Source organism: Scatophagus argus, chromosome 20 (genome assembly GCF_020382885.2).
Source record: "Scatophagus argus isolate fScaArg1 chromosome 20, fScaArg1.pri, whole genome shotgun sequence".
Taxonomy (NCBI): domain Eukaryota; kingdom Metazoa; phylum Chordata; class Actinopteri; family Scatophagidae; genus Scatophagus; species Scatophagus argus.
This window is the reverse complement of record NC_058512.1, coordinates 2,751,625-3,023,516: the sequence shown is the minus strand read 5'-3', so window position 1 is coordinate 3,023,516 and position 271,892 is coordinate 2,751,625. Positions and strand designations below refer to the sequence as shown.

General features: G+C 44.1%; 12 protein-coding genes across 26 annotated transcripts; 5 read left to right on the top strand and 7 right to left on the bottom strand.

Annotated features, from left to right (window-relative positions):
- Nucleotides 1-64,884: 64,884 nt before the first annotated feature.
- On the top strand, nucleotides 64,885-104,030 carry rapgef1b (Rap guanine nucleotide exchange factor (GEF) 1b). 6 transcript variants are annotated; one of them, XM_046374630.1, is made up of 26 exons: nucleotides 64,885-65,222; nucleotides 85,029-85,174; nucleotides 85,773-85,951; nucleotides 87,700-87,856; nucleotides 87,952-88,043; nucleotides 88,131-88,286; nucleotides 89,729-89,843; nucleotides 89,929-90,115; nucleotides 90,733-91,257; nucleotides 92,020-92,222; nucleotides 94,501-94,662; nucleotides 96,380-96,526; nucleotides 97,018-97,110; nucleotides 98,107-98,192; nucleotides 98,685-98,790; nucleotides 99,497-99,572; nucleotides 99,957-100,041; nucleotides 100,390-100,482; nucleotides 100,881-101,066; nucleotides 101,467-101,551; nucleotides 101,664-101,758; nucleotides 101,852-101,930; nucleotides 102,017-102,118; nucleotides 102,240-102,337; nucleotides 102,436-102,564; nucleotides 102,809-104,030. In XM_046374630.1, the coding sequence occupies exons 1-26, from the start codon at nucleotides 65,195-65,197 to the stop codon at nucleotides 102,957-102,959; spliced, it is 3,561 nt and encodes a 1,186-aa protein (XP_046230586.1). In that variant the 5' UTR covers nucleotides 64,885-65,194; the 3' UTR covers nucleotides 102,960-104,030. The 6 variants fall into 6 exon arrangements, with proteins under 6 accessions (XP_046230586.1, XP_046230584.1, XP_046230582.1 ...); XM_046374628.1 differs by lacking the exons at nucleotides 94,501-94,662; nucleotides 96,380-96,526 and having other exon boundaries at nucleotides 64,887-65,222; nucleotides 89,932-90,115; XM_046374626.1 differs by lacking the exons at nucleotides 94,501-94,662; nucleotides 96,380-96,526 and having other exon boundaries at nucleotides 64,887-65,222.
- A 57-nt stretch (nucleotides 104,031-104,087) lies between these two features.
- On the bottom strand, nucleotides 104,088-106,945 carry uck1 (uridine-cytidine kinase 1). Its single transcript, XM_046374631.1, has 7 exons — nucleotides 106,748-106,945; nucleotides 106,098-106,257; nucleotides 105,546-105,642; nucleotides 105,305-105,447; nucleotides 105,127-105,221; nucleotides 104,996-105,044; nucleotides 104,088-104,914 (listed from the first exon to the last, which is right to left on the bottom strand). Exons 1-7 carry the CDS (start codon nucleotides 106,835-106,837, stop codon nucleotides 104,727-104,729), a joined length of 822 nt encoding a protein of 273 aa, XP_046230587.1. The 5' UTR covers nucleotides 106,838-106,945; the 3' UTR covers nucleotides 104,088-104,726.
- Nucleotides 106,946-107,139: 194 nt separating this feature from the next.
- On the bottom strand, nucleotides 107,140-108,659 carry dnlz (DNL-type zinc finger). The gene is made up of 3 exons (XM_046374632.1): nucleotides 108,241-108,659; nucleotides 108,010-108,149; nucleotides 107,140-107,359 (listed from the first exon to the last, which is right to left on the bottom strand). Exons 1-3 carry the CDS (start codon nucleotides 108,568-108,570, stop codon nucleotides 107,218-107,220), a joined length of 612 nt encoding a protein of 203 aa, XP_046230588.1. The 5' UTR covers nucleotides 108,571-108,659; the 3' UTR covers nucleotides 107,140-107,217.
- Nucleotides 108,660-110,806: 2,147 nt separating this feature from the next.
- On the top strand, nucleotides 110,807-123,930 carry lrrc8aa (leucine rich repeat containing 8 VRAC subunit Aa). Its single transcript, XM_046374623.1, has 3 exons — nucleotides 110,807-110,959; nucleotides 115,766-117,890; nucleotides 119,266-123,930. The coding sequence occupies exons 2-3, from the start codon at nucleotides 115,776-115,778 to the stop codon at nucleotides 119,539-119,541; spliced, it is 2,391 nt and encodes a 796-aa protein (XP_046230579.1). The 5' UTR covers nucleotides 110,807-110,959; nucleotides 115,766-115,775; the 3' UTR covers nucleotides 119,542-123,930.
- A 425-nt stretch (nucleotides 123,931-124,355) lies between these two features.
- On the top strand, nucleotides 124,356-128,631 carry phyhd1 (phytanoyl-CoA dioxygenase domain containing 1). 4 transcript variants are annotated; one of them, XM_046374619.1, is made up of 11 exons: nucleotides 124,356-124,583; nucleotides 125,568-125,726; nucleotides 126,231-126,306; nucleotides 126,391-126,438; nucleotides 126,518-126,573; nucleotides 126,661-126,723; nucleotides 126,818-126,839; nucleotides 126,930-127,058; nucleotides 127,189-127,305; nucleotides 127,506-127,632; nucleotides 128,312-128,631. In XM_046374619.1, exons 1-11 carry the CDS (start codon nucleotides 124,551-124,553, stop codon nucleotides 128,358-128,360), a joined length of 879 nt encoding a protein of 292 aa, XP_046230575.1. In that variant the 5' UTR covers nucleotides 124,356-124,550; the 3' UTR covers nucleotides 128,361-128,631. The 4 variants fall into 4 exon arrangements, with proteins under 4 accessions (XP_046230575.1, XP_046230576.1, XP_046230577.1 ...); XM_046374620.1 differs by lacking the exon at nucleotides 124,356-124,583 and adding an exon at nucleotides 124,735-124,908; XM_046374621.1 differs by lacking the exon at nucleotides 124,356-124,583 and adding an exon at nucleotides 125,058-125,428 and having other exon boundaries at nucleotides 125,469-125,726.
- Nucleotides 128,632-130,302: 1,671 nt separating this feature from the next.
- dolk (dolichol kinase) lies at nucleotides 130,303-132,822 on the bottom strand. Its single transcript, XM_046374618.1, has 2 exons — nucleotides 132,682-132,822; nucleotides 130,303-132,061 (listed from the first exon to the last, which is right to left on the bottom strand). The coding sequence occupies exon 2, from the start codon at nucleotides 131,919-131,921 to the stop codon at nucleotides 130,350-130,352; it is 1,572 nt and encodes a 523-aa protein (XP_046230574.1). The 5' UTR covers nucleotides 131,922-132,061; nucleotides 132,682-132,822; the 3' UTR covers nucleotides 130,303-130,349.
- A 357-nt stretch (nucleotides 132,823-133,179) lies between these two features.
- nup188 (nucleoporin 188) lies at nucleotides 133,180-146,964 on the top strand. Its single transcript, XM_046374616.1, has 43 exons — nucleotides 133,180-133,281; nucleotides 134,247-134,301; nucleotides 134,624-134,697; nucleotides 134,778-134,862; nucleotides 134,949-135,029; nucleotides 135,217-135,261; nucleotides 135,348-135,440; nucleotides 135,564-135,683; nucleotides 135,810-136,021; nucleotides 136,383-136,497; nucleotides 136,597-136,797; nucleotides 137,421-137,501; nucleotides 137,615-137,707; nucleotides 137,811-137,930; nucleotides 138,017-138,143; nucleotides 138,293-138,451; nucleotides 138,621-138,747; nucleotides 138,860-138,947; nucleotides 139,074-139,150; nucleotides 139,256-139,370; nucleotides 139,490-139,610; nucleotides 139,713-139,779; nucleotides 139,984-140,109; nucleotides 140,271-140,511; nucleotides 140,964-141,170; nucleotides 141,264-141,433; nucleotides 141,538-141,607; nucleotides 141,757-141,824; nucleotides 141,937-142,132; nucleotides 142,336-142,413; nucleotides 142,525-142,610; nucleotides 142,729-142,874; nucleotides 142,959-143,137; nucleotides 143,289-143,489; nucleotides 143,622-143,714; nucleotides 143,807-143,959; nucleotides 144,292-144,429; nucleotides 144,529-144,603; nucleotides 144,721-144,936; nucleotides 145,036-145,167; nucleotides 145,249-145,322; nucleotides 145,739-145,868; nucleotides 146,125-146,964. The coding sequence occupies exons 1-43, from the start codon at nucleotides 133,256-133,258 to the stop codon at nucleotides 146,302-146,304; spliced, it is 5,241 nt and encodes a 1,746-aa protein (XP_046230572.1). The 5' UTR covers nucleotides 133,180-133,255; the 3' UTR covers nucleotides 146,305-146,964.
- Nucleotides 146,965-147,163: 199 nt separating this feature from the next.
- On the bottom strand, nucleotides 147,164-176,778 carry LOC124051335 (myomegalin-like). Of its 7 annotated transcripts, none has more exons than XM_046374608.1 (52): nucleotides 176,574-176,778; nucleotides 175,604-175,618; nucleotides 173,440-173,495; nucleotides 172,544-172,605; nucleotides 171,613-171,723; nucleotides 171,087-171,163; nucleotides 170,827-170,950; nucleotides 170,445-170,617; nucleotides 170,201-170,348; nucleotides 169,930-169,983; nucleotides 167,117-167,239; nucleotides 166,915-167,034; nucleotides 166,662-166,754; nucleotides 166,303-166,521; nucleotides 165,993-166,163; nucleotides 165,743-165,853; nucleotides 165,525-165,662; nucleotides 165,221-165,400; nucleotides 164,930-165,124; nucleotides 164,514-164,705; nucleotides 164,168-164,300; nucleotides 163,931-164,070; nucleotides 163,720-163,836; nucleotides 163,439-163,582; nucleotides 163,219-163,331; nucleotides 162,973-163,112; nucleotides 161,033-161,173; nucleotides 160,833-160,942; nucleotides 160,212-160,355; nucleotides 159,627-159,704; nucleotides 159,328-159,509; nucleotides 158,905-159,232; nucleotides 157,261-158,812; nucleotides 157,005-157,106; nucleotides 156,421-156,569; nucleotides 155,881-156,275; nucleotides 155,523-155,755; nucleotides 155,142-155,193; nucleotides 153,409-153,584; nucleotides 152,437-152,769; nucleotides 151,846-151,971; nucleotides 151,642-151,758; nucleotides 151,319-151,508; nucleotides 150,539-150,660; nucleotides 149,937-150,146; nucleotides 149,754-149,843; nucleotides 149,127-149,389; nucleotides 148,892-149,041; nucleotides 148,659-148,797; nucleotides 148,389-148,435; nucleotides 148,204-148,258; nucleotides 147,164-147,503 (listed from the first exon to the last, which is right to left on the bottom strand). In XM_046374608.1, the coding sequence occupies exons 1-52, from the start codon at nucleotides 176,624-176,626 to the stop codon at nucleotides 147,364-147,366; spliced, it is 8,826 nt and encodes a 2,941-aa protein (XP_046230564.1). In that variant the 5' UTR covers nucleotides 176,627-176,778; the 3' UTR covers nucleotides 147,164-147,363. The 7 variants fall into 7 exon arrangements, with proteins under 7 accessions (XP_046230564.1, XP_046230565.1, XP_046230568.1 ...); XM_046374609.1 differs by having other exon boundaries at nucleotides 149,937-150,143; XM_046374612.1 differs by having other exon boundaries at nucleotides 151,642-151,755.
- Nucleotides 167,247-169,917, bottom strand: LOC124051337. Its single transcript, XM_046374617.1, has one exon. The coding sequence runs from the start codon at nucleotides 168,380-168,382 to the stop codon at nucleotides 167,303-167,305; it is 1,080 nt and encodes a 359-aa protein (XP_046230573.1). The 5' UTR covers nucleotides 168,383-169,917; the 3' UTR covers nucleotides 167,247-167,302.
- Nucleotides 176,779-178,177: 1,399 nt separating the features above from the next.
- On the bottom strand, nucleotides 178,178-242,204 carry col27a1a (collagen, type XXVII, alpha 1a). Its single transcript, XM_046374607.1, has 61 exons — nucleotides 241,567-242,204; nucleotides 237,490-237,560; nucleotides 231,316-232,832; nucleotides 227,642-227,695; nucleotides 221,982-222,035; nucleotides 220,180-220,233; nucleotides 219,978-220,031; nucleotides 213,983-214,027; nucleotides 211,755-211,808; nucleotides 211,283-211,327; nucleotides 210,112-210,165; nucleotides 209,288-209,332; nucleotides 205,459-205,512; nucleotides 203,686-203,730; nucleotides 201,572-201,625; nucleotides 201,316-201,360; nucleotides 199,805-199,858; nucleotides 199,377-199,430; nucleotides 198,996-199,049; nucleotides 198,845-198,898; nucleotides 198,422-198,475; nucleotides 198,229-198,273; nucleotides 196,334-196,387; nucleotides 196,197-196,241; nucleotides 196,063-196,116; nucleotides 195,918-195,971; nucleotides 194,474-194,527; nucleotides 193,751-193,804; nucleotides 190,419-190,472; nucleotides 190,090-190,134; nucleotides 189,337-189,381; nucleotides 189,059-189,112; nucleotides 187,316-187,369; nucleotides 186,946-186,999; nucleotides 186,735-186,788; nucleotides 186,597-186,650; nucleotides 186,360-186,467; nucleotides 186,194-186,247; nucleotides 185,969-186,076; nucleotides 185,795-185,848; nucleotides 185,565-185,618; nucleotides 185,253-185,309; nucleotides 185,095-185,148; nucleotides 184,956-185,009; nucleotides 184,784-184,837; nucleotides 184,252-184,305; nucleotides 183,919-184,026; nucleotides 183,475-183,582; nucleotides 183,243-183,350; nucleotides 183,101-183,154; nucleotides 182,425-182,487; nucleotides 182,282-182,335; nucleotides 182,160-182,195; nucleotides 182,018-182,035; nucleotides 181,854-181,889; nucleotides 181,729-181,755; nucleotides 181,560-181,610; nucleotides 181,303-181,471; nucleotides 181,099-181,208; nucleotides 180,766-180,984; nucleotides 178,178-180,637 (listed from the first exon to the last, which is right to left on the bottom strand). The coding sequence occupies exons 1-61, from the start codon at nucleotides 241,617-241,619 to the stop codon at nucleotides 180,491-180,493; spliced, it is 5,301 nt and encodes a 1,766-aa protein (XP_046230563.1). The 5' UTR covers nucleotides 241,620-242,204; the 3' UTR covers nucleotides 178,178-180,490.
- Nucleotides 242,205-264,153: 21,949 nt separating this feature from the next.
- On the bottom strand, nucleotides 264,154-265,607 carry LOC124052088 (beta-1,3-galactosyltransferase 9). The gene has a single exon (XM_046375999.1). It carries the CDS (start codon nucleotides 265,267-265,269, stop codon nucleotides 264,154-264,156), a length of 1,116 nt encoding a protein of 371 aa, XP_046231955.1. The 5' UTR covers nucleotides 265,270-265,607.
- Nucleotides 265,608-266,595: 988 nt separating this feature from the next.
- psmd5 (proteasome 26S subunit, non-ATPase 5) lies at nucleotides 266,596-270,640 on the top strand. Its single transcript, XM_046374606.1, has 10 exons — nucleotides 266,596-266,829; nucleotides 267,244-267,388; nucleotides 267,478-267,591; nucleotides 267,671-267,799; nucleotides 268,159-268,268; nucleotides 268,402-268,544; nucleotides 268,742-268,933; nucleotides 269,060-269,169; nucleotides 269,518-269,658; nucleotides 269,826-270,640. Exons 1-10 carry the CDS (start codon nucleotides 266,657-266,659, stop codon nucleotides 270,081-270,083), a joined length of 1,515 nt encoding a protein of 504 aa, XP_046230562.1. The 5' UTR covers nucleotides 266,596-266,656; the 3' UTR covers nucleotides 270,084-270,640.
- Nucleotides 270,641-271,892: the final 1,252 nt, after the last annotated feature.

Sequence of the window (271,892 nt, the reverse complement as noted above, 5' to 3'; positions counted from 1 at the left end):
GTATATCTCATCAACACGACCGATGCCGTCTCTACTACAACTCATTCACGTGCTGAGTGAAAGAGTGAGCTCATTGTCCAGTGACTGATTCAGCTTGTTCGCTCGCTCAGTGGCTCCAGGATGGAAGGCCTGGTTTATGAGTGTGCACGGCTGCTGAGGAGGATGGTTTCTCTGCTGTTTGTTATGTATTGATGTGGTGTGTGTGTGAACACAGCAGAGGTGTGGTCTGCTGCACAGGGTACACAAGCCAGAGTTTAGGATATGTGGGGCACCGAATCACATTTTCCATGATAGGAATTAGTGCAACAGTGAAAGTACACTCATGATTCAGGTGCTTTTCAGTATAAATACTGAGGATACGTCTGCTCACTGTCTCATTGTCTGACACTTTGTGGGGAAAAGTAAGCAATCTTTCTTCACTAAATAAAAAATTTTATTTGTTTTGAGTGAATTTAAGTGCAAGGAGCAAATTCAAACCTTTATTTAAAAATAAATTTTTGCACCTCCATAACCTGGAACAAAGTCAAAGATGCAATAATAATAATAATAATAATAATGTGAAATGACAAGAAATATCCAGATTTTTATTCCTTGCTTAAAAAGACTGGATCCTACATCATTTCAAGTTGAGTAGTATTTGCTATGAGCATTAAAGGAGCATTCCACTTATTTTCAGGCATGTAAAATCAGTGGAATGCTCCTTTAACGGGATTTTTTTTTCCATGTGCTGAGGGACTTTATTGACTAAGAAACTTATTTATTTTGTGGAGTTTTTATATATTAGAAATTAATTCATTAGTAGTAGATCATAACTTCTGCATGAGAAATCCTGATTTAACACTTTAAACCTTTATTGACTCTTTCCTTTTAATGGTGCTGTTTATTGATTTATTTTAACAGTCATTACCTCAGCATAAAATGAAGTGGTTTTCTATTCAGCGTGATTGTAATTGCATTGGAAATATTGAATCCCAGAAGCTCCTGTAACTAAAGATGAGCACATTATTTGCCATGTGCCTGCATCTGGCCACTTACATGCCATTTCAGATTCATAACTCAGGCTCTGGCAGCAAATTAAAGTCAGGTCTAGAGGAGGATAAAAGATTTACAGTCTATTCACCAGAATGGTCTGCTAACAGTCGTTCAGCCTACTCACACCATTATATCCTTCATTAAATGAGCTGTAGAGGAGAGAATGAGATTTATCCTGCTGCTCCCGGGGCAAACGGGGCACAGACTCTTCTTCAGACTGACGCTCCGTGTTGACATTGGGGGGGAGGGGTAAATCCAGCACGATCAATACCAGCTTTTCGTCTCATCGATTTGCTCATCCAACCTTGCCCTCATCCCACCCAGAGGTTCTTCCTCTGCGCTGACCCCTCTCCGCCACCTGTGAACGCCATTCATTCATCTATCTACATATAGTGCCTATCCATTTCACCCACTGGAGACGCTGACATTGTGGAGTGAGAGCAGCTCTTAGGGGTCTCATGATGTCATGTTTTAAAAAGCAGGGAGGAAGTGATAAGTCAACAGTGATTGTTGACATTTCATCTGCTCTGTGTGTTTTGCACATGTGGACTGTGCGCCAAGGCTTGACATCACAGAGCTAAAACTTAAAATTTGTCGTTCGTCTTCGCCCTCCTGAAAAACACGGGAGCTTTATTCTGATCTGACGCCCCAGGACAACATTGTTTGGCACTGCTGTTTCAGAAATGAAACAGTTTTCTGATGTTTCAATATGCACCAAAACAACTTGGTGAGGTGAAGAAAGCTCACGGCTAAAGTACTTAGTTAAGGGTTAACCTGGTAGCTCACCTGATAAAACATTTGATTCTAACCTCCGTGAACTACCTGACTATCATGTAGTCTGAATCAGGCATCATAGAACTTAGGTCACAGTCGTAACCACTTGGGCGACGTTCACGGTTAAAAGCAGTCATCTGTATGAAACGTGAAACGAACAGCGTTCTCCCTTGTTGGAGTTCAAAGTTTTTGTTTGATTGCGCTCTAACGATGCAGCTCATACGTGACTGGGATTCTTCAAAATGTCAGACGTTAGATTTTGCTGCTCTGTTACTGTTGATGGCAAACTGTTTGTAACCTTTCAGTGTGAGCCACTTTCAGACTGAACATTTTTTTCATGATTGAGACGATGTCACAAATGAATGTCATTGGGAGGTTTCTTTTTTATTTTCTGACTGAAAGCCAGTGGGCGCCGAACAGGAAGATGGCCACTCTGACCTTTCACTGCCGCAGTGTTTCGTTTCCATTGCTCGACTAACGGTGGTCTTTGTTTATTTCTGTCCTTCCTCGGGGGTAAATAAGACCCCGGTTTGCCAGAGAGGAGCGTGGGTAATGAGGCTCGTGTCTTTGAAAGCTCTACATCCAACAGGGTCATGGGTCAAACTCAGAGATACCGGGGAAATGGATATGAGGTCCGAGGAATCTATTTATATTACATTTCTATGCATGTGTTTCTGTTACGTCCTGTAATTGTATCCGTGCGCATCGCAGTCATCGTGAATCCGTGTTGAAAATACATTGCAGAAAAGAAATAATAAAACCAATTCCAGAAAATGTCAGGAAACAAATCAGCAAAAATGAAAACACAAAATGTCACAAACACAAATGAGCAAAACTCAATAATTAATCAGCTTAGTATCAAAAATAAGGAAGGTTTTTCATGAGGTGCAAACATAAAGATGCAAACAGAAGTTTCCTGTCAAAATGATATGTAAAATGTAAGTTGAATTTAATCGGCTTCATATGTTTCACTGGAAGCCACCCCCCCTGCTTTCTTACAAAATAGTTTGTGATGTAGCCTACAAAGCCTCATGTTACAGTCCAATACAGATGTGTGGAACTGGGGGGTTATTACTGCCATGGGACTTTCCCATCTGATTTTAAACAGAAGTTGTTTTGTCCAAGGTTGTGTTTTGCGCTTTCTGTTTTGTCCATGCAATGTTTTGTGGCCTTTTCGCCTTCTCCCTCTTCCTCAAAAGCTTTTAAACATCTCCGCGAACATACATCAACAGCAGCTCATCGGGACCCGGTGCCACCACTGACAGTCTGTGATGGAACCTCTGCTAATTACCATCAGACTCAGCAGCCTTCAGTCACAGTGCACTGCTGTGGTTCAGTGCATGACTCCAGTGCAGACCAGAGGTTTGCAGGATTTAAAAGCGTTGTTTCTTTTCTCTGATATCTCCCTTATTAGAGCCAGTCAAAGAACATTGATTCTCACGCAATTATTTTTCCCGCTCCACCACAACTGGATGATTTCCTTCGTGCTTTTAAGTCTGTCTGCTGGGGTCACGGCTTGTCAGAGTGTGTGATGTGTTTTCTTGCGCGTGACCGAGCATGTGTGTGTGCGCGTATGTTTCCTCCCTTCATGCAGCACATGTACTCCCCCATTCGCGAGCAACTCTTCCCGTGTTTTGCACTTTCTTTACGCTGTTTCTGTGTGTTTCTTGTGTAATTTGTATTGGAGTATTTTCCCACAGCATGTCGACTTGGAGGGGAGTGACGGAGCAGAGGTGGTGGGTGTCAGTTGGAGTACCTCCCCTGTCCACTCAGGATGGGAATGAAGCAGGTAGTGGGTGGAGGTCTGCACAGAGATTAGCCCTCCTCTGTCTGAGTGATCCCAGGACTGCAGCAAAGGCAGGGCCGGCGTCTCCTCTGCAGCTCCCCACGTAGACGTTAATGTAAACACGATCAATATGTTTGCTGTGAGACCTGCACAGCTAAAAGGAGAGAATGAAACCACAGAACCATGAGGTCGGGATCTTGCCTCATTCTCACTGTTTTTATACATAACCCATCGCATCTCCGCGTCCGTCCTGTTTCGAATGTACTGACTGCACTGTACTGTGCAGCTTAAGCAGCTAAATTATTCTGTTCAAACACCTTTAAGTGCTGTTTGGCTCCCAAGCAGCAGCCACGACAGCTGAATTTTGAGGCAATGCAGAAGTACATGAAGTCCAGTTCCCTAATGACTGCTGACACGCTGGCAGGAAGAAAAGCGAGACTGTTTAAAAAGCGAAGAGAAAAACTTTGGAAATTCTCCCTAAAAAAACACCTCTTTTCTCCTAAAAACAGAGGTGTGTCAGTGGGACTTAATTTCCGAAAAGTCTTAGACAAACAGGCATCTACTACGACACTTGCTGATAGAAATCTAAACTTTCTTGATTCTTAGTTGAGCCACGGTTGCATATGTCCTTACTTGACTTAATAATGAAAGACCAAGAGAATTTAATCCTTTTATAGTTTAGTTGTTCTGTCTTTAATCTGAATGACTGTCACGATTGTAGGTTTTGTGGTTACTTCAGGGTCAACCCAGAGATTTCAGTGTTAAATTGGTGGGTCACTTCTTATCGGGGTTGGACTTGTTGTACAATTCATGAAACAACCATTTTGAATTCTTTTTATATTCATTTTTTTATTTGCTCCCGAGTTCATTTGACACCATCGCGGTTGCCGCTGATAGATTACGACTAACACTGTCATACACGCCATAAGAAAACATCTAAGCCACACATTAATTTAATTGAATACATAAATGTAATTACAGTCAGCTCTACTGCTGCCCGCGTGACTGGGCAGCGATATTATAAGCTTATTGATTTATGCATTCACACAGTCTGCAGTTCTTCGCCAGCTGTCCTTCCTCCAGCTGTTTCTGTGTTGCTTTAGCCTGCATTATGTGTTTAACTTCTTATTTGTGTAGTTTGGTCTTCATTTGTAAAATATGTTGCAAACCCCTTTAATGTGAATGTGCTCATGGATGCGCTGGGAAAGCCTGGGTTGACTTATCGAGCTGATAACCACCTCTGTGCGACCGCTTAGCGTGACCGCGACTGTTAGGATTAGCCAGGAAATGAAAAGATATCCTGGTTTTGTCGAACTTGCCGTCCTCTCGGCCTTCTCTCTGTTTTGTTGCCTGCCCTTTTCTGCCTCTGCTTTTCCTCACCTGTCCAGCAGATGTTCTCGGCGTGCTCCCCTGTCTTTCACATCTGAGGCTCATCCCTAATCGGCTGCGAACGGCTGCCTGCCTTCCCAGCTGCTCCTCATCTCCGATTAGTGTTGCAGCCATTCCTCATGTTGCTCCTGTACCTGCCAGTCTGTTGCCTGAAGTGAGTTACCTGTTGTCTTCTGCTGTCTGAGTAAACCACCTTCCACTGCACCTGCCTGTTTGTGTCAGCACACAATGGAAATATCACAAAACCGTACCAAATGTTCTGTGCACTAAATAGATCATTTTTTATTTTTACAACAGTTTCTTCTAACAGCACGCTGATATGAACTGAAACGAACAGATTAATAGCTTTATTTAGTGCAGCATCCCATTAAGTTTTAACACTTCCAGTGCCCTTGTATTGTCCATGCTGGCTCATTGGCGTCGGTTGCAAGAGCAGCTCGGTCCAAATGTCTGTAAACGTCTGGACTCCAGTCAAATCTCGCCCTCCGTGTGTCCCAGCTTCTCGCCACAACCTCTGAGCGCCACTCTGAGAAAGAGGAGAAGTGTTTTCCTAAAGGTTGAGATGCTTATTCGTGCTCGCTCTCGCGGCGTCTTGTGGGGATTGTGTTCTAACAATAGAAGCTCAAAGGAACCTGATGGAGCTGAGGCATGGTCCAATCTTTGTTAAGCGACTTGAGGGCCCAGGAACATTTGTTCTCCTTCATCCCTCGATATGTGTAGGATGAACAGAGCCTTCCCAGGAGAGTCCAAAGCGTTTGTTTGCTTCAACTCAGTCCATCTATCTGCTTCATCATTCGTGCCATCCGTTCCTCACTCTTGCCAACATTCTTATTTTTTCTTTATCTGGTTAATCTCTGTAATCTTTGTCTATTTCTATTTTGTTAGATTTCTGCTTTTTTTTTTAACCCCCCCCCCTCTTCTCTTCACTCTCCTTCCTCCTCCGAATACAATTTGCCTGTACTCAGTACTCATGTGAGCGTGGCGTGTAAAGAATCACGCCCACACTGGTAAAATAATGAGCACTGGCATACTCACGCATCACACAGGGCTGTTTTTATGAAGGAGGGTTGAAATGAGTGTTATTACATGCCTTAAATCTGAAACGGTTTTAGCAGTGTGGCTGAAAGGGTGGTTAGTCGGTTGGTCCATCCACCGCTTTGAAAAACATGACTTTCATGTAAACTTTCATGCCTATCCATCCAGTAGTTGGTAAAATAGTCTGGCTCTTAAGTGTCCTAATTACTTTGATGATCCCCCGACTTTTAATCTAGCGCCATCATCTGGTCAGTTTTAGATTTTCACCAAACACACCCTGACCTATATTTTGTATTTATCCATAATGAGCAAAAGTCAATATGCTAATATGCTAAACTAAGCTGGAGAACCCAGTTATCGTAACCTGCTAAATATTAGCATGTTAGCACGCTGAGGTTAACATTTAGCTCAGAGCAGCACTGTGCCAACCGTCTCACAGAGCTGTTAGTGTATATAAATAAATAAATGTTTACTTTCTCATTTATTTATCATCACACGCAACAAACAACATAACCTCAACAAGGAAACCAAACCTTTTTAACTGCAGCCAAACTAAATTTTGGGTTTTGTCAGTGAGGAAAGCCGTGAGAAATTTCACAGTGTAAGACAGAAACACACACACACACACACACTTCCCTCTTGCTAAGCTAGTGACATTCCTGCACTGGCTTTTATTCCTGCATCCGTGCATGTGGTTTTTCTCCAGAGTCACTAGATCACTGTCGGATTAGCCCCCCATTTTCCCTGCAGGCAGTTGGGGTGCCCCGAGTGTGTCTGTATTTTTCATTTTGTATGTGCGTGCATATGTGTGTGTGTGTGTGTGTGGTGTGTGTGTGTGTGTTTGCAGGCATTCTTGTGAGTGAAATGGCAGCGAACATGGTGATTAACACTGGATGTGTGGTTGCTCCCGGCGCTGGCACAGTCATAGGGAAGTGCTGAGCCGTGTAAGCGCCTGCTTTATCCCCCCCAGTGAGACAACAGAATAAAGACATCAAGCGCACCCCCGCAGCCCCCACCCAACCATCCGCCTCTACCCTCCTTCTCCTTCACACACTCACATACATACACACACTCACACACTGAGGCCTAAAAGGTAGTGCCAGTCAAGAGGACCATATTGGCCCCATGCCTGCACCATCTTTCCAAACACGATGCCCACTGCTGGCCGAGTTGTGCTGGAACGGAACTGTTGTGCCGCCTCAAATGCACCATTACTTAGATCTATGGTCAGCTCTGTTCTGGCTCTGTTTGCCACCGGTCCTTGGACTGGACCGAACAGACCTCAGATCACAGGGCCCGAATCCTTGGGATTGTCTTGTCTTGGCAGTGTGTTTTAAGTTTGAATCAAACCAAACAGGCTGAGAGAAAGTCACAAAAGTCCTGCAGGGATGCCTCATACCAAGTAAAAAGAAGGTGGTGCAGTGACAAGGGGGGCTTGATGCTGACTAGCAGCTTGTCTTTAATTTTGTAGGATTTTCAGGTCAAATTTGTCATATTTGTTGTTTCTTTCATACATATGACCATCTTAACTGAAACGCTGCTTTGCCTTCTGTGTCCCTCTCTTATGTTCCAACTATAAAATATCTGTTCCATAATCATAAATCCTGGTGCAAGAGAAAATTCAGGTCAAGGTAATTGCTTTCAGTCTGGGGGAGTCCGAGTCCTGGCACAGATCACTTGAAAGTGATCGAATTCCATGGTGAGTGTGGAGCAATCGTTGAGCCATGACTGATAATAAGCCATCACAGTCGGGGACCACACAGATAATTAGCATTATTTCTCGAGACAGAGTCTTGTAACCCGTTGCACCCCTCACTGCCTCCAGAGGATGTCCTGGTGATCCTCAGCCTGCAGTTGGCTGACCTGAGAGGGTCGTCAGCTGATTGCTCTCAGCTGGGTCCTGAGGCCATAAATGTTGGCCCATGTGCTTCCTCCTGCACTCTTCGTTAAGACAGCTTTATGAAAGATCAAGCATGCATGAATTCCCCCGTTACGTAGATCTAGCTTATGTGTTGATAATTTTAGTTAATTTTGAATGCTTTAAGGTAACTCTTGACCATAACTGTAAGTTCAAGTCAAGAGAACAGAAGCTCGACCAATGGCTCATGCAACTGGATCCAACTGTGCTAAACATACGTCATCTAAACCCAAAGCTGTTGTGTCTGACTGGCTACCGTCTCTATCAGGCCAAACAAGTGTTCCTGTCTGCCATATTTTGACATGGAGCTCCTCACATAAATATGGCCACCGGTACTTGCTACCTGTGTATACTGGTAGAAATCCTTTGTATACTTTGACAAGCCTCCTGCAGCTTTCCAAACAAGGCGGCTTTTCACATGAATCATTTCAAATGTTTGTCTGAGTCTGGTCAAGAAAAGTAAGCACAGAAAGTAGCTGCCTGGAATGGACATTATTGACTAACGACACAGGGATCTACATCCATATTCATCCACAAACGGTGGTTTGTTTACATGTGAGGCTGACTTTCACTGTGATTATACTGTCTTCCGAGGAAACACTCCCAGGGTGAGCCACATGAAGTGATTCATGTAGAAAACCTGTGTATCAAGGGAGCATTTTAGAGGTCAGTCAGGACACTCGTTTATTTTTATCTGCAGGATGCCTGGATGCTATTTGTTAAATCTGTGATAATATTTTGCACACTTACCACACTTATTAATTTTTTTTTTACATACAGTTCACATATACACTTGTACTTCAGCTACTTTTTTTAGAGTGAATCATGACCAAAATTTTCATTCACTCCCCCTCACTTGGTACATCATCTGCTGGGCAGACCTCAGAAGCCTGATGACCCCCAGGTTTCGTCTTATTGTCTTGCAAGGCCAGTGAGGCTGTGGTAGCATCTGGTGCCTGGGTTACAAGAAATAGATCAATTGTGGAGGCTTGTAGCTTTACCCTCGTGCAATTTAAAGCTGCAGTACAACAGGAAGACAATATATACTGTAAGGCTTAGCATGATTAGGTTTGGGGAGTTTCACTTTGCCTTATGTAGTTAAATGTCTAAGGTTTTATACTCCCAGTGCACAGAATTATCATAATAACACTTGCTGCATTCCACCTTATCGAATGCAAAACTTCTAAGTCACCTGAAATGTATTGCTTTATCTTTTATTCTCTGGCTTTCGATGTCTGTCCATTGATCTCTATGTATTTCTGGTGTGCAGATGTGTGAGAGCGCACAAACAGAAGTGGTGAACGGCAGGTTATGTGACCTGCTGAGCAGAGCTCCGTGCAGAAGCGCTGACAGCGACAGGGTCTGGCGGTGATTCGGGGGCACTGGAGGTCTCTCAAGTGTCGCCGGGAGTTATGGCCACATAATTTGATATAGCTGCAGTGGTGAGAACGAAGGAAAACACGACCAGCAACTTTAATTATGCTACCATTGCTATTTCTCACAGTGTGGTGTCTGGAGGTCAGTAAATTTCATCATTTTGTACACAAGACTTTCAGGAGTTCCCGATCAACCGTCTCCCGTGTGCATCCTGGCTCTTTTAATGAAACGTAAGATCTTTGTTCACCTCAGATCTCTCGTCCTGACATTTCTTCAAGGGTTAATTTTCCAACAGCCATCAGCAGACGTGTCAGTCTGTAGTCAAATGATCTCCTCTGCACAGAAACCTGTGCTTAAAATTCACTCCATCGCCCCTGTCAATCACTGATGGCAGCATCAGATCAGAGTTTTGTCTGAGCTGAGACTGAACTTGGTGGAGATCAGTGGTGTCAGAGAATTCCCCTGGCCTCCCTCCATCCCCAGAAGGTCACTTTGCCGCAGGCTCTCTTTTCCTTTCTTTGGCTCTAAGAGTTGCGGGGAAGCTAATGCGCCAGACTAATGAAAGAAAGCGAGGGGCGAAAAAAGCAGCCGGTGCATTAGCTTCAGATTTTCGATTTAAAATGTTAATCTGTTGTTTAAAGTTGGAGTCGGTGTTGTAGAGCTTGTGGCCGAGTACCAGCCATCGTTCTGTGTTACCAAGCAGCAGAAAGCGCTGTGCCACTGTCGCTGTTTGTGAGGCTTTTTTTTCTTTTCTCCTGAAAGCTGATCAAAAGCTGTTTATTCGCCTGTGTGTGTGTGTGTGCTTGTGTGTGTGTGTGTGCGCTGACTTGTATGTTTGTTTCTGCATTTTCGCACACACACATGTTTCTCTCTGTCACTACTGGCTTTAATCATCTGCAGAGCGAGGCCACGGGCAGAAGTCAGTGGTGACCCTCCCACGCTTATTCACTGTGTGTGTGTGTGTGTGTGTGTGTGTGAGTCTTTATGCACCGTTCCCCCTTGTGCTACGGTCCTGCTCCTCCGCTAATGACCCAGCAAAGCACCTTAATGACAAGGAACACGTACTCCCTGCTGTTCTGGGAGCCACAGCTAATAAGTTGGTCAGTCAAACACAGAAAGTATTGTAACCCCTTTTAAAAAACGAAGAAACGAAATCAATGAGAACACAGCAAAGCAAGAGCTGCAATGAGCCAATACGAGTTAAAAGTTAAGAAAGCGGACCATCACTCAGATCTGCTCGGGTCTTTGATGGGCATGCGGTGGGAGGACGAGGAGCGCGGCGGGCCACTGCTGCAAGACGAGAGCAAATCGTAAAATCTGAATTTGTTTGTTTATCTTTTACTGCTAATTCCTCATTAAAACCAGTCAGAGGCAGCAGGAGCCCTTTGATTAGAAGCAGCTCAGTGTTTGCTTTGCTTCTCTTGCGCTGTCGTCTGGTAGGCCCACTGCGTGAGTTGGCTGCACACGACAAAAGACTGTGTTGATTTACCTTATTTGAAATGTTTCATTTTCATACCTTCCTCATTATTATTTTGCGTGGCTAACTGTTTACTCACAGGTTTAATCTGGTGAATCAGGGCGTCCAGACTTGCAAAGACCTGGTTGTCAGACAGCACCCTGTACTCTGCTATCTCTCACATGAAATACTGTTCACATAATTGCTCTGATTCTTGGCATGTGCATGTGTGTGTGCGTGGGATGGAGTGTGTGCATGTGTGTGTGTGTGCGCGCAGCCCACGCTCTTAACCCAACATGTGTGTAACAAGGGGTGTATTGTATTTAAAGACAAGGCTGTATTTCATAGGTCATTTCCCTCCGCTCCTCCAGAGCACAGCAGCTGGGCCAGACCGCGTCCATCTAAAGCCGAGATTGAGTTCAGCTCATTTTTCAATTCTGCCTCGTGTCCAGGTTTTAATAAAGCCAGTCGAAGGGTTGGGAGAATTAGGGGGCTGTTGGGCGGAGGCGGAGGAGGGGGTGGCGGCGAGAAAGGCACTAATTCCAGCGTCGCTTGGTGCTGGTTTGGGATCTCATTAGTGCCGTGTTGTACTGTCACACATACGCGTCCACTTGCTCAATCATAGCAACCAAAGACCTGTTTAAATCCAAAATGAGTTTTTGGCTACAAAGTCTGATTTATGGGGGGTGCGACCCAGGAAATACCACAGACCTCCATCTCACTGCCCCCAGTTTTTATGTTTGGAAATTGTTTTGTTTTTCTCGCCTCAGATTTGTCTTTCTCTCTCTTCTCCACCGGTTTTTTTGTCATTTGAACAACTTTTGGATTTCTTCCATTCTTTCCTTCCTTCTGCGTGAATGAAACTAGTGGCTGGTTCATCCAAATTAGCAAAAAAAAGAATAAAAACCCACCATTTTTTCCTTGTCACATCGTTGTAAATTCCTTGCAAAATGTTCGCGTTGAAAATGCTTATGCATCGCACACAGCGTCCTTAAAGACAGAAGGCTGTGAGATGCTGAGGAACTTCCACTATCAGCTTGTCATATTCATATTAATAAGATGAGCTTGGTTACTCCGCTCTCACTGCGAACATGATCTGCAACTCAAACCATGAAACAGCCTCTCATTTGGCCTCTCCACTGTAACAGTGTGCACCTACAGTATCTCATTTCCCTGTGCACCAGAATCCTCCTCACTCTCATGAAGCAGCCTGACTATCCTCTAAATCCGCCAGGGTTTGATCATTAGGACATGCAGGAGGAATCAATCCAGTGAGCAAATTCACATCACATACACCTCCAGCTCTCATCAAATGACCTTGACTGCCGCCGCCGGCATCGCTTGGTTTTTAGATGAGAGGCTAAGTATGATGGCAAGACGTGTGATGTGCAGATGAAGTGCAGTGCTGCACATTAGCGGGTTCGAAGAGGTAAATTCGAGCGGGCTAATGAATGTGCCACGCTGACTAATTTAAAGTTCAGCTCCCACGCAAAGATAATGAGAGCCGCCGCACACTCACAGCAGCCTTTCACTACCGGCCAGATTTGAGGTTAGACATCTGCAGTGTGTGTGTGTGTGTGTGAGGACATAAGGGTGGTGCAGGTTGTCTCAGAGAGCTGTTAGTGAACAATGGAGTTCACCGCGCTCGGGCCCTGATGGTGATAACCTCTGCCTTGACTCCCATGTCAGCTCCCACAACGAAGGGGCCTCATCCCACCAGACATATGGAATTACAAAGCGAGGCAACATTTGCAGGTGCTGTCACCTCTCTGAACGCACACACAGACACTAAACACGCCGTCACAGTGCGATACTGCAGGTCCCTGCTCCTGCCAGCTCGGCAGCTTTGTTAACATCTTTGCGCGCTGTACTACACTAGCTCCCCTATCCATATGCAGTACATCCCGGTAATAAAATGAGTGTCACCTGCGTGTGACTGAGATATTTTTGTAGGTGAAGACGTGATATCCATAGCCAGCAGTTCTGAGAATGCAGGTGGTTCGGATGGTGGAGATGAATGTTCTTCACACTGGGGCAAATGTCGCTGTTACACAACTGAAGAGTAATAACTGCGATGAGGGCCAACTGTTTTTTTCTCTTCCCTCCTCTGCTGCTCGGTGCAGGAGACTGGGCAGAGTTTCAAAGCCTCCTCTTTCCTCGCTCTGACTCAGTCGGAAGAGAGAGAAGGGAAAAAAAACCTTCTCCCACATTCACACAGGAAATTCATCATTCTGTTTTGCGGACTAAAAGATTTCAGGAGTGAAAGACTGTTGTGTCCTCGTTCGCTGTCAGTCCCTGCATGACGAGGCCACCGTGCCTAAACCTTTCCTCGCCGTTCAGCGTCTGACATTCCCCCGAGACTCTCGTCCCATTCAGAGTACACCACTTTGGCTATGCACGCTTCTTCTTATTTATTCGCCTTGCAATTTATTTATCTGCACATTTTGTTTTTGCGAGCATATGATCCCTGGTTCTGGAGCCGGGGAACATGCATGCTGCAGCAAGATGTTGGGTTCGTTTAAACCAGGCTCATTAGCTGCAGAAGGCGGCACCGGTTAATTAAAATAATTCCCTGTTATCGCGGCTGCTTTGGTCAGCCAAACGATACCGGGGGACTGCTATGCAGCACAGGCTGCTCTTGCTTGGCGAACGGGGCTCCTCGACCACAGCTAGCACCTAATTAGCGCTGGAGGAGGAATATTTTACCGCGAATTAACATGCCGCACTTCGGCCTGTGCTCTAATTGACGAGCCTCATCGGAGGGCCGGCGGAAGACTGTGGCTGCACGTCGGCTCAGCGCAGCAGAGAAACACGCACAGAATGTTTAACCATTTCATAATTAGTGAGAATCAAAAAGCTGCTTGTTTAGTGGCGGTCTTGAGTTCATTTTTATGGGTGTTGCATGCTCGCTGAGAGGAGGGCCTCCCTGTGTTCTCCCATGACCTCCGCTGCACTCGTTCCAGCATGAAAGCAGAAGGGGATGTTACGCAGGTTAGAGGGCAACAGTAGTAAATATCCTGTAATCCATGTTCACATCAAAACTCCAAAGGTCCAGTCTAATGAAAGCATTTGGCTGAGCCGTAATCCAGAGTAATAGGAAGGGATCCCACAAACACTCCGCTCATCAAGTCACTCTGTTGAATAATATTAAAACCCAAATAACCTTCAAAATACATATTTAAAACCCTGGGGTGAGCTTTCTCACATGGCTATGCCAACAGGCTGGACTTTGAAAGAAAATTTAACCACACTAACATCTGATTCCCTGCTGGGTGGTGGGAGAGCTGCAAACGGTGGATTTGACAGTAGTGTCCAAGCTTTCCGTGCATTCAAGGAGGTATCGTTTGGTTCAGTTTGTCCGGCTGTTCGTAACGGCCATGAAGAGATCCTGTACTAATGTGGGTCCGACATAAGAAAAGCTAAAGCCAAATCCAATGTGAATGTTCAGCAGTCAAACCAAGTGAAAAGACTCTCTTTGTTAGCATCCCTGTGCTGCAGCTCACAGAGAACAAACTGCCCAGAGACGCACAAAGACGGGTTGGGTGGCACTCGAATGATCCACTTTCATTTTCGTCTCATCAGCTGCCTTTTCAGACTGAATTTTCACACAGGACAGTGACTTTTGTCTGTCATCTTTCAACACTGGAATTGCACCAGGAAAAGATCTTGTCACAGTCAATATGGAGAAGCAATTAGAGCGAGCAGTAACACCTTCACTGTACGTACAGTATGGAAGTCTGAGCATTTTGATAGCATAACTCTGACAAAATGTGAAATTCCTTCATCCGTGAATGCCTCACTGAGTGCTGAAAAAAGGTTTTAGAAATTAAGTAATAAGACAAACTTTATACAGGTGTTATAACTTGTAACATGTGATTAATTATGCTTTATAAATCATGTATTAATACTTAAAACTGTAGATAATAAGTCTTCATAATTAGACATTTGTAAGCAAAGGTTGCCAAATTCTAAAAACAGCGGTTGGTGTGCATCATCCATCAATAATCTTTTTTTAATTTATTTAATTTGTGTGTGTATTTTTAGCAAATTTAGCCTGCTTTCTAAAGATTTCTATAAAGATGAGGAACCCACAGGAGACGGATTCCATTTTAAATTATTGAAATCATAGCAGCGGAAGTCAAAGAGATCCTGATTTTATTCCTGAATATTCATGCTGTATTTTTCCTAAAGTGAGCTAACTCTGATGAATCACTGTTATCACACTAGTGATGCTGTGAGCCGATGAAGCTCCTCTACAGCCACAGAAGACCTCGTGCAACAGTGTTTTACAGCCTCTGTAGTCCTAACCGTGACGAGCAAATTGATTTCGATGGGTAAAATGTTTGGAGTCTCATTCAGCATGTGGTTTGCTCAGCACAAACACATTTCACTGTGTGTGTGCAGATCAGGGGATGTTACGCTGCCGTAATCACTTCATAAAACTCAAAGCATTTGTCCAGTACTCCTTCCGATGACAACTATTGTGACTAATGCGTTGCTCTTTCCAGCAGAGGAGACTTTTCTTTGTTTCCCTCTCATCTCTCTGTGCTGTCACATTTCAACATATTGGTTGTGAGGAGAGTAGGTGGGAGTGCCGGCACTTCTTAAAAATATTTTTGTTTGTTTGCTTGTTTGTTTGTTGTATCTGTGTATTTGTTTGGTGATGTTTGTTCTTGGCACGCTGTATCGAGAAGCCAACAGCAGTCAAGCCCGAGTTTCAGAGACCCGAGGATCTTTTGATCAGACCAGCGCTGCCTTCAGGGTCCCGTCGCAGCCCCACCGAGGCTTGTTTGCAGCTGCACGCGCCGTGTGCACATGGCTGCTGCCGCTGGAGTTCTCGCTTACACACGGGGGTTCAAAGTGTATGCTGTCACACACGCTCACACACACCCACGCATTAACATTTCTCACACGGGAACAGAAAATGTCTTTGTCCACACTCTGATAATGAAAGCAGGAGCACGAAGGTGCGCACGGCCTGCACACCCACATACATGCATTCATGGTGGCTTTAAAAATAAATAAATAAACATACTGCAGTTCAACTTTACCATGTGCTCTGTGGGGCTGACACACACATCTGTGCACACACACACACACACACACACACACCACTCACTGACACATGAAAGCAGACACAGAGACGAGCAGCCTCCGCAGGCCTCAGGGAGCTCTAATGGCCTTGTAGAGTGCAGTCAGGGAGAGTGAGGGTGAAGAGCAGAGCAAGGTGAAGGCACACAGCTCCACTTCCAGTTAAACACACACACACACATGCACATGAACATCTGTGTGCTTAGACGCATTGTAAACTCGCACAGTGAAAAGTACAACCACAGAGAAAGCGCACGACTAACAAACATGCCACTACAAGCAGAATTCAGTGCAATGCACACTTTCTCTCTCTCTCTCTCTCACACACACACACACACACACACACACACTGCATTGCTACAGTCAAGCGGCCCTGTCCTGATGAAGCTGCTGTTTCTAAAAGGAGCAGAACATGAATTATGCAGGTTTGTCTTCACATAAGGGGTTTTTCTCCTCCTTCGCTGCATTCCTCCAAGCCAGCTGTTTTCTATTTCTCCTCCGACTTTCCTTCGCTCTTTTAAATTCATCTTCTCATCTCAAACCCTTCTATCTTCTTCACTTTAAATCATGGCTCCCCCTCCAAAAAAATTCTCCCCCTCCTCCTCCCCCCTCGGGCTCCCCACGCTTCTCCTTTTCTGCTCTCTGCTGCACCCGCTAACTCTTTTTCCATCTCTCTATCTTTGTCTTGATGTTGCACACACACACACACACACACACACACACACACACACAGCATCACTCTGTATTTCTGCTCACTTCATCCCCATAGACAGAGTTGCTGAATGGATGAAGGGATGAAGAGGGCCAGTGCTGCTCCACTCATATCGGATTCTCATAAGGCTGTGAAAGAATAGAAGCGGAAGTCTTACACGTTGTCATCTGCCCCCTTGGTTCAAGTTTCCCTATTAAAGAGAAAGATTTTGCCACCGTCGGGTTACACAGTGTTTTGTTTTCTCAGCGCGTTGGAAAAATACACGTTAAAAACCCAACAGGAATATCTCCTTCCAGAAACCATGTCCCTGTTACTTTGGATAATCTACAGAGTAACAAGGACTCACACCGTACACCGTGAACGACTGTCTCTGGAACTCTTTTCTCCAGAGAAATTCAGAGAAAACAGTTCACACTCACGCTTGTGCAGATAATCAGGAATAACAGTTTCTGGAAAGACATGTTGCTGTTGAATGTCTCAAAGTATAAGGCTATCTAATTTATTTTCTTACTGCCAACGTCTACTGCCAGGCGTCTAATAACAAAAGTGCTCGTCTATGGAAGCAAGAATTGTTTACAGGACGACTAAAACATATCACCACCCTTATTTTTTTAATTGTTAACGCCTGGAAATTAGGTTGGACACTTTAGAAACACCAGAGCCATAAAGGTCACCTTTCTCCCCAGTGGTGTGGTGAGAAGTCACCAGTGGGCCAATCACTGGGGCCATTTTCATCTCTCTCTCTCTCTCAAAGCAGCTGCCTTGTCCTTGCGGGATCGATCCGGAGTGGCACTGTCGGGTCGGTTCTGCCGTGCCCTTGTCAGCAGGGAATCCAGGCGTTCCTAACAGGGGCACATCACATGGCCCCCGCTCCCCTTCAGGGTCCAGATCCACCTAGCTCCAGAACACATGTGGTCTGGCCCGCCGCCATCTCTACAGAAGCAGCACACACACACACACACACACACACACACATGGCCACAGAGGCTGAGTCTGACTGTGTGCGACAGCGTGTGTGTGTCCATGCAGGCCAAGTTGATGACCTTGTTTGTAGCTGTGGGATGACAGGAGGCCCTCGCGTTGGGGAGCGTTTCTCTCACTGCTTTTGCTGCAAAAGTATATAAATATACTGTAGTCTTTAATGACAAAGATTTTCACTCTGTGCATCTTGGTTTGATTTTACAACACGGGACTCGTTTAGAGTCATAAAGATGTTGAACAGAGAGTGTCATGAAGAAGTGATTTTTATTTTTTTGTGTGTGTGTGTGTGTGTGTGCTGACTCCTTAAGGGGGGGGGGGTTAAAGGGATAGAGAGATGAAAGACTCATGAGTGATGGTGAAGATCTCTGCGTTGTTAACCTCACGGCACCCTGTTCTCCACCACATGAATACAGACGTGCTGCTTCCCATCAGTCCCATCACCTCAGCTGTCCTTCTGTTGCCCCACAAAACCTCAGCTCCTATTGTCTCCATTTATAGTGCAGACAAGCAGACGTGTTTACACAGTTTAGAGCAGCCGCACTGATGTACACATTTGGGAACACCACCACAAAATAAAACCTTTGTTACCTTCCTCCCCTCTTCCTCACCCCATCACTTTCCTCCCAGAGCAGCCAGAGAGCTGGTTGCTCAATATGGGCTGTAATTTTTCAAGCTCTTGTTCGGACATCTTTTTGTGTTTAATCGTGGGAGATTGAAGGGATTAAGCTGGAGATTACGTATGGCGGGATTACACTGACCCCGTTAACGGGAGGCCTCTGGGACGAGATGAGGGGAAAAGAGGTGCAGTGAGGGGGGGAACCATGGGACCTGTCGGCATAAATGACGAGAGAATGAGAGAAAGAAAGAGATGGAAGGGAAGAGGAGAGAAGAGGGGGAGTTGGGAAGGAATTTGGGGGATAATTGTGAGGGATCAGAGATGTGTGAGGAATTGAAAAGATGGTGGGGTAACAAAGTAAAAGATTTCACTGGGTGGGGGCATGAGAAGTTAAAGGGAGGTAGATTAAAGGACAGAAAGTGTCTCTGAGAGGCGAAGCTGACCAAACACTGAAAGATAATTCTGGTTTGTTACAACTTGGGCCTTATTTTGATAGTCATGGACATCCTTCCTGTTGAGCAAGAAATATCAGACAATCAAACAGGTATTCAGATCAGATCAGATCAGAATTCCTTTATTAATCCCTGGAGGGAAATTCTTGGAACAAATCAAAAACAAAAACAAACAAAATTGAACAAATCTCAAGCCTTTTTGGAAAAAATAAGTAAAACAAAGTATAAAATCATTACCCAACTGTTTTGTGCTGAGTTATTTTCTTTATCCTGCACAAAGTCAGGCTTGCTTTTCAGTCTTTTAACATAAGTTGCTAACGTTACCATGTCCAACGTGCTAAACTTAGAGTTAGCGATTTCAAATACTATGGCGTCATAAGCAATAGTTGTTGTGCTATTAGCCTCGGGGGGAGAAAAGTTTCATGCTGCAGATTTAACATCTGCTTAAATAGCTAGCTAGCTGGTTAACAGCTAGCTATAAAATCAGAAAAGAGAAAACTGCTTTTGTTTACTTCCTGTGTGAAATCAAGTCATTGGTCGTACTTTTGCAATGCATGAGCAGTTTGTGTTCAACGCCGCCCCGCAGTTGGTGAACTGGGCATGCTCTCATCATTGACGCATGGAAAGACGCATTCACACTTCTCACGTAAGCAGTAACACATGTGCAGACACTTAACATGCACACGCAAACACATAGCACTCATATAGGGTTGCTTATTACAAACCCACAGCCCATACTGAGGGATTTATTCATCAGAATCTGTGTCATCTCTGCTTTTCCATGTTTCAGTCATTTAGAACTGCCAGTTTCGGTTTAACTAGAAGTCAGAACATATATGTGTCTGGACAGTGAGAGGACAGACGCAAATAGAAAGACGCAGGTGGAGACCTTGAGTCTGCTGCATCATTCACTCTCAATTTCTGGCTCTTAAAAATGTCGACCTTCTGTTGCATGTAGTGGATCGATTACATAGATCAAGTTCAAGTTCATGCAGTAACAGAACATTTCCCCCCAACAAGTTAAAACATAATGCACGTAGCCATAAAGTGAAAAATATACCAGTAAATAAAACGTGAATATAGCACACAGGGCATCCAGGCAGACTGACAGGCACTTCCTCTGCATCCACATCCTGTCCTCCTTGTTTACTCGGGAGGCTCTCTTTTGCATTGGCTACAATACCTTGATGTCACCCATCGATTGTCAGCAGTTAGAGAGATGCGCACTATGCCCTGATTAGCATACAATTAGGACTGACCTGGAGCCCCTGGGACCGGATGGAGCGAGGGATGGATGGAGGGCTTTAGAGGGAGGGAGGGGTGGAGGGAACAGCGGCCTGACACAGTGGCTTCTGTTTCTGCTGACACGTGCAGGACAGTGGTGGGGTCCCAAAGGGCACCGTGGGCCAAGGTGTGCCAAACCTGTATTGACGTCTGGGAGAGGTGTCTCAGTCGCACTGACGGACGCCACCGTGAGGGCTTAATGACCGGCCTAGCCAGGGGAAAGGTTTATAAATGTGTGTGTGTGTGTGTGTGTGTGTGGAAAGGTTTCAGTGTGTGAACTAAAGAGCTAAGAAAGTTAGAGAAGTGACTGAGGATTTTTGCCCAGCAAATTGTCACACCGCGGTGAGGTCTTGTCTTGGGTTTATGTCTCGTCACTTCCTGTTTTATTTTGAAAAGTAACTCTCCTCTCGTTTCAGGTCACTTGCCCTTCCTCATGTCTCCAGTCTGATTGTCTTCCCAACCACCTGATTGTTTCCACCTGGTCCCCATCATCCTCATGTGTTCAAATAGTCTGCGTTTCCCTTGTCTTGTGCCAGTGTGTTTCGTTCCTCATGTTCACACCAGCGCTTGTCCATGCCACAGCCTGTGTATGTATGTTCCTCGTGTCTCGTGATAATCTAGCCTCTGAAACAGAGTGAATTTTTGTTGTAAATTTCAAAGTTCAGGTTTAGCCATAGTGAATTGTTTGTTTATGTTCTTTGGTTTTTCCTCCTCTTTTGGAGTGATTTTCAGTTTTATTTCTGTTAGTTTTCTCAGATAGATTTCCTCAATTAAGAGTGATTTTTAGTTCTTAGTAGTTTCTCTCTAGATAGTTATCCTCTGCTTAGAGTGATTTTTTGTTTTACTAGTTAGTAGTACTCTAGCCTAGTTAGATTCTTGTGTCCTAGATAAAGTTTCATAGCCTCTTGCTTTTTCAGTAGCTCTGTGAGAGGTTGGATTGGGGGGTCTTTTGGAGAAATAAACTCTTTTATCTCTCACTATCTCTGCGTCTGAGTCCTGCGTAAGCCGAAACCTGACACAAATATAGTTGATTCAGCTGCAACAAACCATTATTTCCTCCATCCATTAATCTGTGGGATAGATAATGGCCATCACAATTACCCAAACTTCAAATTGACACCTTCGAATGGCTCATTTTGTTTTCACTCACAGTACAAAGCCCTAACTTGTTCAGTTTACATCGACCTAAAACAGAAAATCAGCAAATCCTCACATTTAAGAGCCCTCAAACTAATAGATTAACTAACTCCAGTGTTTAGCCATGCTAGAGGCGTGGCTCTGTAGATGCAATGTTGGTGCAAACACAAACTTAATCTCCAAAAACAAAGAAACATTCACTCGGTCATGTCATCTGAGTAAATTACTGGAACGTGGCCTTTTTGGACTGTGTGTTAAGTGTTTGCAGGTCAGTCACTGCAAAGGGAGCTATGCAGTGCTGACACTGGTTAGCCGTCCATGACTTCATATGAGCAGATCAGGCAGAAATATAAAAACGTTCTACTGGAATGAAGCATCACTTTGGGAAACGGTTGTAACTCTCTGGCTGGCCTCTTAATGACCTCTCACGCCTTTACTTTAATGGAGATTCATATGAAGATTTGACCTTTCTGTTATCTTCTCTGGCGTGATCTCTTGTCATCTCACTCTTGCCATTCTTCACTCCACTCCTGACGCGCCTCAAGGCCCAGGCTGGCTACCCCTGCAGCTGCAGCCGCAAAGCCTTAATCAGAGGTGCTTATCAATAATATCGAACCCAGAAATCCCTTTGCGTCCCATGGCGTTTGTTCTGATGCATTGATGTGCTATTGACAGAAACAGGACGGCCAGCAGTGACAAATTAACATGTCAGCCGTGGCAAAGGTGAGCCTCGCTACGTCCTGAAGGTGGGGTGACAGGCCGTCAGCTGAACGATTCCTGATAAAATGCTGACACCTCACCCACACACATGCACACTCACAGCAACAAGGACATCGGTGACAAGGGGAGTTGCATATTGAAAGGAAGTGAGTCAGGTGAGAGCACAAGGAGGGGGATAAACTGTGACATAATGGTTTAAAATTAGAATCCTGGTTTGTGGATTTTGGTTATAATGGAGCCAAAATTGCCTATTACAGTCTCAATTACAGATCAGTTGTTTACCCACTTCTTTATATCTCAATAAAATATGATTACAGAGTACTGATGAACACTGTAATTACCCAAATGAGAGCATTTTCCCAGAATTAGACAAATGCTGGCGCACAGTTGTCATTTAGCATGAGGAGGCTTGATGCACATTGATTTCATGCAGCGTGTTTGGAGGAGTGAGATGAAATGAAGACAGAGTGACGGAGGACACGAGTGCTAGGCATGCTGTCAACATTTAAATATCATCAGGCCCGTGTGTGCACTCCCACCCGTCTGCCCACACACACGACACACAGTATATGATAACATCGAGCCTCGTGAGAACTTCAGCCTCGTCGTCTCTCTCTTCTGACTCTCTTAAAACTCTTTTGACAGTTGATCTGGATGTAATTGTGGCCACTTATAAATGTACTCCTCCACGCATTAATCTGTCAGTGTCATTCTCCTGATGTTCCAGCTGTTATCTGGTTGTAATGGCGCTGCATTGTTGATGAGCGAAACTCTGACAGCCAACTGTCCAAACCATCCCGGGACAGCTCGGGGAGCCCGGCCTCAAGAGAACCCTCATCAGCCAACCCGGGTCAAGGACTGCCACTGATTGACAGATCCGTTTAAGACAGATCTACATTAAGTCACAGTGTTTACATGACATGCATACTAACTTTCAGGGACTAACGAGTGCCTCAAGTGTAAGGGTGTCTGGTTTCCCAGGCCAGAAGTCTGCTCTGATATCCAGCTGTTGTAAGTAATGGATGGAGGGAGTGGTGCTGTCGGTATCGGGTTTGTTTTATTCATGTTCTCTGTTGCAATATTAAGCCTGCTATCGAGCCATCCTTGACTGACCTGTGCTGCCTCTGCAGCATGAACAGACCAGCTCCTCGGCTCGCTCCTGCATAGCCCAGATTCAGCCTGATCAACATGAGCTGTCGTCTTAATTTATGCACCGGCATGCAATTTACAGAATGAGCATTATCATATCATCTGTCAACACAGTCCTGAGCGTCTTGGGAAAAATGGATGTATATGAGGATAAATCTGCATCACCCTGTCAGTGACTTAAAACAGAGATATGACATTGTTTTGCAAATGGAATTCTAATGTGATGCATTCAAAAACAAAAATACGGGCAAGTAAAAGGCAAACAGGTCGGCCCCTCCTAATCCCCCTCCCCGCACTGCTGCTCGAATCCCCTCACTCTTTCTCCAGTTGACAAACAACCCCGAGTTTCTGTCCTCTACTAAAAGTCACCTGTCACTGTAAGCTTGGCATTATCCACACGAATCAAAAAAATAAATATCTAACTGTGACAGAGTCATAAAATCCACCTCACTGTGTGCACATTTCACTGTGCAGTTGGTGCAACACTGAAATACTTTGAGGGGGGGTCGAGGCGATAAATATTTATAAGCAGCTCATTTCCTTTTCACCCCAGTGTTGATCAAGTCTGAGGTCTGAGCTCACCTTTGATTGCCATTACAGTGCGAGCGTCCTCATTCCAAAGCTGCCTGACGTCCCCCAAGGTGAAACTTTGCTCTGATTTTTATTGAAGATTCACTGCTATAAAACTGCAACAAAAGCACACACTGCAAACAACAACGTCGGCAACAACTTAGCAGCAGCCACACTGCGCTCTCCGGCGTGCCTCATCATCTCTGAGGGGAATTCCCTGCACTAACACTACAGATGCTGATGCATGGGAGGGGTCACTGCAGCACCTCAACTTCTAACCGCGTGGGCACAACATTAACGAATGGTGTTTGGCCCCGGAACACCAGCATTTAAACAACGGTGAGATCAGTAGAATCTCTGTGAATCCATTGAGTTCAACTTTGATCCGCCAGTCTGAGCTGCTGACCGGCAGCAAACCGTCCTGACAGTTCTGACCTTTGAGGGACTGGAGAGACAAAAGTGTCCAAAACAAGGGGAGCTCTTAGCCTATTGGCTGGGATGCACAATCGTGGTTTACTGAACCTTATCTGCTGCACAGCAGAGACATGGAGACACAGGTTTACGGTACACATGAATAAACTGTGTGACTGGCTTGCGGTTGCATGTTTTTGACCAGCATGTCAGCAGTAAACTCATCAGCTGCAGCAGTTCAATAACAGCGTGGAAATACTCCCAAAAAGAGACGCACGTGTGCAGCTGCAGACGCCTGCTAGTTTACAGGTTTCTGTTTACACAACTTTACGGCTTTACGTCCACTTGGAAGATGCTCACATGCTACATATTCAGTAGCTTGTTAGCCCAATGGACGTGCTGATAAGTCCACACCGTCTGGAACTGAAACTGGAATCAGACGTCCCCACAGACACCACGTATACTCACTCTGATGACGAGAGTTGTGTCCTGCAAAACCTACCTGACACACACGTCCTGATGTGCAGAGGAAGAACTGAGAAAAACACTCAGAAGAGAAGAAAAAACGTAAAATCTCTCATAGGCCATCAGAGAGCAGAACTGCGCTAACACCGAAGAAGGTGCGAGTGGATCCAACAATTTGATTTCCCTGCCCAGATTGAAATGTGTGGACGTGTTTTTGTATTCATCATCACTAGAGAACATTTTTGTGTGCAAAAATTTGCCAGGTTGGTGTGAAAGAAAGGCCAAAATAGAGAGGAAAAACAGCATTAGATGTAGGCAGCAGAGTGTGGCTGCTCTGAATGTGCACACAGGTCACTCAGAGACGTTTGTGTGGCTGTTATGAACTCGGGTCTTCATCTCAGACAGAATCTGTATCAGTGGAGTCCGTGTCGAGACACTCAGCGGATCCCTGGCTCATTCTGGACAGATGTCGCCGCTGTGATAGGGACGCTGGTCACTTCTATTTCTGTATCTGCTCTTTGCTCAGCCTCAGTCTTCCTCTCCTCAGTGTGACAAACGGTCACCACACACACACACACACACGCACACACACACGCACGCACACACACACACACACACACAAGTCCGTGAGTAATCCTTCAACCATTCATTTACACCGTTTATTTTTTCCAGTGATGTTCTTGTAACAATAAGTCATTTTAGCATCTCATAATGTTGACCAGCATGTTCATCTTATTTTTGCCAGCTTGTAACAAACAAACACACACACACACACGCACATACAAAATGCTGTAATGTCTCTCTGCAAAGCCTCTCAATTCTCAGGGTGATTTGATGTTTTTTTTTTAATACAGAGAAAAACAAAAATGAGCAGATAGGCAACCTCTAAAAACCATTATATCAAAAAAATAATGAGTAATGCTTGAATAGCTGCAGTTCTTGGATATTACAAGATGCTGCACTAAGATATGCATCTATTTGACATGTTACTGGTTGTTTGACCACCTCAGTCCCAGATGAATAATTTGCATGTCTCGCCAATGTTAATATGACATGCATTCACATGTGCGAGGGAGCCTGAACCTCAGAGGGTCGTCCATTTCACGGGATACACTTACTACACAGTGCAGTCTGTGACTGTGGGTGCTCACGTCTGTGATGGAGCCAATAACCTGCAAGCCAAAAGCAAGTCAGAATTAATGGAATGGAAATTTGGTCCCCGCATAAAATTTAGCAAACTGCTTTCTGGTCACTTGGGGTCAGTGGAGACCAGCTGAAAAGTCATATTATCATATTATAAAGCTGAATTTAGGGTGCAGAACTTACTCACATACAGTAATGTGATCCATTGTTGCATAAAAGATGATAATAGCGATAAACAAAAACCACAATAGCAGCTTTAACAAGTTGTAGGAGGCACGTTGGGGAGCAAACCTAAAGAGGGATTCAGAATGATATCACCTGCCTCATTAATGTGGCCAATATTCATTGGACAATCTTTGTGATTTAAGTCAATTTCATGTTAATTTATCAACGGTTGTTGGACATCTTGCTCTTGACTGCTACAACAGTGCAGTGCTTATAATCTCTTGTGAGGTTGACCGGTTTTCCTTCCACCTGTCAAGCTGACAGAAGGAAACTTTTGTCGGGAACAAAGGTAAAACATTTAAACTGGCTTAAAATACAATCTACAATATTGTTAAATTATCCAAGAGATTCCTGTGTTGACTGAAATTGAGGATAATGTTAAATGTTTAATATTTACACTGCCAACATCCCAGGTTGTATCCTATATGGCTGCTGCTCTCAGAGATTTGAAGATTAGCACTAAATAATGGAGACCTAAATTGTGAGCTACATAGAATTACACTCACATTCACACTGAATAATTTGCAGTGAAGTCGGTCGTCAGCGCTTAGTCAAAAACCATCTCCTTCATGTCACAACAAAGTGTGCTCTCAGCCTTGTTGCGGCGAGCCGTCCCTCCCTTATTTCCCTCCATCTCCATCATTTCTCATCTATTACCACCTTTCCCTCTCACTTTCCTCTTTGCCTCATCATCCCCCTCCCTCTCTCTCAATCATCTGCATCTTTTGCTCTCTACCTACGTTTCCTCGCTGCCTTCCTGGTGGTTGGAGCCGCAGCCCAGACCTAGTGGTCGTGGGGTTCCAGATGGTCTGGCTGGCAGAAGGTTCAGAACTGACCCCTCGGCAGCTGATCCTGTCCTACCTCAAGCCCCAGGGGGTCCGGGAGGGAACACGTATCTCAAGCAAGATGAGAGGCAGAGGACAGGAGAGGGACGGGCTATGGGGAGGGGGGGGTCGAATTGCGTAACAGCCGAACCTGTCATTTACTGCATCTCATCCTCAAACAGTCTGAGGCTGCTTCTTTCAGAGCACATCAGAGTTGTTTGAAGCTCAAGCACACACACTTTGCTATCACTCAAGTGCTGTGTAACCAAAAAAAAAATGGAAGGAGGGAGTTTGGAAAAGAAAAAAAAACAGACATATCACATTACAGACAGAAATGTGAGAGAGAATTCAGGACGACTGGAGATGAGGGAGGGAGAACTGAAAGGAAGACTCAGCGAGGCATGGATGACAGCTTGTGACGCCACATTACTCATTGTGCTAGAAGACAGAGGTGTCTACGCGGCCTCTTTAGCGCTGTCTCCTCTAATGGTGTGTGTGTGTGTGTGTGTGTGTGTGAGGAGGTGCAGTGATCGCAGCCTGTGGCGCGTCACGCCTGATGTTTAGACAGCGACTGCAGCAGTGTTGATAGAGACACACACGGGGAGGGGGAGGGAGGAGGAAGGAGGGGGAGGGAGGGAGAGGCAGGGCAGTGCTAATTGGGACAGAAGATCGGGGTCAGGAAGAAAGAGGGAGACGGGAAGAGGAGCAGAGCAGAGACAGGGAGTCCTCAAGCCCTCCGGTGGCTCACTCTGCTTAATGATGCGTCTCTCTCGTAATTAGCAGACGGTAATTAACGCTCGGATCACCTGGGTCTCCGTGGGTCACATCCCCGCTCTCCGCCGCTCCGCATCCACGCCTCCCTACAAACAAGTTCCAGTCACATCCCAGCGGTCCAGCCCTGCGGACCTCCCAGCAGCCCCTGTGCCTCAGACTTAGATAATAAAAGCGTTCCTTCCATATGGGACACGCATTTTATGGATCTATCTATGGCTCTGTCGAAGCCAGATTGTGTTTATTTTCTTGTGTTTGTCTGTTTGTCCCTTCTTCTGCTTTGCTCTGCTGCACGTGTGTGTGTGTGTGTGTGTGCACAGTAAGCGAGTTTATATGGGAGACAGCCAGTGTTTTGTACACACGGTCTGTCAGGCTGTGTTCGAGCGGGCCTCACCTCCAGGCTGCTTTAAATATTAAGAGTTGAGTGGCTCAACATGCATATTTTAATGCAGCCCTTGTGTGGATGCAAGAAGTGGCGCATCACCGCAATTCTGCGATTCATAGGCTACTTCACACTCCCAACTTCATTATCATCATGTGAACCGGTCGCATTGCACACCCGCTACCTGACCCCAATGAGCCAAACACACCGTGCACGGCAGGAAGAAGCGCTCACACGCATGAAAAACACATTTGCTCGCACACAAACACACGCAAAGAAAAATACACACAGATGGTGGCGCAAGACACAATATGCTTTTACTGGCTTGCTCCACCACAGTTAATAAAACATGGAGTTGGTGAGACATTCATTCCAGACGAACCCATCTCCCTACAAGGCTTTGTGCTTAGTAATGCAGATAGGAATTCCTCCATATCTCCTCTCCTGTGTGCCCTGGGATTGGGTCGTGTTGGGCTTTGCCCCCCAGGGGTGGCGACGGCCCGTGGGGATGTTCACTGTCTTATTAATTGAATTTTAAAGTGACCTTGCGGTGATATTGATCTTCATTTGATGAAACACACACACGCACACACACTGGCACAGACTGACTTGCGCGCGCACCGCATCCATCCTGCCGTGTGTATCCTTCAGCAGCTCAAGGTTAGCGTATAGCAGCAAAGTAAGCAGCGAGTCAGAGTGCTTCGAGGTGTGGAATATTTGTCAGAGTTCTGTGATGGCTGAAGTTTGGGAGTTGTGCTGATCCGTGCAATAAAGGCGCGAGAGGCCGGCAGAGGAGACAAGAGGAAGAATAAGGAGGAGGAAGGGGGAAAATGGAGTGTGAGCGAGAGAGGGAGGCAGGGGAGGGGGAGGCGGCACGTCCAGAGTGCTCGGTGTCGTCGGCGTGATGCTGCGGTGGGGGAGTGAAAATAGAAAGCAAAGGGTGTTATTGTGTTACTAGATTTTGAGGAAGTGAAGAGGGAGCGAGTGTAGGATACAGTCAGGTGTGAGGGAGGGAGAGAAAGACTTCTCTGACCTATTTTAAAGAGTTTGCATGCTGCCTGGCCCCAGCTTCCCCACTAGCAGCTCCCTCTTCTGGTGCAAACCTTGTACTGCCCCCAGGAACCAGCCCTGTTCAGTGGTTTCATTCCTCATTAGTTGCAATGAAAGTCAGATTTTTTACAAATTGCTCGCCCCTGAACGCTCGCATCCATCACTTTGACTGTTAAATACAGCTGCCAGAGTGAGTTTTGGTTTTCCACCACACCAAGACAGACGACAACCGATGATGACTGCGACTGCAGGAAATGACGCCTAATTGTGTCTTATCCCTGACGAAGAGCACCAATTATTTAAACTTCAGCATGTAGAACGTGGGTGGTTAGTGTGTTGCATGTGTCGCACCCACGTGTGTGTCTGTGTGTGTGTGTGTGTGTGTGTGTGTGTGTGTGTGTGTGTGTGTGCGCGCGCTCACATGTCTGTATGGGAGTCTGAGGGTGTGAAGGAAGGAACAGCATCTCAACACAAATTCAAACTCCATCCAATCATCTTATCTGTTTCCACTTCGATCGCGCACACAGAAATATGTCAGACCACATGTGCAAAAAAAAAGGAGTTTTGTTTTGTTTTGTTTTGTTTTATAGTTGAGAGGATATGCAGAAAAGTTTTGTGTGGCACCAGCTGACAGTCATTACTAGTCAGGCCAGACATGGGAGACACACTGAATCACAAATCTAAGCTCTCTGCCTGGTGACATTTACAGAGACAGAAGGATGTTAAAGAGGCTCCAATAATTTCTGGCGTTTATCACACACATTGACAGTGATTGTCTGCTGAACTGGAGCACGCAGGGGTTAATGGCAATCGATCGGATGCTGTTAATCACCGCGGTTTGTGATTACCTGGCAGGGTCGTATTGATTGCTCATTGATCAGTGCATCTCCGCCACTTCTGCCACTGTGTCTGTGAGCTCACTGTCATTTAGCGCTTTGCTGGTGCAATATTGTCGTTATTACACCCCAGGCGTCGGTGTTGCTCAATGACTCCCTGGTGGCAAATGTCTGCTGCATTACAGAAGCACCGGCCGCTCCGCCAAAGTTTGATTTACATGGAGTGGGAAACCAAACTGGAGAGGATGTGTGTGAGTTAGGCCGCTCGTTAGGTGCTCGCCGTGGTTAAACGCTTCCTTCGCAAGAGAATCTATTGTCAGATGAAGTGAGGGCGTGGTGTGAATTACGGATTAAAGTTTACTCTCACCTCACACCCTTTCTCTCTCTCTCCGTCTCTGTGCCCGTCTCATGCATTTCTGTACCTCAGTGCACCTGGCTCAAGCCTCCATTAAAAAAGTTGTCTAAAGTAATGAGTTTAAAGTCAGGATGCCTGTCTGGGGGAGGGAGTGGAAAGTGTGTGTGTGTTACTGCACACTCAGGATTTTGAGAGTAACTGCATGTGTTTGTGTGCGTGCGCTGAGGCTTTGAGGTATGCTTTGACAGCTGCGTATTTAATAAGCAAACGTTAAAGGTGTGGGGTTGGGTATGCATAGGGCTTTGCTTATGAAATATGAATGACTGTTTCTGCGTCTTCTTCAGAGGGCTTGATATCATCTCTGGTTTGCCCCCCGCCTGCTCAGAACAGGATGCACAGTCCAGCAGTCTTATGAGAGGGGATGCTGTACTGTGTAGGGATATCTTTCTTCAACTCGACAAACTCGGCTGTACGGAGTTTTAATAGGCTGTTTTATATCTTAATGAGATGGGGGGGATTGAGCTCTGCAGCTGCATGAGCAATCAGTCCCCAATACTAAGAGATTGTTCAGTTTAAATTGATGTCACACACTTTGAAAGCCTACAAACTTTAAGTAAGGGAAGTCGGATGATGAGAATGTACTTTGTTTATTATTTAAAAGGACACAAGAAAGTGTGAGACTTGATGAGGTTTTCCTTGGTTTGTCTGTGGTATTCTTGGAATTCTTGTAACTTAATACTTATGCTCCACTAGATCTCAGAGGTTTGTCTGACAGCTTTAGCCACAAGTTGCTGTTCAGATTACATTTTTTTCCTGCTTCTTAAGGTAAATAAACTATTTAAAAACCCTCCTGGATTAGCTGAAAACAGAGCTGCTCCAACAACATCACACACAACAGTAGAACACTGACAGCAAACACTCACTACACAGTGGGTACTTTGACTTTAAGTACATTTTGCTGGTCACATATTTTGACTTAAGTAAGGTTTTGAATGCAGGACCTTGACTTGTAGCAGAGTACTTTTGCAGTGTTGTATTAGTACTTTTACTTACAAGAAGGATCTGAATCCATCAGGAGCCCAAGCTTAAGGACATAATCAGGGTTATTTCCTTAAACTTGACAAAGCTTCTCCAGAGCCACAAAAGACGCTAAGCCTTTAGGTGTTGCTCCCCGTGATGAATAAACACACATTAAAGTGTAAATTTAAAGTATTACGCCCAGTTATGCTGGATTCGAAAAAGGAAACCAATATTTAACATCAGCATTTGCAAAATTATTGTGTGAAACCACCCTTAGATGCAGAATGCGTTCCTCTAATCTGCTAAGTTTTGTAACATATGATAATCATGTTTGTAGCTTAAAAGGAACCCAAACTTTAATAAGTTTTCTAATATTTTTTCTTTCCTGAATGTGTTTCCAAATGGAGCCTTATCTAATATGGATAAGGTTTTAGATGGCAACACTTTCCAGATGATGTCTGGCTTCTCCTTCTCTCTGTAAACCCCACAACTGCTCGATCTACCAGAGTTCAGGTTCTCGTAACTTCCCTGGATGGCGAGTTTTAGTTGTTTTAGTCCTGTATAATGTCTCCTGCTAACAGCTCGGTTCTATTCAGTAAAATCTTTTACTGACTGAATATTTATCCAAAAGTTCAGAAAATAAACCAAAGGAGTGCTCTGTTCTTCAGTGGCGCTGAGGAACTACAGAGCAACAGCAACATTAATACAAAAGAGAGCGTGTTCAGGATTCTCTGCAGCCCAAACTGTGTGCACAAACCCACAGATGTAAAACTTTCACAGCATAGAAAACATTTCAGGAACTGAAGTGTGAACCAGTGCTGAGAGCAGATACACTGAGAATCAGCACAAACAAACAACAACAACGATGGGACAGACCGTAGAGACGGCAGCATCGTATAGATTAGGTGTTGTCTTACTCTTTGAAATATCTTCATATCTAATCAAAACGCTGAGCTGGTTCATCCTGAGTCCTGAGGTAGATCTCTAACATATGAGCAACATGTTGGTTTACAGAAGCCTCACTAAAAGGAGGACACACAGGGCACACAGTTACCAGCTCAATCTCACGACCTTCTGGTCCATTAGAAGATACTTCATCAGTGTTGTGAAAAGCGTAATATGAAGACGGAGAAAGTCCAAGTCGGTTGGAGGTTGGGGTGGACGGCTGTGTAGGACTTTCACCCAGGAGACTGGGGTTTGTCAACTTTTACTTCTTCTTACATGTGCAAGCTAACTCACGTCACGTCAGGTCAGGAACCAGAATCATTTCCTAAATCCATCCAGGGAGTTTTGTCACGAAAGCCTGAGCAAGCCTTGAGAGTCAGCTGAAATATTTCTCAGCATTTTGAAGGTCTAAGCAGACATTACATACTGCATGAGGCAAAACATCCTGCGGTGGACCAACAGGTCTACTACAGGCTTTGGTTTTCTGATATGGGTTTTCAGTCACACAGAGGCTGGTCTAAGTTTCAGAGCAAAGTATCCACCCTGAGTCTGTCTTCAAAAGCTTCCTCCACACAAGTGAAATAAAGGCAAACAAGGTCATCAGACAATTAACTTTCTTTGTTTTCCTCCTCTGTTCCCCATTTCTAATGTATATTAATTCCACCCCCTCAGTCTTAAGATTAGATTCCTTTCAGGGGTCTGCCCCTCCCTCCCTCCCCGTCCCACAACACTAAAAGGATGATGAAACGCCAAAGAAAGGCGTTATGAAAAGAATTCGTCCACTTTCTCCCGCACACCACTCTGCAAAGCGAGAAGCCGTCTCTCCCAGATGCCGTGGCTCTCCATGGTGTTCAGTTTAACCCCTCCGTCCCTCTTCTTCACATGTCCACACACACTCCCACACGCATCTTTGACAAGTCCCACAGTAGCACGAAACTGGCTGCAAGCCCACTGGGCTCATTTGGATGAAACCGGCAGCGTTACAGGCACATACAACAGCTCTCATTAGCAGTGTCGCACCGATAACATGGAGATGAAACGACGCTGCACCCCTGTGTGTGCTCTGTTGTTCTCTGTGAGATCACAATACGCATTACTGTACTGCCGGAGCCTTGGGGGACACACAGCAGTGCTTGTAGCTTGTAGCTTGTTTTAACTCGCTTTGAGAGCATTTTCATTCTGGCCAGGGGAGAATACTTTTGTTTCTATCAGAGGAGTGACCGACTGACAAGAGGGATGAGTGGCTGAATTAATAATGTGTCAGGCTTTGTCGATGATTGCATTATTTCCGTTAATCAGTCTACATACAGTATTTTTCATTGTTGTTGCAGCCGCAATAGCCAACAAACAAACAGGTTTTCTAAATTAAAGACATGGATTGTAATTGTCAACCAGAAAAACAAATGTTGCAACTCCCTGATGTGACACCACCGACATTATTAAACTAAATGATTGAACAGATGTTGCCAATGACTGCAAACAACATGATCTCATTGGATGGTGTATAAATAGCACGTCATTTATTAACAACATTTTCTGTGTCATGTCGCACGTTTTAAGCCTTCTGGTGTGTCGTTTTAGGTGTGCAGGAAAGGGTGAAATCAGGTTATTTTCATCATGTGACCTTCGTTATCACGTGACCTACCTACCTGTCACAGTTTGGTCATGTTTAGGTATAATCCTAACCCCATTCCTCATGTGCAGACTTTCTCGCTTTTTGTTGTACGTTTGTGCCTAAAATGGCTCCAGTGGACACCTTTAACTGATGAAATGGTGAAAAGCAAAAAATGCTTTGGAGTAATCATATATGACCATCGGAGATTACCAGCACTGGCACGCGGGACCTTCGTTTTACCAGACCTTCGCGCGTGGTTAACGTTGTGAAATGGTCACTCACTGGTCACGTTGAAGTGGGGAAAGATTGTGGCTTTGGTTAAACCACATACCATTAAGGGCTGCTGTTGATGAAAGTGTCCTTGAGCTCACCTGACAAAAATGGCAGTCGGGGAACCTCTGACACAAAATTTGAAATGTCCTTTTGAACATCTTCCTTTCTTTCCTCACTTTCCCCCTCCAGTTTGTTTTCTTCTCCTTGGAGATTTAGTGGAGAAGTGCTAAAAGCCACTGCGGTGTTGACGGGCTGCACTTCCACTACGATGGAGACTAACCTTCCAAAAAAACCAGTCGGTGAGGGTCTTCGGTGGCTTTGTGAGAGACGCGGTTAGGATTCTGTGCATGAGTGTTTGTGTTTAGATGTGTTAATAGAGACCAAACACGCATCTCAAACAGCATTCAAGTGAAGCTGTAATAACGGTTCAGGCATGTTTTATTATAATTTGGGTCCCTTTTCAAAGGCTTCCATGGATGTGGGCGGAAGGCGCTTGATCTTCCCTTGTTCATATTAAATAAGTCAGATTCCAGACCCCACCTCAGAAACCTATATGCACATTTACACTGGGGCTTATTGGATGTGAATATGAGCCTGTGTGTAGCTTTCCTTTCAGCTCAGGCCAATGAGTTTGAGTCCTTTTGAACAGGGAGTAACATGAGGCAGCTATGACAGGCGGGACGACCCTTGATCACAGTTAATTATCTAAGTGGACGTGAGGCTCCCAAACCTCTAGGGCGATGCAGCTTGCACTCTACATATGCACAGACCTTCCCTTATGTAGAGACCTGCGCATGTGAGGCACTTTGTGTGGGTGCGCTTGTGTGTTTGTGTGTTGCCGTCATCATGTCAGCGTGACATATTGCCCTTCGAGCGTACGTCACGCTCGCAGGAAGACAATCTTGAACATCACTCAAATGCAAAGGAGAGTCAAACCTGTCAAACACAAACGCATACTAAGGAGCTCTCGGGTAACATGTCTTTAATGAAGAGGAGGCCATTTAAGATTTATGAAAAAAGTTTTACAACCCAACTACAATGGACTGTCATTACACTTGAATTCAAAATGGTTGCATCATCTTTTAGGAAAGTGTCTGTGCTGCGTGTGTGGAGATGATGCGCCGAATTCCCTGGTGATTAAGAGTAAAGAACAGGAGGAGTGTGCTATCAGTTTTATGCGCGCTCAGAACGATTACTAAACTTTTAGATCTTGTGACATGAAAAGGAAGAAAACTTAAAAAAGAAATTTGACATTTTATCTAAAAAAAAAAAAAAAAAAGTTCTTCACATCGACTTTAAAAGTGTCCTCAGTCCGGTGCACATTTGCATAATGAGTCAGTGTTGTGTGTCCGTGAGTCATGACTGCCTGGTCAGTGTGTTGCCCACTGAAGGAGCCATAGATTAGAACATAGATGGTCAAGGTGTCCTTGGAAGTGGACTGGATTACAGCATGTCACTGATGGACGGCAGATGTAATCCTGCTGTTTCTCATGAGAGTCAGTGTGCCAATAACATAAGAGGAAATAACGGTTTGTTTTGCACATGCCCATCAACACGTGGGCAGATTCATTTCGACTGTAAATATGCCGCCCGGCTTTGTGAAATACGCTCGTGGATGTAACTGTTTGTGCCTTCGTTTGTGGCTGAAGCAGCTGTTGGTGAGTACTGGCTGTGTCATTGTCAGCTTCTCCCTGCAACATCACATCGGCTGCAGTGGCCAAACGGGAAGAGCAGTTTTAAACACTGAAGTCCTCTAGACATCTCATGAATACGTTACTTTAAAGGAACAGTGTCACATTTTGGTACTATGCTTATTCACTCAGAAAGACACTTGAAAATCTAATCAATTGCTAATCCCTTACAAATAATTATATTACTTTACCGTGTACCTGACAGCAAAAGTAATTGGATACTTTACTTTATGTGCCTTTAAACAAATCATCTGTCAGGATAAGATGTTGGGACAATTTGTTCAATTCAAAAAAATTTTATTTATCCGTCCACCTACACAAAATACTGTATGTCAGAACAAAACAGAGGTGTAAAGGTGCAAATCTGTATCGAGGCGCCAAAAGTGGTTATTTTGAACGCCACATCCGGAGCGTTTCCAGATGTATTTGTGGTCACAAAACCAGGTAATTTAAGGCGAAACTCAATCATTTCCTAACCATAACCGAGTGTGTTTTTTGTGCCTAAACCAGACACTAAACACAGCCTTGTCACAACATAAATTAGAAAAATGAAACAGAAACTTTCTCAACATGTCAGATGTGAAGTTCCAACGTAATTACTGGTTTGCAAAAATTTATTCTTGCAATTGGTTTGCATCTGCACACCCATGCACATCTTATTCTGGATTTAAGGTGTGTAAACAGAAAACAAACGTAACATAATGCGTTTATCGTTGTCGTCTGTGGAAAATCAAAAGCCGTGCTTTCTCTCTGTCAGCCCAAGCCAAATAACATAACAAGTGGGAGCTTGTTGTCAGTTTTCCTAAGCGGATACTGTACATCCTTGCATTAGCTGTCAGGCAGCCTGATAAAGAGGAATAACTTCTGAGTGCCTTTACATTTATTCCCCTAAGATGCACTGAGGAGAGACCAGACTAAACAGAAATGCACTTTGACAACTTATACCTGCGCAGAGGATGCTGAAGGAGGATGTGAGTCGACGGTTGCTGAGGGAGAATTACATCATGTCCATCTGTCATTCTTTGGGGACAGAGGGAGCTAACTATGCTTCAGGTTTACAACATCCTCATGCTGGCAGGTGGATAAAGAAAAAGACTCACATGTTCCCTGTTTAAACCCAGAAGAAAACCTGAGGGATGTCGTCCACACGCTTTTACCGTGAAGGGAGTTTTAGGGATTCTTGTTTCAGCCCCAGAGGTTCCCTTTAAAGTGTCCTTTTCCAGCAGGTCATTGTTATCTCACTGACTGAGTGTGAGTGTTACGGTGCGTATGTGCATGTGATCTCGCCATTGTGCAGATTAATGTTTGCAAGCTACATTTGTGTGTAGAAAGAAAAGAAAAAGCAAGCGAGAGACAGAGGAAGAGAGATGAGCAGGGAGCACAAAAAACAACACTATCAAAGGAGGGCTTCAAAGACTATCAGCTGCGTCTCCTGGGTAATTTGCGATCCTGCATTCTTTCGACTTCAAAGGGCCGCTGTGTGTTGGAATACTGCGAGTGGGAGAGTGTGTGTGGGGGGTGGGGAGGGTGAGGGACGAGGGATGGAGAAGGAGGAGGGGGAGAGAATCTGATTTCTCTAATAAATGCTGACACCAGGCCTGTTTGATATTAGATTCAGGGAACAGTTTGATTTGTTATCGCCTTTGAAACTCTTCGGACGTCCTTCAGAGAGGCAGGCGGGCTACTACCACAAGAGAGCAGAGCAGAGAGCTCCAGACTGGTAGGACAACCGTCCAGCTATAAAGATGACCATTAAGGGGCTATTGATTAGGAGTCTCACTGTCTGACTCTTTGTCTCTCTGCCGAGACCCATTCCGAGCATACCTTACTACACTATCAACAACTCAATACGCCTAAAAAAACGTTTTAAGAAGCCAATACGTCAGTTTGATTAGGGTTAGACCTGTGCTGAAGCAAAGTGCTTCAATTCACTGTGACTCAACAGTCCTAATTCATTTCTATTACAGATGAGGCCACTGAATGAGATTAATCAGTGGATTTATATTTCTGATTTGGGACATTTCGCCCAAAATTATCCATCCAGATTGTTGTTGCAGAGATTTGGAACATAAATGGCCTCCTCCTGTGACCTTTGTTAGCTTAGTTAGCTGTCTTCTCGTTCATGAGCAGATGCACGTTTCCTTCTGCACTGTGACACGAAAACATAAACATATTTTTGAGCACCACAAGTGAAGTAGTACCTAGTTATGTTATATTCAGAAGATGGCAGACATCTCTACTCTGCCACTCACGCCAAAACTATCTAGATGAATAACCAGCTCTACAGATAAGAGGAAAAATATGTGTTTTTGATTTTGGGGTGAACTGACCCTTTAAAATCCTGATGGTTTTCTATTTTAATGACTGTAACTTACCCTGACTTTGAAACAAGATCCACCTGAAATCTGAAATATAAGTTTCAGGAGATTTTTCTGACCAAGCCGAGCATTTAGGGAGGAACATGTTGATACCCACCACATACAGGTGGAGAGCGAGGAGGAAACTCTCAGGGGTCGTCAGGATAGCGTTCTCATCAGGATAGTTCACAGCTGCAGTTTTGCATATTTTCACACTTTGAAGAAGTTTAGGAAGATCTGTGTCTGTGGTTCGGAGGCCTTTGGTGCAATGCTGGCTTTTAAATCTGCTGCATAATCTTGGACAATATCAGATTATAACAAGAAACTTGAATAATAATCAGTCAGAAGCTTTGTAGAAGTGCAACCACCACTACAAAAGACCACGGAAATTAGGATGTTTGTCTGTCCAGAATAAAGATGGAAGTATGATTTAATTAGGGCAGTCAAAGCTGGACATTGAAGTGGTTGGACAGGTCAGCAAACTGAGTGCAAGAGACACAACAGAATGCTTGTTTGCTCAACGACATTTTCTTTTAATCCCGAACACAACTGCACCCAAAAAACCTTAACCAAGTAGTTCTTTTTTAACTTGAACCATGTCAGCTTTTGAGAATTATGCTTTAAAAGCCATCATTTGTACCTCACATCTAGAAGCGATTCAGTTTGGGCCGTTTTCGCATCAGTCGAATCAGATCCTCTTAAGACCGACAGTCACACAACATCACACACTGACAGACTCTTTTTGTCCTGAGATGAAGGCCTTTGGCGCCTTTTCATTTCCATTTTTACAATCAGCCATCATACACGCTTGAAGAGGAGAATATCGAGCATATCTGAACACGGTCAACATGTTCCAGGCATGTCCAGACGGCTCCCAGAGGTGGCTGTGAGGGTTAGAGCAGCAGGGCACCGTACCTTTTCACAGCAGGACGCCGACATGTGAATTCTGACACGCTTGTCCGGACTTGGCCCCATTATGCACTCGGCTCTTAGTTGTTGAAAAGAACAAAAAAAACTGTGCAGAACTGCACCAGACCCACTGTTGGTATAGTTATCTACATCTAATTTGCATTAAGTTTGGTTTGTCTTGTATTCGACGTGTTTGCTTGACTGATTACATGTTATTTTAATCTGTGGGTATTCCCTAATTCATGAGGTCACGCCCTAACAGCTTCTTCTACATCTGTCCTCGTATTTAATCAAACCGCCAACGTCAAACGTCATCCTGTGCTCTCGTGTCTTTGCCAAGGCGACATCAGAGCTCGGCGAAAGGGCTGTTATGTGGGCAACTCCGTCTGCTTGGACTGAACACCAAACAAATTCAAATTATTTCAAACTCGAAGTCACAGACCTTTTAAGGAGAATTGAAATTGGGAAGGTGAAAATGTTTTATTTCTTTTGTGCGTCGAAAGAGTGCCCCGGTTGTGAATTGGTGAGGAACTTGTAAAGTCAGCCCATGCTGTGCCGTGGCTGTTTGAGCTTTGAACTCGACAAAGAATATCAAATATTTCTGCAGGTTAGATAGCGTAGCCTCATAAATAAAAAAAAGACTGATGTGCTGATGGCTGCTGCATGTCGGGGCTGACCATCAAACCTAAAATCTCTCTGTCTGAAATGTCTCATATCCTCTTTTGTTCCTTAAAAATGATCCTGCTCTTCAAATCCCGTCTGTTTTGGGTGTGAGTATTAAGTAAGAGTTCATTAAAGATTTCAGGTTGGCTACTTATCATCAGTAACTATACAGCAGCATCCTGGGAATCTTTTAACTAATGGTTTCAATCAGCTGGCTCAAACATCCAAATTAGACTGAATATGTGAATTTATGTTTGTGGTTATATGATACACCTTCATACCTATATCATACTTATGCCTTCTTACATGTCATAAATAACCCCCTCCCCCACAAAACTCTCAGCTGCACATCAAAGAGGAAGTAACCAGATAACACCTGCGGTGTCATCGTCCTGCCCCTCATCTACAGCATCCACTGACCCGGGAGAGGACTGCGGTGTTTGATTATTCTGCAGGGTGATTGATGTATCCTGCACCACCCTGATTTGTATGCATATGAAAGCATGCATCCGCACTGATCTATTGATGGGATTGTGCAATGAATATGCAAAAACTGCAGCTGCAACGGCTGCACATCCGAGTGATTGGCTATCAATGAGATCATCTCCGAGTCACAGGTGTTTGCTTCCTGCTGTCCAGTCAGGACACTGGAGGCTTGTAGACGAGGTGTAATGAGTACATCAGTGCTGACACTCCTGTATCTGTGCCACCTGAAAAACATCCCATCATGTTTTGCCCAAATCCCGCGCCCCTCCTTATTGCCCCTGCCAGAGTCCCTCCCCTCCTTTTCCGTCTCTCTATCAGCTCATTAGCGCTGGGTTTGGAACAAAGAGCCATCTGGGCACGGCTACCTGCCAGCTCAGGTGGGCCTTTACACAGAAAAGACAGCTTCGCCTCAACATCTGTCTGCCAGGATCAAACACATTTCTGTTTACCCCCCTTAAACTCCCCCTCTCATTTCCTCTCCTTCCCTCCTTCTCCACCTCTCTCTCTCTCTCTCTAATTTCTGCCGCCAAAACTTCCCATATATTAGATAGGAATCAGGCTAAATGCGGCACCCTCCTCCCCCCTCATGTCTCTCTCCGCCTCTTTGTCACTTCCCAGCTCTTCTCTTCGCCCTCAGGGTGTCATGAATTCTCCCAGACTGCTTTGTTTTCTGTTTTGAGCTTTTTTAGATAATTGTTTCACTGTATGTATAATGAGGGAGACACGATTTTGTAGAATTCCTCTGTGCTTTGCATCTCGGTAGTCACTTAACAAATATATCTTTTCTTTTTTTCGATAATTACCTTCTCCTAGCGATGAGAAACAAGTTCTTCTGAGTGATTATAGAAACTTCTCACATCGGCAGCTACAAGCACTGCCGGTATTTTTTTTTTATGGCTGTTAGTACAAGATATCACGGTGTCCACTAAGATCGATAAACATGCTGAGCTATATGTGGTGATAGTAAAAAAAAGGGTCAGCCAGATTTACAGCCTGTAATCACATGCAGATGGGTCCCCAGTCCCTCAGTGAGGCCAGCTTATATCACTTATGTGTGTGTGTGCTTCTTTTTTTTTGTGCCATCCACTTTCAGAGAAATGATGCTGTTGCCGTGGGTAACCTCCTCTCCATGGTTATGAGATGGTGTATTCAGCTGGCCGGGCCCTGTACATACAGAGGATCAGGGGAAGTGTTATCCTTTAAGCCAGGTGCCGCTGTTCAACACAGCCGGTTCCTGCTGACTGAAACACTTCCCTGCATGCTTCTGTCTGCTTGTCTGACTGAGCTCTCGCAGGCTCACTGTGTGTGTGTGAAGAGGTTACTCAGGCCTTCTGTCTGAGCTGTCAGTGTCTACAGTACGAATGTGAGAGCGTTTGATCGCCGGAGTGAAGACTTTCTGGAAGCCCCTTCAATGTAACGCTGGTGAGGCTGTGTTTCTGTTCTTGTTTCAAGCCCTTTGCTCAGAACTAATAAAGATTGATTAGTCTTCTGTTCAAGATCAATGGCGACGCTATTTTGGTTATGCCTGTTTGCCAGGATGCGTTCTGATCAATGGCAAAGCTATTTTTTGTGTCGAGGGCAGTTTACTTCAGGCAGAATGAGGGAAGAAAAGCTTTGCTGATGGACCTTTCAAGGCCACAGAAAGCTTCAGCAGCTCGGCTGAACTCCTCCCCTCTCACCCCTCAGCGGTCTCTTATTCTGAAAGCGCTGATGGTGAATACATTTTGCGAGATTTCGCATGTTCTGTGTCACACGCATTACCAGCAGGGACAATTACATCACTGTCAGATTACAACGTGTCCTGCCAGTTTAGAAAAAACACTGCCAGGAAACGTAGTTAAAGTGTTACGTGTGCCCCAGCTCCTTCCTCTCCACCCCTGACTCCCCCCTCCCCCCCAGCAGAGGCTTCCTCCTGCATTGACTTGGAACCGGAGGGAGAGGTGGGGTGGGGGTCATTGTCCATTTTTCTCCAGCATCATGTTCGGCAGGAGACAGCCAACTGGAGCGTGAAACAAGGCTGTAGTCTGCAGGTAGCCACCGGCTGAGCTCACCTGCCGCTAAATTCACTCTGACAGGTGAGATCACAGCCTTGTGGCGAGGCACGGCACCCAGCGGAGAGGCGAGAAGCTTGTGGGTGTAGCAGCTCAGGACCCAGGTCTGCACTGCAGCTCGGCAGAACAAGATGCTTAACATGAAACACCTTGTGGGTTTCAAGGCTGGACTGCCTTTCTGTTGGATAAAAATGATAAGGTCAGACCGCTGATTTGAGCTGGGCAGGCTGCAAGTTATGGGCCAAAGAGTCACTGGAGTCACTTTTAAAAAGAAGTTCATTTAGTTTTAATAAAAGATAATGACTTTCATTAAAGGTGTGCCCTCAGAACACAAGCATGGACCATACCATAAAATAAGTGGGAGTCATTTAATGAGTTTGAACTATCCTGGGTGGGGCAGTGTGTCATATAAAGTGTAATAAACCTTAAAAATATAAAATAACCCGCTTGTTTTGTTGTTGTAACTGATCTTCTCCTACATGTTGTACATTAATAGCAAGAGATCGCACATGAGGTACAAGCTGTTTTTGAGTGTAAATATGATTTTGTCTGCCTAATTTGTACAGAAGGGATCTTTAATCTTTCATAACCCAGGGGAAGCTGAGGCCTTCTGGTCCTAACAAGATAGGAATTAAGGGTACACTATAAATAGCCTGGATTTTAGGGTCATAGCTAACATTTGTTTGCCAGCAGGAGCCCTACAGTGCAGTGACCAAGTTTCAGCTCATCAGCGGGGCAGAGGAGTCGCAGTACCTCCCATCCCACTTTTATCACCCTTGTGCTCTTTCCCCAGTGGCGGTTGAGCATTTTTCTGTGGAGTATTTTTTTATGTTTTAATGGGACAGATGACCAGAATGAAACAGTCCAAAATGGCTTCCCTTTTAAACTTTGCAGGGGGTTATAAAAACCACAATATCGTTCTGCAGAGCACCGGAATGAGTGTGTTTGTGTGTGTGGGCTGTTTGTCACGTCTTCCGTCGCCAGAGCGTTTTTATTTGTTTCACTCAGGTGCAAAACAACACGCCACGGGGAAACCACTTCGCTACACACACACACACACACACTCAAACCTCCCAACTCAAACTTATCCCACCTCCACCACTGCAACTCAGCAAATGTGGCGGGCAGGGTTTAATTTTCTGGCTCCCCACCTCAGCCCCAGCCTCATGCATTTTTCATCACCACCATCCTGTTCCCAACCAGCCACTGCCGCTGCACAATGGTATTGATTGGCGATTAAGCCATCAAACTGTTATAAAGAGGTTAATTTTTTAAAGCTGTTACACTTTTCCACTGTAACATTAATGTGTACCCTCTAGTACAATTTCAAGGGTTTTTAAGAGTTTCCGTTCTCACGCCGGGTCGGGTTATGAATGTTTGATGGGATGCAGACGGCAGGGTTTTTTCCCCCTGATCCTATGCAATGCTTCATGCAGGCTCTGAGGTTCTGTGTTCTGTGTTCAGCCGGCTGTGCCAGGGGTCGACACGGACCAGTGTCACTTAGCGAGGCACAGCGGGCGGGGTCATACTACGCCAACACGCCCTGTGTGGGATATGTCTAGTTGTTGACCAATTTGCTTATGGTAATTTTAATGGATCTCTGGAGGCTGCCTGGCAATATTGAGGGCTCAGCGTTAATTGTGACCACTGGGCAAAGAATCTGCAGTCTCATCCTATTCTAGCAACTGATAAGCATCTCGAGTTATTTTTAGCTGTTAATCCAGAGGAGAGACTCTTTTCCCTCTCCTTCAAGTAATGCATGTAAATCTAGTCAACACCCCTCATATACCAGTCATGATATTTCCACCTTCTTCTTGCTACAACTGAGCGTCAGATGGCAAGAATTAGCAAAAGTTTCTGAATTTAACAGCAGTGGGGTTCTCTGATCGTCAGTAAACACAAGAAATGTGTAAATTAAAGGACATGTTTACATTTTTTTTGCTACCTGTGGTTCCCATTGCGTCACCTTTTTGTCAGGCGCAGCCTCCAAGCCTTGTGTTACAATGTGTGCGTCTTGGAATTGATTTTAAACTCGATGTCATTAACCGCTGCTATACAAAATGTCATGTCAGTATTGTTACAAATGAGCTGTCACCTGTTCAGGTGATTTGGTCAAGTTTGTTAGCGACTAATGATAACTGGAGTCACAAGCTGAACATTTTAACAATTTATTAGCCAATTTTATTATTTATTTTATCTAAATTTTTGAAACCATTTACCCGTCACTGTTTCCTAACAATTTGGAATATGACATTAAGCTAAATGTTTTTAGTCATTTGTCCATAGTTAAACTTTTTCACATGCTCTCAATTGCAGCATTCATATAAAATTTGATTTAATTGTTTGTTTATTTTGCGAGACTCATTGAATGTTATAGCGGGCTAGCTTTGGCCTGTAGGCCCCCTTTGGACAGCCCTGGTATTGTGTGTTTGCACATTGGTTTTTATTCATTTCAGGATTAACATAAAGAGATAACTAACTTGCAGGGCAGTAGCCAGGACAGTAGTCATGAATCGATGTCCTGAGTTCAAATCCCCCCACAACTGAAGATAGTCTTACAGCGTCTAAAGATACCAGAATAAAACACCCGCCATGGGATATTATAAGACTGTAAAATGTAACTCCCTCTGGAATGCTGAAAACTCAAAATTCCCAGGAGAAATGTGGAGAACATCACCTCATCGTCCTCAGTGGTAGCTACAGCCCTGGATACATGCTAAATATCCACCCAAGATGAATGGTCAATGCAAATTTCAGCCATTTTATACATTCAATTGACTACAGCTATGAGTATTCAAAACATGGTTTCATGTCTCTGCTTGATATTCATAGGCAGTGCAATCCAGTTGGTAATCAATGCATTGTGCTTTGAAATCATAAAAAAGAGTATAAGGGATTTAAAGTAAATGGCTGTAAGCATGCAGAATTGTCACTACAGGAGGGAGTGAAACACGCATCTCGAGGGGTGACACGTGAACAAGGGCATGAGAGAGGTGAGAATGGACATGTGTGCCTGGATTCACACCTGAAGGTCTGGCGACCGAAGGATAAAAATGTCATGAAGGCAGGGACGGGGTCACAGGCTGCAGGCGAACACTAAGGGAATGCAAACCCTTCACTATTGTGATGCCTCGTGTCTCCACAATAGTGAAGGGTTTGGCTTTGACGTCAAACCAAGGTCGAGCACTGAAAGGCACAGATTTCACCTGTTATCTGTCCCCAGCTGATGCAACTACTCGCTGTGCACAAGCCCAAATCCATTCAGCTGAGGTGAAATGTCTCTGCATGTCAGTCATTTTCCCACTGCGCTTGACAGTGCACATAAATGACTCATATAATAAGAGCGGTGGTCTCCATTAGTGAAACTCAGTTTGTGCTGTTTAAGTCCTTACGGTGCCTTCCTTCAGGGCAGAGGTGGATAACACGCTTGAGCAGTGTCCCAATCACTGTGATCACCTGTGACAAACCACACCGAGGCCCAATCAATACACTCCTCTCCCGAGGGCGGAGGAATTAATGTAACTGCTGCCCTGCATGCCTGTGCGTGTGTTTGTTGCAGCACAGCTACAGTTCCGACAGTTTTGATATTAAAAAAGTATTTTTAAAAAAATCCATCCGGCCTATATGTGATTATGAGAAGAAAGAGAAGCTGAAATAATCCTCCCCTTACCTGAAAGATAAATCAGAGAGGAAGAAAGAAAAGCACCAAAAATTAAAGAATGAATGGGAAAGTAAAAAAAAAAGGAAAAGAGGAAAGCAGGCTCAAGAAATTAGACGAGTGCAGAAAGTAAGAGACACAAACGAAGGCAGTGTGTGGGAGATGAGGTGCAGGCAGCGAGGGAAGCGCAGAGCTCAGTCGGTGACTCCTAAGGGAAAGCATTCACAGCTTTATTAATATAACACAGAGGGGGTAGTCAGAGAAGCTTTGTTTGTCTTGGGCTAAATTAACACCCCCTTACCATCATAATAATCATGTCATTATAAGAGGAGGGTGAAGAGCCTGAAGAGTGTTTATGTCAATGTTTTCCCTTCCGCTTAATGAGCTGGGTTTACTCCCTTCGAAGAAATTAGCAGATGAGACAGCGGAGTTGTTAGTGAGGTACGAAGAGTGAGGTTTCTTTTGCTCTGTCAAGTTTGAGATGCACATGTGTGCACAGTGTGCCAGATGTCCAGCTGCTCGGCGTCTTCATTAATCTGTTTCTTTTACTCGTCTGCGGCATTTTGTTGCTGCTCTTTGTTCCCCTCTTCCTCTAAGTCTCCCTTTCCTCCTCCTCCTCCTCTTCCTCATCCTCCGCCCTCCCCGGCTCATGCTCAGCCTCCTGCTGCGGTTGCCTCCAAACACTGTCCACCCACCGCCACTTCCCCACATGCCTGCGAGAGTTTGTCCCTCATTATCGGTCCTTACTGCACCCCGACCACGCTCCCCACCCAGCATGGAGTCATAGCTTCAGTACAGTATTGTCTCATTATCTCGGCGGACACCAGAGAGGCAGGGCATTATGAAACTTCAGACACTCCCCCTCGGTTAGAGGGCTGGGGACGGCTGACAGAGCTGACAGGTGATTAAGACAGGCCAAAAGGTTTTATCTGCCAAATCAATGCAGCTAAACTGGACGCTGATCACCGCTTGTGCATCTATTTGTCACCAGCAGCACTAAACTCACCTGAGCATTAGATGAGTGAGCAGTCAAAATTAACGCACAAAGGAAACAAGTTGTTCAAGCTTCAAAACAAAATTTCTGAGAAAAGATACAAACAAACAGGAAAAGCTAAATATATATAGATATGTTTTTTTTTTCTTCCTCTGGGTTTGCTCAAGTCAAGTCAAATTAGGTCAGGCTGTCTGAAAGCTCTGAAAACCAAAGACACAAACGAGAACAATAAAACAAGAGACAGGAAAAGCAAGATGATGCATCATCTTGCTTTTCTGTCACGTTTCAAAGCTTCAGCCTCTACAAAAAGCCTGTGCTCCAACATTAGAATCACAACCACACAAATGTTTCTACATGACAACTGACCAACCGTCTAAAAGGTTCCAACAGGTAACGCTGGCTTGACGTTGCTTCTAGCGACCGACCACTCAAACAGCGATACGACACATACCATATTCACCCCATTCGCACACACACTCATACACCAACATGTTCTCATCCCTGGTCGTCAGACACCAGCACTTTGCCACATGTCCCTCATGTCTCTTCCAGAAGCACAAGGTTCCCTCTAACACCTGTGTGCGACGTGCAAACCTTCCTGCCACAACGTATTTCTAAAGCGTGGCTAACATAAAAGGGAACCATTTCTATTCTATCCCTGCTCTTTCCATCTGGTTTTATTGTCCTCATCTGTGTCTCCTTTCTGCCTAAAGCAACAGTGTTTGGCAATGCAAGGTGCCATGCAAGGTGCAAGGTGATACAGCACACTTGGTATATTTCTACACTCAACCACCAGGTGCAGTTTCTGCTGAGGAACAAACCACAAGCCTTCCTACTGGAAGTCAGCCTGCTGTGGGTTTTAAGCAGACCAAGTTCAGATGGAAATTTACCATTTTGGCTTTTCCTTGGATCAAATGACACCCATGATACTGAATAAATTCATTGGGTTCATTTCATACTAACAGATGGTGCTGAGGTGACACCGAGAGGCAATGCAACAGTGAGATATGCTGGGCAAAAATCTGAAGTTAAATTGTCCGTGTCATGTAATTTGATTTTGTAATAACCTGTGGTTATGGAGCATGAAAAGAGGTTTGTCCCACATTATGTTAACTTCTTTAAACCATACTTCTCCTCCTCTGTGGCACCTGCAAACTCTTCCAAAGATGCTGTAATACCAAATTATCCAAAAGCAAATTTTGTAGAGGCAGGCTGTTCATAAATAAACCATCAGTCCATCTTCTTGATGTATGGCTTTAAATGCACTTGGCTCTCCATCTCCTGCTTGAGTCATGTCTCCAAATTCCTTCTGTCTTCCTAGCGCTCCAAAAAGCAACATGTAACGCCCGTGTAACTGTTGAGCCTGTTTTCTTGGTTTTCGGAATGGGGGTGGAGTGGAGGAGGAGCGGGGCTGGCGAGGACACAGCGCTGAGAAGGAGGAGGAAGGAGGGGGGTGGGGGGGTTGTCTGTCCTAGGAGACAGATGGCGAGGGGGGCTGGTCCATGATGGGCTGGTGCTGGACGGGCTCCATGTGCTGTAGTGGGTAACTGGGGCCCAGGGTGGAACGTAGGCGGCACTCTGATCCTAAGCGCCACAGTAGTCCTCAGGCACAGGAGTCCACTTCCCCCGCCCATCTGTTCCTTCCAACGCAGCTATGGCAAACGTTCCTGTACACACACATGCATGCACACGAAAATATACACAGGCGCTCGCATACACACACATACGTCAGCGACTGCCCCCCTGCTAATCTGCAACTTTGGGTTCAGTTACAGTGCACCAGCAGCTCTTCCCCCAACATTCCTCCTTCTCGTCCCCATCTCACAAAATTAGCCTCCAGGTTTGACTGGATCCCACCAGCTTCAGCTCTCATTTCGTGTCACACTGGCTGTATCTCTTACTGAAGCCGTTTGTGTAATCCTCCATAATATTAGACTACTCCCACACAGGCTTGTTGTCGATGGACACAACCTTTGCTATAAAGTAATCCTGGCACCAGGGATGTAATTGCTCTGTTGTCACCTGTGGTGGAGGTGGAGGAGCAGGAGAGAGCAGGTAGATGCACAGACTGGAAGCCAGAAGGGAAAAAAGAAAAAAAAAACTGTGGATGTTGTAAACAGGAGAAAAACATGTTGCCATAAGGTCTGTAATGTATGCCGGAGGATGAGGTGTTTCTGTGACTGATGCATGTCTCCAGAGATTTTTTTTTTTCTCAAATCATGAATGTTTTCATAATCAGTCTGGTGATAAATGTGCTAACACACATGCAGCACTCAGAGCGTTAATGACTTGAATGGGAAGGTGACATCAGAGTCACGGTCAGAAGGCAGTCGATGAGTCAAGGTCAGATGGAGGCAAGATGTACAAGATGTTAGGGTTGTAGATGTTTTGTTGGGTTTTTTTCCTTTTTGCAATCTGGAATCCTTGTGATCATCGGATGTTACAGCATGCTTTTAAACGTTTTTATCTGCGCTCAGAGATGGAAAAACATGCGATGATGTAAGCTGTGAGTCATTCTTTAACTGTCTTCCTCTGGTTCTTCCTATTCCAGGTTGTGCTGTGCAGACAGCAGGGAAACAGGTTGTCACACTGTTACAGGTTCAACAAGAACACACATCCACTTCCTGTCATGTTCATACAATTTTTTTTTCTTTAAAAGCTGGTGTTCATGTTTTTAAGTGGCGAAGGGAACCCCAGCAACCGGGGGAAATCCACACAGAAATGAATAACCCGAATGGACCAAGAACAGCGATTTTACTGTGGGGTTCCATATTTGAGTTCTCATACAGGAAACCACACCTGAACTCCATCCACATCACCAGTTTATGCCCAGGTCTACTCTACCTGTCTGCTCCTGTAGGTCAAAAGGAAGCTGAGACATCAGACTTCTGCTTTTTCTACTCTTATGCCAGCATTCAGAAGATGAAAAACTGTGTGTGTCCACACACCCCAAGATTTTTATTATTTATTATTGATAGGGGAAGCCACTGATCCCTCCCTGATCATTGATGCTCCCCAATGCAGCGTCTCTATGTCCATCTAGAGGGGAAGGTGACCCCAATTTGGGAACCACTGAAGTGAGTCTACATATGTTTTGTTGAAGAGAAGCTGCTGTAGGCGCTTTTTCCTCCCTTTTTCTTAATTGATTAAGGTGACTTTGATTTAATTGCATCAAAGGCAACCTGACCCGAGACCACAGAGAAACATCAAACATATTTCCTTTCAAGCAACAGTGTGTTTACTTCCTGTTATGAATCCACGCTGGAGACGCTGACAGACGTGGTCAGGTGCATTATGTTGCATTTCAGTTTTCCGTCCCATTCTCGTGAATGTGATATTTCAGGAACGCCTGCACCAGAGGTCCAGTTGGATTCAGAGATGAACTTATTTGAATTTTGTGGCCGTAACTCAAGAATTCACCTCCTAACTGTGACAAAATTTCACATAAACATCTAAAAGGGTAAAATGGTGAAGTGGTGACATTTTACATTCAAAAATAGAAGGGCAGATTGTGACCAGATGTGGTCAGATGTGTCACATGTGGATCTTCTGTGCTGTTGAGCGTCAGATTCTATTTATTGACCAAGCATTTGGACACATACAAGGACTTTAATTCCGTCTGTTGTTTCTTTCAGTGAACTTCCACACGAACAGATAAGCGGCAATAGAATATAAGATGCACAAAATTAACTCACATTTAGCACTTTTAAAGCAACATTCATTTCTGTGCATGCAAACACTATCTTTCTACCTAAAAGCCATGGTGTTCAAAAAGAAAAAATTTGCCACAGTGGAGTAATCCCCCTCCCATTTTTTTTTACAAAACATTTAACACACCAACAACATATATGGCGGACTTGACATGCATTTAGAGAGAAGCTCTTAGCCAGCTGTCTGAATGCCAGTTAGGGAAACATTAGACCTTAAATATTAATGCAGTAATATGGCATTGTTGGAATGCTTACTGAGCTGTGGGCTCCAGGCCTGCTGGGTTATTTGTCACACTCCAGAAAGCTTTAACAGCAGCCAGAAAAGAAACCTCCATGAAAGGGCGAGAGCTTGCACTGTGCAGAGCATAGCATCTTAAGCTGATGAGGGGAAAAATGCACCAGCTTCTTTTAAACTACAATATTGGATTCGTGCTGCTTTATTGTTGCTGTTTTGTATCCTTTAGTGTCATTTGTATAGCCCAAAGCAAATCTCTAATGTTCTCTTTCTTCTGCAAAATGCTCCTGGACTCCCAGCTCACTAGCTCATATGTGTCTTTTGTAAGTACTAAATTCAACAGAAACACAAATGAAATGTGGCCACTCACTCCGACTCCGACTGAGATCTGCACGATCAAAAGCAGGTGCAAAATGCATTGAGCTCAACAGTCAAAGCGGCCCTCCCCTCCTCTTTCTCTCTCTGTGTGAATCTTCCAGCAACAGATGGCAGATGGATAAATCAGCAACACGTTTATTTTCTCTGTCCTTTATTTTAACAAAACTGTGTCATAATTGGACGGCTACCCGAACACACATATTTTAGTATATATTGATTCTGTTCCAGTGGAGATATTTTCATCTTGCATCATCCAGTGAACTGCATATGAGTGCCTTTGGGAATAAGTTGCTTTTCACCAACAACAGTTTTATAAGATTTAGTTTTGTGTAAACAAGAAAAAAAATGCAAACATGCATAAAATGCTGTGCATAATCACCACACACACACACACAAAGTACAGACACGTAGCCTCATTGCTCTCCGCTTTACTGTTTGTGATGTATTAGTTAACCTTGGAGACACCCTATGGTGCTTTAGCTGGGGCTGGCAGTGATGTCTTAAACTCTGCAGGGAAATAAGAAGATGAGAAGACTGAAAGAAAAGAGACACGCTAACAACTAGAGTTTAACTTCAGAGAGAGAGTGAGATCATCTTTTGGCATATGTGTGTGTGTGTGTGCAGGTGTATGTGTGTGTCTGTGTGTGCCTGTTGGAGTTGAAGCTCGACATCCACCTGATTGAATATGTAAAGAAATGCAAATATAAAATCAGCGATTGGATGCTGGTGCAGGCTCACAGCCGTGGCAGAGTTGCAGAGTGTTGCGTGAAAAGGTCGGGGGCACCAGGGGGGCTGGGGGCGGGTTAGGGGGCGCATGTGATGAGAGAGGGGGGGTCAATGATGTGAATTCCATCGATCGCAGGCTTCCTGACAAGTGTTCAGTGATTTCCTGTCCCTGGCAGAAATATTGTGCTTGTTAATCCATTTGAGTCAGAGCAGCAAGGGGGCTCAGTGAAAAGAGGCAGAGAGTCTGCCTGAGTGTGTGTGTGTGTGTGTGCTGCTGGAAATGGTAGAGCAGGGGGTCATCACAAACAGGATGCTAATGAGTCTGCGCTAATCAATGTGTGCTTAATCAGCTATTCAGCTCTGAGTGTCCGAGGGAAGGCTGGAGGAGGTGAGCGGAGGGAGCGCTGAGAGACTGTTGGGTGGAGTTCATGAGAAAGTGCAGGCCCAACCTCTGATTCACTCCCTTTTGTGGAGAACACTGGTTCTCAGGAACCCCTTGGTGAATGCAGATTTACTTTCCTTCAGACAGTGGGGCAGCCAGTGTGTTGTTGGGTCTCTGAATGAGCAGCTCTGCTGCTTCACTCCTCTGGGTGACGTCATGATTGGTTAGCTGGAATTTGGCAAGTGTTTCCTGTAAAATTACACCATGACAAACAATATAGGCTTCAAGTCTCGGTCAGAAAAAATGATCTCATTGGCTCTCTTCAGATTGTGTCTTGTAGGAACCTGCTGTTTTCCCTTCATCAGACAATTTTGCAGTAATCTTTTTGCAGAATGGTGAGTCATCCTCTCAGGTTTTCTCACTTAAGATAATCCGCTTTACAAACCAGTTCCTGTTATAATGAAATAAATTCTCCTTTCAGCCAAACCACACTATATTTATCACTTAATTTACCACAGACTGAGCCTTACCCCTTTCTAACCAGTGACTGTCAGCTTTTACAACCTAAATGGTATCTGTTACTGGCAAATTTTATTTCCTCTACCCACCTAATATGCTATCACCATCACAAGAGGAAGGCAAGTCACTAGAGGAAAATGTTAGCTTTGAATATTTCTGCCAACCACAGGTACATTAAATTTGTCATATGTATCATATTAACATTTTTACAATACGTACATGGTGTTCAGAGACATTGGGACATTTTGCAGCCATCTTAGTGGCAACAAAACCAGATGTTTTAAGGTAAAATATGAGCTTTTCCTAATCATATCGTTTCTGTGCTTAAACAGCACAATGTAATATGGAAATAATGAAACATTTAGTCAAAACATAAAGTAAACTCACTACAGTCCCATGCACACTGCGTTGGCAGAGAAATCCACAGCTTGTCAGTTAAGGTAAATCACCAGAAATCACTGTTTCAGCAAATGATCCCTTACACGTGTAAGTAGATCCGTATTGCTTGTGTTATTAAGCTCATGCTCATCATTTACTCAGTTTCAGAGGTTGTGTAACACCCACACTACCTGTCAAAAAGCTGTTCTTGTCATGCACATCACATGTGTCTTTCATAAAAAAATCTCTAATAGGCCTATGGCACACAATTCTCCTGTTCATAAACTTTCATCATTTAACTCTCTCACATAAGACATTTTCTCACCTCTATTTTTTTTTCTTTTTCCCAATGTGTTCGTTTCAGGAGTTACGCATTAATCCTGTTCTTTACCCACTCAGAAAAAGGCCACAACTCAATCAGTCTCCCGTCCTCGGGAACGGCGGCCTTTAAAAAATGACTCCATACCCCGAGTTGACAGCCCAAACAAGGGAAGAGAGGAATTAATCTCACAGAAAGACCTGGAATAAAAAAAGAGGGGGGGTAAACTAAAGAAGAAGGAGGTTGGGGAGGGTGAGGAAACAAGCTCACAAATTGTACACAAATTCTGCAGCACACGGTGTATGTGCACACACACACATGCGCACACCCACACATCCGGTATGTGTGAAGACGAGAGGTGGGAGGGAGAGGGTGCAGGGATCAATCCACATTACGGTCTAATCTGTATCGCCCTGGGCTGCCGCAGACGCCGGGTTTGGGGAGACCTTATGAAGTGCCAACAAGTTGTGATTTCGACTGGAGCTGGCCCAGGAAAATAGGGCCACTGCGTTTGGTGGTTAATACTCCATTAACAGGCCAGAAAGTGTGCCTGTCCACTTCGCGTGCACTTAACAAAGAGACACAGCATGTATGTAGCTTGACTGGCCGGCCAAATGGGATGAAACCCTGGAGGCAGCAAACAGCTGTAGGGATGCGGTAAAGCAGTGACAAATGGCTGAGCGCCGAGAGAAAGAGCAGAAGCGCTGATTCCTGGCAGATGTCCATATCGACGCTCTCATGGAGTGTGTTAGTGAGTTTTGCGTTGGTGTGCGAACTGCATCCGAGTTTTGGATCAGAGAACAGAGGCAGATAGGGAGGCAGATTGGGGTGGTGGTGATGGTGGTGGTGGTGGTGGTGGGAGGGGGGGATAAATGGAGAGAAAGATAGATCGCAAAGGACCCTGCCAGGATCTCGAGCCTTGGGAGGACGGCACATCTCTCAGGCCGTCCATTGTGAATCAGGAATGCCAGTAAATTCATCACATCACAGCGTACAGCAGTCCTCGTTCTATTTCATTGCGCCCCTTGATCATTCCAACCATTCATCCTGTGAGACGGCAGCATGTACACAGCGATGTCCAATTGATTTACTGTTTACTGATTTACTGTGTAGTCTATCTTCAAATACACCCACTAGGTCTAATGATGCAAAAACATGCCTGGCTATGCCTGCGCACGAGCCGTTTGAAGAGCGTGAAAAAAATGAAATAAAAAGGTTTGAAGAAGGATGGATGTAGCAACGTGTCTTCAGGTGGATGTAGTATTTCACCACTGAGAGACGAGGAGGATGATGATGGGATCTCTTCGTGGGGAGGGGATGTGTGTGTGTGTTTCAGTTTTATTTTCATTTTGAAGAGGAATGGGCTTTTAACATGCAACTCAGAATCTGTCTGTCTGTCAACCATTCTTTGATGTCCTGCTGCTTCTGTAGCCTTTGAGAGGGCTTGGGTATCATTAAGCACTTCCAATGAGTCCCACGTAAAAAAAAGATGACTGGATCCCTAAAGTTTTTCATCATCAATAAAAGGGAGTCTGCCTCTCCTTTAAGTGGGAACTTCAATCTTCAACTTTAATTCACTTATTTGTCCATAAATATCCTGAATTTTGGCGTTGTTAGAAAATCTATCGCTGGCCTCTCCTCGTTTTTTTTTTCTTTCACTTCATTGCAGCGATGTCCAGTATGTGGTCCGTAACGATGTGTAGATCTCCACTGTATGTCAGTGATGTGAGGCTAATATGTGGAGAGCTAATATATGCCTGTCACCAGTAAGGGAGAACATTCCAGAGTGCACCGCGTGCTGAATTTGAACGAGGGGGGGGGGGGAGACATTAAATATTCCTTTTGATTGCATATCCAGCTGCATATTCTCACAGAGGGATTTTGCTTTTAACTGAATGTGCTGTACACAAGCACTTTGCAGTTTAACAAATATTTCTCCCCTGGCAATGTCTCAGCCCACCGGTGGTTTAGTACTTAATCCTTCGCAACAAATTCAGCTACTAGACTCACCCAGGGGTGGGCGGGGAGCTGCCATCTCTACAAAGGGAATTATTGACATTGTTAAGCTATCTGTTTACAGTAGAAAGAGCATTTTGTATCATAAACAAATGTATGGTTCCAATCCTCATAAGCCCTCTGTAGGCTATAACTTAGCTCATAATGATAAAAGTGACCTTGCTCTGGAGAGTTGGGTGGGCAGGTTTTACTAATGCAGCTGGGAATACTTAAGGGAATACTAATGTTAGTTGAGGCAACATCTTAGGCCTGCTTATAGCAGTTTTTACCCCAGGTCTCCCTCAGAATCAAGGGTCCTTTTGAAAAGGGCCGTCTTCTCATCTCTGGCTCTGTTCTGAAAGCTCATTAGGACCAGAGATCAAAGAGTGGGGCAGCCGGCCTGTGAACTGGACACTGTGGGCTATTTCCATCTATTTATCACTCATACGGCCATTTTGGCTCTCACTGGAGGTGATCTGCATCCAGATCGCACCACAACTTTCCTCTGTAATCCTGCCATTTTGGTGACATCCATCAGCGGCCATGCACTAAGAATTCTCTGAACTGAATGACTGTTTCCAGAAAATGCTGGCCTCCGACATGAAAAGCTTGTTCAGATTTGAGCAAGAGGCAGCTTTAACCTCGTCCACATGAGACAAGGACACTGAAATACCTTGTGTTGTGTACACGATTGTGCACACAATGCTGAGTTCACGATTTGTCTCTTATTTATTTCTCTTTTACTGTGTGTACCTGTTTTTCTCCAAGGTCAGTCGTTTGTGAAAATAGATTACGTAACGTTAAAATGTTAAAGGAAAGTCAGACACAAAGCACAGACATGTAAAATGTGTTAAAGGTGATTTTAGCCATCCCTACTCCAACAGTCGTGCAATTAAAGGTGGAGTTGTGCTTTTAGAAGATGTAGTTTGTGATGCTGTTGAACTGTGTTGTGTTAGAGAGGTGTTTCTCTTATCTAGTATCCCCTTATTGATAAAAATGGGGTGGACAAAATAGCAACACCCATCAGTACCATGAAATGAACTTAAACGGCACCATGAACTTCAAAAATGATCAAACACTTGAATTAACGCCTGTAAATTGGCTGAGAAATGAGATAAGATGTAGGATACACATACATATGAATATATTTTACGACCTTTAATCTGACACGTAAACCTTCCTCCACGCTAACTCTAAATGCTCCATAATTACTGGCTCCATACTACACTTTCCACCTCGGTAATCCTGTGATTACATCCCGCCTGAGGATGTCTTGGGTTTCAATCTGCATCAATCCCAGTTTGCAACACAGGTTTTATGTTGAAAACTCTGCAGCATCTCCAATACAACATAATATAACCCTGATAACATCATCAGAGTTCTTTCTCAGACCTGACAAAGCTCCTCCAGAGCCACATTAGACATTATGTGACTCTTTCCACAGGCTGAAAACTCAATTCGATGTGTAAATGCTGTGCAAGTTTCTCTGTGTGGTTTGGTTTCCTGTCTGCTTTTTCACCTGGAGCTGCTTTGCGGAAGCGAGTTCCCTCGGTCCCTGACGAGATGCCAAGTGGAAATGTGATCAGCTGAGGATGAAGAGGGCAGACTAACAATACCCTTCCTGCCTCAACCTTTTGTCTGCTTTTAAAGCCTACAGACAAACACACCTGCGAGCATGTGTGGGCTTAAACACACAGGCTCATTCACATACATCAATGGACGACCCGAGAGAGCCCTGAGCAGGTGACGAGCAGGTGATCGGTCTGTTTGCGGTTATAGCTGTTTAACTGTGACACTGACCGTCCTTGTCAAACAATGCTGTGGACACAGGTGAGCCGCAGATTCTCCCTCATTGCACAGACTGGTGAAAAGCGGGACATGCAGCATTTATAACCTTGAAAACCTTTCCATTCCTTGGCTTTATAGTGTCTGTATCACACAGGACAGGAGTAGAAGTGTGAGAAAATGCGCATCGCAGGAGTCCAACGGAAGCTAATCTGTGATGAAGGAGCCATAAGGGACAGCGTGTGACAGACAGCGTCACATTTTAGTGACCTCTCTGCACATATTATACATTATACATGACACATCTGCACTCCACATGCATATACGGCCATTCCACTCGTACATTCCCCTCATTCGTGTCATAAACACACCAGAACAGTGCAGTGACCCGTTCCCTGGAGCAAGCGTTTTTTGCTCTCACAAGCTGTCCAAACATTTCTGCCTTTGAAGGCCCCGTCTCAGTGTTTCCTGCCTTCTCGCGGTACCTGGCCTCTTTAAAAAGCAACACTCCAACCACTGATTTATACTTCACAGAGACTGAGACTGAGTGGGAGAGTGAGAGAAGGGAAACAGGAGTGAGTGTGTGTCTGTGTGAATTGCTGTGGTCTTGCGTACATCAGCCGCTTGTGTGCTTTGCTGGAGGAGAGAGAGATGTTTCAGTGTTGGATTTGTTTTTTGCCAATTAAATAGGCACTAATATCCGTCACAGTGCCTGAGCTGAGGGGCCCCCGGGTTCCTGGTTGCTATCTTTTGCATTGTGCAGAGCAAACTAGGTTGCTCCATCTACACAAAAAAGTGGATTGCAGCACATCAGAGCTAAAGCAGCCTGAACGTCCCAATGGCTGTCGTTGCAGCTCAACAGATGTAGCTTCCTTCGCTAAATCAGCTCCTGGAAAGCTGTCAACACAGCTCTGCAAGAACTGCTGCTTCTCCTCCTCTTGTCTGTTACGGTTGCCTTTTTTCTCTTTGCATCAGTGTTTAGTGTTTGCTGACTGACTGTGGGAGAGATAATGAGTATGTTTTTTTTTCTTTGTGTCCCCACGTCCATGTCCTCCTTTTGCAGTGCCACACACACATGCATACCTCACCGAATGACTGTACAGCATGTGCTGGTGATGCACCTTAGTATGATGGTGATGAACCAAAACAATAAAGTTGCAGGCCGTAAAGTCAAAACAATAAGCTGAAAGACTCTAAAAAGGTCAAAAGAGCTGCAGCACCGTTCACATTTTATTAATTGACAATATAGTGATTGATTAGTGCAGCTTTAAGTGAAGAGAAAATAAAAACCAAATAGAATTTTTATCCTGAACGCAAATTTTGAGCCCAAAACAATCAGTATATCTGATAAATGTAAATACAATTCTTTATATACATAAATAAAACACACATGCTGAAAGTTAAAGTAGAAAAATATATAATTGAAATGATATAAATGGAAATAGCAGAAATTATGGAGTGACATATGAATGAAAGGGGCAGGTACTGATACAATGTTACAAATTACAGTGAATAAATTTAACAGAAGGATGAAGTCACACAAATTAAAAGTGTGGAAAAGATAAAACAAAAACACTGTGAGAAGCTTCCTTGAGAAAACATTCAGGCTCCTCCTTCAGTTTGATGTTGGAAACATTTGGATGTGAAAACAAGCCATCCTGCCTTTCTAATTAAAAACAAATCTTGCATCAACATGTCCTTACAACCATAAAAATGGGCATTTAAATTGTATATTAAAACTCAGAGTGACGTGATTGAGCTCGAGGTTTAAGGAGGTCAAGAGCATTTGAGCTGCAGGAAATCAGAGCGTGACACTTTGACCTCGCAGCTACGACGTCCCGGGTTTGAACCGCAGCCGCTGGCGCTTTTCTCTTCTTCTGTTCCCCGGCTGTACAAATGGGTTTTCTCCTGGATACCCGGGCTTCTCCCCACAGCCCACAGACACACAGTCAGGTGGATTAGAGCTTCTAAATTTCCCACAGGAACGACGGGGAGCGCGTGTGTGTTTATCTGTCAATCTGTGTTAGCTCTGTGATAGACCGGCAACATGTCCAGGGCTTTCCCTGCCTTCTGCGGAGTGTGTGCTGCTGCAGGATCCACCCCTTCACCAATATCACAAGCCTGAGAAAAGACAGCACTTGTTTTTACAGTCCTAAGAAATGAAACCTGAAGTATGAAGATTGCCAGCGAGTGGTTCACTGCAAGCAATAGGTGCATGCATATGTGTGTGTTTGCATGTGCGTGTGTGTAGGTAAGTAGGGCACTTCTACATTAATAATGGCCTGTCAGGGTGCATTTTTTCGAGGCAGTGCGAGCGATTAAATATGACTTAAACTGTGTCCCACTTCCACACTCTACACTAACACAATTTTCACTATGCACCAAACTTCGTAGTGTTCACTTTTGGTAGTTAATGCTCAATGCAGTCCTGCACTTTGCTGTTTTAGCCTGCACCAGCGAACATCAGTCAGACACTGATTTTTTGGATGGTTGCTGCTAACGTCAGCATTGCAAACTTGGAGCAAAGAGAAAACAAAATATTTTTTTTTCCAAATATTTAATACTTATTTAATACTCATGGGGCTGTCTCATCACCATGCACAATTTATGTTTCCAGCTGTGAGCAAATCCTTCATCAACACTTGGTACTTAATATTCAAATGACTTTAGCCTGCAAGCCTGCATACTGCATCTTTGAGTATATTTTGTGACTTTTCCTGTGTGAACACACTCCATGCTCATTCATATCACTCACAGACACACACACACACACACACAATGTACAAATGCAGTACATAAAAAAACTGTAAATTTGACTTTTGACTTCTTTTAAAAAAAAAGTTTCTATCACTTTATGTGCGTTAATTAATGACTCAAATCTGTAACCATTAGGGTGAAATAACGTGTGGGCTCGCCTCACCTCTTTTCCTCTACCCACAAACATCCACATCTTATCACGTCCAAGTCTCCTTTAGGCAGCTTTAGTTTCGGGCTGCACAATCTTAATTCAATTACTCACAGCCTTAATCAGTGATCCTGTTAAATGGCCCTAATGTGGATCGTAAGTTGGACAGCGAGGCAGCCGAGCCATGTTGCAGGACTTTTCGGGCCAGCAGCACAGTAACCCCCTCACCCAGGAACTGGCATGAACTTAAATGTGACACCCACGGACCAGACTGTCTCACTCCACACCTAGTTCATAATAACATGCTCCTGTCAAAACCGAGCTGGACTCGTGTGAATAGACAGTGACGCATCCCTGGTCAACTGCCACATCCACTGATAACACCTACCAGTACCACTGACCAGCATTACACACTGAAATAGTGCGATGAGTCGTGTGAAGAGGCAGTCACCCAGATTTTAGAGTTGGATTAAAACAGACGTGAAAAGTGTGTGATAAAATTTAAATGCCACTGAAACACTTTAATCTTAAGCATGACATACAGTTGGCCTAATGAAGGGAGTGATATTAGACTCGATGTGGCAGACGAAAATGTTTTGTGCCACCCATTGAATGCCTCAGACCTGCTGAGCAGAATAAAGGAAAGGATGAACGTTGACATTTAGCCCTCTAAAGTGGAAGGTAGAAGGTGGAAAGGAAGCTGAGGCTTACTGCTAAGATGATAATCTGAAGAAGTGTAATTGTTCCACGTGTCACTACATCACAGGGTTGGCCTATACACTCCTGAGCTTTGTGCTTTTACGCCAGGAGCAGGAAGCTCACCTCTCTGGCTGAGGGCGCCTACGAACCCCAGGGACTCCGGCGGCTAATGGAGGTGGAGGTGTGAGATAGGGAGTGGTCAAGTCGCGCTGGGCACCCCTGTGGCCAGCCCCATTTCATGCTCTTTGGCCCTCTTTACCCTGGCCTCGGAGTTAAATGTCAATGAGGAGCACTGGAAGGACCGGCACAGTGGAGAGGAGGGTCCCACTACGAGGCCTGTTTGAAAGAGAAACGGAGAGGAGGGAGAGAGCAAAAGAGAGAGGGGGAGAGAGGAGTTTAGGGAGTGAGACCTTCACTGTCATGGTGATAGGACAGAGCGTTCTTGAAAGGCGAGCAGCTGTGCTTTCCAAAAGCCAGGGCCGCCGCCCTGTAGCGCTCCAAAGAGCAGTGCAACAATGCCTGTCTCAGCACATAAATAATTCCTCCGCTTTCGAGTGTTTATGCATCCACAAATGTGGGCACATGGTTACAGTGTGTGTGTGTGTGTGGCCTGTCCTATATTAAGTTTATTGCGGGAGAACTTGGTTTATGTGTTTAAAGATTTGGACCTTTCAGTTTACGGGTGCATTGGAAAGAGCGTGCAGCCCTGTTTGCTTTTCCACAGATCCTGTCAACAACCCCCCATCTAGTTTCCCCGACCTTGTCAACATGTGTCAACATGTGTTTGTGGCAGTGACAGAGTGCTCTGTGTTGCTCTATACAGTATAGAGCAGGTTATGACCTAGACATCTTGTCCTCTTCGTCCAAAGCCTCTCCATCTTCAATCCAAGCCCCTTATTGATACCTGTAGCCATCCATCCTAATTCCGCCATAAAAAGCTCACTTGAAAAGTCACTGTATTGTATGTTAACAAAGGGGCCAGAGACAGAGGACCTCGATCACTGACGAGCAGCTTTCCCCCTCCTTCTCTCTTAAATGTATTCAGTCATTTAAGCCTCGCTGATCCCCTCCCTCTTTCTGCAGCTCTCAGATGTGAGACAGACGGAGGGGCCTGACCGCTGGCCAAGGTTAACAGAGCCTTAAACTGTGTTTGAGCTCGGCATCACACGCCCACCACCGCAGAGATCAAACGCTGTTCTTCTCCCAGCTCCCTCTGACAACTCTGGGCTAACAAAACTGTCTCGCTTCTCCTTTCTTTGCCCTGTCTAGCGTGAACCAACCCACGGAAGACCTGATCAGACTCTAAGCCTCCAGTACGTGTGAAACTTTCCAGTGTGAACCAGTATGAACCTTCCCACAGTCATTATACATTTCGATCCTGCATATTTAAGGTGTTCTGATTGATTGACGCCTGTTTCACCAATTTGTTCCAGTTTAGAATAGTTATTCAGCGGTATATCGCTGTTGTAAAGTATATGACATCTTATTAATCACATAAGGATTTCGTGAATGCATTTGTTGTTGACCTTTCTGTTAATTTTTGTCATAGTCCACTCTAAATCCCTGCTGTCAGCTTAATGTTTCAGTGAATCTCATCCAGAAAACAGCAATTTCATCCTTGTAATGCCAGATTCTCTTACGGGAGGCTTCTCAAATATCATTTCATCAGCACTCCCTCTACCTGCCCATACAAACAAACCACTCCAGGCTGCACACAGCACACAAGAATAGTTCATGAGCACCACTCTGTGGCACCAAGTGTAATGGCAGCTTTTGGTTTGCACTGTGCTGTGTAGCCAATAGATAGCAGCAAAGAGCAGGAATGCATGATCATGACATTACCTGAGTGACAAAATGAAGTCTGGCATGAAAACTGACTGACGTCAGTCACCTGCCGGACTGAATGCTGTCACAAAAAACAAACAACGAATCCTCTATTTTGCATCCCACAGCCTCATAGGGGCTAACAAGCATTTGTCTTGAATGAGGGAGATTTTACCCGGTGAAGCCTGAGGTCAAATTATGTAAATGTCATTTGAGTTGCACAACCGCTGGTCTGATTCAGATTACGCTACTGAATGTAGCCTGTCTGGGAAAACTAAGACATGCAAAACATGCCGACTCCGATTCTGCTGTGAGGCCTGTTCTGTCCTGACAAGCCTGTCGCTGCTTCAAAGTTCATTGTCTTCCCTGTGTGACTTTATCATTGCCTCAAGGAAGGTATTCCACTCCTTCTTCTTCGCCACACACACCCACACATTCCCACAAGTGCACACACACACACACAGCTCTTTGCACTTGTTATACGGGTGTGGTTTCTGCTGTGCAAGCAGGAGCACAAGGGAGCAGGCATAATGACAGCCAGTGTAAATATGAACCTTTGACTCTCGAGGCCCCACTTTGAGAACTGATTAAATGCAGTTGATGATGAGGTAAGCTGCACAGGGCACAGAGGCCTCTAACAATATGTAATGAACTCCTTATGTCAGTGTTTTAATACACGCCTCCGCTTTCATGAGTGCATCGCAAGCGTACAAGCTGACCCAGATCACTCAGAGGACGCAGATCATTTCAGTCAGATCAATTATTCATAAACAGTATGACAGGATGTGCTTGCTTCGTCTCGATGTGCCAGAGACATAACCTAGACGGTTGCTCCTTAATGGATAAGCACTAAATGGGCAAAAGCCATCGTCAGCAGTTTGCTGATATCAGAGCGAAATCAGAAATCAGCCTCGATTCTCTCTTTTGCCTCACAGCTTTCACTTTCCTGCCACATGAGGATGAACAGCTGTATCCTGTGCATCAGGCCAGCGTCTCAGGACTCCCAACAGGGGGCTCTGTGCTTCTTCTTAAGCTGCATACGACTTCAAATACTTTGTGAAAACACGTCAAAGTCAAACTAAACTTTAAAATGAACCGTTGTGTTTCCTGATAAGAATATATAAATATTTTTCAATCACAAGTACAAAGTATGACAACTTCACACCTGAAATTTGTATCATTTAAGTCAATATTTCATTTAATTCCTTGCTGACCTTCTTCAGTGGAATTGTTCAGATTGTGTGAGGAAAATGAAAAGCTTATACACCGAGTTCTGCTTTTAACCCGATGCCCCAGCTAATATGATCAGCGAGGTAGCATAAACATCAGTCCATCTCCACCAACATCACAAAAGTTATTTCATGAAATAGAACATTCGCGTGTATGGGAAAATATGCTATTCTACAGACATGACAGCTTGAAGTAGGAAATACCTTCACCTGATCCAACAGAGGAATACATGTGCACAGCTAGCCTTGATGCTAAGCTGCTGAAGGCACTGGAGAGCCATGAAGGGCCTGGACGTGGCTCAAGCAAAACTGGATGGACCGAAGCAATATTCTCTGAACGAAGATGTAGTAGAGTAATAACATTACCAGGGAGAGGCTGCACAGTGTGCCAAGGCATTTTCTGAGGATAGATAGCCCAACACGATATGCGCAGAAAGAAACAGTTTTATTAAAAAACCTGGGAATGTTGACACCAGGAAAAAAACTAAAGATACAGTATGATGAGAAGCGAAACCCTCGACACAGGACTGGATAAACAAATCACTCTGTTTGAATAGGTCCTTTATTTAATCAGATAGTCTTGTTTAGATTAATATGTGACAAGAAAGGAAAAAATGCATGCACAACAAATGTTTAGTCAGCAAACATGCGAATTAATTCACAAAAGCTAAAAGCTTTAAAGCCAGGCTATAATCAAATAATGAATGTACAAGTCCTTGCAAATAAGCAGAGATACATTAATGCAACCCATTGTTAATAGAGAATGTTGACTGTGGAATGACATTTTTTTAACTTGAACATTTTGCAGTCACTTGTCTCTTTTGGCCCGTTGGCGGCTGATACAGTTTAGTTGCTGCCGACTGCTTGAAAGACATTTTCAAGTCAACACTCTCTGTCATTTCATTATCATTGTGTATCTGCACAAACTACTAAACTTTAATTGTGAATTGCAAGGGTGTCACTGAATGCATGCAAAAAAAGAGAGGGTTTAGCTTATGACTCCATGACTTTGTGTGCAACTCCTGGCAGCTCTGAGCGAATTTTGTGGAATGGTTTCCACAGATGCAACGCGCCTAGAACTTATCTGGCCAGATAAACACGGGTTTGTTGCAACTCTTTGGATTGGATTTGAAACACGCCCATCCTCTTGTTGACAGATTGATGTGGCTAATTCCTCCCGCAAGGGGGCGCTGCCACACTGGACGAGGTCTCTCCCCGAGTCTGGGTTCAACACATTAACGTAGCCTGTGGTGTGTATGTGTGGTGTGTGAGTGCGTGTGTGTGTGTGTGTGTATCCAGTGAAAATTACCCGGAGACGGACTGAGACAGTTTTGACCGTACCAATGTGTGTAGCCTATAAATATACGATACTAACCCCGGCGGAATCATCTCATGGACACAACAGTATATCGAAAATGAGGGAATAAGCGGAGGAGACGCGGCGAGGCTCGTCTGTAGCTAACGTTTTGTTGAACTGCGAGTGGGATCACAGCTGCTGGCTGCGAAAATGTCGGGAAAAATAGAGAGCAAGCAAGGTAAGTCCTGCCCGGCTGTACTCAACCACACTGCTCCACCTCGGGATACTGTATAACGGTATTCCTCACACGGGGCACGGATGGATCAAATGTGGGGGTCCGCTGACTTAGACATACGCAAAAGGGGACTTAAAGGAAAACTGGACGAATATAGTCAGTGTGAATGATGGTTTAATTGGGCCTTATGGATTGTTCTTTTCTCGGCTATCCAGTTAAAAATCCAAGCGTCACCGTATCGGCTAGCTGGATTTGGCTAATGTTTTTCGCCGGATCAAACGGCTTTTTCTGGACACTTTCAGCCTGACCAGAAATAGCTGGTTAACTGACCAGTAAATTATTAACGTTTGTACTTCCCCCAGCAATTCCAGCCATACAGATGTCGTGGACAAGCTAGCCTGGAGGATATCATTTAAATGTGCTAGCCATGACTCTGTAGCTTACATGGTACTCCACCGGCATTTCACCATTCACTCTCAGCTCAGCAATCGTAAATATACCAGCGTTTGATTGTTTGAAAGCATCGCTAACATTCAGGAACAAATTTAATTTTTTTAACCCAAGAAGAAATATTTTAAGCCCGTTAAACACATGAACATATGCTGGTTGAAATTCTTTTTTTCCTTCATTTTTGGCCGTTAGCCTACATTTAAAATGGGTTTCTGATTCTCGGCGGTTAGCAGCAGCTAAAGGTTAGCTTTTTCCAGGCTAACCGTTAGCTGCGTTGTTACCAAGTACACCGGAGTTGTAATGCGTTCACGCCCAGTACGACCCGTGTGTGTGTGAGAGAGAGAGACGGAGAGAGTGTGTGTGTTTGTTGTCCTGATTTCAACATTGTGCACGTGGCATTTCTCGTTGCTTTGACCCTCGTTGTGTCTGCTAGCCGTTCATTTTGTACGCAGCTTTGAAGACAAATGAATCACAGCAGCAGAGCGGGTATGAGGGGGGAAACAGGGTGGTCTCGGGTATGCCTTTTGGAAGGAAACTTTATACCCGCCAGCTACACTTGCATCCCACTCCGCCAGCTGTCTCCCTGCTTCGCTCCACATACAGCCCTGTCCGGTGATGCCTGCAGTAAATGGGGACACACACACAATCCCAGTAACAGGCGGGGAGGGAGTGTCATCCACCACTACCTCAGTCATTCCTCACAGGCGTAAAAGTTTCCGATTCCTTTCGTGTCTTGCAGACAGATGACTACATATGGTCACAGCTAAATGAAAGCTCAGAGGCAGTGTGTTGACTCTGCTCTTAATGATAAGTTTAAAGCAAATAAAGGCTAAAGTCTAGGTGGATGATAGTCATCATGAACCTCAATCCATCACTTCTCTCTCGCATCCGTTGTCTGGTGTGGACCCACTTGCCCTGGCGGGTGGCTTGTTGGCCAGCAGTCTGGTCTGTTCCACATGCATCCATCGATCATAAATATGTGCCCAGAGGACACAGAAAATGGAAAAACCGGGAAAATCATGGGACCCACAGTAGTACTTGAAAAACTGTACAGCAGACATAGCTTCAGTATCAGCCTGTTAAGCCTTTTCCCCAGAGTGAGAGAAAGAAATGTGTGTAAGGATTGGACAAAATAGCTGGTGTTAAGAGAAGCCTGTTTCTATGTGGGCTTAGGATGTGGAGACACGAGAGTAAGAGGACCTGTTTTAGACCCTGACAGAAGGAGATTAATTCAGTGGTGCCTCAAGGTGCATATTAAAAGGGAAGAGATATGGAGAAATAAAGTTCATGCCTGTAAGTGGGGATTCCTGCCTTTGGATATACCCATGGGTCAAGGCTTAAATAGCGATATGAGTCCACCATGTAAATGGTTACCACAGCACACAGACCAAGTAGGACTATCAATGTACACAGGGACACCAAGCTCCAGCAGGAGACTTATTTCTTCCGGCGTCAACATACTCTCTAATCGCCATGGATACCGTATCCTGCTGTCACTGGCTTGTCCTCTCTTGGGGAGGTGGGGGTAAACAACATTGTTACCTGTTCAGAGTTGCCTCTTCACCCAGCTGTGCAGGGCTTAATTAGGATGTCACCTCCGAGAGAACCTCGTGGGTGGTTCTTGTGTCAGTTTCAGCACTGCACCCCATTCTCTGTTCACGCACCCACATGATTTCATCACTCAAGCAGCCCAGACTGTAATCCATAAACAGATTCAGTGTCTGTGATGGTGTTGCCCAAAAGCCATCAGCAGCCGACAGCCAAACTCATCCCAGTGCCAACCTCAGAGACAGGCTGAAAATGTGTAAGTGTACGTTTTTATTTGTGAGTTTCACGCTTTGTGTACTGTGTTGGACTTGTTTAAATGAACCGAGTGGTGTTAAGTGATTTGGGTGTGCTTATATTTCGTATGAAATTAAAATACTTTCTGCTCATTTTATCTGATACACCATGTTTTGGCGTAGAAACTTATTTAAGCCATGCTACTGTGCTGCACTGTGACTCACCCACTGAGCTGCTACCCAGTTCATACTCTGCTGTTCGCAGGCTTTGTGCTTAAGTAGTGGTTGGTGATTGCTTACTGAAATTAGAGAAATTGCTCATTGAATGTTTCCCATGCATATTTCTCTATTATGATGATTTTAATCATCTAATTAGACACTCTGGAATGATTCCACTGTTGCAGTTATAGTTGGCAGTGATGTGTTTAGTGCAGCATTCTTGAAACAGACTTTTTGACACTGTCAGATTTTGGGGCTAAGTGACTCATCACTTATGTAAAGCAAACACCTTTAGCTTCATGGTACTAAATAAACCCTGCATCCACTTTTCAGGAAAACATTCCAGTAGAAAAATACAATAAAGATGCACATGTGACTTAAGTTTATTTATATTTAGATAGAGTGTCACCTGTGTATGAAATCTTTATTCATACAAACAGTTCTAAAATTGAATGGATTGATTAGAGCTGTTTGCGTTTATAGCTGCTTCTTTTTGCTGGAATATGAGCACTGTGTTCATTTGACAGGCTGTGAAATTGGTTTTATTCTCAAGATAGGTAGAAGCCGTGAAGCTCAAATATCTGGTGAATTTTTCCATGCTGCTGTGTAGAAAGAACACCGTACTGTGACCCTAGAAATGGCACATTTATAAAACCACGTGCTGGCGCTTATGTATGGATGTTGTGCAGACATTTGCAACTTAGTACAGCAGCAGAGCAGGTCTTTGAGTGTTGTTTTTGCAACTAAACTTGGCTGCAAAAGTTGCACATATAAACATACAATTCCAGAAGAAGCAAGCCTTAATTGGGACTTATTATGATTGATTGCAGTTGCAAAATTTGTTTGTTTTTATTTTCCCCACAGAGACTGGGAACGTGACACAACACTTGTGCATGTCAGTGTTGGTAACAAAGTTGTGGGAGTAGCACAGTGTTTTATAATTAGCCTGCAGACTCTTCTCACACTGGACAGTCAATGATCGTAGCCAGCTTGAGCGGAACTTATTCATCAGTTCCCAATTTTAGGCTCCCAGTCCCCCCTGCTTAGTGTGGGGGTGTGTATCTGTGTATTTGCCTTTGACAGGGTTTAGCTGTAAAGCTAAAGATTTGACTCTCAGGCATTCTTGGAGTTAACAGTCAAGTGTAAGTCATTTGATGGCTTTGTGTTTGCTAAGTGGTAACTGCATCACTTGAGACTGAAATATCTTCTAGTCTGGCATACAGAAATAGCAAGCTCCACATGCCTTAGTCACCAAAACTCTGAGCAAGAGCTGAAGCAGTCATGATTACAAAAGGGTTCCCTGGATGATTAGGTTTACACACATTACTGATGAGTGATCCAAGTGTTGCACAGGGTAAGCTATGGGTCTTGGTTTGACATGCTGCAATTTTGAGGTTTGATGGCAGAAAGCATTTCACCCTCCCTCGCCCACAGAATGAGAGGCTTGCTGTTCCCATATAGGTTTAGCTGTGTTGTAATTAGTTTTTGTGTGTGTGTGTGCGTATGGGAAAGCAAAAAGAAGGAGGGAATAGAACTTAAGGAGAGAAAGAAAGAGGGTGGAGAAAGGTAGAGCACTGATGGGAATCAAATCCCTGCACACAACGAGAATCAGGGAGACAAGTGGATGGATTATATGTTGGGTAATGAGCGAACCGAGCATATCGATGAGCAGTGGAATATTTTGCATGATCATTTTCAAGGCCGTACTGTCTTCATCATCTTCCAAGAAGCGAAAGACGGCATTCAAGATTGTTTTCTTAGAGCTGTGTCTTCAATTCACAGGTCGTCTTCAGCTCTCCACTTCCATCTGTGCTTTTGAGACTTCTTTCTCAAATCGGCTTGTCTTATAAGACCATGCTTCCCTTGATTTCTCTGCTGTGTGTTGGCCTACATGCCAGAGAGCAGGTCATTCATTCCCACAGGTGGCCTGCTCAGCTCCTTGTGTCGGTTCGGTGCGTCTCCGCTCCAGATAACTATGGGTTGGACCCTCTCCAGGACCACTGATGACAACTTAGAAGTCCTGTTCAGGGTTACGTGATACTAGCTGTATTTACAAAAATAATCAACTCTGCCAACGCACATTACTTTTCAATTCCTCTTGCCTTTCTGCAGTGCTATTTGTGGATCTTTCCTCTAAAGTGCTGTGTAGTGAGAGAATAATCATGTGGACCCGTTAGTTTGTGACTCACTCTCAGCAGTGCAATGGAGTGATGGCTGTCAAAATGCTGGTCTGACTAAAAAGTCATCAGTATACAAAAAGTATCACCATCGCTCTCACTCCTGGACCTGTAGCTGTGTGGACCCGGGCCGATCGGATGGGCAATATAAGCTGGAGGAGCCAAGCCTCCTCAGAGGACACAGACTCCTCTCTACAGGGGGATTTAGATGAGGACACAGGTAAAGGACACACAAATTCTCCTACTGCAGGCACGGTGCACAGCAAGATAAATGTTATACTTGTTTTTATGTTGTTAATGCTGACAATAGTCCATTTCTGTAGAGTGAAGAGGAGAAACAGCACTGTTGACAGAGAATGAAGGGTTAAAACCTTTGTCTTCTATTTAGGTTTTTAAATTATGATAACAAAAATGAGGAAACTGCATATAGCCTTTTTGATATTCTGTGTTTTCTGCGCAGTACAAACAGCTAAGAGCTGAAACAAGTCAGATGAACTAGCAAGAACACACATTATGTATGCTGCTAAAAATGATTGTTAAGCACATGGGTTCAGGGTAGGTGGTCACAGAAGATTCTGGCACAAAATGCATTTATTTGACTGATTTTGAAATGTTTAACTTGGCTTGCATTGTTTTGTGTTTTTTTATTTATTGGATGTGAGGAGGGTGTACTCCTTTGTCTAAGGTTGTTGTTGGAAGCTGTCGCCAGTTTTGGAGCTTTCATGTAAAATCGGCTCGCTGGCAGAATGAAATGCAGGGGACATTCCTCTCTGTGCTTTTTGTGTCGTGTGGCTTTATGGAAGGTGCTCATTTGCTCAGCTCAAGTCTTGGGTGGACCCGGCCCAAGGAGGCTGCTCTCTGAGGCCACAGCCTTCCATCACAGACTGCCTCTCTGCCTTATCACCTCAACAGTGTACAGACAACAGCCATAGCTTCTCTAATCTGGGCTCATCAGGTGAGCTTTTGTCAGTGTGCCTCAGTGCTGTGGTCTTAATCCAGTTATACAATATGAAAAATTGGTATTGGTTACTCTGTGGGGCTGTAATCCCCGCATCTCAAATCCAACCTACCTGCCTTGCTTCGCCGCAGTAGCTTAGTTTATTTGTTGACCCACATTATGAGGTTAACACTGTTTGATTTATTAATATTTGTATTGAGTTAGTGCTTTTCTCGTTAAGCTGCGTGCACAGTTCCACTCTGGTGAGCCAGTAGCACATAGAGGCTCCATAATTAAGACAGTTGAGTCCATCATTGTGTAATTGCACAGTGCCGAGCGCCATAATACCTTGTTTTGAAAAGTCACAGTCTGTCTTGCTCTCACCCTAATAAAAATGTGCATTTCAGCCTAGCTGGCAGTGAGACTTATGTATTTGTGTGGGCGTGTGTATCATGTCTGTCTATCCTGACCGGCTCAGTCTCTGGCCCTGACCGGGGACAGGCAGAGCGAGCAAACTGCATGGTGGCATAGATGAGGTCTCAATTGAAAGAAAGAAAGTGACATATTTTGTCATTGGAGGGAACTCACTCCAACGAAATTTGTGCTCTGCATTTAACCCACCCAAGTGACGTGCACACACACACAGCAAACCCGGGGCAGTGGGCGACCGCGTGCAGCACCCGGGGAGCAGTGGGGGTTAGGTACCTTGCTCAAGGGTACCTCAGCCATGGACACCGGGACGGGGAATCGAACCAGCGATCCACCGGTTACGGGTCCAACACCCTAACCGCTGATCCACGACTGCCCCCAATTGTTACTGATATATATTTTTTAACTATTGCAAATAACCTTGACTGCTGTGAAGATCCACATCACATCACGTCATCAAGAATATAACTTCAGTTTCATAAGCAGAATTCATCCACCTGATAGCAAACTCGATGGAGATTCATAAAGGATGCAGCTGTGTTGAAGAATTATACCTTCTTCACTGTCTCCTAGGGTGCTTTCACACTTAACCATTTGCCTGGTTACTACTCGATTCCACCGGGAGACCTGAGACTCGGATGCCGTGGCTGATTGCAGATGTTCTACACAATGTTCGTGACGGTTAGGCGTCCAGGTTGAAGAGTCGCTTTGCCAAATCCCAACATCCCCACAGGATCTGTTCAGTCTGATACATCTAAGGGATGAACACTGTAACTCAGTGGTTCCTGGACACCCTCGGGTTGTTTCTGTTTACCCTGCAATAAATTAATTGCACTTGGTGATTCAGGTATAAAGTCATCCTTGATAAGATGCCAGAGCCCAAACTAGCAGAAGTGAGAAGCACTACTGAAACTCCTAATGTGTCCTGTGGCGTTTTCTTTCAGTTCTTGTTTTGCAATGAGTTTTCAGTTGAGTTTATGTTTCAACTTGCTGAGACCTAAGTTTTACTAACATGTCTTGTAGTACTGGAAGTTACAGATGCGTATATTTCCTTTTTAAAGCAGAGCCAATTACCGTCCATGCATTTTGTGCAAAAGTATTGCGATTTTGCATTACCTGTGATAGCGTGTTGATTTGAGTGAATAAATCCTGCATATTACATGGTTATTTAATGGACTTGCTGACTAGCATGCTTGCATTGCAGATACAGTAAAGGCCACTTTTCTCCAAGAATGGAGAAAAGAAATGCGTGTATGCGTGCAGTTTTCTAAGCAGCCAAAGTAAAGTGAGCAGCAGGCAGAGTGTCAGAGATGGTGTGAGGCCTCGGTGCCACTGACAACAACAATCTCAGTGGCTGCAGGGAAAATGTGGAGATCCTGAAAAAGAGTTTTATGTCAAGTCTTGCCAGTGTGTGTGCTTGTGTGGAGTGTGTGAAATCAGTCAGACCCCAGGGTGGCATGGCTGGGTCAGGGAGCTGGCAGACAATGAAGGGGATGTTCCACAGTTGCCGGTAGTTTCCGATGCCCGTCTAAATCAGGAATGGAGAGAGAAGCTTGCTTGCAGACAAGTCACTGTTGTTGTCAAGGCAAATGTGAGTGTGTGTTTGTGAGCATCTGTGTGCGTGATTGTGAATCTTTGGGTTGTTAGGTTTATTTATTTATTTTTTTTAATCATAACCAAACAGAATATGACATACTCTCACGCAGACACGGAGTATGCTGTCAGTGACCTTGTGGACCTCGTCTTGACTTGATCTGCCTTCACTGACCCACTTCCTCTTTGATGTTCCTCCTCTTATAACCTGAATGGGAGATTATGTTTTTAAAATGGCAATAAAGGATGCAACACCATGGGTTTATGAGCTGTTAAGGACGCTGTAAAATACGTAGCCAGAGTGAATTAAGTGTACTCCTGCAGTCAGTGAACTTTGGTCTGGGGGGGGGCGGGGGCACAAAAACAGCCATAGCAATGAAGGACTTACCCAGTAGAAATCAGGCTCTTGGTGAATGTGCCAGTAAGAACAAGAACTTGATTGCCTGTCTTCTCTTTCCAATTAAGTGAAGAAGGGACATGAAGTTTCACCAAAGTCCTCCCATTTGTCTTTGGTATCAGGCTGTTTTTCCCTAGATGCATTTTGTCAGTCATTTCTGCCTCTCTGTACGAACCCCCTGCCTGTTTCCTCTGTGTGAGTGTGGCTTTCTTTTAGCTGTAATTAATCCATAAAAGATAAACTCCAGTTGAAATTGATCTCCAGTGCCATCTCGTGTTGTTCACTTCCAGCTGGAGCAAAAGATGAATTACTTCATCACCAGAATGTTTTTCCTTATAGACTTGTTCTTAATGATTCCATCTGTGGCAGAGAGAGAGGCGCGGTTGTTTTCAGACTTTTCTTTTTTATTCAATAAAACATAGAAGTGAGGCAACTTGAGTACACCCAATGGATGATTTTGTGTTACCAGATGTGTTTTAAAGAGCTCACCTTTTTGTTGTTGTTATTTTTGAATTGCTTCAAGTATAAATATAAATGCACACACAGTCTTTTACTGTAGACTTGTGATAAAAAGCTACTGTTGCAGGCTCCACCTCTGTGAAATGCAATGTAAATAAATGACATCAAAACTCCAATCAGTGTTGCCATTGCCATCTATATTTTTATACACTTTTAAGCTTCAGACTTTTTATCTGATCCTGAGTGACCCTTCAACAATAGAGCCCTTGCAGTCTTTGTCCCACCTTCTTTTAAACTCTCAAGTTCCTGCCCTAACACACTGTTTTGATGTGGAAAAATGCCAAATCACAAAAGAAACTTAGAATTATTTTATTTCTTTTAATTTGACTTTTTTCAGAAATACATGGCAGCAAATAGACTCATCTCAGTAGTTGTTTTGCGTGACTACTATAAGTGTAGATTATTAACACAGAAACACTTGAATGAAAGAAATTCAAGAATTTTGAATCCCAAAATAGGACAACGCAAAGCTCTAACTCACATTCATGTGAGCTGACAGGCACATGCACTCTGTACGACAGCACAGAAGAAGTGAAACATCATCATTGTTGTGTTTGTGCGTATGATACTTAAAGGAATTGAAAAGGAAACTCTAAAGTTATTTTGGTGCGTGTTGGATTATTCATTGCTGACATAGTTTAAACAACCTCTGCCTAATTATAAGTGACTGTGCGAGGGCGAGACTCGCTCTTTGTGGTGCTGTCATCCGAGCCTATTTTTAAGAAACTGTGAAACAATCTGCATGTGAAGAGTTCAGTTTGCCACAGTGCATTTGAACTGCAAGATGACTATTTGGTATCAATCTGTCAGTCTTCTCCAGTGCAGTGCACTGCTGTGTGTGTGTGTGTGTGTGTGTGTGTGTGTGTGTGTATGCGCAGAGTGTCAAGAGGGTGACAAGTAGTCCTCTGTGCAGACAAACTCAGCTTTGTACAGCGCTCTAACGCGGGGAGAGTTGTACCACTCCTCGCTGCTTCAGGCCATTTACTCACAAAAACGCTGTTGCTTATGCTTCTCTGTCTCTCTGTATCTGTCTCTGTCTTGTACTCAGCCAGTGAAGTGATTGGCTCTCTTGTGGCCGTTTGTCAATGTGTAGGATCAGTTTCCTATCTCAAGTGCTTTATAGTGCGTGTTTGCTTCTTGCTCTCTTGCCAAACAGCTGCCGTTCACAGAGAACTCCAAATTCATCTCAGCAGATCACAGGGTTTTTTAGCTGTCGCAGTGTCTCTGTTCTGGTGCCGCTTGATGTTACAGATACTGACAAGCTGGGTATTTATAGTACTTTGTGGTTCTTTAGTCTATTGCTTTCACCCAAGGTGAACCTGCTGCCTGCCAGCCCGTCTGCTCTCTCTCTCTCTCTCTCTGCCAAAACACTCGGCTCACAAAACGAACTTTAAATGGAATGCAAGAAAATGCAGTAAACCACTGGAACAGGAAGGTCACTTGAAGGATCAGAACGCGTTGAGGTTGTTTCTGTCAGGTGCTTGTGTGTGTCACAGTGAGCTTCTTGGTCTGGGTTGAGTGCACTGAGCTATTAGTCCTCGCCTGTTCAGGTGAAGTAAATTGTTACACAGGGAAGCTGTAGAAACAGAGGTTCTGAGTCCAGGCTGCTCCAGTCTGTGAATTTTCTCTAGAAAAGAGGGAGCGGCTCTCAATGAGGGAGACAAGGGACAGGAAATCGTGCCAATGGCCTCGGCGTCAGGGGGGAAGGAACGGGAGGGGTACCCAGGATGGTGTGTACGTGTATGTGTGTGATTTCCCGCTCTGCCTCACATGTGCTTGCCCGTCCAATACAACAGTGTAACTGTGTGTCACTTCACCCAGTCCTCATGTCACATCGGTGGACTCACGAGCTCCCGCCACACTGTGTTACTCGTATGCCTCAGCAGCATGACCTGCAATCAATATCAGAATTAGAACTGCAGCTAAATTATTTTCATTATTGATTAATCTACTGATTATTTTCTCTGTTAATCGATGGTCAGGTCAGCACCCTATGCAGGCCATTGGTGTGCAAGTCTGCACACCAGTCTGCTGTTTGGATAAAGGCACATATCACCAGAATAAATGTTGGCACTGTACAGTTTTGGAAACTACATTTGATATGCTGAAAATACTGGGCTGGTTTAGTTTTTAAGTTTAGGCATACTTAGTTTGGGTTAGACAAACATCATGTTTTTGCTGGATATTTAACTATCTGTTTTGTTTTCTAGGAAACAAACTAAAATAGTTGCAGAAGTTGCTAAAATAAGTCGGTTTGTTGGTTAATTGAAGTGGTCTTGAAATAGACAACCACCACCACCACCACCCGATTACAAACTCAGCTCATATACAGCTCATCACCTGAACTTGATATGACACAATCCATCTATCTGTCAATTTATTTTCCTGTAATTAAACAGTAAATAAAGAATAGTTTGAGAACCTGAAGTTACTAATCCCTTAACCCCTGTTCTCTGATAATGAGAGTGGGCTGTCTCCTTTGTAGCGTTCTCCACATTTTGGGTGGAACATTGTTTGTCACTGCCACATTATAACAACTCGTTCACTGATCTTGTACATCCCTAGTGAGAATTATTTGATATTGTCTTCCTGCAGCAAAGCTCCACATTCCTACTTCACATTCTTGTTTAGTCAACCCTTTTGAAACTGTTCCAAACAGTGTGTGCAGCTTCATTTCTTTTTTGTAAATTTTACAGCTGGGTCATCAAAAGCTTTCCTGCTCTTGTGCTGTAAACCGCAATCTATTTGTTGTCGATGCTGTTGAAAAGCAGACCCTCTGGCTTCCCTTTTGCATGCTTTTTCCTTATGGTTGAATAATTTAAAGGGACCCTTTGTGTGCTCATTTGTTTTGTGTCTGTGAATGTGCATTGTGTGTATCTCTTGTACGTGGGACAATTGAGTGACCTAGGCCTCTGGGCTCCCTTCACCAACCCCACTGACCTGCTGTGCCAGCTACTCCCATTAACAAGTTCCATTAGCTCATCCAGTGCCCACTATGAGCCCCCAAACCATATTGAAACCATACAGAAACATTTACTGCCTGAGAGTGAGTGATTATTTGAATAGACATAACATAAAGGTCAGTCACAGCCTTCAGTCAGGAGTGTGGTATAATGCAGTGCTCTGTGTGCTCAATGTGACGCGAACGCTGCAGGATTACTAATAAAATGCTGCCAATTTGAACATGCCAGGATGAAAGGGGGAGTGAAAGAGTCACCATCAAAAGCAGTGGAGCAGCGTTGGGGTTAATATTACATCTGAGTCACCATCAGTCTAAACATATCTGGATAAACATTTCTGTGGACCAACAATGTGGTTTTCACCATCATCACACACTAGCTAGAAAAAAGGAAATGTGTGGGCTAACTGCCAGCAGTGGCACCAGTAAAAGATGAACCATCAGCCAGAGCAGCAGCCATGGTAGGAAGGCACAGAGGGGCACTGGAACACACAGACGGAAGAAAAGATGCTGTTAACACCGGACAGAGAGAGAGAGGGACAAGCTCTGGAAGGAGGAGTTTTGTTGGCTTCATTGTTAAACAGAGCAGGCATTGAGGCTAGAGACTTGTAAATGTTTATGCCACCACACAATACACAGGCCTAATGGTCCCACCCTCTTCTAAAACACCACCTTCCAGTCTACCGACCTACATTTGATGCAGTATAGAACCCGGCGTCAGAGTCTTATTGGACTGAAAATGTACCAATCTGCACAGTGTTTTTTTATTCCAGAGATAATTTCCATTTTTCTGAAGAAGTTTCTCATCAATAATTAACCGCTTGACTGATGTTCTTGGAATGACTCACTTTAGATTAAAATGGTGATAATCTTTCAGATTTGCAGAAAGTCCCTGCCAGTATTTTCTGTTTATTTCTGTTGCCCTGCATCAGTTGTTAATATGTCTACTATTTAGCAGTGCACTAGAATGACACACCTCTGTCTTTTGCAAATAAGATTTATATATTAATACAGCCCATCATTATGCTTGGTCAATCAAATATTGTATGTGGTTTTGTGCAATTAAACACAGTCAGCAGTAAAGATTATTATTTTCCTTGTTGAGAGACATCATTCCTGCTGCTAGAGAACTTAAAATCTTAGTGAAACGCTTGTCATTTAAACTTCAGTACTTCAAAGCTTCATGCTATCTACACATCATCCACCACATCTCGTCTGCAAGCTGTGTAATTATGGAACTGTGAATAGTCTGTTCTAACCTCAGTAGCCTTGAGTACAAGTGCACAAGTTTATTTAAAGCTGTGTTATGACTATAAAACATTATGCTCGTTTCCCTACACTGTTCTGCCTCAAACCCTGTTTTTCTGCCATGGTGCTTCAGCAGTATCACCGTGTGACAGCGTGTTTGTGTGTGTGAGTGAAATACGGTTGCAAAATATTGCTTTAAGCCACAGTCTAGTCTTGCGCATAACCAAAGAACAGATGATAGATGGTGCATTGTCACATCACCATGAATCGCCTTTAAACCAAAGGAAAAACACACGTGACCCCTGGATGTTGGTGACCCACCTATTTGCACCCAGTGCAGCTCCTATAGAGACAAATTGGTGCATGCATGCATCAAAGCAGAATTGCACAGCAGTGATGTTGGTATTTCTAGAATGAATAAAATGTTTTGGTGTAAATGAATTCTGGATTTGTCCCGTTAAGCTCCACTTTAGATATGATAAAAATATTGATATTTGATTGTTGTGATGTTGTCTGACTTGAGCCACTTATCCTCAGTAATAAAAATGTGACACCCTACAAATAAACATACTCAAGAATGCAAGGTGTGTCACCAAGAGATTAGGCTGGATTTTGTTGTTATGTGCCTCTACATGCTGCTTGTTGCTTATTATGGTTTAATGCAACATATTTTCAACCCCGCTGGTAATTCTAGTTTCAGGTCACACAATGTTGAGCGATGAGACTGATGAAGTCTTGTTCACAAAGCAGGAGTTTCCCTGTTGTTCAGTCATCAACCACTTTTTCTCATATGTCACTTCTGTGGTTATATTTGAGAGTGGATGACACTAACACTTGCCAGAGACTGGTTTTGGTTTTGGTTCATGTATCTATCTATTTATTTTTTTAACCTCTGTTTACTGTCACCGACAAGCTATATCTCACTAAGCAGTTATGGATCTGGTCTGCTGTTTTGTAATAAGGATCTATAGATCGCCTTGTGTTGTGTGTCCACGCTCTGTTAGCCATGGTTGTCCGTGCCATCTGTTCCCATGCAACCCAGCACACAGAGCGCCTCCATCACCACATTGATATTTGCTCCAGGCCGTTGACCCATGGATGGTGGGGCTGCTTTACTGGTCATTGACATACTGAGGGGCATGTTTGTGCAAGTTATTAATAGTGTATAGTATTGGCTGAGGTGAAGGAAGGAAAAGGTGATGTCTGTCAGGCATTTTCTTCCAGACAAGAATTGAAAGAGTCTGAAAGTCCTAAGTGTTTGAAAATTGGGTTTCTTATTTTAAAAAGTAATATTATGTTGTTATATAGATGATGTTGAAGTGAACTATGTTAAATTACCCAGAGTGGCTTATGGCTTATAGTTTATTGCAATCCCTGATCTAATTATTGAGACGACCAAGTCAAAATGATTTGCCCATTATGTTTATATTGGGACTTCAGAAGTCATTGAAAAGTGAGGGGTTGAAGTAATCCAGTATTTGGATGTCATTTTGCCTTGATAATTAGATCGTCCACATAAAGACTACATTCTACATCTCATTTACTCATCTGTGAAGTGGAATACAATAGAGGGTAAGTGGACTGAGCACTTAGCATTCACTGTATCTCGTTTACTTACTCGGTAAGTGGACTGGATGCTCTTTTTCTTCCTGTGGCTCATTGTTGAACAGTGTACTCAAACAGCACAGCTGGAAAACTGGAAGACCCACCACTGGACTTCTTCCTCCATTACTTCTCAAATCAGCCATTAGCCAGAGGTCACGTTCCACAGGAGGCCTTCCTCCCCTTCCTCTCCCATCCTTAGACTGTAGCGTGGCTTGCAGCGCACACACACACACACACACACACACAATCTGCTGTGTGTTATAGTGCTGCTTGTTGATAAGTGAGGACATTAAAAGTATTCCTATTGAAAATTAAGCACAACCAGTGGGAGGCCAACCACTACAATGGATAGAATAAATAATTCACTAAGCAGTTAACTATTTCCTGTTGAATTTTCCTCTCTTTCCTCTCTGCTGTACATCTCACGTTCCTCAGGCTTGTATTCCACACTGGCTCCACAGCAGGTCTCGCCTGTGCAGACAGGCTACTCTGTGACTTTTGTTTTACAGTGTAGCAGACATCAAGTCGCTGGCATGTTGTTATTTTTATGGATAAATAAGGCCTCACTGCAGGCAAGGTTGCTTATAAACCTTACTTAAAAGAGAGTTGGAATTAATCTGTTTATTACAGAAGCTTGCATGAAGCATGCTTATGATAGTCGTTTTCACACCTGCAACATTTGAGTAAAGAGGGTCAAATTAACTTGTTAGTCAAGCTAGTGGCATGAGTTTTGGAATTGCACTGTCAGTATTTCTAGATGTTGGTTCATCTGTTTGGTTCAGACTGAAATATCTCAACAACTGTTGGATGGGTTGCCGTTAAATGTTGTACAGATATCTGTGGTGCTTATTGAGTCCTTGTAGCTTTTGCCACTCCTTGACTTTTCATTCCACATCACCAGCAAGTCAAATTTGGACTTATTCAGTCTAATATCTTATCATACTAGGTGGACTGGGACAATGTTTTGTGCAGATTTTCATGTTCCTCAGAGGATGAATTGTAATAACTTTGGTGGTCCCTTAACTTTTCATCTACCTCCATCGTCAGGCTGTGTTAAGATAAAACAAAGGAATACAAGTTGAAAGGAATTATTCAGAAATTATTAAATGCAAATCCTGTCTATGTGCCCTCATAGATTTTGTTTTCTGGTCGGTTGGTGGAGAGCAGTTTGCTGTCCTGTCCTGCTATATTGAGGAGATCTTTGCAGACATAAACTCATCTGAAGCCACACACACACACACACACAAAAAAAAACCTTCAGATGAGTTTTTCCTTCTTTGCCGTCTTCACTCTTCAGCAGCTGGCACGGTGACCTTTCCGGCTCTGGTCTTTTAGCAGGCTCAACAAGTCCGTATACGCCGGGCTCGAACACTTGAACTGATCAGTCCTCACTGAGAGGAGTTTAGCAGGAGGTGACAGCTGTGTGTGGGTAACCTTAAACACTGCCTCCCCTGTATCCCTCCACCCAGTTTGCATCCTATTCGTAGAGTGAGGGGGGAGCATCAAGGGGCCGACCAGCTGTCCTGTATAGATCACACCTGTACTAAGCAAGAACCAGATCAATTTGCCAGCCTGTCGGTTCTTCAGTCAGATCTGGCTCATCTGTCACTGCTCATCAGTTGTGTCGCAGGGATCACAACCAGCAACTGGGATCCTGCGGTTTGCTATATATAATATTTTTTGCTGTACATCCTCTGTCCAAGTCTGGGCAGACAGCAAGAAGTATGTGCATCTTTGCGTTGTTCAATGAAACAAATCGTCAAAAGATGGAAAGATTGTAGTGAAATCTCCTGGACTGGTGGACTGGAAGACCCTCGATGTACCTGGATGGCCAACATATACCGTAATTCAGCATCAGAATTAAATGTGGAGGTCTGTGAGGGCCCCCACTTTGCTTGGCAAATGAGAAAATATTTGAGCAATATTTGAGCTTCAGTGTGTCTGAGCATATTAAAAAACACACAAAATTAATTTAAGGTGTATTGCATACACTTAACAGTGTGTTTTTATTTTTGCCAAAAGCACCCATAAATTTTCACCTCTGATGTGTATGTTTGTATTTACTCGTGTAATTAAGCTTTGGGACAATCCAGCAACTGAAGGGCTCGTGGGGACTCTGAATATACCAGAGTTGTATGAGAACTCTCCCAGGCTTTGTTCAAGAGTCTTTCAGACTGGAGTGTTTGTTTTAAATGTCCCCAAGGCCTTTTAAAGTGTTTAAGCCATTTAAACACATCCAGAATATATTTACTCACTAAATCCTTCACTATTTATTCTTAATATGTTTTCAGTGATTCCCCAGTTTGTGTTCTTTCTCTACCATTTGCCATATCAACTTGAAAAAAGATCAGCAAGATCATAAAGAATTACAAACATGAGCTGTTTCATCATTGTGATATTCACAGGAACTCGAATTGCAGAATTGTAAACTCAACACACAGCAAGTGTGAGGTTTCAGTGCAACATGCTGAGAGTCAGGGTAGTTTTGTGTGTGGGTGAGTTCAGATCTATGTGGGTTACTGCAGTTTACAACAGAGGAGACAACCCTTTATGGAGGTGTAACCACATTTCACTGTTTATCGGGCTGCCTCAGCCACTGTGCACTGCACCGTATTTTACAGCGAGTAGGGAAGAAATTGGGAGCCACTAGCAGTAGTCAAGAAGGAAAAAAGAAAAGGATTACGAATGAGCTGGTCCAGTCTGGGAGTACTGACGTGAGTTTCCAACCCTTCCTTGTTCACAACATCGCTAAAGAATCATTGAATTTTGGCTACAGAGAAGTACTCACACTTGTCTGTGAAAGTGTTTTGCAGGTGCACTAGAGTACACAGAGTTTAAAGGGCTTGTCGTGGCATGGGCAGCTGAAAAAAAAAAAAACAAATAAAGGGAAAAATTGTTTTCACTGTGAGCTGTCTTTCAGTCTTACTGAGTCAATGACGAGTCAGATTCAGAGTAAGAGACATTACAGCCAATGACATCACCTCCTCATAACACAGAACAGCGGCAGGCGGGCAGCTGGAGAGAGCAGGAGGGATCGCTGGCCGGCCCGTCACTGGTGGACGAGGGGAGGGTGGATGCTGCGAGGCATACATGGCTATAACAGAGCACTTTACTGTATTTATTCACTGTATTCTCTCGCTCTCGCTCTCTGTGGCTGACTTTCCCTCTTTCACCCTGTTGATTTTTTTCTTCTCTTGATGATGTCATTTCGATGCTGAGCCAGACTTCCAGCGAACTCTAGAGGAAAGGGGGTGGGGGTGACTGTTCTGAGAAGTGAAGAGAGGCAGAAAGTGGGAGGGAGGAAGGTGGTTTAGAGAGCTGAATATGGAACAGAGGGGGTGAGGAACCAGCTCCGTGCTCACGGTAAACAGCTGAGCCACGATGTTGTCTGTGGGACCAGCTGTATCGATATCATGGCGTTGAGTCATTGTGCTGGTGTGACTGCCTGTCAACGCTGGGACTCTGGGCTGCAGCTGTAAACTCGCACGCGGTCCTTCTGGACCTGTTCAAGCTGCGGAATGAGCGAGAGGGTCCAGCATATTGTGATGTTAACCACAGCCCTCACACTTGTGCCAGGAATATTGGGGAATGGAGGTCAAACAGATAGGATTATGTGAAACTAAATGCATATGGACCTTCTGTGCAATCAAAAGCATACGATCCGCTTTACACGCTGCCATAAAGCGAAACCCTACCAGGATAGCACCCTGGCTTGCGGCAAAACTGGCTAATGCAGGTATGTAGCCTCAGGGTACAAACAAACCTCTCACACTGCCAGCCCTAACTGTGCTATTCAGACTCAGTTTAGGTGCATTGAAGCAGCACAACATCCCCTGTGGCTAAGCTACAGTATTGATCCAGACAGCTGTTTGGATGAGCAGGTTGTCGCAGGATCTTCAGTGTGTCTGATAAACTCAGACACTTTGTCTTCCCTCTCTCTCCCTCATTCCCACCCAGTCGACAAGCTGAAGTTTTATCTCCGTACCCCACTGTTGGTGTAAAACGAATAGAACGTACTCGCAGTTTACAACACCCCAGTGAGGAGCCTGATATTTCTGCTGCTGAAAGCTACAAAAATTCTGTATTAGTCTTGAACATGTATTCCAATATTAGGTTTAGGCTGCATTTTAAGAACGCTGATGTGGTTATGTAGGAAAATAAATTTGTCTGACATATGCTGTATGTGTGAGTCATTTGGCCTGTTTGGATTTTAGGAACTACTAGGTCAAATCCAGATTAAAGGTGACACAACTGTCATGAGAAACCTTACCAGTAACTTAACTGACAAGTGCCATTAGTGATCTGCTGAACAGCCAGTGTTATTTTTGCACAACACTGAGATACAATTTTCTTTTAAAAAAATGCAGTGCAAAACAAGAGCCTGAGGGGTCACATGTGTGTTTGCATCAGCAGGAAACTCCACAGGAAGTGTTCTCTTCAACATTTTTAATGGGACACACAGCCGTCCTTGGCTGCCTCAGCAAACTTTGGCTTTTGCTCAGAGTAAGGGATGATGAGGATTAGGGGTGGAGAGAGAGAGAGAACAGTAGGGTGGATATGTGTTCAGTATTTGGATTGATGGGGCACATGAAAGCACCTCCTGGCTGGATGTCTAGTTTGTGGCATGTTCCTGCTGGTAATATCTACTCAGCCTTCAGTGCGTCTTGTCATTTGCTCTTTACATGTAAACAAAAAATGATGCGTACTCTATGTGACAGCTGGATCCCTTTGGCTTGTTTTCAACAAACATATCAATCTGTGTTCTTAATTTAAATATAATTCTGTCCAGCATTCTGTGTTTTTACGTCGACAGCTCTGGAATACCAGATCTCGCTGTCATCGAGCTGAGGGGAGATTACACCAGATAGAGGTGTAATTCGGCCGCCGATAACACCCACGCTTCCTGCCGTCTCCCAACACTGTTATTAGTATTTATCTTCTGATTCAGTTTGGTGTAGAGAGAGGGTGGGAGGCAGAGAGGTGAAGTTAATTCTGCTGGGATTAACTGAGTGGGGAGACTCTCCCTCAGATACAGACAGCACTCTACAGTAGACGAGCAGAATTCTGCTAAATTACTGTTTGGCTTTTATGAAGCCTCTGTCAATTACGTAACATAAAGCATTTTTCATATCGACACTAACCAGAGTATTTCATTCTAACCACACTCTCCTGCTCTGTCCTTCTATCTCTCACACATGTGTTGTGTGCTGTTCTGTGCTCATAATGCAGTGCTGGAAGAGGCTGTGTGATTTCACATCAGTGGGAACAAAAAGAGCAAATGAATTCCTAATGTTCTCCTTTCCATGAAAGAACAGCCTCTTTCTTGTTGAGCTCTTTACTTGAGCATCATTTCATATGAGTGGTATTCTGTGATATTGACACCAACACTTCATTGCACTTGTGCCATCTGTTTTTATCTAATTTCTATTGCCCCTGAGACTCTCTCCCCTCCTCAACTGACCACTCAACTTTCTCTGTTTTCCCTCCACCCATAGATTCGCAACGGTCCCATCTGTCCTCTTTCACCATGAAACTGATGGACAAGTTCCACTCCCCCAAGATCAAGAGGACACCATCCAAGAAGGGCAAGCAACTGCAGCCCGAGCCAGCAGCCAAGACTACGGAAAAACCTGCTAACAAGGTGTGTGTGCAGTAATGTACCAGAAAATATATGTTTGTATTGTGGGAAATCCAGCTCTTTCCCACCTTACTTCGTGTGTTTGTTTGCCTAATTGTGAGACGATTGTTATCCTCTCTTATGTTTTGTGCTCCCACACTCCATTGTGTCTGTGTGTGCAAGCTTCCCTGCTGGTTCCCACAGCTTCCCAGTAGCTGCAGCGGCTGGCTGCGCTACAGCAGGTGTTTAAACCTATAAAGACATGAATGGAAGCGGGCCACTTCCTGAATGAACTCCTCCGCTCCCTCTTAAGGCTTTTGGTGTAATGAGTATATTCCCCAGCAGCCCTGCTGTGAAAGACTAGAGAAGCCGAAAGAGCCTGTTGCTGTAGTACCAAGATGGCTCCAAGCCACATCACTTGATAGATGGTGCTTTCAACTGCGAGCAAGCTGTGGGAATAACAGAAACTCTGCAGAGAGCCCAGACTGTTCTGATGGTCCAAATCCTAAATGGGTTCTTTAATGACTGCCTACTGAGTTCATCAAGTTTCAAAGCTTGTCAGGTGTCCATCATCATGAGAAGTAGTGTTGCAGTAAGGCTCTGTTTTGTGTTGTTTTTGTAGAAGGTAAGTCGGCTGGAGGAGCACGAGAAGGAGGTGGTCAGTGCCCTGCGCTACTTCAAGACAATCGTGGACAAAATGGTTGTGGAGAAGAAGGTGCTGGAGATGCTTCCAGGCTCGGCCAGCAAGGTGCTTGAAGCCATCCTGCCTCTGGTTCAAGTCGAGGCCCGGATACAGCACAGGTGGGTAACGTGTTTTTTAGAAAGAAAGTTTAGCTTTAGGTATTTTCATTCCTACTTCCCCCTACGATTAAGAGTTGGAAATGGTCATTTATTTAGTTTTCAATATGGACGTTAATTCAGTCACTAAAGCTGTGCTCTACTGTATGGTCGCTGTCCTTTTCCCGCTATAGACGTTGTAATTCACTGTGAACCACTTGTTGATTCATTCTCGTCATTCTTGCCTCCTGACGTAACTTATGAGGTAGCTGGTATGCATGCAGGACGTGTTGGAGCTAGCACGATGTAGACTACCTCTTGCCGAGCAGCTTGTGAAGACTGATGATATGTTGTGAGAGACAACATCCCTCACCTCAAGGCTTCCTGCACGCCTGAAGCCTTTAAAATTACATTTGTGTGTTACTCATTGTTGACATGGCACATCGTTGGAAATGTCACACTGGACAGGCAAAAAACTGAATTTCACCTTTCAGATATAACAACTGATAGTCTGTTTTAGTTCCCTCTGGGTAAAGCGAACTCTCCCTGTGAAAGTAAACTTAGCTGCTGTTGTGTTTGTACTGTCAAGACATGTTAGAACTCCTCTGCCTTTGTCTTTGTTCCTTTCCCCGTTTGTCAGAACAGACGAAGGTGTGGAGGTCAGAGGTGACAGATTTTGTATCTCGCAGCTCTGTGCTTAGGGACGATTGATGGATTGCTGCGGCAACAGTGAGGAGCGGCCATCTCTGGGGATTTGACCTCAGTCTAATGGAGTCAAACCCCAGTAGATCACAGTAGAACTTGACTTTTTTTTTTTTAAGCATAGAAGCTACTGAACATCAAGTCACGACTGTGCGACAAACAGGAAGTTGAGTTTAACCCTCACAGTTATTTTTGTCATCTGTTGAACAAGTACAGCATACCAAAGAGTGCTGCAGACTCTCTGCAGTGATTTAACTCAGTGTTGGACATATAACTAGGTCATCAATGGGTGTATCTTCCTGCTGTATTGTCGCACAAAGTTAAGTTGATGAAAGCGCTCATTCTGCAAAAGGTGAGTGCATCAATCTCACACTGACTGGTTACTTGTAGCTGCAGATTTTATTATATTTGCAATATTCCTTCTTAGTTCCAGTATAACCTACAGCCCTTAGCTTGTGTAGTCTTTCTGGGTCAAACCTCTCCACCCTTCCAACTGCTCCACCATCCCTCAAATCCATCTGCTAACCCCCGTAGCGACAGACATCTTCCACTCACCATAGGGCTAAGCTGTGTAGACACAGTAGATGGATATACCAGCACTGTGAATCAGCCGCCGCATGTTGGTACAGGCCTGCGCCACACCTTAGTGTTGGGTCTGAACGCAGCGTTCACTACAGGCAGAAACAACACCCTGCCTCCCCGTGTGGTTACACATTCTTCTGTCTGCATTATCTGGCTTATTCAAATCTCTAAGCTTGCACTCAGCTGTATCGGCACTTCCTCAACAAATGCCCCTCTAAATATGTAGTTTAATAGATGATTGATAGATGGACGTGGTTCGTGTGTTCTGTGATTTCTGTCATCTCTGTTCTACCTTGTGCTTCTTTCACACACCTCTGCCGTGTTGTCTTGAATCATTCTCCGTTCTGCACCTCTGGTTTCCAGGTCACCTTCTTGTTATGTGTTGTATATGTCACTTTTCTTTTTCTTCCCTCCTGAATTTCTCTTGCCTTTCCCCTGCCAATGCTGCGTTCCTTGTCCCAACCATTTTTTTCACATCCTTTCAACAGTTCGGCGTTGTCTTCCTGCCATAACCGTGTGTATCAGAGCTTGGCCAACCTCATCCGTTGGGCAGACCAGGTGATGCTGGATGGCATCGACTTGGAGGACAAGGAGAATGTGGCATCCGTCACCAGTGTCATCAAAGCGGTGCTGGATGGGGTAAAGGTAGGCCCTATGGTCACAGAGGGATTCTGTTTAAGTCTTTTCTCCATCCGCATGTGGTGCCACTGAAGCTGGCTGTGTTGTCTTTCTGCGAACAGGAATTGGTGAAGCTGACCATAGAGAAACAGGAGCAGCCATCACCCACCTCCCCCAACAAACCAGCACCTCCTGCTACTACCACAGCAGACAGGTGAGTACATAATGTCTTCTCCAGAATACAAACATGCAGACTCTCGTAGTAGTTCATTCACTCAGACAGCTTTTATCTGTCTAGCAGCGTGTCATCAGAGATGCCCTTGATAGATCGGGAACAGGAAGTCTCGAGTAAGACAGCTCCGGCAGCTACTCCTGCAGTGGCTGCCTCTGACATACCAGATGAGGACGTAGCCCCTCCCAAACCCCCTCTTCCTGAAGCCAAAATGGCAGAGCTCAGGTGAGGACAACACGCTACAACAGCAACTATAGTATTCTGCATCATTTTGATACAGAAAGCCAGAAAGCAGTGAATGGCTCCAACTCTGAAATTCAGGTGTTGGTTTGGTCAGTTGAAAGTTAATAAGGGGTTGGTATAAAGCGTATTTCTCAGCTGACATTTCTAGAACCAGGGCTTTTGCAGTACAGTTTGGAAAGTGGAAACACTTTGGCCAAACTGTACTGCAAAAGCACTGGTTCTAGCTTTATTCGTGGATATCCTACAGCCTTAAAAGTGTCCTCAGATCTATGCAGGAGCGTGAGATAAGTTGGTTCAAGTTTGCTTTTTCACTTTTTTTTTTTTCATCCAAAAAAGAAGCAAAGATGAAGCTTGAAGATAAAATGGACCACAGAAACACATGAACTTTTTGCACAAAAGCAGAAGTGGCCATTCTGCATGTAACTTATTTTTAGACCTCTGTGAAAGTTGTTTCACAAATATCAAATGAGGAATAAAGAAGGCTTGTTGGATGTGGATGTGAGTGGGGGAATTCTATGTTCCTTTCATTTTCACTAATATAGACATTTTCAGTTTCAGAAACAAAAAATCTAAAACATTTTGGTGTACAGAGTATCTTCTGATCTAGTTTAATTGCCTTTTCCCAAGCAATCCAGCTGCACAGCCATCAATCCAAATGCTCAAACTTCCACAGTCTTTCGTGACTTTCACACTAAAGGCTCTAAATACAGTGCTCTTTGGTTTGTTTGTTGTTCTGACTCTTCCTGCCTCACTTTTTCTTCTGTCTCTCTTGATTTGTCTCATCTTTGGTTTCCCTTTGGATTCTGGGAACAGAGCACAGTTGAGTGCTGATGCTGGCCAAAGGAGACCCTCTCAGAAGGAGAAGTATGTCAGCCCATAGGATCATCAGTCTCCATTGTAACATCCCACCTTAGACCCCCCCCCCCCCCTCCCCCATAAAGCTTCTGGATTGGATGAAAGTGTTTTTGACTTGCATGGTTGCATTATCCCAAAGTTTGTGTCATCCTGGACATTCCCTGAAGATTCCCTCATCCAATCAGCTGCCCAGTGCATGAGAGTGTGTGACTGACCTATGCTGTGTCTCCGTCACGCTGGCGTCCATATCGTGGTGCCTTGTGTTCTGTTCTTCGTCCCCATTCTGACCTGGCATTAACTCACTGAGAGAATTGAGGATTGACAAGCAGGGCAGCTTTATTGTCATAGCTCAGAGAGGCTGACGTAAAACGACCTCACTTTCGTCTCACTAGACCACAGGGGGGATGATAACGTGTATTCATGTATTCATAAATGGGTTTGCGTGTGCATACTTGTCTGAAGCCGTGTTTTGCGTGCTTGCTGATTTTTCGTACTGACTTTGCCTCGTGGACAAAAACGCCCGCACTTCCTGTTACTTTATTCTGCTGTTTCTGTTTATCTGTCAATAGCCCTCCACCAGCTCTGCCCCCTAAGAAGCGTCAGTCAGCTCCTTCGCCTACACGGGTCGCAGTGGTTGCCCCGATGAGCCGAGGCTCCAGCCTGCCCTGCAGCGTCCACAGACAGGTGTGGGATTATGCTTCATTAATGCAGAAGAAATGTACTAATAGTTTAAAAAAGCAGTGCAAATGGTCTCTCTTTGTCTGTGCAGCAGCAGGACTATGAGCAGGAGTTCCTTCAGAGGCGTTTCTCTGGGGGGAGCCAGTCCTACGGGGGCGACTCTCCCCGTCTGTCTCCATGCAGCAGTATGGGGAAACTCAGCAAGTCTGATGAGCAGCTCTCATCCATGGAGCAGGACAGTGGTCAGTGTTCTCGCAACACCAGCTGTGAAACGCTCGGTAAGACCACAAAGACAAGCTATAAGTTATAAATGGCCATCATCAAAGATTCACTTTAGATCTGTACTCAGCTTTTGTTGTCTCAGAAGCTAAACACACTGCATGCTTTTATTGGTAGCCTATTTAATGATCACAATGTGGAGTTAAGTAGAAAATCCCAATGATCTTTTGTTCAAAATATTGATATGATATGCATTCAAGCTGAACTGAGAGACTGTCCTGCATTCGACACAATCAGCTGATTGTTTCTCTGCAGTGGAGTGATCACGCTTCCGTCCTGGTTGAACGACGAAAACACACGGTCCATTTGCGGTCATGGAGTGGCATTACAGAGAGATGCTTCTTTTCACTCACAGACCACACACACAGACATCAGTTTGCAAAGAGCACATTGACCTGACAACACCCAGAAGTTTCCGTACACTGTAACCACAACGGAATTAGAGATAAAAAGGCTTGATAAGAGATTTATGGACAAGCCTGTCAAATGTGGGTATTTTATTGACAGGGAACCAGATCTAAAATGGAACTGAGTATTGAAGCCTAATTGTTGTTGATGTTTCAGTCTGAATATAATGAATTAAAATATAATTTGTACCTTTTCTTTGCCTTTTCAGACAACACAGAGAATTACGACCCAGATTATGACTTCCTCCACCAGGACTTGTCAGCTGGGGATAACCTGCCCCCAATACCAGTAGGAGGGTGTCTGAGCCCCCTGCCTGAGTCTCACAGCGAGTCCTCTTCTCCAGTCCCCGGACAGCATCCCTCACATCCCCGCTTCAGCGCCCCTCCTCCACAGCAACCGCCAGAATACTGGACCCCGCAGCCCAATCAAACCAATCCCTTACAGTCCTCCCGCATCAGCGCGCCCCCTGCCCTGCCCCAGAAGAAGCGACGCAGTACACAGACATCGCCCTTCCCCGATGCAGGATCCAGGGTCCTGTACGAGCGCTACCCCTCCCAATATGACAACCTGTCAGAAGAGGAGCGGCACCCTACTCCGCCTTTTCCCCTTTTCACACCCATCTCGCCCATGCCCCAGACAAATGGGGGTGTGTTCGTCGCCCAGTACATAGCCGGCGAGAATGCGGACGTCCCTGCCAGCCCACCGCCGCTGCCTGAAAAGAAAAGCAGACACAGTAAGTGAGGAAACCGGAGGGAGCGATGAGGGCCAGGAACAAGAAAGACGTTTAAATGAGATGATTGAGTAGAGGGCACAGAGGTAAAGGAAGGGACAAAGAGTCTAATGTAGCGAAGTATAAAGGAAGAGATGAGGTTGATTTAGGAAGGGACAGAGGGCCATTGGCTGCACTTGGCCATCAGTTCATTGAACCATAGCTTGTGTCAAGGAAATATTCCAGTGTGAATAGAGGCAGGAAGTGAATACCAGGATGTGCTACAATGGGTCTGACTCCAGGGGCACAGAGGGCAACATTTGGTCATTTCCTGACACACCCGCTACATCACTTCCTCTCGAGCTACTGTATTATGTCACTCCATACAGTCGGCCCTTCCTGTTGGGTGAAATCACAATGTATGACTACATGACTACATGCATGTATGATTTCATGGGGTCTGAGCTGTCTTGAGGTCAGTTTGAAGAGACGCATCAGGTTTTACCGGTCGATGCTACACAGCCTGTAAAAATATTTTGAAGTATAATATGTTCTGTGGCTCTGAAGGAGTTTTGTCAGTTCTGAAAAAATAACTGATCATCTTGGTGATCTCATGTCAGGCATTACACAATGTGGGTATGACGCTTGAAAGATGTGTTTACCATGCAGGAATGTTCTACTGAATGATGCTTTTGAGTGTCGTTATGGGGAATGTAGACTATTTTAACAGACAGCTGCCACTCTAAATAAAATGTTTTGTGATCCCAACCGCCTCCCTCCCTCCAGTCCTCCAATACATGCAGTTTGTGGAAGACTACTCCGAGCCGCAGCCCTCCGTGTTCTACCAGATGCCACAGAGCGAGAGCATCTACGAGCAGCGCAACAAGCGCTTCCAGGAGGTCTACGGCTTCAACGACTCGTTCAGCAGCACCGACTCAGTGCAGGAGCCGCTGCAGCCGCCAGCATTGCCCCCGAAACAAAGGCAGCTGGTAAGAAACCGCAACATTTGGGAACACGTTGTTTCTTATAAACTACCAGGGTTCAGGTATTTATAGTTGGATTAACATTAAGACATTAAGATCAGTTCATCTTCCTCTCATTTGGACCAAATCTTTGACGTTCATTGACTGCACTGTTTGAGACTGTACTTAGAATCGCATGACAGAGAGTAGTAGTGAGACATTGTTACTGGCACATGTGGACAGTGTACGCAGCTCTCTGCAGTAAGAAGTCGGTGCTCGTGCCCGTTTCTTCGTGCTTCATTCTGCCTGGCCAGCAGAGAGTGGGAATGAATGCAGATTGCATTCTGGAGCTAAAGTACATTCCAGTGGTAATCCTCATCAATTTTCTCTCGAGCCTCCTCTTATCTTGTTATCTCTCTCACCTCTCCATTCCCTCCTCCCTCCCCCTCCTCACCCTCTCTACCCCCTCACTGGGGTTGTAACCAAGGCAGATGTCTGTGTGCACGGAGGTGTTTTGTTGTTAGCAAGAGATAAGACCAGTCTTTATCAACCTCTCATCAGATCCAGTCCACTTATCTTCATCTGGGTCGGCATCTGGGTTAATTGAGACAACTGTCTGACGGAGAGTCAGTGAGGAGAGAGACAGGAAGAGACACGATTGGACAGGTCATTGCAGGGGGAGGGCGCAAAGTGATGGGCCAGGGGAGTTTGAATTAATGGCGTCTGGCGCGAATGCAAATGTGATGTCACTACTTCTGTGCACCAGTCACAGTTTAGCAGCACTCAAATCAGGATGTAATGATAGTCAGCTTGCCAGTTTGAACAAAATTCTGCTCAGACCGTACTCACACAGTCCTGAGTTTTTCACTGTGGAAATAACAAATCCCCCTAAAGATGTTTTTAACCTTGATTGTTGCTTATGTAGTCATGAATATTTAATGTTATGGAGAAATACTTGCTTTAGAGCCAAGTTTTAGGGGCTTTCATGAAACATTTATGAAACATTTTAAAGGAAAAATTGGGTCTGTTTCACCCTGGCGTATTTCCCATAAATTTGGCTAACATTGTGACTCTAGGGCAAGTGAGAAAAGGAGAACAAAACCATTTATATCAGAGCAAGCTGCACAAGCTTTCCGAATAATGTGATTTTGACATTGCGGAAATTTCAAATGCTTGTCTTTGAGTCCAGCACAGAAAGTTGCCACCTAGAGTAGTCATGTTGGCCAACAGAGGAGTCAGTGACCCAGTCCCAGTGACCACATTTATGCACATTTAGGCCAGGTTGAGATATGCTGGAATCTCTCTTTAATTATCACCTCTGTGGAGCTACCAAAACAACAAAACATTGCATGCTCGGTAGACAGACTTGCCTATTTTCCCTTCCTAATGCATGCCATACAGATATCATATGGACAAAAGTTTTGGGACACCTGACCATCGCTCTAAGAGGGACTTTACACACACAGACAGCTTTGCAGCCGTGACAGTCAACTCTTTTGGGAATTTTTTCCACAAGATTTTGGAGTGTTTCTGTGGGAATTTTTTCATTGGCAGAGTCTACCCAAGTCTCTCTTCTTCTTCTTCTTCTCTTTGTCCATTGTCCTCTCTCTGCCACCACATCTGTGTATTTGTAGCTCTGTGCCCAGCTTTTATTTTTATCGTTCTTTTGTCTGAGCATACAGACAAACTGCGCTCATCTTCGCTCCCGCCGCCAGGCCTAATCTGGCCTCATGTTTTGGACTTGATGAGCTCGTGGCCCAGTGGAATAAGCCTGTTTGCCTCCATGTTCCAGGCTTACACGCTTTGGCGACTTTACACGGCTTTGCAAAAAGAAAAAAAAAAAGTCATTTCAGCTGCTGTGTGGATAAGGAAATGGGGGAAAAAAAACCTGCCATGGATAATACTGACCCGGTTTAGAATGTGATTTAGTTGGCCTGCTTTCTGTAAAGCCCTTAAAGCTCAGGACATTAAAAGAGTTTATTCGACTGTCACATTAGACATAAATGTGCGTAACCTGTATGTGTCACATGACCCTCGAGTAATTAGGGCTTTCTAGGAAGATATTTTGTAGTGAACAGCGTGTTTGGTGTTATGTCCAGAGAATCCTCCTTCACCACTTTGCCTTTACTACCCTGCTGCTGAACTTAAAATCTGCTCTAATTCACTCTTGCTTAGCGTAATCAACTGTCCTATTTTTTCTTCTTCTTCCTCCCTTAACACCCTGTTTTCTCTCTTTGCCTTCCCCCTCCCCCACATTACTTTCACTCCCTTACTTTTCTTTTTCTCTTCTTCCTCTTTGTCTCAGGCCTCCCACTCTTCCTCCCCCTCTTCCTCCTCCTCCTCTTCTCTCTCTTGCCACCTCCAGCCGTCTGTAGCGGCCATGGAGGAGGCGGGCTCTGGGCTGGGCCTGAGCATGTCCGTTTCTAACTCCTACCTGATTGGCCAGGCGTCCTTGACCACACCCACGGTGAGTTTCCACCTGCCCATCCACGGCTTAAGCGCCATCCGTCCACCTCCATTTCTCCATGCTGGTGTGGGTGCTGTGTGGTCCTGGACTGGTCCAGGGGCAGCTTGACCTGTGTGTGCTCCATATGTGTTACAGGCCCTCTGAGCTTTCTGATGGTGGGGGCCTTCCCTCAAGGGGTCAATAGTTTGGTTGCTGTGTGGTCCTTGATTTTGTTCATCCACCCATAGACGTGCGCATTTGTTTTGACTGTGTGAATTTGTTGTTGTGTCATGTTTTTTTTTCATTTTTGTTTTCAGCTGAGGTATTAGATGTTGTGTGCGCTTTGACTGTGTGCAGTAATTGTGTTGTGGTTCTGTGCAGACAAGTTTGTGTGTTTATGTGTCGCACTGAAGCATTCCTCCACGTGTTTGACCCCTTTCCCCTGTTTTCAGTTTGCCTGGTGGTCACAGTGTTTGTCTGCAGCATCTCATCCAAATATCACAAGAGACTGTCAGGCTTTTAGCTGTAAATAACAAAATAGCCCTTTGTTGCTCTAACTGGTTCTTGTTAATGAATTAGCTCCTGGTTCATCAGTGCTATGTTCCACTTGGCCTGACCTCATAGCAGACTTGGCTGTGTGTTACATTGGTTTGTCAGTGTTTTGGGTGGTTGACCCGTGATGACCCCACGGTGTGCGGGGCACCCTAAGTCACTGTGGATCTCCCTCAGGACATCTCCAGTGGAATGCAGCACCAGATGGACCTGATGGAAAACACATTCCTCCTGTTTCTCTTCTTCCTTCTTCTCTTCTCCTCATCTTTTTTCAACCTCCAACATCGATCTCTTGTCCATGCACTTCATGCTTTCTCTCCTTCACCCTTCGCCATGCTGCAACCTCCTCACCCCTGTCCCCCTCAAGTGCACACACACCTCCCGTTTGTCTGTTTGTGTGGAATGTTTGCATTCCTCAACTCATTGGGGCATGGTATTTTGGGGGGGAAAGGCATGCAAGGAGAACTGCATATGTTGAGTGGAAAGAGGACGAAATATTAAGTAGTTAATTTTAATCTCTACCTGTCCGTGTTGCTCCTGTTAGCACAGACAGGATGTCCCAACTCCATCATATTTTTTAAGATCGCTGCTCAGAAAATAAGGGAAGAGCGAGCTGAGCATGCATGTCTGTGCATGAACGCGTGCGTGCGTGCGTGTGTGTGTGTCGACAGAGTGTGTGCAGTGATTATCTGTGATCTGTGTATGCGCCGCTCGATGCTGGTATGCTGAAACAGGGCTGATATGTGCAACATGTCAAAACAGGTTACCACTACCTCCCCTGCAGACAGGAATCTCCTCAACTCGCCCCACACACACACACACACACACACACACACACACACACACACTGTGAAGGCGTCTCTTGCCTGAACACATATACATATTTGTGTATGTATATGTGATAAAAGTTTTTCCCTTGTCATCTTCCACATTGCCTCACTGGAGACGATTTGGTCCCAGTTTTGCATTTACTGTATGTGTGTGCACACGTGTGCAAGCATTTCATGTTCAGGCACATCATTCTCATAGTCCCGACTTAATGGAGGTGTCGACAAATGAGACGAACACTTTTTTCCCTCACTCTGCTCTGCTCTGCTCTGCCTTCACCTCTCTGATCCTTTTAGTCCTGTCTTTTTTATTTTATTCTATATTTCTTTCCTGCTTTCGTTCTTTCCACCAATCACAGAGCTTGGACCAGGTTGCCTTGACCAATGCCACCATTCTGGATGGCAGCGGGGGCGGGCCCAACGGTTCCCTGGCTGGCTCTATGGGCTCTGTGGCTGTCTGTCTTCCCTCTGAGTCTTCTCTCACTGACTCTCTCCACACCTCAGCGGTGAGCTTACAAAGAATAGATGGAAGCACACGCAGGATACTCACATGAACCAGCTCTCCACAAAAGATAAAAAAAAAAAAAAAGCCGACCCTGGAGCCCTTCCCGTGGCTGTTTGCTGTTCAGTGTTGTTGCTCTGATGATAATATAGTGACTCATTCACTTTGAGGCATCTTGTTGTCATTATCACTGCCCACAAGCTGTCTGCTGTCTGATTATTGGCCTTAAACAATCCCAGTAGAGCATGTTGCACTGCATGTTCTTTTTGCCAGTAAATACTATTAACTTTACAAAATGATGCACTCCAGTGCCACCTGGTGGTCATGACGACACTGAGCTGGAAAACACACCGCTCTCTGTTCGATCCCAAACCTCGGCTAGCTGCTACCTCTCCTCCTTAGCAAACACATCACACTTGAGGTCTGTTAGCAAACGCTCTGTGCGCCTCTCCGCTCCCTTACGCCTGGGTTTGTGTCCCTCCTCTCTTCCCGTAGAGCGAGAGCGCGAATGACGAGGGCGGGGAGGGAGAGTATGTCAACTTGTACTCATCCAGCCAGGCCAATGGGGAACTGCCTCTCTCCCGCAGAGTAAGTAGCTGACTGCCTTGGGTGAAAGGTCAATTCCATTGACATGTCCCATCACTTCAGGATGTGAATCCGATTGGAATGCGGCGAGTGATTTGAAGCGAGGACTTCTGTTTGACTGGCAGAGATCACTCATGCCACTCATCTGTTGCACTGAGTGGCCCTTATTGATTCATCTCTTGAACTGATGGCGCTGACATGGAATGTGAAAGCAGCCAAACCTGACTGAGCGTGACTTCACGTGCTCGGGTTTGCCTGCAAAAGGACTTTGGTGCTGTGGTTGGTGACTGTCTGTGGGGAAAGATGTTCATCTGTGTGTTGTTCTGACTGCCTGGTGAGGTGATTGCTGTCTTTTTGGCTGCGCTTCAACTGTAATGAGCATTTAACCTTGTTTCAATCTAACACCTGACATGTGGCTGCTCCAAAGGGGATTCTCGATGGTTCACCGGTTTTCAATTTTCCAATAACATTCCCCATAACGGCTCTTGTGCACTTGTGCATGTGCAACAGCGTAAGTGTGCATGTGCGAGTGGCTGTGTTTCTATTCCCTTGGGCCAGCACTTGTGGTCGTGGGTGGGTGTGTGTTAGACATGTTTGGGTTGTGGTGTGTGTGTGTTTAACTGTACGCGAGAGCAAAAAAGACTAAGTATGGATGAGTGATTTTATTGGTCGTTTTGTATTTGGTGCAGTTTCAGTGTGTACGAGTTCTACCCTTTGGTGTCTTTCTGTCGAGTCGCTGAGGAAAAGTTGCACTTTAACCATCACCTTCAAACCTAATGAAAGTCAATACTAGTAGGGATAACAACCTCTGTACACATAGTGATACGGACTTTTGTATGAAGCATCCATCCCCATCCACCCCACCAGAAGTGTAGCATGTCGGTTCATACGATCACATCATTTGTTGGCCTCCGGTCGCTGCATGGAACCATTCGCCATTCATGTTCCATGTAACCTGCAGTACAGGTGCTGATTATTGCTGTTTCCTCCATTGATTAGGAAACGATCACAACTGACGATGTACTTCAAGACCCCACCCCTCAGATACCATCCACCAATAGCAAAGAGGCTTTGGACAAGGAAAGGTACGGATCATGATGTTAACATCCTCTATACTACATATACTACACGCTAACTGTATGGAATGTGTATACTTATGTTTATAGTGCTCTGTTTTAATGTGTTTCTCCAGTGTGAACGCACTTAATTTTTAAACCTTGCTTACAGTTCATATTTAGTAGTGCTACGAATTAATCTGCTATTGTTTTTCTCTAATATAGTTGAGTGAAAATGCCCACTTATATTTGTATACAAGTGGGCATGAAGTATACAAGGAGCATGTATACTTGACATTCCGCAGCCCAAACACACTACACTTAGTATAAAGTACAGGTGTGATAAAGAAAATCATCAGATCCTCACGTGTGAGAAGCCAAAAGCGGCGATGAATTGATCCGAATATCCTGTCAGTTCTCGTTTACAGTGTGGCTTTGGGACACAGCTGTGGTCACTGCTGCTGATGACAGTTGTGTGTGTGTGTGTGTGTGTGTGTGTGTGTGTTTGTTTGTTTGTTTTAGGAGGCAGAAGTCGACAGAGTCGGCTGGGAGCGAAGAGGAAGATGTGGACGAGCTCTCCCTCATTGACCACAAGGAGATCATGAGCAGGATAACACTAAAACAAGAAGTAAGACCGCTGTGACACTGTTTTTAGGAATCTGCTGTGACAGAACTGTGCAGCACCAGCATACAAAGCACATTTATCCTGCTAGTTCAGTGCAGGCTAAAGGTCACTCTGAGTCACTTGGCTGTTAAATCAGATCCACCACCGATAGCCACTGCTGCCCTCTGGAGTTACTCCTGTGGAATTGCAGAGCTGAAATTGAGAAACCGCCCTCCTCCTCCTTCTCCTCCACCACCACCACCTCCTCCTTTGTCCTGTGTGGTGCAGTCTGATAGATAGATGTGTGAAAATGTTCCTGCCACTCTGCAAGGTTAGGGCCAGCGTGACAGCAGTGATTTACAGAGGGAGGCAGGGGGACGTCAGAAGTGGAAGGAGGAAAGATTGACGGCCTGTGATGACATTCAGAGCTGTTAGGGAACACGTATTGCAGCGGTGGTGCTTTCATCATACACAACTCTGTCTTTTTCCTCGTCATCAGAAGAGCTGGTGCAGGACAGGGAGAGGTGGGGGCCTTTCAGCAGCAAAAAAAAAAAAAAAAGAAAACAGGCACAGGAGGAGAAGGTGAAAGCTACATTTTGGGCTAGACTGCATCACTCCAGCTCTAACCACCCTCTTCCTCTCTTGCTTTCAGTCTCAGTCCACCTGTCTCCTTCTTTCTGCCTGTGGTTTTTCATGTTCTCATGATTCCTGCTTTCCTTAATTTCCCCAGAATGACGATGGTCCTGACGTTCGTGCTGGATCAGGAGATATTCTATTAGTCCACGCTACAGAAACAGACCGCAAAGGTACAGTACAGAGGACGAAAAGACTCAGCCTCAGCCTGTCTGGTTGTGTCACAGTGTGTTACTGGGCTTCAGGGTCACTGGAACAGCTTTGTTTTGCTAGCTTGCCATACCTGCAGTCATTTTATATTCAGAGACAGATTTATTTTTTTATTTGTAGATTGTGATCCTTAAGATCAACTGATGTGTTACTTTTCTATCCTCCTCATGTGACGGGCATTTGAGTTGGTCTCAGTCTCCCTGTGGTTCAATTATTTGCGATGTGTTGGTCGGAGTTTGTAGCCTTCACGTCTGATGATGCGCTTCCAGCTTTAGTTACTTAATTGGGATCTTTGGCTGAACTTCAACTAAGATATGCTCATTTTTTCCTCCCTTTTCGCCTGACAGATCTTGTTTTGTACTGTGAAGCCTTTCTGACAACGTATAGGACTTTTATAACCCCTGAGGACCTCATTAAGAAGCTGCACTACAGATATCCTTTCAAACCAGTCAACCTGTCACTCTCAGTTTAATTGCTGTTTTGTTGGCAGAAATCTATTTATTTCTTGCCTGGTGATATTTTTTTAATCCTTATTTGCTAAGGAAAGATGTTTTTATCTTGTTTGCTCTTATTAAGCTCTTTCATTTTACAAGCATTCATAGATGGAGACCTCGTCTGCTGCTGAATACTGAAGCCTTTTGTATCATGAACTCTCCCATCCGAGAATGAATGGAGGAAAACCTCACACATCTCGTCTCATCACTTGTTGAAGTGTCACAAATGTGCAAGAGCTTGTTAACTGTAATACACACGTTTTCATTGTCCTTGACCACAAAGCACATACACTAGTTTCTGCCACAGTCCGGACATCTTCAAGAAGCGAGTCAGCAAGAACACGTTCTTCGTGCTGGTTCGGGTGGTGGATGAGCTGTGGTGAGTTGGACTCTGTGTTTTTGTCCCGGGGAGACCTTTTCGTGTGGGTCATGTTTCCAAGCAGATGTGGACTATGTAGACAGGAAAGTCAACTCACGAACAAAAGCATGTGTGAGTTTCGGAACATGGATAAACAGCATCGTGCAAACTCATGAATGATTGATTTGATGCTGGGATATGACAATAAATAATTCTGCAGTCATTTTACCTCACTGACAATGAATTGCAGACTTGTGTATTTGTTTATTTGATCTCAATCATCCTGAGAGCTTTATTTAATTATCCCTGTGACAGCTGTAACCAGAAAACATGTCCCTGTTTCCTCAAGAGCATGCAGAGAATTACTTTCTTCCCTCTTTTGACCCCACTTCCTTCTTCTCTCTTCCTCTGTCCTCCAGCTTGGTGGAGCTGACGGAGGACATCTTGAAACAGCTGATGGACCTGGTGTTCACGCTGGTGTGCAACGGCGAGCTCAGCCTCGCTCGTGTGCTCCGCAAGAACATCCTGGACAAGGTGGAGCAGAAGAAGCTGCTGCGTTACACTAACTCCCTCAAGCCGCTCGCCGCCCGAGGGGTCTCTGCAAGGTACTGTGGAGGTCGGGGGTCAGGTGTTGATAGGCTGTGTGCCGTACAACTACTCTTGAGACACTCCACTGGTCAGTAGCTCTGAGTATAACAGACAGCGTTTTGTTTGATAAGGTTGAAAGAAACACAAGCACAAGTCTTCTCCACGTGCTCGGCTATCAGCCCTCATCGGGTTGGTGTCTGAGGTCCTTTCCAGTTTCTTTATGTACCCTGGACCTGTCATGTGCCTTCAAAGAACCATCCATATTTAAAATACTTTTTACAAAATGAAGGATTTACTCCTAGTGCTTACAGAGAAAAACATAAATGACAATAAATACAGCCAGTTTTTCAAAATATTCTTTCATCCTAACCTTTAGTTACCTCAAAGACATTATCTAAAAGTTTTGTCTCTTAACAGGCCTGGAACTCTCCATGACTTCCGCAGTCATGAGATCGCCGATCAGCTCACTCTTCTCGATGCTGAGCTCTTCTATAAAATAGAGGTACAGCGCGTTCTTTGGGTTAATCCTCCTGGTATTTGTTGACATGACGTTTTGCCACTGAACTCCAGCATTCAGTCAATCCCAACATTTCCTTTTCCTGTTTTCCTTTCAGATTCCTGAGGTGCTGCTTTGGGCCAAGGAGCAGAATGAGGAGAAGAGTCCAAACCTAACTCAGTTCACAGAGCACTTTAACAACATGAGCTATTGGTACGAGCAAAAAGCGACCCTGGTTTGCCCCTGTACACCAACGTGCCCTCGTAAATGTTGACACCACACTGTTTATCTCTGCTTATCCCACAGGGTCCGCTCTCTGATAATCCAGCAGGAGAAAGCCCAAGACAGAGAGAAGCTGCTTCTCAAGTTCATCAAGATAATGAAGGTTAGTCAGAACCTTACATATCCTAACTGTCAAGTCATTTCCTTGTTATTTAACACCAAAACAATTATACAAATTTCTTATTACAGCACTTAAGAAAGCTGAATAATTTCAACTCCTATCTGGCAATACTGTCCGCCCTGGACTCTGCTCCCATCAGGAGGTTGGAGTGGCAGAAACAGACCTCAGAGGTGAGGTGATCGTGAGGATGTTGTAGTCATCTCTGAATCTATCATCTACTCTTTTCTTTAGAGAAATGTCATATTTGTCCCTTGTGTCTCATATCACATTTCCTGCTGATTTTTCTCTCAGGGTTTGGAGGAATATTGCACACTGATTGACAGCTCCTCCTCCTTCAGAGCATACAGAGCAGCTCTGGCTGAAGTGGAGCCTCCATGCATCCCGTATTTGTAAGTGAATGGATGTTTACACATGCAAAAAGAAAAAAAAAATAAAATTATTTTTTGAGCTGGGAACCACAACTTTACATGACTCCTCCTCCTGCCAGGGGTCTGATCCTCCAGGACTTGACCTTCGTCCACCTGGGGAACCCCGACCTCATCGATGGGAAGGTCAACTTCTCCAAACGCTGGCAGCAGTTCAACATCCTGGACAGCATGCGACGCTTTCAGCAAGTGTAAGTCCACTGTATGATGAAAAGGTGCACCTGATCTCGAGCTGTGTGAGCATCAATCACAGTGATAAATGCCATGTCATGTTGTTTGCTGCTGGCAGGAAACACAATGTGTGCCTACTTTGTTTTTCATTACATCTTAATAATATGAACCACTGCTGCCATCTCCTCACGGGCTTTTTGTTTGTTTTTTGCGCTAATGATTAACTGCATTAATTAAACCTCCATCTCTTCTCTCCCATCACAGGCATTATGAGCTGAAGCGCAACGAAGACATCGTCTCTTTCTTCAACGACTTCAGCGACCACCTGGCAGAGGAGGCCCTGTGGGAGCTGTCGCTGAAGATCAAGCCCAGGAACATCGCCAGGCGCAAGACGGACCGCGATGAGAAGACCTAGGGCCCACGTGGGCTTTTCCAAGACTGACCTCCAACTGTGCTTCATGACACTAACTCCACTTTACTACAGACTGAGAGAGAGAGACGAATGGAAGCTACGCGGAGCCAATGGGAGACTCATTGTGGGGAATGCAGAACAAACTACAGACAACTGAAGCGTGAGGTTTACAAAGAGCTGTGCTGCTCTGGGAGATTATAATTGGGATTACTGCAGCTCTGGCAATTAGGTGAGGGGAGAGATTCAGTGACTATGATAAGACAGAGAGGAAGCCTGGTGCCAAGGAGGAGCGAGGAGTCGCACTGAGCTGACAGGGACGCACTGAGGAAATAACCGAAGTCTGCTCCCTGGGCTCTCTGTCTTAGAGTGGAGCTGTTGCTGTGTGCGTGAGATTTAGCTGAATGGTCCATTACTCTCCGAGATGCTCCTTCCTCTTCCTTTATGTATGTGCCATTTGTTGGTCATCTTCTGAGAACCTCTCCTTGACTCACGAGCTCCTCTCGAATAGCAGAACCGCCTGCCCTGAACTGTGACGTCAACACGCAGGCCGCTGACTCGAGAACCTGCTGTGGGACGTGAGGGGATTTGAACTCGAAGGGAGGATGACCGTTAAATAGACTGAGTTTGTTTTGAAACATTTTGTGTAAGAATCATGTATGGTTATGAAATGTATTATATACAGTGCTCCTTTTGTTCTTAAAAAGGATGTTTATGCTTATGAGAAGAGCTTAGCTTCTCCCAAAGTGCCATACATATGTGCACTAAAAAAAAGCAAAGCAAAAACACAAAAAGATAAATTACTAAAGATGCTGTGATCTATGTATGTCATACTGAATCATCGTGTGCCGTGTTCAGGTGTAGAGAGCCATCAGGCAGTCACAATCACATCCCACTCACGTCAGTGTGTGAAAGAGTGTTTGCGTGCGACTGAAGTCCTCAGTGACTCGTGTGTTTGTCATTCCAAAATGTGCTGTAGTAAATCATTTTGATTCCTTTTTGGAATAATGGTCAAACCCAACACATCACACTGTGCTATCAAACTCCAATAAAAACAAACAGCTCTGTTTCTATAAACCGCGTTGGTCCGACACGTCATGTTCGCTGTCAAAAAATTCAAATAATGCTTTAAAATTTTAGAATAGAATTTCCATTTATTGTTGTACAGAATGGTAAGTGGAAAATTAACTTAAAAAAAATTAAGGCATGTATTCAGCTGTAAATACTGAAACGGGAAGCATTCAGTATCAACTTAGGAGTGCTAAACCACAGAGCCATCTGGCCGAATTTGAGTTAAATAAGTTAAAACCAACAGGGAAAGCAACAAGACAACAGTTGAGTATTACTATAAATATAATAATCCCAATAAAAGCAGCAAAGAAGCAGGCATAAATACAAGGACAAAGTGCAAAAGACTGAAATTAACCTTTTAAATAACTCCTCTTACACTCAGCTGTACTATCCTTCAGTAACAGGTCATATATCTACAGTCAGGACTGAAAAATTAAACCGTGTTATGGAAGACTGTCACATGTGAAAAGCCTAATCTATTTGTACTGTTTGTACTGCTTAAGCGCCAGTATTTACTGTGAAAAGATGAGGTTGCAGCATTGAATGTTTGCACTGTGGGATTGTCGGTGATTTTTTTTGTTTTTTTTTTTTGCTGCAGAGGGTGAGATTGGCATTGCTGACCCCTCCAGCACAAATCAGTAGTAATAATCCAAACTCGGCTCATATCATACAGTCTGGACCCATCTGTCCACCAGTACAGTCTCAGTGAGGTCGACAACTGGGCTCCAGCAGGACCCTCTTTCCCGAAGGATTAGCGACTCCGTTCTGCAGGTCATTCTGCTCGGAAATGGCCCGTTTTAAGGTCCGACCGTTAATGGGGCTGCGCTGCCATTTGCAGATGTCACCGTTGAGTATGTCTTGGATGTGCTGTACGATGAGGTTGATGGCCACTGGTAAAAGACAGACATTTCGTAAAACATTCATGCTTGCGGAATTTGCCGAAAAGCGTCTTTGATAGAAGAAACGCTTACCCATATTGTCAACTCCCCGTGGAATGATGACATCTACATACTTCTTTGTCTGAGAGAGAAACAACGGTCAAATAGTGAGTTTCAGACAGAGTAAGACGTTGGAAAATAGGCACACAGTCGATGATACTTACAGGCAAACAGAACTCTTCAAAAGCAGGTTTGACAAATGTTGTGTACTGAGTGAGGATCTGCTCCAGGTCTCTCCCTCTGCTCATGTCTCGCAGAACTACGAGGTACAGTCGAGCCAAACTGTTAACATGCTGTGGTGGCAACATCTGGAATACTGTGAGTGAGGGAAGACATCCATACCTCTGCGCGACAGCCTCACGTCTGAATCTGTGTCCACGAAGAGCTTCATGTGGAACATGTCCCGCACTTTCTGCGGGTAGAAGACCAGGATCCCCTCAAAGAGGACCACATCTGCTGGGTAAACTGTGATCCTGTCTTCCAACCTGCGTATATACACATTCATTTTCATACAGAGGCATCTGTGATGAGAATTATTTAGTCTGTGGAAAGCTGGAGAGAGACACGAAATGCTTCTTTCTACCTGGAATGAGTGACAAAGTCATAGGTTGGCACTTCAACTACCCGTCCCTCCACAATGTCCTTCAAGGTTTGATACATTAACTCGTTGTCAAAAGCCTCTGAAAGATAGTAAACAGACATGGCACATTTTTTATGAATGAATCTGCTGATTATTTTGACGATTAAACCATTAATTAATCACAATTTCCCAAATGGGCTTATTATCAAACATCACCAAACACTGTGTTAGTCTGTGCACCATCTCAGGATCTTAAATATGTTGGAGTTAGTCTATCAAAGCAAGACAATCCAACATTATTTTTGCCGCTGATATGATTTTTTAATCTTAATTCAAATGTAACGTGATAAAGTTAAATCCTCAGCAGTAAAATCTCTGAAGAAACTCACTTAATCATGACAGCACGGAAATCAGAATAAATCCATATTAACATTGTTGTTGTCTGAACATTATAGCTGGCAAAAGTGTTAGTTTTGTTATCATTTTAAACACACGGGAGCAGCCAGACTCAGACGCAGGTGTGCTGTGCTGGACCACTGTGCAACCCCGGCCTACCTGGGTGATCAAAGTTGTACTGGCCCTTCAGTGCTTTCGCTTTTTGTTCTGGAGTCAGGACTTTGTAGAAGCTGTCCTGGCTTATAATGGCCACCTTCCTCTGGCGGTGGTCCACCTTGTTCTGTCCCAGAAGCTCCATGATTTTGGCGCAGACTGTTGACTGTGGCAGAAAACTTTCACTTTCATTCAACTACTGTTTTATTCATGACTTGTCACAATTCTTTATTAGGCTTTTAAAGAAAAGCAAGATTTCGATCATTTCCTGAGAAACAGAGGGGAACCAAAATCCTAAAGTAAAATGTACAAGCAAAACCTCAAATGCGCAGTCTGACCTTCTCAACGTTTATCGGTTAGCGGTCTGGCATTGCGAGGGAAATGACAAATTTATTACAGTTAGCTGTATGAAGCTCTTTGGCGCTAAAAGGTCACAAAGAAGTGGCGGCAGTGACAACTGGCAAAACAGAAGTATAATGACTTTTATACCATTTAGTGAACAATATGAAGAAACTATTAACTGAACAAGTGGGCGTGCCAGCTCGTTTGACAGTTCGCTTGAATTATTTGCGCCGCTAGCAAGCTAGGCTAGCTAGCTAAGCTGCTCCGGAAACCATTCTGTCAACGGGAGATTCCCTGGCTGGAGAAAGACTGACCTTGCCACTGGCGGTTCCTCCACTGACCCCTATTAGGAAGGGACGATGCCGTGGCCTCTCTGCCTCGTCTAGGGCTCCGAGAGCAGCCATTGCAGTCCAACAGTTAAGACAGACTGCAGAAATTTAGATAGCTCGGCTGTGTGCTAGCTGCGCTATCTGTTCCAACAACAACACGCAGTTCTCGCGAGAACTCACGCTATCTCAATCGAACGTTTAGAGCGGAAGAGAATTCAATATTTACAATATTATTTAATATCTATAGACCTTTCAAGCTGAACTGCATTGAATATTCTTAATAAAATGTCAGTTACTATCTATATATTATAGGTTATTTATATTTTCAATCTATCTAATCAATTTCGCTCCTTCCTCAATCCATGACAACAAAGACATTGACGATTGATTTATGTTTATTAAGAAATTAGATATAATCATCTTACAAAATATACATATACAGTAGAAAGACAGCATTATTGTTTTTCTGGATCATTGTCTTCACCACATTGTGACTTTGTTTCTTTACTGGATTCATCGACCACTATCTCCAAAGCAGCACTTCCTTCAACCCTCTTCACAGTCTCTCCTTTGGCTGCAAGGATTTCCTCAATGTTTCTAAAGCGTAAAGAAATGCAGCACATTAATCACTCAGAAATACACTGCACACACAGCTATAAGTAAATCAAAGTAAGTTTCTCAAGTACTAAGCAGCTTGTGCTCCTTGGACCTGATTTGGATTGATTGAAATGGATCCTAGAAGTTAGGATCCATTTCATATCGTACCTCCCAAGAAAGTGTATGTTGGCCGTTACTTTTCACCAGTTTCCACTCAAAAATAAGGCTATGTTGCAGATATATTAGTATCAGCAGAAATGTCAGCAAACAATTAACAAGAGTGCAATAACATGTTTATTTTTCAACTGTGAAATGTCCAGCACAGTGCAGCCACAATTCTCCATTAACCAAATTAAAGACTTGGTAATCAAAATGTTTCTTTTTGTTAGATTTGTGTGCGGAAAACATAAACATTTATGATAAATTTAAAAAATGCATTTTTTAAGCTCAAACGTTGATATGAGTATTTAAATCAACATTTCTGTATTGGTCAGCCTCTAATCACATGTCACCAAAATATTGCTAGAAGATAGTTAGATCCACTAAATGCTAAGTATGAGTGAACATAGAGCTAAACGCTAAATGCTTATGGTTTTGATGTCGTTATGAATTAGTGCCATATTCTGGTTTCTGTCCAAGGCACCACCAACCTCTTCCCTTCCAGGTCAGAGAACCAGCCGAGGTTATCTGCGATGATATGATGATTCTTACATCCTGCACATGTCACTATCACGACGCCTTTGTGATAAGCCTGCTTGGATATCTTCTGCGTGGACCTGGTAGAGCAAACCTGCACAAGATACAGACTACAGGTCAGGCTTTAAAACGCACACACACGAAGCCTGCTGAATAAAGCCAAAGTAATGTCCTGATGCTGGTACCTTGCATGTGTAAATGAGATGATAATGAGTTGACTGGATCTTCCCAACAGCGTCACTTGTGGTACTCGGTGACGTTGAGAATCTTCCATAACTGCTTAGGCGAGCTTCACGTCTGTCAACAGGTAACACAGTATGAAAACTACGGTCTGACTGTGAGGAGAGAAGCCCCGTCCTGGATGTGGCCGTCGGTGGCTCCGGAGAGGTTGGTCCACAGACTCTAGACAGCGTTGGCCGACTGCGATAACAGCGAAACAACCGGCGGACAGTCGGCATCGCCCTCCAATAATCTGGCGAACTTAAAATAGCACAACATTTCTGTAAAACCAACATGACAACTGAGATCTATATGTTGACGGACATACGCGTTACTAGCAATTTCATCAGCGTTTGGTTTGTCGCCGTCTGATGACATCACATCTATCGGTATTTTCAAAATAAACTTTATTACATTTCAGCAGATATAATTACATTTTTTTTTTTTTTTACATAAAACTGATCCCAAATAGATAAATAAAAGAAACAAAGTCATGATTTTGAAATATATATGTAATAAATTCAAACTTCTTCAAAGTAAGCTATGTTAAATGTAGAAACATTTCAATAGAGATTCTGACATTAATATAGAAATTGAGGTCGGTTTTTGGTCGTTAAAACATATTTCGCCTGTGGAAAGTAACGAAGAACATCTGGTCACATACTGTGTTATAAATATCATTATCACAGTCAAACTACATCCTGAATGCATCAGTTCTTTCTTATCATCAGCGGTCCTCAGTGATGGAACCCTCAGAACAGCAGATGCCATATACAAGATACAAGATACATAAACTATATATATAAACTCCACAACAAGGTGTGGAAGAAAAAGAAGAAACTGTACTGCTTTTCTTATGTGCAAATGAGGATAGTTATGACTGTAAACCGCCCCTCTGCTTCACCTCTGCCTTACAACAGTCAACGAGCATCGAGTTCTGTCACAAGAGTGTTTTTGTATGTGGGTTTTTGGAAAGTTTGTACACTTTGGTGTTGTATATTTGGTGATTCTTTTAGACTTGTTTAGATTGGGATTCTGTTAGTTTGTTCATTGCTATTTGGTAAATAGTACCATGTAAATATGGGGCACCCAACAGCCTTTGGTAGGGATGAGAAGCCCTTTTTGCTGTTGAACATTTTTCTCCAGCTAGAGCTTAGGGTTGAAATGTGTTATTCGTTTCCTTTTTGGATGTTTTGTTGTTGTTGTTGTTTTTGCAAAGAAAGTTCAGTGTTAATTAGTGAACTCTGTTGGCATTGCTGAGCTTTGAAGTTTCAATAAACTGTTCCTCTGAACTTTGAGTCATAAAGTGCAACCGGTGTTTCTTGGTAGAGAGAGAAAGTGAGAGTCACACAGCATGTTGTAGGTTAGCCCGGGGACATGACATTTATGCTGTCTTCATCTCCAGGTTACCAATAATGCTTTATGTATATCATTCTACATTATAGTGAAAAGCTATGTTATGAAGTGACGTACTTTTTATGTTACCATGGAGCTGTGGTGTCATGAGTGAAGCCAAGTCATTCTTCAAACACAAACACCAGAGAGTGAGATAAGGAGTTTGATATCACCTGTCGAATTTAGATTTTCCTTCCGAACTCAAAAATGTTTCTGAGATGGCCAGTGGGGTCCAAATCAGGGCCAACATCCTGTAGTATATTGGGATTTTTATCAAGTGTGCACAGACTGTTATCATCACCTCATTGTTTGCCAGTGTTTTAGAGGGGAAATGAAAAATACAGGTTGATAAAATATTTGCAATAAAATGATGTTTGCCCTTGTCCCAATTGGCTAAAGCCAAGGCTGCTGCAGGAGTGTTCAGCTGAGATGAACAACAATCCACACAACTGCCAAATTTAGTGAGCTGGTGGTGACTGAAGTGTGTGTTGCTTAATCCTGCTTGGAAAGGTTGTCAGGGCTTCTTTAGGAGAAGCTGCAGTCAGTCTGAAACTGAGAGGCCTCCCAGTGCTGCCTGGTAGGCTGCATCTGTAGTGACACCGCATGCAGTTTTCTGTGTATTCTGACTGGAAACAAATTGTTATGGCCTGAACAAAACAGGATGCCAGAATTTAGGTATGTATCACCTACGTTAAACCAGGAGAGAATAAAAAACCTAATTAGCAAGTGAAACTACACACATCAAACTACACACTAGTCTATCTGATATTATACACAATTTATTTTTGCCTAGCCAGTACATATCATGAGTACTTGAGTTACTTTGCAGTGTGGGAGACTTTTCTTTACAAATAATATTTCTTTCTTGTAGGTGTTACGTGGACATGTGAGCTAATTACATAAATCTAATATTACTTATGGACATACGTTACTTATTTACATCATAACAACACAAAAGCTGAGTGGAGGTCACTTTCAGACATCCAACTTAGACTATTTTTTTTTTAGATAATTTTACTTTTAGAAATGTTTTTACCTATACTTCCGCAGTACTTTTATTTTGATAGCGGTTGTGTGTTGGTAGTTCCGCCAGTCTCGTGCGGCGGCAGTGGTCTTCTTCGTGAGAGCGGACGAGTCCGCTCTGCTGAAGCCTTGGTGTGGCTGTCTGCTCCATGACTGCCGTACGAGGCTCCGGCCCGGTGTCCGACCAGACACAGCTGCTGAGAACCGTTTGAGAAATGTGTCACCCGTGTGCGGAGGTGGCGAGAGACACCAGCTTTAATAAAACAGGTGGGTCTTTTTCTTAATTTTCTTATGTGTGTGTGTAACTAGCTGCTAGCTGTGTGGTTCTGAGTGATTCCACTGCCGCAGTTTGCTAACTGGGCATCGGTATGAGACATCGTTTCCTGTCGCCACTCGGCTGACTGTTGAGGAGAAGCCCACGAAATGAAAGGTCGCTCTGTGGGTTAGATTATATGTTATTTTATTTCCCTGCCCACCTGGCAGACTCTTAATCTCAGATGAATCGCTGATGAAATGTCCTCGGGAACGTTTTCGCCCACAGCTGAAGGCCAGCACAGTATTCTGCTATTGTGACTCAAACAATATTGCCGATGAAGCGCAGGGATAGTAAACAACGGATTTGAATTTTGGCTATAAATTATGATCTGTTCCTCAAACAGCTTGTCCTAAAAACAACAACAATAAAACGTTGTAGTTTTACACCCTGTTACACCCAGTGTGAATTACAATGTTATTTCTTAAAGGTTTTTGTTGAGTTCTTAGTGAATCGATCTTGCCCCATGATTTTTCATTACGACACGATTCTTGCAGCAATGCGTAGCTTAAAGTATTATCGCAACATTCATGAAGGCTTATACACTGGGTGTGATATATGTATTACATGTAAGTCAAGCACATGCTTTTACAGTGAGGTTTTGAATGACCCGTGTCTTAGATGTGTGTCCTGAGCATGTGTGTCACAATATGACATCACTGTTGCATTCTTGAAAAGCAAAGGAGCTTTTCTGTAAGTCGTAACCAGTTATACCTGGTTAGGAAAGAAAACACTGCCCCATCTGCCCCGTCTGCCCCATCTGCCCCATGCCTGGAGGTCTCAAGTCCACCATGGTCAGCGCTGGGCAGATGGGCCGAGAACAGGAGCTGTGATAGCTGTTGTTTTCTACCAGCATCCCGACAAGAAAATTGTTTGTGAGGAACAGGAAAAATCTCATGTTTCGGCAGAATGAGCTGCTAATGATGTGATGCTTAAGCCTTCCCAGTACACTTTTAACATCCAGCTCTGACAAAGTTCACTAAATCAGAACGAGCTTTAGCTAAAGCCGACAGCAGGCAGATTTTCGAGTTCAGTGTATTCCTTACAGTGACACAGAAAAACAGTAAATCATGGCAATACATAAGCTGGAATTAGGAAATGATTGGCGAATAAGTGGCGAAACATTCAGAGAATAGTTCTGTGTCTGTTCTGTTGTGCTCAGATGAACATTGAGGTGGTGTGATCCTGTCTTATAAACTGGTGTGATCCTGTCTTATAAACTAGTCTGATGCTTTGTTGAATTTTCTCCTACATCTAGTCCATTATGTGTTAAGCAACAACCACAACGCTGGGACCTGGATATAACTCCAGCTAGAAACTGGTGAAAGGATCCCTAAATGTGTCATCCCTCACTGATTAGCCATCCATGCTGTATCGAAGGGTGTGCACTTGTCGGGAATGAGGAGGAGTCAGTAAATGTATGAGGCTCTCTGTGACTCTCTCTAGGACTTTGAAGGTCCTGTGGGTCCTTCTAGCTGTTAGATGGACTTGTGAAGTTGTCTCAGGGAGAATATTCAGAGAGATACCAAATGCAAAAAAGCACTTATCAGTGTAATGGAATGTAATAAAAGTTCAAGCCAAACTATTAGCAATGCTGTTAATGCTGGCATTCATCCGTCTTTCCATCTGTTTTCCAATCCACTTATCCTCCTCAGTGAGGGGGCTGGAGCCCATCTCAGATTGGGCAAGACGCAATGTACACCCTGGACAGGTTGGCAGTCTAACACAAGGCTAATACACAGACAGATAGGACTAAGGTTTGGGTTACGCTTGAAAAAAGTCATGAGTATTTATGGTTGTTCCAAACACTGGAAGCTGGAATGAAAAGCCAATGGTGAGGAGGCAAAAATCATTTAAATATAGGAAAAAAGGCGCACAGTCTCTCCTGGAAGGCTTTCATAGTGTTGCTCTGGGTTGTTCGCCTGGAAACTGACACGGCAAACCCAACTCCAGCGTCGGAAAGGTGTGGTGGGAGGGCGCTTCTGAAGCTGTTTGTCTTCCAAGCGGTTCTGATGAAGCACACCACCATGCTAGCAGCTCTGTGAGGCTGTGCTGAGGCACATTGGTTCATTGAGCTAAATGCTAATGAAAGCACTAAATACATTCAGCACGTCCGACTGAAGCTGATGGGAATGTCGTTATTTTTGCAGGTAAATATTTGACACATTAAGATTTGGAGCTGATGGTAGTGTTAGATGGAAACTCAAGCTATACCCGAAGTCACAACGATACGTCTTCTGGGAGTCATGTGTGTGTTTAGTGTCAGTTACGTTTCAGTACGGACCAAAGTGAGGGACCGACAGACCGACACTGGCATCTCCAAAGCCACGGTGCTAACATGGCTAAGAATGCTCACTCTGCACCTGGACCCTCTGCCTGTGAGGTGCCAAGTTATTTTGTGGTTAACTTATTTCGTCTGTCCTTTTTTAAATTCAGCTTGATGATGTTGGCTTTCAGTCACGAATAATTCGCTTTTAAAAAGATTAGTACATTAGTGTCCTTGAGTGAAATTATAGTCGGCCACATATTGGCTCAGGTTCACCTGCACCTCGCTCAGCCCGTGTGTCGGGGCCTCGTTGACAGAGACTGGCTTCACAAAAGCAGCTCTGTTCAGGGAACAAATTCAGTAAGACTCCAGACAGGAAGCTATATAATCAGCTGGCCATGTAATCTAGTCTTGACCTTTTCTTTTTTCTTTTTTTAATCCAGTTTTTATTAGAATTAAGACCTCATACTCATCTGGTCCTGTTTATGGTGGTGCAGTGAGAGTCATCAGATGGCTTTAGTTCCTCAAAGTTCACGTCCCTGATTTCAAATCTGGAGGCGTGTTTTGGGAAGACGGTCAGTGTGATGAGAAAGACGAGATAAGCTGCTTGCAGACTGTTGTTTATTTCTCCTGTGCCAGGATCATGTGAAACGAGTCTCGGATGTCCTTTTTAAACTTAGGATATCAGTGACGGTGGTTATGTCACACTCAGATTAGTGCATCTGGGACTGGATGAGACCGAAGCTCTTCAAAAGTTCTAAGCTCTTATTTTAAGACACGCTGCATGAATGTTGTTAGTTTACTTGCTCTTATCAGTACTCTTATAAGTACATATTTAATGTGCTGTTCTGAGTTTGGATCCGTGATTACTTTGTTGCCGTACAGTTGAAGGGAAATTGCATTGTTGTTTTTAATACCGAGGGAATTATCACATTTAGATGTGTTTTGGCAGCTGCTGGAGTCACTGTGTGTGCTGTGATTTCTGAGTTGAAGAAAAGCAACCTAACAGAGGAGGCCCACAGCGACTGTACTGCCGTTCTGGTTTGAACTGGATAAAACAAGGCCTTTTTTTATGTGTGTGTCCACTTAACCAGCTATCCTCTGTCGTCCTTTTCCTCTAAATCATGAGTAAGTTGAGCAGACGGGGAGAGTCTTTTTCTGTCTTCTTTTTTTTTTAAATCAAGTTTGTATTAAAACAGGCCGCAGAAGCGATTAGATCACGATATTTGGATATTCCCCCTGTGCAACGAGAAGGGGTTTGTCCACGTCAAACTTTCAGTCCATGCAACAGCTTAGTTTACGGTTAACAGTAAGTTTTGAAATAACTTGAACTGCTTAGACTGCTGTATTTATTACATTACTCATAGATGTACTGTGTGAGGAAGTAGCCTGATTGTGGTCTGAAAGATGAACTCGAGCTTAAATGGACCCCTGGGAGAGTCTTATGGTTTAGAGGATTATTAGTTACGTGGTCAGGGCGTGGTTGCACTTGGCAGGGAGAGTTTTCAGGTTAAAGTTCAAGTTGTGGGTTTTGACTTGATCTCGCTCATCCCGGTTTTTATTCTTATTATTCTGTGTGCTTTTAAGAAGTGAAAACAACAAATTTGGTGAAGTTCCTCAAGAAAATCATGTAATGTGGTGGTGCACATGAGCAGGAAGCAGGAGGAAGCCATGAAGAAGCCATGACTTATGTGAACACATGTGCTGTGTCAAGATCCTTTCTTGTTCTGTGTTATCTGAACTACAGCGTGTCGCCACATGCAGGATTTCCAGGATATCCCTGATGCATAGCTAATTCACAGCAAATGACTCTCTGTGACTCTCTGTGTGCCACCAGTTTGGTAACAGCCACACTTTGCATTAAACATGCTGACTAGACTGCATCTTTGATAAATTCAGTGCCTAAACGCGAAGAAAGTTTCTTTTTTGCCTGTCAGCACGATTACAGTAAAACTACTGGGCCGATTTGAACCGAAAGGGTGCAGCATTGGCCAAGGAAGAACCCATTACATTTTTGAGCAGATGCGAATTCAGGAACGGATACATTCATTACATCATATGTTGTCACAGTATCAGAAAGGCAGGACACAACAAGGTTAAACCAGGTGTCTTTTCTGTTTAAATCCCCTGCGGAAATGTAGTCTATCATTTCTACATTACATAAAGAGGCTGGTGATACACTAAGTGTGTTGGTGTCAGCGAGAAAAGTAAACAGCTATTCGGATAATTGATTAATAGTTATTTTGGAAGAAAAAATCTTTTGCCAGTTTCAGCTTTTCAAGTGAGATTATTTTTTATATTGCTGTAATTTGAATATCTTCAGGTGTTGGATTTTTGTACATTCATACAAATGGTTTTCCCCACTACTGAATATTTTGTTATTCAATTATGTTAAGAGTTATCCCAACACATTAATGTTTGAAAATCCAGTCCATTATCTGTTTTAAAACTGGCATGTCACCATCTTATTCCCTGGTTTTGCTCTTCTTTTCAGACAAACCATCATGATTCCCATCACAGAGCTCCGGTACTTTGCTGACACCCAGCCAGCGTACCGTATCCTGAAGCCATGGTGGGACGTTTTCACGGACTACCTCTCAATCGTCATGCTGATGATTGCAGTGTTCGGTGGCACGCTGCAGGTCACGCAGGACAAGATGATCTGCTTGCCTTGCAAGTGGGTGGTCAACAAGACGTGCGAGACCATGCCCATCCCAAACGTGAGCACCGCCTATGGACCGGAACCAAAAGGCATTCAGTATGACCTCGACCGTCATCAGTATAACTTTGTCGACGCTGTCTGCTATGAGAACAAATTACACTGGTTTGCCAAATATTTCCCCTATCTGGTGCTCCTCCACACTCTCATCTTCCTGGCTTGCAGTAACTTCTGGTTCAAGTTCCCACGCACAAGCTCTAAACTGGAGCACTTTGTCTCCATCCTCCTCAAGTGCTTTGACTCCCCGTGGACAACAAGGGCTTTGTCTGAGACCGTGGTGGAGGAGAGCGACCCCAAGCCTCTGGGCAAAATGAACGGCTCGATGGACAAGAAGGCCTCAAGTGTGAGTGAGGATGTCGAGGCTAGCGTTCCCATGCTCCAACGAACCAAGTCGAGGATTGAACAAGGAATTGTAGATCGCTCTGAAACTGGGGTTTTAGATAAAAAGGAAGGGGAGCAGGCCAAGGCTCTTTTTGAGAAGGTGAAGAAGTTCAGGATCCATGTAGAGGAGGGCGATATAGTGTACCGACTTTACATACGTCAGACCATCATCAAAGTAATCAAGTTTATACTGATCATTAGCTACACAGCCTATTATGTGGGCTACATCAGATTCAGTGTAGTGTGCTCGGTGAACATTCAGAAGCTAACAGGGTACAGCACGTTCTACTGTGCTCACCCGCTAGCAACTCTTTTCAAGATTTTGGCCTGCTTCTACATCAGCCTGGTGGTGGTTTATGGTCTTGTCTGCATGTACACTCTTTTTTGGATGCTCAGCCGCTCCCTCAAGCGATACTCCTTTGAATCGATCCGCGAGGAAAGCAGCTACAGCGACATCCCCGACTTGAAGAACGACTTTGCCTTCATGCTACACATGATAGATCAGTATGACCCTCTCTACTCCAAGCGCTTTGCAGTCTTTCTCTCAGAGGTGAGCGAGAACAAGCTGAGGCAGCTGAACCTGAACAACGAGTGGACGCTGGAGAAGCTGAGGCAGCGCATCACCAAGAACTCCCAGGAGAAGCTCGAGCTGCATCTGTTCATGCTCAGTGGGATCCCAGACACAGTATTTGATCTGATTGAGCTGGAGGTGCTCAAGCTGGAGCTTATCCCCGATGTAACTATCCCACCAATCATCGCCCAGCTGTCCAACCTGAGGGAGATGTGGCTCTATCACACACCAGCTAAAATTGAAGCTCCAGCTCTGGCTTTCTTGAGAGAGAACCTCAAGTCTCTTCACATCAAGTTCACGGACATCAAGGAGATTCCACTGTGGATCTACAGCCTCAAGAACCTCAGTGAGCTGCACTTAACTGGGAACCTGAGTGCTGAAAACAATCGATACATCGTCATCGATGGGCTCCGGGAGCTCAAAAGCCTCAAAGTTCTACGTCTGAAAAGCAACCTGACCAAGCTGCCGCAGGTGGTGACGGATGTGGGCGTGCACCTGCAGAAGCTCTCCATCAATAATGAGGGAACCAAGCTGATGGTGCTCAACAGCCTGAAGAAAATGGTCAACCTGACAGAGCTCGAGCTCGTTCGCTGCGATCTTGAACGCATCCCACACTCCATCTTTAGCTTGCACAACCTGCAGGAGATCGACCTGAAGGACAACAACCTGAAGACGATCGAGGAGATCATCAGCTTCCAGCACCTGCACCGGCTCGTGTGCCTCAAGCTGTGGTACAACCAGATCGCCTACATCCCCATTCAGATCGGAACACTGACCAACATGGAGAGGCTGTATCTGAACAGGAACAAGATCGAGAAAATCCCCAGCCAGCTGTTCTTCTGTCGCAAGCTGCGCTTCTTAGACCTGAGTCACAACAATCTGACCAGCATCCACGCTGACATAGGCTTCCTCCAGAACCTGCAGTACTTCGCTGTGACAGCAAACAGGGTGAGAAGCAAAAACTCCTCCAGTCCAAGTTTTCATGTCGATTAAAGCTCATTTCCTGTGTTTCCTGATCATGTGGATTAGCTCAGAGGCCAGACAAAGAATTCGCAAAGGTCCATGCTTATTAAAGCTGAGATGTTCATAGACAGGTAGGGAGTTATGGTTGTAGAAATCAGATTTTAGGCGGAGCCTCTAAGTTCAGAAAGGTCAAAGACACTGAGATAATCTTGGTCTGTTTTTCCGCTGAAATAAAAGAAGTTATGATTCATTGGCTTGCAGCAGTCAGATTTATACTAACTGATGACACGCATGTTAGTTAAAAGCTCTCCTGACAAATCGATTTTCTTTCCTTCTGTCAGATCAGCAAGTGAAGACTATGGGGAAACTTTAGTCACATTTATGGTATAAAGACACAGTTTGTCCCTGAGACCACGTTAGAATACTTTGATGTAGTCTTTCTAGTTCCTCCTCCTCCTCCTCCAGAAAAGAAAATGGAGTCCTCCTAAGAAGTAAAGTATTACTATTGCAGTAAACCCTCGCAAGTGGGTTTCAGTTAGGCTGTTGTTTATTTCACTTGCAAAGATAATTACCTCATGCAACCATTTCATCCTGCTCACTGTGAAAAATGAGAGAAACAGCATTATCCAGAAAACGCTTTTTTATTTCACAAGCATCATGTGTTTTCAGTAAAGGCTACTATTACTGCAGTTTTACTGCGCTTGCTTGTACACTGAAATAGGTTCCAGCAGGTTTGTATGCAGCCAAAAATAGGTGCACTAAATGGGACCCTTCTGGTGTCTCTTGTGTTTTTAAGGCCTCCCTACACTAAGTCCTCTTCACACCATTATCCCATCAGCAATTCAAATGAGATGTGTAATTGTGTCCGTGGAGGTGTTAAAATAGCCCATGGAAATTGCACTTCCATGGGCATCAGTGAATAAAGATTGATAATTTGTTTTTAGACAGACATTGCAATTAGAACATTAGCACACAGGGCATAAGAATATGTGACCGCTGGTTGGCTTTAAATGATTTAATCCTTAAAGCTCATTTTTTTCTGCGTTTTCCTTTTCCAATGTCCTAAATCTGTAACGAGACTGTATATGTAAAATCTGACAGCATGTTCTGAGTGCCCTTTAACTTGATTGTGATTTGTTTCCTCTGCTGAGGCCTGACTTGTTGGCGTGTCCTTTTTCTTTAATTGGGTAACATCTGAAAATAACAGGAAGTAGAGCTGGAGCTGCCTCATTTTCTAAATGCCCTTTGCTCACATCTCTGATCCCTGCATCATCCAGCCACGTCATATGGATTAAAAATTGAGCAACTCAGCCCTTCTGATCGCTGTTAACTTGCACCCTTTTTATCCTCTCCACTTCAGATTGAGACCCTGCCCCCAGAGCTGTTCAAGTGCAAGAAGCTGCGTACTCTGAATCTGGGAAACAACTGCCTGCAGACGCTGCCGTCGCGCTTCGGGGAGCTCACCGGGTTGACCCAACTGGAGCTGAGAGGGAACCGTCTCGAGTGTCTCCCGGTGGAGCTCGGCGAGTGTCGGCTGCTGAAGAGGAGCGGCCTGGTGGTGGAGGAGGACCTGTTCAACACTCTGCCATCGGAAGTCAAAGAGCAGCTTTGGAGGGCTGATAAGGAGCAAGCTTGAGCCAAACCTCAGTGGAGCTCTGCAGAGGAGAGTTTGATCGGAGAGATGAACGAGTCGTGATTTTTGTTAAGCGAGCCAGGCGGACCTCGAGAAGTCTGCAGCAGTGTTGGTCTTGCGGGCTCAGGAAAGCGATGTCATGTTTGATTGTAGCTTAGACCTGCAAAAGCACTGATGTCCATCCTCTCAAGGTTTTTTTTTTTTTTGGAAATTTCACGGTCAAAAAAATTACCGCTCAGCTTGGTGAGGAAAGATGGTGCAGTAACGTGGCTTTTCTGTAATATCATCCTGAATATAAACGCTGAAAGGATGCAGGCAGGTGATGTCTGATATGCATGTCTCAATAGGACCTTGCTGAAGCAAACCTGTTTATTAGAGAGCCAAACAACAGGAAAACCTTTGCACGATTCGGCCTTGCTAGTGAGCTCCATGTGCTCACGGTCACTTCTTTGCTGATCATGTGATACATGCACAAATTGAACACACTCAACACGGTGTTCGCCTGACCTCCTTCTGGCCTTGAGACTTTTGAATTTTTTTACAGTTACGGTTGCAGTGTGTTGTGGCTCAGAAGGCTGGCAGATGTTACTAAATAAATTATGATGCGAGTGACAGCCAATTTGTTGTGGCATGAAGGTTTTGGTCCTGTTTTCTCTGGGCTCTCTGTATACCCAAAATGCTCCGAGTCATTTTTTTTTTATGTGAACAAAAAGACGCTGTGATGAGGATCAACAGATCGTCCCACAGCTGATCTCACAGCCTTAACTCAGAGGACTGAGGAAACGACTTCAAAGAGAAGTCGTCAACCGTTCAGCAGAAACAAATGGGAACAAACTCTACAGTACAATGTCTAAATGCCCTGCGGTTGATCATTTATAACGTCAGCCTGTGCGGCAGGCGATTTCACGGTGGGGAAACGCTCCGCCCCTCTTGGACTTTTCATTTTGCTTCGCTAAACTTCACGTCTTATTTCGGCATGTGCAACGGGCTTCACTTTATTTCGCATGACTAAACATCACACATTATCGATGTGTGTCTTACAAAGTGTGTGAGACTGGTTGTGATCGGCCCGTTGAAACGAGGTCAGTTTATTTTGACTTCAGGATACAGTTTGGTTTTTTTAAATGCTACCACATGCTGGTATCATGTTTGGGCCTGTGAAACAGGCTGCATTGTGATTGTTTCAACGTTTGTGTAATAATAGGTGATCAGAATCCAGTTAGCGACAAAACGGTTAATTTGTTGTTTTGTTTATTGATTTATTTCAAGCATCTTACGGAACTTATAACCGTGGTCAGAGATCTTAAGGGATCTTCTTTCAATTTAAGGCTAAACTATGTGGCTTCACTGACTAGACTGTCATCACGCAAGGTGTCCCTTTGTGTTTTCTGTCCCTGTGTTGAAGGTACAGAGTCACAAGTATTCAGAAAACACTGCGTCACAGTTTATTTCTTCTTGTTTATTAAATTAAAACATATGCAAGCTTGCACAGTTCTAACCATGCAACTAATAGTTATCATGACCAATAAAACAAGCAAGAGTCACGGTACGTTTTTATGCTCAGTGTGAGTTTTTAAATTATGAGACTTTCGACGATTATTACCTCCGTGGCGTCTCCAAGTGGATGAACTCCTGCAGAGACAGGAGAGTCTTCTCTAGCTGCCAGGTACTGCTAAGATAATATGTTAGTGACTCAAGTGCCCAGCTGTTTGTACACTAGCCCTTCTATTTATAATGCCCAGTTTACTCCAGGGCAAACTGGACATTTGTCAGCGCTTTGTTTATCCGAAATGAGGACAAACAGGAAATTACCATCTGAACAAAACTGGTTTTGACTGACCCACACGAGGGGAAACATTTACTCGCAGGGAGAATAAGCAGAATATGTGATTTCAACATCCACGCTCTAAATTATTGCAACATGCTTTGTCTGCTTGAAACACTTTTCTTGTTAAGACCTTGGATTTAATAGCTTCATTTGGAGTAACCCTGCTATGTTTACTCCAGCCAGGCATCTTGGTTCTAATACGACCTTATCTTTTACAAGCTGTGTGCCCCGTTAATGATCACAAACATCATTTTCAGGACTTTCATGTATAGCTGAAATGTTTTAACGTCTTTTGTTTCATACATATTGGTCATATGGTATTTGGTCTTATTGTTACCATCTGTTTTGTTTTGTTTTTTTTGTAATAATACAGTTGCACCTTTTGTTCACAGTGAACTGTGTTTCACTGAGGGCTTGGCTGAAGCCAAATGCCCTTCCAGGGGTCGTTGATGAGGTGCTCCCTACGCAGTTTTGTTCTGAAAGAAGAGCCTCAGTCTTGGATGTGTTGACCAGCAGCCAGTTTTAAAGTTGGAGGTAAAAGCTGCAGAAAAACTGCACAGACTCCATCAGAGAGAGACGTAGTTATTCAAAAGAAGTGTCAGCTTTTCCAGCATATGTCACATTTTCAAACATTACGATTGCTCTAGGTGGCATGTTCACCTTCATGCGTTTACTCTGCTTTTCTTTTCTTTTTCGTTTTTTTATTTTTTTGTGGTGCCAAGTAAGAGCAAGAACATTTTTTTCACTACAGTTTACAGACCTGGTGGATGCCAGATTATGAATGCAAGTAAATTAAACACACTAAACTGCAATAATATGTATCTCACAGTGTGGTAGCTGGTTGTAGACGTAGGCACGAGTCGTAGGACAAACTAAAGTAAATTATCAAAGTACATTTGCTATAGTAACAGAGCTCATCGTAGTGCTGCAGTGCAGTTGACTGTGATGCTGACACTAAAAAAAAAATCTCCCTCCTGCAGTGCACCACCGAGTGTCAGATTAAGGCAGGTGTGTTTGCAGAGCGGATCAGCGGTACTCAAACTTTAGCTGTCATGCATCCCTGCAGAGGCCATACTTTTTTATCAGCCTGCTAACACCAGTTGGGGAAGCAATTAGTAAACCAAACAGCTGAATTTTAGGGTATTGAAGGTCAGCTTGTTTGTTTGTTGTCCCCACATACATCATATTCATTCTGCTTGGTTTCACTCCATGTTTTCCTCTGGTCATCCACATACCCACCCAGTTTGAGGACCGCTGGATGAATCACAGCTAAACTTTTTCATCCAGAGTTCTGACCTCGATCAAACGGTAAATCCAATGAAGAGTTAAAGAGTGCCATATTAAGTATCTTTCTCAGGGCATTCACACCTTGGATTTGTTAGAATTACCATCTACATACTGATGTACTATATCTGGCCTTTCTCTGTTTGAGTTTTATCCCACGGCTGTACTCAGCCAAATGTTTCTGCGTCACTTTTTCCTGTTAATGTTTGGCTTTATATCCACAAATATTTTGGACAGGTCCGACCTCCACAGCTGTGACTGTGGCCACGCTGTCCTCGACAGTCACTTCCCTTTGAGTCACAAGATGAGCACATTTAACCTGCTGCCCCACTCCCTTTCCGGCATGTCAGCGTCAGTGAAGGTCTGGCATGAGGTCAGTCAGACGTTTTGCGGAGCACCAAAATGGGGAAGTGTCGTGACTAATAAAATTCCCTTTGGTGATGTTAAAACTCATATGCTAGCACTTTAATTAGTGTCTTGTCAGAGGCAAGCGATTCTCATCTGTCAGCACATTTAAAAGCTTTTTCGTTCTGTTCAAATAATCTCGCTTTGCACTGTCTCCTGAATGTTTTTCAAGTACAAAATGTCTGCGTCATGTATGCCTTAAGTCGTGTAGTTTGTGTGAGACAGCATGATTGGTTTGGATGCAAACAGGGTTTTCCGGCCCACATTTCATTCCTGTGTGTATCAGTACACATCATTGTACTGCTAGCACTTGTATTATTGCTGAGGTGTGTACATTTTTGGACTGACTCAACTCACATTATTTAAGAAAAAACACCAACAACAACAAAAGAAAACAAAACCTGCCATGATTGCATCGAAATCTAATCTTTACCTGTGTATAATTCTTTTTTTTTTTTTTTTAAATACGTGCTTGTATTTACTATGTGAGGTTATTTCATCTCTGTATTCTGATGCCTGTAGATCAGGGATGTATGAAAAGAGTTTGTTGGTTTCATTTTTGCGGGGGGTTCACACTGATCACATCTTGCACAGCATGAGTTTGTTGATGCTGAACTTGTGTGCATTATAGCCATAACCCCCTCCCCCCAGCAGCAAACACTGTAAGCTGGATGGACAGACTTGTTTTAATCAGCACTGTCTGTATCACATGTGACAAGGCCTTTACCAATGAATTGTTGCCAAGTGGACTGAACACTGGCTTTTTAAGCTGGAAGTCTGTAACAATGGACAACTGAACTTTGATTTCCTGATGTTCAGAGCCTACTTTTGTACCATTCTGACACATGATAATAAAGTAAACACTTAGCACTAAATCCTGTCGATAAGAGTTCCTCATTGGGTGAATGGTTCTTATTTCAGGGGAAAGTTCTGAGCACTGATCACTGGTTGTTGGGGTGTTGTTCCTCTGTCAGATCCTGTCAGGGATTTTTCTACGATCCCATTCTGCTAATTGTCTTGTAAAACCCAAAGGTTGAAAGATACTGATCCAGTATTACAATATTACAATAATATATATGTTTAAAATATTATCATCTTTAACAGTACTACATATTTATACAGTGGTATAAGGTAAAATTAAATGGAAATATTCGAGTCAAGTACTTAAGTACAGTACTTGAATAAACGGATTACTTAGTTATATTCCATCACCACTAGTAGCCACAAGGTGGTGCTATAGTCCCGCTTATCTCCATGTTACATGAACGACGTGCGCGACATCTAGTGGCCGTCATGCACTAGTGCTGCATCAACATAGCGCTGCAGCGAAAGAGTTAAAGTCCAAAATCCTATTACGGCCTTTATGTATGGTTACCGCGAAGGCTACACTTTAATTGATTTAGACAAGTCACGTGGTCGGAAATCAGGCTGGAGGTTACCCGGATGACACACATCGAGTCTGTCCCGAGAGCTGTGCCCCTCCGAGCGGACCACCATGGACTTCATGACAGATCGGGATGTGCAAAAGGTGAGTTGCGATCCCGCTGACGCACATTAAACGCTTCATCTGTCACCGCTTACAGTACAGCCTCGTTAATTATTCGCCTTTGCGTCTGCTGTATCGTGCATCACGATCCCTGCACGACTTCACCGCTTCAATCCCTGCGGTTTGCGTGCCAGAGTTTGTACACATTTCACGCTCATTACATAACACGCTACAGCCACGAGTGACCCGTTAAAGCAAAAGTCCACACGTGGAAAGCCGCAGAGCTGCATGAATTTACTGCGGTGTTTCTGTGTTACGACTCTGAATAGCAGTCGTTCATCGCTTCGGCCTTTTCTCTTCTGTCAGTGTGAGTATCAGCTGAGACCCAACGAGGACATAAACTCCCAGAGTCACAGTGTTTATAAAACATCCTTCAAGAGCAGATGTCGCAAAGTACTTTATATTTAAAAGAAATGACACAACAGACGCAAAACACAGTTAATTACAGTACATATAGTCTGCACTAAGATCAGCCTCGATCAATCGATTAGCTGATCAACAGCAAATTAAACTATTTTAGCGATTTGTGAAGTAAAAATGCCCCACCCAAAGCCCGTTATAAAGGCTGCTTGTTACGTTATACCGGGTGTGGGAAACTGTGAAGGGCATTTTCACCATTTTCACTGAGAAAATATCATTCAGATTAATCTAGAAGCGATTAATCGTTAGTTTCCGCCCCAGTCTGATGATGACAGGATGTGAAAACTGAGGTCTTCTTCTGTGCTCCTTTTCCCCCTTCGGTTCGGAACACATTTAATGTGAAAATGCTGTCCAGTTATTTACCCGAGAAGGAGTCAAGCCTGAGAAAACAAGCATCTCTGTGTAAAAGTAGAAACCAGCTAACTGAGCCTGCATGATTCTGCACTGAGTGAAGCATTGAAACCCAAGACTCCATGTTTTCATAGCGGAAATGCTTTACACTGAGAGTGTGTGCACGACTTCAACACTTCCCTCCCTCTTCATAAGTACATGCAGGATGGGTATGTGGTCCTGGACGGGCTGCTGACCCCCCAGGAGTGTGACGAGCTGAGGCAAAGGATGGCGGAAATCGTGGAGGGGATGGACGTCCCAGGGCACTGCCGCACCACCTTCTCCACCTACCACGACGAGCAGCTCAAAACACAGGTGAGCTGTGGCGTCGTCCGCAGGTAGATGAGTCTTTCAAGCAGCGTCAGCGACTCATTCTTGTCCCACAACATTTCTCTCACATGCTGCCCGTCGTTTGGCGTGTGAAGATGCAGGTAAGCCCCCACCCCCTCCTCCTCTGTGGAGGTACATCATCCACTGATTCACTTCCTTTCAGGCTAATAGTAAACTCTTATGTCAACAGTCTAGTCAGTGTTAGTATATTAACGTTCAAAAGTCTGGAATCACCTGTTCATGTTCTGTCACTCAGTAGCGTCTGGTTTAAGATTAAACAGTATAATTCAGACACCAGATGTGTTGTTTTTTACTTATTAAATAGAAAAATAGAAATAGAAAAAGAATAACTAAGCAGTCCTGTCAGCCATCTGCTTTTGTAAGCAGGAGATTCCAAACCTCTGAGCGAGTTTGGTGTTTCTCTCCCTCGTGTGATGCAGTCAGTCGTCAGCTTTATCAGGTGACTGACGTAAACCTTTTGACCTGCAGGGAAATGCTGACTATTTCATCACCAGTGGAGATAAGATCCGCTTTTTCTTTGAGAAAGGAGTCTTTGATGACAAAGGTGAGATTGAATCGAATTCTCCCCGGCCTGTCCATTACTTTATATATTCCAGTCCAGACGGGTAAAGCGTTCCATGTCTTGCAGGGGAATTCATCGTACCAAAACAGCGGTCACTAAATAAAGTCGGACATGGTAAGATTTCCAAAGAAGTTTTCACGAACAAAGGACTTTCCGTAAGCCTGAACCTAATCCCGGTTTTTGGTCTTTTTAGCACTACATGCCTATGAGCCATTGTTCAAAAAGGTGACCCATTCACCCAAGGTTCAGGTGAGTGTTGAGCTGTCGAACAGCATCAGAGGATGACGCGCTGAGTCACAGAATAACCAGCACTCATGCTGAGTGTCGTTCTCCCAGGGCATCGCCAAGAAGCTGGGGCTTGTCAGTCCTGTGGTACTGCAAAGCATGTTCATTTTTAAGGTAAAGCATTGCGGTCTTTGCTATGAAATGCCTCACAGTGTCAGATGAGGATGCATGGGTAGTTCAGGATGTAATTTTACTTTCTCTCCTCCAGCAACCAGGGATTGGTGGAGAAGGTAGGACAGCGAATTTAAAAAAAATACAGAAATCCATATGAAGGACAATTCAGTGAGCAATAACGATGCAGGTTTGTCTCTGTCTTTCAGTGACGCCACATCAGGATGCCACGTTTCTGTACACGGAGCCCCTGGGCAGAGTCATGGGGGTGTGGATCGCCCTGGAAGATGCCACTGTTAACAATGGCTGCCTGTGGTTTATCCCGGGCTCGCAAAGGAGTGAGCACACCATTTGACTTGCCTCGCACTGTTTCCCTCGCTGCACTCAGGACCAGACATTGTGAATAATAATAATGATTGGTTATGTCAGTTCTTTGGATGCCATGTCATGTTCCACACCTGTTCCCAGGTGGCATTGCTCGTCGCATGGTGCGCACCCCACCGGGCACCTTTCCCCTGACAGACTTCATCGGTCGAGAGCAGGACTATGATGATGAGATGTTTGTCTCTGTACCTGTTAAAAAAGGTAATTCACTTGTGTCTTTAAATTTCAGTGGGCAAACACGCCACTGAGGATGTACTGTACTGTCTCTACTTTCTGACCTTTTACACGCCAAACCATGAACTGATGACAGTAACAGTACCGTGTGGCGCCAGCTAAAGCTGTGAGAGCTGTTCAGCTATTGCACATTTCCAAGCTGTCCATCAACTTGCTTGTGTGTTTAGGTGGTGTAGTGCTGATCCACGGGGAGGTGGTGCATCGCAGTGCTGAAAACACCTCAGAGGACTCTCGCCATGTCTACACCTTCCACATCATGGAATCCCAGGACGCCCGCTGGAGCGCTGACAACTGGTGAGACTTTATCACCGTTGGGTGGCTTTGTGTTGTTTCTTTCATTGCTTTCTGATGTAAATCTTTTGTTTTTTCCCCACCTGTGAAAAGTTGAGTTCACAAGCGATTTGTTTAATTCATGTAGCATGGGTTTTGTTGCAGCCCACTGTGGTCTGGTTTGACCAGTAGCTTAGGTGGCTAATGTTAGCAAACTCTAAATGTTACTGTACTGAAACTACTCTGCTTGTGCTCTGCTGTACAACCACATACGTCAGATTATGATTATATGACAAAAGTAAACCATTTTATTTGAGACTTGAAGACAGTGTAAGAGCCAAAGTAGCTTTAGCATGGCTACATAGCGTTTGCTAAACATTAGACACCGTGGAGAACAGTACATACTAAAATATACTCTTAACAGAAACAGCAGCACATGTGGAGAAACGTCATCAGACTGAGTCAGTAATGTTCGTTACAGGGCAATATGTATCTACAAAGTTAGCTAAAGTTAGCTAATGTTAGCTACGGGACATATCAGACCAAGTACAGCTGCAGCATCAAACTGATCAAGAGTGTGTTTTTTCTGTGCTTCTGAATTCAGATTTTAATTTGTAGAAGGAAACTTGTGTGGTATCTTGTTCTTACTCTCACTACAACTATAATAAGTTTGAATTAAAATGTCATGTTTTCATCTCTTAAGGTTGCAACCCACTGAAGAGCTCCCGTTCCCGCTTCTCTACACTAAATGAAGGATGTTTTTCATTTTTTTTGGCGTTTGGTACCACCTTTCACATGAGGACAGCCAATGGACCAACACTGACGGTTTGAACATGTTTTAACCATTCCTCACATTGTGTGACACCTTCTGTTACTCTGAGCTACCTGTGGACTGAGTGTTACTTCAACAGCCAAACCAATACAGGATTAGCAATGACTGACCCACACTTTGATTAATGTTTTTAAACGAGAATTGTTAACAGACTGGAGAAATAAGTTGAATAAACTTTTTGATGAACTTTCCATGGGCACAACTGATATTTCCATATACTTTTATTCAACAGCTCCTCATCAACATTATTACCAACCAGCATGATTGTTGCTTAAGTTTTTTTGTTTTTCTTTTGTTTTTTTTTTTTAAATTGTGTCAAAACAAAGTTGGCAGATTCCTATTTTTACAGACAACAGTAAGCATTTGTATTTTCAAGTATGCTCATTTTAAGATAAATCGTAAATGAAAAACAAGAAATGTTCATCCAGACCTCTTGTGTTAGTTTTAATATCAAACTGAGGAGCCAGAGGGTTAGTGTTCATGTTGTCACAGTGCAGTCACACAAATGAGTATGAAACAAATGGACTAAAACAGGAGGCATATCAATGAGATCTTTCTCGTTTGGTGCACTCAACATGCAAGATTACATTTTTTTTTAAATGTAAAGATGATGGCTAAAACAACATGGCATCATGCTGACATAAAAAGAACACCACAGAACTTTTACAGAGGAACATAAACCAAAGGTTGTCAATTGATTCACGCTGGAAACAAGTTTCAGGTCATAAACTGTAACATCCTCATCTCAGAATGATGAAATGAAACCTGATGAGATTTCTACAAAGCAAATATTCAACAACAAAACTGTTGCAAACAAAGTAAAGGGCCAATGATCATTTTAGCCAAAAAGCATATTTACAAACTAAAATGTTGCAGGGTTTGTAGGCTCAGAATCACAAGGAAATGTACTGTATACATTAAGTGTACCTTTAAGGGGTCCCCACAAAACTCTGAAATATTTCACAAAGTGAATTTACCAAACAAAAATATACCTGTGTACATGTTACAGTACTGAATTTCACATTGTGTCATGCAGGAGCATAGTGAGTTTTTGCCATACTGAAGTATAAATCAGCCCTTTTAAAGAAGAGTTGAGAGGGGCTGCCATGCTTTCATCTACAGCATCTACAATAGTATGTAATGTGTGATACAAAATATACTTCTTAAGGCAAATATTTTCAGCAGTAAGTACTTCATATTGCCATCGGGGAGGCAAAATAACCTAATAACAAAAACGCTGATTAAGAAAAAAAGACATATCAATAAGCTAACTTTAAATAATGTTCTTCAAAGGCAATACAAAGGCATGTGTCCATTTGGGAAAAGATAAGAAAACCTTCTCACTGATGATCAAAATGTGCCATTTAGCAGCGTCACAACGGTTAAGAATTCTCTCCAAGCGTTTAAAAGGACATTCTTCCTCTTTGCTAATACTATCTCCTGTTGCATAATTCAGGAGCTGTTGGTGTCTGCAGTCGAGTACCTCTTGGTCAGAACAGTGACACTCAAAGAAACCGTACACCACCGCTGCAGACGGAGGTCAAACAGGATTTCACAACTCGCATTTCTTTGCAACTTATTCTGAAGTGATCGCCTCATTCCTAAAAGCGAATGATACTTAAATGACTCGTTGATCTGAAGGCAACAGGCTCTGATGTCATGCTAACATCACGTCTGCTGCCACACTGGTTTGTGGACATGATTACCCAGCTTGATCAAACTGTAAGCTTTTAACCATTCCTTTCTTGTGCTAGTGAAAACGGTGCCTCTTTTTGATGAAGTCCACTAATTCCTAAGGAGACTTCTACCATATTTTGATTTTTTTTTCCAAAGTTGTCATTCTTTCTTTGCCCCAGAAAGAACTGAGGACTGTAGGAGTTATCTGTTTTTCTTTGTGCCTTCTGTCCAGTCAAAGCAACAGCAGGATGAAGAGGTAGAGTGGGAGCAGGAGGTTGTCTATTTGGGAGGTGTAGGCTTCCAGCATGGCCACCAGAGTGATGGAGCCAACAATCCATGAGTAGGTGGAATTCAGATTGATGCCGCCATCGAAGATGAGAAACATGGCCACGGCGATGATCTGGGCGAACACAGATGTTGCTGTCCCCTCCATGGTTTTCTTAGTGCCGGGCCAACGGATCTCCCCCATGGTGCTGCCGAACACAGAAGCCACAGTGTCTCCGACCCCCACGGCCAGCACGCCTGCATATGGCACCAGGCCGCCCGCGCCGGGGAGTATCCCCTTGGGGGCGCAGGGCCCGGGGAACAGCCATATGGGCAGAGACATGCCCAGCAACAGGTAAATGTGGGTCAGGATGAGAGGCCCAGAGTCCCTCTCATCCAGGAACAAGGTGAGCACCTGCCTGAGCAGCTGACCCAGCGGCCTGATCCGAAAGTAGCGCACGTACTCCAGGAATAAGAAAACCGCCAAGCAACCCACGGAGGCTACATGAAGCAGCTGCCGGTCATATATCAACCCTGGAACGTATGTAGCCACTACAATCACATGGAAATACTTCCTGACAACAGTTGAGGCCTGGTGCTTCTTGGACCCAGACTGGCGCTGGTAGTTCTGGTGTAGCACAACACAAGTGGCCACAACAGCCAGAAACACCCAGTACCCCAGCAGACAGAGTCTTCTGTCGTTCAACGTCACAAAGTCCAGCAGCCACATGATGGGGTGCCGGCCGATGAACAGGGACAGCCACGGCATGAGGATTCCCAGGCCCAGAACGGCTGTCATCATGTGAAAGAAAAGCGAAGACACCCAGGTCTCGGACTCCATGAAGCAGAAGAGCAGGGCAAAGAAAACACCCAGCAACAGCGAGCCCACCACTAAGACTGGCAGGAAATAGTTCACTGGATCGCCTTTGACTTCTGCCAGATTCAGAGAGCGCTTGATGAGCTGGTTGACGATGAAACTGATTCCACCGACGATGAGGAGTGCCTCCCCGGGCGTGAAGCAGCGAGGCAGCAGGTAGAGCACAATCAGGCTGAGATAAACGAAGATCAGCAGCACTTCTAAGACCTCGATGACCTCAGACACCGTCAGCGTCTGTTTCGTCGTGTAGAGAATGGCGCTGCCAGCCATGCCTGCGATTACACAGGTGTTGGTGGGTACGGGTCTTGTGATGCCCAGTGCAATGAGGGAGAGAAACAGAGCCAGCATCATTCCTGTGATGGTGATCACCATGGAGAAGCGCTCAAAGTAGACATTCCCTGAGGCTGAGCACTTTTCTCTCAGGACCAGGCCCAGCAAGGGCATCACCATGGAGGCCGGGACGATGCCGCTGTTTGCTGCGGGACGGAACTGGAAGACGGCTCCCCCCGACCTGAGCAGACGGTCCCATTTGTACTGTACGTAGAAAGCCTGGATGAACAGGGCTATGCTGCACCAGGAGTGCTGGTTCCACACCACCATGTGGACACACAGCAGCACGGCCAAAACTACAGAGGACTCCACGAGCACTGGATTGATCTGCATGACTGCGGGGTGGAGGCTCGCTGGGAGTGAGGAGGGTTGATCTGAACAGATGGTCTGCAACAACGAAGGCCCTCTTCTGTCAGTTCCTCTCTCTGGCACACTTCATCGTTTGGCAGACTTTTATCGCTCGCTGAGGAGGTCTAGAAAAAGGGGGAAATTGAATCAGTGAGGTTACCTTCAAAAATCACCGCAAAATAGAACAATAAAATTATTTGTAGGCATTACTGAGACCAGCAGTTGTGAGATGAGGCACACCGAGTTCATGAGTCATCTTAGCTAATCCTAACAGTGAACCTCGCTCATGTTTTATCTGCTTTATGGACTATGGCCATACTGAACAGTCAACCAGTCACTGTGAGCTTGTGAAACAGACCACCCCAGGAGAAATGCTCTTTCTACATCTGCTGCAACCTTTTGTTCCTGTGGGGGTGGGAGGCTGGACTGCAGTTCGTAATGGACTGAATCAGCTGTGAAGGCTGCGTTACCACATGACCGTCACATCTGACTGCTATGGCGAAAAGAAGAAAAAAATCTCCAGTCGTTTGTTACATCCATGCTAACGCACCCCACTGGGACCAGCTAACCGCCACTGGAGTGAGAAACGCTCCCCTCTGCAAGCCGAGGATGGTGCAGCCTCGGACAGCATCAAGCTAACAGCAAAATACGGTGGACTCTGCCGAGTTAGCATAACGCCACAGAGCACTAAACTACTGGCAGAATGAGAATAAAAATCCATGTTGACCAAAGCAAGCGTACGTACCACATGAGTGCAGCGTTAGCTGGACGGAGGTGTGCTGTGATACGAATCGGTGGCGTCCTTTTTGACAGATTTGTTTCCTTTGTCAGATGTCCCGTCTCTTACACCCAGAAGGAGGGGGCCATATTTGACAGCTAGGTCACGTGGTACAATCATTAAAAAAAATCGTTCAAAGGCGTGGTTTTCTTTGTTTTCTGTTTATTTTCACTTTTAAATTAACTGTAATCACGTTGTGCCGTTAAGAAGGCGAATGCTGAGTATTCAACTAAAACAAAGCTCTGATGTATCTTTATTTACGCTGAAGAAAGTTCAGTATAAAACATGAATCACATATATTTTCATAAATAAAAATACTCGGTTGTGTCTATGCAGAGGTTGGTGCTTTAATGTTTGCTTGTAATTTGCTTCTGGGAGACATTAGTGAATATATGGAAATTGGTGGCGATTTTTATTTCACTCCAAAGGATGATGACAATTCCCTTATGAAAAAAGAGACGGCGGAGACGACGAAGAAGAACGTGCCCTATGACGATAATGACGCCGCAGCCCAGCAACCAATCACACGGCAGGAACGATCATGGCGGAATCGGAGATGAGCGTTAGGTAGGCAGATAGCAACAAACTTTTTAACGTCTGCCTTCTTTAATTAGTGTCTTTTAAGTATTTACCAGTAGCTGAAATTTTTCACGTAATATGGCTGTTTATTAAATCCTATCAGCATCAGCATTCATATTTGAGAGTGTATCTTTTGAGATGTTAGCACCACGCTAACTTAGCTTAGCAAGTGCTAACAGTTGAACATTTGAATGGCTTTTCAGTAGCGCGGTGTCAGCCGCATGTCAACAACAGCATGTTGACTCTTGAATTCTAACTCCGATTGTTTAAACGAACGAGCAGCATGCCTACATGGTTGGTTATTCCTATAACCGACAATGGTTAATTGTGACAAAAGAGAAGAGGCTGACCTCTTGATTTTGCGCAGGAACAGAACCGTGACTTAGTTCGTTAGCTTAGACTTCAGGAGAAAATATTTCCCTTCGCATTTGCACCGCTTGAAAAGGGACACATGAGCCGCCACTCAAACTGTTCTCACCGTTAATAAATCAAATAAAATGATTTTTACAGTCAGTTGATATAAACTGGTAATTTTCAATTTCAGTAACATCAGTATAAAGATTTAACATTAAAAGATGGTGTCTAAAATACATCCACGAGAGTCACAGTGAGTCCTGATGTTCACATCTCAGTCATTTTAAATCACGACGCTGATGTATTCGGATACATTAACTTTTCTTCAAGTTGGAAAAGCTGTTTTTAGACAGAATTACCAGACATAAATCTCTCTAACTGGCTTTACGAGTTAAATGCCTGATAAATAAAAACAACGTTACCAAAGATATTAAAAGCATAGCACCCACCGCCATAAAAATGCTATAGAAGCCCTTTGCCTAATTAGATGAACTTTTACCTTCACATTTAGATGAACTGAATACTGATTCCTGCTGTCTCATGTTTAGTGTATTAATGTCAGTTATCGCTTTGCTGAAATTCACCTGTTATTCTCTTAGGAGCTGTCGGGAATTATGGACCATCCTGCTAGGAAGATCTGCACTGCGAGAGCCAGTATGTTTTCTTGCTACATATTTTTATTTACTGATCCTTGCAAGAGTATGCAGCTGCCACCCAGTGTGGAGGTTGAATCAGAGTTTAAGATAGATTTGTCTTCAGGTGGCTAAATAATCTCGCTTGTGTAATTAGTGGAATAATCTTTCTTTTGAGTAATTTAGGATGTACCACACTCACAGATATATTGATACTTGGCAGTTTTGGCACTTTATAATATATTTGTTGTCTGCTTAAAGCCTATTGGCGTGTATAGTACAGAAAATAACACAAAAATCCTATTTTCTGCTCTTGTTTAATCTGAAACGTTTGACGGACGCAGGCTCAGATAGAGGCAGAACTTGACAGACACTGGGACAGACTGCATCAAGGACTCAATTACTACAAACCACCCAGGTATTTCACAGTTTGATCCTCTCATCAAATACATTTATTCATCACAATGAAAGAGTAATTGTCAGCATTGCTTGTTCCAGCTCATCCTCTGCTGCAAAAGTGAAGGAAAACAAAGACGTTGCACAACCCCTGAAGGATTTCGGTCTTAGGATCAGCAAATTGTTGGTGAGAAGATGTAGATTCACTGTCTTTGTTTGCTGATGCACGTCAGAATAATTCGGTCACGATTTAATGCTTTAACAATGTTGCAGGGTCTCGATGAGCAGCAGAGTGTGCAGCTTTTACAGTGCTACCTACAGGAGGACTACAGAGGAACTCGTGATTCGTTAAAGGTATCTGTTAGTAGAATAATGATTATATTGATAAATGTTTCACCTAACCTCCATGTTTTTTTATGTGGGATTTACTGCTATGGTTACTTGGATTAAGATCACCATTTTACATGAGAAACAAAACGGATTGTAAGAAGATGATATAAGAAATATATTCAGATGGTGGCTGACGGAGTTTTCCTTACAGGTTGTTCTCAAGGATGAGCGACAAAGCCAGGCGTTGCTGCTGAAGGTCGGTACAAAGCTCCAGTCACACTTGATTCAACACGACGGTAACATTTCCATATTTAATCCAGCCCGTGCGTGATGTGTCCACAGATAGCGGACTATTACTACGATGAGCGCATGTGTCTGCTCAGATGTGTCCTGCTGCTGCTGACGTACTTTCAGGATGAGCGACATCCCTACAGGGTGAGAAACGGCATCAGAAAATGAAAAGAATTAGTTTTAGTCTGGCATTTCACACAGAAAATAAGTTTATTTGTTGTTTCTTCTGTAACATAACTCAAATGGTGTGTTTGTGTTTTTGTCCAGACTGAGTACTGTAACTGCGTCAATAAACTGGAGAAGGATCTGGTGAGCAACTACCAGTCGCAGTTTGAGAAGCTCTTCAAAGCAGAAGCGCCAACGTGGGAAACTCATGGAAACCTCATGGTGATAATTTGTTTGTAAAATAAATCTTAAGCAAATCACATATTATTCATGTTTTTTGTTTGACTGACAGTGACATTTGTCCATCAAAGGATGTAAAATAAAGTTGTATTTCTTTATTTTTCTAAGACTGAAAGGCAGGTGTCGCTATGGTTCCTGCAGTGTCTGAGAGAACAGTCTCTGCTGCTGGAGATCATCTTCCTGTATTACGCCTACTTTGAGATGAGCCCGTCCGACCTGCTGAGCTTCACCAAAATGTTCAAAGAACAAGGCTTTGGTTTGCGGCAGACCAACAGACACTTAGTCGACAAGAGCATGGACGCGCTGGTCGACCGTATCGGGTAAGAGCGCCACACTGTGTGTGCGCACAGCATTATGTCGACCAGGAAGTACTGCTAAAAAACACGTATGTTTGTGAACTAATAAAGACAATTTCATTGTGAACCTTGTATTTTTATCCTTGTATTTCTACGTTGTTCCTAATCCGACTCAGCATCCTGGAAGATGAACTTATAGCTGTGGACAAAGTTTCCTCTGTTGATTCACTTGATCCTAAAGAACATTTTGTTCTTTTTTGCAAATATCAGTATTTGATATTTGATATTTGGGACAGTCACAACTGTGCAGTTCCAACTCTGTGATTGCTTCACATTTCATTCCTTGTCTAGTTTTTAATGTCATGTGTGTTTCTCTGGCCTTCAGATATTTGAGCTCTCTCATCCTGATTGAGGGAATGGATATCGACTTCCTGCACAAATGCGCCCTGGAAGACTGCACAGAGCAGCATCAGTTCTCCGGTGCTCCTGACGTCATCAAGGTTCGCATCTACTGGATGACATAATGTTTGCGAATGACCTCCACAAATCCCCAGTCTAGTGTTTGTTCATCCAAGTTACAACATTTCCTGTTTCCGCAGGAGATGGATCAGCTGCTGCTGACGTTTGGTGACATCCCCCATCATGGGCCGGTGCTGCTGTCCTGGGTGCTGCTGAGACACACTCTGCGACCAGACGAGTCCAGCCCCGTGATCAGGAGGATAGGAAACACCGCCCTGCAGCTGGGGGTGTTCAAGTACATTTCAGCCATGCTGAAAGGCCTCGGAGCCTCAGGGAATAATGTAAGAGACCACACATACTTGGGTCAGGGCTGCTGGCACAGCTACTACAGCCGTTTAGTAATTTTGATCAACCTGTCGCTGTACACGTCTGTCCAGGACGTCCCTTCACGAGGTTTTGACCTACACTTGAAACAAGGCCCATAGAGCCATAGATTTTATCCTCAGGGTTCGACGTGCTTCTGCTTTTCTCCACCAGGTGGTTAAATTTAATCACATGGAGCCTCTGACCTAAATCAGTCTCTAATGAGATGGCTAGAATGAAAACCACCTGGCAGCAGGAAAACTGCTGCACTGGATTAGTTTTATAGTCGCAATCTGAGCTAAATGAGACTTTGGGCTTTATAATCGTGCCCTTCAAGCTGTGGTTTGTGTCTGTGGTCAGTGAAGTAAAGAGCAGAGAAAATATACATTTGATTTCAAAAATCAGTTTGAAAAAACTGTTTTGCCACTGAATCTGCCACTGAAAATAATAAAATAACATTTTCTGAAAAAAATTTAAAAAAAAATTTTCCTGTTAAAATGTACGATGCAGTAATACAAACATGCACGTACCAGGGTGTATTCTCAGATATATATTGGTATTATTATAATACATTCAGTTTTGTCACTCTTCATCTCTCCAGTGCACAGCAAGCACAGCAAAGATGTGTATCTACGGCCTCCTCTCATTTGTGATCACGTCTTTTGAAGAGGAAAGCCTGCAGGTATGCATTCAGATTTAGCATGTAGTTATGCTTTAACTTTAACTTTAACTTACTCACCTCCGTATTTGTAACCTGTCTTATTGTAACCTTCCTTGTCGTAACTGTCGTGACAGACTGACGGTGTGGAGACACAGTGCTCCCATCTCATCGACGCTGCCTGTGAGGTCCTGTCTGCTCCCAGTCTGGCTGAAGTTTTTTGGGAAATGGTGAGAAAAACAAAACAAAACAAAGATGAGAAAGTTCTGGAAAATGAAAGAAAAAATTGTTAAATGTTGTTAATTTGTATTTTTAATCAAATTTTTAATCCAGAAGCCGAACATGGGATTGGGAATGATCCTGGACAGTGCAGCTGGGATGTTCCCCCATAAGATTGGACCCCTGTTACAGCTTCTAACTGCTCTGCTGTCAAACAAGTCGACCGTTAAAAAGGTGAGGTTTCACACACGAACAGGCATGTGCATGCTCAGCCTGCCTGAAGCCAATGCTTTAACATTGTTCTGGTTTTTATGTGACAGGTGTACAATTTTTTGGATAAGATGTCCTTCTTCACGCAAGTTTACAAACATAAACCCAACGATATCATCTCCAAAGATGACGAGACGCTGTGGAGAAGACAAACGCCAAAGCTCCTCTATCCTCTCGGTTAGTTTTGTTTTGTTGTTAAGAAGGACACAGAATTTAGTGTCCCAAAAATGTCTGAGGGTGAGCTTCGGATGCCTGTTTGCATTGTGTATAATTATTGAAGATTTAAGTCCATACCTCCACTTTAACATTTCTGTTTTCACCATCAGGCGCGGGGCAGACTAACCTGTGGATGCCACAGGGAGTGCAGGGCCAGGTGATGATTGGAGGCGACCAGGGGTACGTGGTTCGCTGGGACTACTCCTACAGCTCCTGGACTCTCTTCACCTGTGAGGTGGAGATGCTGCTCCATGTAGTTTCGACTGCAGGTACACTCACATTTTCTCACAAGCAGATCTTTACTTCAAGGGATGAGGCTATCAATGTTCTATGGTTTTGTACTCTATCGTCATGTGAATAATTACTATTGATTTTTATCCCACTCATTGTCTCTGCATAATTAACTTGTCTGTATTTCGCTACCTTTTCTTGTTCTAGATGTTATAGCTCACTGCACACGTGTGAAGCCCATCCTGGATCTGGTCCATAAAATCATAAGCACCGACTGGACTGTGTCGGATTGTCTGTTGCCCCTCACCTCACGCATCTACATGTTGCTGCAGAGGTGAACAGACCTTACAGAGACACTCAGCCAACTCTGGAGTGCGCTTGTTATTTTATACTTCGAAACAGTCTCGAGTATTTTTTTTCCATTTGTGTGTTTTACTGTCTGTTAGGTTAACATCAGTCATCAACCCTCCGGTGGATGTGATCGCCTCCTGTGTGAACTGCCTCTCTGTACTGGCTGCAAGGATGCCTGGGAAGGTGGGTATGCTGGGTTCTGCTGGTGTGAATGGCAAGTAAAATTAAGGATTTAATGTAAGTGTTCTTGAATCATCCTCAAACGCTTCTTTCTTTTTTTTTTTTTTTTTTTTTTTTTAATAACTTTAGGTGTGGTCCAGTCTGCACCACACAGGTTTCCTCCCCTTTGCGTCCAACCCTTTGACCAACATGCCTCAGTGTGTGAGGTAAGGTGAAAAGCTCAAACTGTGTGCCGTTTTAATACGTCTGGCAAATGTCAGATTCCTTGGGGGGGAACTTAAACGCATCAAATAAACCTTTCTTTTTCCTAGTGCTGAAGGGATGAAGGCAGGTAACTATGGCAACTTGCTGGTCCAGATCGAACAGCCCAGGGGGGAGTACGCTGTGACCATCGCCTTCATTCGTCTCATTACAACCCTGGTCAAGGTAGCAACAGTTTATACCTCTGTGAAACTGTTTTAAGGCCAGCATTCTCAAGCAGCAGCTGAACTATGACATTTTACATAAAATAAAGCAGAATGAAGTTGTTTTGTTTTGGGTTTCAGGGTCAGCTTGGCAGCACTCAGAACAAAGGCCTGATCCCCTGTGTGCTGCTGGTGTTAAAGGAGATGCTGCCCACCTACCATAAGTGGCGTTACAACACCTATGGAGTCAGGGAGAGGATCGGTAAGGACATGTCTGACGTCACGCTGATGGCGGAAGTTTCTTTCCTCCACATGGGGAAATGTTAAGTAAAAACCGAATAAACACTTTTTAATGTTGCTGCAGGTTGTCTTATTTTGGAGCTGATCCATGCCATCCTCAACCTGAGCCCAGAGGGGGAGGATCAGGGCAGGTGAGGATAATCTGTTGGTGTTATCCATTTTACATGCACATTTCTCTTTAAACATGAAACTCCCACAAAGAGGCTGGCAGGAATAATTGTAAGCATAAACATTCCTGCACCTGAAAAGGATTCGTTTTGAAGTTCACAATTCTGTTATCAGTTCCTTTGGTTGCCTTTGACAGACATTTCGTACTTGTTTGTTCCCTGATGCAGCACTCCCACCCTGCAGTCTCTGTGTATCTACAGCCTGGCAAACACTGAGGCTGGACAGGCAGTCGTCAATATCATGGGAGTTGGAGTGGACACCATTGATGTGGTCTTGGCTGCACAGCCCAGCAGGTGAAAAGCCGAGGGTTCATGTTTAGACTTCCTGGTTGTGTTTTCATATAATTTGTCCAAATATTCCACACTCTGTCATAACTCAAATGTGTTGTCCTGATTAGAAATTCAGTAATTACATTTTATTGTCTTCTTCTTCTTCCCTCTGTGATGCTGTCCAGCTGCGGCTCTGAAGGTCCTGGTCAGATCCTGATCCAGACAGTCAAACTGGCCTTCTCTGTCACCAACAACGTCATCCGTTTGAAGCCGCCGTCTGACGCTGTGTCCCCTCTGGAGCAGGCACTGACCCAACATGGTGGCCATGGGAACAATCTCATAGTCGTCTTGGCCAAATATATTTATCACAAACATGACCCAGCGCTGCCTCGCCTGGCAATCCAACTGCTCAAAAGGCTCGCCACAGTAAGGACTTCCAGCATCTGCCATATTGTCTCAAGCAAGGTTCCTATTCATCACTTGAAATGTCCCATCTTGATTGGCTGAGACATTAACACACGTACACCCGCAGTCATTGAGTAATCGTGAGCATGACAGTTTTAGAATAAGCGTGGCTATCCTGTCGAATCTGTTATAGTAAAGCAACAGAAACTTTGTCATTAAACGTCATTAGTTGGTTGACCTGCACCTAACATGACAGCCAGCAGGAGTTTATCCACCGTTGTTTTTTTTCCCCGGCCATTCGCTGCCGACCATCATTCAAGACCCGACTTTCATCTTGCTGCTGGATTTTATCTGAGGAAACACAGTGTTCATGCAGTATGAGTTCAAAGTGATGAATTTATTTCTGAATAGATGTTGTACTGTTGGTTTGTACAACAGCAAATACTGATGCTCCACCGCTCTTCCATTTGCAGGTTGCTCCCATGTCGGTCTACGCTTGCCTCGGTAACGACGCAGCAGCCATCCGGGACGCCTTCCTCACTCGGCTTCAGAGCAAGACAGAAGACATGAGGATCAAGGTCATGATCCTCGAGTTCCTCACCGTTGCCGTGGAAACCCAGCCCGGCCTCATTGAGCTTTTCCTCAATCTGGAAGTCAAGGATGGCAGCGAGGGGTCGAAGGTACGAACTTACGCTCGTGTATTCGTTCTTACTTTGAGTTGCAGCTCCGTCTGCATTCAGAATATCTGAGTTCTGTTTTTTTTTTACCCGTAGGAGTTTCTGCTTGGTGAGTGGAGCTGTCTTCATGTGGTGCTGGACCTGATTGACTCCAAACAGCAGGGGAAATATTGGTGTCCCCCACTGCTCCACCGAGCGGCCCTGTCCTTCCTCCTTGCCCTCTGGCAGGATCGCAGAGACAGCGCCATCTCTGTCTTACGTAAAAAGTAAGCACGCTATTTCTCCGTTCGACTGGAAAATATGTGCAACTGGATGTTATCAAAGGCCGAGTGATGGAGTTTGATGAGTATATCGCTGCCTTTTTACACAGAGAACGTTTTTGGGAAAATCTGACGACTCCTCTCTTCGGAACCCTGGCCCCACCTTCAGATACCACAGAGGTACTTTGACGTGTCTTTGCACTGCAGACTGCATGAGTAACTAACTGGGTGTCACGTACGTCAGCTCAAGCGCTCTGTGTGTGTGTGTGTGTGTGTGTGTGTGTGTGTGTGTGTGTGTGTGTGTGTGTGTGTGTGTGTTTTCCCCTCAGCCTTGTGTTCTGGAGACCTGCGCTTTCGTCATGAAAATCATCGGCCTGGAGATCTACTACGTTGTCAGGTAACGTCAGAATCCCTAACAAAATCAAAGTGTCTCATATTTATTGCTTTGATTTGCAGGCCGCGGCTCAGATCTCGCGTGATCGATGTTGACTGCGTCCTTGTTGTTGCAGCGGCTCCTTGGAGCAGTCTCTGAAGGATGGCCTGCAGAAGTTTTCCAGTGCGCGACGATACGAGTACTGGTCCCAGTATGTCAAGTCTCTAGTGTGCCACGTGGCGGAGATGGAGGAGGAAGGCATCTGTTACTTCCCCGAGACCCAGATGTTGATCTCTGCGTGGCGGATGCTGCTCATTCTTTCCACCAGCCACGTATGTCACACCAAACATCATCACGGTCCTCATGCTTGTTGACGTGTCAAGTAGTTCTGTTGGAGAATACTCGCCCCTTAAGCGCCAACTCAGAAATCAAAAGGGCATATTTACCACAAATTTATTTTGACTGATTTGTTTTGGTGTCCTGTACCTTTAAGTGGCCTGAGAGATTCAGTGCATGGTGGTTGTTGTATTTTCAGTCGGATGTGATGCAGATGACGGAGGACTCGACCAAACTGAAGCTTTTCATGGACGTCCTGGACGGCGCCAAAGCGGCTGTAAGTCCTCAGGGCCTCCTGTAATTCAGATCTCCTCGTTTCTCGTGTTACTTTCGTATTTCTCCTCGTTTCATGGCTGTTTTACGTTCTAACTCTTGTTGTCTCTTTCAGCTGACCACACCCATGTCTGTACCTTGTCTTCGTATCGGATCCATGATGGCCACTCTCCTTCTCATCCTCCTCAAGCAGTGGAGAAGGTGTGAATTCATGCCGTTTAAAGAGTTTCTTAGTTTCCTTAAATTTGCAGCTAAAAGTGCACACTTCATGTATCCTGACTTCTGTATCTCTCATTAACGTTTCTCCTCGTGTCTCCAGCGTCGTGGCGACAGCTCCTGACATCCTGTCCCCGCTCTCCCTGATCCTGGAGAGCGTCCTGCAAGCCGACCAGCAGATGATGGAGAGGACGAAAGCTAAAATCTTTTCTGCACTCATTTCGGTGCTGCAGATTCAGGGACTCAACGGTCAGACTTCAGTTCGGGTCTCAATGTGACGTGGCAGAGCTTTGTAGCTCGGCCCTTTTCTTGATTAATGTCTTTGTCAACCAGGCGGAGACATTTCCCAGCTGCCCCAGCTGTTGCTGTCTGTGTGCGAGACGGTGAAAGACGAGGCCCTGGCGCTGATTGACAGCACACGCCACATGAACCAGACTGGTGACGCGGTGGAGGAGGACGACAGCATGGAGACGGATTCTCCCCGCGGTCCACAGAAAGACCAGAGAGACGGGGTGAGCCGAGACAGAAGATTTTGTTCTGATGGGAATATTTGTCCCTCTGGCAGCCAGATGATTCACTAACGACGGCAGTCGGTACATTTTTACATCTTGTTGTGGAAATCCAACACACAGTAAACTCAAGGCCTTTTGCTCTCTTCACCAGGTGTGTGTGCTCGCCCTGCACTTGGCGAAGGAGCTGTGTCGCACCGATGAGGACGGTGAGCACTGGGTCTCGGTGATGAGGAAGGTCCCGGTCCTGCCCTCGGTGCTCAGCGCCGTCGAGCTCAGCCTGCGATCCAAACACAACCTCTACTTCACTGAGGCAGCACTTCACCTGCTGCTCACGTTGGCCCGCACTCCACAGGTAAACCCGCACACCTTCCTGCTGTGAGGTTTGAACAATATGGCTGGTGTTTTATATTTTATGTTATTGTTTAAATGCTGATAAATGTTTTATCACTTTAATATATCAGCTGTGTCCTCCTTTGTCCTGCAGGGGGCAGCAGCTGTTGCTGGAGCAGGAGTCATCCAGACAATCTGCCTCCCTCTTCTGAGTATCTATGAGGGCTCTCCAAATGGAGCGTCGCAGGTAATGATAATGCAGTGACCTTCACAGAAACATTTTTATGCTTTGCGTGGCAGCATGACACCATATCACAGTACATCCACGTCTCCGAGCAGAGCTTCTCCCGAAAGTCCCAGGACTCCGCCTGCTGGCCGGGGGTCTACCGTCTCTGCATGTCTTTAATGGAGAGTCTGCTCAAGACTCTGCGTTACAACTTCGTCAACGAAGCCCTGGACTTTGTCGGAGTACATCAGGAACGCATACTGCAGGTACGAGAGCGCGTGAATATGGACGACTAAACCAGTCTGTGGTTGTCTTTTAATTATTTTGGAGCTGGAGCAAAGATTATTTTCATCAGTTAAAGTTATTTGCTGGATAGAAGATAAATTATTCAGACGGCCCAATTTGTCTTACAGTCCAAAAACACAAAGGTATTCAGTTATGTTGTCGCTGATCCATGTTGCAGTATGTTGAAGTCCTGGAGCCACAACCACTTTACACAAGACATTTCTATCAGGAGAACACAAAGTCGGGATGAAAAGTCGACATACATTTTGTTGCTCGTCTTGCTCACCTTGCTTTCCTCTTCTGTGCCGCTCAGTGTCTGAACGCCGTGCGAACCGTGCAGAGCCTGGCGTGTTTGGACGAGGCCGATCACACGGTCGGTTTCCTGCTGCAGCTCTCGAGCTTCTGCAAGGAGTGGCAGTTTCACCTGCCCAAACTGCTCCAAGACGTACAGGCAAGTCCAGAGGGAAGCAGCACGCGAGCGACGAGAAACACCTGAGCTCACACTTCAGCGTCCACTCACCCGGTTTCTCTCTCCGTCTCCTCTGTGCAGGTGAACCTGTGCTATCTGTGCCAGACCTGCACGTACCTGCTGCACAGCAAGAAGATGCTTCATCACTACCTCCAGGTCAGACACAAGGACTTTCCACATGTACTTCTTCCGGCCAAGAGAAAACAGTTTAAAAAAAATGCTCTTGGATGATTTATACAGACAAATGATGGTTTTCTGGAATTTATTTTTTAGGCTAAAAACGGCGAGGCGTTGCCCCCCGTCCCCCTCCAGAGGACCCAGCGGCCCCCCCAAACCCCGTCTAAAAAGGCAGCAGGTGGAGGGGAGAGAGAGGAAGCTGAGCAGAAGGCCCTGCTGGCTGTGCAGTGCAGTCTGCTGAAGATCCTCAGCAAAACCCTGGCAACCCTGCAGCACTTCACTCCAGACTGCTGCCAGATACTCCTGGACCAGGTCTGCCTGCTGTGTCTCCAGAATCAGTCTGATTAATGCAGAGGTGTGAACACAGAAGCATAAAGGAGAATAAACTGCTGATTTGTTTGTGTGTGTCAGAGTATGGACTTGGCCGAGTATCGAACCCTGTTTGTGCTCAGCTTCACAACGCCGGCGTTTGACCCTGACGTGGCTCCTTCCTTCGGAACCCTGCTGGCCACCATCAACGTGGCCCTGAGCATGTTGAGCGAGGTAGATGTTTGGTATAAAGATGAGTAACTGCAGTGACCGTCTTCCAACAGCAGTTCCCTGATTGTTTCCGTTTGTTTGCAGATGGAGAAGAAGAAGGAACCGGTTTCCTTGAGCATAGCTTCACTGGCCTCATCGGAGGAGATCCAAGCTCTGAAGTGAGTCCGTCTGCCTCCAGCTGCGTGAAATATTATTCAGTGACTTAATTTTTATCTCACAGGTCAACTTTAACTTTGTTTGAAGGAAATAATTTAACAAAATGAAAATGCAATTATTCGCTTTGTACTCATTGGGACTGAGTCGACTTCCAAAGGTATCAGAATTTATTTGTTAGTGTTGCTTGTTTTGTTTAATGTCATCAAAGGTTTTTTTTTCTTTCATTGTCAGACAGAGACAGCCTATCTTTTAGTGTTTATGCTAAGCTAAGCTAACCAGCTGTTGGTTCATGCTCAATGTTGAAAAAGAAAAAGAAAAGAAAAAAGCATCTTTCCCACAGTGTCAGACTGCTCAGGTAACATATTAGTTAGCGTAAGAATATTCAGTCAATACGAGCTTGTTTTTCTTTTTCCTTCAGGTCACTGCTGATGTTCACCATGGAGAACTGTTTCTACGTGCTGATCTCCCAGGCCGTCCGCTGTCTCAAAGATCCCACCATCCTGCCTCGGGACAAACAGAGGCTCAAACAGGAGCTCAGCTCTGAACTGGTGAGACATCACATCTCTCTGAACCCGTTTGTGGACTTCAGATGTGCAACACTTTTCTTATCCATAAATCCCACACAATTTATCCTGCTAGCAAGTATTAGCTTTTTATTATTATTGTCCAAAAGCTATTCAACTACTCAGCTGTTTTAGGAAATTACCGAGACTTTAAAAAGATGAACCTGTACATGTTTGTGTCCCTGAGTAAATGCAAAATGACGTCGGCCTTACTTTGCTTTTCTCTCCGCTTCACCCGCAGAGCACTCTGCTGTCGAGCTTGTCCCGTCACTTCCGCAGGGGCTCCCCGTCGTCTCCGGCCAGCGGCATCCTCCCCTCCGCCCAGTCCAAGCCACCCACGCCGGGCTCCAAGGCGAGCCACGAAGGTCAGGAACCGCTCATCCAGCTCGTTCAGGCTTTTGTCAGACTCGTGCAGAGATAGACGTGCGCTTCTCAGCAGGAGATCCCAGACACTCGCTGCTGCTGTCGTTACAAAACCAACCTTGACCCTGTACCTCGAGAAGTGCAATCGGAAAATAGAAAACAGCTTTCTGGTGTCACGCCTCCCTGTTATGTACTGTTATTGCAGAAGTTAAAATAGCACAAATTTCCGTGTTTATTCTAATATGATGTTTGGAGCCATAATTTGGTGAACATTTCATTTTTGCTAAAAACCGCTGCTGTAACTAAATCTGACGCGATCGCAACCAAAGCGCTGAATGAGAAGCTGAACAAACACGTTTTACAAACGAGATCGTGGTGCTACAAAACATCAGTCGCTGACTGTAGTTTGTCCTCCAAGGCCTAGTTTTATAGGTCACCCTGATCACTGACCAGACACGTTTCAAGTGCTTCTTAAGAAATGACAAGTATAAGTTTAAGTATATTCAGGTACTCATGTATAATGACTAAATGTAGTAGAAAAGCAGTGCTATACTTTTTCTAATTCTCTTCATTTTTGCTAAAACTTAATCTGAACTTTGCTATTTTCTTATATCTCTGCTTATTCATGTAAACATTTTAAAGTGGTTGCCAAGATTTGTACTTTTTAAAAAACAAAAAACAAAACTGTATATGCTAATAAAGGGACTTTTGTACCACAGTCGGCTTTCATCATTAAAAGTTTTTTTACTGCATTTGCACATAATTCGTTAAACACACGGTAGTCCTGAACCGTCCTATACATAAACTGACCGATGAAAACGAAAAGGTGAAAACGAAAGGTCAACAATAAAATACATTTTCCTGTTCTTATAAGTGTCATATAAAAAGAATAAAAGGAAAAAATATTTAAGTTGTAGGAATTACTATTTACAAAGGCATTTTCTTTTTCTTTAAAAAAAAAAAAAAAACTTTTACAACTTCAGTACCTAAAATAAATGATTATAGGCAGGCAATTGTGCAATTTATAGTACAAAAAAGGCTTTGATATCCAGAAGGTGACAGATTAACAGCAGGGCAGAAAGGCAGGATGAACTTCAGCTGTCTGTTAGAAAAAGATTTAGAAGCTGCAGTGTAAGGACGCGTCGTCGTCGTGACCCTCTGACGAGTCAGAGCGTCGGCCTGCAGTCCGTCTTAGAACATTCGTCTGCTCGGGCTGAGGGTCTGCAGTGCCCCCTACTGGCCACTGACTGGGACCTCCTGAAACACAAGGTGACGTCGTACTGTAACATCGGCCTGCGCACACCAGCAGTCACATCTTTAGACATGCAGGGTGAGACCAGATGGGGCTGAAGGCAGACACATGCATCCGACATCTCGTTTCAAAGGAAAACCTTCCACATTTTGGGAAGTGAGCTTCTTAGCTTTGTCACCCAGAGTTTAAGGCAGCTATCGTATCGGTCTACCCAATGTGGCTCGAGAGACATGACTGTTAACATTAAACTTAAAAACAAGGAGGAAACTACTGGCCTGGCTCTGTCCAAAGGTAAGAGAGAAAAAAACGGGTTAAGCCAGAAGTTTCCACTCATTGGTTTTTCTACAGATAAGATCCAACATGTTAATTAGTGAGCTTTAGAGGTGCTGGTTGTTGGATCTTGGCAAGAAAGCCAGTGAGCAAATTCCCCTACATATTCCTTCAAAGATGCCTCAGTAGAAAAAGCTTCTCATGCATCATCACTGCAGAGCACATTTCCAGTTTATTAGGTACAGCTAGCTAAACCTTCATTAAAACATCCAAAGCAGAAACAATAGATGTTTTTTTTTAACATGACAAGGTGTTGCTAAATCAACCCAACAAACTGGTAACTCTGAGTAGCAGCAGTTTGGTGTTTGCTTCATGCAAACCAGATCAACACGGTCTCATGCATCAGATCAAAAGCTGCACCTCAACCACACTGACCTTCGTCTGGTCCTCCACACAGGCCCTTCAGGCCAAAGAGGCTACAGTGATTTGTCTATCGTTACGTCACAGAGGATGAGAAGGAAAAGAAAAGCGATTCACTGAGGGAGAATTTTACCACAGTGGACAAGAGCTTGAGTTTGACATTTCATAACTGGGACGTGTCTTTGCTTTTGTAAACTCACCTCTAAGTTCCCCCTGGCTTTCTTCAGCACTCCGTGGGTTAGACACACTAGACAGGAGGAAGAAATAATGATGTCAAGTTGTTTACTTCTTTCTCAACTACACAGAAGAACAGAAACTGAATCTGTTGACTGAACAATAAATCAGAAAAAAGAAAACTCACTGGAGAAGCAGACAATATGGCATTTTCATTCTTCATTCATTCTCCTTACAACTGACTACTTGTTGGTGTAAGTTGGAGTACAAAGCGTCTAAATAAAAGTTCATCTTACACTGATCGATGATGACTCTTTCCATTCCCTCTTTGAGCTGGTTGGTCGTTCGGAGGCGTTTAACGGCTCCACTCAGCATCCTCTCCTGCTGTGACAGCCTGCTCTTCAGTCTGGCAATCTCATTTTTCAGCAGCTCATCCTGACATGGTGGGGGTAAAAAGATTAAGATGAGGTTCCTGTAGATGCTAAACTGCATTGGCTGGATACAGTTTATGTGTTCTGTGCCCGTCTACCTGCTGGTTGTTGCCGCTGTCCCCTGCTGTGTTAGCAGCCGGCAGAGAGACTCTCCACACCAGTTTGAGCAGTCGACCAGCCTCCTCCAACACGTGCTGCATGGCGGTCATGCTGCCGGACAAACTCTTCAGATGCTGCTCTTCCATCATCTATAAAAAAATCGGGATTAGAAATAAAAATAAGCTCACATCTCCAGCACTGCGAGTCAGCTCTCCACGAGCTGCAGCTTCGTACCTTGTTGTCGGTGCTCTGCTGTCTGAATGCCTGCAGACACTCGTGCAGCTGCGTGTCCATGCTGTGCGACAGCTTCCGGCCCTCTGAGATCTGCTTGCGGAGGGCGTTGTAGTCCTCAATCAGACCCAAAACGTGGCGGCCGTTGCGACTGGCCCACATCCGGTGACCCGGCACCAGGCGAGAGGGAGCGCCAGAGACGCTGTCGCCGGAGCTGCTGCTGAGCGAGCCTCCGTCCATCTCTGAGCGAGCACGCCGTTTCTCATCTGAAAGGATTGCAGCACGTCCAGGTGTGTTTGAAATGCGGCTTGTATGTCAGAATCAGAATCGTTTTTATTGCCATGCAAGTGAAGAGGTTTCACATTACTAGGAATTTGTCTTGGTGATTGGTGCAAACATAGAACGTAAGAAAGAGTAACATATGATAGTAGAATAAAATAAAATAAAATAGAATAAAGTAAAACAAAATAAAATAAGATAAGTAAAATAAATATGGTTCTGGAGGTAATACAAAAGTGAGGTAGTACAGAGTGGAAGTAGTGCAAGTAGGTGAGGTAAACAGTGCAAATGGTCTGCAGGTGGACATTAACGGAATTAAACTTCACGTCATGTCTGATGCAGTTTTCTTACCGTGGCGGACGCTGGCGAATTCCTTGTGACTCTGAAATGAGTGACGGAAAGGTTCGCAGCCCTCGCGACCCGGTGATCTGCTTCCTTCATCTAAGAAACATGAGAAAACCAACAGTGGCTTGACGTGGCAGATTCTTGTCCGTGTCTGCGCTGCAGTACATCAGTCACATTTGATTTGTTTACCTGGAGAGGACAGCAGGTAGTTGATGTTGATGGTTTCCGAGCGGTTGGGTCCTCTGAGCAGCTGCTCCTCCAGTCGCTGTCGCAGGGCCGTGTTGGTCTGGATGCTCCTCTCCAGCTGCAGCCTCAGGTGTCTGATCTCCAGCAGCAGCTCACTCAGGTCCACCGAGCGGGAGGGAGGGACGGACTCCTGCGGCGCCTCGCTGGGTTCTGCTGAAAGGGAACAATGGAGAGGGAAACGCTCGTGTCACAGAGCAGGACGTGGAGGCTCGGCACAGAAACAAACAGCCCTGAGTTAAAACCTTCACTTAGATGAAAGGTGAACTCGTTTTCTTTCCTCCCCTTTGCTTTCTGCTGATTCTCAACTGGCTCGTTCGGGACTGGACAATCATGCTACATTTGTAAACAAAGACTGCAGGGTCATAAGTTACTGTGTCCAGTGGGAATGAAAGACAAAATACGAGTTTCCAGACAAAAAACTGAAGCTGGATGGAAAAATTCAAGCATAATTAAGAAATGAGATGATGTGCAGTTGTTGCTTGCTCAGGCCGTCTTGTCTCAGCCTACTGCAAACTACATAAGGCTACATAAAAAACAAGCAGTACCGTCGTGTTTCTGAGCCTCGGCCTTGAGCTTTTCGTAAACTTGCAGCTCCACCCGCAGTGACTGCAGAAGATGCTGCGAGTCTGACAGCTGCTGCCTCTGGAGCTTCACCTCACACTGCAGCCTGGAAACACACAAACACACACACACACAAATCAATGATGAAAATTGCTTAGCTGGGGCATCTTGGTGGCAACACAGTCTAAACTCCAGGTGGTTCCATTCCTCCGCCAACCAGTCCATGTCTGTCCAGATTCATATAATAAATGTACTGAAGACTTTGAAGGAATTAAATAAAAGGTATGGAATGTATTTTTGGTGAAATCAAACTTATTGCCTATCAATAACTTGTAAGATTCAAGTGAATATTCATTGAGTAATTTACAGTGAGAAACGCGCTGTCTGAGAGCTTCGTTACATGGTGCACCTATGAGTAACACAAAGTCCACAAAGCACACAGCCAGGAGACGAGCTAAGGAACGGGAGAGACGTGATCTGACAGCAAACCGGACTCCAGGTTTTGGGTGTCAGCCTCACGCAGCTGTGTCAGTAGGACCAGGGTCAGGGACCAGGTCAAATACCATCATTACAGAATGGTAGCATGCGTGTGTTCATGGACGAGCCTCCAAATGATCCACTATCACGTTTCAGAGTTGTACAAATAGTATGAAATAATTAGAATAGTAATGAGTCATTAGAATGGTAATTAGTAGCCTTGTGTAGTTTCAGGTTGCATGAAGGAGAGTGGAAATGATAATGTGTGTGTGTGTGTGTGTGTGCACCTGTGCAGCTCCTCCTTGCTGTAGTGCAATGTATCCTGCAGCTGGGAGTTTTCTTGGCTGCTGTGTTCAAGCCTCTCCTGCAGTCGGCTGTTTTCTTGCCTCAGAGCTTCGCACTCCTTCCTGCTCAGCTCCAGTTTGGCCGTCCGCCTGGCCAGAGTCTCTCGTAGTTTCTCGTTTTCCTTCTGCTTGTCTGGAAGCAAAAAAAAAAAAAAAAAATCTGTAAGATGCTGCAGTGTATCTGGAAAAATACTGTCTGTGTACCTGTGCTGATCTACTGTCTGAACAGGTGTGAATGTGTCCCTGGTTGTATGAGTGCATCTTACCTCTAGACCCCATGTTGAGCTGCTCCTTCAGGGCTTGGTTTTGACCCCAGAGGAATCGCACCTCATTGGCCAGCTGACCCTGTTCCTCGTTGCCGTGGATGAAGATGTTGGTGGCTGCTAAACACGGGCACACAAACTTGTCAAATCAACAAATAAGGGCTTGAGTCCTTTGTAATGATCACACAGACCAACACAGGTGTGTACCTGGGTCTTTCTCCACCTCGGCCAGTCTCTTCTCCAGCTGCTGCCTGAGACGGTCGTTGGTGCGGATGCTCTCCTCCAGGCGCTGCCGTAGGGCTCGGATCTCCTGCAGATGTTCTCCCAGCACGTCTGATAGGACACACACACACACAAGGCTGAATTAAAGCAGCAGAGGATTCAAAGTTGCACTGAAAAAGAAAAAAACAGCTCAGAAGAGATTAGAACAGGAATCGCCAAAATCTAAGCAGCAGAGGCCGAGATATCCCGACTTTTAGTCCCAAACATCGCTAAAGCCACAGAAACACTCGACCGTACATTTCCCATAATGCAACTTGATGTCCTCTTTTCTTATAGCCTCGGTCATCTCTTTCTGCTAAAGGTTTGTATTCTCCAAGACCAAGCTGATGATCTCACGATGGTTAATTTTTTTCCTCCAGAAACAAAAACGTAAAATCACTGAACTGCCTCTTTAATTAATTATTTTTCAGCAAATCAGCAAAACATTGCTACACCATGAACGCTCAAAGCACAAAACACACCTTTCGTGAAAGTTTAGCTAACATGATGATCATCCCACCTGAACACCTTATTTACCTGAGTTCATCGTGCAGGGCTGTTCGGCGGTATTCTTTTGTGCGTCTCCGTCTCCTTTTGCTGTATGTGTCTGAGGCCCTGATCCGGCCCCGTTGCAGCCGTGATCCTGTTCCTGATGGTGGGAGCTGCTCTGGGCCATTATCGAGCGATGCAGGTCCAGTTCACTTCGCAGGGTGGCGTTGAGCTCCTCGCTGCTCCTCAGCTGCTCCTGCAGTCGCCCGTTCTCCCTCTGCAGGCCCTGCAGTCTGCTGCTCACACCGGGCACACCTTCCTCCTGAGCTCCTCCTACAAAAGGGACGGCCGCTCCCGTCCAATCAGGGGCCTGTCGCTGGCCTGAGGACAACAACAGGTTAATGTAAAAAATGAGACCTTCACCATCACCTGTCATGCTTTAGAGGGCCTCAACAGTCCCCAGGGCCTTCTGTAGTTTGAGGAGGTAAACCCAAATGTCATCCACTAACACGGGCCCCTCTGCAGGACCTCTCACATGTCCACATGCTTCACTTGTCTCAGTGATAGCCTGCAATTGTCTCTTTTCCCCAGGGAAACACAATTTGAAGATTGAACCGGATAGGTGCCACTGAATAATGCAGCTTTAAGTGGAGGTGGACTGAAACCGGACACCTGCTCTGCCCTTGGCCACAACGCTTTGTCCCGCGGGATGCCTCGCTGCAACAGAATGGATCTGAGTGGAAAATAAGTGCCATTACAGGCCGTGACTAGACCGGTCAGGGGCCCGTGGACAAGCACTCCGTCTCAATGATACAACGCCGAGGCAAAAAAAAAGAGGAAAATATGCATTTTTAATGGAGCAAAGTGAGTTAATCTTAGTGCAGTCTTGTACACACTAAACCTGGCTGGGCCCAGCATCTGTGACACTTAAGAATATAATTTGACTTGGCTTTCACAACCGATGACTGAAGCAGAGCATCTAGAGATCTGCAGCTTATATGAACATATATTTGTGCTTACTGTGGGCTCGACTGCCGCCCTGTGTGGTTGGGCTGCTGTAGCTGGAGGAGGGGGAGGTCCTGTCTGAGTGGTACGGATCGGACTGAGAGCTGTGGTGACTACTGGGACTTTGGCCTCTTAACTGGCTCTGCAGGCTCTGGATCAGACGGTTCTTCTCCTGAAGCTCTTTAGCCAGCCTGGTAGGAGGAGGAAGAGGAGGGCAGTTAGTCATGTTAACAGTCGGTCTCCAAGAGAACATCTGGATTTTGTCCATCCCATTGTCTCGCTGGGCCCTGAAGAGTAAAACAATGTGAAACACAGAAGATAAGCACACAAAGATGAGGGCCAGCACTCCAGAAGATGTCAAGACAAATACGCTCCTAACTAGAGGTTTCATCAGAAACACACAGCTGGAAAGCATGGAAAGGGAATTCACAGCACGCGTCATGCTGTCGGTCTGGATCAAACCCACTCACAGGTCCAGCTGCTCCCTGGTGCATTCAGCCAGGGTGAGGTTTTGCTGGACGAGGAGGCCGACGTGCTGCTGCAGCAGCTCCCTCTCGCCCTCTAGCTCCACACGCAGGTTATCTATCTCCTGCTGGATTCTCATCCTCTCCTCGGAGGACAGCAGTGATGGTGAGCCAAGCTGAAGCTCCCCAATACTGCCCACATCAGTAATAATATGGATGAGCTCGTGTCACTGTGAGAACCTTTTATTTCTAATGATTCTAACTCTGCAAAGTTAATGTTACTGTAAATAAAGCTAAATAAAGCTGGAATTCTACTACTATTCATAATCAAACATAAAAGTGCACTTGTAGTTCTCTCAAAGTGGTGTTTTATGCAAAGCTTAATTAAAGAAAATGATTAATTTGTTTTCTGGATGACTCCGACTGCAGAGGACATAAATGGATCAAAATTGATATGTGGGGTGTGTGTGTGTGTTCCCCTCTAATTTTTCACACACTCCAGTGACCCAGTTAGGGCCAACGTAGCCTGTTTTGATTGTCACAGAAAAAAAATTAGGTCAACAGCAGGACACTATTCAAAACCAACAAAACACACACACACGCACACACACACACACACACACACACACACACTGCCTGGGGTCATAAGGCAGTCGGCTGGGTGGAGGTGGGGAGGGGTCTTTAAAAGGGTCATGAGACAAACATCAACACAGCTCAACTAACTACTAATCTCAAATACTAATACAGAACCATTCAAAAGAAAAACACAGAGCTAAAATATTCATGGTGTTGACAGAAATTCCTACCCATGCTGTTAAAGGGATAGTTTGGCATTTTTGTTAAATGTGCTTGTTCACCTTCTTGCTGAGACTTAGATGAGGTGCGGGATTCAACTCTCGCGTCTGTATGCTAAATAGAAAGCAGCAGCCGGTTAGCTTAGTTAGGCACAAAGACTGGGAGGAGGAGGGTTAGTCAGCCTGGCTCTGTCCAGTGAAGAGCAAAGACGAGTTGGACAGAGTCACTGTTTCCCCCTGTGGCTGCTGGCTCCAGACTTTTATTTACAGGACTGACATGACAGTGGTATCAATCTTCTCATCAAACTCTCTGCCAGAGAGCACTTTTCCCAAATTACCAAACTATTCCTTTAACCGTCCCATTAAAGTCTCTGGACAAGTAACCTAACATTAAGATGGATTGGACGAGTCTGATATTACAGATTTTTCCACTACAAATTAAGAGCAAACTGACAAAAAAGCAAGTGTAGTATGAGAGTCTGAGACATACCTGCGAGACAGTTCCAGAGCCGCCACGTCCTCATTATCCAGATGAGACTCTCCTAGCAGACAAAGGAGGAGATGGAGGAGATGCTGTCAAGGACCTGTCTGTAAAAATCAGTTACGAATGGCTGCATCTCTGCGTTTATCTCTCCTGCTGGTGGCTTTGTCTTTGTGCAGACACCAACACGTTTCTGAACAATTATGCGAGTTCTGTTTTCATACGACTCAAACACAGTCATGTTTGAGTCAGCTTCAATCTTTATCTGCATGTGTGCTGACTGCAGCTTTGTGTATTGTAGCGCAGCACTGCATCATGAATCCAGTGGCATGAAATAATTGTTTGTACAGTGTAGTTCTGATTTGTGCCACCAATCGAGGCAGCGGCTACCTTTATCCAGCCGTCCCTCCAGCCTGTCCAGAATGCCCAGGCTCTTGTCCAGCTGCTCTTTGACCACCTCCCCCATGTAGTAGTCGACTTCACTGCCCCGCAGCAGCTCCTTGAAGGCCTTGTTCAGCTCCTCCAGCTGCCGACGCTGCAGGGCTCCCAGCCTGCGGCTCTCCTTGATCTGCTGCCTCAGCTGTGACAGCTCCCTGGCCTGCGACTGCACCAGGGAGTCCAGTCTGTGGGGACGACACAATGAGGGCATGCGGAAGAAGACGAACATGAAAGTCGACAGCATGAGTCAGGATTCACTCTGAGTAAAAACAGTACATTGTGATAGTGCACACTGAAAAAGGTTGCTGACCTCCCAGGTGATGTGGAGCGGCTGCGGGTCTGCTGCAGCTGTTCACTTCTGTTCAGTGTCCTCTCTCTTTCCAGTTCCATATTCAGACTGCTGGTTTTGTCCTTCATCACGTGGGTCTCCCCTTTTTTCTCCCCTAGCTGCCCGCTTCTGTAGCTCATTTCCTGGCTACGTCCCTCTCTTTGTGTCCCCTCTTGATCCCTAGCAGCTGAGGGATCAGAGGTGTTGGCAACCAGGTCGCTGGAAAGAGAGCTCCTGCGCAGAAGGTTTTGCATTTGGAGGATGAGTTTGGTCTGGTTTTCCAGCTGGACCTTCAGCTCTCTGACTTGTCCCTGAAGCTGGAGAGGGTCTTCAGAAACACCGTACTCGTCATAGACCTGCAGGCTTTTCAGACTGACCTGAAATGAGACAGGAGAGGGTTAATAGCATCCAACCACAGCAAGTGTGACGCTATCTTGGGGATGAATATTTGTTGGGTTTGAAGGATGTAAACAGCTGCTACTCTCGTTCAGGCGAGGGGTTTAGCAAAAGTGAGCTGAATACCTTGGCTGAGCTGAGAGCTGGGGAACTGGGATACGGGGTGCTGGATGTTGAGTCCAGGTTTTCAGTAGAGGAGAATGTGGCCTGCTCATGTTTCAGCAGGGATGGCAGGCTAGATGCACTGCAGCTGGGTTTCACACCAACCTCTAGTTCTGGCAACACAAGGGACACAGACACGAATCAACGGGGCAACAGGAAAACATTACAGCTTGTGGAAAACGATGCCAGTGCCATGTGAGGAAAAACACTGTGATACAGCTGAACTGTGAAATAGGACAAGAAAAAAGAGTGAAAGGTTAATGAGTGCTCGAAAGACATTCCCAGGGGAAACATGCAAGAATTTGTCAATGCAAAAATATTGACAGCCCATTCAAATTTGGGAATGGTGCAGAGAAAAACCAATTTAAAACCAGTAGACAGTGTGAGGTTATGAGACCCAAACAGAAATATTTCACAAGGTAAGAGACAGTGTGTTACAGTTGCCTTCGTTCACTCCCCATGCAGACATATAGAGAGAATCTATCCACATTTGAGATTAGTGTCCACTCAGCAGACAGACATGCAGTGTCTGTCTGAAGGCCGTCTACCTGTGCTACTGCTCTCTTCCCTATCGTTCTCACTCTTGCCACTGGTTTCGTAACCCAGGTCCTGCAAATCCACCTGCACGCCTTTGTCATCCTGCTCCAGAGCTGGCATCGGAGGCAATATATGTCAGGTTAGGAAGAAATCATTTAAAGTGCACAGAATCTTGTCTTTCTGCTGACTCGTGTCCAGGATAAATTAGGATTAACAAAAGTGTTTAAACAAATCTGAACCGCTCATGCTCTGCACGCCTTATCTTACCTTTCCGTGCGGTTTCAGGGGAGGATGTGTTGGTGAGAGCAGTGGCCAGTTTCTCCTCCAGGCTTTTGCAAGCTTTCTTCTTCTCCCTCAACGCCTTATGGAGAGTCTCCAGCTGAATCTGAACATTCGGTGGTAATCCCTTGGCATCCTGCACCATCCTGTGCTGATTGCTTTCCTCTCGATGGCCCCTCTCCTCTTGCAGGGAAGCCTGGAGTTCAGAGATCCTCTGATAGTAGTCAGTGAAGACCTTGTAGAGGCGGCAGAGGTTGTCATGGAGTTCTTGGTGAAACTGTCCCGTTGTACCAGGTGAAGCAGCGGACTGACTGTTGGTGGACTTGGTGCAGGGCTGGGTGGGTTCTCCCAGTTCCTTCATCTCTTGCAGGGCTCTCTGAAGTTTGTCTAAATTCGTCTGCAGGTCAGGGCTGATCTGTGATGATCTACCAGAAACCAAGGAGCTGGTATTTGTACAGTGTGCTACCAGCGAGGCAACAGCTGACTCTGCTGCACTGAGGCAATTCATTAGAATTTTGGTCATGTCCTGATTTAAACTGACATTATCAGAACCTTCCATTTCCATTTGGTGTTCCTTTGACTCCTCCTGTGATTCTGTTATCTTTCTTGACAATTTGCCATTCTGGTCAGCACTGTTACTGTTGTAGCCACATTGAGAGGCAGCTTCTGCAGTTCTCAGTTTTTCCTGCAGCTCAGCATTAAGCCTGCTCTGCTCCAACAGGGCCTCCTGCAAAGAGTCTACATGTCGTTGCAATTCCTGCATGGAGTCCTCTGTGCCTCCAAAACTACCTCTTGGGCTTTGTCTGTTTGCAGATGCACTCACCTGCTGCAAGGCAGTCTCTATCTTCAGACATAAATCACTGATTTCTGTATTCTTTTGTTGGGTGTCAGAGGAAGTGATGGCCTTCTCTGCCATATTCAGAAGCTCTATAAGCTGGTTGTTGAGCTCCTCCTTCGCCTGTAGTGCTTTTTGCAGCTCCATGCATCTGCTGTAGAGAGCAGTATCTGAACCCACAGAATCAGGACCTGTATGCATACTGGTGTGCGGGCCAAAGCTTCCCTGCCTGTCCAGACTACAGGCAGTCAGGTAAGCAATGGTGGATTCCGCAGCCTGCAAGGCCTCCACATACTGGTGATGGAGCCGGTCCTTTTCTTGAAGTTGAGCGTGGAGCTCCTCCCAATCAACTAGCTGCTCACTTAGCCTGTTGATCAGGGCCTCTTTCTCCTGACACTCCTGGTGGAGAAGCTCCAGCTGAGTGGAAAGGGAGGAGTCGGCCTGGGTGTGATCCCGTGTTGTTGTGGCTTCAGGACTGCAGTTACGATGTGCATATCTGAGTGTGGAAGAAGGGGAAGTGCTGTGCTGAGGTGACACTGGGGAGTCTGAGTCTGTGTGTTGTTGCTGGTCAGACCCATAAACATCACCCAAAGGAGGGTGCTGAAGTGCTTCAGTGTTCAGATGGTCAGAGCCCACAGACCACCGGCTGCTGGTAGACTCCACTCTCAGCCTCACAGGGACGGGGAGTCGAGATTTGACAGCAGACTACAAAAGAAACCAACGGAACAACTTAACAACATTTGACTTGATGCAGAACGCAATATGTTGTTTCTTTACACTCATATTACAAAACTTACTCCACGCCTTGCAGCATGCTGCTTTGTACTCCTGCTGTGTGATTGGCCTTTAGTTTGCCGACTCTCCATCCCCTCCGTGTTGCTGACAATTAGCTCTGAGGTTACAGGAGTCTCCCCATCTGACCCTTCCTTCGTCAGATTTATGACCTTGGGGTGACCCTCTGCCTCAACCTGCAGAGTCTCCACACTCTTTCTTAATTCAGCCTGTCCATCGCTGCTGTTCCCTGAGACGTCTGTGCTCTCCCTTTCTTTACACTCAGTAGATTTTTGTTCTTTCAGGAGACCCCGCAGCTCTGTATTTTCTGATCTCAGTCTGAGCACAGCCTCTCTGCAATAAAAGAAATTTTATTAGTTTACTGTTCAGACAACTTTCATAGTTAAAGTGAAAAGAAGGATGTGGACACTGCTGGAGAAAACACACACCTAAGGTCAGAAACTGATGTGGTCCCACAGTCAGTCAACAGGGATTTAAGTGCCATTATATCTGCGTTCCGCTCCCTAAAACCTTTCTCTCCAGTGTCCAAGGTGTCGCTGCCAGACTGAGCATGCTCTCTACTCTGGTCACAGCGCAAACTCTTATCAACGAACTGCTTTCTAGACACCATCTAAAAATGAAGAGTTTAGAAGTTACATGAACAATTCCCAGTAGTATTTATATTAAGCTCCGTCTTATTTTATTTAAAAGCTCTTCAAAATTTAATGAATGATGAACAGTTTCATACCTCTCTGATGTCTGTCTGACTCTCTTTGTCCTGACCAGGGCGAGTCACATGCTGCATCTCATGCGTCTTCTCGAGCTGCTAGAGTAATGGGATGGGAGGCGAGTATGACACACATGGCTCGGTAAAAGAAAATTTAATGAGGGAACAGAATCCATAAAACAGTGCACAGCAACAGCAGAATGGTATGACATGTCTAATGTGGCATGGCGAAGAGAGACCATTTCATGGAACACAGAGATAAAAAAAGAGGGACTGATTAGGAAAGGTGAAGGAGGAAAAAGAGGGTATCTTCTACTATAGACAAGTAACACACTGGTTAGAGAAATATACACACAGTAACACAGAGCAAAGAGACATTAGTAACAGGCTGGACAGAGCAAAGGTTAAGATGTAGGTCCAGAGGTTAGAAAGGAGCTAATAAATGTGGATGTTAGACAATGACTCAGACATGATTAATAAAGTATTTGGAGAATGTGGACAAACTGTGCAAAGATTAGCTGATAAATGACAGAACAGCCTTTATTGTAAGGAAAGAGTCATTGATGCCTCAACTTCAAGAGCAACTTCTTTTCTGTGGTCTCTAACCTGTTTCCAGGGGCTACAGCCGACTATGTCTTTGTCCTCCTTGTTGTAAGCATCTTGGTCTGACTTCTCCAACGATGACAGCCGGTTCTGCAGCTCCATGTTGAAAGTTTGCAGTCTGCCGACGCAGTCCTGCAGCTCCAGCACCTGAGGCCCAGAATGATTCATTTTTATCCATTTGCAATTTAAAGTCTGCTGTTATATTCATTAGACAGAGAGACAACATCCATCCATCCATTTTCTATACCGCTTATCCGTCAGGGTCGCGGGGGAGCTGGAGCCTATCGCAGCTGACTACGGGCGAAAGGCAGGGTTCACCCTGGACTGGTCGCCAGTCAATCGCAGGGCCAACACACAAAGACAGACAACCACACACTCTCACACTCACACCTCGGGGCAATGTAGAGGAGCCAATTAACCTAATGTGCATGTTTTTGGTATTGTGGGAGGAAGCTGGAGTACCCGGAGAAAACCCACGCAGGCACAGGGAGAACATGCAAACTCCACATAGAAGGGCCCAGACCGGGATTCGAACCTGGAACCCTCTTGCTATGAGGCGACAGTGCTAACCACTGCACCACCGTGCTGCCAGACAGACAACAGTTTGATCTAAACATGTTTCACCTTCTGCCTGAGCTCCTGTGCAGACAGCAGAGACAAGCTGTCATCCTGCCCCTCTCCCACACAGATACTCATGTACGAAGTCTGATCTCCAATGAAACTCAAAGTGTCACCTGAAAAACATTAGAGTCGCATGTAACAAAAAGACTTTCATCCATCCAAAACTCTGAATAAGATATCATGTGTACGTTTTCTATCCTTACCACCATCATTGGCCCCACCAACACCTCCTCCACGGTTCTGTATGGCTCCTAAGCGAGCCTGCAGAGATGCATTCCAGCGCTGTGCATCCTCCAGCTGATGTCTCATGCTCTCCAGTTCTTTAGGATCAATCAGGTCCATACCTGAACAGAAACAACTGAGGGTTAACCACAGCCATGTCTCTGGTGTGACAGGAAAGTACATGTCTGTGTAGGTGCTCTACTGTCGGAATATTTCTAACTTAACATTCACAGGCCGCATCATTAACAGTTAAGATTTTTTGTGACTTCATGTGAAGGAGGTCATTCAGATATATTAAAACACTGGTGTCATGTGTGACATGCGGCCTTGGAGAAAAATAAGAGACCTGAACTGAAATTAAATATGTTTTGATAACTAAAATATTGAATAAATTTTAAAATCACAAAGTCTTTATTTTCAGAAAGTAAAAGCTGAAACAAATACCAAATATGCACAATTCAACTGTACACAAATCCCTTATGAATGCAGACTGAAGCAGATGATATCCTACAGTGATACAAACAGACTTCTTTTAGAAAGTGTTTGATGCATCTTGACATGTTTGTTCACTACATATCACATTCAAAACTGAATCCAGTAAACTGGTGCTGGAAAAGCTGCATTGTTTAAAGAGCAGTTTGGAATCTGCAGCCACAGAAAAACACAATTAATATACATCTGTTATAATTGTTGATAAATACTGTACATCAGCACACACTTGTCCTTAGAGCTGCATATATTATAGAATGTTAAAACCATTTGATATGTCCATGTTTCTTTTAAATGCTAAATAACAGGCCTTTGTGTTACCATGTAAAAGCACTCTGGTTTACTGCATTTATTTACATGTGCACACGTGTATATGACTGTATATAATCATGATTATGTAACCAAAACAAGAAATGTGGAAAGTGAACCAGTGGTGACTGTGAAGCTACATTTATTTTGGCTTCAGCGGTCCTGTTACTTACAGCTGACCTATTTATACACCTGGCTCTGCTCAGACAGGGAGGGGGGTGAGCCAGCATGTATAGGCGAGCACATGCATGCATGTACACAGACACTAAGGTAATTTGGCTTAGATGACTACAGTGACACTTTTAATCAGTCTCAAAGCTGCACCCTGATGTCACACTGCATCTTAAGCATTACCTGTGCTAAATTACATCAACTCTGATGTCCCAAGAAGATAAACTTAGATTTTTATTTATTTTATATTTTTTAATTTGGATCTATTTTAGTAGTTGGATTATTTTATAGCAGTATAACACTCTTTAATACCTTTCTCAATGTTGTTATATAACGACATGTTTGTGAAATGAACTCATGACAGATGCTGGATGGGCTGGATTAATAACCAGAGGGGATAACAGAGGTGATGCAATCAACAGAAAACCAAATGTTGGACAGTCAAAACAAGCAGACAGCATGTTATGTGACAGAAAGGAGGAGCAGCCGGGAGCAGCCTTTATTCACTTTTCAGAAAGGACAGACAAACAGAGCAGAGTAATGTGAAGTCTTTACATTTAGTGACAGAAAAAACAGACAGAAAGTCAACTATGGACAAAACATGCAGATGAAGACGTGATGATGTAAAGAACAATGAACATAAAGTGAACAGAGGAGTGGATGAACCAGCCGTGCACGCTGTACAAAGTGACACATAAAAAGGGGAGGTGAGCTTGTCAGCAGGAGATATTAGTGGAGTAAACACATAGGACAAAGACGACAGATGTGTTTGTGTGTGTTTTCCCTACGAGCTGCAGATGTAAGGCTCCCTGCACTATTGTTTTCTAACTCTTCTAACAACCTGACTGACAAACATTCCGCTTCCTTCCTATCTCTTTATCTTTTCTGGTTTCTCTGTGTTCTTTCATTCAGTTCCCATCATCATTTAGCACCCAATGTGTCTGCACTGCACCTTCTCTGAGTTTGGCTCGGTGTATCTCTCTCTCCAAGTCGTCCCTCAGCTCCTCATTAGTTTTGATGCTCTCCTCTAGCTGCTGCCTGAGGAGCTGCACTGCCGTCAGCTCGAGCTGCAGAGCATGGAGACGCTGCACACTGCAAAAACACACATGCATGCACACAGAGAAAGGTTTATTCATCAAACACATGAACATAATCAAAAACTGCAACCATGTTTTGTTACAGCGACTGTCCTTCCTACCTGTCCTGTTCCTGTACAGTCCTGACCAGGTTGGAGTAGAGCTGTTGTTCAGCTCTCAGGGCTTTGTTCAGAGCCTCGTGTTCCTGTTGCAAGGCTATAAGGTTAGGCAAAGCCTTAACGGAGACAGCAAAAGAAAGGGCAATGGTGTTAATGTCAAAGCATTAAGAGTAAAATCTGTTGTTTTCCGGTTTCATTCTCAAAAGAAGTTGGCAAAGCGTACTTCTTGCTTGCTGTCTCCACCAATCATGGTTCTCTCTCTCTGAGGGAGCCCAGGGAGTGATCTCTCCATACCAGAGTCAATAACCTGATCCTGCATATGATCAGCCCAACTGTCCCCTTTCTGACCGAGGCGCTGATGGAGAACCTGCTCAGAGACATAAACAAAAGAGAACTGAAGAGTGCTGGAGATAAGGCCTCAGATTTCAAACACAGAAAAAATGCTCCACATCTAAAGCTGTTGTGTGTTTCATTGAGTGACTCTGTGAATGAGGGAAGCCTTACATTGATAATCTCATCCTTGGTCTTCAGAGTGGCAGTCAGGGACTCAATATTAGCAGCCTGACCTTCACTGCGACCCTCCAGCTCAGATAGCAAGGACTGTAGGTCTGCCAAAGAAATCTGGATGCCAAAATAAAGTGGGGCATTACACAGAAGGCTCTTGTTGGCACATGTCCTGATTATGGACATAGTAAAATGCTTGTAACCAACTGACCTTCAGTTCATTCTCCCTCTTTAGTGCTTTGTTCAGTGCCTCTGTTTTCTGTGCAAGCTCCTTCTTCAGGATGACAGTTGTCTTCTTGGAGAAAGGAATGTTCTCCACGCTGTCTTCACTGTTCCTCCTGGACAGCTCAGCTTCAGTGCCAACAAAACAGAGTGAAATGCAGAATCAACATGCACCCTGACTTCTAAAAACCCAGTGAAAAGAGCTTCGGCATCTAAAAAGCCTCACCTTCACTCTCGTTCAACTTCTCCTGCATGATTTGGATAGTTTGTCTCAGCTCCAACACATGATCTGTCTCCTGCTCCTTCTGCCTCATCTCTGCCAGAAACTGGTCCCTCTCCTGACCTCGCTGCAGAAGTTTCTATAAAAGATAACAACGCAGTCAAGTATAAATGGTAAAATTTGTCCAGAACTGAAAAGATTATCAAATAGGCCAGCAAGTCATTGAAGCCACAGTAAAGGAGAGGAATAGGTGTTATTCTCCCTGGGAGTTTTGATTTTTGCTCCTTGTTAAGCTTCAAAGTCAAGCACATTTTACAGCTGAGTAACTGTGTGGTATCCCAGAGGAACTCACACTGATGATGCTGTCTTTTTCAGCAAGGAGGGCTCGAAGCTCCGCAGTCTCTAAATAACCCTCCTGGGCTGTTGTGGAGCTCTGCTTCTCAGCAGTCTCAAGCCGCTGCTGCCTATCAGACAGCTGTTTCCTCAGCTCCTGAATCTCTTGAGTGCGCTCAGACAGCATGCGGTTGTAGTGCTCTGCAGACTCCTGGGGGAATGAAAATAATGAGATTTATACTAAGGGGTTTTTACAGATCCATTTATGTAAATAAAATGCATACTGCATACATGCTGAAATTCATTCAGCCTTAAATTATGTTTTAATCCATCGGTTCTCTCATTTGCATGGTAATTTTATTCTTAATATCTGCAAAAAAGACTGAGTTTCTCTGAGGCAAACCACAGAAAATGTTTTCATAATTGAATGTCGACCTTGAGGAGTTGGTCCTTGCTGCTGATCGTAGCCAACAGCCCTTCCACAGCACTCTCATTGTCGGCGACCAGCCTTTCCCTGGCCTTCACAGCCTCAGCCAACATAGCCTCTGTGACCTTTAACCTCTGGCCCATCTGTTCAGCAAGGTCACGTGCATGAGTCTGCGACTGGCTCAGCATTGATTCCGTCATTTCCTATAAACAAGAGTGACACAGTTAAAAAAGTCAAACAAAAAGTTTCTAGGTCATCCAGCAGAGGGTTTGTGGAGGGGAGGCTCTTTGTTAACTGACCTCCATATCCTTTGTCTTGCCATCCAGGGACAGCTGAAGCTGGCTGATGATGGAATCCTTCTCCCTCAGTGATCTGTTCAAGTTGTCTTCTACATCTTGCTTGGCTCTCTGCAGGTTCTTTAGTGTGTTTGCAAGATGCTGCAGCTCCACATCCTTCTCCTTGATCAGACTGTCAAAACTCTGGAAGGGGAGGAATGAGCAGACAGAAATATCCTAAATGTACTTCATTACTGACTACTGAAAAAGTCTAATATGTGACCTAAATTCCTGATATTATTTCCCAAACCAAAGATTGGTTGCTTACATTGATGGTTTCCTCGTTGTGAGAGAGCAAGTTATTGAGCCTATCAAGGTCTCTTTCCTTCTCCCTAAGAGACAGCTGCAGCTGGTGTATCTCATTGTCTTTCTCCTCAATGGCAGCAAACTTCTCATCCAGCGCTTGCTACGAGAGAGCAAACAGAAGAATGTCAGAATCAAATTATAGTCACTGTGGTGAGAAGATTAAATGGATGGAATGCGCACCTCCAGAGCCTTCTCCTTTTCTTTAAGCCTTTGCCGCAGCTTGGAAAGCACATTATCGTTTCCTCCTGGGCTTTTGCTTTGCTCAAAGTCCCTAACCATGTTCATATACTCCTGATGAACACAGAGAAAACAATGTGGAAACTCAAATATCTGAATGCATTTGTTGGCAGATTTTCTAATTCAATACACAGAAAAATATTTATCTTTAGGCTGAGAATCTGCCTGTGTATCTGCGGTGTTGCTGTCTCACCTGTAGTTGCTGCTCTTTATCAGCCAGTGTGGTTGTGAGCCGCTGGATGCTGACCTCATGGGCCTGCAGCTTTCTTTTGGTTTGATCCAGTAGCTCCTGGTACTGCTGCTCCAGAGCACTCTCCCTGTCCCCGATCTCACCACTCAGCTTTTTGAGCTGATTGTGCAGATCCTGGAAGGAGAAAAGCCAGAATACTGTCACCCAAAAGCCGATGTCTGAATAGTAACATTTAAGAGAAAAGATGATTTAAAATGCTGGATGATAATAAAGTAATGTTTGAAAGTATTAACTGGACAAGCAGCAGTCTTACATTCAGGGCTTTGTCTCCCTTCTTCTTCTGCTGTTGCAGGTCCTCCAGTTCCACTTCCAGCTGGTCCTTGGCCTGCTGTAAATCAGCCAGCTCTTGCTCCTTGCGGTCCAGGGCACGCTGTAGCTTTTGGGCTTCCAGCACCTTGGCATGGTGTTCCCCCTGGAGTTGGGCCAACTCTGTTTGCTTTTCCATCAATACATTTTGATGCTCCTCTGCTCCCTGAGGGATGCATACAAAAAAATGCTTACCTTTACAGAGGCTGCAATGTGTACTTGTCAGTGAGGTGGAGATAAAAGCAGTCCCTTCGCTTTCCTGTTTAATTTAAGTTTGATCCTCTATAAAAGGTGCCTGGGACTTGCCTGGTATTTCTGCAGTTGGGCTTTATGTGTTGCCTCTCTAGCCTTGGCCAAAGCGTCATCCCTGTCCTCAATCTCATGACACAGCTCTGCAATCTGGGCAACACACAGACACAAACAAAGACAGACAGGATGGTGTTAGAGCATTGCATAATACAGACTAGTGAGCGCACAGACAGGTGAAGTCCTACAGTTAACAACAATTGTTATGATTGCCATCGTAAATAAAATCTATTAAAGACAGTATGAATCTCACCTCTTTTTCCTTTTCTCTGAGGACCTGAGTAAGCCCCTGGATAGTTTTGTCCCGCTTCAGAGCATTTTTCTTCTCAGAGCTGAGATCATTCTCCTTCTCCTCCAACTTCCCTAACAGGTTCTGTTGAAAAAAAAGTGGTTTTAAACAAAGAAACTCCTCAAACTGATTCAAAGATATTTCACCGACTATCACCTACATGTACCTTGTTTTGATTCTGGGTATCCTCCAAGGTTTTAGTCAGGGTGTCATTGGTGCTTTTCGTCTGGTTGAGCTCTTCAGTCAGCAGCTTATTGCAGGACTGCAATCGGCTAACCTCACTCTGCTCCTAAGCAAATCCAGAGAACACATAAAACAGAAAAGGTAAAATTTGTTGTAATATCAGCGATGGTTAACAGCAAAGCTGTTGTCTGTCAGAGTCCATTAGTGTTCCTACAGTCTTCTCACTGAGGAAAACTACCTTCACTCTGACAGGGATATATTCATCATCAAATTCCTCTGTAAGGTCATGCAGAGACTTCCATTCAGCCTCTCTGTTCCTGTGTTTGGCTCGGGGGTTGTGAGGGCCAGGATTTAACCTCTTCAGGACAGGGATGTGGCTCCCTGGAGGGACAAAGATTTGTTGCTTGGGGATGCAGCGAAGGAGCTGAATTAGGTCAGAGATCACAGAGGGCTGGCTTGAGGATCTGCGGAGCAGCACTCTGGCCTGAAACCTTCCTCCAGGGTCATCAGCTGCACCATGTCTGGACACAAACACCTTAGGCTCTCTGAGTTTAAGTTTGGATGAAGGGTCTGGAGAAGTATCAGAGGAAAAGTCTCTGTTCAGGGACTGCAGGGATACGGAACGACCTTTGAAACCAGGTCTATGCAGCATACCCGTACGCTGGACCAGGTCAAGGTACATGCTCTGCGAACGATGGCGTGTGCCTCGGAGACCAAAGCTCTTCATCGATCCCAAGCGTCCTGAGAATGACCCTTTATGAGCAATTTGATCCAGACTCATACACCTTTTCATGCGATTCTCCACGTGACCATTTCCACTCTCTCTGAACTGCTGTCCTTCAGAGGCTGGGTGACACACAGCCTCATCATCAGGACTGACCACCGCAGAGGACTTGAGTGGAGTCTTCGAGCTGGTGCTCTCCCCGTCACTCTTGGGCAGGCTTGTGTTGTTTTTTTTGTACACGTGGACGATGCACTGGATCAGGTGGTCCTTCTCCGCCTGTAACTTCTGGATCTGACTGTTGTGCTCATCCTGCATCTGGCTGATGTCAACATCACACTGTACCACCTTCTCCAACTGGAACACACATTTCCCACAGAGGAACTCTCCACGACCATCACGAGTCACCTCCCAGCCCAGTACATGGGACAAGATCACCTGCAGCTTCCTCTTCGCTGCAGAGCTGAAGATCCAGCGACACTGGCTTCCCACAACACGAACACCACATATACGACACGGTTCCCTCATGGCACCTTAGATCTTTAGATTTCAGGCTCTTAAAACAAGTCTAAAAAGCCTCTTGCTGACACACACTGTCCAGTGGCCTAACGATCACCAGCCTGCCAACCATGGAACAGCCATCTATCATTTTCTCTCACTGCATCAGCGAGACAAGCACAGAGGAGAATGACTGAGTGCAGAGCTCTATAAGCCCTAAGCCTTTGATAATCCCTGCTCCCGCCTCTATTCCTCTCTCCCCGACGCATTCAATCAGATCAAATCCTCTAGGACTGCTGAAGTGATCTGTGTTATGGCCAGTGTCAGACCATCTCTAGAAAACCTTCTCCCGGATTCATCAGGTATGAAGGTCGACCCCATACAAGTGCTCCTCCAGAGGACCAGCGAAGATGGCAGCAGCCAATTGCTGCTCTAGAGTAGATCCAGCAGTACATCTAAAAATCATCTTTGAGATTACAGGAGGTGTTTTTTTTCCTGGCAATCAATTGTCACACATTCCATTACACCTCTATCCCGGAGAGAACGCTCAAACTGCTTTCATGCCCCAATACATCCCTGCTAGACGCACTGTCCACAGATTTTCTTAAATCCTTTGCAATACATGCAGCACATTTGTTTGCTTACCCAGATCTAACAAAATACTGACAGGATACATTTATTTATTTTCTAATGAAGAAGGATAGACAGAAATAACTCTGAGAGGAACTGCAGACAGCATGATAATCCAGTCTTAACACCATGACCTGAGTCCAGACGTCAAAGAGAAAACCATGGACAGCATCCAACTAACAGGTTTCTGTTCAAACAGCTTCAACTTTCACCAAGAGGTTGCATAATGTTTGGATGACAACCTGCAAACGGCTTTGCACGGTCTCTTCCCTTTTAATGTTAAGAATATAAGTCACATAAATGCGAAACCATACAGTTGGGTTAGATAATATAGATGAGAGAATAATTTCCAGCACTGGTTTACAAGGTCAAGGTGTCATTTAAACAATACCTGGAAACTGAGCGATTACTCCATTAGGGTTACAAACACCAATATAATGTCACACAAAACAAGATGATGATCAAGTAGCATGAGATGCGATTACTCCAATATCCCTCTTCACTAATTAATAATAGTGATGTAAGCTTCCTATTGTGAGATCACATAAGGCTCCAAGATCACCACAACAAACTCAGTCTCTTTACTGAAGCAGGGGACAAAAATAAAACAGCACCAGGAGGCACAAGGAGGAAAGTCATAAAACATGCCAAAGTACATTTCCTGTGGCTCAGCTGAAGAACACAGACAGACCTCTGAAGTTAAGAGTGCATGCACAGCAAAGAACTTAGCCTGTGTGCATCTAATGGTCTGGGAGTGTTTGGATTTAGCTTTTGGTCTGAGGTACAACTACTGCCAGAAACAGAATATAAAAGAAATATGATGATGATGATGATGATAACAACATAAAAAGTCAAGACAAAAACAACAACAAAAGCAACCAAAAACACAGACAGATGGAAAGAATTTTAAAAAAGCAGAGTCAGAGGAAAGTCACCATAACACCAACCTGATGGTCTGGCATCCTTTGCTCCTTCTCTCTATGCAGCTTGTCTCTCAGTGCCTGGGAAAAAGACAGACAAATGGTCATTGTCACAATGTATTTTCATATATATCAAGTAGTGATGAAATTAAGTTTAAGTTCTTTAATGGTTCACAATAGTGGCGAAGAATGTAATTCTTCTAAATATTTCTTTGAAATCAGGCAACAGGTGACTTAAAACCTTTGCAACCGTGTTTAGTTAAAATATCAGCACAGAAGGATGATATGAAAGCCTCACCTCAAGTTCCTGATCTTTCTTGGCAATGAGATCAGACAGCTGTTTCACCTCATCAGCTGATGGAGCTTCTGTCTCTTGGTCTGCACTTTTCTTCTGATGGATCACAGCTTCCTGGTTCTTTAAAGTGACCTGGAGCTGCTCTATGATACTATTGTCAACAGAATAATAAAAACATCGAAAACACTTAGATCTTAATACAAAAATAAACCCTCAATATTAATGCATGTATCTCTCGTGTCCTTACTTGTCTTTCTCCTGCAGGGCCTGCTGCAGGTCTTGGACCGGGCTTGGGACAGGGGTGAAGGTGCTCTGTGGATCGAGGGCTTGAAGCTGCTTCTCCATTTTAATATTTTTAAGCTTCTCCTGCTCAGCGATGGCAGCCATCTTTTCAACCTCTTCCTCTGCCATTCGCAGAGACTGACGTGAGGATAAAGAACGAGTGAGACAACAAAGACTGAAATTCTGATCTTTTGACTCCGTCTCTTCTGTTAATTCGTGACCATTCAAACAGAACTTTATAGAATGAGACAGAAAATGGTCACTCTCACATTTATAAAAGGTGACTAGTAACAAGTGTTTGGAAAGTACCTTCATTATTCTAATGTTCAATAGGCTAAAAAACTTACCTGTTCCAGGTCAGTTATCCTCTTGTTAAATGCGTCCCTAAGTGCATCCATCTCTCTCTGAGCTTGTTCCCTTAAACGATGAGGTTCTCCTGATCCTTGACCAGCGAGACTCTCCAGTGCATTCCTGAACAACAGTAAGTGAAGGCGATTAAGCCGATGCTCACATTCATTTTCGCCACTGGGATGTCCACAACATCTTCCTGCCAACTAAGATCCAGTTTTTGAAATTGAAGTGAGGCTCTATAGGGGACGATACTCACGATGCAGAAACAAGTAGCTCCTGTTTCTCTGCCAGCTCTCTCTTCATTGACTCCAACTCCACCTTCAGCTCAATGTTCTGTAAATGGACAGCATACAGTCACATCAGGAGTTGCCACGAAAACACTGGCAGAATAGTGAAAATATTCTAGATACTCTTCTCTCTGGCAGCTGTTAATATGATCAAATTAATAAACCTCAAGGTTTATCTCGGAGTGCGTATGTAAAGATAACATTCTTGCATGACACCTAACTTCTCAAAATGATAAAAAAAATAAATAAAAGAAACACAAGCAGCCCTAATGAGACCAGGAGATTCCAATGTGCTTACATCCCACTCAAACAACAATGAAAAGGCAAGATAGCTGCTCTAAGATCATAAGCGTGGGGTGGTGGCTGAACGAAATCCAGCTGCTATTGTGGCTGTGATCAGGGTAGGTAACGCTGAGTCACAGGCAACACCACGGCACTGAGGGGCCACATAAATGCATGAAAAAGAAATGTAGCACAGTAAAGAAAATACAACACCGTTCTGAAAATGTCTTCAGTGGAGTCATCGCATTTCTGCTGCATGCGCTCCTCCATGAAGTAAATGCGCAGCTTCAGGTTGAAGTTCTCTTTCTTCAGAGCTGTGATTTGCTGTGGGTGGTTGACAAAAATGTTTTATTATACAGGAAAATAACAACAAATACTGTTTTATTGTGAAAGTTGTATTGAAACATTTTAGTCAATGTCTAGCTAATAATTAACTATGTATCTACTTTAAATTCTATTTCATTTGAATGACTAGAAAACAAGGTTATGTCCAATTTGGGTCAAAGAAACAAAGCAGTTAAGCATTTTATCTAAGGAGAAAAGCAGGACAGCATGTTTACAAGGCAGAAAAGGGTTATTGTTAAAATGAAGGGAGGCCTTCGTGCACTGTGTGTGTGTGTGTGTGTGTGTTTGAGAGCAAATGTGTGTGAAGTGGACTGTGCATCATTGAGCTGCAGGCTCAGAACATCATACATCTGGCAATGGGGGTTGGGTAGACTGTCAAAGGGAGGAGGTAGAGTTCTGGACCTCTTCATAAACCTCTGATCACACAGTTAGCCAAAAATCTGAACATGCATTCCACTCAAATATATAAATACAGCCCACCCCAGTTATACTCCCCCCCCCCTCCCCCACACTTCATCACTAAATCTCCATAAATGGTCAGTGTAGCTGGTTTTTTGTAAGACTAAGGATCAGGTTTAATAAATCATGATATCCTTTTTGTTTAGGTGGACTAAATTTAACTTTATAACCTCATAGTGACAAGGTAAGTGTTGCAATCTTTTTGACGAACAAATTGAAATATCATTATCACTAGTCTTATGTTATATAAAATGGGCTTTGCATGATCCAAGACACACTGTGCTACTACATCACAGCTGCAACTTAAAAACCATAATGCCACTTTGTACAAATCACTCACGTTCTCATAGTCCTTCATGGTGAGAGCTTTGATTGGGGACATCTTGTCAGGGATGGATGGAGCTGTGAAAGAGCAGAGTGATAAACTTCTATTCATTTGAGTCTTAACTGTGCTGTAGTCTTTATAGCATAGCCTTCCCCACATACAAGAATAATTCTCAGCTGTCAGGAAGCTGAGAATTATTTATTTTAGAGAGATAAAGAGAAAGAGAAATGATTTTCACTGTGGAGGCATCAGAGGTGAGGCAGCTTCTGGGGAGTTGCCCTGTTTAGACCAGTTGAAAGCAGCCCACAGCTGATCATGTAACACTCGTCAACAACACATTTCGCAACACTAACTGCAGATTCACAGTTTGACGGTCTCCATCGCTGCTCACATTCGCATCGGTTGCTTGTTTACGTACACTTTGTTTCTAAATCAGAGACATATTGCTGGTTGCTAACTTATGACCTCATGTCTTCAATTTAAACATGAATCTAGATTCCTACAGATGGTATTCATTACCCGTAACTCATTACTTCCTTAATTCCTGGTTCCTGCATCTAACATAACCGCTGAGGAAAAACTAGGAACAAGCAAAAGGTAGCGAGACATTTGTCCATGCAAAAAACCTGACAGCAGGCCCGAAGGCTGACCTTTACCTAGAAATCAGCTGTTTACTGGCCTGTATGGCCGAGTATATTGGTTGGCACAACACAAGAGCCTGACAATAAATTAGAACCCGGATTAGCTAATTAACATCAACCGTCTAATCCCTTGTCACAGCTTTGGGGAGACATCTGTGGGAGGTCACAGCAACGATTCAGTGGAAGCATTAATTAATACACAGGAGGGGAGGCACAACCTCCACAAGACAAATAAAAACAGAGAGAGAACAAAAGAAGATCTTACTGTACCTGTCATGCTGTCTGTGGAAAATTCTCCAGCATCTATGGAGTCTGGTAGTCTGCAGCTGGGGACAGAATCATTTTGTCAGCAATGCAGTCGAGCCGCTATAAATATGTATCACTTACATTTGTACCATATTCAAGCAAAATAATTCACATTTTTAAACATCACAGGAAACAAAAAGAAACTGTGCTCTTGGTCCTTGTTCACAGTACACACATATACTGATTTTTATGCTTTTCAAACAACACAGATTCACTGTGTTGATGTATTACTCACGCTGGCCAGTTCCACTGAGCCCGAAGAACGATCCATAAATAGCTTAAGAATGACTACCTCATTTGCATCCACTCTGGCAGAAACGCCTTCAGTGTGTGTGTGTGTGTGCGTGTGTGTGTGTGTGAGTGACCATGTGCCAGTGGCAGCCTAGCTCTCATGTTCAGACAGACAGGAGGAGAGCAAGCAAAGACTCCAGTGGATGGCGAAGGCTTTCTTTTGGAAGACAAGCAGACTACTGTGACTGAGATCAGCTAAGCATCACACAGTGATGGGACAGTGGTGGCACTCACAGACACGGCACAATGCACCAAACATCAGTAACACACATCTGGATCACAATGACACAAAAGTGACGACGCTGAACTGCCACAAAACAAATGTATATGCATATGTATATTTATAGGATTTAAGTATTAATGTGTGAAATTTTCCTAACAAATCTGAATTTTCAGGAGGGATATCGCATGAACACAAACATGAACTATCTGGGTTCAAGCTCATGTTCCTTGACCCTGACCTTTGTGTCTAATAATATAATGTCCAGGATTGAATAACTTCCTCCCATACCTCTCCTGGAGCCGGAAGCACAGCACACTGCTGGTCAGCAAAGATCTTCGCTCCAGCATGATTTGTTCATATTTCATGTTTACGACATGTTAGATGCTGTTTGGAATCTAATAGATTGTGCTTTGTCCAAGCGACACTTTCTTTTTCTTTTTTTGCACTTTGTAAAAACAGGTTTTGCTTTTGTTTTGCTGTAATGATTACTCAAACCTTTTTTTCTTTAAACAGAAACAATGCTATTTGTTGTTTTGTATTTCTATAAATAATTAGATGAATCACTCAAATATAACTCTTCTCCCTTTTTTGTCAGTTCCTTTGTCAAACTGTCTGTGAGAGGGAACTATTTATATGAATATCGTGCAAGAAGCTTGATTAAGGCCTCTGACAGGGCACAACAATAAACCATAATGGCACAACTCTTCCCCATCTTTGATTTGCTTTGACATTAACCCTAACCTTAACACTACAAAATTAAACAGCACAATACATTACAATGGAGAAAGGAAGACATTGCACCAAATCAAACTACTCAACCCTCTTTCACAACATTTAAATCAGAACAGTCGTCAACAAGAATATGAGCAGCACAAGCACAATAATCCTCCCTAAAAGGCTGAAAGTCAATAAAAATGAATTAACAATAGTTGCATCACAGAGGTTTCACATGCCAAACAACCCTTTCCTGTGTTAATGGAGAGGAAGCACTCTACACCATAGGCCAAGATAAGAGTAAAAGCACCAAAGACAAACATGTGAAACAACTTTCATGGAAACCACCCAAATGACACTCTCTCATGAAAAACAGATTACATTAAAACACATCGGTGTCAGTGATGTGGACACGGTTTTGTCGACGCTGCACATGTAACCCCTACAGCACACAGTGGAAATAATCTAAGAGCCTGTAAACAGTGACTTCCTCTTTTCTTCTCATGTTGTTCAGCTGCGAGTGACTAACATGAAAGCAGCCAAGCTCACAAAGAAATCACCTAACAAAGCAACATTAACTGCAGAGACTAACAGTATGCAAAGCCATATTTATTAGACTATGAGAGTAAAGTGAATCAGGTTTCAGAAGTACCAAATAAGTAATACACACCACACATATCAGCTAACATCTTGGATTACTGGGGCACGCTTACCACCTGGATGACTTCTTTTATGACACAGCAGGACTAGGAGACGAACCGAGGGCACTCCAAACTTACAGGGATGCTATAATAACTAGCGTTTCACTGGAGCACAAAAAGCCGAGGAGTAGCTATACTGAGCAAATGCTATCCAGCGAAAGCAGCGAAGAGCAGAGCGGATAATGCACAGTTCACCTACCACAATCTCACTCTCCTCTCGTGTCACGAAGAGCACGCGGGATAAAAACAAACAAACAAACAAAACAAATATGACACGTTAACGCCACATTTTGTTATTATTATTATTTTTACAAAGAGTCAGTGCGGAGAGACATCGCCTCTTCAGTCTGAGCCCCGCTGGAAAACTGGCTCTGATGATTTCCGCTTTCTTTCACTCTCTGAATGACATGTCAACATGCCGACCTACCAATCACAGTGATATCACAGCAGCATCCAGTCAGCTGAATGTGTGAGCGGTAACGATAGTGTAAGCATGACAGGCTTTCTGCAGCAATGTTTCTACTGGACCTTTGGTGTATGAGTCAAGGTCCCTCTTAATGTCATATGCTTCTCTGTTAAGAGAACCTGTTAATTTTGTCTAAACATGTTCAAATGTATGACAAAAGGGCTAACTGTAGCGTTACAACAATAGTTAAGACTAAATCGGTCGCTTTTATTAAGAATAACGATTTACATCCCACAAGTTTAGTTTTTCCCCAAATCAATAACTATCGACACCGACTTTACAGCTGGGTAGTTAATGTTAGCCATTATTTCAACATTATGTTACATGTGGGGTTTTTTACAGCTTATTTTGATCATCAAAATGTCAGTTGACTCAGTAACTTACAACCAAAGATATAAACAATACTACTAATTAAGGGGTTAGCTTAGTTCATTTTGTATGTGACCCAACGTTATTAAACCTACAGCTTAATACTGGTCGTACACCTGACCTGACGTAGTTTAGCTAATTCAGCATAGCGTTATCGTTTTATGAAGGAAATGACAAATTGAATGCTTCTGTTTTGGTTCAATAAATAGTCAGGGCCCATTCAGCGATAGTCAGTTACTGCCTTCGGATTAAGTGTGCTAGCTAGCTAAATTACAACGTAACCAATGTTGTTACAAGCTAGCGTTAGCTCGCTAGCTACTGTTGCTAGGCTTACCTTCCGTTAATGTCAACGGGGAGGGTCACATCGTCCCCCACGACGGAATCCATGTTAACCGTTGAGTTATTTGGCGTTTTCTCCAGGACAGTAAAACATTTTACAGACTAGACATGGCGTAAACTTCGAAAAGCGGGACGGAATTCAAAATAGTCCAGGCTACCGCCATCATGATATGGTAAACGTCACCATTGTGCACGTTGAAAAGTGGTGATGCCTTCAGGTAACGTAGGAAATATTTAAATTTGTTACTGAAACCCTGTTGGTGTCAACTGACAGTTGGTGCCTTAAAAAATATGAATTTGACGAAACAAAGTTGCAATAACTCAAGTTATGCGCTTTGATTATTTTAAATTTTATATCAGTCTTTGCTTACATTGATGCTATTGATGATAAAAAAAAAAAATGCAGTTTTTTTCTTCCCAACTTAAAAGTTGAGAATTTTCGAGCAGTGAGAAGGCAGCATACAACTGGGTGGATACCGGGGCAAAGCGATTGGCCAAAACAAACACTTGGGGCAGGTACATACGAAGCTCAAAAATAACGATGCTGTCATGTACACATCGACCCATTTAGTGTCAAGCCGTGTAGTCATATTACACTACCTTTAAAGAGAAACTGGTGTATTTAATGGATCAAAGAATCTGTCAGACAGAAGAATATACTAAAACTTGTGTGAATCAGCAGCATAATCAAATTGCTTAGAAAAGAGTGACATTGTAACCGTGTCCAGTCCCCTGGCCGTTATAACTGAAACTAAAGGAACACCAGGTTAACGCGCTCGCATGTGTGTGTGTGTGTGTGTGTGTGTGTGACATTCATTAAAGACTATTCTTAAACAGAATTTGTGGGCTATGTAGAGTGTTGGGTGTGTTGCATGGCGGCGCGGAATAATTAACACTTGCTCAGGGAATTATAACATTTAGTAGAAGTACAATCTTCACTAACAGCTACTGTATGTGCGTTTTATCACCAATTTAGCTGAGCCAGGGTGAGTTCAGGGTGGGCTGACTGGCTGGACTAATTTATTAAGATAACAATAGCGACATCAAGTGGTGCAACTCTTAATTTCATTTTCATAGTCATTTTTTTTTAATTGTGATACGTGAGACTAGTGTGGTGCCAAAGATAAAATTAAACCTTGCTGCTAACCATGTCACATATGTGCTCGTCCCTCAGATGCACCATGTGACTTCTGCAAACACACAAGTATGCATGATTACCATCATTATGAGTTTCTCTGAAACACCCAACCACTGCCTTTCCTCCTATATTTGGCTCAACCCAAACACGCAGTTAAGTAATGTGGGTAACTGTCCCAAGATCCTAGACTCCGAGGGACCCCAAAAGTCTCAGTTTACTGCAGGTCAGAAGGTTCTAGTAATCTGAATAATTGCAAATTCATTAGGGGATTTGCACCATAAAGTATGAAGTAATGTGAGCTAAGCAGGGTCCTGTGTCTGATCATCTCGTGGCCCTATAATGGTGACTGGTCCTGTTTCAAAATCTAAATAAAAGAGCAGGAGAGCTTTTGTACGATCATACGATGCTTACATGGAGCATATCAGTATTCTCCAAATAGCTGAAAAGTAATAATCCACACACAGATTGAAAGTATTTATTGAACAAATGGACACTGAACAATGAATAAACAGTAGACAGATAAAGTATGTTGGCACCAGAAATGGTCATGTTCAGAGTTTGACGGCTTACTGTATTTGGCTGATATTTCCAAACAGGATTTAATTATAAAGGCAATAGATAATCTTTGCTCCATGTGTACAAATGTGAGGTATTCTTAGCTCGTTTTAATGTCTACAACAGATTTACAAAAAGAAAGAAACAATTTTCACATATTTGCATTATTCTTTAAAACACAAGTTATAGCATAGCACAGAGTCCTGGTACAGTACATGGTTGGTTATCATAGAGGAAAATCAACATAAAGCAAAATAACAAAAATTAAAAAAATAAAAGATAATTAACATTGCAATAAATTTGTTCTCTGGAGCCCCAAATTTACACATAAAAAAATCTATAAACTCCAAGACCAGTTGGGCAAACTGATATATAAAGTTGTCATAAAGAGTAGTATTGCTTCAACCAACAGAAATTTGCTCAGTCTGCAACCACGTTAACAACATTAAATAACATTAAATTAGCAAGAGGGGATCCACTGTATACAGCAAGGTTTGCACAATTACACACACTTGTGTCCGGCTACAACAAAGAAATTTTTATTTAATTAAAACTATCTCCACTAGATGTGTTTCTAAAAAATATTACATACAGCTGTGAGGGCAGGAGGGGGGGCTTTGTACAGAGAAAAAGAAAACTTTATTCTTAAAAAATACTTCAAACCCTGTGATTTATACTGGATATAAAAGGAGAAATCTGTTTTTACTTTTTATAGTTTTATCTCTAAAATAGCTTCCATCAGAATAAGCAACTCTGTAAAATGCAGATAGTTGACTATGTAATTTTGGATGGGAAATCACCTTTATAGTGCATTGTGGAGCCGATGGCAATATATCATACTGACTTCCTTTTAATTAATCTAAACAAGCATGCACTATAAACATCAGAATATTTTAGCAAAGTGGTGTAATTACAGCACTATGGTTAGCACCTCAGACAATTTACTTAGCACCATGCATTAGAGAGAAGATGGGACAGAAGATGGGAGTTTTATTCTGATTCGTAGACCCACTCTCCTCTCTCCTGTGGCTCAGTTCTCCTTCGTACCTGTAGTCTGTTCACTGTGATTGGGGTAGAAGAAGAGACTCCTGGTCTCATGAGGTGCTGAGTAAATAATTACCCTTCTATCTTTTGTCATAAGCAAGGAAGCAGTTAACTCATACGCCTGATTTCACACTCCACAGTTGTAGAGAATTTAATAAAACACTATTGAGAACTAGAGCTCCATATTCTTTCTTTTTTTTTTTCACTCTGACCTCTAATCCCCACAGCCGCGGATATTCTCCCTAATCATCAGTGGCATCCGGTTCAATGAGTAATAAGTATTTAATGCACTCTCTCCCCATGTGGACGGCTTGTGTGCATTACTGTGTGTGGCTTCAGACGTTATTACTGAGAGCTGACTGGGTGCCACTGGTTTTCCCACATTAGGGAGGCAACTGAAAGTCAGTAAATATGGATATGATTTCTGCTCAGTTTAAGTGAACGAGTCTGCCTCTGGATTCATTCACATGGGCAAGATCACAAAGAGATGAGCGAGAGATGAGGCAAATGAAATGGCACCCCTGAAAAATCCTTCCATATAAGTTTAAAATATCAAATTATCCTCTCATTTTCTATTGCACTTGAAGATTATTTCTTTACATAAGATATACATGTATAAAAGTTAATAATAAGCATACATATATATGTACATTTAACTGATCCCAATTACTTTAATTCTTCTCTTCTAACAGAATTGAATTTCTGGGAAAAAAAAGAAAAAAAAACAGTACACACAGTATACAGACTGTATACAGTTAAAAAAATAAGTTACTCTAATGTCCGCTGATTAACTTGGCCTTGGTCTCCCTTCACTTAGCAATGTTCCAGAGAGAGATTGTGTGGCATACAGCCTTTTTTTCTCCAAGCGGGTGTACATGTGGAGATCCTTCTTGAAGAGCGTGAAGAAGCTATTAGTGCAAGAACTCCCCTGCTCCTCCTCAGCTCTTCTGTGTCCCCCCCCTCCCCCAAGCTCCCCGTGCTTCCTCCCTCTGTGTCTGCAGTCCAATGGGAGTTTGGCAGAGTGAGGCAGGATCTGTTTGGAGGGAGGGTTGTACTCGCTTGGATTGTTTTGCCATGGACTGGAGGAAACTGCTCCAATCTCCATGCCTGCACGACGGTGTCACCTAAGGGTGATGATCTTTCCTTTTGTGGTCAGAGGACTTGCACTGCAACCCTCACAGGAAGCAAACAGGACCTACTTCTAGGTGGTAATGGGAGCCGGGAGTAGCCTTGGGGAGGTTGTAAGTGTCGACCACAGGGAGCAGGGTGGGATCCAGGGAGTGGAACACAAAATGGGTCTGGTGCCAGCGGCCATCTTTTATCTGAAACCCAAATACACTTTTTAGTCCACAACATGAGCAACACAAGAAGGGCAACAAGTTTTGAAAGTGTGAGAGTCAAGAATGATGTCAGCTAAACAGCACAAAGCCAGATGAAGTCATGTTGTTACCCAGCAGGAGTCTTCTATGACTTCTGGCTCGAGCTCTCCTCCAACCTCGAAAACCTCCCCACTCCAGGCCTTGAATCTCACAGACCCCTGGGCAGCGGGCTGATCCTCAGCTGGCCTCCAAACCGAGATGTTCAGGCAGTGGATGATAACATGCTGCACTGCTTCTGAGCTCAGCAGATGCAGGAAGTTCAGCTGGACACGGCCCACACTGATTGTTGGCTGCTCAAACAGGCAGAACATAAACTGGTTAACAAATCTGGTAAAAATTCTTTAAATTGTATAATCTTATAGACTTGGCTGACGACATCGGGGTTGTTTTCACGTCTTAACTACCTTGGATGGTGTTATTGGTTTTAGGCAAGTCTGTCCACCTCCAGTAAAGTTGCAGGAGACTTCTATTGTATCTGACGAGCAGCCCAGATTGGGGTCAATCCAATAAGTGCCTGAAAATATGAAGACATTTGAAATTATTAGTCTACGTAAACATGAAATTCTCTCTCCATCTCCCTCTCCAAGACAGCACACACCCACCCTTACCATCCTTTAATTTCTGTTCACAGCTGTGCAGGTCCCTGCAGATGCGGGCAGGGTTGTCCCGAGTTCCCAGTGGGTTCTTCAGGCTCCGGATCAGGTTACTGAGGTAGTGGAGGGTCTTAAAGATCTCTGCACCCTGGTCCAGCATCGGCAGGTCCATCACTGGCTTGTTCTGTAGAACAGACAAAAAGATGAGCATGCACAGTTTGCAACAGATTAAAAACCAAAAACATACAGAGGAATGTCATAACCCATCTAACCTCAGTCCTGAGTGGGGTGTGTGAATCCATAAACAACAGCCCATCTTCTTTCTGCATAAATAACACAATCTTATTTAATCAGCACAGGTGTATCTAATAACACATTGGAGAAGATTTGAATGATGCTAAGCCTGAATGCCATGAAATCAACAAATATGACATGACTTACAAATGACAGAGGGACACCCGGGCGACCCTAAGAAGAAAAAGAGCTATTTAGACGGCACTTTGGCACTTTACATGTGTTTGACCTATAAAACCTTTTGGTTAAACCTATAAAAGTGGAAAACCTACTGGAAGTCCTGGGGGTCCACGAGGTCCGGGAGAGCCCTGATGAAATGAAAAACACACATGCTGTTTGAGGTTGTATGCTCTCAATCAAGTGTCCAAAGGCAAATACAAAAAGACTAAAGTTGACTTGTAATAACATAAGAAAAGACAGTGCTGTGCAAACATACCCTTGGTCCTTGCAATCCCTGTTCAAAGAGAGAGAGAACATAAAGACATATTTTCAACCTGAACATTGTCATCAAACCTGCTTTTGACACAATGTATACAAAGTGCAAAAAACTGAAAGGAATGGATGTGGTAAGAACTTACGGTCTCTCCACGACTGCCCTTCTCTCCTCGAGGACCCTGTAAAGAGATGTGCACAGTCAGTTGGCTGAAGCACAACAGCAGAGAGAAATGTCAAAGTTATTCTCAATCAGTGCAATACGTACGGCGCTTCCATTGGGTCCAATGATTCCCACTGGGCCAACGACTCCTCCTCTGCCCTGATGAAGAAAAGCAGTCAGGAGGAAAAGAATTAGACAAGAGGTCCAGCACATTTCATCAGTGTAATCTAAATCAGTGGTCTATTTACCATTGCGCCCTGCGGCCCCTTTGGTCCCCGTATGCCCTTTGGCCCAAAGTCTCCTGGAGGCCCCTGAAAATAGCAGTGATGCATATTTAGACACACTCATCACACACTCTGTACACCTGTTTAAAACTGATGTCAGTTTTGCAAATTTTTTCTTCACACAAGAGATCCTACTGTATCTCTGACTATATCTAGGCGTCTTCACAGAACATCTGACATCCACTAACAGGTTCCATATTGAAAACAATTTTTCCAGCTGTCTCAATAAATTTTGGCACTGGATTCTGTGTAGTCATTTTAATGCAATAAGAATAGATTTTTTTTTTTTACTGGATGCTCAGTTGGTTCAGGGTGGAAACTTTGCTTCACACTAGTGTTATTCTTTAAAGCCATACATGGTTACATAGAAGCTCACATGCTCTTAAAACTGGTCTTGTTCCAGAACGAAGCATCACAAACACAGTGCAGAAAATCCTGGTTTCAAAATGTGCTGTTTGCAAAAGGGGCTCTAGCAATGGAAGAGATCTTAAAGAATACACACAAGCAAATGTGTAATTATTCACCTTGTCATAACCAGGTATTATGAGCCATGCTTGCGAAACACAGGCCGGTTTTTAATGGCCAAGTCTGAAATGCGTGTGATTGCGGAAGATGTGCTGCTGTGTTGTGCTGAACCTACCCTTGGTCCAAAAACTCCCAGAATTCCTGGAAATCCTGGTTCCCCTGTATCGCCCTGAGCAAGAATTTAATCAACAATCAGAAACACAAAATCTCCAAAGAGAGGTGTCATGAAGTCACATGTATCTGTGGAGGATACTCACAGGTTGTCCTTTAGGTCCTTGGTCGCCTTGGGACCCTGGTAGTCCCATTCCCCCTCTGAAGCCCCTTTTTCCTGCAGGTCCACTCTGACCACGAAGACCCTGCTCACCCTGGATGAACGAATGAAAAATCAAACTTCAGCACATTATGTCTAACATCACTCACTAGTATTATTCTCATTTTCATGCATTGCTAACTGAATCCATTATACAGAATTCTACATTTCTATCTTACTTTTGGTCCAATGCTCCCCTGCTCTCCTGGGAGTCCTAAAACGCCAGTTTTACCACGTGCACCAACTTTGCCAGGAAGACCAGCCTCCCCATCATCACCATGCTCTCCCTGGAGACGGGTCAAGAAAGCAAGATGAATGACAATCGGCTCTTACACAAGCAATAAACAAATGTTTGTCCTGATAGTGCCGGGGCCTTAAAGTGTTAATAAAAGTAAAACCCATCTGAGCAGGATATCTAGCCAGATTTCCATGGAATTTCTTGCACACATTCATGCTCTCCAGAGGATGAAACCTTTCCACTTTGGACACACTTTAAGCTTTGCTCTAAGGGGATTTGCCATTTAGATCTTCACGTCCACAACATAGCGTGTGTAGAGTTAACTGCAGACTCCTGTGTAAAAACAATAAATAAGGTTAATACACAGCAGACTTCTTTGTCTCACCGGCATGCCTTTACTGCCATCCTTTCCTGGGACTCCGTCGACCCCAGGTACACCCTCCTGTCCCTCTCGGCCCACCACACCTCTGGGACCAGGAGGACCACCCCGACCCTGAGTAGAAGAGAGGACTTATCAGAAATCTGGCTTCTGTGACATCCGTTTTTCCTTGAGTGAATGAGCACAGTTTTCCCCTGTCCAGCTTGATCTATTCATGATTTTTGTTTATGGCTCATTTCCAAGTACTCTTGTCATGAATGCAAATTTCTTGCTGGGAGCATGCCAGACGTGTCTTTTATGATAAAATATATATAAGTAGATGTGAATGTATGGACTTACCTCTGGTCCTCTGGCTCCTTTTTGTCCTGAATGGCCCTTTTTGCCTTTCTGACCCTAAAGACAGACAACATGCATTAAAATGAGACGGTCATTGTTGGTCACTGTCAGTAACATTTAATCAGATACTAGAGACCAGCATGGCAATTTATTCTCAAGCCAAAAGAAGCAAATGACAGGACAGTCCTGTAATAGTTCAGTACTTTTAGGCTGATTAATGACCTCTTTACGAAATGTTTCTGTTGGATCTCTGCTACATTAGCTGACATTTCCAATTTGCCAGATGACGTTGATGTCACCCCTACATTTCTGATTAAAGTCAAAATAGGTGAAATTATGCTTTTTCTTTCATTCAACTCACACTGAAGCTCTGATGCTTGAACAATCAGTACAATTTAAGGTTTTTGACTGAAGCTAACAGAATGCAGAAAATAAATAAGACTGCACACCAAAATACAACTCTTCAAATCTTAGTGCAATCACTCTCAACCACACACAATAAACACACAAAATGCTTTTGTTTTTATGTCCTTACTTGATCTCCTTTGGCCCCTTTGGGTCCTTGTTGCCCACGAGGTCCAGGGTGTCCCTGAAATTGCCAGTTAGGTTAATGAGTGCATACAAAGACAACCTGTGTGAGAGAGCATGGTGGTCGTTTGTGCAGACCAAATGAGCTGTGTATCCAAATCACACATTCTGACACTCACAGGCTGTCCAGGAGCTCCAGGTCTTCCTCTCTCTCCATCCACACCAACCTGACCCTGAGAAAAGTAAGAGAATATTGACCTCATGAGCCCAAGTGCCCAAATAATTTGTTTTAAAATCACCTGGAGTGACAGTACGTACTTTGTAACCCGGATCTCCTGGTTCCCCTCTCTCTCCTCTGTCACCTGGAACACCCTGATAAAACAATAAATAAATGAGTAAACTGCAACCTGATTTCTGCAACTTCCTGGCACGTAAAAAGTAGAAAGAGGGAGAAAAGTAAGTCAGGTGTGACTTACTATGTCACCTGGAGGACCAGGAGGACCCTCTACTTTCCCGTCATCTCCCTGCTCGCCCTGAAGATGAAAATCAACAGTGATAAGTGTTTCCATCCAGTACAAAGCTGCCTATGAAGAGAGGTGCTTTTGGGGTGCTTGTTTCGTAGCTCAGTGAAAAACATTTTGTGTTATTGATCCACTTTGATGTGATGTGATGTGAGTGGAGATCAGTCCAAATTGGTGCTGGGATACATACTGGGAACAGATTGAGATACTCAAGATAAGGTGGAAGAACAAGAGCTCAGTGTTACACAAAAAGTAAACGAGGTGTACCTTTTCACCTTTTGGTCCTGGAGGCCCCATGGGGCCCTGTGGTCCCTGATGGCCCTGCAAAGACAGACACAATAAGTCATGTTATGTGAAATGATACACCATATTCAAATAATCTTAACAGGTTTATTTTATCACCTCTCTCTCTCTCTCTCTCTCTCTCTCTCTCTGTCTCCACAAAAATATTCTACATATTACGCCTTAAACATCCATCTGCATGCAGGTAATCTTACCTCATAGCCTGCAATACCAGGTTCCCCCTGTTGACCCATTCGACCAGGAGCTCCCTAAAGAGACCATACGTTGTGTCTTCAGTCACATTATATGTTACGTAGAACATCAGATGGCATTCAAACTTACTATGAAATTAAGTTGTTAATATCCGTATCATTACTGTTCCACTTTACCACGTGTCCAATTGTTCCTCTAGAGCCTTTCTGCCCAACAAATCCTGGTGGTCCAGTCTTCCCCATTGACCCGGTCTCCCCAAGGTGACCTTGTTGACCTTTGGCACCCTAAATAAAACAAAGGTTATGTTAGAGAATAGCACACACTACACATTTCTGTTTTATTGTCAGTGAATCCTTCTGGTTTCTGGAGGATTATCATCAGAAATAATGTGGTGCTGATACCTTTGACCCTATTTTGCCTCTTTCACCAATTTTGCCAGGTTTCCCTTCTGGACCCTTCAGAGAGAAAGCATAATAAAGAAACATCTTAAGGTGGGCTTTGGGAGTGTGTGAAAGTCAGTTTGCAAATGACTGTGTATGAATTTGACCGGAAAGACAGACCACTCACTCTAACACCAGTGAGTCCAGGATTTCCAGGTGGACCCTCCTTTCCCTTTAGCCCGATTTCACCTTTTTCTCCTTTGTCGCCCTCCTGACCCATATCGCCTTTTTCACCCTGAGAAGAGCCACAAAAAACATTGCATTTAAATCCTTTACTTACAGAAGAAGTTTCTGTGTTTTGGAGTTTGTTGTGTTCATATCCTATTAGCAACAACATGAAGGGTATTTTAAGAAAACACGTCACCTTGGCTCCATCGGGACCAGCAGGACCAGCTTCTCCCTCGATGCCTGGCTCTCCCTGTTATCACACACATACAGAGGTTAATAAAATGAACAGCTCCATCTGTTAGGGATGAAAAATATTTGATAGTTATAAACATACCCGCTGCCCTATAAGTCCCTGCTCTCCAATGTTGCCAGCAGGTCCAATGGTTCCCTGACACACAGACATGAACACATCAAGGCACGGATAATATTCTGCCTGTCTGTCTTGTGTCTTGTGTATTTGGTTGATGTGAATGCAGTGTGCTCAAATTAGGCATGCAATAGTTACATTAAGCTTTAAGTTTCAAAACTACGATAGATTGTTTCACCTTCTCTCCTGGTTCGCCTGGAAGTCCTGGTTCTCCCACCTTGCCTGGAGGACCCTTTGAAAAGGTGGAAATGTTGAATGATTTTGGACAAAAGCTAAATATTGCATAAAAAAATGAACAAAATATCAGGCATGAGTTGTATTATGTATCTGAAAGAGGAGAGAGAGAGAGAAAAGTAAAGAGGACCCCGATGTCATGTGGGTTAATCAGTTCAATTTGACAGACTGATTCAGTCAGAGAGCACTATTGATTCAGGATTGGGTGAACGACAGATTCTGTATATACAGATGAACGCCAGTGACCTTAGTCATGTGGAACATACCGTAAGTGCACTCAGTGTGTGTGCAAGCATCTTTGCACAATCTCTCACCTTTTGACCAATCTCTCCCAACAGTCCCACAGTCCCTGGTGGCCCTGGTGGTCCCTGTAGACGACAACACAAATAATCAGAATCAGAATCAGAATTCCTTTATTTATCCCGGAAGGAAAATTCTTTTTCTTACAGACATTGCACTTGCAGTATTCCCGACCAAGAAAGAAAAGTGAAAGGTATAAATACTGGAATGATAATCAGACTGAAAACCAACAAGGGGGTATTTCACCCACAATCAACATCAGAATTCATTTAATAAGCACAAGAAATAAAACCACTCTAGCTAATGCTGATTGTAGATGAGCCAGCGATGGATACATCAGTAAACCATGTGCACGGTTTGGCTCTGACTGCGATGATTAACTGTGTCACTACTTAAACTTCTAAAGCATTAACGCTCTGCCATAAATACTTCTTAATCTCAACGCATTTGAATAATGGTTGCTCCCTGGGTAACCAAGCAATAGTCAACGTATAACTGGAGTCATATGTGTGGTCTTTAATTCATACATTACTGGTTACAAGCCCAAAGAAAGGGTTAATAGTGGGGTACTGTTTTGTTGATCACTAAAAACAGCTGTGTGAGACAATGGAGAATGACTAGCAGGGAGAAAGGTGATTTTTTTTTGAAAACTATTTAAGACAGGAATAAAATTAATGGAGTGTTTTGTGAAGAACTCCACTTCTTCCTCCCACTGTGAGAGAATCTTTATTTATAGGGAACCACAGTGCAACCCAAGTGGTTGGAAATGTGCTGCTGGCACAGAATTCAGACTAAGCTGTATGCAATCAACGAAGCTGATGGGCTAAAACATCAAACATATTGTCTCTGTACTGGTTTCAACTGAGTATACGTCTAAATGCATGAAAAAAATTATCACATTTAGGTCCATCTATCAAAATTGTAATTACATCACAACAAACCGAAATTCATCTGAAATTCAAATCACATAATATTTGTCTTTACTGTTGTAGGTGTAAAAAGTCAGCTATATGAAGCACTTCACATTAAGCTGCCTGCGTGTCCCCGTGAGACCGTAATGACTACAGATCAATGTTTTGTTAAATAGGAAACAGAAGAATATTGGGCAGTGATTCATTCATCCTGGTGAAATGTGTGCCTGACTCTCATATTGGTTTGCTAAATTTAGCATGCATGCAGACTGATGCATTTTTAATCCTTCTTTCTCTGTTCCGCCTCTTTTAGTGTGCATAAAATAAAAACCACAAGAAGGGCAGCGAATCTTTAACACAAAGTTTTTATCCATTGTGGCAATAATCACAAATATTTTCCCTGCAAATTCAGCACTTCTATTAATAATGTGTTCACCCAGTGTGCTCGTAGTGCACTCCCTAGTGCAGATGTGTGAAGGATGAGACAATTATCTGGCTGCTCTGGAGGAAACATTTAATAGAGGCAAGTATATTCTTAATAGGTACAGCAATATGTGTTATAAACTTTCTCCTGGCTGTGATATTTTGCAGCTAACAGAGCTGAGAGGAGAGACAACAGTTTGTTGCCAATGAAAATCTAATAAAACTAGTAAGTAGGACTATGAAAAATGGTGAGGAAAAAATTTGATGAGCTAAAGTACAAATAGTGTAAAAGATTGTAAAATAAGCGGAAAAAGAGAGAGAGGGGGAAAAGGCACTGAGCCAGATGAGGACATCACAATATCACAGGGGAGTCATAAAGAAGCAGAGACAATAAGAGGAGAGGAAACTGGAGATGGATCATACCGGCTCGCCTGCTATTCCCTTGTCCCCTGGAGGTCCTGAGGGTCCTTGGATACCCTGGAGACAGAAGGATAAGTGAGCTCAGATTACATGCACATGAGCAAACATCATCTCACAGATACAGCACATGTTCAGACAGAATTCAATATGCATTTACAAATAAACAACATACAATGTACTGTATGGGGAGTGTAAAACTTGTCATTATGGCGTCCATCTGTCTGTAACTGTCAGTTCAGTTGTATGTATATTATATCTATGCACAAGCACAGAGAACTCACAGGAAAGCCTTTCGGCCCAGTTTCTCCTGGCTCTCCGATCTTCCCCTGCAGGGACACATAGACGTGACAAATCAGATCAGGGTTCATTAGCATGTGATTTATGGTGTCCACAAAAGCAAGTACAGTAACACATAGGGTCAGATTTCTTGAATGTTTGTGCCTCGCTTTAGACGCATTCTGCTTCTACAGATGTGTAATTTATGTAATAACAATGCATAAGAACAACATCTGGGAAGCAAAGAGACTTCACGTAACCTTGACTTCCACTGGCAGTTGTTCTACAAACGCTTTCAAATTTTTGCACATAATATATTTTTCTCTTGTCCATCCAGGTCTTTCTCCTTCTCTTCCATCTGTCTCTGTCTGCCTCACAGATTATGTACTGACCCCTGCTGTGTTAAGATTTACAAGCCCTCCTACATGAAGGTCATTAGAATTTATATGTGCCCAAATTAGTTTCAGAAGTAGAAGTTAATTGCAGGCTGAGTAAATATTCTCATATCCCACCAATAAGCTTGGCATTATGTGTAGAAATCTGTAGAAAACCTCCCAAGGACGGTTCTCTCAAACCGCCATGTTTGGTCTGACTGTGGGCCTCGGCTCTGCTGGTATCATGCAGATGTCCTAAATCACTCTGATGTCTCTCCTCTCCAGAGGAACATAAGTGCAGAATATATATATATATATATATATATATATATATATATATGAGAGGAAGGAGTGGAAAAGTATAAAAGTAGCCCAGCACTTCACCTGTGGTCCAGGGAAACCTATTTTTCCTGGAGGACCGTCAGAACCCTGTGGAGAGAGGGAAGGATGAGAGATAGCCGTGCGTTGAGTCATGTCAGTTTACTGTATCTTCCCTGCCACTTGCATGGATGGAAAAGTTGTGCTACTTTTTAGTGGCCCAGATCCTTTTTCCTGCATTATGTGTGCAGGAGGATATCATCTCTGCATCAAATGCTTCTTGTGCCTGCACAGTTTGGCTTTGAGAATGTTTCTAGGGTTTTGCTTTGTTTTGTTGTTTATAATATCAGCAAAGAAATTCCAATAACTGCATTGAATCAAAGCGGATTTCTCACCTTCTTGCCCTCTGACCCCATCTCTCCTGTTGGACCGTCAGGGCCTATTGCTCCCTGAAACATAAGACAGCTGTCACTTCACCAACAGAGGTCACTGTAACACAGCCAGACGGCCAACAACATAATGTATATAAACATATAAACATGTTTGTTTAGTGCATCATTTAGGCAGAGTACCTCTACCTGTAAACTACATTTTCAGGATAAATGAGGAAGTAAGTTATGCGTAGGTGTGTGTAAACAGTGTAGAAATAACTGCAAGAGTGTCACACACGGCACTGGAAGTTACTGGAGTGTGACTTGTATCGTTCAAATAGTAGCATAAAGACACAAAATGTGCGCAGATACATATTATTCACACTGGAAACACACACACAGTGTCAGAGCAGTCTGACTGTTTAGATTACATGGGTGCAACTGTCAAGCACAATCAATGTGAAGGGCTTAAAGGGCTGCGAGTCCAGCGAGCACTGATAATAAATGGGAACCAGGCAGTCCATCTGCTCTGCACCTGCACAACTTGTCTCATCTGTACTGTGGAGGATGCTTGCTCAATGCCGCCGATGAAAAGGCTGATGGTATCATACTTCATGTCAGTCTTAGCTAAAAGTGCTAAATAACTCACTGGAAACTGTGACTTTCTCAGGATCGTTAATTATTTCAAAGGACAAGGCAAATATAACATGACACAACCACACAGGAGTGCGAGTGGTTGAGCACAGTGGGAGTTTGGCCTGTGGACAACACCACTAGCTCAAGTGCTATAAGCCTATTATACATAGAGCTGGATAAGCAGTGCTCATTAACATTCCTGTCTGGGGTACCTGCTACCCACGGCTTGCGTTTACATAGCTGGATTAGCCGATGTGTAGGGAAAATATTCCCCCCCTGTTGGGCCCCACCTGGAAAAATGTGTTACGCTTCAGAGTTAATTAATTAAACAGAGTTACATTAATTTGTGACCCTTATCAAACAAAGGCACCAGAGGAACACCAGGAGCATGATTTCAAAACAATCAAAAGCATCCATTTAAAGCAGCTCGATAATAATAACCGCCGAACGCCGAGAAGGAGGCACAATGACATTAATGTGCTCTTCAATACGGAAAACATTAGCTGAGGATTTGTAAGGTCAGACGACCCGAGGAGCTATTAGATACAAAACATCATTTGTGTGACTGGTGATTCCTCACTGCAGATATCCACAACCTCAAACAGGTTTTATACATGCAATTAAAAGATGAAACACAAAAACATCAGAGATAGTCGTACAAGCTGCCCAGCTGCTCTGATGCTAACATGTAGTTTCTCTGATTCCACAATATTTCCATGTTCGAAAACCTTTTGCTGATGACTCTGGCAGTGAGGCCCCATGTTGCATCACTGTCAACATTAAGACCTTGTACCTCAAGCCAAGCTAACATCTAATGGACATATGGTGTTGAAGTGTGTGTAAAAGTTGTATACAGTTTCAGATGTTTTATTCAGAGTCGAATTCACGTTTTGAATGATAAAACATCCTCCGTTTTTTATAAAAAGAGACAAAAAGAGAACTCAGTGGGTGGATTGGCAATTTTAGCATCTCTCAAATGATGAATAGAGCATACATACAAATATTAATGCCTCAAAGCTGTTGCATTTTTTGTGGGTTGGGGGTGAGACATGAGTGAGTGTTTGTGGTTGCACATATTTACTGTCTGTGAGAGAACCACCTCTGCGTCTTCTGGTTTGCAACCCTCAGGTTTCAAAGCCTGGACTGCCATGCACAAGTCATGAACCAGCAGGCAGATTTACTGGCAGCCAAAGCCGCTGACATTACTATTAATTGAAAACACAGCTTGAAACACAAGAGTGTGTCCAGGCCCACCACAGCGAGGCTTGTCTCCCATGGATGCCTCAGACAGAGAGGCTCAAAAGCTATTACATCCCACTGTCCAACTGGCTCACTGGACTGTAGTGATAGAAGACATCTTTTAAAAAGAGTAAATAAAGAGCAGAGAAAGGCCAGGAGGGTCTGAGGTATGTTTGTCCCTCTCAGAACTGACCCTGAAACATCATTTTACTGTCTTCAGCATCATTTCCATAGCTACAGCCATAATCGTCCATCTCAGAATTTATTATCGTCATAAATTATTCACACTGCGTTCCCGTGGAGTCCACTTGAAGACTCTCAGGGAACAAGGATTTATTTCAATCAGGTAAAATTCCAGCAGTCATCCCTGTTTGTTTTCATCTCTTAGTTTCACTTTTATTGAGACTGCAGAGCTGTAATTTGACAAATCTCAGGTGAATACTGGCATCTGTATGTACACTATATTTATTTTGTTTAAGTCGAATGCTCTTGACTTAATTTTACCTTAACAGGCTTGTTTTCCCATGCTACAACAGGAAAAGCACAGGTGCAGCTGACAAAACTATTAGAAGTGCCAGTGAATTAACTAAATGGAACATACTATTCAAAATGTTTGCAGTAATGACCGCTGAAATTTTAATTATGTGAAGTTCTTTTAATTATCTTGTCTTCTAGCATAGTGTTGTCAGACTTGCTGGAGGCTTTCAGACATAATCTGTCTAAATCAGGTGTAAACTACTTCCATCATTATCTATTTGTCCTTTCAACAGTACAGCACATTTAGGAAAAATCTAAAACCGAGCTGTGTTTCCATAGCTGCTATTGTGGTTTTTGTGAATGCTGATTTGAGTCTGAAACCTTCTGCCAACCCAGAATGACTGAAAAACTTGGGGAAAGGGAGCTGAGAAGCTGATAATCCCCCCCATATATCATGTTTCCCCAGTTTACTAAATTTATCTGCAAAGCAACCTCAAGAACAGCCACAAAAGCCAGGCCACATTTTCCACGACAAATGTCATGTAGCTGGACTGACGGCAAGTCCTACAAATAGCACCCATTGTTCCATTTGTATTGAATAAAAACTGAGCTTTTTTGTTTTACATCACTGGAGCTCTTCCAGCAGTTATAATGAGCACTGACTTCTGAAAAGGATGAAACAGACTCGAGGCTTTGACTCTGAACCCGAGACTGTGTTACGCAAGCAGCCATGTCCATTAAACACACATGAACTCAGTTCAGAGGCAGCTCCATATCACTTCATTATGTTCACCCACTAAAGTTTTTCCAACGGCTCAGCAACAGCAGTGGAACATGGCTCCTATACACACACACACACACACACACACACACACACACACATTGCTGCATACACAAAACAGCTAAGTGATGAAAAGCTACTCTCTTTTGTAAAATTTTATGATCTCGGGGCTGCTGAGGGCTGGGAACTCTGATGCACACAGGTGTGAAACTTCAAAACCTACCCGTAAGCCTTTGGGTCCTCTGGTACCGGCTGGTCCCCTCGCTCCAGGAGGGCCCTGAAGAACAAAGACAAAAGGGGACGAGGAGGAAAAGAAAAAGGAGGGTAAGCAGAGATAAAACAAAGGTTTACACTGACAGAGCCCAGAGCCCCCTGGTTGTTGACCCCGGGGGGTCATCCTGACCTCGGGAACACACTGTGGGGTTTGTTGTTAGATCTGTCACTCACACCAATTAAAGGGCCTGCTCTGGAATCCTGTCCTGCTGCACCCCAGAGCCCCATATTTATGTTTGTTTTGGTGGCTCAGTGGCCCCCACCTTCAACCAATGCTTGGCCCCACACTCCGTCAAACCTGGCCGTGGCAAGGACACGTCAAGGGGAAACGAAGGGCAGGGGCAGCTTCTAATTGGTTATAGGTGTTGGGCTCCTGACTGACAGGAGGGTAATGTGGGTTCAGCAGGAGGCTGCCAGCTCTCATCATGCTCACAGAAAACCTTGCTGCAGACTGTGGGTTCTTAACACTACATGCTAATAACACCTACAACTGCTTTCTCAAAGGCAGCTTTGTTTAGGCTTTTGTCTGTTGTTGATTGTTAGTTTTCTGGCTCATACTGGGCTTCAAACTAGAGGCCCCGGACATTGCTACAGCTCACTGATAGCACACTGTCATCTGCAAATGTGATCAGGTGAGAAGAAGGGAGAAGGAAGCAAAAGAGTGGTGACTTACTGGTCTTCCTGGTGGTCCTGTAGGCCCGGTCTCACCTGGTGTCCCTGGGTGACCCTATCATATGAACACAGGCACAAACACACACAGGACATCAGTGACAAGTGGCACAAAGCAGGCTGTTATACACACAAATAAGTAATATACAGCAAATGTAAAAAACTGCAACCAATAATGACATCGAGGAGTACTTCAGTTGTCGTAGCATAAACCCATGACACTTACAAAACTTACACTAACATGACACTGGAATCAGGTTTTCACAAAGTGACTCTAACTTGGATTTCAGTCACACACACATGCATGTGCACGCAAGCGTACATCTGCAGAAATGCTCCGCAAACTGCTAACCACATCCACTGCACCAATAAAAGACAATGGGCAATAGAGAAAAACAGAAACCCTGAGGAGATGATTTTATATCTGAAAACATACTGCTTCTGGCTGCTTTCTGGCTCTCCTTTATTGCACCTCAATTTTCAGCTGGCCCATTTGTAAAAGCATAACTATGTAATGGGGAACATTTTCAGTCAGACCACTCAGATCAGCTGAGTGGTCAATAAAATCTATGCTATATGCAGCACAGTAGGCAACTCTGATCTCATGCACCCACAGGAATAAATTGTAAATGCCTGCTGGTCAGCTCCCTTCACTTTGTGTGATGAAGTCTCTTCCTCGGGGTCTGTTTCTGTTTTGCGGCCGAGAGAGCGGGACGACACAGAACTTCCTTATAAGTGTGTGTGTTTGTGAGTGTGTGTGTGGTTAAGTCCTGGGAGAAATCCAACTGGCTGTTGGCCAGACGGAAACTTCTCTCTGTTTCAGCAAGAATGACTAAATTCCTACCCGCTCCAGCCAGTCGTACAGTAAATATTAGATGGTCCATATCAGATAAAGACAATCCATGACAGAGCAGCCACTTGCTTTGTTTGAAAGAGCGAGGTGATGTGTGTGACAGTGGTAAAGTAAAGAAACAAGAGACCTCAAGGGGCGCTTTGGTGTCACGTGGATTGTAGAGGAAATATGGATGGATGTCTGAAAGCGTATCAGTCTTTTTCTTCTTCTTCGTTATGCTTTTGAGCAAAAATTTCAGCAACAGCTGGAGTTTCAGAATGAAAAGTCAGCACTAAATACAACCAAGGAGGTAAATCATTGGAAGCTGGAACTGTTTCTCCCTTTGTTTAAACAGCCTTTTTCGAGCTTTCCTGCCTCCTGCCAAGTGCCAAACCACTGCGAAAAAAAATAAGTTATCCATAGGGTGATGCGCCTCCGCTCCCCTAATCCCACCCAGCAGTATATTCCCATGGGAATAACACACACAGTTTAGTTTACGATGGCCTTTTCCTAGGATTTTCTTCACATTGATGCTCATATATTTAAGAATTTGTAAAAGTCATGGTTCATCAAACTTAAATCCCTCCTCTTCGTCTCACCGTTCTTCACGTCTTACCATCGATCCCTTTTCTCCAGGTGGTCCGGGAAGGCCCATCTCCCCTCGATCTCCCTAAAGATACACATAACAACACAACATTCAGTTCTCAAAGTTGTTAGGGCCTGTAACAAACTAACAATGAATTTCCAAGGAGTTATTTTACCTTCTCTCCTGCCAGTCCTGCCTCTCCCACAGGTCCGATGAAACCCACCAACCCCTGAAATACACAGACTCAGTGTTGGCTCAATAGACATTTGGGGGGAAAAAAATGGAGGTGGCTCTGTTAGGGTTTCTTACTCTTTCTCCCATGGGTCCAACGTTTCCTGCGATACCAGGTTCTCCCTGCAGAGATAAAATAATTAAAGCGACATTTTTTCTTTTATATTTTGAAGAAAAACGGAAATAAAATACATGTGAGTATTGACTTTATTCACCTTGACTCCCTCTGGACCAACCTTCCCAGGAAATCCTTTCCTGCCCATTCTACCCTGAAAAAGGACACGGCACAGAATAATGAATAGTGTACAGACATGAATATTCAGGACTGGCTTCCTGTGAGATGACAGTTTGAAGGGCGAGCTGGGAAGCAGGCCACAGACGTTGCAGCTCAGCTGTATGTGTCGCCGAAATATGCGATGGCATCGACAGGTAATGCTGACACTACATTCTGGCAGGCTGTGAAAGTGTTCAATGACTGCAATGTTCCTCTTGTACAGACAGTAATTCCCAGGGTTGGGGGGATAAAGTGCTTTTTTACCAGCAATAACTCCAGGTCACAATGTCAAAGCCAAACTCCATCTTAGGGCTGAGTGACTCAACAATTCCAAAGTTCGACTCCAGAAAGGTTGGCAGCTTTTATGAGGCAGTACAGGCTGACACTGTATTCCACTCAGAAGCGCATAGTAAAAGCAGATGTTTGTAGTAACGTGAGAATTAATATGATCTGTCCAGGATTTTCTTGTCACCTGATTTAGATTTATGTCTGTGACTGACCGAATTAGCCAAAGAAAGAAACGCTTAGAGAAAGAACAGAAACTGGAACAAGAGAGAGGGATGAAGAACAACTGAGAAGGTGTGGAGGTAAAAAAAAAAAGAAAAAAAAAAAGGTAAGACAGAGGTAAAGAGAGTGTGTCATTTGGAGCAGAGCGGTGAAACTAAAACGAAAGACGGCTGAGGGGCTGGACGAGGTGGAGCAACGGGAGGAGCTGTGGCACCTGGCCGGAGATCAATCACAGCTCCTGAAGGAGTCATACAGCACTTCCTCTCAGACAGAGGGGAGAGACGAGTGGGTGGGTGGGTGGCTGAGTAGGTGGGAGGTGGGAGGGAGGATGGAGGATGGAGGGGCTTACAGTCAAAGAAAGTACAGGGCGACTGGGAGTAGGAAGACAAAAAAGATCCAGAAAAACAGGTAGCATTGGGAATAATGCTAGAAAAAAGTTAGAAAAGTAATGATAGATTTTTCTTTGTCATTTAATAAAGAACTTGTGAAATGAAGTCAACAATTCTTATTTTCCTGCAGTGGCCCATTAACATCTTCCCGCATTTTATAGCAGCTATAAATCTTGCCACCTGTAAACATGGTGATGATAGTTATCACCCCCTGGTGGACAAGAGTATGGATTGCATGCAGTCATTCATCGTGACAGGAATATCATCCAGAGACAAGACATGGCAGCCTCCACTTTACTCCAACCATACAGCATCTCTCTAACACAAACCATGAAAATGACGATCTATTCTATTACCTCAAATAAATTTCAGGTTAATTCTCACTGTGGCACAAATTTTTGGATGCACGATTACAATGAAGCAACTGAATTATAATGTAATCTGTCCAGCCAGAAGAAACAAAAAGTCAAACATGATTTAAAGCAAAGACAGAAGGATGATATGAAGCATTCAATGCCTCCTCTGTTCACTCATGTAGAGTTCCATTAGTGTGCTTTCACTGCATGCATTTCATTGTTGCAAACTGCAAGCTACAAGAGCAGTTCAGACCGTGCAAACAGATTTAACCTCACGCTGCAGTCCCACAGACTCAGTGATAACTCTATCCCTTCCTGTTCCTTTGATTTGTTCACCACAGACACACAAAGGATATGGAACGAAACCACAACGATGTCCTGCGTGGGATACAGTTTAAACAAACATGCAAACTTACATGAGCGTATACACACACACACACACACACACACAGACTCTGTGTTTCTCCATGACTAAACACACATGAATGTTATGTTTTCTACTGGTAACAGTGAACCCTCTAATCAGCTCTCTCTCCTGCCCGTCCAGCAGCCAGGCAACACCAGGTGTTTATCTAATAACTCACCTCCAGTCCTGTTGGGCCTGGTGGTCCAATCGGGCCCTCGTCTCCCTGGAAACAGATGATATTGATCTTAGCATGAATTATGTTTGGGGACATAAAGCAGCGCTTAGCAAAGAGAAGCCTTGTGCAGTAAAACCTTTAATGCCTTTAGGCGCTTTGGGGTTGTTTTGATGTGGGCAGCGTCTGACAGTCTTACCTCCAAGCCAGGAACCCCTCGTGGCCCCGGTAAACCTCTGGCCCCCGGCTTTCCCTGGGTGGGTAAAAAGCAGTCGTCAAATGAATGCTAGTGTGTAAAGGTAAATGTAGTATTTACACATGTGTTTTTAGGCAAGAGTGGCGTGGCTCTGTGGAAGGCAATGTTGGTCTTTTCGATTAGTCAGTCCACCACTTTGGTCCAGACAGAAATATCTCAACAACTAGTCACAGTCACAGTCCACAGAGGACGAAGCTTTATGACTTCCTCAGTCACTCAGTGGACACACTGACATTAGCATTTAGCTCCGAGTGAAACCTCACAGAGCTGCTAGCATGACTGTGGACGCTTTGTCTTGTCCTGTTTTAGATTTTCACACAAACACTAGTTGACAGACATCTCAGCCAAGATGATGGTTTTTCTCACCTTTGGTCCTTCAAGGCCGTTCTCTCCTGGTGGTCCCATGTCGCCAGGGAAACCCTGTCATGAGCAATCAAAACAAAATAAAACAAAAAGATTTCTATTATCTGTCTCAAATACAGACTCACGCATTCAGTGAAGTAATGTAAATACAAACCTCTGGGCCTGGTGGTCCAGGTGCACCATCAGGGCCTCTCTCTCCTATCTTGCCCTGTAGCAAAGACAACCAAGAAAGCAAGAAATGTCTTTAAGGAGTTAGATGAGAAGACTATGACCCCTTGAATATCTGTCCATTCAGTATAAGGCTACAGCTTATACAGCTTTGATAGTTCTGAAGGGTGGATTTTGTTACCTTCAGAGTCAGGCAGAGTTGATTCTAGTTTTCATGCTAAGCTAACCTAATTGACCTAACATATATGTGAGCGCTGTCAATCATTTTGATCAGGAAAGAGGATAATAAGTTGATGAAAAGATGAAAAGCACTATGTCCACATTTTATCATTTCAACGCATTTCTGGTCATTAAAGTCAGAGCTAACCTGTGGTCCTGGTTTCCCACGGATGCCTGGTAACCCCGGAGCCCCCTGGATGCCCTGTCCAATACAAACACAACATGCAAAATCAGTCAGACACTGTTCCGAAGCAAAAAAACAGATCTTTTCTTGGGACGCAGACATTAGACATGCATAACTCTGCTCAGTATTCCTGTTATCTCTTGGGATCACTTTGTTCTGTGATGCTAAAGGGCTTCGATTCTGCTTACACACACAGACAAATGAGAGGGTTTTTACATAAGAATTTCCACAAGATGAACACAGCACACATCTGGCTAAGTCATTTTGCAAAGTTTTGCAACAAAGCTGAGGAACTGAGGGACGTGTGTGCAGCATGCAGGGCAGGGGCTGACAGAAGATGAACATTTTGAACATAGCTTCATCTATATACACGTGGCGCAGCCGTGATCTACCTTGTCTCCTTTGTAACCAGTCTCCCCTTGCTCTCCAGGAATCCCAATTTCACCCTGATGCAGGAAGATGAAATGTATGGACAGAGGGAAAGAAAAATGAAGAACATCAGGGGGAGTTGTAATTTTCTACTTCATATTTCACATTCAGCTTTTGCAACAGACAATACTGACTAGCGGAGCATACATTACAAACATTCACACACATGAATTTAGTGCATTGCTTAAGCCAAGTTCCGCATGTGGTGTCGATCTGTTTTATGAAAGGCATCGATAGCAATTACTCCATGCTGTCCACCCACATGTCTTAGAGAATAAGCCGGTGTTCAGCTGATTAGTAACAGCAGAAAATTAATTATCCTAACTATGGACTGAACAGCCTCCTTACAGATGTGAAGCAAAGCTTGCTGGGACCTTCTCTGTCGTTTGTAAGTTTAGGGAAGGTGATTTTTGTAATTGTGCATTTTTCTGATCAGAATGATTGTGAGATTGCACCGCTGGCATTGGCTTCAGATTTTGGCGATAGATAGGTGACTGTTGAGTCTCATTCCCAGGCCATCAGACACAGTCATTTTGAATGAAACTCAACAGTCAACGATCTTTCTCCACAACTGCTAATTGCATCTTTAAATCTCTGATTATATCTACGGGTGCAATCATTTCCCAAGATTCTGTTTCAGAGCCTTTCAAGCAGTTTCCAAAATGCGACTCGTCAAAGTTGAGCAGGATTATGCTTGTTTTTGCTCTCCTAATTCTTTGAAATTCTTTTCAATTTTGATTAATATTGTTTTATTTATTATTTTAGTTTTCTTTTTAAACATCTATCTGGTTAAATGGTGTCTTTTCATCAATAATAATTATAGCATTATTAGTTAAAAACTGAACTTTCATTTGCTTTCTTGCAGAGAGTTAAACAAGAAGACTGACAGAAAGCTCGAGCCAGCAGCTGCTTACACACTGGCATCAGGGGGAAACAGCTAGCCTGACTCTATCATGAGGTTAGCAAAAAAAAACAAAAAAAACAAAAAAAAAGACATGAGCACATCTAAAGCTCAGTAATTAACACTTTCTCTCTCATTAGCTTAATTTATGCTGGAGGTTCTTCCTCAATGTGAGGTTGCCTGGCATCCAGCAGAGACTCCAGAAAGTCACTGCACTACACCGAAGAAAATAGTCCTGCACATAGACTCCTGTTAACCGTGAATAGTCAGTTTACACTTAACCTTTTGACAGACTGAACTAACAAGAAAGTGGAGCAGCTGAAGGTTCTTTTAACATGTTACACAATGGATTTCAGATGGATTTAATGTCTTATGTCAGTTGAAATTACAGAAACCTCATGCTTTTTTTGCATGAAAAATCATCAGAAGTTGAGTGTGGCTGCAGGTGGGACCGACTGAAAGCATGCTCGGCGTCTAAAGGTCGGACAGAGACGGCTACAGTAGGACGCAAAGGAGTACACATCCATCACATGCTGCTCAAACACAGGCCAATAACAGGAATATTCAGATCACCTTATCACCTTTCAGTCCTGGTTCTCCTGGATTGCCGGGCACGCCCTGGAACAAGCACCAACAGACGGGTTAGAAAGCAAACCTCACCTAAAATCCACCCAGAGCAGCTCTTCAGCCCCTTGTCTTGTATTATATAACACACACATATATACACACACATATATATAACACATAATTAAAAGGGCAACCCAAATAAGACGATAAAAGACAAGACACTTGAAGGTAACATTTTCCATCTGCATGTGTCGGAGATTACCTTCAGTCCAGTAGGTCCTGGAAGGCCCATCTCTCCCACAGGTCCCATATCACCCTGATGCCAGAGGAGGGGACAAATGAGAAACATATTCACAGTCAGTGATGTCATGGCCATAAAGTACAGATAAGAACGAGTGCACTTCAGTTCACTTCAGCATCATTAAATATAAGAATGAGCCTCATTGTCTTGTTTCCAAATTATCCACTCTGCCATCACATTGCAGACAACGGATGAATAATATATGACCAAATTCAAGAGATAAGGAGAAGATCCTGCAGTCTGATGCCAAGATTGTGTTTCATCTGAAGCCTGAATCAAATGATGTGAGTGTAACAAACAAATGCTCAAGGTTAACATTTGTTCCATCACTGGAAAAGGAACCAAGAAACCAGAGCAAGACTGCAGACATCATAGCAAAGGAGAACTGGGTTTCATTTCAGTCAGTAAAGGCCCAATTATGCAAATCGTACAAAGACTTAACTGGATTATCTGCTCTCTTGTCTTGTCTTGTCCGTGAAATCGCTTGAAGCATCACAGGCTGCTAGCAGTTATCTTATTTTCCCTCTCTGTTGCTCTGCACTTTCTGCTTGTAATGACTTACAGGGTGGCCTTGGCTTGGTTTATTAAATATTTGTCCCTCTGTTAATACTGTAGTATCTGCATGTGTGACAGAGGATGTAACACACTGTAGAAAAGTCCCGCATAAGAAGTCACTTAATTTGGTGATGACAGTTGGAAGCTTCAGTGCGAGGTGGGGGGGTGGGGGGGATTTAATGTATTCTCTTGCTTCTCCTGTTATTGAATTTCTGTTACTGTTACCTCACTTTAAGTGTCTGTGACTCTTTGAGTCTCTGCATACTCATGAGCCTTGATCTGTCCGTTCGGCTTGTGTGCACAATCCAATGAAAACAGTCGAACCACATTTGTTTTATTCGGGATTCAGCTGGAGTGATTTGCCTCTAAAAAAGCAACAGTATCTGGTCTGTGGCTCCAGAGCCACAGGCCTCCAGAGGGCCCACTGACACTTAACTGTCCCTGTCAGCCACATATTTCCAGCTTTCCTGTCCAAATTGCAGAGATGCATGAAGAAATACAATGTATTATACTGTACAATGTTTTTAATTGAATGATGATTTCAGGGTTCATTATCAATACGTACCACAGGGGGCACCCTGGTTCAGTTCAACCTTTTCAGCCCCGATCATGTGTACACATGGCCCACAAAAAAAAAAAAACAAAAAAAAACATTGCACTGCCACCACAGTTGCAAATTTTCCTCTGGGTAATTTGTGTACATGCTAACACTTTCACTTCTTCAGCAGTGGCCTGCCTTCACCCTAAGCTGAGGCGTGCAGTCCCCCAGGAAGGGTGTTTGTTTATTTATATCTCTGAAGTGCAGCTCAGTGCTGCACTGTACAGCAAACTGTTGGGTCACATGGATGCAGAGGACATGAAGCTCAGAGCAGAGCTGTAATCAGAGAGTCCTCCAATTACAGGCCTTCTGCCACCACCGGTGGCCTAGAATAGACCGGGAGGAGCAGCAGCGTCAGGACACGACAAGAGAAACCAGGGAGACGTTATAATCAGACATAATTATGTGGCTGCTGGGCCGGGCAGGCGTGGAGGGCAAGGTGATGGGTGGGTGAGGGGAAGGGGGGGAGTTCCTGTTCAAAAATAGTTAATAATAGAGGGATTCAAGAGGAAAACAATACGCTTTGTTCAAGTCTGTCTGATTGATCAGACAGTGGATCGTGTCCTGTTTGTCATGAGAAGAAGTGGGAGGTGCAAATGGCATAATTCAGCAACTTTACATTCAACATAACTTTGTTTTCCATCCTGGATTCCAAAGAAACCACCCACTTTCACTATTTAAATATGTTTAGAGTGTTGAACAACCTACACAGAGTGGTTGGTTTCCCACAAACGTGGCTGGCAGCGTAAATAATGATGAGAGCTAATTGAGAGCATTTTTTCAATTAGGCAGACATATTCAGTTTCATTTAAATACAGTCATTTGCAGCTATGTATTTATGGAATAAGTGTCTCGGAAAATAGGATGTTTAAGCCGAGGGGAGCACACAGACTACACACAGAAACACACACAACCTACTCACAATAAGTCCAAGGACTCCGTTTGGACCGGGGGCTCCCATCTCACCCTAGTCAGAGAGGAGGAGAGAGCGAGTGAGATGAAGGGAGAGGGAGAAGGAACAAGTTTCTGGGGTTATTGGCTCTTTTTTAAACAAACATGCTCAGAAGAGTGGCTCAGTGTTCATCACAGCTTATGACAGAGGGGGCTGTGTGTGCGTGTGTGTGTGTGTGCGTGTGTGTGTGTGTGTCTGAGGTGAAGGTAAAGGGGGGTGTGAGCCCGTCGTCCCACTGTGACTTTTTCAAACCAGCAGGTTCATTCTCCCTCCCAAAATGAAAGAGACTGACAGAAGTTTGTGCAGACATTCATGACCTTCAGAGGATGAATCCTAATGTCTGTCCTGTAGCGCCACCAGCAGCTCAACGTTTTCATTTATCCTGTGACACATCACCCACCAGATGAACTGGTGCAATCATTCATCATTTATCCTAGTGACTCCTGACTTTTCTTCTGCTTTTTTTCAGCCTTTTTTCTTTAACTTTGCCAGGTTTTGTCACAAATATTGTCAAAAATATTACAGCAATTCAAAATCACAAATTCTGCATTAGTGTAAATTTGCTTCCTGGAGAGACACCAAATTTTTCTTTTGGTTCTCAAAATGAAAATGCTTTCATTCATGTTTCTCACGTGATAAAATGTTTGCTAATTGGTTGACCGTCATCATCGTCATCACTGGTTCACAGTTGAGCAAATACTTGCAAAACAAGTGACCTTCTCATTAGCCTCAGCTGTTCTTTCTGTTTGGTGCTACTTACCAAATTTTAGCACACTTACACACTGATCTAAGAAAGTGATCATTGCAAATATTACACCTGCTGAGCATCAGCATATTAGAGCTGACGACAGACTGGCTCATGTGGGGAGAAAATATGTAAAGTGTATCATCAAGGATTAAATAAACCCATTGTGCAGGTCATTCAAATCGTACACAAACATCTGATGTGTCTGAAATTAAGACTCCTTACTCTAAATGAAAGAAAAAAGGAATTCAGCAACAACAAGCTCAAAGAGTGGTGTGTGAGCGACGTCTTCAAATGTAAATGCACTTTATGTTTGTTATGTGTTTCAGAGTTTGTTAGAGAGCAACTTGTTGATGTGTTTATGTCATTATTTAAGATCTTTCCACTCGGACCGATGAAGTGCTTCATTCGTCACAATGACATGCTAATATCAAATAATTTGATGCCTTCCATATGGACACAAACACACAAAGGTCCATGCTGACCAGTCTTTACTTAATTGGGAACAGCTACTCAAAACGACATTCTCTTACATCATTTACTATTCTTGGATATCACCTCCTTATAAAGCTGTGTGTACGTTGCCAGTTTACTCTGGTGAATGGAAAAGGTTGCATTTGAAAGCCAGGCTGACTAGCTGGCTTTCACTCACCCAGCACCCTTTAGTACGACAGGTTTTTGAAACCGAGTGCCAAGTAAAATTATCGACAACAGAGGAAGGCATGTGATGAAATTAAATACTGCAGTAAAGCTCGTGTGAAGCAAAAAAAAAAATCCAAAAAAAAGAAAACTTAAAATAAAACAGAGGCAAACTACTGGACTGCCAGATGATTTACTCACCAGCGCTGCCAGCTTGTCAGTACTAAAACACCAGGGGGGTGGGAGGTCCTGAGTGAAACCACTGCTCTCAGTTTGTGTGGGTGTATGTGTGAGGGCTGTGTGTTTGAGCGGTTATGTATTTAGGTGTGTGACTGGGAGCGACTGAGTGTGTCACATACTGGCTCTCCATCTGGTCCAGGTGGTCCTCTCTCCCCGACGTCCCCTGGAAACCCCTGAAGACGGAGAGAGTAGCTTTTATGTTCTGCTGCACTCAAAATGGTGACAATCAAACTCACACATCCAACAAATGTAACAACTCCTGTCTGCCTTACTGAACCTGCAATAACTGTTTCTTTGTGGTATATTTATTTACACTAATTAAGTTGATATAGTGAACTTGTTGGCAAAGAGTTTGCTTATTTACAAGTCCACCAGTCATTTGGAGTCATGTCTCTGGCCACCAGATGTACATACGTCCAATATTTATTGTCCTTTTAAGCTCTGTTTGGTCTTCACCAACTCTTAAGGTAAAAATCTGGCTTTTTGCCTGCTAAATGCTCCACTATGTTCACCAGCTAGTTGCTAACTTTGTCTGTCTGCTGCTTGGTACTCTGCAGCTAAGAGTACAGTTGTTTTATTAAGAGCTTGAAAACAGCTGCCTGCTGTGTCTACAATCAAAACAGTGAGTTGAAAGATACTATAAAGCAGGGAAGTAATTATAACATATATTGGGGGTGGGGTGGGGGTGCTCTGGGGCTGGGGTCCCCCCAAAGTTGTCTCCATGGTTACGGCCTTGCTATAAAGCTCCATAGAGCTGAGCGGAGCTGCACAGCTGGTGTTTCCATTTTATGCTACTTTACATTATACTTTATACTACCCCACCACATTTTAGAGATAAATATTGTACTATAAATATTTTCATGATATTAAATAAAATACATAAAATACAGTACATATAAATGCATATTACATTCAATAATCCAGTATTAATTTATCCTGTAGTATACAAAGCATCTAAAATTGGTGTCACAATGAAGAACTACAATGTTGAAATGCTCTCACATGTATCTGTCTGATAATATAACATAACCACACTGCATAATGAGTGCTTTTGATACGTTAAGTACATCTTGCTTCTTGCATCTTATACTTTTACTTGAAACAGACTGTGGTACTTCCACTTTTACTTAAGTAAAAGTTCTGAGTACTTCTCCCACCAGTGCATAACAGTAGCGGTGTTGCTAATATAAAAATAATTTGGTCAAAGTTGTCTTAATATACAGTAAACAAAGTTAAATGCAGTGCTCACTGAAATGATTGTGCAGTAACTGCTAAAATAATATAATTACAATCCTCACTCAGAGAATTAAAGAAATTCATTGTAAAGTATGACAAAAATGCTTTTCATTGGAGGAGGGCGTGTTCACTACCGAGACCATGTTTTCACAAATAACAGCGACTGTTACACAACTAACAGTGCTGCTGCGTAATTGCACAGCAATTAGAACAATCTCACTGAGTCAAATATAACATCAGACATAAAGTAATCTGAAATATGTAGAAAATAAGAGCATAATGGTCCCATTATATGCATTAAGTCTATCAGCTGCAGGCTAGCTGCTAAATGCACGAGAGCCACCAGCAGCCAAGTGATTACTCTGTCCATTTGGCGGCAAACGGGATGCTAATCTGAGTCTGTGGTGCTGCAGAGAGAAACCACACCTGCAGAAAGCACGCGTGCCAACGTATCTTAAACCGTGACCGTCGAGAAGTACTCATAAAGAGCACGTTTTGCTACTGTGGCCTCCGCACATTGTTTCAGAAAGGCTAATTACTGTAGATACCTCCAGAAAATGACAGCTATTTTTGAAATAGCAGAGATGTTTTGGATTTACAGCGTGTACTGTATATTTATTTTAACCAGTTAGAAACAGAATCTGCTGACTAAATGTTACTCTTTATGTTTAAGTTTGCTATTTTTTTTTTGTTGCTGTTTTTTTTGGAAGAAAACCAGTCTGGGATAATTCTGCCATTTAGACTTCACACTGAAACAATAATAAATCTTTGTGACAGATGGCATGTAAATGTTCAGCTACCTTTCAGCTGACACGTCCCATCAGGTCAATGACTCAATCATAACTGCGCTAAATGCTGTAATTGTCTTTGCTTTGCTGCTTCCAGGCTGTTGGAAGATTGCATGGAGCTGCTTTATAGGACCAGGAAATTATGCACACAGGGGGAAGCACAAGTGCAACCGAAATCTTTGAAGCATGACAGTGACCCAGAGGATGATTCATACAAGCTGTCACCGCCGCCATACAAACTAAGGACAAATGTGGGAAACAAAGCTTTGCCAGGAACAGAGCTTAAAAAAAGGCCTCTCAGGAGATTCACACGAGGCTTTGGTGTATCTCAGATTAGTCTGTTCTTCAGCTTTGAGATTAAATGGGAACACACAGTAGCTGCACTCGCTGTCAGATATCGAGCTGATGTGAAAGAACTGCAGCTGATTTGCCTGATAAACACAATCTTGAAAAGACAAATGCAGCCAAACGCAAACAGTTACATGTACAAAAAAAAAAACCCTTAAGCTGAAATCCAGAACTGTTGGCAATGCACTTCGGAAAACTTTTTAATGTGCTCCAGTGTTTTGGATATATCAATTCCCTCATTGGCCTTTGGTAGATGCTGGAGTGTGTGTCTGTGTGTGTGTGTTTCCTCGACAGAGTGCAAGCGTTGTGATTGTGGCCATTAAAATGTCTGGCTCGTGTTCAGGTGTTTCTTCTGTTCTTTCTCCTCCGGCCTGGAGGAGAGGGATGATCTCTCAGGGATCATCTTGTAAGTGTCCTAGCTTTCCATTTTCCATGCAGGAGCACTGAAATCTGATGATCTATGATATGTGTGTTCTGCAGTTAAATTCACAGGTCTGTAGCAAATAAAACTGGCTTTTTACAGAATTTGAAATGTTCAGCCTTACAGGACAGGATACTTTCCACTTAAGGTAATGCTGTCTGGTATGAATAAGCCTAAACAATGTCTTCGCAAGCTTGAGAAGCAGTGCTGCTGCTGTGGGTAAATCATCTACGATGTGCTATGTGCAGAAGAAGATCAAGCTGTGATGACAGCAGCTTCCATGTGAATAATTTTACCTTTGCATGACCTGTGCCAAAACTGTGAAACCACCTTAAAAAGGTCTTTGTTGCAGAAAAGTGTTGTTATGATGTAGCCCCATTCAAGTGGTAAGAACACACACACACACACACACAAGATGCAAAGCCTCACACGTGGCAAATATGCATCTGCAGCCACTTGCTAAGCATTTGTCTAATTACAGAATAAGCTCCAGGAATAAAAACCTCACACTGAGTGGACATTGGCTTGCGTGTGCTCAGACATTTTGCTCTATAAATGCCTCATTTTCTGAAAAGCCAATAAGCAACAGCTGCAGCATTAGCTCAGCAGCGAGTTTCGGGGTTGCATACACTTTCTGAAACACTCTGTCAGACTGACTTTGAACACTATCTGACACACACAGCAGCACCGGCGGCTTCCTCCAAATGATCCAGCTCCATGCTGGGGGGAGGGGGGCACCAAAAGCCCTTTACTGCAACAAAAGCCTTTTTCTTGTTGCATCCAAGACCCCGACGTGCGGCTGGTGGGACTCCACAGCGCTCAGGCTGCAGTTAACCCTTCCAACAGCCATGGAAACACTGAGCTGACTCAAACAATGACGTAAATGCAGACCTTATAAATTTTCACATGTGTAGGTGTTGGAAAATTTGCACCAATAGCTCACATTGTGACCCAAATAGAAGAATGAATCCCAAAACTTCCTTCAGATTTAAATATTGATTTGAATGTTGTTTGATGTCTGTCTCCCAAACTCAGTCTTCTCTTTAAATATAATAATAACAGATCACACATTTACAGTCAATTGGTAACACTCCCAGCACAATTCATCACACTTTGGAAACATTATCTGTAAAGTATGTTGAGACAAAACTTTACCGGCCTACCCATCTTGCCCCTCTTCCCTGGTTCGCCAGGAATGCCCTGAAAATCAAAACAAGAGAGCAGAGATGGAATAGAAAACAAAGCAGAAGGGGGGGAAGGAAAGGGTTCGAGGAGGGCAGGAAAACAAAGAAGAAAGGGAAAGACAGGCATTACGTAAAAACCATATCAAAACCAAAGCATAACACACTTGGGCATAACTGATTGAAGCCCAGAGCACACCATTAAAAAGCCATAAGTGTAAGATATGTGAGAAACAGCTGAGTGCAGCCTATCCAACATTTTCCCAGCCTATTATGAGAGATTCAGGCCCCCAGCTCACACACACAGATATATGTTAAATAAACACAAGCTTCTCCTGGGAGAAGACAGGCAGAGGCCATCTGTGGCATACAGCTAAGGTGTGAGCCACCTCGCTGGCTGGCTGGCTGGTTGGCTGGCTGGCTGAGAGGCCCTGATTACAGCCTGCCCCGTGCACTGACACAACTCTCTGGGGCATGTCATAAGTAGGCTAATCGCCTCATGTTTTAGAGGCTGTTCAGAAGGAGGAGGCCTCGATAAGTTCAGGCAGTTCAAAGGCTCTAAGAGGGGACTTTTATCACATGAGTCATCAGCAGTCCCACGCAGCCTCGTACAGCAGCATTTCGGACAGCTGGGGACTGTTTCCCCCATTAGAACAACAACAGGACAGCTGAATGAAACGGCAGGAGATGCACTGCTGTCATCCCGGAAGGCCATTAGCCGGGTTCATTTGGTCACTCTGCATTTTTTGCAATTAGTGACAGTGCTTGAGAGAAAATACACATTTGGTAAGAACTCACTCTTTCGCCATCAGGCCCAGGAAGGCCAAAAAGCCCCGGGATTCCGATGAAACCCTGCAGGAGAGGAGAGGAGAGAGGATGACAGGAAAAAGGAGGAGAGAGAGGAGGAATACTGGACGTGAGTATATGGATGCTGTACAAGTGGCAGGAGGAAACAGCAGCTCCCTCTGGCTCTAGGTCTGGGTTTCAGGGGGGTCGGCGGTCCAGCATGGACAGGATGGGATTCCATGAAGAACCAAGCCATGAGGCAAGTGTATATGCCCATGGACTGCATGGTGCTGGCTTCCACGATGTAGTCCAAGGGCACATACCCTCACGCCAGGGATCTCTGCAGATAGCCAGGACATCAGACTGAGCTGTCGGTACAGGGTGAGACACACACGGGGAAAACAAGCACAAACACCACAACTGTCGAACACTGGAGGAACAGTTAGATGCCAATTTCAGGCGAGCTGAGCGTGCACAACAGGGGTGCAAAAAGAGAGTGCGGAATATTTGGAAAGGTGGCTCGGTGAGGGAGAGAGAGAGAGAGAGAGAGAGAGAGAGAGAGAGAGAGAGAGAGAAAGGACTAGAATGCCTCCTTAAGACAGCAGGGCCTCATACGGAGCTTAAACAGGAAATTCCAGCCAGTGGGGGCAGGGGAGGCTTCGGAGCAGCCAAGAGGAGCTGATAAAGAAGCTTTATTGGGACGCAACATAAAAATCACTGTTTGTGTCCGTGAGTGTGTGTGTTGCTTTGTTTGTGTACCTAAAGGGTGTGTGTTTGTAAGCGGACGCTTATCAACAGCCGGCCTTTGAGCATGTGTCTGTGCACAGCATTACAATGTTTACATTACAAGTAAAGGTTCCTAAGTTTAGCACTCTATTAATAGTGGCACACACACTGGTTTAGTGAGTGTGTATGAATGTGTTTATGTGCATCAAAGTGCATGCATGCACTCGGATGTTGTTGCACATACGTGTTCTCATGCAACAGCACGCCTGCAGCACAGAGCAGCAATAGTTTGCAGCTTTTATTGAAACAACTTTCTGCATCTATAAATATTACGTAACAAAAAGTGTCAGAAAGTTGTGGAGCTGCCTGTAAACACACTCACAGATCGTGTCGGTTAGTAATTTACACCGATAAAATCAAACCTGAGACGCACAGCTGAAGGGAAGAACTAACTTACCCGAACGCCTTTCGGCCCCATTGGTCCTACAGGCCCTGGTAAACCCTGAAACACAAAAAGAGGAGAGCGTTATTTTAGAGGCTCAGCACTCTCACTGGTTTACACCTGAAATAATGTTTTCCCCAATACGAACAAAAAGAGGTGTTACAATACATCCACCAGATTGCTCAAAATGTAATTGGTTAACAAATGGTTAGTCAAAAATACTGAGCTGAGGATGGACACAGTAACAGAGAGATAACACAGTAGCAGTGCATTAAATGTACCCATTCAGTTTTATTGGGAATTCTGAAGCTGTAGCTTGTGGTTTTGTCCTCTTGGACCATTTTATTTTTTTAATATCCCAACTCCTCAGCACAGTATTTACCCAAATATTTTCAGCTGCTCAACATAACCTAATTCCACTTGGCCCTGTGCCCTTACTATGGCCCTGACTACAACTGTACCAGTCACAGCAGAGGATTTACTGCACCTGCCTGCCAGGATAACCTTTGGCACCTGGGCTTCCGACTGGGCCTTGTTCTCCCTGCAGGGAAGAGAAAGAGAAAGAGAGGGGAGAGAGAAGGGGGGAGAGATGGAGAGGGAGATGATGAGGGAGTGAGAGCAGGGGTGGGTGATCAGAATTAAAGTAGTTAAAACACACAGGCACTAGATGAATGTGTTTGATTCACATGAAAGTGGACTTCAGTGTTGAGTTGAGCTGGTTTGTCCCCACAGGATATTTACATTCATTATGTTATTTATCTTCTCACAAGTGCAGGGTTTGAGGGACACAGAGACATATTGTGAGACAAAATGGCAAAAGTCCTCAAGTTCTGCATCGGAACTGTTACTTAAGTAAAAGTATGTAAGTACTGGCATTACTGTATCAACGAAATGAACGTGAAAGTATCACAAGTACAGCACTCAATGCACCTGCTGTGCATTATACAACTGTTACTGATATACTCGGGTACATTAAAGTTACAGCAGTAGTTTGTGAAGATGGAGTATTTGTTGGGTACTTTAATTTATAACCGTTCATCATTGTTAATAAGATGATTACCAGTTTTGGATATAAAATCGGTAAAGTAACTGAATGTAGCAGAGCAAAGAGTGGACAGTTTGCCTCTGAAATGCGGTGGAGTATAAAACAGCAAAAAACAAAAATTAAAGTACCTCAAATTAGTACTCAAGTAAAGTATTTGGGTACATTTTCTTAGATACATTTCACAACTGCATACCATTCCTACCAAGAATGCTGGACACCAGGCCTCATTGCCACTGCTAAAGGTTCTTTTCAGATGTGGTCTGTGTATAGTGTGTGTGTGTGTGTGTGTGTGTGTGTGTGAGGGAGAGAGAGAGAGAGAGTAAGCATAACACACACACACACACACACACACACACAAGCAGGTTGTGTCCAAAACTCGCAGAGCACAAGTGTTCATGTATAACTTCCTTTGACACACTCCGGACGTGCAGCCATGTGCACTGCTTGCCGTTCCCTCTCTTGGATAAATATAGAGCACAGTGCAGCCAGTTCAAGAACTTGGCTGAGCGACTGAGCGAGGTTCGGCTCTTTCACCGTCCAGGGGCTCTGAGCGCTGCCCCACGCTGCATTACACCAACTCATCAACACTTTACACGCACCAGCTGGCCTTTGCTCTCACAAGCTGGAGAATCTGCCCTGCCAAACAGTTGTGTTTGTTACTTTGTCACTTCTGCTGCGGTGATTCAGACTCGAGGCTCGAGCTGCAATCACCAGCGGCTCTGTGGGAAAAAAGGGGCGAGGGGGCGAGGATGAGCAGAGTGTCATGACGGTGAGAGAGAGAGAGTACCCCCCTGCGATAAGCAGAGCGGCAACTCCTAACGCTGCAGACGTCACCCCAGGACTTAAAACTGTGTGACAATGAGGAGAATGTTCCACTCTGCTTTCCATGACTAAGGCCTTTCCTTAACACCAGCAGTAAGTAGTAATGACCCAGCCTGACTGTAGTCCTATAAGTCTTTTGGTCTAAACAGCCAGAGTCACGTCTCCTCCCACTTGTAGCAGCAAATAAAACAGGTCATTGAACTGATTTCCTCAGGAAAAAGAAAAGAGGCAGGAAGACACTAAAGGAGAAACGGAATATTCGCCTGAGATTAAGCTGGCATCAAGGCAAAGCGCTGCAGTCGAGAGTCTGAACAGGGAACAGTAAAGGAAATGATAGTCAGACACCGTCAGTGTGTCACTGTTGGCCTATTTGGCTTCTTCCTGTTTCTCTTCCCTCTCTTTTCTCTCACTTTTTGGCATCACTTTCTGATATCCTGGAGAGCATCGCTGCAGCAAAGCACTTTGGCCAGATGTCTGTCTTCACCGGTGCTTCATAACAGGCTAATCTAATCTGGAAACCCCAGAGACTGGCTTGGTGCATGCACAAACACACACACACACACACACACAGATGATGACTAAGATTTTTAAAGAATGAAGTGAGTCATGAGAATGAGGGATTAGTCATCGATAAGGGCCTTGGTGGTGGACGCCATCAGAGCAAAGCAACAACTCGTGAAGGGAAATGCATGAAGTACAGGTAATGTGGTGTGCATCAGCAACTGCTAGGAATCTTAAAACACAGCTGAGCTGAAAGACTTGTTGGTCAAGTGTGGGATCAATGGAAGCACTTGCATGGGAGAGTGACATTTATGAAAGGTATCTGTGAAATGGAGAAAGATACTTACAGGCTCTCCGGGGAGTCCAGGTGGACCAGGGTAACCTTTCTGTCCCTAAAGAGACAAACATGAAATACAGGAGGTGATTTGATGGATAACATGATGAAGAAGTGACAGAAACAACACACAAATTCTGAAACAGCTCACAGACCCAGAAAAAGCCGACGTGCACGAGAGAAATTTACCTTCGGAGCAGGAACAACAAGTGGAGTTTTGTGCAAAGTAAAATATGCATGTTAATAATATCAGCAACGACAGACGAGTTCAGTGCCATATTCAAGCAATCAATCTGCCCTTCTGTCGAGGGATCAGACTTTCCACTGGCAGCGTTCACAGAGAAATAGTGCTGGTGAGGCCGTGCCAGGATCATGGCATGTTGAGGATATAAATGCCTTCCCGTTTGAGTCAGATAGCAGGACCCTCCCTCCGTCTGCAGAGCAGACTGCAACACTGAGGTTTTCTCCAGTTCTGCTGACTCTGCTGACAGCAACACAGGCCCCCAACAAAGAGCGGAGGAAAACTAAATCAAAGGTGGGAAGACATGCCTTTCCAGACCACAGCTTGATAAAGTGAGAGGGCAAGCAAGAAAGGAAAGGAAAGAAGGGGGAAAAAAAACCCAAAACAAAAACAGAGGGGGAAAGAAAGGAAACACTCAACTCCTGATGTCCCGTTTTCCTAAACCACAGCTTCAGAGCAGCAAGCCAAGACTCCCAGAGATCCTGTAAACTATCTTCTAGTCCTGTCATCTGACTACAGCATCCCTCTTCCCACTGGCTACACCCTCATACCAGCACTTTAAACTGCTGTCGTCAGCACTGACTGTGTCAACAACACATTTTAATTGAAACATTACATAAAAAGAAATACAAAAGAAACACCTTAACTTATTCATTTGAGTCCTTACCCTTAAAAATCATATCATTCTTCACTCTGGAGAACGTCTCTGTCTCAGTAAGACCACTAGGAGGAGCAAACGAGTAACGCACATTAAATAAATAAAGATGTCTCCAGGTGCTGACAGACTGCTGCCGTAAACGAGGCAACACGAGCAGAGACGTGCGTGTGTTTTCCATATTTTTGTACAAGCTCTACTGGTAAGCAGAGCTGTGGAGAGAACAGGGATGGATGCACTCGCAGACTCATGGCGCCTGGGTGTGACCTCTTGAATAATCTCCATTTGTGTATCAACTATTTGTCTGACTTGGCTTCACATGTCTGAATCTCAATGTCCACCTGTTGCTATTACTGCTGGGTGATGGGCGATCTATAAATCCGTGCTCTGAGGCAGAAGGAGAAGAGTTATGAGGCTCTCCATCCATACGCTTCAACTCTTTGAGTGGTCAGCCTTCGCACAGTCATCCTTAGGTCCAAGGGCTTCTCACTTAGGGAGGTCCACGAGGACATAGTGAAGACACTAGGGATGGGTGGCACCCTTGTGCAAAAGAGGGATCCGTATGCTCCACGACTGTTGAATGTTAAAAAAATTAATGTGGGTTTTGAACCCCTCACAGCACCTCTATATTGATTTCCGTTATGTTCATATGCAACATATTTAAGAAAAGTCATGCAGAAAAACACACATTCACAGTCACACTCAAATATAGATGTACACCGCCATCTTATTACATGGCTTACTTATAGTACAAACATGTGTAGCGGCTTATGTTCCCAAGCTGTACACGCTGTGGGTCCCTGGTATTAACCATAGTCTCCCAACCCCAGCTAGACCATCTCAGATCCTTATCTCACTCATTATAACTTGGCTAATGAGAGCGGCCATTCCCACCGGTTCCCCTGTGTTTACAATGCCACTTGCTTAACGAGCATGTGTGTTCAATCAGATAAACCCACCAGAAGGCTTTTCATTTACAACAGCTCCCCGGTAGCACCCTGTAAGTACTTTTTCCCTCCTCCATCCCAGCCCTCTAAGCCGAGGAGTGCCCCGGGGAACTTTAAGCGCATTTTGGCAGAAATAAAATAAAAGACACATTGTGTCTGCCGATGACATGTCATTCCTCTGGTTACCAACCTTCTCCGTATACACACTTAACTTTGTGGGTGTTCAAATGAGCCGGGGCCTCATGTCTGTTAACAACTGTACACCACAAATGCTGCGGTGTCCTCCGGACAGCGCCCTGGTAGCACAAATGTACCGCTCACCTCATTAATCTCAGCTTTCATCTTTCCACCTCCCTCTCTCCAAAGTCCCTCTATTGCTCAGAGCAATCGTCTGGCTCCACACATGTGCTGCATGTAGGGCAGAGCATAAACCCTATGGATCTCTGGTGGGGACAGATGTAACAAACAAATGCACGGACTGAACCAGACAATTTGTCTAAAATCTACCCTGCGGAAAAAACATCCCTCATCCCTGACCATCTCATCCCTGCCCGAACCACAATGTCAGCAGCCTGTTTGCTTGCATGCTGTATTGCTATCAAACTACAAGCATGGTGAAAGACAGAGCGGTGATTTGTTTTTCTTCTTGTGAGACATGCAAAGAAGATGATGGTTGATTTGATTTCTCCCATAATTACGATGATGGTGAGCATGTGCATTTGTGAGTTTAATCAGTGGACAGGAGCTTAAGGGGGAGAGTTTGGTTTGGAGCAGGTCTTGAGGAGCTCCAGACAGATTAATGTTGTACAATAAACTGTGTTGCACAAATGAAAGAAAAGGGTATGATTAATACACTGTCTATCCCCAGAAGGGGAATATCATTATATCGGTCCACTTTACATTCTTACAAAGTTCTTGTTCCTTGGTTTGGACTTGGTTTGAAATGAAAACTGTATGAAATGAAGAGTATCCACCACAAGGATTATCGTTGACCCCAAAATCCTCACACATGTGCACAAATGTGAAAAGCACATGTAGGCAACAAAAGCTCAACATGATGCGTCTCAAGACAGCGTTAATATGAGTCAATATGAGTGTTTGCTCTTGTAGTTTAGTTTTCATAACTGCCAACAACTCTGGCCATGACAGATCATCAAGCACTGTGCCGTTTTGACATACGGGTCTGGGTCTCTCTGGATAACCAGAGCTGCACCGCATGGCACAAGAAGATAAAGAAAACTCTGATGCTTTAAAGGAATAATCAAACATTTTGGGAAATGTGCAGACTGGCTTTGTTTTGTCAAGTGTCAGATGAAAAGTGTGTCTGTAAAGCACAGAGTATGAGACAGGAGGCAATTAGCTTAGCTTAGCACAAAGTGGAATTTCTTGCCCGGGTGCAGTGACTTCTTCATGCTAAACTCAAACTGTCCCCTGACCGGAGCAAGCGAAAAAGCGCGCTTTCCAAAATGGCAAACTGTTAAATTTTTTATAGAATATATGCAGCAAAAACATATGCCAAAGCTCACGGACGTCGTAAGATTAGGTATGCACTGAGTAGTTACACGTTACAATGCTACTGTGAGGTCTGACTCGGCCTTAAGAGAGAAAAAGCAGATGTAGAAGAGGCAAAACAAAAACAAGCAAAGAGACAGATCAGCTAGCAATGGGAATAGACATGGAAGGAAGAGGTATGGAGGTAGTAAGGTGAGATGTGTGGCTTGTAATGTGGCCTTGTAGTTGAGGTTTGGCCCTGTGTGTGTGTGTGTGTCCCCTCTCCCTGACCCTGCCTACCATACTGAAAAGCCATTCAGAGTCTGCTTGGTAGAACAAATGTTGTACAGAGCGGAACATGCTTGGCTTGTCTGACGGAGTAAAATCACACTCTCCCGTCACCCGTTCAGAGCACCGCTGCTTTCTCCATTAAGGTTTTTCCATGGAAAAGCAGCAGCCAAATTCCAGAATTCCTGGTTGAAGAGTCAAACTAAGGCTGATAAAGCGCCGGTGTGTGTGTGTGTGTGTGTGTATTTGGGTGTGTGTGAAAGACACAGAGAAGGTCAAAGGGGAAAAAAATACATTATAGAGACCAGAGGAAAAGCTGCTGTTGTCCCATTTTCCTAAACCACAGCTTAGGTGTAACGAGCCAAGTGAGCAAGACAGAGCAAGTCAAACAGCACACGGGTGTTTCAGGGTGCGAAACACCCATCATGACTGCAAAGTAATTGCAGTGAAAGTCATCAATGCTTTTCATTATAGCACCGTAGCCCTGCTGCAGGCCTCGGCGTCTCAGTGGAGAGACCTGCATCAGGACAGGACATGCCCGGGACTTTCCACCTGAGCTGTCCGAAAAGGATCAAAACAGAACAAAGAAGGCTGTCTTCTAGGCTACCACAGAGCAGTTTGGACATTGACTCACATCTCTGTCATAGCCCTGCGATGTGTGGGCACGTGGGACACCTGTGGGAAGTTACTGTACATTGTTAAGCGCAGGATGAAAATGGTTAATTAGCCGCTCTGTGTTTGTGTATGGAAAGGAAGCTGTCTCCTCGCAGCACATTTAACGAGTTTCCTCTACAGTCATCGGGTCTGTGGTTCTTTGACCAATACCTGAGGCATGCAGTGATGATGTCAGTTAGTGTGTGTGTGTGTTTGTGTGTGTGTGTTTTGATGAGGTTGCTATGGCAACAACTTCCCAGACATGAGGATGAGATGCAACTGTGATACACTTATGAGCAGCTATGATGTACCCTTAGGCTTTCTTTAATAAGCATTTACATTTGTTTGCCAGGTGATCTTACCATCACACTTGATAACAATTCGTGGCTAATCTCAAAGTAGCATAAGAGGTCAAGCGGCTGTCTCTTTTGAAAGCTATCACTCTAACCCTTTTCACACAGCAGCTAAGTCAAAGGAGACGAGAACTGAGTGTTGGCCAAAGGATATGTTACGGCAAACTGGACGCCAGCGCCGCTGTGCTACAAGTCACGCCTCTTTTGCCGGCATGTTATCGAAAATCTCACAATGCACAACTAAAGGGTCTGTTTTACGGCCGTGATGCACAGTCTCACATGTCACTGTCTCTGATAGGCCGTAAGCTCACTGCCAAGACTCATTAAGTTTAAAAGGACTGCGTGAATGTTTTCCACTAGCTTTACATTTTCCATTCTGACTGAGTGTGTGTGAAAGAGAGAGAGACAGAGACATACAACTTGGACACAAAGACACACACAGAAAAGCAGACTCCTAACAAAAGCCATATGTTCAGCTCGAGGCAGCCGTCCAACTAGAGTCTGACGCTGTGTTACGGAGCTCTGTGGCTTCAGGAAGACAGCAAACGCATGCAGATGCACTTCACGCCTCTGCTGAAACGCACACAACCTACCTGCTATATTCTCAACTGATAAACTAACTCTTCTACTAAAGCACTTCATGAGATCTTATTGTGCAGGCTACGAATCATGTGTTCAACTCTGACTGTTGACTGACTGAAAGAAAAAGTGAAACCTGCAGAGAGTCACCGAGCATTAAGACATCTGTGGTGATTATGTCCCGTGTTGCACTGATTTCCTCGTCCTCTCTTTTAACCCTTCAACAACACCACCATGTCGTTCTCCAAACATTCATTTCCATCATTTTGTTACACTATGAAGGAATTATTTTCTTGGTAACTTAAATCTTGGTCTGTTTTTGTTCCACTCCTGTCCACCAGAAGCTCTGCCCTACTTTTTCTTTCCTACACTCAGTTGCAGCTTAAGTGACACCTAAGACAAGAGAAATTTTGTGTTTGATTGCTTGATTCCCATCCTCATGTCTCTGAGGACCAAAACCTCCCCCTTCATCCCTCATGACATCCTTCTTGCCAACGTTAAGACCCCTCAGTGAACACAGATGAAAGAAATGGCGAGCACAGCACAAAAGGAGAAATTCGAGAAGGTTTACACACACACATACGTACATCACAACACACACATTATTAGAAACACGAGGATTATGACACAGTGAATCGTGCAGACTTCCATTCCTCAGTTTTCCTAAAAGTTTCAAGAGCCTCACTATTCAAAGTTTGCAGATGTAAGCACTGTGCTCGCTCCCAGCCTCAGCTGGTAAATGAGAGCTCTTACAGCCAGTATTTCAGAACACTGAATTTCATTGAAGTGGAATTTCTTACCTTCCGGCCTATTTGGCCAGGCAGTCCAACCAGGCCAATGATCCCTGAGTCTCCCTAAAACACAAAGCAACAATGTCAAAAGGCAGTAATGCAACAATGACTGGTTGCACGAACAGCATTCATAAATGTGCGAGGAGTTCGCCAAACAGGATGTTGTTATAAATTAATGTAGCGTGTAGGAGGAAAAAGAGGGACACGATACCTTCTCTCCTTTAGGTGCTGGCCCAGGTGAGATGCCAGGGTCTCCTTTTCTCCCCTGATAAAAGAAAAAAAACACACAAAAGAGGACTTTGTATACTTGAAAACTACCCAACTGTACTTCAGTGATCTCAATCTTGCTAAGCATCTGACTAATAAACTTATTAAAAATATAGTTTCTCCTTTTATTTGGACTAGGGGAAAGGTTAAAGCTACAGAAGCTTGCCTTGTTAAATCTCACAGTACATAATAACTGGGAAATTCAGAAAGAAAAACCAGCACAGATGCTTTTCTTAGCCGCAGTGCATTAAGCAGGCTCACTGCCCCTCCGGTGTCACACACACACAGACACACACACACACACACACACACACACACACACACACACACACACACACAGAGCTTCATTGTCAGCAGGTAACAATAAAGGGCCCGCGGCACATCAAAGCTCTGGTTCGGAAATTACACTGAGTGCTGACTCCTTCCCTCCCTGTGGACCCCTGCTATTTACAACTTTGTTTCATTTATTAATGATGAAAGAGCAAAGATTACAGTGAGACCGCTGAAGAACACTTCAGGATCATTCTCTCAACACACCTGCCAGGTAGCTGCTCTGCACCACTCTTTACCGAAGTGTTCATTCACTGAGGCAGAGTCTCAGATATCTGCCACCCCAGTCTGTCCACCGCGACTGAACCAGGGACTTTAATATGACAGTACGATACACAGAATAGCAAGAACGGATAACTTTTTGGGGAATACTAACAAAATGTAACGCAAAATCCACTTACTGATGCCTATACAGCTAATATTTAGATGTACTGACTTCCTAGAGACCCCAGCAGGTCAATGCACGTAAAACTCACAAAAAAACCACAAGCTGTCACTTTTTTTAAACAAATTAAACAACAACTGCATTTGAGGCGTGTTATTTAGGTGCATAATGATGGGAAGAAGAAAGAAAAAGGTGAGGAATGCACCAAGGAATGATATAAATGACATCAGCGAGACGAGGACAAACACAGTCCCTTCGGGTGACCTGGGCAGGTCAGGGCTCTGGTGATGGGGGTGGGCAGGGTGACCACAGTTGTCATTTGTGCAAGGCATTTTTATAATGCACTTTAAATACACGTAGTGCTCTTCACTGTGTAGTCAGAGCACACAGTGGCAAAGGTCAAGGGTGTTTACTGAGGCATACATCAGTCCAGACAATCACATGACGGACACAGAGAATTTGTCTTGGCCAGGGTCATCTCCTGTTCACGCGTTAAAATCAGACTGATTTATTTGAAGTTCTCACTTTCCCAGTAATAACGTCTTTCCCTGGAGCCCTGATAAATCACTTAAGCTCACCCCGTTGGCCACCGACCCTTCTCTCCTGACTCCGCTCGAGTTGCAGAGGTGGCACATCGACTCAAACTCATTTTACACAGAAACAGCACATAAATGCAGAAACATATAATCCAATTAAAGCAAGATTAAATCAAGCAGATCTCTGAGAAAACTTTAAAATGCCAAGTGTGGCTGCACTGAGCTTAGGAAGCCCTCAGTTCTTAGAGCCATAAAGCTCCATCACTCTTGCTGCACTTTATGGGTTCCAGCTGATATAAAAAAAACTGAAAATGTAACACATCCTCATCCTCATAGGATTGGCATTCAGGACAAGAGAAGCTCATGAGCTTCTTGTCAGATTAGTATCAGAGGCCAGTTCATAATCACAGTTTCATGTGGGAATATGAACGTGGCTGCCAGGTTCTTGGCAAAAAATGAAAGGCTCACTTGTGATCATGAGTTTGTGTAAGATACCTTGAGTCCGGGTGGACCAGGTCGGCCGGGGTTTCCATGGGGACCAGGGGCGCCCTGTGGAAAAGCCAGAGAGAGCAAAACATAATCAAACGGTGATTGAGATCTCAATCAATCTTCATGGTGGGATGGAGCTGATGCAGACTGGGGCTTTGCTACTGTGAATGAGACCAGAGCAGGAGTGAAGGTGGGGGGTAGGGGTCTGTCTGGAGAGCCTCAGCCTTCATGCTACTTTAACCCATTTTCCTACACATCAGCTGTGTGCGAGAGAGAGAATTGGGTGGTGAGGTATTTGGGGTTGTTGTTGGGGGTAGAAACCGATGGAAAATGGGGGTCTGCGGAGCTCCTCCACCATATGGATGTGGTTTTCCTGCCCTCTGTTCCCTCAGACTCCACCCCTCATCCGCATCAACACACACACACACACACACACACATTTGCCAAGCATCTTAATGAGTAATGCAGATCATCTGGTATCATAACATTTTGAATTCCTCTGCTGGTGTGTATTTCTGTCCGTGTTGGCTGTTGCTGAGGAAATGAACACAACTGCGTCTGAAAGCAAACAAAGCGAGATCTACAGTAGCAGCATACTGGTAACGTGAACCATCTCGCCCCATCCAGCAGCCCCCGTGGGAAGCTTTGGCAGAAAAACTTTGGAAGCCACAGAATGAATATACACCAATTTTTCTTTGGCTTAAAAGCAGCCGTCAGACAGCGGCACAGGGGTCGCCGTCTCCGCGATCCATCCATCCGTCTGTCTGTCTACCTCCTCTTCCTCTGAGTGACTTTTTCCTGTGGCTCTCTGACCTCACTCCTGCCCTCCACGTGGTGGTGGCACCCTTGGGCCCCCAACCGACACCCGTAGTGGGTCAGGGGTCGAGCGAGTCAGAGAGGGCGGAAAAAGAGCCACAACTGCTTTACGAGTCGGGTCAGCAGGTTTCACTGAGGTGAGTCAAAACAAATCAGGAAGCCATTATGTTAGCGATCTGGTCTGCAGCATCAAAAACACAACATTGAGCCACGTCCAGACAGGCAGCTCTCAATAATCCCACAGAGAAGAAAAAGTAATCTGGGGTTTGGGCTGGGTTATACAGCTCAACAAAAGGCCCTTTGAGCAAAGTTCAAAAACAGACACACTGGTCGGGTGCAGACATGACAACATAAATGCCTTGTGCTGTAACTGCTCTTCCTGTCAAAAGGCGCTTTGATGAGCGTCGTGTCTGATTCACGAGAGACAGAGCTTCTCATGAATGAACAGGACTTTACTAAACGTGTGTAAAGGTGTTGTTATCTCTCACTCAGGGTTTCCAAACTCACATTTCCAAAGGATTCACATTTGATAATCTGTTCCTCTCTTGTTTTGTTTGGGGATACTTTCATTCCAAGGATTCTCAGCTTTTGAAGATCTTGCCTCTGTTCCTCCCACGCTCTCTTCCCCTTTCATTTTCGGTTTGCATCCAGCTGGTGTTCCCTCGAGAGTTCGTGTTTGCAGACAGTGTTAACGGACGCTGTTGTGCCCTGAATAAACTTAAACAAACTAGACATGTTTGAATTACATGCTTCAAAATTAACCCTGTGGTCTACCACAGCTTGGGCAGTACACTGGTAGGCACAGGCTGGCACCGACATTTCGTCCTGTGCTCTTGCTTCCATGTCGTGTCCCCCTCTCGCACAACAGGTGTCTAATTAGAGAAGAACGGGGTGGGGCGCCCGCAAGCTGAGGGCTATCAAATGAAAAACCACGACCTCTGAACCGCGAAGCAGGGCGTGACTGAGGCTCTTACATGTGGTAATAACGCTGCTAGCTCTGTGCGACTCATTCTAAGTTGAGACAAAATGGTCAAAATCCAAACAAATGATAGCTCCTGATGTTTCATGTTACTGTAACATTCGTACTGCCTGGTTGGAGGTATAAATATCTGTCCTTGAAGCTCCAAAATTCAACGTCAACGCCATATGTGCAACTTAAAGCCAAGAAATATTGCATATGTATTTGTAGATCTTAAATCTGGACGCATGATGTCACTACCAAGGTTATAGTCCCACGCAGAATATTTTAGACAAGCCTTTTTAATGGGCTGTGCCGTAAACACAGTCTGACTTTGAACACAAGCTTGTAAAAGACTGGTTTAAATGTATATACAGTCACCATATTAAAGATAAAAGCGTTTCTGTATGATGCTGTGCCAAACGACAGCCGAAGGGGCAACTTCTGATAAACTAACATTAGATCAAGAGCATGTGAAACCGCAGGACGTCTTCATAATTAAAGATCCCAGTCAACAGCACGAGGATTCGAGAGAATATTTCAGCTCTTTGTTTAAGTCTGTGTCTTACCATCACTGAGTGAAAAGAGCAGAATTTGCAGCCCAGCGCCACATAAATTACAATAAAACTTCATAAAAACAGAAGCACAAAGGGCAAATGAATTAAGCCCTGCTGATAAAGAGCCAATTTATTTGCTTTAAAAGCCAAAGTTTTCAGAGCTGAATGCATCATGCAGTGACTGGAGTATATGAGAGAGGAAATAATAAGTAATCCAAAGTATTACTTAAGCATTTACAACAATAACAGTAACAGCTCATAATGTCCAAGGCAAGTTTGAAAATTACGATGGAAACCTAGAGCTACCATCGTGCCAAACATCTAAAGTCGTAAATGGAATTTTAAAAAATGCTTTAAAGTGCCCAAAAGGGGATTGCAAAAATAAAGAATTGAAGCATGGACTGTGAGTTTTACTGTCCAGGAGCTCATTACAGTAATGTTCCAGAGTCGAGCTCCATGCACACAGTTTAAATTTGGGATTCGCTCGCCTGGTGTTACCAAAACAGCCCAACGCAGCGTCCTAAACACAGCTCAACATTTGAAACTCATTTGAAATGTCTTTATAGTCATACATTTACAGGTTTCTGTATGAAATGTCCATCTGGGATGCGACTTAGCTTTATGTGAAAAAAGGTGGTGGTGGTGCAGAGGGGGGGGGGTTTGTTTCGTGGCAGAGGAGCCGCTCGGAGGGGAAGCGCGAGGAAAGACAGGCGACAGAGATTTCTTTCTCACTCAGACAAAGACCCTTTTGACCCAGCAAGGCTCCAGACGAATACCTGCAGCCAGTCTTCAGAGAGAGATTCAGGCGCGCGCCGCCGCGATGCATCCGCCGCACGCTTCCTCTCACACTCCCGCCACTGTGCACCTACAAACACACTCGAAAGAGCTCACACTGACTATTCACGTACGCCCAGCAGAGGCTTCTGTGCTGACAGCGGCTGCGATAGGGACGGCGTCTCACACTCACATGTGTGGGATCAGAGGTCAAGGTTCATGGGTGGTGCTCGGTGGGCTCAATGGTGCTCTGTGTGTCATCATACAGACTTCCAGTAATCCACGGCTACGGAAGGTCATGCAAAAAAAAAAAAAAAACTGCAAGCAGCTCAGCCGGCAGCAAAACCCTGAGACTGGAATTTAGTTTTAGATGAGGCCTGTGATCACCTGTGAGGCTGCAGTCAGTAAGAAACCCGCCGCGTAAAACTCAGATTTGGAGTTAACTATTCCAGCGACTTTCGTCTCCCAAACTCAAACCGCACTCCTCTTTGGCCAAGACGGGTGAATTTGGACAACATGTGTGTGTGTGTGTGGGTGTGTGGGTGTGTGTTTGCGAATGTGTATAAGCGTCTCAGTGTTTGCACACACATATGGCAGCAGCAATTAAACTTGATAAATGCTCTTGTTTACAGGAAAGTTCCATAATCTGTCTCACTCTTTATACAGGCAGGTCATAAACACAGCCACATATGTCTGCGCTACGCTGCGTGAGATTCGTGCTGTAGTGTGTGTGCACTGCTGTGTGTGTTAAACAAAATGACTGTGAGGTCACAAGCAGACAGTGGCGGCGTGTTTGCGTGTGACCCCCGTTAAAGTGGCATCAAAACCAAAGGCCTTCACAAGTGCTTTTTTATTGATGAGGCTTGTTTTCATTGCTTGCGCTTTGCAAACCGACCACTTCCACTGACAATGCCACAGGCGGTTCAGCAGCTGGTTTGCTGTGGTTGACAAAGGCCATGTCGAAGACACCAGGATGTAAATCAGTATGAGGCCCTGGGTCGACTCGTACTGCTGATGAAGGAGCTTTCAGACAGACACAGGGGCTTTAACAAGGACAACTCTGAGTCTAAACTGTATGGTTCCAAACTACGGTGGAGAAACTGTGAAGCATATTATTATATAACAATTTTTCTGTTAATATTTAAGGGGAGTTTGATTTATTACTTCCAAATTCCTCGAGTTTAATGTGGCACATATTTTAGGAAAAGCTGCAGCTCGGTCATGCAAAAATAGTTCCACTCGGAGTCATACTTACAGTTGGCTCAACCAAGCGCAGCTCTGCGCTTAGATTTTTAAGACCAATTAAAGTTTTATCCCAGGTTAGTTTGATTTGAATCATAAGAAGTGCACCTAAGTGGGCCAGATGTTGTGGACCTGCTGCATGAGGTGGGATGGGAGGTGCTGCTGGGACTTAAATAGCTTTAATTAGAGCTAGACAAAGGCCTCCTTATACATCTGTAGTAGTGGATCACAGAGTCCCTCATAGACAGATACAGCCAGTAATAATTAAATAAACACATAAAAAACATCTAAATATACTTGCATGCACATGTGGACATAAAGCATAAAGCTTTTTAGGCCTTCTGGTAGCTTCTTTGTAGTGTTTGTCCATTAATTAAAAATTTAAAACACGAAGACAGAAGCCTCTGTAGTCCTACTGAAAAAACTCCCAGACTATATATGGGTACCAAATTTCATGACTATCCATCTTACAGTCGCTGAAACACAATTATAAATATCAGCCTGAATCTCAGGGCAATTCATGCAATAGTTTTAGAGCTAATTCAGTTTGGGCCAAAGTGGTGAACTGACCAAGCGACTCAGAGCATCGGAGAAACAGAGGAGGTGGAGGAGAATTCCTGAAAGAAGACCCAGGGATGAGACTATATCTATTTAACAGCCTGGGAGAAAGAGGCCTTTCATTAGTCCAGAATGGGATTCCTATGAAGTGTCGGTGCAGCCTGCTGCAGCAGCACAGCGAGGAGAAGAAAGTCCAGTGGAGCCATGTGTTCTCTGTCTGTTTACAGTGCTTTTATTAGGCATCCTGTGGCACAGGCAGCCTTTTGAAAGGCCGTCTTTATAGGAGCTTTCCTGTTTATGCTTTGGGGTGGGAGGTCAGCACTCGCAGCCCCGTGCTGAATATGGTCAATCTGCCTGCATAGGAAAACTTTGTGTGTGAATGTGTGTGTGTGTGTGTGTCAGCTGGGTGATGTGGGAGCCTGGCTTGGCAGGTTATTATTGTAATGTCAGAAAATGGACCAGGACTTTGCCCTCTAGGCTGGAGCACACAGATACAGTCCTGTCTGTCCCTGTCTGTATGCCTGTTTGTCTGTCTGTTGTTCTGAGTCACCTCCTGCCAAGGAGGTTATTTAATGCCTGTTTGTGTTTGAGTTTTCAGTCAACATGCACATCAGCAGCAAACACAGAACAGAAAGATGCCCACAATAAACCTAAAAAAAGACATATCAGCATGCTTCCCTAAAAACAAGCCCAAAATAAGATTATTTAGATAGATTTTTTATGCCTCTGAAGGGGGTTTGAGAGTGGCCAAGGAGACTTACCCGAGGACCCCTCTTGCCTGGCAGGCCTGGCTTCCCTGGAGGTCCTGGCAGCCCCTGGAGAGAGAGGGAGAGAAAGTATTCAGTCCGTACTGCATACCAATATACCACACATATCAACAATCTCCTTCGATCATACTGTTACATCAAAACCATCGGGTCAACAAGATGCCTCTCTGTGTTTCCACAGACTGGCTGCAGGCTATAAAAGTGACACCTTTTCCCCTCTGAGGTAATCCCATCTGAAGGTGATGAGAGTTCAACCTTATCCATCAGGAAGTTCCAAGCCTGTGTGGCAGGAAACTGTAGAAACACTAGAAATAACAGGTCATTTCCTGCGCCACTCAATGCTCCTGTGTGGCTTTATCAGCCTCGTGCTCGCTCATTTTCTTTTAATCAAAAGAGAGGAAGAGGAGAAGTGAGGGAAAACAGAGGACCTGTGGTCGCTGGAGAGAGCCACAAGAGCTACCTGTACAGCTCTGGATCCCGACATTAAACCTGTGTTACAGCATTTTTAAAATGTTTTCTTCACTGTAAATGTAGTGTACAGCATTTTCACTATGTTGTTAAACGCCTGGGATAACTTAGATATGAATATCTAGTAAAGAAGCTGCGGCGCCGACAATAAAGTGCAGTTATTGTGGTGTTAAAGTTGTACCCTTTCAGTAGTTTCCTCATCTCGGTTTTCACAGGGCAGTGAACTTTAAGAGACAAAGCCCAACGTTCCACTTCAAAACAACATCTAAAGGTTATTGTGATCATAGCTGCTACCTGCAAGAGGTGTGTCTGCCTGCGATGCTTCATATCGCTCTGAAGATTATAATTGGCCCCCCAGTGTCTTTTCCAGCACGACCTCCATAGTTGAGACCACCCCCGTTGTTACAGGTGGCGTGCTCTGTGGTGGCCTAAAGACCCGTCAGCATCGACACACACTCCTGTCCGTCTTCACACTTCCACCCCCTGCTTTGGACCTCCTTCCTTACACTTGTTTGTTTGTTTATTTACTCCTACTGTCTTCTCCTGTTTGCACCTGTCCATCTATGGCAAAGTTCTCTGAGAAGTTGTTTATCGACCGCAGTTGACTGTTCTACCACAAAGATAGCAGACTCACGCGATTCTCTCATCAGTAAGCATTTCCAATTACCAATTTTTCTGGAAAAAGGCTGTTTTTGGTTATGAGGTTTAGACTTGCTGACTGCGCCCATGAGGAAGTTTGGGCATGATTTGTACCAACCTGAATTATTTATTCAGAGTCGTGCCGTGAAAGCTTTTGTTTCAAGGTCTAAAAACTGAATATACTTGTTTGACTTTTCATTAAACAATCTAAATCAACAGTTAGAAACTGCTGGAACACACAGTGCAAATTTGCAAACTCCTCCATTATTTCCAGTTCAACTGCTTAAAATTGTTGTAATTGTGGCAGAGGACTCGGGCAGCTTGCAGATACAACTTAATTGAATACAGAAGCCTAGATGGGAGTGCAGCAGTTCAAATTTAAATTAAATTTAAACTCACATAGCCAGTGCAGCTCCGATTAAAAGATAATCAGATTAAAACTCTCATTTTCAGCTATCACCGAAAAAATCAGAACATATAAATCACTGTCAGGTCTGCAGTGCAGCAGATCTCAGAGGAAGTCGGTTTTTTGAAGCAACTGTTCTGTGCCTGCACTGGATGTTTCTCCTGGCAACCACAAAATCTGCACAGTGGAAACACAAGTCCAGATTAGTCCAGTTTCATTGTGTCTTTCAGGAGAAGAGATTTAATGCTTCAGGAATGACAACGCTATTGGCTTCCCTCTGATATTTGTCAGAAAGTGTTTGTGTGTATGTATAAAACAGAGTGTGTGTGTGTGTGTACAAGGCTGAGCTGTGAGAAGGAGTGAGAGACATGACGCGTGTGTTTATGAAATCCAAACTGTGCTGAAAAGGAAGCATGAGCGGGCTGATCTGGGGTCTCACGCATGCACACACATATTTGTACCCACACACACTTATATTAGGGCTGGACAATATTGTGGCATGAGACTAGATGAGACTGAGGCATCTTTTCCTGGTTCTAAAGGCTGTGTTACAGCAAAGTGAATAATAACAGTCTCACGTTACTAATGACTATTGACAAAAAAATCTCATTGTTAATATTTTGTGAAAGCACCAAAAGTCATTCCCACAGCATCACAGCAAGATCAATATCGAGGTATTTGGTCAAGAACACTGTGATATCTGATTTTGTGACTATCAGCCCTGTCTGAAATGTTCTCAATCCACATGTGGGTTGAAATACGTGAGCCTGTCAGATTTCTGCATGCACTGCTCTCATACTGGTGTAATTTGCCATATATCTGGCATAAAATGACAGAAGCTTTTTGGCCTGAGCATCGTACCAGCACTTGTGTCGGACAGTCCTCCAGTAAATGACCTCATAACTTCCCTTAATCATCCTTCTACAGTCTCTTTTCCATGGCAGATTAGAGCACTCCATATTGAGATTGCAGGTAGTGCTTAGTAAATGGCTGTAATTTGGCTCACTGTAATGACAGTCGAGTGTGGCGTGGACATCAATACACATGTAAATTGGACAAACCTTCACACGCCACACTCTGCAATCTACGGCGGCAAATTACAGACCACTACAAAGACTAAGGCGCACGGTGCATGTATCAAACACACACAACCTGCTCGCTTTTGCACTAAAATGGCTCAATCACAAGGGCGGCTTTCAGTACAAACACACCCAGAACGTGCTGACAAGACGCTGAGGTCTGAGGTCTGATCGCTGAGGCCACGTTTGGAAGGTGAAATAATTTGAACTGAGATGTCTGTTAGTAATCGATCACCATTTAGCCACAAATAAAATCAACAGTGAAGCTAAATTTGATCCCAAGTGGTTAGTCAAGATGCAACCGCCAGCCAACAAAGGCCGTCACAGTATTCCTGCTCCTGCTGGTTATATCCTCCAAGGCCTGGCCTTCCTTTGCGCCTGCGCTGGGTGGATGAATGACGGTGTTTACTGACTGCTGTGACCCTTGACCTAGCTTTGAAACAGGGCCATGAGACCTCCACTGGCCCTCTATGACAGAGGAATCTGGTGCGGAGACGGCAAGGCGTCAGACCTGACAGTCACACCCAGCCTGGAGGGTTCTGTGCACAGAGGTAGAAAGGCTGGAGGAAAAGTAAGATTTCTAGCCTGTGTGGGAAAGGAGATAGTGCCACATTAACCCACATATCTCTGGGGTCTCTTATTTCCAGCCTCAGAGTGCCTCAAACCAAACCTGGTCTTTCACTGGTGACAAAGAGCAGCACAGACCGAGTTGTCCCTAATGGAGCGTACTTCATTCACTTTCACCACTTTCCTAACATAAACCATTGAACTCACCACCCACAACTGCCAGGACAAACAGCAGAGACGTGACTGCACGTCTCCTGGTTTTTGCAGGAGCTTTAGTGCTGCAAATCTTCGTACAGAGAGCCTAATGTCAATTTAGCTGTTCATCAGTTTCACCTTGGCAGCTTTAGAAATTATTTTATAACACTCTTTTACATTCCCTCTTTTTCCTGGTCTCATCCATAGTCCTTTTATAATGCTACTCAAAAAAAAGAGATCAAGCATATGCATGTTTAATGCATATAGTTTTCTGTGGTACACAAAACCACACTCAACTGACAAAAGGTGCTTACCGCTGGGCCTACTTCTCCTTTCTGTCCTATAGGTCCAGCCAGCAGGGAGAACTGAGTAGGTGGCACCTCCCAGCTCTGGAAGCCATCAGTAGCAGGTGGTGTTACTGGGTTGTACGCAGGTCTGGTTGGTTGAGGGGAGACTGGGGCCTTGGTGGTTTTGGCGTGCTTTGTTGGTCTGATGATCTGTTTGGAGACTGGCTTGGGGGTTTTAGTAGTTGTAGTTTTGGGTGTTGTTGATTTTGAGGGGTTGACTTTGGATATTGTTGGTTTAGAAGGGGCAACTTTGACAGAATTTGTTTTGGGTTTGGATGGAGTGGCTTTGGATGGTGTAACTTTAGGCTTGGGAGATGTTTTCTTAGTTGTGGCTGGTTGTGGTTTCTTTGGGACTACACCTTGGTCCGATAAGGCAGATTCAGGCTTTGTCTTGGTTGGTCTGGTGCTGGTAGTGACTGGGAGAGTTGGTTTCTTCTTGTTGTCGGTTCCAGCATTCGTCTTTTTGGAGCTGTTATTTGGAGTGGGCTTTGTGGGACTGAGTTTAGAAGGTTTTGGATTTGAAGCTTTCGAGGTGGAGGGTCTTGAGTTTGGCGGTTTTGTTGGGGGTATTGTTGTCCTGAGTGGTGCTGTGACAGTTTCAGTCCTCGTCTTGGAAGGCGGAGTAGCCAAACCAAGCTGGACTGTGACTGGCATCACAGTTCCCAGCAGGGATGTAGGAATGGTCCCAGGGCTGGGCTTTATTGTCTGGGTAGGGGCTACATATCTGACAGCCGAGGCAGCAGCAGCAACGCTCCTGGCAAGGCTCAGCCGCGTGGGCTTCTTGACTGTTTCCGGGCCACCACGTTTAGGGGTAGCAGTAGTAGCTGTGATGTTTGTGTCTCGGGGTAAGATAGGCAACAAGGGAGAAAGGTTAGGCCTATATGTGTCGGCTTCCCTGCACTGTTTCTTAATGTACTTGCAGTAGTTGTGAGCTGCCTGTGCAGAAGGGACCAGGTCAAACTGGCAGATGGCTCCTTCAAAGTGTGCTGAGGCTTGCTGCTGGCTTGTGCGCCCCAGCAGAAAGGAGCCCTGGAGCTCCGGATCCAGTCCCTCCTCACTGTCCCACACAAAGTCTGCATGAACACTCTGCTCTCCGCAGGAGGCATATAGAGTCACTCTCTGTCCATTAATTCCCACCGCCAGCTGGTGCCACTGACCATCATGGGGCTCATAGGGCAACGCCACCGAGGTGTTTGGTCCCGTATGAAGGACCAGATTGCCAGGCGTAAGCTGCAGACCAAGAAGGAGCTTCTTGCGGCCTGAGAGCAGGGTGAAGAGGAAAGCACTGTTGACACGGTGTGAGCGCACGCTCAGGACCAGTGCCAGGTTGGGCCAGATGGCCGCTGGGAAGACTGAGCGCAGCGGAGTTTCAATATGCGCCCGCTGGTTGAGGATGATCCCCGATCTGAATGGAATGACCCCTGCTGGCACCGAGCGTGACGGTTTCTCTCCCTTGAGCCCCAACTTTTGGAGGATGTCCACATCTAGACAGAAGGGAGAGTGGAGTTAGAGGTGCTCACAATCAAGACAGGCTAAAAGTTCAGGTCAACAAATGTGCAATTTAAGATATTTAATTCAAGATCAGCATTTGTAGACTTCACATTTTCCTTCTGATCACATGTATTTTGTTGATCCTTCGTCATTCTTTTCATACTTCATAAGTCTCTCTATAACTTCATTATAAAGTGATGGTAGAGTAATATTTCCTGCCATTACGAGGAACCTGTAAACACATCATCAGGGACAAGGTACATTTTCTAACATTTGCCTCTGTGGAAAAAGAAAAACACCTACATAAATAAATGCCAAGAGGAAATCAATATCAATATTGATATTTTATGTCCCCAAATTGCATTGTCCCTAGAACACACCATTCATCACATTTCTGCGCAAATCAATCAATGCTAAGAGGGAGTGAAAGACAAAGGAAAATATAAAAAAAATAAAAGATTTTAGCTGTCTTTGCCAGTGGTGGGTGGATTGACTACACTGGCTTATGAGACAGTTTTTCTACAACTTCCTGATCTTTCCGCCAATGCAGAACAGTGATTCACAAAGTAATAAAGCTCAAAACACTGCAGGGTGAAGAGATGGGAAAAATGTCTGCAGCAAAAAACAAAAAAACCCTGAAATACAAAAAATAATAAACACTCTGGATTTTAAGGCCGACAAACTGCTTTTGCTTTTGTCTACTGCAACTTTAGGCCAAAACAAATGACAATGTACTGGGCTGATGATAGGGGAGTATGGAGCAACCTTTGTTGGTCAGCTCTTGTTCTCTGAGTGGGCACAGGCTGCACGGTGATGTTGTGGTGGCCTTTGTTTCAAATGTCAGCGGTTTGCAGCCTCACGCTTCTCTCCAACACGGCAAGTTACAGCATCGTCGTGACCATATGACTGTCCTGAGGCAGAAAACAGTCTTAAAGATGCACACAACAAAATGATGGCCTCAGAATATCGCATGTTTGTTGTTATGCAGGTCTGCACATTCCTGAAGGGAGGACTTTGCCTTCGTGGCTTTGGTCATCAAACTGGGTTTTGTTCTAGAAAGTGCCATAAAAGAATGTCGTATAAAATAAATTATTATTTTACATGGCAAAGTAGTTTAAATTTAAATCTAAGTAAAATGTCAGATTGTGTGCTTTTCTAATGTCTATAATGACACAAGGTCATGTACGTCACAGAGCAAGACAAGCCTTCAGTCGCTGGTGTTCACCCTGTGCTGATAAAAACATGACAGTCGGTGGTGGCAATTGTGAAGGGAGTTCAGTCAAGGCCGAAGCAGCCGGTGCCAGGAACGCACAATTAGGATAAACGACCAAATCCTGTCTTACTAACCGTTTTGCCAATGGTTTTCAGTCTCAAGGGTTCAGGTTCTAAATGTACATTTTGTGGCAAACTTATATAACTTCCACACTAATTAGTACATGTGAACATGTTGAAGTATATGTGCCCGAAATCTGTGCTTGACTGATGTCAAGACACGGCCTCTTTGTTTTAAGGCTATTGGGGATTAATGAGGCAAAGGACATCGGCATCATCAGACAACCTCCCCTTTTCTCTTCTCTTCTCATCAGTACAGTCAGTTTAGAAATTCAGAACATGACCACAGCAACCACAAGTCAGTACAGCATCTCTCTGTCTGGATGCAGACTACAGTTTCCAGCCTTTTCAGCCAACTTTGACTCTCTGTTCTGCATTGCAGCAGTCTCAGGGGTCCCGGCGCTCGTTCTCTGTGTGACCTGTGATCTCAGACCCAGGCCCCTCAACATCTTTATTGTCTCGGGGCTCACTCTGACCTGTGGTCACTGGGCCTTGTCTAATGGGGACATGTGTATAGAAGCACCGCTTGTGAAAAGACAGAAAAGTGGGCGAGTAATATTGATGAGATGACAGAAAGATGAGGGGAAAGACAGAAGGGATGTCCTAGCAGTTGCTGTACTGGTAAGCCAAAGAAAGCAGGGACGTCAATGAGATGTTTGTCTTTCTATAATACAAGGCTTGCTTCATTAGACCACTGACAGGGGGCTGAGGACAGGGAAATATATATAATCACACGGAAAAGCTAAGAGCAGGAATTTGATCCCTGGTAATACTGGTGGGTATCAAGGAATTAGACTTGACATTTGAAGACCGCAGATGTTTTTTGCAGAGTTTTTGCATGTATGAAGTCGAACCAAAAACTTCACAAACTGATCAGGCTATTGAGTGCCATCGATGCTTACAAGGTTTTAGCGAATTTTAAAGCTGATTTCACAGAATGTTGTACTCAATCACATCTTTCTTTTTTTTTTTTCGGAAAGTAAGTGAAAGTAAAGCAAATGTAGACACGCTTCTAGCCAGTTTTTAATGGTCTTTCCATGTTCTGTATGGAGCTGTAAGACTTTCCCTTGCCTCAAAACATTAGGGCTTTATAAAATAGCCGGAGGAAACAAGACCTACGTGGGGTATAGTGTATACCAATCCACACAGTGAATTCTCCTCTCTGTGTGGTCTCCTCTGCAGTAAAGGACAACAGGACTTGGCGGTGATGCAGGGGGGGTACATTACATGTATCTCTTCTGTACATAGACTCCTGTCTCCAAACTTCTTTATTTAAGTACCACTTGTACTGTTACTGGGGCATACATTAACCATGTGGTTTTAGACATACAACACGCTGTGTAGATGTAAGCGCACGCACACACAAAGACAGACAGACTTGTGTTTAACACATGGCTGGAGTTCATAGCCTTGTTCTGTGCCAAGTCACTCAAGTAGGACAGAGAGAAAGTCCAAGGCTCTTCGTTCTGTAATGTTATCCCTTGTAGAGGATGAAGTCACCGATTCGTTCGAACACGCTCAAAAGGCTTCTCTTTGGCTGGCCTGCGTCAGTCTACAGTAAGTCATTTATGATACCTCTGAGTGGAAAAGTCATCCACACAGCAATACATCACATGCATTCCCACAGTAACAGATTTGGATTCACAATTTATGATTTGAAGAAGGGACAAAACAGGGTAAAATTCGGTTTCTTTACATTTTACTTCTTCTTTTATGACTAATTTTGGCATTGTGCCTTTATTTGGTGAGATGACAGAAATACAGAGAGGAACTCAAGGGTCAGAGATATAGAATTATGTAACAGTGGTCACAGGCTGGAACCAAACCAGCTAAATCTTAACCTCTAAGCAACCGGGGGATGTTGTGCCTTTATCTGACAGCTGAACATGTAGAGAGAGACAGGAAACCAGATGAGATGGAGGTATGGAATTGTTAGGCTGCTTGACTTGGCCTTGACTTTTGACCTGCCACCTGCAGAAACTCTCAACAGGCTTAGAGTCGTACTGACTGAAGCTGAGTCAACGCTGAGGGTTTGAGCATTTCTTCATTCACATGGCCGTCCTCTTATAGAGACAGACAGTGACAGCACAGCAGTGAGTCCAGCCACACTGCAACAGTGATAGCAGACAGTGTTGCCAGATTTGACTGATGCCAAGTAGCCCAATCAGAGACCAAAAATCGACTACAAAGGCAATTTTTCTTTTCCACTTAGGAAATTAAGATTTTTTTTTTTGTCTGTCTGACTTGAGTCTTTTAAAGTCTGAGAATGTTTAACAGTATTTTAAAATAACAACACACACAGGGATTTTATCAGAGTTACGACTTTTTGACAAAATAGTAGAAAAAAGTTTCAGCCTCTTCCTAATAAACTGAGATGACATTTGGTCTCAGTGACTGCGTGTCGGACCTGTTGAACTCCGCACTGCTGTCAGTCTCAATCATAATAACTGGAGAGAAGAAGGCACCGATTCACTGGACTGTATCTGTTACTTTTCATCGGGGAAACCACCAGCTGTCAGTGGACACTGAAACACATTCACTATGGCACAAAAGACATAAAGGATCGGACTGTATTTATATTTGCATTATGATGTAACCTGCCCTGTCTGATGAAACCTGAAACAAGTGATTTCATTTTGGCCATCTTAGGGCAGCAGAGAACACTTGTGGAAATAACGCTGACCTTTTAAGTTGATAAAGCAAATCTGTTAGCACACAGTTGCTAATGTATGCATCCACCAGTCATTTGAAGTCATGTTTCTGGCCCCCTGATGAATTTTAGTCCAATATTCACTCTCTTTTTTTTTTTGCACTGTTTTGGTCTCTACCAACCGCTCTTTAGCTGCTAAGTTCCAACGAGCAGCCCAAAATGATGAGCCAGAACGGTAAAGTTGAGGCCCAGACAGTGAAACAACGAGCTGAAACTCACTCTGAAGCTCCATAAAGTCAAAGGAAGCTGCACATTCGGCTGCTGATTCTCCGTAGGCTCATCAATACGAGCGAATCCTGTCACACTGTTTCCACACTGAGAGTACGTTTTCTCTGTAATGGTCGTCTTTGAATCCATGATCGGATCACTCACTCACAGCTTACTCAACACTCGTCGTCATGGCAACGGTTGGCCCAATTCTCATTGCAATGTGTTTACGTGGTTGGGCAATGACCAAACAGGAAAAAAGAATAACTCCAACCCGCCCCCCCCCCCCCTTCTAACTTTACATTTTTTTCCCCCCAATGGCAAAAATGTTAGTGAAGTACAAAGGCGTGAGAAAGTGAAGTCAGAGAATTGAGAGAAGTAGACATTAAGATTTGTCTTACCTTCAGAGTGCACTTGTGTAAGTCCCAGGTAGCAGGTACAATATAAAACTGTACAGAGCAATAGGGCTCTCCTGGGGGGAGAAGAGCAGACGTTAGAAACTGAACTGAATCATACAAGTGTTTAACTTTCAACATCGTTTGGCACCATTTTCTAATTAGGAACCCTTTATGAAGCTGTTTATGAGTTGTAATTAACAGCTTCAATACATCAAGCCAATGAAAGGAGCAAATTGGATGAAGCTCCAGCTAGCTAGTCAGATATCCTCACTGTAATTGGTGTCAATTTGGTGGCGATTGCGTGGTTAGCGACCATGAATAACACTTTGTTATTGTTCATTTATCACGAGTCATGACGTCATTGCGATACTGAATAATGTCTCCATGGCATATCTATTTCATGTGTCTTAATAGGCCACAAAAATCCTGAAATGGACTGAGATTGCAAAATGTTTTAGGTGTCCTGAGATGTTCGAATAATCTGTAATCACTGTTTGTACATCACACCAAAACAGAGTCAAACAAACCCACATGCTTTGCCTTTGTGCTGCTGATATCACGCGATTAACAAATGGCAACTGGACTCTGCAAAAGCACTTAGAGCTCAGAGCAAAGATGAGCACCTCTCCAAAACACACACACACACACACACACAGCTTCAAGTTGCGGTTTGTAGGACAGAAATACTATAGCTGACTTATCCATCAACCCTCCTCCCAAAACCAACATGTGTACCCGCTACACACACACACACGTAGAAAACAAAAGGCGAAATGGTCTCTCTGAGCACGCTCAGTACATCCAGGTGTGCCATAGAGCTGAGGAGACTGATTGGCAAGTGGACTGAGAACTCAGTGGGGGACTGAGATCTGGTGACAGGCAGGGGAGCCACTGTTTACCGCTGGAGGTCATCCAGACACACATGGTCTCACACACACACACAGGAGGAGGAAATGTGTATAACAGCTGTGGCTGGAGTGGAGCAGGCAGGCGGGGGCGTGGGCCAGCAGCTCCAAATACATAAATGTGGGAAAGACTGTTGCACAAACATATTTACCCGCGCTATCACAGGCAGAGATGTTTCTGTCTGTCTTTAGAAATATTTCTTAACCTCTGCGCTAACCGGCGGCTGCTGACGTTGGCCTGAATGATTATAATCATTGTGTGTGTGTGTGTGTGTGTGTGTGTGTGTGTGTGTGCGCGTGCGTGTGTGTGCAAACCTGAGTGTGTGATGGTGTGCTTACTTGTGTGTTTGTGGCGTCAGTGTCTGCCTCTCTCCCAGTTCCTGGTTGCTAATAAAGCTTCATCACAATCAACCCCACACACAGCTGGTTGTGGTTACTCAGGATGCTTCATTTGTGTGTGTGTGTGTGTGTGTGTGTGTGTGTTCCAGACTCCCAGCTGCTTACAGTCTCACCCAGTGTCTTATCAGCTGAGGAGGGATCAGATTTCTGAAAATGAGTCATGAATGCTGCAGCACAAAACGACTCTCATTCTGTCCTTCAGGCTGTTTACATCTGTGCAAACTGGACCAAGTTTCCTGGGAAACATCGCTGTTTTCCTTGGCTTTTCATATTAAAAGATCTCACCAGCTTGTTTGGACTTTCATTAGGGTGCTTTTGAAGTGTACGTGACAGGTTGGGTTTTTGGGTGGTTTCTTTGTTTTTTCTTCTGTGCAGAGTTTGAGGGCTGAGGGCGGACATTTAAATGAGCTCAGCTGACATTTGTGCACCGACTCTGTCTGCTGCGGTTTTCATACTGCAACAGTGAGCTATGACACGACTCCCTGGGGGAATTCTCGGCTAAGCTGAGTGGACAAAATAGAGGCCAGATGAACAATACCTCCTCCTGAGTCATCCGTTACACCAGTCTAACCTTTACGTTGTGCTGTGAGCCACTGAACTCACATTTCAAAGACGGGAGGGGGAAGAACGCTGCTCCGTTCTGCTGATAACGTCTTTCTCTACTCACTGATGATCTTAACTGGGGTTAGTGAACACATCTCCTTAGCTGTAAAAACGATGATAAATAAGTGACATCAAAATTCAGTCCAGATCAGGTGCCACATTTTTCAATCTCCTGTATGACCAACGCAAGTTTTCTCTTTACGTCCTGGCATCTTCCTAATCATGTCTTAACTATGATTCTAACCTCTCACCCCCCCTGACACACACACACACCAAACCATCACCCCCCTCCTCCACACACACACACTCTCAAACAGCAGCCCGTCTGTAGGCCAGCACCCAGTCAAAGGTTGAGGGAAAAAAACACTGAGAAGCCTGTATGGTTTCCGTTTCTTTTCACAAGTTTGGACCACTCAACGATTCCCTGAAAGGATTTGCCAAAGGCGATCCTGCCCCCTGAACACGCACACACACACACACACACACACACACACAGTGGAAAATTCCTGTGTATGAGCTGACACTAACAGAGGCTGATGAGGAAGAGAGACTAACTGACATCTCATAAGGCCGACTTCCATGTCCCCCATCTGTTCGCTCTCTGGAGTCAAGTAATCTCTCACTTCAGACTGTTTGCATCCTGACTGATGCCTCACTTATCAAATGACTCACATCATCCTATAACTATTATTACCCCGAATGGCGGCTGAAGCATAAAAAGGTGACAACCTCCCTGCTTGGACGTAGAAGCAACTTAAGTTTAACAGCTTTGTGTTGTGTTTGTAAAAACCAACTCCGCGGTTGTTTAATCGGTGTCAAAGAAACAAAACAAAAAACTGTCAAAACAAACCAACTGCCTTCACGTTTGAGGCATGAAGGGCGACACCGTGCGGACATGTGCTGAACACCTCGCAGGTAAACCATCTTCTTCAGGTGCTAATCGCAATCCGTGCACACCTCAGATTAATGTAGCTGCAGTGAATGATGGGCCGTTGTTAACCTTGTGAAGATGGATGAGCTATTTTTTATTTTCCTTAACAATTGATTCTTTTTTTCTGTAAAATATCCAGGTAAAAGCCATAAATAAAGCTGATACCATTTGGCCAACTTGTCTTAAATGAAAATCCAGGGCACAAATCTCCAGACTTTCCTACTCCCCTGATGACTGCATCCCCACCGTCTCTGCCCTGAGCCAAATGTTCACTGTGCAATAAAATATCAATCAAAGGCAGGAATAAAACACGCGTGGACGAATGAATGAGTGGGTGAGTGAATGAATGAAAGCATTGCTTTGCGACGTGAACCGTGCAACTGCTGGCTGCTGCATGGACTTGCCTAAAAAAGTGCAGCAAAGACAAGGGCGAATATTTATGGTGCATTTATCCCAACAGCCCGACGTGTTTTTCACCCTCTGCGCCGTAAACACACGCATGCAACATCTGCATTTTATGTCACAGTAAAACACACGTCAGCTGCAGATGTTTGCTTGAACAAACTGATAATTGGATGTTTGCTGTGGGGTTTAGCTGACTAATTCTAACAGAACTTTCTTTAACGTTAAAAAAAATCTCATTTTAACTACTTTGCGTAACTGTGGCGGTGGACTCTAAACGCGTAAAGCAGAAAACATGGAAAGCATCCCAACAAAACAGAGCAACCGCTCCGCTGGATGCTGGTGAAGCTCTCGTGAAACTTTATAGGTGTGAATAATTGCCTGTTTCGCTTCCTCCATCAGACGAGTCTGTTTAGCAAACACGATGAGGCACCACAACTTGCTAACACTCAACACTTTGAGCAGTCCGAATCTGTCTTTGCACAAAGGTGCATGAATGTAACCGACACAAACTGCTTCCAAATGAACTGTGGGGTTTTCTCTGTCTTTCTCTCTGTATTTTTACTGCTGGACAAACTAAAAAAATTCTGGCAAAAAAATGACAACTGACACGCATGGTCCAGACAGACCCCATACAGAGCCTCGACAGTCCCCAGCGGGCGCTGCTCCTGCATGGCGAGCTGGACCACAGCCAGCCGGCACATCACAGGTACGCACATGGAGGCAAACGGCGTCTTAAACTGTGACTGGGTAAGTGGACAGCCAGGCTCACCTCAGCTGTCCACAACATCCTCTCACCGGAGCAAACGGACTCGATAAAATAAAATAAATGGCACTTACTTTGTGTCTAGATGAGAGGTTCTGCAATCTCTCCTTCGGGTGCCTAAATTCATTTGTATTCATTTGTCCTGGCAGTCAAAAACCTGGCGGTTAATCACAGCGTGACTCCTTTGCGAGGGGGGCAGAAGACACCGGTCGCCGTTTTACACATTTGACAAGCTTGAGATGAAGTTCCAGAGGAAAAAACTCATGTTGATTTGCCTGTCAAGCCCGACATAAATTCCTTCTGGCAGGCTGGTCTGACAGAGAGTTTTCCTGTGCGATTGTATGTCGATATTCCCCTGTGTTTCATTCATTTATGCCGATCCAGATTGAGGGACGCGCAGCCGGAGAGAAAGCTGGGTTCTTTTGGAGGGGGGTTACGGAGTCAGGAGCGTTGGACTCATCCCTTTCCTTTTTAAATAGGCTTTCTGTGGGTAAAGCGATGGCAAACGCACGACCAGGTGTCAAGTTACAAACCCAGCGGTTGCATCGAGCAACTACACGCCTTCTCCAGGGGGTGGCCACATGGATCCCAACCAAAGCCCCACGCACCGGCAAACCATATGAATGAACCGCACGGAGGGCAGATCCTCACACAATGAAACCGCCCAACAGGGACGCCCACAGCCTCTCCAGAGACTCTCCTTTACCTATCCACCTTATTATCCCTCAGGAATAATTGGGGCAATCATCCATGATGGCCTTGAGTCACTCCAGTCGCTTCTTTGGAGAGGAGATGGTGTGTGAGAACTTACCAGCAGACGAGAACTTCATTACTTGTCACTTGACAAGAGTCTCTCATCTCCTCTTGAAGGAAAAAAAATGTGAAAAATAAGCCCGTTTAAGATAAATGTTTAAGATTTTGATATTCGTATTTTTCTGGAAAGATCCCCCCAAAAAAACTAAACACTCATGTAATCATCCGAGGTTTGTGCAAAAGCTCAGGCCGCTTCATTCAGACTCAGACAGCAGCTTTTGGTGATGTGACACATCAGCGTTGACATCAGTCTTGTGTTAGAGATGTGTTAATGGAGCAACACCTGGATCAGCTCCCATTACCTCCAGAGGGGTCACGGCCTGGTGCGGGATAAGACCTACCAAAGACCTCCACACAGCCACAAGAGCCGGTAATTACCACCTGACATCTGTTTGAGATGTTTAACAAATGCATGTGCTTAGCCAGGTGATAAGGCTTTTTGTGTGCTTTTTCTTAAGCTGAGAGAAGTTCAGATGGAGCACTCAAGTATTTACAACTGTCTTCCTTTGTGGACATTTGTTCAATGTCTTTTTTTTTCTGTGGGCACCATAAGTTTCAGTTCACTTTCAGGGAAAAATAACGGAGACAGAAATCTCCAAACCTGAGCAAGTAAAAGTGCTGGCGGAGTGAATGAACCAACAGCACTGACAGCTCCCACGTCAGGTACACCGACTGCCTTCAGCCTTTCTGACCGTCTCTGAGATAAAATTTTAATTACGGACTCAAGCTTTTTGTGAATGTGGCTTTGATGGTAATTAAATCAATATGAAGTGAATACTTGGATAATTTGTGAGATAGGATGATATTATCGTCTAAACGCCACTTTAAATTCACTAAATCTGAATGAATACAGCCAAACGCTCTGTGAGCCGAGGAGCTGAGCAGGGTGCAGAATAAACTCGGGTCCATTAGTGCTCTCCTTTAAGCTCTGAAAGGTCGCCTTCAGTGACACTCTATTAGGGCGGGGAGGACTGCGTGTGTCAGCCATGGTGATTTGTCCTTATATCGGCCCAAGGCTGTTGGTCAGCCAGCCTCAGGGGAGGGCGCTAATGGACGCAAGTCATTAACATCCTCTTTACAATCCCCTTCACACACTCTGTCCCTTGTGTTTCAGTGCTGGGTGCCACCAGACCCTCCCATATACTTCCAATGAGCCACAGAGACTCTGCCCCCTTCTTCCAAATTACAAACTCTGCGCTTACTAGCGCGCTCGCTGCCACCCCTTAAAGCTGCTTAATTATGGTCATTGGCACCAAGTCTGAAAGCTCCCTTTATCCCCCCCACACTCCAGAAATAGGCCCTGCTGAAGCACACAGGCAGCCCAGATCAAACGCTCCCCATAGGGAAGGGGTCATTACTGGTACGCTGGGCGGACACAGCCCATTGGGTGCTGGGCCACGCCTTGAGCCCAAATTGCACCCTGGGCCTAGTGAGGACACAAGACTGCTCTTTGATGCACGGCAAGAGTAACAGCAACACGGGCTGTTTGGATATCAGTGTTTACAGTGAGCTGTGTTCTGTATATACACATAAACAACCAATACGGTGTTTTGCAGACTAAAAGCTAAAGAAAAATTGGGCGCTGGGCTTGGTTGGGTGTTCACATGTTTCTCGTGGTTTATATTTATCTCAATATCACGGCTTAAGTGGTAAAAATGACTGAAATTATCCCCAAAAAATACAAGGATTTTGTTAAACTGCTTTCAGCTTAAAACGTTTAATAAGAGATGCTCACTGAGTAACGCAAACGGTGGTGTTTTTTAGAGCACGTGTGGATGCAAAATAACCTCATGTCACCCAACAAACAAACAGATTGTAAAGACAGTCACCTCTGTGTAGGTGTGTTTTCACACTGGGCAGTGGCAGAAGGTACGGAGGTGGTGGCGCTGAACCAGACAGTGCTGTCTCTCTCAGCTCCACGGCACACAAGAGGACTGTTCATATGAGGAATGTGTATGTGTGTGTGTGTGCCAATGTGTGAATGCACATGTGCATGTGTGTATATACGTGGAGTGACTCTGTGGTTTGTGTGTTTCCTTTACAGGTGGTTGTGTCCACTTGTTTGTGTTCCTGCTTCTGTCTCCTTCCTGTGCAGGCTTGGTTGGGTGATGCTCTCGGAGGTGGAAAGTGGTCAGACAAGCTCCTGTCTGCTGTGCTTTCTGTCACACCAACTTCCATGCTGCGGTCTTGCTCTTTCTACATTTCTCTTTGTCTTTTGTCTGTCACTCCCTACTCTGCGTCCACTCCTTTATCTTCTTCCCTTTTGTCTGTTAAATCCTCCGCATCTCTCCTCTCTCTTTCTTTCTCTCTCTGTCATTCCTTTCACCACAAGCATTTCCAGTGCTGGCGCACCAGAGTAGACAGCCACCCCGAAAGCAGCTGCCACAACCATAATGAGCATGTTGAGTTCTCATAATAACACCAGAATAACCTGCTGGGGGAGACAAGCTCTTTTGGGGGCAGACTCTCAGACCTGGCTACCCTGGACAGAAAGTGTCAACACCTCACAGACTTGCACTTGTTGAAGTGTGAAATATGGAGCTGAATGTGCCCACCGTGTGCCGTTTTTAGAGTAATTTCTGCAGTGTTTGCTATTTTCTTACTGTATTTTTGTGTTTGAGGTTTAGATGTTGTTGTAAGGTGCTAAAATGATGCACATTTACTGTAAAGGTAACACAGTGCCATTCACACCTTGCTTTCTGTTTAGGGAATATGTAAAAATTATTAGTGGCCTTAAAGGGTTTGAGAAAAGGGGGAAAGTTATTTATTGCTTTTTTTCCTTTTTGCTGATGGAAGTATTTGTAATACCTTATAGCAGTTTCTACTTTCACAGCAGAACTGCAGTAAAGTGTTTAAAAAAATATGCAAACGTGTCATATAGTGTGACAGTGACTGCGCTCGGGTCAAAGATAAAGAATGGCTTGGAATATTTGTTATTCAGGATATTTGTGGTTATTTATGTCTTAATTTTAGCAGTTGCTATACACGTAAATCTTTTCCCCTCGGGGGCCAAAATAAAAAGCTATTAATAATTATGGTGCTTACGTGATTTTTTAAAAAAGAAAATGTTTGCATATTTTTTTAAATCATTTATTTACTTTTTTAAAAAACATCAGGAAGGCCAAATAGAACCTTATGGTGGGTCAACTTTTGGCAGCAGGCTCCACTTTGGGCAGCCCTGCTCTACACCCTCATAATTTCCATACAGTCCCTTACACTTTCCTTTAAATAGAGACCTTGTGAATACACACTAGTGGCAGGTAAGGCCAGTTAGCTTGCAAAGGAAATATCTTAGACTAAGTGAAAGTGGAGCAGAAGGGTCCTGAACAGTATAGCTTCAGCCTCTTTTTACATTCCTGACACATTTTTTGGCAGTCAGAGAGAATATTGACACAGGACCAAGCTGGCACCATCAGAAAGGCGCAACACACAAGGAAGTTAGTCCGCACCTGTGTGACTATAAGCATAGAGGATGTACTGTATATACATACTGTAACAAGTATGCAGGGCCTTAGATGTGAGAGAGAAATTGGCTGGATTGGGTGCTGTGAAATTCCGTCTTTCAAGCCCCTCCCTCCATAAACAGTGGACCCTGACAGCATGTACGGTAGGAGAAGCACTCAGTTTTAAATTCCAGGCAAGTTTTTATTCAATTTCGAATATAATGAAATCCCACCTCAGAGTGCAATTCATCCGCTGATTAATTCCAGCTGCAATTTCCGATTCACTACTTATCATCTGTCAGAAAGAGCCACAATTCATTCTCATTCTGAACACAAGGCTCTGTATTGAATTTGGATTGGGCCACCAGAGACCTGGGTAGCCTAAGTGGAAACAGCGGGGCCTAGTGAAACCTGCTCTCTCTGGCACAAAATCAGTGTCCAGATTCCAGTGATGCCCTCTGTAAAAGGACTTCATTATGCTCTCAGAATATAGACTAGACAAATATTTGGCTTGGTCATTATGATGCTGTATCCACTCCCCCCGTGGAACCAGGTCTTACACCAGGCTCAGTGTTTCTGCATCCTACTGATGGTGCACCCTACCCCCCATCGGCCGCTCTCTGTCTCTTCCCGACACGAGCCAAATGGAAAGAGAAGAAAACCAAATCCTGCAAGAAACACAATATTTGGAATATTTAAGACCACCAGGGAAATGGTAAAATACAGGAAAAGAGTACCTACTACGTTTTTTGATCATTAGAGAATTTGAGGGGGGGAGGAGGAGCTCCCCCATAGGCGTTTGAGTCACCCTGCAGCTCTTCTGTCTTCATCATTCTGACATAATTCAGAAGTGGTGAGGAAGTATCTCTCCCTCAGACCCCCAGATCCCTTCAAACAGATGGTCTTTCACTGCATTACTCCCCGCTGTACCCTCACTCCCACCATCCTCTGTCCACACACACACACACACACACACACATATCCCAGATTCCACCAGTGTCCAGCTGGAGCCGTCTTTTTTCCTACCTGAACTGTTTCCCCTTCACAAGGAGGGAAGACGCTGTGTATGTCTTTGATGTGGCCTCTATAGGTGAAGTTTAAAAGGAGAGTTCAGTATATTTTTTTAGTATCTAGTATATGTCAAAAAAGATTAGAAAATCACACAGGCGATAGGTGGACGGAGGTGATGCGTCTTCTGGTTGTCTGGACACCCCAGTTTCGTGACCACATTATGCCAGGAAAAGCTTGAGGGAACTTTGTCACAAATGTCAACTGCTTTGAATTTAGAAATGCCTTCAGGGAATTTGAGTTTTACTTATGTTTAACACAAGTTTTATATATATATATATATATATAAAAATCAGAATTACAGAACGTGTTGAACAAACTTGGTTTCATTTAAGCATATCCCAGCATTTACATATACTAGTCATACCATATACCAGATAAGAGTGGTATCAAGCTTCTCATCAGCAAGAAGGCAAGTAATCATTTCCCCAAATCCTTAACTACTGCTTTCAATGACAATGACCAGATGCTAAATGTTTAACTGAACGTTCACTAGAATTGAGCACGTAGATTGGGGGTTTGGAGAATGCAGGTAAAGACTACATTTTCATATGCTCTGTGTGTGTGTGTGTGTAATTTTCTTCCATTAACTCTCCTGTAAAGCAAAACTGTTCCAGGCCCTTGACTGTGCCTGGGAATCACTTTCAGATGGTTCTGATAGCTGGATATTATCCGACTCCCTGTGGCCACAGTGACTGCAGGAAATTGGAGAATTTTCCTATAGACACAAGTCATGAGGCCCTGTGACCCTGTGTCCTGTCCACACCAGTGAGATGACTTCCTCTTCCGGATGGTGACACAAGCCATCACCATCAGTATGGCTAAGCTGAATGTCTCTTCTTATTAAAGACACACTTTGACTTAGAGCGTGGAGTCCTTACACAGCGAAATGTGACTTACTGTAGCTCTTAGCCTGAAGCACAGGGCTTTCCATTATTGACATCTTTTCTCAAATCTGCTGTTGAGAAAAATAAATTGGGTTTCCTGGAGCCAAACAAGCCCTTAGGTAAGCCTGACTCCCTTTAAATGCATTTATTTTCAAATCTATCAGCTTGGCCTCCATTTACCAAAACCTCTGCAGGATAAGGGAGAGATTGAACAGATTTAGGATCCATCCATACAAATGAAAGCCTCCAAGTGGGGAGGTCACAAGGTTTTTACGTGCTGCAGAGCTGTCCCAGGTGATCCTGTTGGGACTGATGTCCTTGTGTCAGCATCGTTGGGTCTAGTCGATCACATAGGCCCATGCAGGAGATTGGCAGAGCTCTGACTCAGCTGCCAATCTTAACTCCTTCACCCTCTCTTTCCTGCTCTTTCATTCCTTAGGCTGGTTCTCCCTTTCCTATTTCTGTGACCCTACCTCTGCCTCCTGCCTCTCATATGCCACGAGAGGAAGCCAAGTTTGGAGGGGAGAGAGGAAAGGCTTATCCTTTCTTTAAGTCCACCAAAACTCTCTCTGCAAAAACCCTCAGGGCTATATAATAAACATTTCATTTCCTCTGGCAAGCAATAGGTAGGCTTATATGATGTAAAAGAGCAGAAATAGTGACTGAAAAATGCTTGTCATTCTGTGTTTCTCATGCCAGGTTCATTCCTCCAGCTGAAGGGCTGGATCAGTGTATGAAGAGGCTTTTCATTCTGAAGGACATTTAGTTATCTTACTGCAGAGGGATAGAGCCGCTTTACCTTTAATAGAGTGAATAAAACAGGACATGTTTTATTCAAAGATACGGGCCCAAAAGGATCACACACGGAACGTGTTGGTGGCAGAATTGAATGTTGCTATACAAATAGATTTTAAACAGTAAAAAGCTTTTTCTTAAGCTTTTGTTAACGCCGCTATTTTAGTCAGAAAAATTTGTCTGGAACATAACTGACAAAACCCTTTCAACAAACTTTTACCTTTTATCTTAACCTTTTACAAACCTTTTTTCTGTTATTAAATATTCCTGCAGAGTTTGGTTGACAGATGGGATGCTTTTTTGGACACTGTAAGTTTCTGAATCTGTACAGAGCCGAGCCAAGCCACACAGCCCATAGAGGTGGAAACGCATAAATCTGTCCTGTTAGAAGGGGACTTTGGAGCACTTTGAAGTACTTGGTGAGAGAAACCTCGCTTTGTGCTTTTTCCCATTCGTCTTCCATCATCTTGACACCAAGATCCTCCCTTCATGTAGTTCAAAAATATTAAGGAAGCCTATAAATTTGCTCCTGGTTGGACTCAGCAACCCTAAATTGTACCTCTGGAGCATATATATATATACATACATATATGTATGTATATATATATATATACATAAAACAAAGTATTTTTGTCATTAAAATCAGAGGTACGTGAGCAGCATGGGAAAATGTAGAACAAAGCTACCTTTGTTAGCCGCAGAGAACACTCGCCTACAATCCTACGGCAAGGCGGTACGTCAAATGTCAAATCTGTGTGCTCATTTGGCCTTTACTTTCCTCTGAAGTGGGTACAGTGGAAGAGCGGGTGGTGCACGAGATGCACCAAAGTGGGACTTCCAAGTAAATGTGGTAGCCCAAGGTGAGGTGTCAGTATGGCGAAAAATTAGGTTTGACGCCGGGTAGCTGCACGAGGACCACATGTGTGCTCAAGTCAGCATCATTCAGTCAATGAACTAAAGCATAGCAAGTCCCGTATAAATGCTCTGCCTCCTCTCTGGCTAGACCGACACAGGGACCCTTCTCACTCTTTTCCTAGTGCCAGACGGACGATTAAGTTGTTGTTACACCTCCCTAGCCAAAACAAATACTAGTAATGACAATACTTAGGCTCCATTCGTATGCCTGTGGTGTATTTAGGTATGAAAGAGCATCACACAGTACATGGGATGGGTGGAGGATAAGGAGAATATAATGCTTTCATCAGACTGTCTGCTTATTTTCCTGTGGAAAAATAAGCACCCTTTGCTACTCTCACCCTTTAATTCTTATGGTTTCTAATCTGAGAGCTGCACTTGGCCCTTAGCTGCTTTCTGCGCTTATCTCCGCTTAAAGTGTGATTGTTGGGTTACATGGTCTCCATGATTACATCATGTTTCGTTTCACTTGGTCCAGACTGAAATATTTCATCACCAGTTGAGTGGATTGTCTTGAAATTTCATGCATTTGTTGTCCCAGAAACTTCTGAGTTTTCTGTAGTGTCAGCAGCAGTTCAGCCTTTCTGGTGATTCCCTTTCTTTTTATCTCGTACCATCGTTAAGTCAAACATCACAAGGCCAAATACCTGCTAAATGAATCACTTTCCCTTTGACCTCAGGTGTACAGGTTACAGCCAATTAGCAACGGTTAGCCTGCTGATAACAAATAAGCCGGCTATCAGGTTACCTGCTAAACATCACAACATGGTTTGTGAATTGTTGCTGTGACAGTGTTTGCATGCTGATGTTAGCATTTAGCTCAAAGCATTGCTGTGCCAAACTCAAGCCTCACACGACTTCTAGCTTGGCCGTTAGCTCGTTTTTTTATGTTATGGTGCTGACCCTGAGAAACTGCAGTACATTCCTGGATAGCACTAAACCGACTGAATGTTTCTCTCTTTTTCCTTCTTTCCTCTTTCCTCAAACCATTTTTTGTGTGTGTGTGTGTATGTGTTTTTGTTGTAAAAGAGAAGTATTTTAGTGGAATGCGCGGAGGCATGTCCATGTGAGAGCATATAAATGATAATGATACAGCAGAATTCGACTCTGTGAGAAGGAAGGGAGAATTGCTGGGTGTGGAGGGTAAGCCCAGCGTGAAGTGCCCACAAAGACATCAGTAAAAAGGACTGAGGGCTGTTGGATTGGACAATGGTGAAATATTTTTCATGATTAAAAGCACCGTAATTGCACTGATTGAGCGGATGTTTTGCAACTTTTTTTGGTCATTCCTGTTGCTCAATTGCAGATCATTTTTGTTGCAACTGAAATCATCATGAGTTAAAAGACACTAAGTCTGTTTGTATATGCCTGCAGTCAGAAAATTAAATCTGCATAATTTCCTTCTTGTAAAACATTGCTGAATGGTTTTATGACACAATAAGTGCTAGAATCTGGAAATGATCATTTCTAAAACTCAGCATTAAAACAGATGTAGGAGGCGAGTAGTACATCATCAGAAGATCTGGGAAATAATTACGACACAGTATGAATAACCGCCTCTCTTGGACAGAAAAAAGCAGTTTGTTCCATAACATCACTGTAACTGTAACTGTTTTTATTGCACATTTCCACCATGTTGCCTCACATTGTCTTCAGTGTGAGTTTTTCCTGGTTTCCACTTTTTCATCCAATGAATGACACATGAGAATTATGTCAGCCAATGATGACATATAATGAACAGGGCCAATCTGAATTTGATCAGCGTCCTCCCCTAGGTCGGTGGAAGACTTAGGTGCACATATTTGGCAGGAGTTTCTACAATTTTCAATAAAAAAAATTCAATTTTGCATTCTTTGGACCATTATTATTACCATATTTACATTTACGTTTACACTAAAAAAACAAAATCCAAAAAGCTTAAGGACAAAACCTGCTAAAGAAGTCCACTGGGGACCAACCATAACCATCAGATCTGGATCAGATCAGATCCCTGTTGATTTGAGGTGACCTTTAAGCTGAGCACTGGGGTAAAATGCACCAAGAAGCTGATCTCTCTCTTTATTCATTAGTTTAGTCTCATATCTTGTATTATCTTACTGCCTCACAAATATTCCAGCCATTCTCAAGAGTGACAGTGAATATTCAACTTACATTCACCACACGGCTACAAACACGACAATGCTGATGTTGCTCTGCATCTGTTGGATGTTTAAAAAAACATAATCAAGAGAAAACAACAGCAGGTGTACTTTTAAAGCATCATCCACATGCTGTAGCACAATAATCAGTATCTTCCTCGTCGGCCTGTCAGTTTGACAGTCCAGTAGTTTGCTCAAAAGAACAGACAACATTTTCCGATCAAAGTCTTTCCCTTTCATTTTACATTTCTTCAGCAGTTTTTAAAGTCTTTCAGGGGATGTTTAACCTCCCAATCTCCTCAGGCAGGTTTGCCTAACCTCTGGGATTATTTCAAGACATGACATCAGCTGCCACCGAGATCCTCTGTGTGGTGATGATACACTATCTAACGAGTGAGTTGGTCTCGGTGGAAACGCAGTGTCCACGGTAATGACAGGCAACATGTTTCTCTTCTAAACAAACAGTCCCTCAGGGCTCTTGTGCTGCTTTGTGTTGGACTGGACTCCCACTGTACTCAGAGCCATGTTAATCTGCGGCTCTGGCACATGTGACTGACTGTAACTGGAGTGACTTATACTTACATTGAATACAGTCTCTATGTCCCTCTGTTATTTCTGTGGGAGGGAGGGAGCCAAAGAGACGGGCCATTCCAGCGCCATTTCCAGTGGCAGTCAACGAACGCTGGCCCTCTCGCAGAACAGGAGGCTGTGAAACGCTTAGAGCTCCTTGCGTGTTCGAGTAAACACCCTCTTTTTGGTCTGGGGCCCCTCCAAGGGTCAATACACTGTTACATCACAAAAGCTGGATTCATGGTTAAGTTGCTCCAAGGTCTTGAGGAGGAGAAGAAGGGCACAGTGCTGCCTCTAACGTGCTCTTTGTCACTGTCATATGACGGCCCTCTCCTGGCATCATTATTCTCACCCCCTTCTAATCTCTCTCACACCTCCTTTCTAATTAAACAGATGTCTTATCTTTCATTTTATAACGCTGCCCCCTTTCATTCGTACCAATTTTGTCGATGCTGTTGCACTCCTCCTTTCCTGTCTATTCATTTTTGGCAAAACATACGCCCTATGTTGCTGTCTCCCATTTTTCCTGGATCCAGGTAAATGAAGGCTCTGAGAGAGAGTTTTGGCGACTGTGGCCACTGGCTGCCCTCACCACAATGTAAAGTGTGCAAACCCTTAGGTAGCGGTTTCAAACTTAGAAATTCTCTTTGGACACATCTGAATCATCTGTGTTACTCACAAAAACTTCAACAACTGGGACATCAGTGAGGAAAATATGGCTCATATTTTTACAAAGGGTGCATTTCTTTTTGATATGCCTAAATACAGACAGATCAGGCTGCAAATGTTCATGTGATGCTTGAGTGTGACGGGCCCACAGAGGGACAATGCTACCTCTGGTGGTTGTGTGTGCACAATGCATGCTGCAGAGTCAGTCATTTAAGGCTTAGCTATTAGGAAAAGCTCCGGTTTCGTGCAACTTGGGACAGAACAAAGTCAAATATTACAAAATGATTTCTGAAAAGTCAATCATCACCCACCTGGGGCGGAGGGGGACCAGTAATCTCTCCACAACAAGAAGCGACCAAACAAATACAATCACATAATCCCCCTGTACATGGAGAGGGCTTGTTACAGAAAGTCTAATAGTCAAGAGACAGGGAGAAAATTAGTAGCTAGCTACAGCCTGCTATATTTTTCTTTGAGCATATACAATAATTAACTTTATATATACATTCCCAAACCCAATGCTTAGCCATCCCCAGCTGTGTATTTTTGGTGCCTGCAACCAGGCGGAGGCCACTGTCATTTCCCAATAAGGACTCAGTCTTATGCAGCCTTGTCTCATATGAAGCCTCCTGGCTTAAACCGCCACACTTGTCCCAGTAAACCAAACCTTAATGACAGGCTTGTCTAAAGCTGGAGTCTGTAAAAAAGCCTCTGGGCACTTCTATTTGTCTCTGTCTATTTCCTATATCTTCTGTTCTGAGTTTATGTCCACTTTTCTTCTATATTCCTGGTTTTCGCTTCCGGTTATGGGAGAAAAAAAAAACTGGCACTTGGACATTTGTCCTGTGATGTTCCTGGTTTCAGTGACTGAAATAGAAGATAAGTGAGCAGTTTATAAAATTTGATTTCACTCCTTCCTTCTCTCAGAGGCAGGCAGGATGCAAGCTCAACCGAAATCCCGACGGGGCCCTGTTTTTTTCCTCTTTTTTTCTGAGCCTATTTTGAATGGGGCCTTTCTACAAAACTCATTAATATCATAGTACAGTCACACCTATATTCGCTAGCTGAACTTCCTGCAGAAATCCAAACAGGTCCGAAAGAGACAGATGGACTTTTGAGAATTCCCCGTGTTTGCCTCCCACTAGAACAGCCGTCCTGTGTAGGGCCGGGGCTCTGCCTTATGAAGGGCACTCACTAAGGCATCACTGAGACTCGTTTCACAGAAAACATCCATCAAAAGGCTTCATTTAACTAGAGATGAAAGATGAGCCTTTTAACTCCTTCCTCTACCCTAAGCTTGGCCTGTTGACTTTCTCATCTGTTTACGTTCCAACACATAAACATCGAAAGCACCTTCTGTATGGGACTCTCCTTCCCTCACATGATTAGTGAGGGTCTGCATGAAGCCCCGGCTACATGCGTGATGAAGAAACATGGCGCCCACACTGGATCAAAATGCTTGCTCTGTTCTGCACAGGGTGCTCACTATGCAAACGTGTATGTTGGAGCAGCATCACTCTTATGCACAGTGCTTCAGGTCCTGGACAGATTTGCTAAGGCAGTCCATATTTAGCATGTGCTTGTGTGTATATTAAAGTATCGTATTAGGAAAAAAAGGCATATGGGAAGTTTTCATGTCAAACTCACCTGTATGGTACAATGAAAATCCAAAAACATGGCTTAGGTCAACTTCTGTGACAATGAAACCCTCAGGCATTCATGCATTCCCAAGAACTTTTTTTCTGTCATTAATGTGCTAAATAAATCTGCACAGGCTATGACAGGAAAAGGAAAAGACAGCATCATAATATGGCTGCCACACAGAGGTTTCCTTTCCAATCGTAAACATGCGTCTTGTGTTGGGATTTGAATGTGATTGAATGTCTAATTGCAGCAATTTCTCTTTGATCTGCGGCTTCTCCTTCCACATGTCAAAGTGTTTTCAGCAGGACTCAGAACCTCAGTGTCGTTCTCTGCCATTGCTCTGCGTGTGTGTGTGCGTGTGTGTGTGTTAATGACTATATGAGAGGCAAGCCGAAAAGCATTTTTGACAGCAGAACTATAAATATAATAGCTTAAATAAAGAAAGAAGGCAGCAGGTCACGACTGCTTGAAACGTTTCTTCCCTTACAGCAGGGGTGTGTCCAGAAGGGGGGCCTGGGGTGGTACAGGCCACCCAGAAAAACTGACTGGCCATCCCAAGAACCAAATGTTTGACAAGTCTTTTTGAACATGCACTGTTTCCTTTTGTATGTAGCCTACTTTTGGAGGCACAGTTTCTTTTTCAGGTAAGTATATGTAAGCTTTACATTATATTTGCATGCTCCATATGTTCTGCTATTATTTATTTTTCTTATAATTTTTTATGTGCTCATTGTATGTCACTTTGGGGGAAAAAGCTAAATGAGTGTCATGTTAAACAAAACAATTAAAAAAAATAAACAAAGGAATGAAAAACAGGAATCAAATAGCCTGGGCCCCCACACGCTTCAGTCGCTGTATGTGAAATAAAGACAACGCTGCATTTACTGTCATGGTCACTGTCATTTACTGTCACATGAAAACAGAGGCAGAATAGGTTGTCATCCAATTATCTGGATCCCCTCTGGTATCCTATGGCAATTTCATGGCACGTGACAATATTATTTATGATAATTTGGATGTGCGAGGCATTCACAAGGTGTCAATCTGCTGTGGACATATGAGGTCAGGCTAATCCAGAGTCTTTTCATTGATCCCACAACAGTCTTGTGCTGGAATTAAATTCCCCACTCAGACCTCAGCAGCCTTTACTTTCCACACTCGTAAGAGCTGCCATGAAGTTCCAGATTAAAAAAATACATTTGAAATATCTTGTTATGTTAGTCATGTAGTTTTTGCAGTGTTGGAAACAACTCGGTTTTCCTCTGAAAAATGTTGACATGTGGGAATATTTTGGCACAGCGTGATCACAGCCTTTAGGGGCGAAGGATGTCACTTAAAGCACAAGCATCAACAGACTGTCACAGGGCTGACACATGACATGAAATGAAGGCTCTTTAACTCAAACAAGTACATACAGTAACCAACATATTCATAAGATGCAGAACTTTGTAGTTAAAAGGGTGGAGCACTTCCTGCCATTAAAAGACCAGATTGAGGCTGCGTGAGGGCAGGTCTGCTGCATCCACACTGTGTGCCTAACATAAACTGCAAACACTATAAACTGTACGTCTGTGGCAAAGGCACCCGGCACCTCTGAGGCATATCACAACCTCTGCTATAGGTGGCATAACACTGCGCGCACACACGTACACACACATACACACACAGATCAAGATACCCTTAAACCCAGTACCCATAATTCATTTAAATGATTGGATGAAACATAGCAATAACAATAATGATACAGCAACCAGCATCGTGCTGCTGCAGAAAACAGGGAGTTACTTTTGCTTTCAGAGATTAAGAGAGAAATTAGATCAAATTAAAGCAAATTTTAGGAGTTGGGGACTCTGCAAAGGATGGATTAACAAACTGAACCTCCAGACGCTGAGATAGTCAGGCATTTATTCCCCATTACAAAACCAAAAACTTTGGATCTCACATTTTCTCACGAATTGAAGTATCTTTCATCAAACCTTCCCTGACTGCTAAAAGCTGCATCTTTTAAACTTTTGGCCCCCAGTTTGTTCCTCTTTCCTTTACAAATGAGGAAAATCTCAAACCCAAACCATGATGGCTCCAATGACATAATCAGCGTTGATGATGTTGGCATCTTCGGGATTATTGTCTCAGACTTTGGAAAGGGTTCAGAGAGACATTGAACAACTGTTTTCACAGGCTGAGTAATACTCTGCGGGACAAGTAAACTGATCTTCGTGTGTAAAATACGTGGAGTGCCCCTTTAAGAAAATGTTCTCCAAGCAGTGTCTCGGCTGCTATGGATGAGAGCCAGATGAGATGAGTGAAGACCCTTTGACCAGACAATAGTGATGCACACCCTGCATTCTTTACATAGCAGCTGATCAGCGAGGAGCGGACCGGGCTGCAACATCAAGCCGGGCCCTCAAACATCTCCGGAGCCACAGGACTCTGACAGCCTCACACTGGTCCCTGCAAACTGGTCTGCCCAGTCATCTGTCAGTTTCCGTTTCATTCGTTGCATGTCTGGGTGTTCATACTGTGAGAAAGACAGCAGTGAAAGTGAGGTAGCATCTTCCAGGATTAAAAGAAGAAGAAAACTGAAACAAAATAAGAGGGTTATGATAAAATAATCCCAAAACCAGTTCTCTGGCACCTGATCCAACAGAATTACTTGGCACAAGTATAGAGCTCGCATAGCTGAGCACACCAAGTCAGAGCTATGATTACAGAATAGTTGCGTCTCTTTCTCAATAAGAGACAATGGACTGGTTCCATTTTAGCACAGACATGTTTTTCTCTCAAGCTGTTCACATCCACTGGAGCTGAAAAGGAATCTCAGTAAAAGAAAATTACAAACACAAGATAAAGCTCTGGCAGGAAGGCCAATAAAATGTATTATAAGATGCCCTATGATACACAGTAATGCACAGATAAAAGTCACCAATAAAAACCCGCTGACCAGCAGAAGCTGCAAGTCTCAGTGCAATGAAACCTCCGCCTGCAGCCTTCGCTGTGGAAAAGCAGCTTACTGCAGCGTGTCTCACGTCTGGCAGGTTGAGAGTCCTCGCTGAAACAAAACCCTATTCAGGTCAGATTAAGATCACATTCTGAAGGAGGACAATGGGACCACTGATCTGGGGCCAGCAGAAATAGAGAAGATTGCTTCACTGCCCTTAGCTTGAGACACACTCTAGACGGCTGCTAGAAAGCAACCACAGACACTTAAAGTAAATCCACACACACTTTTGAGTGAAAGGAGTCTTATCGATCCGCTAATCTTATCAGCTGAACTGACTGTGAAACACTAAACATAAAGTTGGGGAATGGTTGCAACATAAAAATTATTTATAAGTTCATGATACCTTATGGCGTTTCACTTGGTTGTTCAGGCTCTTGCACTTTTGACTCTTCTGTAATTTCTCTTCCATTTTGTAAAGACGCTTACTGGATTCGCTCTGTCAGAAAGCTCAGTGAGAGGATCTCAAATCTGGCCATTAAATAAGCTACAGACAGCAGCCGGTTAGCTTAGCTTATCTTAGCTTAGCGCAGCACAAAAACTATTAACAGAGAGAAAGAGCTGTAGCCTGGCTCCATCCAAAGGAAACAAAATTCACATACCAGCTCCTCTGAAGGTCTCTGATTAACACTCTATATCTCGTTTGTTTCAACCATACAAAAACTAAAACGTAAAAACCACAGTTTATCGTTTTATGGACCGTTATGTTCTGAATTATTTCATGGCTCTGAGAGTTTGCCAGACAACCAGTGAGTGTTTAAAGAAATGGTCCAGCCTCTTTAAAACAATGAACTGCCATTTTGCACTTAAGTTTTTGAACAGATTGAGCAAACAAGATATAAAGCTTTAATTTCTCTGCTGTTGCAGTGCTTGCGCTAAGCTAAGCTAACTGGCTGCTGGCTGCAGCTTCACATGAGCTTTTTATCAGATGACAAAGATGTTTTGGCAAAATGTGAAAGAACTTTTTGCTTTTACTCCCTCAGTTTTTAAGTCACCCTGCTCTGACTGCCGAGGCTTTCATTTACGTAGCGCCTTTCAAAAGCGGACTTACTAAAATGAATACCGAGACTAAAAAGGAAAATTAGACGCCATGCTGAGGGAAATAACGTCGTGTTGGCGGGCCGTGGGGTGAGATGGTGAATCTCTTCACTTGAGGCATCTTTTATGTGAGGTTTTGGCCACACTGTCACATATCATGATACAACTTTTTGAGATGGTCATGTGGTATCCTCATGAACCGCCCAGAATTTCAAAACAATGTTACAGAAGGATTTGGCTGTAGGATTCAATTCATTCCAGTAGTCACACAAAAATAGCAGTATAAATCTGTGGCAAGTGCACTGTATCGGATCTCTGAACCTCAACTGTGGACCACAAAGTTAGGTTTGATTCACAGATCCAAGCTGGCCGTGCCACTGTCATTGATTTTGGACACCATTAACCAGTTCCTGTGGAGCTACTGAGGAGGAAGCTGATGTGTGGCATGATGAGATGGTTTGATTGGGAAACCCGGCTTTATAATTACTGTTATTACAAGTCAACCCTCCCCATAAAACACTTAAATGCATGTATGCTCTCTAACTCTCTCTCTCTTTCTCTTTGACTCTTTCCTGTCCAGCTCCGTGACTCTTGTTCAGAGAGGTATTTCAACATTTTAACAAGACGACACGAGGAGGCATCACAATATCTAACCCCAACCAATATTTTAAGTATTTATTAGTGTAGGAAGTATCCCTGGCTGGCAACTTAACACAACGCAGTTATAATAATTTCATATATATCTATATTGTGCCATATATATATAATTTGTTATATAAATCCGAAGAAATTGTATTTATTCAAGAGATATTTATATATTTCCAAATACCTCACTCTCATGACAACCGAACAAAGTGTCTCAGTTGAAGGCCACAAGGTGTTCCTGAAAGCCTTGAGAGACTTGTGTTTTTACACATTTATTAACCGTGTTGAACACAAGAAAACAACCTTCCCAAACACATAACCAAAATAAGCCAAAAAAAGTGAGATTTATTTTTTTTTATTTTTTACATTTTCCTGTCACTTGTTCTATTCACTGGCTGCATGTTGTATGTGTGGTTTTGTTCTAATTTTATTGCCTTGGCTGTATAATAGTGATACGGCGGCTGTTTTATTTGCTGGACATGTTGTTACCATAAAACTCAGTTATGGGAAATACTTGGACCTCGGGAGGAGTATCTAGTTCTACGCAGAGTTAGAATAGAAGTCTCTCTGACTAATACTGTAAAGTGGTATTGATGTCTGACTTGACAAACTTTCTTGGATTTTAAAAGAAAATACGTAACCCAGAATTTTCTGTGACGGGTTTAGTAGCTGGAGGAGAACCGGGGAGCGTTAGAGTGTTAGCAGATATCTTGATCACCTGGCAGCGAGCATGTGACTCAAAGTAGAGGGGAAGATACCACATAACCACACCAGAGCCTGTGAACATACAGTACAAGCCTCTAATAACATGTGACCTGATATAGTCCACTACAGACTGAGTCTCCACCCACCGCGGGTCCTAACAGTCGTGACTGAGGATCCCTTTGATAAATCGGCACACTGACAGGCCCGGCCCAGTGGAGCAGCTACGACTAGAAGCACCACAGGAAATTACCAAAAGATTTCATAATTTTGAATGGGTTGCCCACACACGACCAAAAAAAAAGGAGGCCAGAAAGAGAAGGCAGGACCAGCTTACATAACACGCATGTTTTTTTATTATGTGTTCTTGTTTGTTTGTTTTTTAAATCTGATTCTGGCATTTTAGCATTGCGGCTCTGTCAAATCTTACAACAACTACTGGACGGTTTGTTGTGAATTTATACTGACGTGATTCCCAGCGACTTCAGGGATCCCACATGCTTTTAATTCTTTAATTCCACTTTTCATTTTTAATTAAGTTAATTAAACATCAATAATTTGCATCAGGGATGGCAAATTGAACCTTATTGCAAATCAACTTTGGCCCCGCTTCAGTGCTAGCATCAGGTCAAAATGTTGAATTTTTTTAAACCAACAAATGACGTTGGTGACCCTCATGAATTTTGGACGATGGATGGATGAGGACTCCTCTGGGGGAATCTGCAGGAACCCAGTAAATCCTGGCTTTGGCCCTCAGAGGTGGCTTTATTTTGTGCTCAGGTGTGTCTTCCTATAACTTCATATGATCTCAGGCTACAGTCACCAGGACAAAATGGTATGTTTATATTCATAATTTCACCTAAAATAAGAACTGCTGAACGTTAACAAAGAGAGAGTGAAACTGTACTCATGTTCACTCCAAGACCTGTTTGAAAACTGCGGATCTATTTTTGTTTAATGCACTTAATTTCATCCAGATGGAGAAGTTTTTTAAAAAATCTTCCTACAAGAACAGCCAAAAGCTATAGAATGTATAATTAAAACATAAGTAGTCAAAAGAAACTGCACTGCAGGAGAGGCAAAATAAAGAAAACAAAAACTACCGCCTTGGCAAAGATACCAAAACCTCAAAGGAAAGATTATGGAGTCTTCAAAAAGGGAAAGGAGAAGAAACCACAGATGTCGTCAAAAAGAGGGCTTATCCTTGAGGTTACTGCTTCTACGTAAATGAACGTGGGCTGCAGGGCCACATGAACACTGAGCCTCTGATCTGAACAGCAAACTCACGAGAATCCAGCGGCATCGCACACTCACGTATAAAAACGCACACAGTAAGTTCTCACGAATGACATGTGCACAAACATGCTAAATTAAAATGACAGTTATTTCTTTCATCAGTGGAGACATTAACTCAAGCTGACCCTCCCCTCACATCAGTGGCCGTGGCCCTGGAGCCCCCAGACTCAGGTCTGTCAGTGTAAGCAGTCCAAGGAAAACAGCGTTTCTCTGGTTTGATGGGTCCGTCTCTGCGGAGATGCGTCTCTCTGAGGGGAGGCATTCATCAGAGCGCAGCACCACCCACATGCAGTTTACCGACCCCTCGACCTCACATCAACAGCATCTACAGGCCGCGTTACGAGTGTGTGTGTGCGAACGTATGTTTGTGCTGCAAGCATTGAAGTGTATCTGTGGTTCGGTGGGCCTGATGGCTTCTCTCGCTTTGCAGACCCTGTTGCCATTTTCTCTTGGAAGATCTTCTGAGCCAGCAGCTTATGTTGCTGACTTTGTAAAAAGAAGAACTGCACTCACAAATGGATTTGGCAAGTTTTTCAGTTTCACAGCAGCAAGAAAACAAACATGTTTGAGTTGTATGTTTTTTAAGCGTGGACATAAGGCCACCACTTAGACCCTGCTGTGGACCTTTATCTTAAAAGTCTAACCCTAACCCTTTGACAAAAGGATATCACTCTCATAAATATGAAGCTAGAGCCAAAAAATGGTTAGCTTAGCTTAGCATTAAAAAAAAAAACAAGTTGAGGCAAACAGCTAGCATGACTGATGTTATTTTTTAATTCGCACAAAAACAAAATAGGTTATATTCAAGTTGGGTTTTCCAGGGGTTTATACTTTACAGAGGTGAAGTGCAGGACTCTTCCCTGGCAGAGCACAGTGCCTTCCTGGAGTTGCCTTGGAAGGAGTCATACCAGCATTTCCTCCCAACTCCTACATGCAAAGCTAAGCTAACCAATTCCTGGGTGTAGCTTCATATTCAACAGACATACATAAGAATGGTATTGATCTTTTCAACTAACTGTTGAAACCAAGTAAGTGTTCAACAGGTAAAACCTGTTGATGTTGCTGTTTGGGTGCTTCACAGGAAATCATGGCACCAGTAGGATGGCAGCGACCACAAAATGACACCAGTCTAAAACTAAAGCCTCATGGGGCCAGTTGTTCAGGAATGGACAGACAGAAAGACCAGGTAGAGAAGTGAGAGGTCAGGGATCATGTGGAGCTGAGGCCAAGGATGGTGGAGGTGTTGATGCTGATTAATCCAGATTAATCCTGGCGAGCGATCCGGGTACACAGCGATGGTATGCCAGTCAGATTATTGCTGTGACTAGGCACCAGCCAGAGTGATTATAGACATGCTGAGATGTTATTCTTTGAATACCTTGGCCTGATGTGGCGAGACAGGCAGCCAGGGAAAGCTCTGCAGACACAATGGAACCTGGCCAATGTGGAGTGCAGAGTTGCAGTGTGAACCACTGGCAGTAAAACACAAGAGAAAAGGTCTGTAGAGCACCCAAACATTTTGTTTGGTCAGCTCGCGGTGCTGGGATAGAAGCCAGACTTTCTTGTTGTGGAATTTAGGGAGGGAGAAGTAGTTTAAGCAGCATTTAAAGGACACGAAGAATTGCTGGAGATCTAAAATGGAAGCGAGACAGTCATCTCCTGCACCACCTGAACTCGCACATTTGTGTCACACTGAAACAGAATGATTTGCAGATCTTTCTCCTCTAGAAAGAAGGTACGGCTCACATTTCTGTAAATAACTGAGGACTTTGATGACCATTTCCCTGCTTATTGATGATTGACAGACTCCTGTTTATTTTACCACTAGACCACCAATAATGTTATGAGGATATGCAGATCTCATTTCAAAACCAGACTTATCCAGATTTGGACTGAAATATTTCAAATGAAGACCCGGTGACATGTTCACAGACAGTTCTGTGAGTTGTTCTCACTAAACTACAGGCAGACGTGTGGTGGTTGCACAGGGAGTTTGTTGCTTTACTTCATGTTGGACACTAGATGTCCTCCTTGTTAAGGGGTCTTCAGTCAACTCTATTGTGTCCTGGAATTGATGTCAAATAAAACCATTTCTTGGAAGTCCGTCAAGTTGTTTTTTTACCTTTTAGGCTTTAATCTATTAGAATATTATATTAAAACCATTTCTCCACATAAGCTTGATTTTGTGATATTGTACTGACAAATGTATGTGTTTTATGATATGCAGTCTTTGTGCAGTTGCAATTCATTTCTCAGGGGATGGGCTTTAACTGAAGGTGTATTTTAAAAAAGGATCTAAATGTAAGAATTCATATTGCAGCACAGGTTTTGTCCTCGCTACACTGCAAACGTCCACCCACACATTTGTTCTCATTTATTTTGCCTGATTAGACCTCCTCTCAGGACTGTGTGGGCATGTGCAGCCTGGGCTTCGCTGACATATCCCTGACTCACCTGCTCGCTGTGTGATGAGGCCTTTTTCCAGCCAGACATTGTTTGTCTTGTCATGACAGAAGCACTGGTGTTACTAATAACATTAACGAGGGCTCTGTTCCAGCAAACCAGGACAGCATTGAAAAAAGGTGTATACAGCTTTACTTACTTTCAGTCAACATTTTTACCTCTCCGGTCATTTTCATCACCTCTGCATTATCTCTGTGCTTCAGCAATTTGAAAACAACCAGACGTAATGACGATATTATTCACTTGGAAATTAACAACTTCTGGATTTTATTGACTTAGACAATTGGATGCAAAATTCACTCAAGGATGAAAGAATTAAAGCTTAGTCTGTTGAAGCTCTTGTCTAATTCTAAGCCAGATTTTCTCTGCATTTTTATTTACACAAATCTGACAATGTTTGTCTGTTTGTACGTGTGTGTTTCAGGCTGCACATCTCCTTTGTTTGTTAAAGTGATCTTAGCTGTTGTTAGAAGAAATTAACACAGATTTATCAACCATGCTGTCCACAAACAAAGGACAAAGGACAACAAACGTATTTACACACAAACAAACAAAAACGTCTGTCTCTCTTTATCAATTATCCATGTGATGCAGACTGGCCCTGGGAATTGAAGAAGGATACTTTGTCCAGGTATGTGAGGGCCTTGCACATCACAAGACCATAGTAGGTTTTTAACAGCGAGCATCCCCCACCTTTCTGTCCCAGGTCGGCCCACACTGTCTCTAGTTTGTGGCTTGTCATTTCTGCTGAAGTGAACAGATAACGGTAACAGCAGGCGTTGTAGCGGATGTGCTTCTCTCCTGCGAACCGGGCACTGTGGGTCGGTGTCACGCCGGCCTTTCGAGCACAAAGTCCAACAAAGACATCCGCTGGCACAGGCGCACGCACTGCATCAGACGCCACGTACACTTTTCGGACCACGTCCTGGGATAGAACATAAGCCGTCCCCTCACAGTATTCAGGCAGGTACTTATCAGGGTAGAGAGCTGGGGGCAGGTAACCGGGACTGTTGGGGTTCCTGTCAGGGGAGTCTCTCTGAATCACCCTACCGAGATAAAGGTCCTCAGGGTGCCTGTGCAGCCCGAGAAGGTATCCCCCGATGGCAGGTAGGTTGAGGAACACAGAGTCCTTGGTCAACAGAACAAAGCGTGCAACAGGACAGAAGGCAATCACCCAGCGGAGGGCCAGCACTGTCCTTTCTGTTGGGCCACGGAGTGATGAGTCAGCCACAGCGTGACCCTGGACCATGTCCCCATAGCGTTCAAACTCTGTCATGAGGGCCTTTTGTGCAGCAAAAGTCTGAGTCGATCCTAAGAAGAACAGTGTCCTCACAGGGAAGCTTTGGATGAGTGTTTGGTTGGCCCATGTCCTCCTGATTGCATCTCTTTGGGTGACATTAGCTGTAGAGCTGAAGACCAGAGTGAGGAGGAAGAGGTCCGGGTTTCTGCAGGCATCAGGGTTAGCGATGGGGTAGGCCTGGGAAATGTTCTCCCTGGCGCTGCTAAGGTCTAGTTTCCTTGCTTTCTCTCTTACATCAACAACCGTGCCTTCAGTGTAGACCCCAGGCGTGGGCTGCAGGAGGTACTCCTCGACAAAGTCCGCCCCAAACAACAGGGCGTGGAAGAGGAGCACGTTGAAGAGGAGGAAACACCACTGGTGGGTACGCAGCTTGCACAAACAGCACTGAAGCATGACAGAAACAGAGAATTACTACAAACACAGCCAATCAAACTTCGTTTCACATTTATACACTGCGAAGAATTAACTCAGTACCTGCATGACACCTGCCTTAAGAGCCTTGTTGTTCCTCTGTGTTTGTTAGTCTTAAGTGACCAGAGGACCTCCTGCTGAGGTCAGTTCTGCAACAATACTGACAGACAGGGTTTCCACTTTCATGAAACTCTAGCAGCAGTGTAACCCTGCACCCCAACCCCAAGTCACATGCTCCATCAGCAGGAGCGTATTCTGAACATCATGCATACAACATTAATGATACTAAGGTGGAAAAGTCTGACGATACCACAGTGACATTAAGGAACCTTTGCAGACGTTTTAAGACATAAAAACACTTTTTTTATATATGATTTTGCATCAGATGTCAAATTGTACTCTACACCATCAGTTTAAACCTAAACATATATGTATAGCAGTATGTGGTGGCATGAAATTACACTGTACCATTAGCTGCTTGGTGCAACGAGGGACACAACAGGAAGGGAGGGAGGTGAGAGTCCAGGGATCGTGTAGGGCTGACGTCAAAGGTGGAGGTTGTTGATCAAGATTAAACCTGTGGAGTGATCCAGATGCACATCACTGGTATGCCAGTAAAACTGCAGTTGTAACTGGTCACCAGCCAAAATGTGCACAGCCTTTACTGTGTGAGCTCTGGCTTGATGTGGAGAGACAGACTGAAAGCTTTGCAGTGGAACCTGGCCAAGTTTCACTCGAGCATTTTAGTCTGAGTCACAGTGAATCAGAGAAGCAGAGAGTCTCCAAACCTGCTTTCTTACAGGCTACAGCCCAAACATGCTAATGCAAATTTAATGCTAATAACATCGTGAGGCCATAATATGCAGAGTTGACACTATTGGGGAATATACTATGTGCTTTAGGATCTAATTTATTCTAATAATCAAATTTATTGATTTAAGATCAAGTTATATAGCTAGTTGTTGGTTCAAAATAGCTAAGGGTCATAAAATTTCTAGAAATATGGTTACTTGTGGTTAATATTTGCGTTTCCTCTGTGACAAACATCATATTTATGAGCTTCAGAAGATGTGTTATTTGATAAAGAAATAAATGTAATACTGAACACAAATTAAGGATTTTTTTAAGATGTAAAGAAAGTGTGATGTATGCTTCACTATCATTTCTTTCTGACTGATGTGGACAGGTTTAAGGAATGTCAGAAAAACAATAATTAAATGGAAAATTAAGTGGTGCTTTCCATTTACGCCAGCAGGGGGCGGCATCACACTGTAGTTTGGACGTCAGCTTTGTGAAATACGAAGAAGAAGAAGCAGAGGCGGAAGTTGGAGGAATCATTTGCCTGTAGTTTCCCTAAACATTGACAGTCATGGCCGCCTCCATTGCCAGTCTGCTGGATGAAATCTCCGGTGCTGAAGACCCAGTTGAAGAGCTGCAGGTTTTAAAAACGGCTTTATTATCGATACCTGTCAGCGCCTTGAGAGACGCAGTGAGCGGACAGCGGTTCAACGTGATCTTCTCTCTTTTAAACTCAAATCAGAGGTTGGTTTGGCGCAAAGCAGTCGCACCGTTTAACCGCTGAGTCAGTTAGCTGTCAGTGGTGCTCGTTAGATGCTTGATCAGTGAGCTAATATGCCGTTAGAGTGAACCGGATAGCTGCTATTATCTGTGCTAGTTGTGTTCGTAAGCTAGCTTAACTGGCTACAGTGCTAAGCCAGTGCTATTGGATGTAAAATGAGAATGTGAGGTTCTTATCTTATGTACAACAGCTCTACACACAGTAGTCAGATCAGACTCACAGTTTTACATGTCAACAAATGTTGTTGGCATTATTTTATTAACTAAACAATTGTAAAAAATAATCAGTTTATTAACGATGAGAAAATGCTCATTTATTGCAGCCATAGAACAAAAGCTTCGCAGGTTTAAGGTCACTAATGTGAGCCGTGTTCACAGGGAGCAGGTTGAGCTGTGCGTGGACATCCTTGAACGCATCCTAGTGGCCCTCAGCCCTGTGAGCCTGGTCCAGAACTACAGAGCGGAGCTGCAGGCTGGTCTGACCCATCCCAACGAAACCGTTAAGATACTTGCTTTGACACAGGTGGGCTGCTCACACTCTCACACACACACGTGCACACACACATACACATGCCTTTAAACCAGCGGCCTTGTCTATGTTGTTCCCAACAGATCGGCAGAATAGTGGAGCATCCCGACGCTGTCACTGAAATCCTCAACAACCATGACATTCTTCAAGCCGTGATTCAGTGCATCGGAGAAGACAAGATGTCTGTGGCAAAACAGGTGATGACAGAAGCAGTGAAGTATCCTGCATGAGGCTTTTAATGAATCTACGGGATTCCGTAACCGTTTTGTCCCTTAGGCCATCCAGTCGTTGTCTAAAGTGAGTCACTCCAAGCCCGGGTTGGACAAATTATTCCAGAGCGACCTGCTGAAAGTTCTGAAGGATGTGATGGCCACGAGTGACATCATCAGATACAGAATATATGAGGTAGGTTCACCTGTTTGATGCTTTGGGTTACTTTGTGGCTGATGATGCTTTTTTAAAAATTTATATTATTTTGATTGAATCAGTGGAAAAGCTGAAATTTTAATTCAGAGGAGCTTGAATTCACACACATGGAAACGGTGGAACGACGGTCGAATTGAATTTGTTTCCCCCAGTTTATAGTGTGTTTTTTCTTGTCATAAAGCCACTTTGCAGACTCTAATCAGCTGGAAGATTGCAAACACTAAGTCACTCATTCCTGGCTAATCTTACTTTGTTGCTATGATGAAAAGACTTTTCGCTCGGTGACATAAGCACCCATTAAACATCTGTGTAATAAAGACTTTTCTGGCTGCTTGCAGCTGGTGGTGGAAATCTCGTCTGTGTCTCCCATTTCCCTCGGTTACTGTGCCAACAGCAGCTTAATTTCTCAGCTGCTTGGAGAACTGGCTGGGGATGACGTCTTGATCAGGTATAATAAGATATAATAAGATTTATCATACGTTACTGCAGTTGAAGAGTCTCCATGTTGCAAAGCTTTCACAGTCTCCTCATCTTACTCTTCTGTCTTGTTGTAAATGTGTATCTGTTGTCTTTTTCTCCAGGGCCACAGCTATTGAGATGGTGACCACTCTTGCCCACAGTCAGCATGGCCGGCAGTATCTGGCCCAGCAGGGTATCATGGACAAGATCTCCAACATGATCAGAGGAGCAGAGACCGACCCCTTCTCCTCCCTCTACCTTCCTGGTGAGTGTCTTTGCTCTAAACAAAAAGTCTGATTCGTGCTGCAACACTCAGCTGCTTTAGTTGCTGTTTTTTGTGTGTTTGTGTGTATTTAAGCACTCTGTCCAGAGTCCCTGAAGACTGATGAGTTTTTCACCGCTAAATCATAAGTAAATGCGGTATTATTTAGCCCTTTACAATGGAAATGATCACTCCTGTAGGTCTGGTGAAGTTTTTTGGAAATCTGGCCATTATGGACAGTCCACAGCAGGTTTGTGAAACCTACCCGGCCTTTCAGAACAAGGTGTTTGAGATGGCTCTAGACCCGGATCCCGTGATGATCGGTGTGGCTCTGGACACTTTGGGTTTACTCGGATCCACTGTGGAGGGGAAGCAGGTCCTTCAGAAAACAGGTTAGCTTATTGTCTCTCTTATTTTTTCCTGTAGTCTCCCATGTTTTATTTAATAAAAGCCAGAGGCGCCAGAGGAGCCGCGACTCCTCCCAGCATCCTTCTGTCTGATCCTCTCTGTGTCTTCAGGAGAAAAGTTCAAGGCTGTGTTGTCAAGAATGAGCCAGCTTGCCAGCTCTGGAGCTACAGAGCTCAGAGTGCGCAGCTTGGACGCCATTTCACAACTTCTCACCTTACAGGTATGTGTGTGCACATTATGCCAGGGACACACATGAGCTGGAGGCACCTCAAAAGGTCAGTTTGCCCACGAGTAGCCTGGCTGTGCACATTAAAAGCACATTTCTCCAGGCTGGAGTCCTGCTGCTCTGCTCTTTTCAGACACAGAGCTGATCTTCATAATGGCTTTATTACACACAGCCTCTGATTTGTTCCTGGATAAGTGGGGTGTTGCTTCTTCTGCAACAATGAAGTCAAAAGGTCCATGACTTTCCAGCACCTTCAGCTCCAGTGTGTCCCTTCTGTCTTTAAATTCCGCCTTCACAACACAAAGTTGTATTGGTTTATGAAGGCGTGATGTTTCCCTGCAGCCAGAGCAGCAGACAGAAGACCTGTTGGCCCTGACAGAGTCCTGGTTCCACCTTTTGTCCAACCAGCCCATGGACATGATTTGCAGCATTAGCAGTCAGCCGTTCCCAGAGCTGCACTGCGGGGCTCTGAGGATATTCACTGTGAGTGCTCAGCTGTCTGTCAGCACCATCATCTCCTGTCAGTGTTGTGCTGACCTCTTGATAATCTGTGAGAAGAACAGCAGAACTGTCAAGAGTTTGTCCCCTGTCTCCAGTGCTGCTCCTGTAATGTGTGTGTGTGTGTGTGTGTGTGTGTGTGCGCGCTCCAGGCCGTTGCCACTCAGCCATGGGGTCAGAAGTTAATGATCAGCACGCCCAGCTTCATGGAGTTCGTGTTGGACCGTTCGACGGGTCAGACGAAGGAGGCCAAAGACGCCAAGTTTGAACTGGTGGGAGCACTGGTGTGTTCCTCCACAGCAGCAGACATCCTGGGCAGCCAGCATTACATCCGTCTGAAGACTTATCTCAGAGAGGGACCCTACTACGTTTCAGCTGTGGCCTCGGTCAGCACAGAAGGAGCCGACTGATTGAAACACGCTCACATGGGTTTTCAGTTCATGCTTACGTAACGGAGAAGTGCCTGAATGATCCAACAGCAGGTTTACATGTTAAACTCTGCTTTAATAGTAAATACATGAATATGTCTAACCGACGAGCTCAGTTTGTCACAACTTCCATAATTCTGTCTGACCAAACTTCTTTTGAGTGTTCAGTGTACAAACTAAAACATTAACTCGTTAAAGGGCGCTTTTAGTACTGGTTGGTATTTGAAACCAAAGGCAGGCTTTTTTGATAGAACATTAAATATCTCATCGTCGGCTTCAGTCTTCAATGTCTGTCTGTGATAACTCGTGTTTACTTACTGAGTCTCCAGCAGTTACTACTCAAGCTTTAACTGAAGAGGCTTACAAATGTTTCCCATCATCATCACGTTCAGCAGCTCTCAGAGCAAACAGCCTCCCCAGTCAGACCACAACCCTGCAAGCCCTTCAGATTTATTTGTGTCAAAAATATTTTTGTTTGCTTAATACATTGTTGTTGTTGTTGTTGTTTTTGTAATTAAAAGAGGATGCACTCTGACAAAGAAGGTGTTTGTTTACCTTTTGTATTTTGCACAAGAGTCATAGCAAAATAATACACCCAGAAATGTGACTCTCAAAATGTCAAACAGTTTAAATTTTGTGCCAACAAGTGTAATCTTGTATATCTTGTGACGCCGATAAATTGAACTTGAGTGGTTTATTAGAAGCGACAGCGTCCTGTGAGGACAAACATATCACAAATTTATTGTATGGTTTTTAATTCTCCCATCCGACATGTTCAGTATTTTTGACTTGACTGAAGACATACAGATAAACGTGTCACTCGTGAGGTGATTTTTTTATTTGATATGTTCATGTTCTTTAGAGAATCAGCTGATGTTCTCCGTCATCTCCGCTAGAGGGCGACAGTTCAGCTCCGCCATCAGCTGCCAGTGAAAATCTCAAAGTCCAATTTCTAGCAGACACACTCAGATATTTTACTTAGGTGAAAATGGTAATATGATGCTGAAAATACTCTTTGGAGCATTAGATTCACAAGGGCAGCAAAATATGTCATCATCAGGTTAAACAGATTTAACATTAAAAAAGAAGAAACAGAAAGAGCAAAACAACAGATCAAGTCTTTGATGAAAGCACGTTTAATCTGGAACAGTTCATTTTAATTTATAAGTTTCTTGTAACTTTTGAAATGTGAGATCTCGATCTAAAAAGTAAACGGTAAGAAAAAAGATACATTATGGTCATCGGAAATGCAGTCGTGGCGAAGGCATGAAGAACAGGAAGTAGAAAGGATGAATCTGCAGCATGAATTTACAAGCGATTTCAACCCCCCAATCAGACACACGCGTTTCCAGCCGCAGCTTATCGCACGTGATGTGCAGTCATTTAAGAGCTCACTCAGCAGGCTTCATCCTCTGGAGGCCATGAATGTCGTCATCCATCAGACTGACGTGACTAACACTTCAGGCTTTCTGCTGATTTGTCTCATATTGTAGTTTTCCATTTAAAAAACTAAACATATTAAAATGCCACTTGTTGAACATATTCACCATCATTCCTCTAATCTGCTGACAAAGTCCGTGTTTGTGGTGGGATAATCTCACAGACGCACTTCAGTCAGAGTGACTGACTCAGCGCCAAACATCCATCACAAACCCCACTGAGTCGTGTCACCTCTCCCACGTCTCCGCCGTGCTCGCTCCACTTTGCGTCATCAAATAAACAAAGAAATAAATAATAAAATAATGCTTGAAAAAAAAACCCAGTCAGTCAATCTCTTCAGATTTTATTTTC

Coding starts and splice junctions, on each gene's coding strand:
- rapgef1b (XM_046374630.1), top strand. CDS start 65,195: ATGTCGGGAAAAATAGAGAGCAAGCAAG. Junction 90,116..90,732: donor CACCAGCTGTGAAACGCTCG/GTAAGACCACAA, acceptor TTGCCTTTTCAG/ACAACACAGAGAATTACGAC. Junction 101,759..101,851: donor TTTAACAACATGAGCTATTG/GTACGAGCAAAA, acceptor CTTATCCCACAG/GGTCCGCTCTCTGATAATCC.
- uck1 (XM_046374631.1), bottom strand. CDS start 106,837: ATGGCTGCTCTCGGAGCCCTAGACGAGGCAGAGAGGCCACGGCATCGT. Junction 106,258..106,747: donor GAGGAACCGCCAGTGGCAAG/GTCAGTCTTTCT, acceptor TTTCTGCCACAG/TCAACAGTCTGCGCCAAAAT. Junction 104,915..104,995: donor ACGGGGAGTTGACAATATGG/GTAAGCGTTTCT, acceptor GTCTTTTACCAG/TGGCCATCAACCTCATCGTA.
- dnlz (XM_046374632.1), bottom strand. CDS start 108,570: ATGTTGGTTTTACAGAAATGTTGTGCTATTTTAAGTTCGCCAGATTAT. Junction 108,150..108,240: donor ATCTCATTTACACATGCAAG/GTACCAGCATCA, acceptor TATCTTGTGCAG/GTTTGCTCTACCAGGTCCAC. Junction 107,360..108,009: donor TCTGACCTGGAAGGGAAGAG/GTTGGTGGTGCC, acceptor TTTACGCTTTAG/AAACATTGAGGAAATCCTTG.
- lrrc8aa (XM_046374623.1), top strand. CDS start 115,776: ATGATTCCCATCACAGAGCTCCGGTACTTTGCTGACACCCAGCCAGCG. Junction 117,891..119,265: donor TCGCTGTGACAGCAAACAGG/GTGAGAAGCAAA, acceptor TCTCCACTTCAG/ATTGAGACCCTGCCCCCAGA.
- phyhd1 (XM_046374619.1), top strand. CDS start 124,551: ATGGACTTCATGACAGATCGGGATGTGCAAAAG. Junction 126,439..126,517: donor ACTAAATAAAGTCGGACATG/GTAAGATTTCCA, acceptor TGGTCTTTTTAG/CACTACATGCCTATGAGCCA. Junction 126,574..126,660: donor CCCATTCACCCAAGGTTCAG/GTGAGTGTTGAG, acceptor TCGTTCTCCCAG/GGCATCGCCAAGAAGCTGGG.
- dolk (XM_046374618.1), bottom strand. CDS start 131,921: ATGCAGATCAATCCAGTGCTCGTGGAGTCCTCTGTAGTTTTGGCCGTG.
- nup188 (XM_046374616.1), top strand. CDS start 133,256: ATGGCGGAATCGGAGATGAGCGTTAG. Junction 135,684..135,809: donor AAACTCATGGAAACCTCATG/GTGATAATTTGT, acceptor TATTTTTCTAAG/ACTGAAAGGCAGGTGTCGCT. Junction 138,748..138,859: donor ATCTACATGTTGCTGCAGAG/GTGAACAGACCT, acceptor ACTGTCTGTTAG/GTTAACATCAGTCATCAACC.
- LOC124051337 (XM_046374617.1), bottom strand. CDS start 168,382: ATGAGGGAACCGTGTCGTATATGTGGTGTTCGTGTTGTGGGAAGCCAG.
- LOC124051335 (XM_046374608.1), bottom strand. CDS start 176,626: ATGGATTCCGTCGTGGGGGACGATGTGACCCTCCCCGTTGACATTAAC. Junction 163,583..163,719: donor CCAAGGATGAGATTATCAAT/GTAAGGCTTCCC, acceptor GTCTCTGAGCAG/GTTCTCCATCAGCGCCTCGG. Junction 149,844..149,936: donor CTACCTGCTGTCCTCTCCAG/GTAAACAAATCA, acceptor CATGTTTCTTAG/ATGAAGGAAGCAGATCACCG.
- col27a1a (XM_046374607.1), bottom strand. CDS start 241,619: ATGAATTTAGGCACCCGAAGGAGAGATTGCAGAACCTCTCATCTAGAC. Junction 187,000..187,315: donor TGGGAGAGATTGGTCAAAAG/GTGAGAGATTGT, acceptor ACCTTTTCAAAG/GGTCCTCCAGGCAAGGTGGG. Junction 183,155..183,242: donor AAGGACCTAAAGGACAACCT/GTGAGTATCCTC, acceptor ATTCTTGCTCAG/GGCGATACAGGGGAACCAGG.
- LOC124052088 (XM_046375999.1), bottom strand. CDS start 265,269: ATGCTTCAGTGCTGTTTGTGCAAGCTGCGTACCCACCAGTGGTGTTTC.
- psmd5 (XM_046374606.1), top strand. CDS start 266,657: ATGGCCGCCTCCATTGCCAGTCTGCTGGATGAAATCTCCGGTGCTGAA. Junction 267,592..267,670: donor AGATGTCTGTGGCAAAACAG/GTGATGACAGAA, acceptor TTTGTCCCTTAG/GCCATCCAGTCGTTGTCTAA. Junction 268,934..269,059: donor GCAGGTCCTTCAGAAAACAG/GTTAGCTTATTG, acceptor CTGTGTCTTCAG/GAGAAAAGTTCAAGGCTGTG.